Here is a 268,115-nt window from a genome sequence, read left to right as displayed (position 1 = left end):
TTCATCTATGTAATTCACTTGTATTGTATTTAATCTTAATACATTGAATAAACTCCGTTGGTGTACCTAAATGGTGCATGTGACCTGCATTATGCCACCTTGAGTAAACTAAGTCGATGCTTCAGTATGGTTCCTATCGCATGCATTATATTGAATCTTAAAATTTTAAAATACTACGTCGACGTTTTTATATGGTGTATATCACCAATAATGTAATAAATCTTATTACATTATTGACGTGGAAGTGTCCATATAGTGTATATCATCTGTATTATATTTAAATCTTAATACCTTGAGAAAACTGCGTCTGCGTTCCAATGTTTAACTGTTTGCTTTGTACCACGTGATTCTTACTGGTAGTTAACAAGCGAGATTGATAATATTCTAAACATTAATAATTTTTGCCTAAACCATGAAGAAAAAAAAGCCTTTTCGAAAAACATTATAGAGAGGACAGTATTATTAATTTGTTTACTATTATTATTTTCTGAAAAAATGTTTTCTCAAATTTGTTTTCTGCTTATGTTTTTATTGTTTGGACAACTTATTTTCCTTACTATATTTAAATTCTTATTTCTAAATAAAATAATTATTAGAGAATAATATATTTTCTTTCAAATGTCGGCTTATTTATTTACATTTCGTCATATTAAAGTAGTGGATGCATGTATATTTTCAAAAATATTTAATCAGAATCTCAAGCGTGAAAAAATAGAAGAGGTTATTATTACATAGTAAAATAATAATAAGAGGAAGAAAAAAAAATGGGAAAAACGCGTTTAGTACGAAATTGCAGGCGTAAAAATATATACTGAAAAGTTTACACTTGAATAAAGAAATACACTTGAATAAAATAAGCACATTTATAATGATTAAAAAACGAAACAAACTTTTAAATGTGGATTGAGTGAATCTAGTCAATGTTTAACATTCATAATCAGAAATATTTGAGATATTCGGAGTCGAGCAACACTCAGTTTTTGCACAATCTAATTCTGAAGGAACAGAACATAGTAAGTTAAATGAAATACTATAAGGAACAAAACAAAGTAAGTTAATTAAATACTATAAGGAACAACAAACAGTCTTTTATAAAATACAATAATAGGCGACTTTGAGCTCTACTTGCTGAAAACGGAATGTAATACGAGTTTTATCTTTTGGGAAATTAAAGACACAAAAACATTAAAATTTGATAACTCTGAAACTGTCTCAAAATTATTTAAACATTAATTTTAAATTCGATTTTAATTAAAAAAAAATTCAACATTCATAAGAAATTTTAAAATTTAATAACTCTAAAACTATCTCAAAATTTTTTAAACAACTTTTTATTTTCATTTTCTGTTAGTACATGGCTGCAAAAAATTAGTTTTTTGATTAGTTTTTTTTCTTCTTTGTAATGGAAAATTTTAAAAACCGTCAACGCAAATTATTACTCAAAACGTACTTTGAAATTTTAACTAAGTAAAACGCTCATTTTCAAACCTAGAGTACAAAACGGCTAAAAAAAAATATGTGATTCAATTGTTATTATTATGATAATTAACTGCTGAAAATTACGTGGCCCAATAATGAAAATCCTTAAAAAACTACTTAAGTATTTCTTTTCACAAAAGAGAGAGAGAGATACTAAATTGTCACTTAAAATTTTTACACACGTAATAGTTCTAAAGTAGACAAATCTTATAACAAATGTTTATTAATAGTTTCCATTACAAAATCTTTAAAAAAAATAGCAAAACTGTTTTGCTCGCATTTTTGAACCCTAATATTCACAAGTGAATATTTTAAATAATTAAGAAAAGGTATCTTCTTGTCCTTCTTATTTTCTTTTTTTTTTAGATATTTAAATTTATGAATTTGACATAACAATGGTTCAAAGTATCAAGCATTAAAATAATCCTCTAAATCAAAATATATATCAAGCGTTAAAATAATAAAAATGGAAAAAACTACAGCTTCATGGTAATAATTGGGGGATTTTTTATTACATTATGACTTCATATTCTACAATTTATTATATCAACAAAAAGCTAAATTTCAAACCAGTAATTCTTAAATAATAGATTTTATAATTTTTCAATAATCACTGCCATTAACTTCAAGTGCCTTGTTTAAAGTTAAACAGAGCAACCCATGCAACTAAGCTTTGAAAGTAAGTCTTAGTCATATAATCTCAGTCATAAATCTTAGTCAAATCTTTGAATCATCTGTACATTGTAGAAATTAAAATTTTAATTATTGTTAAAGCACATCCATAAACAATTTTTTCTCTCTCAAAGTTGTGAATACACTGTTTTTTTTTTAAAATATGTAATCCAATTGAAAGGCTGACATTGAGAGAATTGTATTTTTATATCTGTCACAAATGTATATTTATATTTTCAATATCATGTTAATCAGAATATTTTTAAATAAAATAGCGAAATGTAAATGTGTATGGTTCGTATCTTATTCATTGAAATAGATCAAACCAAATTTTTGAATGATTTCATAAAAATATTGCTTTAGATATCTTTTTAAAAAATTTAATTATTGAACAACAAATTAATATACTAATTAATATTTAAATAACTACTTGAATAATAAATTTTAGCAGGATAATTTAAAAATTGAACAATTCATAATGATACAAAAATAATAATAACAATAAAATAACTAAAAATAAAATAATTAATAATAAAATAATTAATTAAAGTTGAACAATTTAATAATTAAAAACTTAATCATAAATTAAACTCTAAATTATATTTTTTCAATTAATAATTTAATTTAATAACACAAAAATAAATAAAATTATTATTAAAAAATTATTTTAATTTATTATTTTAATATAATTTACAATTCAGTAATTCATATTTTAATAATAAATACTGTAATAATAATTATTTTTTGATAATTGATTTCTTTAAAACTCACAATTTTTTTAAATTATAAATTATTTCAATAATTAATAAAATTATATTTAAAAACTTGAAATGTAATAATTCATTAATTATCAATTTAATATAGTTTACAATTTGGTAATTCATATTTTAATAATTAATACTATAATAATAATTATTTTTTGATAATTGATTTCTTTAAAACTCACGATTTTTTAAATTATAAATTATTTTAATAATTTATTACTTATAAATTTAATATAATTTACAATTTAGTAATTCATACTTTAATAATAATACTATAATAATAATTAATTTTTGATAATTAATTTCTTTTAAATTCATTATTGTATTTCCCCTTTAGAAATAAGTACATGAAAGAAATTACTCTAGATTTTTTTCTCAAAATAGCATTCCTAATAAATCAAGATACAGCCTAAATAATAAATGTAAACATATGCTGTTAATTATGAATTCTTAATCTACTAATTTTGCAAGACAGCAATTTAAAAAACTTTGAAAAATGCCCCTTTTCAAAGTGGGGTTAAACGTTTACACTTAAACTATGTAAACATTAGCAAACACTTCTGTTAAAAAGAAAGAATGTCCACATAATTTTAAATCTATTTTATCAATGTGAAATTATGCAGACATGATTGTAATTATTTTATGCGGAGTGTTGTTTCTTACTTTAGTTTAAAACTTTAAAACATACTCATATTTAATTTTTAAGGAAATAAGCATTGATTGATCGGGAACTTAAAAATTTTTTCCGAAAGGAATTTTTTATTTTGAATCTTAAACTCCCACACAGTATTCATTTTTCATAACCTACTTATATTTTATATTTTATTTCATAACCGTCGTTGAAAAGGTGACCCAATTTTTGATTTTACGACTACTAATGTTCAGCTCTGTAGCCTTGTAATTTTGAACCCAATCCAAAAGACAAGGAAACTCCTTGATCAAGTATTGAGAGAAATTTCCCGTCATCGAGGACTTGATATAACAAACCAGCACTTGCGTTACTTGGAGGGGAAAACCACGAAAACCTCCCATGGTTAACTGGACGGTAAGGGGACTTCTGCCACTGAAGGGGACCATCTGCCACTGAGGATATTTTTACGTCAGTACTGTACGAGCCGGGTTAGGAATTCGTATTGACCAGCTACAGCAGGGAACGATCCCGCGACTCCTCATTGGGAAGCGAGCGCTCTATCCCCTGAGCCACCACGGCACAACCTAATCACGCAAATAAAACACCGTAACGATTAAAATTTCAAGTATTTGTCTGATTTTCAAAATAAACTCTCTGAAAAACATCGCTACGTGATTATCATATCTTATATATTTGTTTAAATTATTTAAAAATAGAAACTGCGCAATTAGAACAAACAGTTATTAAAATAATTGTGCATCAAGTTTTATAAAATCAGAAATAGAGCATCTTACATCATTAAAGATTTAAGAAATAGACCCCGTAAAAACGGTGAAACGGTCAGAAATTATTTTTTTATAGTGGTAGCTAAAATAAGAAAAATCTAGATGTTTTAAATTACTAACAAATGTTTAATTTAAAGGAAATATGTATGGGTGGAAAAATACATCGGAATAACTATGTAATTCTATAATGGTCGTAGGAACGCTGTAGAAGATTGCATGTATGGTATATTATGTGTAATGTATATATTGTATTGCAATCGACAGTAAATTTGTTGTTGAATTCAAATATAGACTCTAAAGTAACTTTTACTCTAAGTTTGATTTGTCAATCTGTTATGATTAATATACTTCTTCGTATTGACTTTTTCGAAAAAAATCTTTTTTTTTTAAAACTTGAATCTGAATTTATGTAAATAATCTTCCTTAAACAGCCGATCCAATTTTTTGGATTTACGACTACTAATGCTCAACTCCGTAGCCTTGTAATTTTGAACCCAGACCAGAAGACTGGGAAACTCCTGGATCAAGCATTGGGAGACATTTGCCTTCGTGGAGGACTTTTTGGAGGAACTAACCCACATTTGCTTTGCATGGAGAGGAAAACCATGAAAACCTCCATGGCAAGGGTACTCCGAACCCACGATCTGTCTACAGATGAGGATATTTTATATCAGCACTGAAATACGTGCGAGCCAGTTGCGGAATTCGATCGTTGAGATTTGAACACGGTTCACCTCATTGAAAGTCGGTCACGGTTCATCTCATATTCCCTGAGCCATCATGGCTATATATATATATTGCCATATAATTTCGTGAGTGATTGCTATATAGTAAACAAAATCCACTGTAGCTTGGCTTAATTTTTTTTTAAGTGTGTTTGTTTTTAGGAACTAACTTTACGCATGGTAATGTAGTTAAGACTTTTTAGTTAAATATTTTAAAAGCATGGCTAAATTTTTAATTTAAAAGTTTATGAAAGAACTTAAAAGTATTTTATCCGATTTCCCATTACATCTCTACCAATCACAGGCCACATAATAAACAACAGTCATTATTATGGTCAATAGGATGACCAATAAGATAACGATTGTTTCAGGTACAGTGAAACGGACATAATCTATTCTCTAATGTATTCTTTCTTGCATGCCGTCATTAAGTCCAAGCTGCCATTGACCATGAGAAACCAAGAAATAAAATCGGGCAAAGTTCCAAAACACCTTCGGAAACAAAAGATTTAGTAACTGAATCTGCAAGATTGGTTGTAATACATGAGTTACCATGGATACCGATACTCAATAGCTCGAAGACAAATGTATCGGTCAAGCCTTCTTCATTTAGCAACACGGTAATAAGTTGACCTTCAATATGCCATGTCGTATTCTTTTTAATGATTTTTTTTTCTGGAAGTTTCTTAGTTTGGCAGAGCACTTAACGCTAATCACTTTAACTTTGCGATGAGCCAAAACTAATTTTTAATGTTTTTCTAACACTAGCGTGGAAAAGTTTTATGGGATGTTTTATTACATTGAGCCAGTAAAAGGTCCAAGAAATGTATTAGTAACTTACATTTGGATTATTGTTTTAATTTTGTTATGGAATTCCGTTTAATTTATAAATGTAAGAATGTAAAATAAAAATGTGTCAGCTAGTTACATGTCAGAAATTAAAATGTTGAGGAAAACGGAATTATTTGAATTTATATTTATGACGAAAACTTGAATGAATAATTCAATTGATATCTATATTTAATATTTGAGCACAAGAGCTAGTCGGAAATCAATCAAAGTTTTAATTAACTATAAATTTTATTATTGGGGGTCAGGAAAATCATGTAGCAAAGTTTTGCAGATTAAAACATGTATTTTCAGGCACGGAGTTTTTTTGTTGTCTGATTTCGTTACTTAACGTCTACACAAATTAGTTAGCATATTTACGATTAGGCCCTTAAATCATTAAGATGGAGAACTAGCACATGATAATCCGATCACTAAAATCAAAAGTTACTCAGGGTGCTCCTTCCTTCTTTTTCCTGCACTGTAGGTTTGAACGTTCATGCTTATGAATGTTCACTCGCTTGATATTTCAATTTCCAATTCTTTGCAACCGATGCAAAGACAAATTCATAGGTTATTTTTTTTTTTAAAAATAGACATACGTCAGGGGTCTGTTTAGAAGAAATTTGGGTCCGTTAACGGACCCTTCACAAAATATCTTTTCTTAAAAACGGACCCTTCACAAAATATTTTAACTTAAAAACGGACCCTTCACAAAATGATTTTTCTTTTAATCGGACCCTTCACAAATTTGTTTATCTTCATTATTATTTTGTTAATCGAATAAACCCTTTCCAGGGCAGACAACAAGAAAGATGGATGTAAACGAATTAAGTTTTGTCTTCGGCAGACGATTCTTCCATTATTCGTCCGAAATGAATATTCTGCGTTCAGCAGTATAGGCTAAATACCAAATATTTGTATGTTGCATCTCTAATTTAGAAGCAGCAATTGCTGTTTATTTTAAAAAAATTTTATTTTTTATTATAATTTTACAGTGCTGAGCATAATCTTGTATGTGTTTACGATTTAAAAACTGCTTGAAAAAGTTTTTTGCAATAACCGGACCCTATTTTCACAAATTCATAAAAGCGGACCCTGGTTGAAAAATTGTGAGTAATTTTTTCACAATTTCACGAAAAACGGACCTTTCACAAAATGTCTAGACAGACCCCTGTACGTATTAGAGTATTATATAACTAGGTAGATAGTTTTTTTTAAAACTTACGATATAGTTATCATAAGAGAATACCCAATTAATTTAAACAATATTAAACAACCATTTTTTTCTTCTTATAGTTATTATTAAGAGATGGGGTTCGATTCTAGTGGTGGCTTGAAGCTCACCCAGCTTTATCTGGGAAGAAAAAGTAGCCTGAACACAATTCTGATCACAATGCTACAATCATGCTGTTGGTGACAAAATTGTGGGGACTTAACCTCCACCATTTTACTTCTAACAAACATTAATACAATATAAAAAATGACGCGTTAATGGGTTAATTAAACTTTGACAAGATATTTATCGAGGTATAATTTAATAAACACATATTGATCCAAATATTTAAAATAAAACATTGCTTGCTTTTAAAATTCAACACTGCTTGTTGCAAAGACTTAAAATTTAACATTGCTTGATGTAAAGATTTAAAATTAAACGTTGCTTGATGCAAATATTTAAAATTAAACATTGCTCGATGCAAAGATTTAAACTTAAACATTGCTTGTTGCAAAGATTTGAAATTAAATGTTGCTTGATGCAAAGATTTAAAATTAAACACTGCAGATAGCTGTTCTACAACGAGTAAAAATAAAATAGATATTGATTAAATGTCAACCGTAATAATTAGATATAGTGCAAAAGATTGGATAAGGGCAATTATTCCTAATATAGAGAATTCATTTATATTTCACCTTTTCACGGTCACGTCGATTTATTTCATTCTTTTCTTATTTGAAAGTATTTTAGGAATGTACGTGCAACCACACTGTCTAGACCAGCGAATTCTTTACACCCCCTTTTTACTGTTCCTTAGAAACTTAACAAACTTTAAAGTTTCATGTGTTTGCGGGATTATTGATTTGAGGGCGCAATTCACGGTCTGGAAATTTTTATGAGTGGTAGCAAAAGTGAGATAAATCTAGGTGTTTTAAGCTACAAAGAAATTTTTAATTTCAAGTAATTATATGGGTATAAAAAATACTTCGGGAATAGCTTTGTAATTCTCAAATGAAAGCTAAAATTAAGCATTTTTCAGAAGTCTTGAGAAATCACAGCTACCATTCCTAATTTTTTCCAGTTCGGGAAATTGCTCTTAATTTTATTTTAGGATGCAAAATTTTACCTTTAAAAAAAAAAAAAAAAAAAAAAGGAAGAATGGACGTGGTACTTGGAAGTACCGCCAGTAGATGTTGTAGGCCATTAAGGCAAGGGGTGCAATTGTTCTTGTTTTCCAGTGGCGCCATCTATGGCCAATAATTCAACTTTGACACGCACTTACGTCACACCCGTTTATAGGGCGGACACATTCATACATTCACACATTGTAATTTTGACCTGAACCAGAAAGACCAATCTCCAATTCAGTACCCCCAGAAGCATGATTTGTTACGGGAACAAGGAGGATTTCATGACCCGGAAGATTTAACGTGCACCAGTCACCATTTACTACTCGGGGAGTCTCCGGCAGGCTGGATTCTAACCGGTCGGCTGGACAGTGCCCTGCCAACCAGGCTATCCCGGTCACCGTCAGTAGATACAGGGTTAAATAGACCACGTGTTTGCTTAAAATGTTATTTCTCAATAATTCAAAATGTTTCAGATTTAGAAAACAATGCATGTATTTGAAAACAGCTTCACTTTAATTCGTAGGAATAATTATTATTCTTTATTTTACTTTTGAATAATATTTTAATTTTGTTTTCATCGTATAAATAATCTAGTTAGTAATCTAGTCTAGTTAAAAGCATATAATAAACTCGGTTTTCTAAAATGTGAAGCCAAGGACTTCACGAATAAACATTGGAAATTATTTAATTTTTATTCGTTTAACCTAAGAAATTGCGTGGTTATTTGTAACCTCTAATATAATAATACTAATATAAGGATACTAATAATACTTTTAAGAAATTTTTTTAATTTACTTGTATTTTTATTATGTTATTTTATTTTGTTTTGTAACCGTCGTTGAACAGCCGATCCAATTTTTTTGGGTTCACGACTACTAATGTTTAACTCCGTAGCCCTGTAATTTTGAACACAATACGGAAGACAAGAGAACAAGTATTGGGAAAAATTTGTCTTCGTGGAGGACTTTCTGATGAAACTAACTCGCATTTGCGTTACATGGAAAGGAAGACCACGAGAACCTCCCACGGTTAGCCTGACATTAAAAAGACTCTAACCCATATCCGTCTACCACTGAGAATAGTTCACGTCAGCACTGTGGTCAGTGCAAGCCGGATGCAAATTTGTATCAAGCAGACATCGCAGGGATTGAACCCGGTTCACCTCATTGAAGGGCGAACGCTCTATCCCCTGAGCCATTGCGGCTCTATTACGTCATTTGGGAAGAAATTACGCTTTATGAATTTTATTTTTTTTTCCTTTTATTTTACCCCACTAAAAATTGATTTTTTTTTTTAACCTTAAGTTTTGTCAATTAATAATGAAATAATTACTTTTTTTTTGTTATTTTTAATTGAATAAACAAATTCTTTAATTAAACAGCTTAAATATTAAAAAAAAGCGATAAGAAAATTAAGATAAAATTCTTCAGCATGATCCTTTTTCTAGACGAATACCCCAATCCACTCCATCCAGCGGAGTTAGTTACGTAATTAAGTTAGAAATTAATTCCGCTAAAAACTAGCGGATTCAACTGTTATTAGAACTAAACCATTTCCTGTTTCGCAAGTGAAAAAAGTAGCTTAAAAACTAAGTCAAGATTGAGCTATGCATGCTTTCAAAGCCCCTAAAATCATTTAGTTAATTGTCCAGTTCTTCCTTTCAACCTGTGACACACCCTGTTTAGAACAATTAAGGGCTTATTCAACAAAATCAATAAACACCGCATAACGAACACCACAACTGACCCAGATCACAGTTGCGGTTTCATTAATTAACGCTTTTATATCTTGAGTAAATTTGTCAAAAAATTCAAAGGAAGAAAAAAAATAACTATGGTGTAAAGTAGTGTTATCTTTCAGAGGTACAACACTTACATTTAGTATTAACTGTTGAAAATGCAATGTAATCGTTTTATGAACGTATTATTTTTGTAACTAATGATGAAGGTCCGGGGTATGATGAATGTTTTGCCTTTTTTAGTGTAATTAGACTATTTTTCTCTTAAAAAAAACCTTTTTTTTTGTAAGCATTATTGCTACATCGTCTTTAATTTTAAGGTATTTATTTTGTCACTAGCAAAAGGTCAATGTAGTAAAAAGTCATTGCGTTCTTTTTTTCATTTGAAGTGCAATTTCTGAAATACTTGAGACCAACAGTGGACTGATCATAAAGACTATATATCATATATCATTATTTATTAGTACAACATAATTGGTAAGTATGTGTGTGCTTGTTGCGTAACTACCACTATAAATATTAAATACCAATATAAGACATGTTAACTCGATTCTATCTTGAGGTAACTTTTGATAGATGAAGGTAGACATAGTCAGTAAAATATATCCCCTCAATGGTATCCTGCGGAAGGGGAGCAATGTGGCGTAACTACCACTATAAATATTAAATACCAATGCATTAGTATATAAACATGTTGACGCGATTCTATCACGAGGTACCTTTTGATAGATGACGGTTGACATAGTCAGTAAAATATATCCCCTCAATGGTATTCTGCGGAAGGGGAGTAATGTGGCGTAACTACCACTATAAATATTAAATACCAATATAAGACATGTTAACTCGATTCTATCTTGAGGTAACTTTTGATAGATGAAGGTTGACATAGTCAATAAAATATATCCCCTCAATGGTATCCTGCGGAAGGGGAGCAATGTGGCGTAACTACCACTATAAATATTAAATACCAATGCATTAGTATATAAACATGTTGACGCGATTCTATCACGAGGTACCTTTTGATAGATGAAGGTTGACATAGTCAGTAAAATATATCCCCTCAATGGTATTCTACGGAAGGGGAGTAATGTGGCGTAACTACCACTATAAATATTAAATACCAATATAAGACATGTTAACTCGATTCTACCTTGAGGTACTTTTTGATAGATGAAGGTTGACATAGTCAGTAAAATATATCCCCTCAATGGTATTCTACGGAAGGGGAGTAATGTGGCGTAACTACCACTATAAATATTAAATACCAATATAAGACATGTTAACTCGATTCTACCTTGAGGTACTTTTTGATAGATGAAGGTTGGCATAGTCTATGAATATATAATGAATATATAAGCCTTAATCATGTAGAACAGTGTTTCCCAAAGTGTGGTACGCTTATCCCCAGGGGTACGGGAACAGTTTAGCAGGGGTACGCATTCTTATGCGAAATATCTAGCAACATTTCAAAAAATTTTATTTGAAAACAAAGCTAGCCATGAAAATTTACGATTATGTATTGGCTATTTTTTTCTCAGTTAACTGTTAATAATTAGTGGTGTCAACAGCCAGTTGTGATTTTGAACTTTTGAGCATTTTTTATAGAAAAATGCATTCATTTTTGTATTAGTGGTACACAGCGTTACGAAAAATTTCGAAAGGGTACACAAAAGTCATAAGTTTGGGAAACACTGAAGTAGAAGGACAGATAGCACAATACAGACACGAAAAGCACAGGTATGCATCCAGGATAAAAGCGGGATTCGAGCCCTCTACTTCCAGGCTACACATAACGTTTGGCTGGAGATGCCACTCGGCCAGGGAGGCCCTTTGATGTCGTTTTTTTTTTTCTTTTCTTACAATGCATACTTTCCAACTTGTCGTGCCCCGCAGTGGACTGATCGTAAAGACACGGTTACCAGTAGAACACCGCAGTCAAGCATCACTGGCTGTGATCAGTAAGCTCGTGGGTCACCACTTTGATCAGCCTGAGTTGTGACCGAGGGTGTACTGTATCGGTCCTCGTGAAACTGTTCTACAGTAAAGTTCTCGACTTCACGTGCAGGTCGTTGGGCTACCAAATCGGGGGAGCCATCCCATCTGCAGACGATCAAAATTGTGATGGCATGTCTTCGGATCATCCTCAGGTTGTTTCCCAGATCGTCGCTAATAGCTCATTGTGCAGCTCTACACTGTAAAAAATCTCGGTTAATGTTTATCCAATACTTGGTGCAAAGTTTGCTAATTGCACCATAAATAGGATAAATCAAAAATTATTTTATCTAGGTTGCACCATAAATTGGAAAATATGATCAAGAAATGCGTTTATGGCGCAATCGATTGCACCAAACTTTCGTACTATGACAGGCACGTGACCGATGACTTATTACGTAGTTGTTGACAAGATGGACGACTTTGTTGTTGAATCTTGATATCATCTCATGCAAGTTGTCTTTGAAATTGTCCATTTCTTTTGAAGGTAAGTAAACTTTTCTTAATTATTTGCATTAATTACAGTTCATTTCTTTAATATCAACTTTAAAAATTTTGCTGTCTGTTCCGAAAGTGTTAGCTTCAAATTTCTTATAGGAAACTGTTTCGTTGTATGAATAATTAAATATTTTAAAATCTATATTAGCTCTTTTTCAGTAAATAAGGAGATATAACGATTTTATGTGCACAGAAAGTGCATTTACAGTTTATTTGGCTAAAGGAGCATAGCTTTCCGCCAAATTCACTGCCGGTGAAAATTTTCTAGGTTCGTGTTTTTATTTCATTCTACCGATCAAAAAAATTCGTATGTGCTTTCTGTTAGGATTAAAACTTTTTATCAATATCTCAGCTTTTGTTTTGATTTTCATGTTCTATTTTGCTCTTTTTCGTTTGTAATGTCACATAATTACACGAATTTTGGTCTATACATTCTAAAGTGCTTCTGTTGTAAAATTTTCAATGCGAATTATTCACCTCAAATTAATACTAACCGTTGTCATGGAAACTAGATTTCTCTTTACGTTCTCTGAGCGCACGAGGTAGGAGAAAAACGTAGTGGGTAATAATGGCGCTAAAGGAAACAAAGCGATATTTTTTTTTAATTCGCCAATAATACCTTACTGAAATTTAGTACAAAACACTGACAAGAATAAGATTTGTTTTAGAACATTTAGAAATTAACTGATTTCTTATTAGAATTTTTTATTAAAATATATTTTATTATTAATATTTTTTAACTAAGAGAAATTTTTTTTCAATGAAGCAAAGTATTGTATTTAAGAAGATAATAAATATATCTTTTTTATTAAATACATATAAAGAAATACTTTGATACTCATAGATACTCTGCTTTAGATACTTATTTTTCGATGTTTTTTTAATTTTTACTTATTTATTTTATTTTTTGTAGCTTTAAATATATTAATTTAGCCCACATTTGTGTTTTGTGGGTGAGGGGACGGATAATATAACCATGAAATTGAACATTTTCATTGATCCTCAAAAATGTCATGCGTATTCTTTATAATATTTACAGTTGTTTTTGTTTTTTTAAATAATTTTTTTTTGAAAAGTTTCATTTTAATTACAAAAGTGAAATTTTTTTATTCTGAATATATGTGCTTCTATGAAACAAAAGACCTTTAGTTAAAAAGGCAACCCTCACAAACAGTATACATGCGGAGTTTTAATACTATCCACATGACTACTGCTTGTGTGTTAATCGTCAGCCAGATTCCACCCTCTTAGACTCAACACGAACTCTTTTGTCTATACAAGTGATGATCAATTTGTTCATTTATTATTTTAACTGTTTACAGTTCCTTCAGTAAATTTTTTACTGTGCCGCTCTGCATAAAATTCAATTCACAATTTCTCAAGTGGAGAAATTCTATTTTGGTGTTTTAGCGCATTTTAACAAAAATAATAATAATAATATTTTAAAATATCAATATCTTTCATTCCTTTCCGGAATCTTTGTGGGTAAAAGGAGGCTTAAGATAAAAATCCCCCCCCCCCTGTATAAATAGTTGGTCTCGAAATTTTTGTTTTTTAAGGTCGTGAAATGTTTTAAAATTTTTTTACACGAGAACTACAATTTCTCAATTTTCTTTATATTGTATTTTAAAAATAGTAATTAAAATATGACTTTCTTTGATTTATCTTTCTATGTTTTAAAAAAGTAAGGATTCAAATTTTGTTTCTTCTGTACATTTTATTAGCATAAATTACATTATTTTTAATCTTCTTTCATTAGCATAAAGATACCAACAACTTCAATGATTTTAATTGAGAAAGAGACACAGGAAAAAATATTGTTATACCCAGTGCCAAACCAATTGATTCTGCCAAAATCACCAGAATTCCAGAAGGTTATAAACAGTTTTTTCACACTTGAAAAGTGCTAGTTTCAAGAACAGCTTACAAACAAGGAATGTGTATAGTTTCAAGTTTTGAGAATGAAGAACCTGTGCTTGGAAAAACAATTATTCTTTTGTAAATAGGCTCCAAAATTTTATTTGTGTGTAATCTTTTTAAAACTTGTTGTGTTTTTTACAATCAACTAAAAAATGTGATACAGTTAAAGTAATAACACCAGAAAATCTATAATCATGAATATGTAATAAAAATATTGTTTTTTCTCAAATACTCACCATCATTTACTAATTTATAAAAAAAAATTACAGTATTTTTTTTCAAACTGTGGGAAATTTTTCTCTATTTATCAAGTAGTAAATTATGCTTGTAAAAAAGTAATTTAGCTATATTGTAGATTTTAATTCAGATGAGGCAGAATATGCCAAGAAATTTAGTATCTTATTAAAATATAGAAAATTATTTTCAGATGATCCCAAATTTCAAAACTCTAAACATTGAGGCATAACATAATTTTTATTTTAAATTACTGTAAATTTAAAATAAGTTTGAATTGAATGCACTCTCTTAGTAACAAAAACATACTATCGATCATATTTCTGAGTGAATATTTTGTATTTTTTTTTAATGATTGCTGTGATATGTATAAAAAGTATAATATATTTAAATTTAAAGATTTTGCTTAAAAATTATTACATTCTGTCTATGTATACAAATATCAAAGTGATTGTAAATGAATAAATTATGTTTAAATATTGATCTGTATATTTTTTGCTAATATTTCCAAGTTATTTCATTATTTTTACATTTCTTAATTTACTTCAAATTTAATATTTCCATACTCCAATGTAATTAATATTGGAATGTTTCCTTAATTAGAGATTGGGGGTTGACCAATACAATATTCGTCTACTTTTTTATATAAATTTTTACTTGTGAAAGTAATATTTTCATTTTTAAATAATAAAATAATTTCAAAATACAAAGTAATAAGAATTTGATTCAGCCTAAAATTAAAATTCTTTTTATTTACATGCGGTATTAACTCTATAGCATCGGTTCGTACTTTAAATGAAATGTAAAAAATGATTAAATTTTACATATATCAATTTGAAGAAAGAAAAAGTTTTCATATGAACGAAAATATTTTTAAAGCGCCAAAAAGCAGATAAAGTTAGCATCATTAATAAATATTTATAAAAAAAAGAGAAGATAATTTAAATCAAATTATAATTTAATTATTTAAATATATAAAAATTCAAGAAGCTATTTTTATTTTAGATGTATTATTTAATATATATATATATATATATATATATATATATATATATATATATATATATATATATATATTACATAACACATCTAAAATAAAAATAGTTTTATTAATTTTTATAGATTTAAATAATTTAATTATAATTTAATTTAAATTATATCCTCTTTTTTCAATAAATATTTATTAATGATGCTAACTTTATCTGCTTTTCGCCGCTTTAAAAATATTTAATAATGGTGCAACCTTTCTCGCTTTTTAGTTCCCTTCAAAACACTTATTTTTGGTGCAACCTTTCGCCGCTTTTAGGCTCTTTCAAAATTCCGATTTTTGGTGCAACCTTCTCTCGTTGTTTGGAACTAGTGAAAGCACCAATATATAGTAAAACTGAGCACGACTTTATGTAGCCAGCAAATGAATACCAATATTTGGTGCCGCATAGCTCGAAATTTTTTACAGTGTAGTGCGACGTAAATGAACTACAACAACAAACTTCCAGAAATGTAAAACTGCTTACTATTACATGTTTAGCAACCACTATTCTATAAACAACAAAGATCTAAAGACCTAGTATATATCTAAAGATAAAGACTTAGGGCTCGGGTTCGAATCCCGCCGTAACTCTGGATGTATTCTTTGTGATGTTTCCCACAACCAATAGCCCATTGTGTAGCTCTAGAGCTACGTAAATGAAGTACCTACCTACCTGAAATACCTGAAGAATTTGTAATAACAGTTTTTATGTCATGGAAAAAGTGACAGTTAAGCTTCAATGTAAAGAACAATTTGGGATACATCGTTCAGCTTTGAAAATTTAACAGTAAGTTGAACATGGCAGATCAAAATGTTCATTTCCTAATAATTTGCTATTTTACTTCGATAAAGGGGAAAATGAGCGAGCGTCAAGCTTGTGAAAAATTCCGTAAAGTTTGCGGTGACGACGTTCTACAAGAACGTCAATGTCAAAACTGTCGACTTGCGACAAAGTCTTCATAAATGACTGTTAGAGTAAAAATAACTCGTTCATATAAATTAAATCTCGTTTGTTTACGTAAACATGCAGAGACAAAATAACCTTGCTTTCTCAAAATACATTGTTACAAATACGCATTATGTGATACTTTACGCTTTAATCAAATTAAAATTGGCATTGAATTAATAGATTTTAAAGCCATCAATTAATAATGCTAAAATAAAGTAATCTCACTTCCCCATAATACATTGTAACCAATGCTCATTATCTTTCATTATAATCAGCGGTCGGAAGTAGCGACACTACCATAGTTGTTACTCTTTTTCGTAGTTTGTAGTGTAATGCGCTACTTCTTAAAAGAAGTAGTGTAACGTGTAGTGCAATACAAAAAAAATAAATAATAAATCAGTTTGTAGCGATATCTGGCAACTACTTTTAAAGTTAAGAAACAAAGTTCAAACGCTAACATTTTTTCGTCTGATGCTCAAGATTTTTTTTTTTTCATTTTGGTTGGCAGCAGTTATTTCTTTCATGTTCCTAAGTTATTTCGTTCATTATCATTGGAAATCTTGTAAACAAAGGAATCATTTGAAATCGAACCAGTAAGATTGAGTCCAAGAACGTAAAGATACGATCACTAAATACAAAGTTATTCAGGGTATTCAATTTTTTTTTAAATTTTATTTTATGGATAAAAAATCAGATCATACAAGGGAAACTAGGGAAGTGTGACTCGCCAATTTTGAAATAAACTAGTGGGATGTATGCCTTATGAGGAATAATTTTAGGAGGCAACATTCGTTTCGGCCCATAGAAGGTCCTATGAGAGATAAAAAATAATTCAATGTATAGAAAAATCGGTATTTTATTACTTGTTGTTGTTGTAGCTCATTTACGTCGCACTATAGCTGCACAATGGGCTATTGGCGACGTCTGGGAAACATCCCTGAGGATGATCCGAAGACATGCCGTCACAATTTTGATGCTCTGCAGAGGGGATGGCACCCCCGTTTCGGTAGCCCTACGACCAGCACGCGAAGTCGAGCATTTTATTACTTCAATGCAGACTATTAGTTATTGTAACTGTCTCATACTCCAATTAATTTGTAACTAATTGGTTAATGAATAAATTTTCTAATTAATAAATTAATTGGCAAATCTATAAATTAATTATTAATAATTAATTAATAATTAATTAATAATTAATTAATAATTAATTAATAATTAATTAATAATTAATTAATAATTAATTAATTTATTTATTTATTTGCAATTACATACTCCAATTAATTTAGAAATTTTTTTTTTTTTTAAATTTTAAAAAGCTTGATGTCAATTTTTTTTTTAAATTAACCTAACAGGTTTTTCTGAAAAAACTACAGATATATAAAATTTTCGAAATCAGTTTTGACAATAAATATGCATTATATAGTACGTGAAAGTACCACAAAATTAATTGGAGTATGAGATAATTACAATGACTAATAGTCTGCATTGAAGTAATAAAATACCGATTTTTCTATATATTGAATTATTTTTTATCTCTCACAGGACCTTCTATGGGCCGAAACGAATGTTGCCCCCTAAAATTATTCCTCATAAGGCATACATCCCACTAGTTTATTTCAAAATTGGCGAGTCACACTTCCTTAGTTTCCCTTGTTAGATATTACAGTGTATCCAAATAATTAATATCTACGCATCGCTAAATATAAAAACTTGTATGAAATTATTTGTTGTCAGAATAAAAACTTATGGTTGATATTACAATGTATCCAAATATTTAATAAATGCTCTTCGCTATTCGCATCCAAATTGTTATTCACGTTCGAATAATAAAAAAAGTAATTTAATTACTTATTAGAGGATAAAAAATCATTAATCACTTGAAATCCCAAATATTGATAATTTCTTAAAGTAAATATGCACTGTTACGAAGAGAATAGAGTTCGAAGCTTAAAAGAACAAATTCGTAAGAATAACAAACTATTTCATATAAAAGTGAATTAACATTTCTTAATAACTTCTCATGCTTAACTAAGCAATTTTTTTAATTCTTAACCATTTTGAACATTGGTGTAAATTATGCTCTCCAGTAGTAAAGTATGTATGTCTTCCAAAAGTAGTGAAGTAGTAACTATATTTCGAAAGTAGTTCGTAGTCGCTACATTTTAAAAAAAAGTAGTTGCAGTCAACTACAATTGCAATAAAGTAGTGGCAGTTAACTACAAAGAAAATGTAGTTAATAATACACCGATTACAATTCAAAAAGTTTTAAATTTTCATTTAATTAATGTTTTTATTCCCAATAAGAAAGACAAAAAGCACACAGACGTATGTTAACCGCTTCTCTGATTATTCCGAGTTAACTCGGGTTTGTATATATTGCCAATAAGCATCATCCCGAGTTAACTCGGGTATGTATAGATTGCCAATATGTATCATCCCGAGTTAACTCGGGTATGTATATATTGCCAATATGTATCATCCCGAGAAAACTCGGGCTTAGCAGAATTTGTCTGTACATTTTGTTCTATCACGTTTCTACTCGGTTGGAGCAAAAACCGTCATCTGCTGTAATTGGAAGTTTGCTAAGTTTTATTTGGGAGTTTTGGAGTTAGATTATGGGACTGCGCACGTGTCTTGTGCGATTGTGTATACGATGGTTGCTGAATTTACATAGATAAAAGAGTTAAAAAAATGGCTTATCGCTACACTGACATTTGAAAAGCATCACTTTGTGTTGTTTCTTGTTTTAAAAACTATCACACAAAGACTAATATTTAACTCTTTTCATTTGCTCGAAATAACTTGCAGGGGGCTGTCCAGACATTTTGTGAAAGGTCCGTTTTTGTAAAATTGTGAAAAAAATGACTCGTAATTTGTGAATATAAAATAAACGTTTAGTCACATTCTTTCAACCAGGGTCCGCTTTTGTGAATTTGTGCAAATAGGGTCCGTTATTGCTAAAAAAAACCTTTTTCAAGGAGTTTTTAAATTGTAAAGACATACAAGATTATGCTCAACACTGTAAAATTATAATTAAAAAAAAATTCAATTTTAAAAAATAAACAGCAATTGCTGCTGCTAAATTAGAGATGCAACATACAAATATTTGGTATTTAGCCTATACTGCTGAACGCAGAATATTTATTTCGGGGGAATAAAGAAAGAAGCGTCTGCCGAAGATAAAATTTAGTTCGTTTACATCTGTCTTTCTCCCCCCCCCCTTCCTTGTGAAGGGTTCATTCGAGTAACAAAACAATAATGAAGATAAACAAATTTGTGAAGTTTCCGATTAATAGATAAATTATTTTGTGCAGGGTCCGTTTTTATGAAAAGATATTTTGTGAAGTGTCCGTTAACGGACCCAAATTTCTTCTAAACAGACCCCTGACTTGGGATAGTAAAGTGATGGTAAATTAAATGTTTCTTACACAAATAAAAAACTAAAATTTGAACTTAAAACGTGTGTATTATGTTTTGTTTTAGTTCCTTGTATGTATTAATGAAATAAAATAAAAATATGTAGATTTTTTTGCATTTTTTTCCCGAAATAATTGGTAAGGAAAGTAGTTAATGATAATATTTCATCGATTAGTGTTGTTTTTTTTTTTAATTTTTTTTATACAGATCGAAACTGTATTGGTAGAAAATAATGCACTTTTCCCATAAAGCCTTTTAACGCAGAATATTTCCCATACTCCGAAAGTCAAAACAGAAAGAAAAAAATGGCCAACTTCGTTTATCCATTGTTTATAATTCCAGGTAAATCCTTTACTTTAGTCACGCATGGGTTTATCGCTTTTTTTCCAGGAAAAAAAATAATCGATGTCCAGTAAGCATTACGTCAACACTGGCGATGGAACAGAATGAGCCAATGACCACAGAGAACATTTGGCTAAATTATGACAGCTCCTAACGATGTCTGAATAAACAATGAGTATCGATAAGCCTAATGACTAAAATTGATTAGCCAACTTCTCAAACTATTTATAAATTCACCACCTGTAGTTAGTAACTTAGAAAAAAAATATAATTTTCTGCGAGACAAGTTCACCAACCTGGTCGTTTTTATTCAAGGATTTTTAATCCCTATCACGCGATGAGGAAATTGCAACTTGTTCGAAGATGATACGGAAGTTATGTCATTTTTTTCCCACTTTAACTATACCTATAAGAAGACAATAAGAGATTTATTATGGTAAAACAAAAATTTAAGACGGTAGTACTGATTGTATTTCTTGGTTTTGAAAATAAGTTTATATGATGAGAATTTTTTTTGAATGTCCTTTGAAGTTGAATGTCCTCAAATAATCATCGATGAAAAACTTAAAAACAAATGCAATCAAACCTCGTTTAAGACGATGTCGAGAATGAGACAGCAAAAAAAATGGATAAATGAGAGTGAACAGCTGCGATGAAAGAGCAAAAAAACATTTTAGGATGATTTTTAAATGTCGAAAAAAATACTAGAAAGCATTCCATATTTTGTTTCAATTGCTGACTTTTTTAAAAATCTTATCAGTAACATCTCATACAATATTCTTATTCTTCTTTCTTAGATATCTTTCTTAATACGTTGAATGGCATGGGGGTCACCGGTAACCGGCACTGAGTTTGTTCATGGCGCCACGGGAGTCACCGGTGACCGGCGAAGCCAAGATTATTAGAAATACATAATACGAGTAAAATTTTAATTTCATTATCGTTACTAATATGGTTTTAAGTCCTCCATGTTCCCATAACAAATCAATACCTCTAAGGGTACTGATCCAGGAGTTTCCTTGTCTTCTGGATTGGTTCAAAATTATAAGGCTACGGCGTTGAACATTAGTAGTCGTAAACCCAAAAATAAAAAAATTAAATAAAAAAAATATGGTTTTAAGAAATTAATGCATTATAGAACACACAAAAATAGTATTATTTATATAGTACACAGAGATGCGAACTTGCTCCGGACAGCAAATAAATATGTTCAAGTGGTAGTTTATTAATTGTGATTCTTGGTTTAATAAATTCAATTTAGTAGATTTTTATCCACCACTATTTCAAAACAATTTGTAGGCTTATATAATTCACCACTTTATTCAGATATGTGTCATATACACCTTTTAAAAAAACAAGCAAAATCTGTCTAATATTTGCAAATTTAGTTTGTAGTTATTTACCGTTTGGTCAGACGGGTAAACCATGTAAAATTAGCGTGACATTCAAAGTGTTAACTAATGATGACCCTTACTATGTCTTAATAATTTAAATTTAAATAAATACATTAAGTCTTCCGCACCTTGTGATAGATTCAAACAAAGTGCTGAAAACTCGATGAATGTCCATTGCCGAAATTTGTCCATTGCCGATTGGAAAGGCCGAGGGCCGCAGCATGTTAATGATAGGCCGGGGCGGTTGCAACCATACCACTGATAGGATGGAGTACAGCGCCACACTGGAAGCAAACGAGTTTTATTTTGGCATCATCTTATAACATTTTTGATTTTAAAAGTATTGATGTAACTAGCAGTTCAATTTTAGAGCTTTTTTGAAAAACTGGCTGTTAAGAGTCATTATCGTTACTGACAGTGCCTTATTTTTAAAAGTCAATGTGCTTTTCATTGTTTTTTATGAAACAGGGAACTCATCTCATTTTTCTGAATGTCGTGTTTTGAAACATGTTAAACTTCTTAGTTTGGGCATTATTAATATTGCACCAGGTTGAAGATGCATGTGTTATGATGATTTTAACGAACGCAATGTAAATATAACGCTTACTTTTGAGAGACATTTTGGAATACTGACCTAGTATGCATTTTAGTTGGTTAGAGATTCCAGAGACTTTTGCAATTTTTTACTGTGGTCATTCCTATTTAAATTTTTATTATCCTTCCACACTGACTGACTGATACAATATTTACGGACGGCCTAACCTCTGGCATTACACCCTCCTTCATCGGAATGAAGACCATTGGGGGCGGGGTAGGAAAAAAAGAGGGCAATTAATGAGAACTAGCATCTAAGTGAAAATGATCTCTGTGAGATCGTTAGCAGGAAAATATTCAATAAGGTGAACAGTACCAAAAAAGAAAAGAAAAGAAATAAAATATTCACAAGCATTTCCAATAATTTACATTTAAAAAAGAAGTCTCCCTACATACTCCCTAGCCTCCCCCCGACAAGTCGGGTTTTGCAGGTGCGAAGTATGCAGCTTGTCTGAATTTTGATCCAAATTCAAAAAGCTCACAGTCACTAAGGAAGAAGGCGGTGGCAGGATTGAATTATATTGACTGAATTATATTATGCAAGACTGGTCTAAGTATTCTTCCACACCAATGTTGGAGTCAGGATTATAAGTACTATATCAAAGAGAAAAAAAATCAATTCATTTATAGTGGATTTTAGGAAAAGTAAAATCAGGGGTCTGTCCAGACAATTTGTGAAAGGTCCTGTTTCTGTAAAATTGTGAAAAAAATTATTCACATTTTTTCAACCAGGTTTTCATTTTATGAATTTGTGCAAATAGGGTCCGGTTGTTGCAAAAACCTTTTTCAAGGAGTTTTTAAGTTGTAAATAGATACACGATTATGCTCAGCATTGTGAAATTGTAATTTAAAAAAATTAAATTTTTAAAAATAAACAGCAATTGCTGATTACAAATTAGAGATGCAACATACAAATATTTCGTATTTAGCCTATACTGCTGAACGCAGAATATTCATTTCGGACGAATAATGGAAGAATCGTCTGCCGAAGACAAAACTTGATTCGTTTACATCCATTTTTCTTTGTTTTCTGACCTGGGAAGGGTTTATTCAATTAACAAAACAATAATGAAGACAAACGAATATGTGAAGGGTCCGATTAAAAGAAAAATCATTTTGTGAAGGGTCCGTTCTTAAGTTAAAATATTTTGTAAAGGGTCCGTTTTAATGAAAAGATATTTTGTGAAGGGTTCGCTAACGGACCCAAATTTTTTCTAAACAAACCCCTGATAAGTGAACTATTACTATTCATAATTATAAACTATCCCCCACTTTTTACTTCACACCCGAAACTATCCTTAATATTTGCTAACACCGTTCAAAAATTTTTGTAGTCAAGGGCCTGAAAGCAAGCTAGAATGAAATTATTCCCTTACCAGTTTAACTTTTAATCCTAGTTGGAGTAAAATCATTTTTTTTTTCTTCAAGTAAGCATTTTTTTTTCAACCGCTGAACATTTTATTTCAACATCTAAATAACTTAATAGCAGTTTTTTGTATTTTTTTCCATTTTAATATCTTATTTTTTCAGTCTAATGGATTTTGTTACTAACTGTGGAAAAATACACTATAAAAATATACAAATAATGTTAAAAATAAAATTTATCATTTTATGTGTAATAATTAAAAATAACTAAAAAAAATATATAAACTACGTTTAGTTGATGATTTTTTTTAAAAATATTTTATCGAATTTATGATTTTACTTTCTTTTTAGCTAAAATTTTTCAAAAACTTTAAAAAAATACATAATAAGGAAAACTTTCTTCTAATTAAAGATTAAAGTATTCTTAGACTGCCTCATGCATTTATTTTGCGTCAGTAAATATGGCGTCTGAAGACAGTATACTGTTTATCATTCAAATACTAAAATAAAGATTTCCGATATTCAGCCTATTTATGTCCATTTTCCTTTCAGAAACTTGGCAAGACTTGTCCCTTTTCATTTTCATCGCCAAAAAGAACATACATAAATTCGGAAAAGCAAATACAGTTCTTCGAGAACGATGTCCTATTTAGACTTTTTTTTTTATTATTGAGTTATTTTGTTCGGCACGTGCGAATATGAATAGATGTACAAAATGTAGTCTCACACTATCGACAAATCGATTGACTAAATCGATTCTCGGAATTAATCGTGTGACACAATAGCGCTCTTTGATAACTGCGCTTCTGACCTTCAAATTTTTATTTTATTCCCTTTTCAAGCCCTCTTCCCGATACCCTACTGACCATTGCTGACATTTTTGTACTTGCGTCATGAGCGCTATTTTTTTTCTTTTTTTTTGTTTTGTATTGCGCAGACGTCAAACTTTTTTAAAGCTGCTTTTATATATTGGTCTGATGACTGCGTTCGTCTATTTATAACATTAGGAAATTACTTTATAAATTTAGTGTTGCTATAATAAATCGTTTTTAAAGGTAAAAGGTTTCACGCTTGAAAGACATGTTGAAGTAGAGAATTAAAATTCTTCACTTAACTATCAAATGCAAATGTTAATGAGAGAAAATTATGAAAAAGTAGAAATTTCAATTCTGATGAAAATATAATTATGATAAAGGGCTTAGGCTTGAAAGACGTGCTGAAGTAGAGAATTAAAATTCTTCACTTAACTATCAAATACAAATATTAATGAGAGAAAATTATGAAAAAGTAGAAATTTTAGTATTTATATAGTGACGTAATCAAAGAATCAAATAAAAATTAATCATTGAAAGAGTAAAATAACTTTTCTTTAAATTATCATTGAATATTATTTTAAATCATTGAAAGAGTCTTGATGATATTGGATTATCCATTATCCGTGTAATAAGAAACTTTAAAAATGGTAGTCAAATGCCGGAAAAGATTCATTATAAATTTCCAATTCCGCAGCACTTAAACACTCAAGACTCTTTCTACAAAAGAACGTTACCACTAACAGACAAAATCAACTGTTTGCATAATTACAACTTAACGCCTGGAGACAATTAAATAGTCCTAGTCCTAGTGTTTTAATTTTACTGGGCACCTGGGTCGCGAGGCGATCCCTATCCCATTCATCTAGAATTTTTACGCTGTTTTGGTTGAGCATTGAGGTAAGCAGGCATTGGAGTTGCTTTTATGAATGTTTCAAGCACTTTGCTTGAATAACTAAAAAGGAATCAAAAAATAAAATGAGCAGCTTGCTCTATAGTTGTGTTTGTTTGATTTTGGAGTTGTTCAGAATTGTATCATCAGCATAAGGAAACGTTATTTTCAGAAAGGTTGATGAAATTATTTGTTTTGATAATTATGATATGAGGCGTCAAAGGTGAAATGTGCAGCTATTGGTCTGTAGTTTTTATCTTTGATATAATTTTCAAATTTAAAGATTTCATTAAAATTCGCTGTTTTACATTCTTTGGCCTTATAGAAAAAATCCGCGTTTAGCTTGTATATATGCTGTGATAGAGTTGGTATTTTGAGGTCTGTATGTATAATGGTATTCCGGATGAAACATCAGAAACATCTAAAAAGAAGAAGATTTTTCATTTTTTCTTTAGTTTGATAGTAAAACTGCAGAAACAATGCCCAAGCACAAATAAAAAATTCAACAGTAAGAAAAGTTTTTTGATAATGTGAGCATCTAGAGTGTCAAGACACTGAAGACTTTTAAAACAATTTGCTTCGTATTTTTGCAGTGGTGATGGAATTAGCTCATAGTACTCAATTGTTCGTCTCTCCAACTTCTTTATTTGAACACATAATGTTATTTTATTTTAACAAACAGTTGGAATTAATTTATAAAATTCGAACAGTAGATGAATATGTTATGTTGAATAATGTTATATAAAAACATATTGTCCCATCTGAGAAAAGCACTTAAATGTTAAAAAGTTTGTTAAATATTGTTAAATGTATGCATAGAGATTTCAATCGACTCCTGATTAATCATCATTCATCATCAATAACAGGGTGCTTAGCCAAATTATTCAACAAAAAATAAGCACCTTTTAAGCACTTTTCAAGCACTCAAATAATATTTTTAAACACTTAAAAAAATATCATAACTAAGCAGGGTTGGAAAGTTTTTGACAATTGACGTTTTATCCTGTTTTAACCGACATGTCATCAAAAAAAAACTTTTGCATTGTTTTTGACAATTGTCAAAAATCATGAAATTTTGAATCACGTAAAATTAATGGTGTTTTCATACGCTATGGACTGACAATACGCCGAAATAAATTGAGGTTGAATTAATTGTGAAAACGTTGAATAGAACAATGTGAACTGCCTCTCTTTGCATAATTCGAAGGGAAAATTTAAAAAAATTAAAGGAAAAATCTCATTTTGAAAAAGGGTAAATTAAGCACTTTTTAAGAACACCCAATGAAAAAAGAATCCTTTAAGGGCTTTTTAAAAACGCTAATCACCCTGAGTACTGTATTGATAGTACTGATTGCATGCTTGATTGTATTGATAGAATGCTTTTTTTTTAATTATAGTGGTATTGAAAAAGAAAAAAGAAAGCTTTTAACTTCTTATGCTCATTTCGGTCGCTGTAAAAGTTGTATAGTTGGAAGGAAAAAAAGAACACCATTTCTAAAAGCTACAAATATGATCTTTTAAACTACGGCAATATTTTTGCCATGTAAAATCTTCCAAAACATTTGCTGCGGTAAGAGTTGGTACAGAAGTGTTTCCATAATTTTGTCCACTCCATGTATGTATTTTATAATCTGCCAGAACTTTTATACTTACCAACACATACCTGCCAACTTCTTCCACATTTCCGGAAGATTTTAATTTCATGTTTAATGTGGTGGCAAAATTAATGTAATAACTTTTTATTCTAGATTAAATAAATGCTATATATAGAGTTCTCCTTAGTAATTTAAAAGGGTAGGGCGCTTCCTCTCTGAGTAGGTCACTCACTTAACACCGTAAAAATCAAAATGTGCAATATTATGTAATAACTAAATTTTATCCTCAACAATTTATAAATTACCCTCTTATACTATTTTATGCGTATATCTCAAAAAGTAATTCTCTCGCATAATCAGAATAAGAGGAAAATTTGTTGTTTATAAAAATAAAGGCATGCTAAAAAGCAATCTCGGTGCATATTTTTTTTTCCAAAAGGAGAAAAGTAAACTATTAAAAAATGATTAATTGATAAACACCTTGAAAGTTTTTTTATAATTTAAAACTGAAAATAAAGAGAAAATAAACTTTTAAAGGTGCATTTTTTTTAAGAAAAAAAAGATATTTATTTAAAAAGTAGTTTTAAAATTTAAAATAATAAAAAAAATTTATTAATATCTCCTCCGAAAAAAAATACTTATAAAAATTTAAACAGTTGAGAATAATCCTAATAAAGTAAGTACTTGAAATAGTATTTAGATAATTTAAACAGTGTGTAATTATTAGGCAGAATTAGTTAATGAACAACTTACTTGAACTCTTGAACAACTTACAACACACAAAATTATTTATTTTACAGTTCTATTTACAAAAATATTAAACACTAGCTTCATCAATAAAACTCGAAACACTCAAAAATATAAATATAATTAATGCTGAAAATAAATAAATATAAACTCAGAGCCATTTTGTTTCTTCTCCATAAAAAAAAGAAAAAAAAAAAAACATTACCATAGCAACTTATTTTTATGAACTAGATCAAAGATTTATGAACTAGACGATAATTCTCAACATTGTGTTTTAAACTGAAGTGCGACGAGTTTCACAAATTTTAAAATATGGCGAGGAAATATTTTAACAATTTATCAACAATTGTTTTTTAAAAGAAAATATGCAAGTGTGGAAACCATGAGGTGCCTGATCTGTAAATGTTAAAGCGGTGTTCTTAAAACAAGAAAGTATTAACAGATTTATTTTATTTACTTATTAATACACATACACATGTGCGTGTACATTTCTAAGTATGGCTGAAGTATTAACGTAAATTTACCTCCCCTAATATAAATTTGTAAGACTTGTGGAAACCATGGTAGGCAGGTTTTATAAGTAACAAATTCTGAGAGTTACGAGACTGATTTTACCGTTGATTTCTGAGCCGCAGCGATGGAAAAAGTTTGGGAACATCTGTCCCCTTTTTTTCAACTATGTGCCAAAAGTAGTAATATTCCAAATGAAAGTTTGTTTTTCAATCACAATCCGTTTTACCTAAAACCTCCCCAGAAAGCATTTAACCTTACGATAACCTTGAATCAAAATTTTCTTTTTACTGTCACGAAAATGTTCGTGCTAAAAACCTTTCATCAATAAAGCAAAAACATTGCAGTTTTAAACCTTTCATCCTAAAAGGATTAAAAATTACTATTTAAAGCTGTTTTAAAAAGTATTGTCACTCATGTCAGATCGTTATTTGATCCAGGTCAAAAATTACGATCTGTGGATGAATAAATGACGCCCGGCGGATGAGTGGTAGAGCGCGTGCCGCAGGTCCTGGGTTCGATCCTTGGGCCGAGCAAGGTTGACTCAGCTTTTCATCCCTTCAGTGGGTCGATAAATGAGTACCAGGCATGCTTGGGAACTAAACACTGGGGGTTCCGCGTTCGGCTGACCACCTGACCGGAACATCTGCTCCTGCACCCCAGAGCCCAAGGTCAAGAAAACTGAGATGGGCACAGTAGGCCTTGGCCCTCTATGAGCTGTTACGCCACTGAGTTTAGTTTAGTAGGATGGATGAATGGATGTATGAATGGGTCCGCCTAAGGCTCCTATACTATCAAAGCTGACCTATCAAGCAATATTGGAGCAAAAAAGTTCACAAGTTAACGTTATGTTAGTATTGTGCTTATGTTAGCTCTTTGGAGCAAAAATAGAGGATGAGTCGGCCTGTCTAATTCAGGGGCTCTAGGTCCGCCCTGTTAACGGGTGTGACGTGTGTACAGCTGAAGACGAATTCTTGGCCGTAGATGGCGCCACTGAAAAACAAGAAACGCACCCTCTGCCTTAAATTTGCTCGTTTGCACCAAGCAGGCTTGCTAGTGAGGCACGTGGCATTAGAAGGAACAATAACAACATATAGAAGGTTGTTTTCAAAGGTTTTGGATGAGGGTAATGTGCGTAGAATAGAGCAGAGTGTCACAGATCTCGTTTTGAGGTTAGAAGGTTTACACGTAAACCGTATTACAAACCTTTTTCATGTTTGCATTAAGAGATTTTTGTTGAGTGAAAATAAACCTTATTTTGCTATCTGAGGTCTTAACTTTCGATAAGTAAAAAGAAATAAATTCAAGTTTAATTTCTGCCGATCGGCCTGTGTAGGGGGCAGGGAACTGTCCTTGCATCAGAAAGGTGCTGGGTTCGAATCCCGAGCAAGGCATGGATGTTTCTCTCTCTATCTGTGTTCTATGTCTTTTCTCCTTTGTGTATGAATGTGTAAATGTGACCCACCGTATAAACGGGTTATGGTATTGTGACGTGGGCGACGCTGCTCCACCGCCGTGGCCTCGCCACAGGTGCCCACTGGGTAATGAAAAGAGAGTTAGCAGTTCTGGCACTTTCTGTGGCCAATGGCCGATAGTTCCAAGTGTCCGCCATTAAAAAAAATTATTTTCTTAATAAACTTGACTATTAAATACATATTACCCATTTAATTGTTTATAAGAAGTTAAAAAAAAAGAAAAAAGAAAAGTTCTCTATTTCCCAAATTAGTCAAACAATTATACACCATTTTAGTCAAATGTTAAATGAAGTATGATAAATGTATGCAAGCCATTTTATTATAGTAAAATATTTGCATCAATTTATTTTCGATATGAAATATCATGCAACGCTCCACTGACCAAATTTAATGTCAAAATATCTCATCTGAAACCGATCATTCAAAAGTGGCGGTAGTGTGGGGAGAGGGGTTCATGAAGAAATCGAGCTGGTTGCCAGGGTAACCCTTGGGGTAACATGACGGCCGGTGGTTGACCGAATGGGAAGAAAAAAAATGCAAAGTAGAAACAAGGATACGGTGACATACCAAACAACGGCAGTCGATATTGGGTGGGAAAAAGAGCTCTATATTACGACCTTCACCCTGTTCTTTTTTTTCCTTTTTGATGAAAATTCGAATGTTTGTGCGTGTTTTTATTAGGAAATGCTGATTAATAATACCATTAAATCACGCCGAATGTTTGTAATGTTATCTCGATGTACCAGTTTTTATTGAGAGTCAGTACTAAACTCACGAACTTCTTTTGCTTAACATATATAATGAAATTTAAAATTTCATACTGAAAGCACAATCGATTATCTAATCTATTATAGTGAGAATAATAAAAAGAAAATAGTAGAACAAAATCAAAATATTAAAAACTACAATTTTCAAGTCCATCAAAAATGAGCCGTGATGGCTCAGGGGATAGAGCGTGCGTCTTCCAATGTGGTGAACCGGGTTCGAATCCCGGCGATGGCTGGTCAATACGAATTCCGCATCCAGCTTTGCACCGACCACAGTGCTGACGTGAAATATCCTCAGTGGTAGACGGATCATGGGTTAGAGTCCCCCTGCCGTCAGGCTAACCATGGGAGGTTTTCGTGGTGTTTCCTCTCCATGTAACGCAAATGAGTGTTGTTCTATCAAAAAAAACTTCCACGAAGGCAAAATTTCACCCAATACTTCATGCGGAAGTTCCCTTGACTTCTGGATTGGGTTCAAAATTATAAGGCTACTGAGTTGAAATTTAGTCGTCGTAAACCCAAAAATTGCCAATGAGAAGAAGAAGAAACCCAAAAATTGGGTCGACTGTTCAACGACGGTTATAAAATAAAAAAGTCGATCAAAGAGGAGAAAATAATTTTATTTTGCTAGACATAACATAAACGTGTTTTGATCTAAAAAAAAACGTGGAGTGAGTCACTTCCTAAATGCGAGGGGGATTATCTGTGGTGATACACCCAAGTTTTCTTGTAGGTCTGACAAAAATTAAGTCTATTCTCTAATTTTCATTTTATTTGAAAAACACAAGATTTTTAAAATTATTTTTTACTAATTTCATTTAAGGTCTTTGTATTTTATTTCAATTTTTTTTACTATAAACGATGGAAGATACAGAAACGGCGATAAAAAAAATGGCGATAAATTTTGCTTGTTTTAAAAAGAATTGTAATTTGGGTTGGCCAAAAACGCAGAGCTGTAGTTGATATTAGAGCTCTCTAGTTCATATTAAATCGCTGTAGTAATTCAGAAACTGGTTGAAATTTCAATATTGCCGATAAATTCTATTTGCGGCTGTTAAGGAGAGATTGAAATTTGTGCTGTCATGCTTCACTTCAAATCTAAGCATTTTCGCTGTTCATGTGTCGATTAGTTAGAGTGCTTAAATCTTTACTGGAACTCTGTGTTTGATGACTTAACGAGTTTTATCGCAACCTGACCTTTATAAGCAGAATCCATTTTTATGTCATTGCCAAAGGTTGTTTTACTCCTATCAAATTTCAGTCAATCTCAAACTAGCTGGAAGAACTTGAATTTCAAGTAGAACTCTGTGTCTGATCACAATACGAGTTTCGATTGTTTTCTGACCACTATATGCAAATTTTACTTGCAAACAGAATTAATTTATCGTCAGTCAAAATTTCAACTACTTTTCTACTAGCTAGATTGCAATTGGAGCTTTGTGCTTGAAGACAATGCAAGTTAGAAATCTTTTCCAAATATTCCAAGTCCCGTAGTGGACTGGTCGTAAAGACACGGTTTCTAGTGGAAAACAGAAGTCAAGCATCACTGGCTGCTGTCAGTAAACGGGTGGGTGACCACTTTGATCAGCCTGTGTAGGGACCGAGGGTGTGAGGTATAGGTCTTCGTTTAACTGTTCTACCTTAAAGTGCTAGACTTCCCGCGCAGGTCGTCGGGCTACCAAAGCAGCGGAGCCACCCCCTCTGCAGAGGATCAAAATTGCGATGGCATGTCTTCGGATCATTCTCAGGGATGTTTTCCAGACCGTCGCCAATAGCCCATTGTGCAGTTCTAGTGCGACGTAAATAAAATACCTACCTACCTAAATATTTCAAATAAAATTTTCAACACTGCGTACTTTTTCGCAATCACATCCCAACACAAATAAATTAACTAAAACAAGTTTGAAAAAAAATAATAAATAACTGTAAATGTTTTTTTTTTTAAAAAAAACTACATATTTAAATAAACTAAAATGGATTAAATGGGTACTCAAATTAAATGAGATTGTTAAAATGGATGGTTTTATGATTTCAATTTCGACACATCCTCAGCAAAACAGTACAGCTACATTCAAAATTGCCCGAATTTCTCCACCAATTAATTTCTATTGCCAAAGAAAATCTCGTAAGTAGGTAGGTACTTTATTTACGTCGCACTAGAGCTGCGCAATGTGCTATTTTCGACGGTTCCTGACGATAATCGGAAGACATGCCATCAAAATTTTGATCCTCTGCAAAGGGGATGGCTCCCCTGCTTTGGCAGCCCGACAACCTGCTCGCGAAGAAGGAGCACTTTAGGATAGAACAGTTTAACGAGGACCGATACCACTCTGCCTCGGTCCCTACGCAGACTGATCAAAGTGGTCACCCACCCGCTTATTGACCGCCGCCAGTGATGCTTCGGTGTTCTACTGGGAACCGCGTCTTCACGATCAGTTCACTGCGGGACAAGAAAATCTCGTATGCATCTTTCAAAAGTTGTGCGACCTCCGTTTTTCGTTTTAAGTCTGACTAAAATTGAATTGTTTTCTACATTTTGGTTCATTTTAAGTTCGTTTTATTGACGTTATACTTCTTATGCGACTTCCAACAAGGTTGCGTTAAACGTTTAACGCTACATTTTTATTGGCCGGGAAATCACGTGGTAGGATCCAGTTTTCCCTCATTCATTTCCATATTGTTTTGGTTCTCACTAGCATAAAAGTATTGTTTTTCTATACATATTTTTTTAGTTTGATTTGATACACATATAATTTAATAGGGTAGTATTTTTTATTTTCAAATTTAGTGGATAACAATTGTAAAAAATGAGTGAAAACAATCCCACGGACAATGCGACTGATTTAAGGTTATGTCAAGGTACGTCTTGTGTGAATATCAATTGATTGTTAGGTTTTCTCTTCGGAAATTACTTTATTCACATACATTATTAATACAAATAAATTTTCCAAGGCGAGACGATGAGGCAACCACAAGCCTTTCCACTGGTTCAAGAGGTCGACGAGGGAAAAATGCACAATATTACCGTGATTACAGAGCACGGAAGCGAGCGGAGCAGGAAAAAGAGTCGTTGAATAGAACTAGTGATCCTTCTATGACTGCTGATTCTTCTAAAATTGGGTATAATATGAAAAAAACACAACTACTTCGATTTAGTAGGAACAACATATGACGCAATGCTAAACGAATGGAATTTAGTTGTTGTTTATTTAGTTATTGTTATTAGTAGTTGTTGTTATTTGTTTTAGTTGTTGTTGTTTATTTAGTTGTATTTAGTTTCAATAACTTTTCTTTATAATGCAATAAAATCTGGCGAGCAGCTATTTAAACGATCGAACACTTCGTTTATTTATTTGTGGCTTGAAGTTAGGCTCGCAGAAAATGCCGTTCATGGGTTAAATTTAGTAGGAACAACACAACCTGTGACGTAGGCTATATTATACCCAATTAACGTCGCAGGTTGCGAAGTTTAACTTCTTCCGCGCGGAGGGACTCCACGCACTATTTTTTTAATATTATTTTCTATCAAAATGTCATCCAAAAAGGTCAACGGCAAAAAATTTTGACTGAAATGTCAACATAAGAAAATCTAAATTTTTATTCACTTTAATAATATTTTCTGCTTGGATCCATCATATCGGTAGAATAATTATGTAAACAAGATGGCAACGGTAAAAAATTATCTGCTGCTAGCACGCACTAATACACTTCATTTTAGTTTTTGTTAGAAAGCATGATCTGTTTTCTGTTTTTCGTTTTTTTAAAAAAAAACAACAAGACATTGTCACGAAATCAACAACTGCCTCATTTATGAATCGATAATCATCCATGTGTATGCGTTTTCTGAATATTTTTTATTACAAAAAAATAAAACATTTACCGTTTTGAAAAGTACTTTACTTTTCTCGGGAACTCTCTTTCGTTGTTTGAATTTGGGGAAAAAGAATTATGTATTTGGGATAAATACTAAATTGTGCGTGAGAATTGTTTTCCTCGCTAAGCATTTCCGTTGTTAAGAAGCATTGAATGAATAATCTGTTAAAAGCTTTTACGATTTTCTTTACACTGCGAGTGCTTATAATATTGCTTATGATTTATAGAACAAGGGGAAAAAATATCGGAAGTAACGTTCCAAATGTAAATTTCACATTTATTTCCAACTTTCAGTTCCATTTTTTTTCTTTTATTTAAAAAAAAAGAAAGAAAAAAAAAAAGAAAATTTACCCAGAAAAAAACTGTAAAATACCTTTATTTAAGTAAATGGGTCCCGCAGTGGACTAATCGTTAAGACACGGTTCCCAGCAGATCACCGAAGTCAAGCATCACTGGCTGCGGTCAGTGTGCGGGTGGGTGACCACTTGGATCAGTCCACGTAGGGACCGAGGTTGTGCGGTATTGGTCCTCGTTAAACTGTGCTACCGTAAAGTGCTCGACTTCGCGTGCAGGTCGTTGGGCTACCGAAGCAGGGGTGCCATCCCATCTGCAGAGGATCAAAATTGTGATGGCATGTCTTCGGATCATCCGCGGGGATGTTTCCCAGACCGTCGCCAATAGCCCATTGTGCAGCTCTAGTGCGACGTAAATGAACTACAACAACTAAGTAAATGGTAAAAAGTTGCATGATTTTGCAAGTCGGTTTTTAGCGCGAGGAGGGTAGCTCAGTACCTATAAGGAACGTCATGAGTGGGAATCCAATCTCATTGGCTAAAAGATCGCCTACTTGACATTTTCGCTTCAAAACGATTGGGTACATGCAAGCGACATCACGCTTGCGTGTCGAACCTGATTGACTCAGGGCGGCCCTGATTGACTGCTGAATTGTGTCATTTGGTTATGTTAGCAAAGGGTTAGAGTACTGTTCAATAAAGTGTGGGGTTTCTAAAAACTGATCAAATGATAGTGGGTTCAAGTACTGATTAAAAAATAGTGGTTTCGAGTGCCGATAAACAGAAAGCGGATTCAAGAACAGGTCTAAATAATAGTGGGATCGAGTATCTATAAAACATTATGGGTAAGAGTACTGTTAAATAAAGTGTGTAGTTTCTGAATACTGGACAAATGATAGTGAATTGAATAACTGATTAAAAAATAGTAAGTTCGAGCACCAAAAAAAAGCGGATTCGAGAACTGTCCAGTACCCATAAGAAATTGTGGGTTAGAGTACTCTTTAATAAAGTTTGTGGTTTTTAAAAACTTATTTATAAACAGATTCAAACAAACAAGTTAACTTTTCCAACGTTCTATAGATAAGTCACGTTGTCCCTTAAAAACGATCCCCCATAGATAAAGATAAAGCATGGGTTATTTGAAGCTGTGAACATTTCCCAATCGTAAAGAGGAATCGGCTAACTTTTATTAGCAAATAAACGACAGGGTATAAGATACATGGGTATCGTTCAGAATATTGCTTCCTTGTGAGGGAAGAACAAATATTTAGCATTTTTTAACAAGGAAGAGCCTCATATCGATGTCGTAAAATGATTTTTTAAGTTTTGATTTTAAATTAATCAAAGAAACAAAAAAAATTTAAAACTATTAAAAAAATTAATAGTTTGAGAAAATATTGCCTCACACAGTGTTTGAATCCCCTTAACCCCTACCTTACGTATGTCCCTGTAGATAAGAATACTGTTAAATAAAGTGCGTGGTTTCTAAAAACTGATCAAATGATAGTAGGTTCAAATACAAAATAGTGGGTTCGAGTACCATAAAAAAGAAAGCTGATTCAAGAACTGTCCAAATAATAGTGGGATCAAGTATCCATAAAACATCGTGGGTAAGAATACTGTTAAATAAAATGAGTAGTTTCTAAAAACTGATCAAATGATAGTTGGTTCAAGTACTTATTAAAAAATAATAGGTTCGAGTACCATTAAAAAGGAAACAGATTCGAGAATTGTCCAAATTCCAAATAATAGTGGGATCAAGTATCCATAAAACATCGTGGGTAAGAATACTGTTAAATAAAATGAGTAGTTTCTAAAAACTGATCAAATGATAGTGGGTTCAAGTACTTATTTAAAAAATAATAGGTTCGAGTACCATTAAAAAAGGAAACAGATTCGAGAATTGTCTAAATTCCAAATAATAGTGGGATCAAGTATCCATAAAACATCGTGGGTAAGAATACTGTTAAATAAAATGAGTAGTTTCTAAAAACTGATCAAATGATAGTGGGTTCAAGTACTTATTTAAAAAATAATAGGTTCGAGTACCATTAAAAAGGAAACAGATTCGAGAATTGTCCAAATTCCAAATAATAGTGGGATCAAGTACCTATAAAACATTGCGGGTAAGAGCACTGTTCAATAAAAGTTCATTTTGAAAATTCAGTAATGATATTGCTAAAAATTTAATTATTTACAATAATATTAAATAAATAATTGTGCATAGCGAGAATGGGATGTGCAAGTGGCGTAGTGTGGGTATCTTGAGCCTGATTAGTTGTTAAAACGTGGCATTTGTTTACATTAGCAACTGTTCTTTCCATTCTATTTCGAGTTAACTTACCCCATCAAGTATCAATTCTCTTATGTAATACATTCTATAATCCTTTACAAAGATTCTTTCGCAATAATTTCAACTCTTTAACCATATATTTCTTACTTAACACAAAGATCGGCACGAAGCCATGTAGAACATAAACAAACTAACTATGCATCGAAGTTGCCAGGTGCACAAAACAGAAATATATAATATTTTACAATAAAATACATAATCAAATAATAAATCTAAGAAAGAATTATATTTAACAAATTCAATATGTGATACGACGCCGCATTTAATTAATTTCACGTTAATTAACATTATGTGGAAAAACTTAACTCAACTTGGTCACGCCATTTTGTTTATTGACGATCAGCTGGAGCTGACGTCATAAGTCACATGTATGGGTATGTTTTACCTTCTACTTTTAGTGCAAGTACCCAGGGAGGTAGGTATTTTATTTAAGCAGCACTGGAGCTGCAAAATGGGCTGTTGGCGACGGTTTAGGAAACATTCTTAAGGATGATCCGAAGACATGCCATCGCAATTTTGATCCATGGGGGGGTGGCTCCCCTGCTTTGGTAGCCGGACGACCTGAGCGCGAAGTCGAGCACTTTACGGTAGAACAGTTTAAGGACTAATACCGCGCACCCTCGATTCCCACGCAGGCTGATCAAAGTGGTCACCCACCTGCTTACTGGCAACGACCAGTGATGCTTGACTGCGGTGTTCTACTGGGAACCGTATCTTTAGGATCAGTCCACTGCGGGACCAGCAAGTACACAGTTGAACAGTAAACCATTAAAATAATTTTGGAAGGACCCAGTATATATTTGCTATTAAAAAATCAATATTTTGAATTAAAATAAAACTTAAAACATTTTAATTTCGAAACTGTGTTCGAAAATGGCGACCGTCTAGGAAACATCCCTGAGGATGATCCGAAGACATGCCATCACAATTCTGATCCTCTGCAGAGGGGATAGCACCCCCGCTTCGGTAGCCCGACGACCTGCACGCGAAGTCGAGCACTTTACGGTAGAACAGTTTAACGAGGACCAATACCGCACACCCTCGGTCCCTACGCAGACTGATCCAAGTGGTCACCCACCCGCACACTGACCGCAGCCAGTGATGCTTGACTTCGGTGATCTGCTGGGAACCGTGTCTTAACGATCAGTCCACTGCGGGACCACCTTGAATTAGCAATCGAAAATAAACACCTAATTAGTATTTGAAAACGAAAGAACTTTTAAACAAAGAAATTAAACACATTTAAAAATCGAAAGTGAAATCAAAACATATCAATTTTCTTCAATCATCACTCTTAAAACACCAACTTATTCTAATTTCGTCTTTAATCACAAATACTACTTTTTTTCTCTAATATAAGAGCTTATATGGAAGAAAAAAAATAAGTAGAACTCACTACATTCCTATGATTTTTCACTTTTTGTAGAATCGTCGAACAAAATGGAACTTAACGAAGCTGAGAAATCACTTTCTGCTTTTGAAATGGCCATTTTCAAGGCTCAAAACTTTTTTAAAGTCACAGACTTGGAATGCATAATACTTTTCGAAAGAAAAAAAAACGACATGGCTGTTAACCAAATCTTTAAAGAATCAAAACTCCTTCGAGCAAAAACTACAACATTCATGAAAAGTGATCAGTGTTTTGAAATATTCAAATTTTGGTAACATCTTAGTTGCTACAATTATCATATGCGTTCTTCGTTATGTGTTCAAACGAACAATGTCAAAAAGGGCTGTTGTGGCATACCGCTATATTGTATATCCAATCCATATCCATTATCACTAAATAACACATAACAACTAGTAACTATGAACATCATCAATAAACAGCAGCAAACAAAACATTGAATGAAAGTAGAGCAAAGCTTTTATAAAGCAAAAGCATGCATAATAATTTTTTAAAGGATTCAACACAAATCAATGAATTTTAATCTTGTAACATATCTTTTACAGAAGACTATAGGTTCTATTTTAAGTGATAGCATCAAAGCATCGACTTTCCGAATTCGAACAACTCCTTGGAGAAAAAAAATTTGCTAACGTTTAAAAAATGGCAGCAGTTGTGGTTCGCGTCTGATTTAAAATCGTTTGCTTTTTGCTGACAAATATCAATTAGACTTTTACTCTTTTGAATGATTTAGGTTCTATTTGAATGATTTATGATGATATAGGCTCTTTTTTAAGTGATAGCATCAAAGCATCGACTTTCTTAATTCGAACCACTCCTTGGGAAAAAAATGTGCTAACATTTAAAAAATGGCGGCGGCTGTGGTTCGCGTCTGATTTAAAAATCGTTTGCTTTTTGCCAACAAATATCAATTAGATATTTATTCTTTTGGGTGATTTTTTCTTTTGCATTTGTATAAGTTGTAAAATTAAATTAAAAAATTTTTTCTCCCAAATTAGTATTTGCATCTTAAACTACGGAATATTTAAAAAGCCTAAAAGTGTCTGAGCACAATATAAATTTCTATGCTAAGTTTTCATCGTTCATTAATTCTATTGAGAACTACATTTCTACTGTCTACGTTTCTATCTGAAAATAAACTTTGTAGCTCAAACATGATCAATATTAGCTCAAATATGCGCAAAATAGATTAAAGAGTAAAAGGTAACAAAAATGCTTAGTTTATGGGACTGTTCACTCAAAAACTTTATTTTTCTACATCGTCAACAATATATTTTAATAAAATAAATTTTATCAAGACGGTGTGTAACAGTTGCGTAAAATTTAAAATTTTTAACATGAATCGTAAAGGAAATGGAAATGTATGCATCTATTTTTAAAAAGAAGGAAAAGACAACCAAATTCTTTCTTTAAAAGGATAATTACAGTTAAACCCCGATATAGTGAACCCTCAAGAGACCGAAATTTCGGTTCGGTATGACCTAGGACTTCAGTATATCCGTTCCGCAAACAATTTTAACTAATTGTTTCAAACTCCCTCTTTTTATTACATAATATTTAAATAAATGACCAATAAAATGAAATGCAAAAATGATTGAAAAATAATACGTAGCAACAAAAATGTGTTAACTTTTATTTTTTATTACTCTTCGTCTTGAGAACAAAAAAAAAATTCATAATCTTTAGCTTATGAACAATCCTCCACATCATATCTACATTTCCCGACTCTCTGATAGTTTTTAATGAATTTATATTATTCCGCTTTTTAAACCTGTGAACCCAGGCATTCGAACGCATCATAAAAGTAGTTTCACCAAATGGCTTATCTAATTCATCTGCCTTGACTTGAAGCATTTGTCCAGATACTGGAAGATTGCGGCTTTTTTGAATGCTGAACCAATTCAATAACGCTATTCAAAAATGAAGCAAACAAGAAAAAATGATTATTGATATATTCCATGCTATAAGATGGTTTTAAAAATCGGTATATGTATTTATTTTGAAGTAGAAATTTCAAAATTATTACTTAAAAAATGAAGAAAATAAATTGAAATAAATTGCTCCTTTTTATTACACGTTATTTAAATAAATGACCAATAAAAAAATACAAAATGGTTAAAAAAAAAACAATATGTAGTAACAAAAAATGCGTTAACTTTTATTGCTCTTTTTTTATTACTCCTCGTCTTGCGTACAAGACATTTAGGGAATGCCTTTATTTAGGGATAAGAAACTGAGATAGAAGAAGCAAACAAGAAAAAATGCTTGGCTCAATAGATGGTTTTAAAAATAGGTATATGCATTTTGTGTAGAAATTTCAAGATTACCAAAAGATGAAGAAAAAAATGTCAGTCGAAGACAGAAAAAAGTTCATAATATCCAACTTCCTCTCTTTTTTTTGTTGACTATATCTTCAAAAAATAGCACTATACATGTGCAGCAAGGCACGGGAGCGAGCATTTCATTCACTATATCCGGAAGTTCACTATAAACCGTGTTCACTATAGCAGAGTTTGACTGTATTAAAATAGATTTACTTAAATATTGTTCGGTAATTTGGACAAGGTATATATTTACATTTAAAATCTTTTTTCTCTAACTCTAACAGCGTTAGAAAATAGAGCAATATTCTACGGAAACAATTTTTTTAACAAACACGTTTACGAAATTTTTTTTTCTCAAAATCATATTGTGAGGTCTTTGGAGTTATATAAGAAAGATCACACGTGAACGTAATTGCCGTGAGCATTCGTGACTCCATTGTGATTCACATATTTAATTTTAAGAGATCGTTAAAAACTGCTTCGTACAAGACTTTCAAGTGACTGGTCTGATTTTAGTTGAGAGAAGTTTCAAAAAATACTCCTACAACTTCAGAAAGACACATCATGAAATGATTCTCATTCGACTTTTAAGGAATCAAAGATACAACTGAGTAGTAACAAAGATTCTCCGTGACTTTAGTCCCAGTAAAGTATAGGTGTGACTACCAACTGACATAAGTCACTATAGTCAACGAAACTTTTATGTGATATCACAAAATGAAGTAACATCAAAGTCACATTTATGACCTGATTGGGACAATTTAAAACGGTCCCACCTATGACTGTGACTGAGGTGATCATTTTTAACTTTTTTATGACGTCACTGTGACACTGTGCTATCCGGGCAGTTCAGTTGACTTATAATCTTCGATTCTGTTGACGCATATACTCTCGTTCAATGGGATACCTGCAAGTGACGTAGTGTGGGTTGATTGGTTGTTGAAACGTGGCATTTGTTTACATTAGCAACCGTTCTTTTTATTCTATTTTGAGTAAGCCAAGCCCGTCAAGTATCAACTCTCTCAAGTGACAGATGACAGATTCTATATTCTTTCGCACTGATTCTTTCTTAAATTTCAAGATTCAACTATGCGAAATTTTCTAAAGATTTTGAAACGCTTAGTAATTTTTTTTTGCCGCGAAGTTAGAACAAAATTATTAATTTTGATTATTTCATTTACTTATTTATGCTGTATTAACTGTTTAATCATTGGTTTTCTCTATCTAAGATATCACAACACATTAAGAACAATATTTAAAAACTGAAGAGTTTACAGTGTGCAAAAAAGAAGTAAATTCATAAATTATAATTTTTTTTTAAATTCAAAGAACTATTAATATACACATTGGGATCTTTCAAAATTATATAAAAAAAACTGTTTACAATAAAAACTATAAGTGTTTGACTTACAAAATTGCTCCATTTCTAAAAGTAATAACACATACGGTGTCTATTTTAAACTAAAAATAACAAAAAATTTATTTTAAATCACATTTTATAGAATTCAAAAATTGTTAATATATCGACCCACCTCAATAAAGATATCTACGTAAGCCATGGAATTCAATCGAAAAAAAAATCGATATAAATCATCTCTCAAACGAGCCCTTATTTATTTCCCCGATTTTTTCCAACGAAAATTACTATTTCTTAAAATATATATATATATATATATATATATATATATATATATATATATATATATATATATATATATATATATATATATATATATATATATATATATATATATATATATATATATATATATATATATATATATATATATGGGCAGATCTCCAAACCCTTTAACTTTTGATAATAAAAAATACTAGGCACACTATTTTTACACCTCCAGAATTGTTTGAAAATGTATAAAATATCAGGAAATAATCGTGAACATCGAAAATTTTGATGCCCTTACAAGTATAAGGAAAAAATTAAACTTTTTGAACTAATTTTTCTAGGTTTATATACATTTCATTAAAAATCATAAAAACGACAAAAGTATCATTTATTTAATAAACATATGAACTTATTGAACCTATTTTTCTTTTACTGAGCAATTTTTTCTTTTTAATAATTCCATCCAAATTTACCCTTTATTTTTCATCAAAAATGATTAATATCATAAATGAATTGAAAAATTTTAATATTAAGTTAAATTGTTATAAAATGTATCAAAAGGCTTACTTTAATTATTTTCAGTCAAAAAATATCTTCAATTAGTAAAACATAGGGCAAAAACTAAGTTCTGATATGTTAAATTCAATTAATTAATCCTGAGGTTACGATTTGACAGGGTTACGGTCTGGACAACCTAGAGCAGTGGTCGGCAAACTTATTAGCCAAAGAGCCAAATATGAACATTACAACAATTTTTAAAAAAAATTGGGAGCCAAATCTGCTTGTTTAGTAAACTTTTATTACACTAAATAAGTAGTACACTAAAGCTAAATTTCATACTTAATAAATATTTATTAATGTGAACAATGTGCTTGCATCTAATTAGAAAGTTTGAGTAAGTCAGGTTTGTATGTTGTTGTTTTTAATTTTAGGTATGATTTCAAGTTCTTATCAATAAGACGACTTCTCAGTTTACTCTTGATAATGTTCATGCTTGAAAAAGATTGTTCGCATATATATGTAGAACCGAAAAGGGAAAGAAGAGCAAACGCGAGCTTTTTCAGCTGATAGTAAGAGTCAGGAATACTATTCCAAGCGTTGAAAATGATCATGTCTTCCTTCTCCTGGTCATTCAAAGCAGACCACTTGTGTTGGGAACTAAGATCAGATTTTTTCTTCTCCAATATTTCCAATTCAACACAAAGACGTTCGAATTTAGAGCGCCGTATCTCCTTGCTTTTTAAATCCGGAACAATATCAGACATGCGAACAATTTCAGCCGGTAGCTTGTACATGGTTTGTGTTTACGTTTACAAAAACTCGATGTTCGTTACGCATTTTTACAACAATATAAAATTTTAATTACCTATCTATCCTTTAACTTAAACAAAAAAATTACACTAGTTCTCGATTTATGGAAGAATTTTAATTTATCAAAATAAGATGTAATTTTTTTCTTACCCAGTTTTTTTTTAAATGAAAATATTATTGCGCCTTCCGTGGATATTTGTGCCAGAGCAGCACTTAAGGAGCCAAAGAGCCACATGCGGCTATGGAGCCGTACTTTGCCGACCACTGACCTAGAGAACAGATCGAAAACTTTACTCAGATGCAACGCAATGCGATGCACACAACACAGAAAATAAATTAGGCAATGACAAACGTGTGATCAAAATTTTGATTGATTTTAACATTTACTTTTTAGATCTGCGTCTGATTACGGTCTTGACATCGTAACTGTAACCTCACCGAATGACAGTTTGTGATTATAAACCTAGAAAGATTAGTTCAAAAATTTTAATTTTTTGTTTATACTTATAAGGGCATCAAAATTTTCGATGTTCACGATTATTTTCTGATATTTAATACATTTTCAAACAATTCTGGAGGTGTAAAAATAGTGTGCCGATTATTTATTATTATTTTTTTTTTTTATTATCAAAAGTTAAAGGTTTTAGAGATCTGCCCATATATATGGATTCCGAACACGCTCTGGAACTCATGCGGCAACCGTATGCTAAAAATAAATTTAAAAACTCTTAAATATTGTGTTGTAACCCTCTGAACGTTAATCCCGGCTTTTTCCGAATTTTAGCTGCAAATTTTCTTGCATCAAAGACTCGTATTCAATTCAAAGTTACCCTAAGGCTCAACGCTTGGAGGGTTTAAAACTAATGAATTAAAATCGGAAGAAAAAAAAAACATAAATGTGCTTTAAAATTATCATTTATTATTTTCCTCCGTTCTTTTTAAAGTAGTAATAATTAGGAATGTAACGAATTCGGTATTATTCGGTAACTATTCGGTATTCGGCATATTCGGCCCTTCTGCCGAATATTCGGTTCGCCGAATGTTTGGCCAAATATTTGGAAAGTATTTTTTGAAAATGTATTTTGCGACAATTTTTCTTTCTTTTAAGAATTAGAGTAGATTTAGAGAAGAGGAATCTAAAATCGTATTTTTTTACTATTCATTTTTAAAAATAGTTTTTACTCATATTTAAGCTCTCAAACTTGCTATTTTTTGTTCTGAAAGACAAATGGAAAAGTGCAATTTGAAAAATCGAAACTAAATTACTTTATGCTGAACCATAAGCTTTGTACGGCGGATTTATAATTATTATTATTATTACATTTAGGCAAGCCAATTTCGTCGTTTTTTCAACACTTTTTGTTTTAAGAATTTTTTTGTCATGAACTTTTTTGTTATTTTTTGCTTCGTTTTTGCTGTCTCTGTTTTTATTATATCACAGCAATTTAACGGAGCGTTTCTAATGAGCTTTATTCATTTTTCTTAACTTTTTCTTGAAAATAAATGTGAATGGAAAACTGACACTTAGCTTTAAATTTTTCTTTAAAAAATTAGGATCGTTTTTTATTTTTTTTTTATTTTACTTTTCTATGTATCGTTTTTTGTAGACATTTTCATAATAGTGCGGCATTTTTAAAAGTCTTTCTGATAAACTATATCTCTTTAAACGTTTTATGGATACTTCTTTTTTCCAGAAAATATTATTTTTTGCATTAAAATATTGTTTTAAGAATTAAAAGGATATTTTTTTCTAATTCTCTTTTTTTCCAGCTTAACTATGTTTTTTTTTTCAGTAACTGCTAGTCATTTTTTTTATTTATCTCAAATATTTCTTAATATTTAATTATCTTTATTGTCTTAATATTTCTATTATAGTTTTTTCTCTGTATCCCATTCCAACAATATGGCTAAGATTTGATTGTTTTTTAATAATGACTAAACTTATTTATACATAAAACTTAATATTTATTGATGATTTAAAAAAATGTTGTTGTTTGTCTATCCAATATTTGGTATTCTTTTTTTTCTCTGTTAACATTTGGTATTTAGCTATTCGGCTAAATCACTGTTCGTTACATCCCTCTTAATAATGTAATATTATATGTAAAATATAATTATAATTTTTTTTAAGAATATAAACTTGAAGCATACTTGTATACAAGCTTAGGAATATAAATGAGGAGCATACTTGTATACAAACTTAACAATACAAACTAGAATCAATCTAAACATACCTTAGAAAATGAAAGACAACCGTATAGTAAAAAAAAGAAAGTAATAATAAAAATTACTACTAGTTTTTTAAAAAAAAGTATTAATATTGAAAATATATATCTATATAAATCCGCTCTCAAAATTTCATTTATTCTCCCCCCCCCCCCCCCTTTTTTTTATCAATAATGCACTATGAATTATAAATATAATAACAATATAAAGAAAACAAAAAAAATATTTTTAAACAGAAGAAGAAAAATTATTAATAAATAAAACATCAAAATAATGTCTCTTTATTCTTTTTATTGTGCTTTATATATGTAATGAATAAGTGAATATAATCTCCAAATGAATTAAATGGGCCATATAGTGAACTGAAATCTCCAAAATAGTGTATTAAAAAATCAAGAAAAAATCAGATAAATCAATATCAAATTTTTATCTTTCTTTTCTTCTGTTCTTTTTTCAATAATCAAAATTGTTATATAAACATGATAGCCTTTTTTTAATAAAAGAGTAGGAAACATATATTCTAAATACGTCCAAGAAATCAAACGGCAGCCGTGTAATAAATTAAAATCATGATAATAACAACACGATAACGAAACACGAAACAGCCTAAATATTTGCCATTGACACTATAAAGCTATAAAACAAGCCTCATTCTAGGAGCGATCTATTTTCGAGATTAGTAAACTTCCGCTAGAGGGCCAATTTGCTTGACAACAGGATAGTGTACTGTTTTGCTTATGTATCTAACGAAAACCGGCAGTTGTGTTTTTCGTTTTGCAATCGAAAGAATGAAATTTTGTTTCCGATGTGTGACATGCTCTATTTTTATTTAAATTTCTACAAACTTTCACTCCTTATCATAATGCACTGGATTAAAAAATGAGAACCTATTTCGAATAAGTTTTTGGATTAAGCGAAGGAAACTTAATATGATCAAGCTATGGTTTTTTGGAAGGTAAGCATGGCTTAAAATGTATTGTATGTGCTCGTTAAAGTATTTTGTATTTGTTAAAATTATGTTATCTACTTGATGTATTGATTTATTTTTATCTTGTTTAAATTTTGAGTTTTCTGATCGATTTGAAGTACCTGATTTCATATCATTATTTCTTTCTGTATTTTTTTCCCCCAATAAATTTAATACGCTCTTATTTTATAAAACTTTATTCGTATTGTTATATTGATGTCTTATAACTGCTTAAAATCCAAATTTTGACAGTAATTTATAAACATAATTGTCTAAAGAAAAAAAGAATAAGCATTTTTCGTAATTTAACGCTTATACTTACTAAAGTTTTTTTTTTTTAACTTGTCATTTTATTTAAGAGAATAGTGCAATCGAATGATTAAAAATTTTTTCTATTTTTAGGCAGGGCTGCCAACTTTCTACGCTTTCTGTAAAAATGTATTCTAGTGGTAGCTAAGGTTATGCTTTAATGTGTTAATTTTTAGTCATGTAAAATATTTTCCACACCACTACATATACATGATTTAAAAGCGCAACGCCACTTTCTTATATTTCTTTTGTGGTGAGTTTTTTAAAATGTTGACAAAATTACCGAAAATTCAGAAAACTTTGGTTTTTAAACGTCTATCACTCTATAAAATATTTTGAAAAAAAAAGAAAAGTAGTTGGCAGGCCTTCTTGAAAGCAACTTAACAGCACTAAAGCTTCCAATAGATCGTTTGTTAGGAATATTGGTCTATATTTAAAATAGATTTATGTGATTGTTTTTCTGAATGCATTTTATTTTCAACATTTATCAAAAGAAAAAGTATGAGTTGTATGAGAAAAATACCATTTAATATTTATCTTTTAACAGTACTTGAAATTATACTATTTAAGATATGAATAAAAATATTTGTCTATAAGTAAGTACAGTTTTCAAGGTTTTGACAATAATTTGTTTTACTAAGTTAATAAAGTAGATAGATTAAATAAGAAAAATGTATTTTATTAAAATATTTTTCATTTCTCTGTAAATATAATTTTTTTCCCTTCAAATTTTCAGAAATGTTACTGAGCATATTATACTCAGTTTTATTTAGAAATCTTATCCCATGGTTTATTACCCATCACAAGATATACAAGTTTTTGTTTGTACCAGTTTTTGAATGGTTTAACTGTGGTTAAAACCAGGATGGGGATTTTATCCAGGACACAAGGAAAAATCGAAGGAACTGGATGGGGATAAGAAAAATTTTATGTTGATCACTAATATTGTTTACCAACAAATATTATAAAAGAGCTTAAATTTATGTTGATAAAATTAAATTTAAAACAAGAAAGTTAAAGGATTTTTTTACCTATACATTAAAAAAAAAAATTATATTCATATTATCTATTTTAGTATCATGCAGAATTTTAAAATCTATTCTAACACATTGTCATATGCTTGAGTCATATACTTTGAGTATTCATTTTTATCAGTATTTAACTATTAAAAGTTGCATGCTATTTGCAATTGTAGAATTGAGTCATTCGGTTTGTTTCTTTCATTTAATTGTGTTTATAAAAAAATTTTATTATATTTTAACAGTTCTTTCTATAATTATAAAATTGAGTTCTACTATGCTCCTTTAACTAAAACATTGAAGGAAATTTAAGTTTCTAATTTCTTAAAAGAATTTCATTAAATTTTTTTCTCCCAATTGTTGCTTTTCTACTTTGGCTTAGTTAAAGATAATGTATTCTTAACTTGTGAAAACTAATATTATCATAGAAAATATATTGTAATTATACACTCTTTTAAAAACAATTATTTTAACGTTTGGTATTTCTATTTTAAAACAAATTTCTTCAATTTGAGTTTGTAGAAACATATTTTATCTAGGAAAGCTTTTCCCACCTGCTGTACCTGGTTAAAACCACCTCTGTGCCACAGCACTGCTCCTCAAAGTTATCAAATTCCATTTATGTAACTGTTGTAAATATTATTACAGTGCAGAACCCGTTATCCGGAAATCAGAAAACCGGAAAACCAAAAAACCGGAATGAAATTCGATAAATTTTCTCGCCATTTTTAAAAAAAAAATTTTTTTTTCCGCATATGATTTTACGATTTTTCTTTCCTTTTTTAAAGATGTTTACCTTACCATCATTTTGGAAATAATTATTAGTGTATTTCTTCATCGTTTTTTCTTATTTTGAAGATTATATCCAATTTTTTTTTTTGTTGTTGTTGAGTTTATCAATAAAAAAACGGCTTTTTGTAGCGATTCAGAAAACCGGAAAAATCAGTTATCAGCGATGGTCCCGACCCTTCCGGATAATCGGTTCCCTACTGTAATAGTTAATAAAAGCACATTGCATGTATTGTTTAAGGTCAAATATTAAATATTAATTTTTATATTGACATACGTTGAAATAGCTTTTTACTGCTTAAATTCATTTGCTAAAAAAAAGCCTGAAGAAGCCTCCTGGTTATAAAGAAGTATTTCATAGTAATTTAAAAAAATAATTTCACTATGCCATTATCTTTTAAAATAAAAAATAACAAGATTCTTTTTAATGGTAAACAGCTAAAATTTCAGTTTTGATTTTAATTGGTTATGATAAAATTTGTTATAAGAATACTAAATAATTTTTTTTTAATTAGTACTGTTTTCTTAAAATTATAGTATCGAATTATTGAAATTGTGCTATAACGTTAATTTTTATTTTATTACTTTCTTTTTAGAATTGATTGTTGCTTGTACATAATTTGTAAGGAAATTCGGTAGAGAAAATGACCGACTCAGGCTCTTGAATTTTAGACTTAAACATATGTGATGCAGCTTACATGTATATGTGATGCCTATACATATGTGATGCAGCTTATTATTTTTTTTTTTAAATATAAAAGAAGTAATAGATGCTGTGCAGAAAAAAGATGATGGCATAGCTGATCGTTTATATTAATTAGCATTTATTTTAAAATGATAAAATAGACATTACTAGTTTCTGTACTTTGAGTTAGCCATTTCCATATTAATTGGGATTTTCCTATCGATTAATATCGCCAAACACAATATTATTGCCAAAAGGTAGCTTCTGCGCCAATAACCGCAAATTTTATCACGATTTACTGAGTAAATCCTTGGCTACGCGCGTTTGCTTTCGTTAGCGTCTTGAAATATACTGTTTTTTTTTTTTTTTTGAAGTTATACTTCTTATGCGACTTCCAACAAGGAAGCGTTAAACGTTTAACACTACATTTTTATTGGCCGGGAAATCACGTGGTAGGATCCAGTTTTCCCTCATTCATTTTCATATTGTTTTGGTTCTCACTAGCATAAAAATAATAAAAGTCATAAAAATTTTGTCCTTCTACAAATATTTTTTTTAGTTTGTTTTCATACACATATAATTTAATAGGGAGCAGGAAAAAGAGTCGTTGAATAGAACTAGTGATCCTTCTACGACTGCTGATACTTCTACATTTAACGTCGCAGATTGCGAAGTTTAACTTCTTACGCGCGGAGGGCCTCCGCGCACTATTTTTTTTTTTTTTTAAACTTTACTCCACTGCAAATTGATTCGAATTAGGGATTTGCCTAGCACCGAAGAGAGGGCAGTGGCATATTTTCAATTCATTTAGTTCAATGCGTAAATTATCAACAGAAAAAAAGAGAGTTACTTTCAATAAACTTTTTTATTACGTTTTTTTACTCTTAAATATTTTGTTATTATTATTTGATGAATTTTATGTGTTTAGAATGTTTATTTTGGAAATTGCTTTTCATTTTGATGGCGCCAAAGGGTTTGCGCAATTTCGCGAGCGTTGACAGTTCTGACAGTTCCCTAAGTCCCTTGCTATGGACAAATCTTTGATATAGGATCGTAAATTCAATTTGGTAAATTCCAGAGATGAGAACAGACTTTCCGCATGAATCTTAGTAGGAAGAGCTGCTACTGTTAAGGCTACTTCTTTCAACTTTTTTTTAGATAGATTGATTTGTATAAGTTCTAAAGGAGGTGTTATCCAAGCGCGATCATATTTTTCAAATTCTTCTAAGGCTATATAGAAATATTGTTTGTATTTTTTCATTTTTTAAATTCTTAGTTCTTTATTTTCAATCGCTTTGCCTTTAGTCTTTTCAATTTTATACAAATGTTTCCAGGGGTCTGTTTAGAAGAAATTTGGGTCCGTTAACGGAATCTTCACAAAATATCTTTTCATAAAAACGGACCCTTCACAAAATATTTTAACTTAAAAACGGACCCTTCACAAAATGATTTTTCTTTTAATCGGACCCTTCACACATTTGTTTATCTTCATTATTGTTTTGTTAATTGAATAAACCCTTTCCAGGGCAGAAAACAAGAAAGATGGATGTAAACGAATTAAGTTTTGTCTTCGGCAGACGATTCTTCCATTATTCGTCCGAAATTAATATTCTGCGTTCAGCAGTATAGGCTAAATACCAAATATTTGTATGTTGCATCTCTAATTTAGAAACAGCAATTGTTTATTTTTTTAAATTTAATTTTTTTAATTATAATTTTATAGTGTTGAGCATAATCTTGTATGGGGCCGTTCAAAAAGTACGTACACAAAAATGGAGAAATTTTAAACCCCTCCCCCCCTTTCGTACATTACCGTACATAAGGTCTTACTCCCCCCCTTAGAGTACGTACATTTTATTAGTCTACCCCCCTTTTTCATAAAAATTAAAATAATTATGTTTTAAATAAAATTAAATATTTACTTAAGGAGTGTGTAGGATAAAGTCAAATTTAAATTTGGTGTATGTTTATAAAGTACGTACTTTGTATAATACCTCCCCCCTCCCCATCGTACAAAACCGTACATAATAGCAAATCCCCTCCCCCCCTTTCGGGATGTACGTACTTTTTGAACGGCCCCTATGTCTTTATAATTTAAAAACTCCTTAAAAATTTTTTTTTTTTTTTTTTTTTTTTTTTTTTTTTTTTTTTTTGCAATAACGGACCCTATCTGCACAAATTCATAAAAGCAGACCCTAAGAATATGAGTAGTTTTTTCACAATTTCACGAAAAACGGATCTTTCATAAAATGTCTGGACAGACCCCTGGTTTCTGTACCCATCAAATTCAAAAAATTAAATGCGTTAGAACCGTGTTAATTTTCTCAATTAACGTTGAAAGTAGTTCCCAGGAATCGTTTCAAGCTACTGTTTTTTGTATCGTACTACTCACTATACTACAAACTACCAACAACAAAAAAAGCAGCGACTACAGTAGTTTCACTACTGCCGACCAATGAGCCGATTTGTAATTTTTTTTTTCACCATATTCATTTCAATCTATTTGTATAATCTTTCTTTAGTGTATTTCTAAAATCCTTCATTTATTATTCTGGGTGAAGAATTATTGGATTCTTTCTGTCATTTCTGATTATTTAATAATTAAATGTTAAATCAAATTATTTGGTTTCCTTAGTTAAGTTTGAGAGATTCAACAAATATCTTTGTGGAAAGAAGTTTTTTATTAATTAGATTCATAAGATCTGTAGTCTGAATTTTTCAACAATGTATATATATTTTTTTACTTGGTGTTTTGAAAATAAGTTTCTGATTTATATATTTTACTTAAGTTAATCGTATTTTTTCTGTCAAATAATATATAGTAAGTTCAATGTATAGAAACTTACCAAATTTTTGAATATTTTTTGCTATAATGATTGAATGCTATTTAATTAACGTTTTTCCATGTAAAGGAATAACAAATCGAAGTAAAATTATTTTTTGTGACGACATACTCTTATGACTAAAGATTTAAAAATAAATAAAATAAAAATAATTGAAATTAAGAAAATAAATAAAATCCCTTAATGAAAAGGACAAGTTTGAGCACGTGTGTCTTTTATATTTTTAATATTTCTGTACTATTAGAGAGTTTTATTATTTCGGTACTAGTAGAGTCCTGAAATTATGAAAATAGCTGTAAGGGGCAATTTTAGCCCGCCGATCCTTAAAATCGTTAAAAAATTTCAATTTGGTGCTTGCACTTCAAGGGAAGATCATGGATACCCACACATGTGACATATGACGTCAGTGCCAGATAGATCGTTTGTAAGCAAAGTGGCGTGTTAAAGTTGAGCTAAGTATCTCCACATAAGTTAGAATGTTAATTAACGCTATTTTAATGAAACACATCGCCGTATCGCATTTCGAATCTCTTGAAAAATAATTCTTTTTCGTTTGCGCCTTTTACTTAGATCTATTATTTGTTTATGTATTTTATTGTAACCGTGATATATGTTGTTTTGTTTACCTGACAACTTCCATGCATAAATAGTTTATGTTCTACGTGGCTTCATGTGTGTCTTTGTGTTAAGTAAGAAATATATAGTGAAAGTATTGAAATTTTTGTTTAAGAATCTTCATGTAAGAATATAGAATGTGTCGCTTAAGATAATTGATACTTGCTTAATCGAAAGAACAGTTGCTTACGTAAACAAATGCCACGTTTCAACAACCAATCAGGATCGAGATACTCACACTACGTCACTTGCAGGTATCCCATTAACCAGGGATCTGTTTAGAAGAAATTTGAGTCCGTTAACGGACCCTTCACAAAATATCTTTTCATAAAAACGGACCCTTCACAAAATTTTTTAACTTGACAACGGACCCTTCACAAAATAATTTATCTTTTAATCGGACCCTTTACAAATTTGTTTATCTTCATTATTGTTTTGTTAATCGAATAAACCCTTCCCAGAAAGGGGGGGAGGAGAAAGACAGATGTAAATGAACTAAATTTTGTTTTCGGCAGAAGCTTCTTCCTTTATTCGTCCGAAATGAATATTCTGCGTTCAGCAGTATAGGCTAAATACCAAATATTTATATGTTGAATCGCTAATTTAGTAGCTGCAATTGCTGTTTATTTTTTAAAATTTAATTTCTTTAACTATAATTTTACAGAGTTGAGCATAATCTTGTATGTCTTTACAATTTAAAAACTCCTTGAAAAAGTTTTTTTGCAATAACGGACCCTATTTGCCCAAATTCACAAAAGCTGACCCTGGTTGAAAGAATGTGACTAAACGTTTATTTCATATTCGCAAATTACGAGCAATTTTTTCACAATTTTACAAAAACGGACCTTTTACAAAATGTCTGGACATACCCCCCCTGCATTAACCCTATCGAGAGGAGCGTTTTAAAAAATGTATTTTTTCTCATCGGTTTAACATAAGGTGTTTTGATAAATTAAACAGTAGACGAATCTATTTTTTTTAAAAATATTTCAAAGATAACACTAACGAAGATTTTAAATAAAAATTTGAAGGATGATGACCGTGATGTTTGTTAACTTAAAAATTTTTTTTTCACTCTGCTTAAAATTTTTAATTATTTTTTATTCACGAGCCAGGTAAGCTCAAGAATCAACGTGTATAGCACGTGACTGCTGCGTTACCAAATTATTTGCTTAGGTTTTATGAAACCACATGTTTATTTTGTTTATAGTTATGCTTTTGAAAAGCATTCCTATGAAACTAAATTTAAAATCAAAATTGAATTATTAAAAAGGTACTACAAATTAAGATTGATCGGAAAAAGGTAATTATACGTTTCGGAGGCCGTAAAAAAAATCACCGTATAATTATTGATGCCAAAAGAGCTTAATTTTGGTACTTATTTTATATCCGTCTTTGAACAGACGACCCAATTTTTTGGGTTTACCAGTACTAATGTTCCACTCCGTAGTCTCGTAATTTTGAACCCAATTCTGAAGACGAGGGAACTGCTGGATCAAGTATTGAGAGAAATTTTCCTTCGGGGAGGACTTTTTGAGGGATCTAACCCGCAACTGCGTTACGTGGTGAGGAAAACCACGAAAGCTTCAAAACGGTGTTAACCTGACCGCAAGGGGACTCTAACCCATGATTCGTCTACCACTGAAGATATTTTATGTCAGCACTGTGGTTGGCGCAAGCCGGATGCGGAATTCGTATCGACCAGCCGTCGTGGGATTCGAACCCGAATAACCTCATAAGAAGGCGAACGCTCTATCCCCTGAGCCATCACGGCTGTAGGTACTTATTTTATTTTGTAACCGTCGTTGAACAGCTGACCAAATTTTGGATTTACGACTATAAATGTTCAACTCCGTAGCGTTGTAATTTTGAACCAATGCAGAAGACAAGGAAACTCTTGCATCAGTATCCCCGGAAGTATGATTTGTGATTGAAAAATGGAGGACTTTGTGACTCGACAGATTTAACGTCATAAGAAGTCATCAATCACCATTTACTACCGGCCTGTCTTTGGCCGGTGGGAATCGAATCCACGACGTCTTGGAGACGGGCCCAGTGCCCTACCAACCAGGCGCTCCCTGCCCTTCTAGGTACTTAATGGTGGTAAGGGGTGCTGTTTTAATTGTTACTAAATGTAGGTATCAAGATACCCAATATAGGTACTGTGTCAAAAGGATTATATCGCCCCCTCTACAAAAGTACTGGTAAAAATTGTTTGATTGTAGCAATCAGTTGTGTTGTTCTATACCTTTCGGTTTAATACATAATTTCGTAGCTTTGATTAATATCAATTTGTTGATTATTTACTTTTTTTCCCCATGCGAAGAAAGATTATTCAACTTGTATTTTTGCAAACTAATAATAAAGCAAGATTTTTTTTTTACTTCCGCTACTGCGCATTTTCTTCTTTCGCTTTTCAAAATGCAATTTCTTGAAAAATAATAACTTTATTTGAATTTTTATTATCTTTTGGAGTTATAAAATTACAAACAAATCTTTTGTTATTTTGTGTCGAAATGTTTTTCTTTTTAAATATTTATTTGTTTATTTTTACAACGTGTAATAGATATTTTTTTAGCGAAAACTCTTCTCAATAGAATTATGATTTTTGATTCTAAATTTCTTTTTATTTTTGAAGCTAATAAGTTACCTAAACAATTCTTATCAAAACAGTTCTTGACTTCACCTTTAAAAAAGGATGTATACTTTTATGCCATTAATTTTTTATGTTTAAAATAATTTTTTACGCACATTATTTTACAGTAAGAAGATTGATACTTTTTTGGTTATTAAAAAAATAATAATAATAATAAAATAAATAAAAGAGAAGGAAAGAAATTGACACCCTGAGTAACATAAGATCAAATTTTATAACAGACTGCGAATTGTTTCTGCATTTTAAAAAAGTTTTATATTTAAAATTTAATTTCACAAGAACTGTTCCGATTTCGTTTGAATTTCTTATTTTTTCCATGCATTTTTCCCCCTTATTACATGCTTAAAGAAATGTTAAAATTGTTTGCGTTATAAATCAAAATTTTTTCGATTATTATTAAAAAAAATATGAAAAATAATAAATAATTAGTAAAAATGATTTTCTACTTGAAATCATCTTCGGATGGACGAATTCAGTTGCAATTTCCGTCCATAATTTGAAGAAATCATAATCCTTCGAAAAAAAATATGTTTAATGCTCCGAGAAAGAATGTTTTTGTGTTTGATTTCTTAGTACGCGAAAATCCGATCAAAAGTTAACCAGGGTGCTCCTTTTATTTATTTTTTGTGCTCCATGTTTTTCTATCAAAAGATGTTTTTTCCTTAGAAAGAAAAAAAAAATTATTTTTTCTTCTGTTATCTACTTAAATATTTCTAACGCTTATTCATTTCGTTAGAGATTATAACAAGAGACAAACGTTTATTATTACTATTTCTTATTTTTAATGCAGAAACCATTTACCTTTATTATGTTCTTTTTTCATGCATATTTTATTAATTGTTTTTTAGTTTGACTTAGGACGGGTTTAACAGGGTGCGTAGCGTTTTTAAAAAGTGCTTAAAGGTGCTTATTTTCGATTTTTAAAAGCCCTTAAAGGTGCTTTTTTCATTGCGTGTTTTCAAAAAGTGCTCAATTTATCCTTCTTCAAAATGAGATTTTTCCTTTGCTGTGTTGATTTTCCCTTCGAATCATGCAAAAAGACACAATTCACATTGTTCTTTTCAACGTTTTCACAATGAATTCAATCCCCATCTATTTCGGCGTATTGTCAGCCCGTAGCGTATGAAAACGCCATTCGTGTTTTACATGATTCAAAATCTCATGATTTTTGACAATTGTTAAAAACTATGCCAAAAGGTTTTTTTGTTTTTTTTTTGTTGACATGACGGTTAAAACAAGCCAAAACCGTAAATTGTCAAAAACTTTCCAACTCTGCCTAATTATGATATTTTTTAAAGTGCTTAAAAATATTTTTTGAGTGCTTAAAAGGTGCTTAGTTTTTGTTGAATAATTTGGCTACGTACCCTGTTTAAAAAAAAAAAATCAAAACATGTTTTGAAACTAGTGTTCTTTGGAGACCTCCTTAATCACCTTTCAAAATTATCATGTACGACATATAAGCTTTGATGGTAACCAAGCCAAATGCACAGCGCAACTGTAATTAAATATTTTATTTCTTCAACATCTCTTCCAATTCTAAGTACTTAATTTTAATCACTATGTGAACGAAATTTTTTCCCTGTCTAGCTGTTGCCCGCTCGGAAGTACTTTGATTTCGATTTTAACTATTTTCAAGGAATGTCCGCGATTTTGTCTATGTTCTCTATGCATTGAATTTTAGTGATAGCTTAAAATCTGACCGGCCGCCATTAAAGCACGCAAATTACCGCAAATATAAATTCGGGTCATTTCAGCATAGTAGGCGACAAAAGTAATAAAATTATTTCCATTTCTGTCTTGAGATAAAATCGAAAATTCATCCTAATGCTGTACTACTTCCTCACGCACCTCTCGAGCCATAACTTGAGTATTGTATAATATATTTTATTTTATAACCGTCGTCGAGCAGCCGATCCAATTTGTTTGGGTTTACGACTTCTAATGTTCAACTCCGTAGCCTCGTAGTTTTGAACTCAATCCATAAGACGAGGAAACTCATGGATGAAGTATTAGGAGAAATTTACCTTCGTTGAGGACTTTTTGATGGAATTAACCCGCATTTGCGTTATATGAAGAGGAAAGCCACGAAGAACTCCCACGGCATTTGCGTTGCATGGAGAGGAAAGCCACGAAGAACTCCCACGGTTAGCCTGACGGCAAGGGGAGTTCTTACCCATGATCCGTCTGCTACTGAGGATATTTTGCGGCAGTACTGTGGTCGGCAAAAGCCGGTTGCGGAAATCGTGTAGATCAGCCATCTCTGGGATTCGAACCCGGCTTACCTCATTAGGAGGCGAACGCTCTATCCCCTCTGCCATTACGTCTCTGTGGCATATATGACTGCCATTACGTCATATATGCTATTGCTCGAAAGGAACATGCTCCGTTGTGAATAATTGACATGGCAGTATGGCACACCGTTCTCGTTCCAAAATTTCTACCTCCATTTACCGCGGTCTACCGCAATCCTTTCTAGGATCGAAAATAAATATAATTAATTGCTAATTTCGTAACTTTTATCTTTAACTTAATTTCTATAAAAAGAAAAATACAAAATTATTCTTAATAGATACTTAACAAATAACTAAACATTTCAACACTACTTAAATTATTAAAACAAATTAACAAATGAATCAAGCGTATAACTATTATTTTAACACTACCGAAATCATTATTTAAAATAACTTAACAAAATGAATAATAAAGTTTTGGCAGTAGTAGAGAAATACCCGAGTTTAAGGTGTTACATAAGATAAATATGCATATAGATAATGAAAAAAAAAGAGCCTTGAATATTGTGAAAAATTTTGTTGCTTTAGCTACGCTTAAACGAACGTGCATATCTGGTTTTGCTATATACTGTAAGCAAAAAAAGAACTACTTAATTACTTTTACTTTTAAATTACTTTTGTTCCAATTTTCACGAACTAAGTGACAATTTTAAAGGTTTAAAATCTTAACCTGAAATATGCTAATTAATTATTAGTAACTAATTGAATTATGAAGACTGGCAAGAAAACGTACTTCCTCTCTAAAATAAACATTCCTTTTTTTCTCTCGACTGATTGGATTTCTTACCATCAAAATTTAAGAGTCTTTCAATTGTATTTTTTTTTAATTGGTTGAATGGAAAATTTAAACCATAAAATTTTCAATGACAAAATCCAATGTTCGAAGGAAATTGCTGAATTTGGAGAAATAAAAATATAAAAGCGTTTTTTTTTTTTTTTAAAGTCTAAAACTCAATAACTATCCAACCGATGTCGTTCTAATTTTGTATTTTGTTATTGGAAGTTAAATATTTTAAAATAATGTAAAAATTTTTATAGTGTACAATTCGAATTTTGTTGACAGTTGGTGAATATAATATAATTTTAAAATGTATTATTATTTAAATAAAATATTATTTAAATGAAGTTTTAACTCAATAGAATATATACTAAATAAAATATAGATAATAATAATTATTTATGTATTTTTTTACATGGATTTATCTTTAGATAAACAAATTTTATAACTGTGTGCAAAAATTATTTGATTCCATAAAGAAGTTTCCAATGTATGGAGAGTACGCAAAAAGTGAAATTAGCATTTAGAAGTTCAAATATTGGTCCACTTTAATTGTTTCAACTATCGGGCCGAAATAGCCTGACTGGCAGGACGCTGGACTCGCGTTCAACAGAACGAGAGTTCAAATCCAGCTGGCCGAAGACTCTCCGTGTTGTAAATGGTGGCTGGTGCACGTTAAATCTGTCTGGTCACAAAGTCCTTCAAGTCCCTATGACAGATCAATTCCTCTAGGGGTACCAATCTAGGGGATTGATCGTTCTCTGGTTCAGGTCAAAATTACGATCTGTGGATGAATGAATGGATGTATGAATGCAGGGGTTTGTCCATTCATTTTGTGAAAGGTCCGTTTTTCGTGAAATTGTGAAAAAATTACTCACATTCTTTCAACCAGGGTCCGCTTTTATGAATTTGTGCAAATAGGGTCCGTTATTGCAAAAAAAAACTTTTTCAAGGAGTTTTTAAATTGTAAAGACATACAAGATTATGCTCAACACTGTAAAATTATAATTAAAAAAATTACATTTTAAAAAATAAACAACAATTGCTGCTTCTAAATTAGAGATGCAACATACAAATATTTGGTATTTAGCCTATACTGCTGAAAGCAGAATATTAATTTCGGACGAATAATGGAAGAATCGTATGCCGAAGACAAAACTTAAATTCGTTTACATCCATCTTTCTTGTTTTCTGCCCTGGAAAGGGTTTATTCGATTAACAAAATAATAATGAAGATCAACAAATTTGTGAAGGGTCCGATTGAAAGAAAAATCATTTTGTGAAGGGTCCGTTAACGGACCCAAATTTCTTCTAAACAGACCCCTGGAATGGGTTCGCCCAAAACGGATGGGACGTTTGGGTGAGACAGAAATCGAATTCTTGGCCATGGATAGCACCACTGGAAAGCAAGAATAATCACACCACCTTTGCCTTATTGCCGACAACAACAACAGACCATATTTTCTAGAGTGCAACCACTTAAAGTGACGATCAAAAATTTTAATCCGTCGAAAAAAGTCCGCAGAGAAAGAGCAATTTTTGTGTCTGATTTTGAAAAATAATCTGTATATTAGAGGTCAACCCTTTGACCGAATTTTCACAAACTTAATGCCCTTAAGATTGGTATTAAGTTTTGAAAATGCGGTCATTGGAACAAAAGTTGTCCAGAGTGTTTTTTCTTGTCTCGCTTTCCAAATTCGGATGCATGGAAAATTCTTTTCCAGTAGTTAAGCATTAAGTTGTTTACAACTATTTGTTAAAAGGAACCTAGGCCATATTTTAATGGAACCATCAAGATATGTCAATACTTGATTTTTGTCAGAAGACTTGATTTTTGTCGGGAAGGGGATTCTAACCTATGGTTCCACTTGTAAGGATATGTTATACCAGTACTGCAATACGTACAAGCTGGAAGCAGTATGCAATCAGACTATGAATGTTATCTTATTAAGTAGAAATCACTCTATACCCCATAGCATCCTGGCTCAATGTTTGCCTTGTTACATAGCTGCTAACTCTACTGGATTTTCCATTCAGTAGACTACTGGAAGTTGCCAGTTTCTCCTGGTCTACTGGTTTAATAAATATTCTACTGGTTTTTGTACATTTTAGAAAATTCTCTAAAATTGAATTAAGTTTTCTGAAAAAAATCCCTATTGAAATAAAATTTTTGCTCAGATTATATCTTGATTGAATATTTAAATAAGTATTACTAATACATAATAAAGCTAGTCTCATTTACAGATATCAGTTTAAAACTTTTTTCGCTCTAAAATTTTCAGTTTATTTTTATTCAGAATTCCCTTTTTAAATTAATTAAAAAAATCTTTTAACTATATTTGATAAATTAAATGCCAATTACTATTCAAAATTATGAGTAAACATAATGCATAACATTTGAAGTTCATTTTTAATGTTAATCATAACTGTATAATATTGCAATTTTCCTATTTTGATAATTCTAAAAATCCCTATGTGTAAAATATTTTGTACATTATGCGATAATTATCATGAAGTTTATTTTATTTTGTATAATCTACTGGATTTTTTCCTATCCATGTTGGCAGCTATGTTGATAGTTCATATCCTGAAATTAACAATAACAAGTTCCATATAAAGTAATTAGGTAGATTACAACATAGGAGATTCACTGATACAAGCCCATCTCTCTTAGTTGTCGCTCACTTCACTAGGCTGCCTCAATTATCATGTCATTAATATTCAAGACTTAAAGGGTGAAACCCTTCATGGCAAATTATTTTTCTCTTACACAAAGTAATTTAAAGTTTAAAGAAAAGTAAGTTCAGGTAATGATAGAGTAAATCATGAAGTTTCAAATGTTGAAAAATGTTTTCAGAATGTCTAAATGCAAACAAATTATGGCTGAATTACTTAGGATTATGGTGTGGAAAAGCTATTTTGCAATTATTTGTTTGCAGTTTGATATTTAAAAAAAAAAAAAAGAAACTCTCTTTTTTGTCAGCATTTGAAACTCTAGCATTTTATCAACTCAGATTTCTCTTAACTTTCAATTTTAAAATGCATATGAAAATGAAACAGAATTTGGATTTGAAAGGTTTTCTCTCTCGTCCTTTTGATATTTAAGGTTTAATTAAAATTGCTTTTGCAGGTGACTAAAACTTTGAAATTGGATAGATTTGTGTACTTCCATGGCATCAGAAACCGTAAAGGTAATAGTAAGATGTCGACCTATCAATCAGAGGGAAAGAGATTTAGGATGCAAGGTGAGTCATCTTTAATCATGTTTTTTTTTTTCTTCTATAGAAGTAAAGTTATTTTAGTTGAAATGGCATGTAATAATTTTCTTTTATTGTGTTCGTCGTTCCCAAGTAGCACAATTCACAAAAACGATATCGTAAAAACGTAGCTTTGAACATTGTACAATATCGTAGCGAAATATTGTACTATATAAAAATGGACCCCTTTTATGTCGTATATTCAATATTGCAAACCAATATTGTACGGTATTGTAGAAACGTTGGGGAACGTCGATCGACATCTCTCTGCATTTACAAACGTTGTACTATGTCAACCGACATCGTCAACACGATATTCAAAAAACGAATGCTGTGGAATGCAGACAATCGCCAAAATTACGTTATTTGAGAAAATAAAAATTAGTTTTTGAAATATTCATGCCTGTTTGTACCCTGGAAAAACCGAACAAAACCGTTCTAGCTTGTTTAAAATTAAATAATTTGTTATTACCAAAGCTTGTAGAATTTTTTGATTATTAATATTTAATAAGTTTGGGTAGGCAGGTATATTTTACTATTATTCTAGAAAATAAGCTAGAAAGTAAATAGTTTTGTTAAGATATTTCTTCGCTTTTTCAGGGTACAAGCAGCCATTTATATTGTGAAATTATTTTAATATTTTAAGTGATTTGTGCAATAATTTTTAAAGCATCTATATTTTACTATGTAGATTAAAATTACAATATGTTTAATTTAAAACGATTAACTTTTTTGTTGTGACGTTTTAGTATTATATAATCTGTATTTTACTAAAATAGTATCTATGGAAAACAAAACTCCTTATCTTCACAGCATCAGGTTCGATTTTAAAAAAACTGATTAAAAAAAAAAAAAAAAAGCAATATTTACACTGATATTGTCATAATAAAATAACAGGAGTCACTTCCTCAGATTTCTGACTTAAAAAAGGGCAAGCCTGGTACAATAAGCTGCGATCTAATTTACTTATAGCCTTTATCCATTAAAGTGTTGCCAAAATATTTATCAGGGCTTGAACGGTTGTCAAATGTGTAAATGAAATATAATTTTTATTAAACAGTAAAGAATAATATACTAATTTCTATAATTTATTGTATTCTTTAATACAATCAATTGTTTCTAAAACAAAACTGTGGCAGTTGAGGCGCAAACTTAGTCTTCCTGCCTTCCCGGCCATTGGCGGTGGCAAGAACTTCACCAAATTTTTCAGCTTTTTCTAGTCAGCTAGTTCCTTTAAACAGTCTGAAGGTAGCAGCTAGTCTCTTTGAACAGTCTGAAGGTAGCAGCTGAAAAAAAATAAGACATAAACTGTGGTTAATTTTAATACTTTTAAATTAAAAGACAAATAGTTATATTGAAAAATTACATGAACTAAAGTAGACATGAGCACAATGCAAGTACTACTAACAGCCCTAGGTTGACAATTCTTTTGTATAGAATCAGAGCAGTTTTTATGTTTCCAGGAGCACCGGGCCTATTTTTATATGGGGGCCCTTGACGAGTAAGTTAATAACAAATGGAAAATATTATATTTTCATAGCTGCCAACCTCTAGTTATAAAAATGCAGAAGATAGACAAAAAAAAATGCAGAAGAAATGCCTAAAAATGCAGAAGATTCGCAAGCACATACTAATTACCAATAAATTTATAAAAGAAGCGGATTTTAACTATTTTGATTAATTATTTATTTATAAATCCACTTATTATGAGCAAAAAAAAGCAATACTCATCTTTTTTTAAAACAAAAAAGAAAATATTTTTTAAAAAAACTTTCGACCAGCTACTTGATGGTACAATATTCGATTAAAAATGTAGTTACGGCCTTGCCAAACGCTGTTACAAGAGGAACAGCGACGTCTGACTTAAAGAAAATACTAGCTATCAGGCAGATGGGTAAAATGCAGAAGATCTTATCTTCTGCGCATAAAAGAGGAAAAAATAGCTAAAATAAGTAAAAATGCAGAAAGCTTCTGCAAAATGCAGAAGGGTTGGCAGCTATGTATTTTATAATATGATATGATAGATATGATATGATAGCTATGTATTTTATAATATGAAAGTTTTTCCTTGAATAATTTTTAAAAAATATTTGGTCACCTTTCAATGAGGTGATCCGGGTTCCAATCCCAGTATCGGCTGAGATTAGAACCTGGCTAGTCAATACAAATTCCACATCTAACATGAGGTTACCACAGTGCTGATTTAGATATAGTGAAGTATTTTGTAAAGGTACTGCTAAGTGGTAATAAATTTTTAATCTTATATCAAAATAGATAAGCTAAGCTAAAAAAATTTTTTAAAAAATCTATGTACTTATTGGAATTTTTTTTCACAAAATTTCTTTATAGAAAATCTGATTATGTCAAAGATACTATAAACATATTATGAGAAAAAATTACCAGTTAATAACTCTGCTGCTTCAAATAGACTTTGAAAGGGAAGAATGACACTATATCAGGAAAAAAACATCTGAATTCATCAGCCCCCTTTTCTTTCCTTCTATTTTTGACATATTAGGGTAATTTCTTTCTAATATAACCCATCTTTCTACTATAGCTTTAGAAATAAACATTTTCCACTAATAAAATATAATGTAGATTTTAATTCCATGCTTTTTTAATCAAAAGGTAGAATTTTAATTAACATTATTTGCATTTTTTTTGAAAAAATTCATGTTTATTAATTACTCTCTACAGCTATGGAAGTCTATATTAAGACAGCATTAAATGTGTACTTTAATTTGTACATTTAATGCCATCAATCAATCTCAAGAATCAAAAAAAATTTTTAAAAATGCAATTTCAAATGTGTTGGAATTTAACACACACCAAGAAAGAAAGCAATTTGAATAACTAAAATTAATTAATGCAGCAATTTATTTAAAATAAGTTTTAAAACTAGAAAAAAAATAATAAAAGCATCAATAATTTAAAAACACTGTATTTTAACTTTCAAAATCAATGCTTTTTTTCTAAAAAAAAATCATTTGATTTAAATCATGTAATAAATCAAGCTGATCTAAATCAACAAACCCTGATAACTAGAAGAAGATGCCATGGTTGAGAAAAGATGCCATGAAAAACATTACAAAACCTTAAGAGCGGCTAACTTTTGAACTTTGAAACATACAATGCTGTAAATGTATTAGAGTTCAGAATACAAACTAAGCAAAATAAAACAGGAAGGACCAGGGTAGTTAATTTAAGGAATAACTGATCCATTTTAGTGCAAGATAATGACTCACGAAAAAGTAAAGTCTAATTACAAATTTTAAAATTCTAAGTCTATAAAATTACCTAAGATGGCGTTTGTAACAGCTGAGAGGCTTTCAAAACACTGTTTCCTTTTTCATTTTAATTTACAATACATCATCGCCAATTCCAAGATGGTGCTGAAGTAAAAGAACATAAATAGCCTTCTTCACAGATGGTTTCAAAATAACATATCTGAAAGAAAAAAAAGATATATATAAAAATATAATGTTTTAATAACCATTACAAAATGTACCTCATATTTTATCATCAATTAAGACCACACAAGTAAAACGGGCACAGGATTGCTGAAGAAAGGAATTATCTACATTTTTCATTTTTATAATATATTATTTCTTATTTCAGTCACTTTATTCTCAAAGAGTTATTGCATTAGTTCTTTACTTTGTATATGAGAAGCTTCCAAAGCAATGGCCTGTGCATAAATATATTGAACATTGCAATATCAGATTGTATGTTAACGAATCCAATTATCAAGAATTCTATCTATAAATAGTGTGCGGAGAAATACCCATACCATTAAAACACTTATCACAGTCATATTTGACTTAAGAATCACATAAGTTAAAATATGTTGCAAAGTTGGGACATATTCAGCTATGGATTGCTTTTCATTTTGATATGTACATGGTATCTGCGACATTTTAGATTTTAAAACCCTGACTTTCCATCAATAACTCCAAAAAGTTGTCATGAGTTACCGAAGTTACTATTTTATCCGACAAAAACACTACAATAAATTCAAAAAAGCATTATAAAAACATTAATTGAAATGATAGGTATAACCAAAGCTGTTATACTCTGAATCCTTGAAGCAGAACTTTTTCGAGCTATCTGCGGCAAAACTCTCTAGCACTAATATCTTTCTGCAAGATACTTTTCACAATAATAAACAGTTATGTTACTAATTTAAAATAACAAAAGCACTGTGTTTAAAAAAAAAAAAAAAACTATGTATAACTTTTTTTAAATTGAGCGTATAATTTTTATTATAACATTACATGCAACATTTTCGCATTTTGTTGGGAGGCAGGGGGATATAGAAATTATTTCCTTCGCCTTTTGTCATCCCAGTAAAAAAAAATTGCAAATTATTAAATCCGCAGTAGTACTCGGCGAAAAAAAAAAGATTGACAACAAATTCACACGAATTGGTCACCTCAAATGAGTGTTTCGTTTCTTGATTAGGCTGTTGTATAAAAATATCGTATAATAAATATCAGATTTAAAAACTATGGAGAAATCAATAGCAATAACTGATAAAATTCGACAGAATTATTGACCTAAAAAATAAATACCCAAATACAAGATTCGAATTTTTCAGGTTGCTTATCGGGATATTTAAAATCCACTTGAAAATCAACATCAATAACTGACGAAAATACAACAGAAAAAAACCCATCAATTTACGCTACTATTGGCGTATATTGAACACGCCAAAAAGTTATTATTCAAATGCATGATTCAAATATAACTGGTAAATTTCTGTCAAAAAATAAATAAAGGTAATTTTTTTTTTTTTTCTTTTCAAAAGAAAAATCTTTCTGCAAGAACTTTGTAATGTTCAGTGAAAATGTTGCCGTGTCTCTGCAAATCTGCCACGGGGCTCTAAACCTTCTCATTTATTGATATTAAACTTAAAAATTGAGTAAAGAAAGAGTTGAAGCATTTAAATAGCTGAAAAATATACAAAAGTAAATAACTTTTATATAGCTTTTTAAAGCTGCTTTTTTTCTTCTTAAAAGTAAGTGTAACATAAAATGCCTAAACAAGAATTTTAAATTCATTATAATAAAAAAAAAAATTAAACAAATAAAATAATTAATAAGATTCTGAAATCACTGAAGTTTAAAAGATTATTCGCTCTAGAAAGGATGTTCTTTCCTTAATTATTTTAAAGAACACAATTGAAACATTTTATATTTTAATAAAATACGATTAAGATTGGATATTTTGTTACAAATTCAGATATTCAGAACGCTATGAAATTAGGGGGATTCCATTTTTAAAATTAAGATTTTTCAGTTACCTAAATCTGCAATTTTTAAAAAAATAATAGTTAGATCATGACAAATTTTGGTCAATATAGAAATCCATGATATTCTAGGTGTACTGATACCCTATATGTACCCTAATAAATACATATATGTACCCAAAGAATAGTATCAGGAGAGATACCCTATTCTTTGGCAGGAGCATATGGGAGGAAAGTTGAACAAGTTCGTCTTTTTTAGTCCGAGAAAAGCAGATAAATTGTTATAGTGCACAGAACCAATAAAAGTAAACAAGATCTTTGGGAATATCAGAATTGAATAATGTGATATCATTTAATAGTTAACAAACTTCAGTTTATGTAAGTTAAAACCCCTTCTGAAATTATGAATTACTTGATTAATGAGCTACTCGGTTCGGTAAGTAAGATGTAGACATATAAAATTTTCATGATTCAATTCCTTTTTTTTGTAATTTAAACATTATATATTAATTAGACACAGTAAGCATAATATTAAATAATAATTAAACACACACACATATATATATATAAATATATATATACTGCAAACTTGTACGGTTGAGAAAAAAACTTCTTACTAGCAGCAACATTAGATATCTTATTAAATCTTCAGTATACACAGTGTTTTCATCTCAGAAAAAAAATGGGTGAGAATTTCTCACCCTTTCTCAAAAACAGGGTGAGATTTCAAAAAGTTAAGTGAGATTTCAAAAATTAAAAAAAAAAAAAGACACAAAGAGACTTGAAAAATTTTTTTTCTTTAATTATAAAGCATTAACATCTTCTAGTTTTTAAAGCATTGAATATTTTTGCTGCATCATCATATGGAAAATGTTCTACATCTACTTTTTCATCAGCTATTCTCATTAGGTTGCTCAAATGCGTATTTGTTTCGTTTTGATCGTTTCTACCCACATTTGTTTCATTTTCATTTGTCCGTTTCGGAGTAGAAGATATTGGCTTTACAAGGTATTTGTCCATCTTACATTAACGAGCAAAAAATTTGAACGTCTTACATGAAGAAACCTTACCTACGGTAAACACGTGGTTGCAGGGAAATGCGTTCTAAAAGAGGTTCCGTGGTTCGGAAGGATGGTGTTCTGTTGTTGGAAAAGGTTCTGAACAATACTCGTAAATAGGGAAGCTAGATAGTGGGGCAGAAGATGAAAATAATAAAAGATCTAGGAAGAAAAATGAAACGGATTTTATTCTAAATGGCGCAAATGAGAAATTTTTTTCAAAATGCGAGAAATTCGCGAATTTTAAAATTGGTTTATAGAATGCGCGAATTTCTCGCGGTGATCATTTTTTAATGCGAGAATATAAAAAAATATGCGAGATTCTCGCTTTCTCGCGCTGTAGTGAAAACACTGATACATATTAAATCAATCTAGTAGACATACTAAATCTTCAATTTAAAATTTCGAAAAAAAAAAAATATTTCAATCTACCATGACAAATTAATAATTAAAAAATATGCAAATATGATCCATTTGTTAGCTCACTTAGCTCTTAAATTTTTAATTAGTTCAAGTATTAAAAAATATTTTTCATCAAACGTACAATTTGGCAGGTGTGAAAAATATAAACATAAGCATGCCAGAAGGCTTAACATCTCCAAACATACTATAAAATTACGCCACTGTTTGTGAATATGAGAATTGAATAACGTGATATAATTAAATAGTTAAGCAGCCTGGACAAGATAAAGGTGGAAATCAATCTTGCAATATATAATTTAATTATATATATTAAAAACAGCACATACCTGCCAAGATCAGAGAATTCGTTCATTTCAACAAGGTGCATTAATTCCCCTTCATCTTCAGCTGGTTTGAGTTTTCGGGCTCGCTAAATCGGAATAATTTTCATTCCATTTACATTATGAGCTAAGGTATAAATTTTATGAGACGAAATTAGATTTAAATATAAGTAGACAAAAGATAAATAGATCGCAGGTGGTAGCGGTAAATGATAAACAGCATCTTAACGGGTTATGGTTACGGTTCCGAGTGGTATAGATCGTAGATTTCAGTATTTAGAGAAAAAATCGATGTCGTGACAAAAACACGATTGCAATATTGATATCAAATATTGTCCGGGGTTGTTCGGATATCTCTAAATTTATATTTTAAACTTATTTTTTGGAATTATAACAATTTGACGTCTTTTTTTTGTCTTTTAAATGATTAATTTTGATTTAAGGACACAATAAAGTTTTAAATGATAAGTTTTACAAACATATTTTTATAGTGAAATCGACGGGAATCGTACAATATCGTACACACAATTTCGATTTTCGCCAATATTGACAATGTCGGTCGATGTAAACTAAAGCTGTTACAATATCCCTGTGCTACTTGGGTTGTGCTGATATAAAATATTCCGTCTTTATTTGTCCTGATTTTCAGCATTTTGTCATGATATAATTTTGATTTTTTTTTTCTCACACTTATAATCGTTTTTCAGTTATTTGATCATCTTATGAAAAAGAAACTCAGCATTTTTGCAGTCGAAAATTTTTTCTTGTGCCCGATTTCTAATTTGGAAATGATGTTAAAGATAAACTTATTTGACAATTTTAAGTGGTAATTTTTTTCCCTATCAAATCGCGGTGAAAGCATTTTATACATTTCATTTCTAAAATCTATCGAAATTAATTTTAAATGCCCATTTATTTAAAATATGAGTTTAATTTCTTAGTTTATTTATTTTAATAATCTTTGTTTCCAGATTACGTTGCCAATTTTGTTTACATTTATTCTTCTGTATACATTTATTCTTCTGTGTGTAGATTACATACGATTTAGGGATGATATAATTTATTGTTGCATGAAAGTAACTATAATTATAAGTTTTCTTTTACACTTCTTGAAATCTATTTTTATTTTGAGAAATCTGCTTCTCAAATCAAAAAAATTAGGGTTCCGAGGTTTCTCACCATTCGACGCATGCGCGAAATCCTCTTATTAAAATCATTTTCTGATCTTGTTCCTATCTAAATAATTTTTTATTTGAAAATATTAAATGTTTGCCTTCTTTTTAACATTTTATTTTGAATGCAAAATAAAAAAATGCTGCACAAAACGAAATTTTCAAAGCAAATTGGATTTTATTATTTTTTTAGCTCTTTGTTTCCCCTTCTCAAAAACAATCTAACATAGTTAAACATAGTCTATATGCATGGACTGTACCAAAAAAAAAAATCCTGATTTTTTTTTATAAAATATCCTGATTTTTTATTTTGAACCACTACAAAGTGTTATCAAAAGATTTTTTCTGAGATTGATTCTTTGAGATTTTTTTAAAACTTGAATTATTTGCAGTATTAATCAATTATGTTAAATTGCGTTTCTTCAAAGAGCTTTAAACGCTTCTTTAAAGCACTTCAAATTGATTTGTAAATTTTTGTAAGCTTTGTTACAATTTAAAGTAATAAAGGTAAAAATTTCATTAATTTAAGGAAAAAATGTTTCTAGTTTAAAAGCAATTTTTCATTAAATTTAATTAATTTATTTTAAATCTTAGTTCATGATTCGCTTCTAAATTTCATGAAACTAATTGAAAAATATGCTGCAAAAGGAGTTCAATCTTTAAATTTGTTTTTGTTTTAACTATTTTTACTGTTTTTTTTTCACTGCAGAAATTGTGCAATCAATTCATACAACACCAATTCCTTCATTTTATTTTATATTCGTTTTTTTTTTCCTTTCTCTTTTTTTTTTTTTTTTTCCTTTTTTTTTTTTTTTTTTTTTTTTTTTTAAGCAGGAAAATATTAAAAATAGGAAACAATTTCTGATGTAAAAGAAAATTCTTGCAAGTTCTTCAATTCTTATGTTAATATTTTTAATTATTGTTTTAAAATCTTCGAACATTAAATGAATTTTGATTCTTGAAATTAATGTGTATATTTTCTTGAAAATTTATAGGTGATAATCAACATGGACTCTTCGTGTGGTCTGTGCTCTATTGTAAACCCGGCTGATAGCTCAGCCCCACCAAAAAATTTTACCTTTGATGGTGCTTATTTCATAGATTCTACTACAGAACAAATTTATAATGAAATTGTTTACCCAATCGTAGAAGTACGTATCTTTAGAATGGAAGAATTATTTTATTTTATTATTTTTCTTTATTTCACTATACTGTCCTTTTTACAATTTTAATTCTTGTTTTTGCCATATCATCCATATTTATAATATTTCCTGGCTTTCAATACTTATTTAGTAACTTTCTTTCCATGTGACGACAGATTAGAGCAATTGAGTAAGCTTTATCTTAAAATAGTTTGTAACTTTACTGAAGACAATTAAAACCATAACTAAGTTTTTTTAATTTTATTTTTTTGTTGAAATTTATTAAGTAAATCGATGCTGCGCTAAGGGCTAAGAATTGCTTTCTGTTTACATTTAATTTATTCATAAAAAATAATAAATATTAATGAGCATATTTTCTATGCCATTACTATGATTGTAATTCTAGTATTTGAAAAAATTTCACTAACAAATGTTGCTTTGCCTGTTGCAACAGTCAATAATGTGTGTAGTGCTAAATGCACTTAAAAATCAAATGAATTTATTGATGATGAATGATGATTAATCAGTAATCGATTGAAATCTCAAACATTTAACAATAACTTTTTAACATTTAAGTGCTTTTCTCAGATGAGACAATACGTTTTTATGTAACATTATTCAACATAACATATTCATATACTGTTCGAATTTTATAAATAAATACTATGAGCTAATTCCATCATCACTGCAGAAATACAAAACAATTTTTTTTATAGCCTTCTTCAGTGTCTTGACACTGTAGATGCTCACATTATCAAAAAACTTTTTATTTGTGCTTAGGAATTATTTCTACACTATTTTTCTACAATATTAAGGAAAAAATCTTCTTTTTAGATGTTTCTGTTTGTTATTTACAACGAAAAAAAAATTGTTCCTGCTTGAAGACATCTTGTAAATCATTTTTGCTGGATATTATTTTTGGATAAACGTTTCTTATTTAGTATTCTCAACAGTTCATTTTAAAATATATATAGCACAGGCCATTTTTAATAAAAGTGCGATATCGAAATAAGTTTTTCATTTTTATCTGTATTTATCATACTATTGTATTTATTTATTTATTATTCAGAAAGAGTTAGAAATTAATTTATTAAATAGAGTTACTAGAGGCACATCAAATCAAATTTTATCATGTCTTCTAGAATGTATGAATACTGTAACTTAAAATTGCCACTTACAGATAAAAAAAAAAGGCTTTAAATGGTGGAGAATACATTTGCTTCATTTTTATTGAGTCTCATGGTAAATTCGATTTTGCCTCATAAATACCTTTGTAAGATATTGTGTGTTTATCCGTCCCATATTTTTTTTGTAAAATAATTTGCTTATTTTATGTCACTTAGTAGATGGCAACGAGTAGAGTTTTCTGGTTGCCATGGTGATAGCTTTGGAATGTAAATAGTTTTTTGAGTGATTGTGAGATATCTTTTTCTGAGTTAATAAATCTTCCCTTTTTTTAAACGTAATAGTAGAGTTTTCTGAATTATTTTATTCGAAGTCCTTTGAGTTTCATTTAAGGTCAATTTTAATTTTGTATTTTTTTTTAATTTTTTTTATTTTTTTGAAGTTAAAACAGCAAAGTTTTTGTTTTTAAGTCTTACTATACTCTTCTAAATTCTGCAATACTTAGGGGAAAGTCGGGTCGCCCCGCCCACAGTCAATTTCATATGTATAGAATATTTTTTGAAGTCAATGGGCCATCGGACATTAATTATTGTATTAAAAAAAGATTATTTTCAAAGTTTCAAATATTTATGCAGCTGTTAACATGGTAAACAATAGTATTGAAAATTTGTTGAATACAGTAGTCATGAAATTAAGAAAAATTGGTTGAATGTTTCGATTAAACTTCATTTTAATACTAAAAAAATATTTTTTTCTATACATACAGCATTAAAGTATGTAGTCTTAAGTTTAATTTGCATGAAGAAAGATGTTTATATGTGAAAAATTGTTCGAGTAATTACAAATTTACAAAAAAATTGGATTTCGGGTAGCCCCGCTCACATGAATGTCGGATATCACCGCCCAATTTTATTTCGTCGATAAATGTACGATTGCAAAGATTGTTATTTTATTGCTTCAAATTTGAATTTTATATGCATTTTTAACAACAAATATTGTTGTTATTAAATGATTGTTTTAAAATGATAGAATTGACTACAAGTATATAAATATGTAATAAATGAAATAATTTTGTGATAAAATTGATAAATGAGGTTTATCTATTGTCAATCCATTGGTCACTTTCATTTACACCTGAAAAAACAGTAAAAAAACATAATTTTTGTAACTGGGCGGGGATACCCGACACATTTTGAAAAGAGCTGAAAAACATGTTTTTTTAAACTTCTATTTTTTTAAGTTAAATTATTCTTTTTTGGTTTATTCTTTTTGCATTATTTAATTAGATGGTAAAACAATAGAAACATACAAAAATATTGATTATTACTCAATATTATACATAAATATAAGCAATACTCCTTAAGTGGGCGGGGCTACCCGACTCTCCCCTATGTGTGACAAATGTTTTCCCTAATCCTGATGTGTTTTCATACACTTCTATAACATAATGTTTTGCAACGTTATAATTTTTTACAGTTAAATATGTTCTGAATTTGCACTATTTTAATAGCCTTTCAATGTGAATCTTAATTTGAATTTGTTTGTGTTGTTTTTTAGAGTGTGACTGAAGGCTACAATGGTACAGTTTTTGCTTACGGCCAGACTGGTTGCGGGAAATCCTTTACAATGCAAGGCATAACCTATCCAGCCAGCCAAAGAGGAATTATACCACGAGCCTTTGAGCACATTTTTGAGGCTATATCTACCACAGAAAACACTAAATTCTTAGTCCATGCTTCCTACATAGAAATTTACAACGAAGAAATTCGAGATTTACTTGGAAAGGAAGTTAAGAAAAAATTAGAGCTTAAAGAACACCCTGACAAAGGAGTCTATGTGTCAGGTTTATATATATCATCTGTATATACACTATTTTCTGTAATGACTTCTCTTAATATGTGTTTTTTGGATCCTTACCAAAAATTTGTTCAAAAAAATATACATACATTCACAAATTTACAATTAAACAAGAAAATTAAAATTTAAAAAAAAGCAAACTAATAAATCACTATTGAGTAAGAGGGAACAGAAAGTATTAAAATTATATTATTCCCCCAAAAAAAAACAGATTTGAAAAGGGATTAATCAAAGTAATTCCTAATTTTTCTGACAATTGACTGCTTTAATGTTTTTCATTCTACTTTCCTTATGTTTTATTCAAAAGTTTGTGGTACTTTTTTTTACTTTGTTCTTGCTTAAATATTAGTTTCTTTGCAGACTTTTTCAAATTCATTTCTGGCGTAGCTTCTAAAAAATATATATTAAGGGAGGTGATTATGAACAACCTTCATAACATGCTTGATTAATGGATATTATTGTTACAATGATTAATGGGTACATTGTTTTAAACCTTTTTTAAGGCATAGTACTTGGTTGCAAATTGACATGTTTATATTCTAGTTTTAAAACTGTGTAGTGGTCAGGAAGCTGACCTTGTGTTAGGAAGTTCATGGGTTCTAATCCTGGATTAAGCATAGATGTTCTTTCATTCTCTGAACTATCTGTCCTTACTGTAGGAGCAACGTTGGCCCACCTAATATGGTGCCCCTGAAAGAGTGGCCAACAAATCTGCCCTACTAATATTCAAATGATTAGTGTCAATCGGGTGGATATAGAAAAAAAAATTCTAGTTTTAAAAACTGCAATGAATGATTATTAACATTTGTTGTAGCTTTTTCTGATTATTGAAATTCGAGCTTGATTTTTTTGTACAATAACATAACTGAAAATAAACTAAAACCGTAATTTACTTTTTTTCTTATTAATTGTTTAATTTAAATTGACTTCATTAAATTTATTACCAAACGATTCTTTAGCGTTCTATAAAGAATTTTATTTCTGTCAAGAGTTTTTAATCATATTTTTTTGTGATCAAACACATGATAGCCATCAGTAAATGTTTAAGGATTACCCTTGTAACTATTTTTGTCAACTAAATTTTTTGAAATACATTTGACTATCTTTCCTACAAATTTAAATTTTTAGATTTTGTTCTTTTTCTTTTTAAATAACAACTTATGTATAAGTAAAATAATCGAAAGCTATTTATTTTGATTGATTGAATATTTTGTTGAAAATTAATGAAAAAAAACACTCTGAATTTTTTTTAATTATATATATATATATCTTTGACAACGCATGATTTTTACATTTTGTGACATAGATAAATTAACTGTTTGCAGTTTAATTAGTTTGTTATCCACAAAATCTAAATAAACAGATGCATTCCTCACAAGACTTAAACTTTTCCTTTGTTACCAGGAGATTACTGCTTATCAGATTTTAAGATACTATTATTTAGATTGTAATATATCTAGTTAAGATGTCTTGTACATCATGTGTTGTTATTTATTGGTTAAAATTGTTGATCAAAAATAAACAGCATACTATTTTTTGCTGCAACAATTTTAACCAATAAATAACAACACATGGTGGACAGGACATCTTAACAAGATTTATTACAATCTAAGTAACAGTATTTTCAAATTTGATAATCAGAGTTGCTAGCGATCTCCTGTTAACAAAAAATTTTAAGTCTTGTGTGATATTATTAGTTGTGCATAATATTATTTATTGTTGTTGTGACCCCCGGACTGTGAAGGGGTCAGGGAACTGATCTTGCATCAGAAAGGTTCTGGTTTTGAATCCAGTACAAGGCATGGATGTTCTGTGGTGTAACTACCACTATAAATATTGAATAAAATTATATAAGACATGTTAACTCAATTCTATCTGGAGATACCTTTTGATAAATGAAGGTTCACATAGTCAAAGATTAATCCCCTACATTGGTGACCCGGACGTGAAATGAACTTGCTAACATGATGGATGGTCCACAATAAACAGTTGATTTGCTTAATATAAACTGCTCAGAAAAAAAAAATCTGGTGAAGTAAATAAAGTCTTCCGATTAATAAAAACAAATAATTGAGGGGGAAAAATGAGCGAAATGCTATTTTAAAAAAATATGCGTGACATGCTATAAAAAAATGAAGAACAAAAATTTATGAGCAAAAATGCTATAAAAAAATGAAGAAAAAATATATAATGAGCGAAAATGATATAAATAAAACAGCATGAATCCACTAGTGGTATTCGTTCATCAAATTCTATCACAGATAAAATTCTGGAAGGGGAGTAATGTGGTGTAACTACCACTATAAATATTGAATACAATTCACTAGTATATAAGACATGTTAACTCGATTCTATCTGGCGGTACCTTTTGATAGATGAAGGTTGACATGTCTTATATACTAGTGAATTGGTATTCAATATTTATAGTGGTAGTTACACCACATTACTCCCCTTCCAGAATTTTATCTGTGATAGAATTCGATGAAGGGGAGTAATGTGGTGTAACTACCACTATAAATATTGAATACCAATTCACTAGTATATAAGACATGTCAACCTTCATCTATCAAAAGGTACCTCAGTTCTTTCATTCTGTGTACTATCTGTCCTTACTGTGGGAGCAACGTTGGCCCACCTAATATGGTGTTCCTGAAAGAGTGGCCCCAACAAATATGCCCTGTAAATGCTTGAATTGACGAAATGTTAACACAGGTTAGCATTGGAAATAATATATATATTATTTGTTTCAGGTCTTTCTCTCCATCCTGTTCACAATACGAAAGAATGTGAAGGGGTGATGGAAACTGGTTGGAAGAATCGTTCTGTGGGTGCAACTTTAATGAATGCAGATTCATCACGTAGTCATTCCATTTTTACTATTCACCTTGAAATGTTAGAATTAGAAAACTCTGGTGAGCACATCAAGCAAGGAAAGCTCAATTTAGTTGATTTAGCTGGCAGTGAGAGACAGGCAAAAACTGGTGAGACTACCTCTCTTCATTTATGTTTTGTCATTGTCTCACATTTGTTTAATTTAATTGGTTACTTTAACATTTATTTTATTTTCTCTAATTTAATTTTTTTTTTTGAGTGACTGTTAAAAACTGGTGCTTGTGACTTTATATCTTTATTTTTTGTCATTTATTTATTTATATGTTTTTGTTCTTCTTTTTATGTTATTTATATTCACCATTCATTCACTCTTTTACAACAGTGTGTGAAGTTGTGTAAAATGTATTGTTTTAAATTATACTGTTTGATTTACTCGGTAAGAGACAGATGGAAATATGTTAGAATGCTGAAAAGACTAAAATTCTATAGTTTTTTTTTAATTTCGACATTTGCTATCTTTTATATAATTTCATTATAATTTTTTTTCTTCTTTGTAACTGTCAAAAACTGTTATTTTCAACTCAGGAAATTTAAGTCCTTATTTTTGCCATTTATTTATTTATTTTTCTATGTTATTTATGCTTGTTCAATCTTTTAAAAAGGATTAGTGAACAAGTATTACTTAAAAATTATAATCTTTAATTTATTCCGTAGTGAGAGACAGATAGAAATTGGTTAGCTTACAGGTGTAGTTTAGATTAAAATTTTATAATTTCCTCAGATTGAATTTAATTATTGCTCATCCTTATCTCTTATTTACTTTCTTTTTGTGAGTTATTTTCATCTTTATTTTATTTTCTTAAATTTTATTAATGTTATTTTTTATACTGACTAACTGCCTAAAACTATTACTTTAAACTGAGACAAATTGGTTAGATTGCAGAAATGGATTAAAATAAAAATTCTATAATTTCTTTAAATTACACTTCATTTATTGCTTGCCCATTGCTCCATTTATTGTACATTATATTATCCTTATCCCACATTCCTTTATTTTTTTTTGCAAATTTTAAATATTTAGCTATTTTCACAATAACTTTCTTTTTGTTAGTTATTTTAACATTAAGAAAGTTATTATTGGAGAAATTGCTTTGACTGTAGTTTTATAATTTCCTCAATTTCCATCTCATTTATTTCTTTTCATTATATTATTATTCGTTATAATTTTCGCACATACTTCCTCTATTCAAACTTTATATTTGTTTTACACAACTCAAAATTTTTTATTGTTTCTCTATCTATGCTGGCAACACTTGACTTGTCTCTTTTATCTGTTGCTGCTATATGATAATATCTAGATATAACAAATACTTGAAAATATTAAAATTTTATTCGAAATGTAGCATATATTAGGAAAGATAGTTTTTCTCTTTTAATAAAAGACTGATTCAGTTGAGAAAATATGAAAATACATATATTTTAAATATTTTTGTTTCAAAATTGCCTGTGAAAAGGCTGTTGCAGAATTCTGACTTACAGTAAGCCATGACTGCCTGGTGAACAACCTTCACCGAATCGGCATTTTCACGAGTCCTAATTGCCCACTTTGTAATTTTTTTTATAACTGTCGGTGGACAACTGACCCAATTTTTTGGGATTATAACTACTAATGTTCAACTCCATAGCCTTGTAATTTTGAACCCAATCCAGAAGACAAGGGAACTCCTGGATCAAGTATAGGGGGAAATGTGGAGGACTTTTTAATGCATTTGCATGGAGAGGAAGACCACGAGAACCTCCCACGGTTAACCTGATGGCAAGGGGACTCTAACCCATGATACTACTGAGGATATTTCACGTCAGCACTGTGGTTGGTGCAAGCCGGATGTGGAACTCGTATCAAACAGCCATCGCCGGGATCGAACCCGGTTCACCTAAAGTGACAAAATCATGGACAGGAACCATGTGTTTGGATACACGGCTCTGCGTGGGGCTCCGAGGGGAAGCTATACTGGAGCGTTAACTTTTTTCTCTTATTGTGTTCTTTTTTATTCCTGTTCTTTGTTAATCTTATGTAAGTTTGTCATTTTTCTTTGCCACTAGAAATAACAAAAAAATTTTATGTAAGTGGATCCACTTTTGTTTGCAGGTGCAACTGGTGATCGCTTGAAAGAAGCCACAAAAATTAATCTATCCTTATCTGCGCTTGGAAATGTGATCTCAGCCTTAGTTGATGGTAAATCAAAGCATATACCTTACAGAGATTCAAAACTAACCAGACTTCTCCAGGACTCTTTGGGCGGTAACACAAAAACTTTAATGGTCGCGTGCCTTTCCCCAGCGGATAACAACTACGACGAGACGCTAAGTACGTTACGATATGCCAACAGAGCCAAAAATATCCAGAATAAGCCTACCGTTAATGAAGATCCTAAAGATGCTCTACTGAGAGAATACCAAGAAGAGATTAATAGGCTGAAAGATATGCTTAATGGACAGTTAACGTCTGAGGATGACTCTGGTCATTTAAATAATAGTGAGTATTCAGCAATTTGTGGTTTTATGGGATGTTATTTTTGGTATACTTGTTCAGTCATTATTTTTATGTTTTGTACTTTTGTCAAAAATTCTTATTTTTGTTGTATTTATTTGTAGTATTGTTGATTTATTAATTAGAAATGTGAATTAATTACATTTTATAATGTAAAAAGATCTGCAGTGAAATCTGACAAGTTGACAATCTATCTCTATTACAAAGAACTGAATTTATCATATAAGTAAATACTCAAAACAATAGCAACATAACTAGCCACAAATAGAGTGAGATGGAAAGCTATGATAGAAGCCCTAAAATCCAATTTGGAGTGAAGAAGAAAATGTATGCATGTATAATTAAAAAAGGCAAAACCTCTTATGGCTAAATTAAGTTAAATTTGTTTAAGACTCTTTAAGAAATTTTCTCTGCTCGTATGCTATTAGAATTTTACCGAATTGGTAAAATAGTTTTAAAACAGCTAACTTAAACCACTTTTTGAGTAAGTAGATGAAAAATCTAATAAAGACCTTAGTAACAAATAGGTTTGTAACATGCGCTTTAAAAGTTGAAGAGAATATAATGTTAAGTATTTAATTGTATACATGTTCTTCTGTATTGATATTTTAAGAAATAGTTTATTATATACTTGCCACACATGACAAACAAAGTATATATATTTCTTTTTTTAACTAATTAGTTTTATATTAGATTTGTGAAACAAATTGCAAATCAAAATGGTAATTAACCTAATTTCTTTAGCTATCTGGAATATCTAGTAAATTAAATTTTGAAGTTGTGGTTAAAAAGAAATTAAAATTACAGTAATCTTTAATTTGCTTGGTAATACATAAGTATTTAGATAACATCTTAGAAGTAATAACTGTAAAAAAGCAATAACTCAACCCCTACTTAAAGTTGACCATCTGTTTATGTTGACCACTAAAGCAATGTGCAGCGAATGATAAAGTTTGCAAGTTTTAATTTAGTATTTAATTTCATTATTGTTAACATAACAAGCATATTAACATAACATGCATAATTTATCAAAAGCTTTAACGTTTGCACTATTAATTAAATAAATAAGTGAATTTTTATTTCTAAATTTTATGTGGATGATTTTTTGTTTTATAATTGGGTTTTGTTTAATGAAATAGAAAATCTACAATTTTTTTTTGCTGTATATTTTATTTATTAGAAGTAACTGCCTTGATTTATTACTTTGTAGATTCGTATTGAAGATAAATGTGAAGGGATAAAATAATGATTTAAAATAAAACAAAGATAAAATTTTAATAAAATAAGTTTTTTTTTCTGTAATTAAATTTTTTTTTTATTATAAATTACTTTTTTGATTCAAAATAATTTACATGTTTGTTTACAATAATTTTTTTCTAAAACTTATAAGAATTTTGGATTAAATAAAAAATCATAACATAACATAAGTAATAACTTTTTTTTGTTGTCTGTTTTATGTATTGTAAAATTTTTGGTGTGAATAGAATCTCAGAAAATTATGCAGTTCTTAACGTAACTTTTTTTTCTCTTAGACAACATTTACAATGAAGATGATATAACTGTTATGAAAATGCAAAAGGTAAAGTTTTTCTCTCTTTTAAAAAAAGTGAAATTGGTTATTGTAATGATGAGTGTATTTATTTATTTTTCTTTGCACAATAAATTACCAAACAAAAAGAAAAAATAAATGAAAAAATTAAATAAAGATTTGTATTTTTTATTTCTATTTTGATTCTGTTTTATCATATTTTATTTGATTAAAATTTTTCATATATTTTGCTTTTTTTGAAGCTTTACTTTTGTTTCATTTGTGTTTTATGAAAATTATTCTTAAAAACATAATTTTTCATTTATTACATTTTGGCTGTTTATCTAGTATTATTATTATTTTCTAGATTCTTGTTTTCAGGATCAAGGGAAAAATTTTTAATTTTTTTTTCTTCCCATTTGCATTTCTATATAAACTATAATTTATCATTTTAATCAATATTAAGTATTTTTTTATAAGTTTTTTTATATTGTACAAATTTGATATTCTCGGATTTCACACATTTTTTATCATGTTACTAAGTTGAAGGTTTTATTTTCTACTTATACTTTAAATAGTGAGCAAATTTCTTTCTTGTGCAAATTTCAGTTTGTTATAAAAGGAAGTTTTATTTTAACTGATTTTTCATTTATAGTTATATTTAATAGGTTTTCTTTTTTACATAATTCAGGGATGAGATTTTTCCGCTTTTTAGCGGATTTCCGCTTTCTTCACTTTTATCTCTTGAATTTCAGCTTTTTTATCAAAAATTCAGGTTTTTCTAAAAATTTCACTTTTTTTTATAAGTATTCCACTTTTTCAGAAAATTCACCGATTTTCAAAGAGAAACAGAAAATTCAAACTAAAAAGCTACCAATCCTTTCTCATTTCTACTTATTTTAGCTATTTTCTCCCCTTTTACTCACAGCAGATAAGATTTTCCGAATTTTTTACCCACCCTCCAGATAGATCCGATTTTTGTACTTCAATCGACGCTGCTTCTGACAAGCCTTTTAGAGGTCCCAAGCCTGGAATCTGATAATATCTCGTTTTTATTCACACGATTTTAATATGAAACATAGCTTTTCATATTTGCGTGTTGCGATTCTTATTCACGCGATTTTAGTATTGTACGTTGCGATTCTTATTTACGAGATTTAAAAATCCGATATTGTGATTCGTATTTACGCCTTTTTAAAAACCTATGTAGCTATTCGTATTCACGCAAGTTTAAAATTCAATGTCTTGATTTGCTCATGCTGTTTATAATATCAAACATTGATTTTCGTATTTATACGTTATTTTAAAATAAGACATTGGGATTCGCATTCACGCATTCTAAAAATTCATAATTCTTACTTATGCAGTCTAAAAATTATGCATCATGATTCGTATTTACGCGATCTAAAAATTATGAATTGTGATTTGTATTTGCGCGTTTTAAAAATTCTATATCCCAGTTTGTATTTTCTCGTTTTCAAAATCGTATATCTAGTTTCATATTCATGTGATTTGAAAATTCATAATTGTTATTCATATTCACTCAATTTTAAGATCAAGTATCGCGATTCTCGTAAGAAGTAAATTATTTTTTTTTAAATAGTTACTATGAAGGTGACCGTTTTTCTAACGATGATTTTTAGTATATGTAAGTGTTACAACATCAGAGAAACTGGAAGGGAATATATTCAAAACTTACATTCTATGCTTGCAAAGAAGAAAAAATAGGATATGTCACAAGATGTTTGAAGATGGACTAACGACTAAATATAGCAAACATAAAAGATATAGCAAACAAAGGCAATCACTTAAAAAGGGATTTAATTAAATTTTTTTTTTTGGAAAAAGAGTTAATTAGCTCATTATCAAAATTTTATTTATAATTGCTGTTATTTATGCTATAAAATGCAAAATTCTTATCAAATAAAAAACAATTATCTAAACAGTTGCTGATTGTCATGTAATTTTTCAAACTAAAATAGCAATTTTTCTATGCTAAGGAGTTAGTATATATTTCTACTTCACTGTTATTGATATGGTTCAAAGAGTTCTAGTTTGATTAGACTATAATATGAACATAATGATTCGGTCCATTGTTAAAGTTTTTTTTCTCCAATATAATTTAAAAAGTAATATTACTGATATATTTGCTATAAATAACATAACAGTATTTATTAAAAGAAATGAAATATTAATGTATATTCTCAGTAGTTTTAATTTGCTAAACCAGGTAGTTTTTCAAGTAATGATTGTCTCTAATGTGAACTGAGGAAAAATATAATTTCCAGCTTTATTTTTTCAATTGGTAATTTTCATTTTCACTAAATGTTAAGTATCAATGTAATCCTTTATATAATAATAGATTAGTGCACAATTGTATGTCAACACATTATGCTTGTTATGTTAACACATTATTAAACTGTCTGGAATTTTATATTAAAGGGTTGCGCTTGCGTAAAATTTACTATCGTGGAAATTCAGCTATTTTGCCTTTTGGCTAATCTCATCCCTGATAATTGATAATCAAAAATTTTCCCCTACCATTTCACATCATAAATTATTTGCAATTATTTTGTTAATATCAGGGTGCGTAGCGTTTGTAAAAAGTACTTAAAGGTGCTTTTTGGGAGATTTCGTTTTTAAAAGCTTTTAAAGGTGCTTTTTTCATCTGGTGTTTTTTAAAAGTGCTTTTTTTCACGAATAATTTTTTTTCTCCTTCAGTGATATCTGGCGGATCCCCTGCATTTCACGAAAAATGGGGTGTTTGCTATGTAATCATTCACACGGACTTCATGTTGAACCCACGTTATGACTTGCGCATGCGCGCACACTCGAAATTGAAACCCGAGTGCTCCAATTCGGATAGAGTCAGATTCTTATTAAATGTTTTTCTTTTTTATTTATAATTTTATTCTTTTTTATTTTGTTTTGCATCTTACACTTTTTTGATGTAGGGGGTAAGGGTACTTTTGTTCAGAGTCAAGTTGAATTCACTCGGTGATGTGGGAAAGTACTGATTGTTTCGATTTACGTCCGTTTCTTTTTGAGTTTTTTTTTTTAATGCTAAAACTGTTCATAAAAAGTTTTTGTTTTTCAATAATATCATTGATTCAATATGAATTTTTTGAGTTCTTGAAAATTTTTGTAAAGTGCTTGAAAAGTTTTTAAAAAGTGCTTATTTTTGATTCAAAGATTTGGCTACGCACCCTGAATATTGATATATATTTTTATTTTCCAAGATTTTTTTTCTTCTCTCTCTTTCTCTCATTATAGATCTGAATAAATTACAAAAAAAAAAAAAACATTCAGGTTTTATAAGGTTTATTAAACTTTGTTATACTCTTTCACCAAATACTAGAAAAATATAGAGAAAACTTTAAAACTATTTCCATTCAACATCAAAATTTTTTATCAGATTTAAAAATTGTTTTTTAACATTAAAGACATCTAACACATATATTAGTTATACAGTATTAACATTGTACATAATATTGATTATACAAGATTATATAAAATGTTATGAAATGGAGCCATATGAAAATCATAATTTACAAAAGCTACTGAAGTTCAATCTTTTAATAAATTAAATGTTTTTTTTTCTTTTTTTGAAACTCATGCTTGTCTTACCCTATTTTATAATTTTGACAAAGGTAGTCTTTATCTAAGTTTTGTTTCACCAAATACTAGAAAAATATAGAGAAAACTTTAAAACTATTTCCATTCAACATCAACATTTTTTATCAGATTTAAAAATTGTTTTTTAACATTAAAGACATATAACACATATATTAGTTATACAGTATTAACATTGTACATAATATTGATTATACAAGATTATATAAAATGTTATGAAATGGAGCCATATGAAAATCATAATTTACAAAAGCTACTGAAGTTCAATCTTTTAATAAATTAAATGTTTTTTTTTTCTTTTTTTGAAACTCATGCTTGTCTTACCCTATTTTATAATTTTGACAAAGGTAGTCTTTATCTAAGTTTTGTTTCGATTTCAGGAATATGATGAGAAAATGCAAGATCTAATATCAAAGTATCAAAAAGAACAGGAAAATAATGCCAGATTGCAGAGTGATGTCGATCGTTTGAAAGAGTACTATGAGCAAGAACTTGCAAAATTAAACAAACCTAATCATGTGACCCAAGAGGTATTCCTTCCTTGTGTAAATTTCTTGTCAGAAAATTCTCTCTCAGAAATGCATTTGCAAATACATTTCTGAGTGACTTTTAATTAAACAAATGTTTTTAATCACCCAAAAAAAGGTATTTTTAAATAATTTTTGGATTCTTTTTTGAAGCTCTAATAATTTATAACCGTCGTTGAACAGCTGACCCAATATTGGGTTTACAACTACTAATGTTCAATTCCGTAGCCTTGTAACTTTGAACCCGATCCAGAAGACAAGAGAACTTCTAGATCAAGCATTGCCTTCGTGGTGGACTTTTTTGATGAAACTAACCTGCATTTGCGTTACATGGAGAGTAAGGCCTCCCACGGTTTGCCTGACAGCAAGGGAGCTTTAAGCTATGATCAGTCCAGGGTTCAAGCCAAATACAGAATTTATATTGACCAGCCATCGCTAGGATTGGAACCCTGTTCAGCTCATTGGAAAGAAAAAAAGTTTTAAAGCTATTAGAGTGCCACAATTTCTTAAGAAATTTCAGTTCTTACATTATCCGCTAAAAATCATTTGAAGTAATGAACTGTGCAAATATAGATACTCCAAATAGTTTGTTCTTCTAAGTTTAAACATTCTTATTATGTTATAATTTATGATGTCAGTTTAGAAAATAATGCAAGTAAATATCCAAATTACTGTTTGTACTAGTTTATAACCTGTTAGGTGTGGTAAGATTCTGTGGGGAGAGTAGTTACAGACCATGTCAACCGTCATCTATGAAAAGGTGCCCCGACATAGAGTCGAGTTAACATGTCTTATATACTAGTAAATTGTAGTTGTAATTTTGTAGTGGTAGATACACTACAGTACTCCCCCACCAGAATTATAGCTATGATAGAATTCGATGAATGGATGCCACTAGTTGATTCATTGCTATTTTGTGCGAAGCCGGGAGAGCTGTATTAAGATCACCGTATATTTTGAGTGCTGAATGTGAGAGGTGTATTAACTTCACGGTTGTAGTCGCTCCTGTGTTGCCGTTAGCAGTCGAGTGTATGCAAGCCAACGTTGTGTGAGACTGAGTAGCAACAGCGTGAGGAGGTGGATAATGATGCAGTCACAAGTAGCAAGTCAACTGTTCAATGTGGATCATCCAACGAAGTAGGAGTTACTGTCAAGATAGGCGTGTTCATATCGAAGTGGGCGTTACTGCCATGGTAGGCGCGTTCACATCACGTCCGAAGGTCACCAATGTGGGGAGAGTAGTTACAGACCATGTCAACCGTCATCTATGAAAAAGTACCCCGACATAGAGTCGAGTTAACATGTCTTATATACTAGTAAATTGTAGTTGTAATTTTGTAGTGGTAGATACACTACAATTCCAAAGGTTTACATAAATAAATAACATAAATTACATTAATAAATCATATTTAATTTGTAAATTATTAATAGACTTTATAGCTCACATTTCATATAATTTTGTTTTAATAGGATGATGTTGAAACTATTGAAGTCCCAGGTTCTCCTAAAAGCAACGGACATTTATCAGTGCCAAATGGAATTAGCAAAACTCCTATACCTTCTGGGTAAGTCAGAATTTCATATCTCCATTCTATTAGAAATCATTTAAATGGTGTTTTCTAAAATACCAAGTAATTTATTTTTCTAAAATAATTGGAGTGTTTTCTTGACCCTTTTGTGACAGTTCTTTCATTAAAAAAATAAAAAATGATAGTGCAAGTGATCATTATTAAGACTTTTTGTATATAGATAAAATGTAAAGCATAGCACATAGATTAAATAAATACAGTAAAACCTCGCCGGAGCGATCACTCTGCATTCCCCATTAAAATGGAGGTTGGTCATTCGTAGACGTTACCTCAGTTGACTACAAAATTGTTATAAGGTTACTGGAGAACAGTTGATGTTTAAATAAATAGATGGATTATTAAGCATTTAGTGTTATCAATAAATTGGTAAAGTTTGCAAAATTGTCAATGGCAAAAATTTTGAAAATGTATTTTTTGAAATATACCCAGTAACGTATGTATAAATAAAATGCTAACTACATTCAGTTCTCAATACAGTGAAATCTCTCGGAAACGACCACACACTGTTCCTTAGTAAATTTGAATTTTAAATTTTTATGAATTACTTATTTATTTTAAATTGTATGTTTCATTTACATACATTGATAATTAAATTGAAAGCACAAGTAAATGGATTATAAATTATTTTGTTCAGTTCTTGCTCACAAAATAATTAATAGAAATTATATAGGTTTTTTTATTATTATTTTCTTTTTACTCATCATTTTGTTTGAGGAGCTTTTTCCTAAATTGTCTTTTGCAAATTTATTGTTTATTATGTTCAAAATGTCTATTTTAAACGTTTTAATGTGAGGTCATCTGTTGCAAAGAAACTGAAAAAGTCCTAGAGGGGATATGATTGCATTTTATAAATCTTCTATTTTTATGTATACATTAACTCCATAGCTAACATCTAAGTTGAAAAAAATCCTCTCCGTTTATTTTCATTGTGTGGGAACGTGTTTTGTTGTGGAAAATTGTATCTTTGATTTTGTTGTAATACGATTTATTTTTTATGACTTCTACATGTTTCCAGCTTCTACTCTATTTGTACTTGATAAATTTATTTTGACAGCGCTTATATTTTAATTTATATTTTGATAGCATTTATATTTTTTGATAGCATTTATAAGTGTAGTATCTGTGCAACTTATTAAATTTTTATTTTATTTCTTAGATCACCACAAGTGATGGCTCAGCTACAAGCTCAAGCACTAGAAAGGTACTATTTACAACATTATTTTAATATTTCATTTGAATATGTATGTTTTTAGAAATTGTTAAGTCTTGAAAAATCATCAGTATGGATGCACTTTTTTTATTTGTTTATAAACTTATATAGATTTATTCCATTTCGATGGAATTCTTAACATCAATGTAAAAATTGATCTGTTGAAAAAATATTAATCTTTATACTTACTGATCTGTTAAAATAATATTAATCTTTAGCACTTTATAACTAAAACTAAACTCAGCAGTGCGACAGCCCTTGAGGGCCAAGGTCTACTGTGCCCATCTCAGTTTTCTTGACCTTGGGCTCAGGGGTACTGGAGCAGATATTCCGGTCAGGTGGTCAGCCGAACGGGGAACCCCCAGTATTTAGTTCCCAAGCATGCTTGGTACTCATTTATCGACCCACTAAAGGGATGAAAGGCTGAGTCAACCTTGACCGGCTTGAGGATCGAACCAGGGACCTGTGGCACGACAGCGCGAAGTACTACCGCTCAGCCACCGGGCGTCTTAACACTTTATACTTAGAATAAGTACTTTAAAAACTACAGCTTTTGCATGCTTATCAACTTTTTCTAGTTTGTAGTAGCAGAATTTTCACATTTTAGCATTCGTCATATAAAATTAAAGCATCATTGTAAAACTTAAGCCTATTTTAAAAATTTTTATATTTTAATCGCAAAAGAAATCTGCATTAGATCTCTGAAAAATATTGTTTGGATTTTATAATTTAAATCTCATAGCTTTGTATAGCATTTTTAAATCTATATATATTTAAAGTTTTTGCCCCAGCTGTTAATGTTTTTATGAGGTTTCTTTAGAAAATTGTTCTTTTTTTTTACATAGTAAGACAGCCTTTTGAGCTGAGGATTCGAACTGTGAATTATGCGAAGGATTGTGTTCATTATTTCATTTAAATTATGTTAATTTATGCAGATTGCATAAACATTATCCTGAAAGTATTTATTTTTATTGTAAGGTTGCAAGAGCTAGAAGAAAAAATGGTTGGTGGGGAGAAAGCCCATGATCGAGAGCTGAAAGAAAGAAGGGCAAAAAGAAAAAAAGTTGCTGAAAAAAGAACGAAATCTATTGCAGGTGAAATTTTTTTCGTAAAACATCCTTTCTTTTTTATTTGGCTATATACACTCTATAACAAAAAAATCGACGCACCAAGAAGCAATCATCCGATTGCTTTGAAATTTCGTATGCATGAATATTTTGAACAGATATGGCTGGAATGATGCCGACTGTTGACGTATAGTCTTTAGCGACGAATCCCGCTTCCAACTGTGTCCTGACGATCATCGAAGACGTGTTTGGAGACGCACAGGGCAAGGGGGGGATCCTGCCTTCACTATTGCACGCCACACCGGCCCTCAACAAGGCATTGTGGTCTGGAGTGCCATTTCCTTTGACGCCTGGACCCCTTTGGTCGTCATTAGAGGTACACTTACTGCACAGCGGTACATCGACGACATCCTAAGACCTGTTTTGCTACCATTCCTTTTGCAGCTCCCTGGGCTGGTTTTTCAGCAGGACAATGCCAGACCACATACGGCACGTGTTGCTATGAACTGTCTTCAAGCTTGTCAAACTCTTCCTTGGCCTGCCAGATCACCAGATCTCTCTCCCATCGAGCATGTCTGGGATATGATGGGAAGGCGATTGCATCTGGCACGGAATGTTGATGACTTCGTTCGACAATTGGATCGAATTTGGCAGGAAATACCGCAGGAGCCCATCCCGGAGCTTTATTGGTCTATGCCACGCCGTGTGGCAGCTTGTATCCAGGCTAGAGGTGGGTCAACACTTTATTGAACTTGTTACTGTAACTCTGCAGTAAATTATTCAATTGTTCTTAAATTTTAATCATTCACTGTACATTGTCTTCCTATCCACCAATTTTAGTTTCAATCGAACAACTCCTTCATGGTGCGTCGATTTTTTTGTTATGGAGTGTATTTCAGCAATCTCTCTCTCTTATTTAATTTCTTTGAATTTGCAAAATCTTAAACCATGAAATTGAGAGTAAAGGCAATTTATTCTCATTTTAATTCTAAACTTAAGTTGCATATATATGCATAAATTGTTTTAAGTTAAAATAAGAACTGCATCTGTAATTATGCCTTTCTGTTATTCTCTGTATCATTTCACTATTGTGAAATAGACATTTAATCCTACAATTGAATGTTTTAATTCTGCATATTTATCATTTTTAAAATGTTTTTATTTTTGTTATTAAACCAGAAGGAACTGGTGACCATTGTGTAAATATTATTGCACAGGATTTAAAATGATTTTTCAAAAAAATACAACCAACTAATTAAAGATTAGTTTATTTACAAAACAAAAATGCAAGCAATGATTTGGCAAATAATTACAATTTCAATTATATTTTATTATGTTTTTGGCCTAGGTATGATTTTGTTACTTAATTCACTTTAAAATAAATAAAATTCAACTATTATTGTTATTGTAAAAAAAGTTAACAATATAAAAAGAAATATCTTAAAAGTGTTATCATCAACTTTTTTATTTTCAAATATTGAATGACAGCTTTTTGTCGTCCTGACAATGTTTCAAATTTTGTGTCACTTTTTAGTATTGTTCTCTACGGTAATAGTAATTACTTATTGTATAATTAGTTCTAATTTGAAGACTACTATTGAAAATAATTGTGCTAAAATCTATTAAAATTTCCCCCAAAAAATTATGTAATGAAATACAAATAAAATTTGCTATAAAATTAATACTTTAGTTTAAAATTATTAAATAATTTCACTAATTAGCTGCATAGCATTATGTAACAGTATGAACTTTATTTCACCACTTATCGTCATGATTTGCAGTGTGACAACCCGAGGTGGGTCATGGCCTTTTCCAGAACATTTCTTCATTCAGTTGTCTTGGTTTATTTCACTACTTGTAATAATTTAAAAAAAATTGTTTTATTACAAACTTAATTTCCTTGAATAACAATTATTTAATTTATTTTTCTGTCTTTGATCTGTTTTTAAAGTGTGTTAATTATTAAATTTAGAAGCTCTTTCCAAAGTTGATGAAGATGACAGAGCCATGTTAAAAGTGTACGATGACATTCACGAAGAACTAAAAGCAAAAACTCAATTACTTAAAAAGGCCAAAAAGAAGGTATGATTAGTTTTAATGTTTGTATTTTTCATGATATATATGGCTTATTTATGCTTAGATTTTAAAATATAAGTACATTTTCTAGTTTAAAATTTAAGAATATTTAATGAGGGAGGAAAAATCTGACCATTTATTCAGAATGTCTTTTTTTTGCATAAGAAACTAAACTTTTTCTTAATGTAATCTTAGTTTTTTTTATAATTTTAGTTTTTTTTTAAAAATTATATGTCTTATGAAATGCTTTAAAAATGGGTATAAGATGATAAAAATTCCAACTTTAAATGTAATGTTATCATAGTTTCAATTCATATTCAGGTTATCATAGTTTCAATTCATGTTTGAACAAAATCTGTCAAATGGCTCTTGAAAAATTTAAATACTTGACTTTTTTAAAAATTCAGAAACTAATAGATTGAGCTCAAATTTTGTATTAAGATTGAGTCTTGTAAATAAAAGTCCAGCTATTAGATCAAAAATTAGTCAGATCATATGCTATGCCAATGCGTGTTATGGATGGTCGGCCGTATGAAGCGAAGCACAAGTGACGTTAAGGGTTAAAATTTACCATAAGACTTCCAATTGACTTATGTGCATAAGCTTTGAAATGCACGCCATGCAATATTATTGTACTTGTAGTTGTCACGATATTACGTGTTCTTTCAATTCAATTTTCGGTTAAACAAATTACAAATGTAGTATTTGGAATACCTCGCAAGCATGCCATGAGGCAAAAAAAAAAAAAAAAAAAAAAACAACGATATTTAAACAATTTTAGAATTATAGCCAAAGGAATAACACTCAAAACATGGAAAACCTTACACTTTATTAATGTTGTGAAATTAATTTTCTTCATTTGTTTTGGCTCACGATCTTTTAGAATTCATAAATTACTGAAAACTTTCAATAATGGTAAAATTTTGCATAAATTTGATAAAAACCACTGTACTAAAACTTCCTAGAATATCAAGCCTATTCACACATTGCTTTATAAGCATAATGTAGGTGGAAGGATCAGGGTTGGCTTTTTGCCGGCGGAAACTGGTTTTTGCCATGCCAGTGGCAGAATCTGGTTATAACCAGTAAAAACTGGCAGAAACTAAAAAATTTCTATATTAGTTCTAGTAATTGCTTAATGACATTTTGTTTAAGTAAACTGAAAAATGTAACTCCATGTAACTGTAACAAACTCTTTAATTCATTGTTTGCAAATATATATTATTTTGTTTATATTAAATATAAAGAGTGCAGTATATAAAAAATTTATATAAAATAAAGAATAAAGTAATGTAATAATAAATATAAAAACTAGATTTTAGTTTATTATATTAAACTCTGAAATTCAGTAATTATTATCGTTTAAATCTTAACATAACAGAATAGAGCTATTTTCAAATAGTTTTTTTTCTTTTCATGACATAATTTGCATGGCAACAATCCAATTATTATAACAGTGACAGTTTTAATCGTTGCTGTATGTAAGAGGCAATATAATTGGTTAGATTCACTGATTCATAAATGTAAACAGCAATTTCATTAGTTAAAATATTTCTACATCTACAGTGACCATAAATTGTACTTCGTTTAACATTTAATTGTTTTCTCTATGAATTATCCATTGTATGTCAATCTCAGTACTTACTTTTATGCCATTTTCTGAATTCTTGCCAGTTTCTGCCACAAATGCAGGGCTGATTGTGCTCGGGAAAAAATCTGTATTTCTGGAATTCTCGCTAACAGTCAGCCGAAAGTTTCCGGAGATCGAAGGTCCTGGCGTTTCAAAAAAGCATTGATCACAGAAGTTTCCGGAAATCAAATTTTCACGGGTGGAACTTAAAAACACAGTTTATTTTATTTGTTTGTAAGAGAGAGCCAGAGAGATACTTTATAAGCTTATATTCATGATTAATATTCATTTTTAATCAGTAAATAGTTGTTATAATCATAAACTCAAGAAAGAAAGACATATTTGTGAATTTTAATTACTTCTCCAGGTCATCATAGGTATGTGTAAATGGTATAGGTATGTGTAAAATTGTAAATATGTTTAAAGTAAACTAAGAAATATTGAGAAAAAGGAAAAAGACTTGTTTAAATTTTTTTTCAATTTAAACAGTTTTTTTTTTTTTTAACTCAAGAAATTTTCCGGAATTTTGACTTGGGCTCACAATCACCCCTGCAAATGTGGCAGAAAAGGGTTTCTGCCATGCCAGTTTTAACCGGTTTCTACCAGTGGTTTTAACCACCTCTGCAGAACTTTGCACACCTTGGGGAGGATACACCAGAAGTTTTCTAAATTTCGTCCGGTCTTTGGAAGGTAGTTTACATTCAGTCTACCACTCATAACTGTAAAATAATTTTTAGATTGTTTTATATACTATATTAAATGCGATTTTTTGAGTTTTTTCTTATTTGTGCCGCCTTCATGTCCTAAGAATCTTTTTTTGCATTGTAGATTCAGGCTTTGGATCGAGAAGTGAAAGATCTGCAGAGTGAATTTGAAACTGAAAGAACAGATTATCTTGAAACAATTCGTAGGCAAGAACAACAGATAAAAATACTGTCCCAAATTTTAGACAAAATCCAACCATGCATCAGAAGGGATTGTAACTATTCAAATATTGAGAAAGTAAAAAGCGAAAGCCAGTGGGATGAAGATTACCAAAAATGGCGAATTCCAGAGTTAATAGTTCAAAAAACTAAATTACCTACTCCAGGTATATCTCAATTAATGAACAATTTATATATTTTTAGTTATAAAATTCTTTGATCCAAATTATGAATTTGCAACAGTTTTTATGCCACATTTTATTTAATTAAAATTACTAAAATACCAGCGTAAAAGAAAACTAAATGATAATATGTTGAACAAGTCACAAACTATAAATAGAATATTTGATTTTAACCCCTTAACTGTGAAATATATTTTAGAAAAATAGACCGAAAATGGAAAAAAAAATTTTTGACTGTTTTTTTTTGCTCTTTATATTATTATAAAAGTTAGAAAATGTTTTTTTATTACAAAAAGGAAATTTTAAATGCAATAACTACTGTACTTATAATTTTTGCATACACATAAAGTAATGGATTACACACACATCTTATTCAATTAGAGCAAATTAAACAAAATTCTGAAGGTAAATATAATATAACTTTTATAATATAATACGGGGTGTTTATTAAGTCCCGGACCCATTTTGATGTTTAATAACTCATAAAATAATGAAGATAGATTAAAATTAATAACATGAATGTTTAAATAGACTCAAAAAGTTTCATGACCCTTGTCAATAAACTTCCTCGTGTGCCCTCTTCATTGCACGGAAAATATCAAGTCGATAGTCAATTTCGCGCCAGGTAGCGGCAAGCATGTCGGCATCCTCAGAGGCTATTGCGGTTGTAATTCTGACTTTTAGGTCTTCAATGTTCGAAACGATCCTCCTGTAAACATTGCCCTTTATAAATCCCCAAAGAAAAAAGTCCATCGGTGTTATATCAGGTGATCTGGGTGGCCTATCAACTTGATATTCTCCGTGCAACGAGGGGGGCACACAAGGAAGTTCATTGACAAGGGTCATGAAACTTTTTGAGTCTATCTAACCATTTACGTTATTAATTTTAATCTATCTTTATTATTTTATGAGTTATTAAACATCAAAATGGGCCCGGGACTTTATAAACACCCTGTATAAAAACACAACAATATGATATTCAATACATAAATTTTACAAATCTTTTGCAGTATGGTATATCCCAAAACACAGTACTGCATAGAAGCCCATATCACACTCTTTGCTTCACCCACATTTTCTCTCCCTCGACTGAAGTCGTAATTGGTGAAAAACTAGGACCACTAATGCCATCTATTAGGAAAATAGTGAATTAAGTATCCTAAAGTAGAAACGAACTCTGCTCGGGCTTTACAAATACTGCACGTATTAGTTACTCGAACTAGATTCGGGTGAAACTGGCAGTTTTAAAGTTTTCATTTTGTCTGCTTCTGAATTACTCTTTTTTTTATTTTATACAACTGCGCTTCAGGCTAATTGTTTTCTCCCCCACCCCCCATTAAAAGAGAAAACTATGGTATAACATTTTTTTCCCTATTTAATTTTAGATCATTGAGTGTTTCAGTGCTTAAAAAAATCAGAGGCTCTTTAAAGGTAGAAAAAGGAGTGAAGTTTTTTAGGTACATGACATTTGAAAAAAATAAAAGAAATTACTACTTTATACCTGCAGAACTGCCTGTGGGCTAATATGCTTGGAAAAAACTTTATGATTGATGATTTAAATAATGAACAATTTAAAATATTCATTTTTCTATGATATTATCGATACTTAATTTTTGGTTAATTTAAAACTACGAAACATTGTTATTGTGCATTTGAGACTACCTTTATTCTAATTAAATACTATTTTGTTTTTTATTGAGCTACATTTTATTAGAAAATTCCTCAAATGATCTTAATATTTTGGAGAGGAAATGCCTTTAATGTTTTGAACTATAATGCAGTTATTGTTTGAAGTTACAGGTTGAAACATTGATGGTGAAAAAAATCAAGATTAATTGAAAAATCTTATTGTAATTTCAATAATTTTAGATCATTGAGTGTTTCAGTGCTTAAAAAAATCAGAGGCTCTTTAAAGGGAAAGACTGTTTGTAGGTAGAAAATGGAGTGAAGTTTTTTAGGTACATGACATTTGAAAAAAATAAAAGAAATTACTACTTTATGCCTGCAGAACTGCCTGTGGGCTAATATGCTTGGAAAAAACTTTATGATTGATGATTTAAATAATGAACAATTTAAAATATTCATTTTTCTATGATATTATCGATACTTAATTTTTGGTTAATTTAAAACTACGAAACATTGTTATTGTGCATTTGAGACTTCCTTTATTCTAATTAAATACTATTTTGTTTTTTATTGAGCTACATTTTATTAGAAAATTCCTCAAATGATCTTAATATTTTGGAGAGGAAATGCCTTTAATGTTTTGAACTATAATGCAGTTATTGTTTGAAGTTACAGGTTGAAACATTGATGGTGAAAAAAATCAAGATTAATTGAAAAATCTTATTGTAATTTCAATAAAAGTTAATTGTTTCTAATTCAATACTGAAAATATAAGTCTTTAAAATGATGTAATTAATCTTTCATGATAAATTTGATTGTAAATACCATTGAATGTGATCTGCAGTGTCTGTTTGAACTTACCCCAGCTTCAGATCGATGGGTACCAGCTCTTCTGGGAAGTAAGGGCAGCCGGTGCACAATGCTTACCATGTAACCGCTACCATGCCATTGATCACGTGATTGTTGAGTGACCCACTCCGTAACCCCATTGGCCTACAATGGGCTGTTACAAGAGTGCATTACTTCTATCAACATATTATTTTTGAGCTTTATCTTTTTTTCAGTGACAGGGAGCAGGTTAAAGCAAAACCCAAAGACTAAGTTACACACTATCTTTGTTCACTAAAGCAATACCTAAAAACTAATTTACTTACACGAAAAAACTTTTTTGTTTTGTCTTTTTTTAGCAGCAGTGTAAAAAAAAAAACTTTACTCCAGCGAATGATACATTTATCATTCGCTGGAATGTGCAAACACTCCATGCAACAAACTGGGAGAATAAACATTGAACATAAGTTAACATCTAAATAAAACATGTAACATGAGCACATTAAAAGATTATAAACATTAGAGCATTAAAAACATTAGAACATAGAAAAAGTATAAAAAATATTGAAAATAAACGTAACAAAAAAGTTAATAAAAAGTCATTCAGATTGCCGTGCTTGTAATAGTTCATATGACCTCTAGTAACACCAAAAACTTACAATATTTTCATTATTAATTTAGCTACACATCAATTTCAGTGCCAGAATTTTTATTTATTTTCTTTTACTTTCATGTAGGTGTGCAAGTAGGTGGAAGACCGGCCGTATCTCCAGTCCGAAGACTAAAGCACAATCATTCTGCATCAAGCGTCAAAGAATATTTTGAAGAAGATAGTGCTGAAGATAAGTTTTTTAGGGTATGGATTTTTATTCTAAGAAATCTTAGCTACTTACGAAACACTTAACTATTATTGTTCTGTTCTATATTGTTATGTCAATTATTGTTCCATTATTTTGTCAATTATTGTTATGTCTAAGAATATTTTGAAGGAGGATAGTGCTGAAGATAAGTTTTTTAGGGTATGGATTTTTATTCTAAGAAATCTTAGCTACTTATGATACTCTTAATTATTATTGTTCTGTTCTGTATTCTTATGTCAATTATTGTTCCATTATTATGTCAATTATTATTATGTCTAAGAATATTTTAAAGACGATAGTGCTGAAGATAAGTTTTTTAGGGTTGGGATTCTTTTTTCCTAAGAAATCATAGCTATATTTACAAAACACTTAATAATTATTATTATGTTATATATTAAATTTTGCTTGTTCGAAACAATTTTATACTGTGTAAAATTTACAATGTTTGCATTATATATGCATCATATATATCTTGTTTCCTATTTATTATTATTATCTTATCATATATGTGTTATGTATCAAAAATGTCTCAACTAGTTAATCCTTAAACACATTAATGCTCATTAAAATCTTTTATTCAAAAAAAAAATTCTCATTTTATCAGCTGTTGTCTAATTGTGCAAGCTGTTAAAGAAAACAATTAGGATTATACTCATTTATTTTTTACTTTCATTATGAAACTCAAGAACAAAAATGTGACATTAAACAATTTTAAAATAAAAAGAGGAAATAATTCGGAATATTATAGTAATATTTTGCTCCACAAGTGTCGAAACAATGCACTTGCGAAACAATTTTGATTGTTGAATAGTTTTTTAATGAGCTGCTGTTCAATCTTTTTTGGCTTTTCAGCATTTTTTTTTCTTTTCTATTCTCAATTTCTGAGGATTTTGCTGATTGGTCATCCTTACCAATCGTTTTCATTGGTTGCAAATTGATTAGTTTTACCAATATCATTATTACTGAATTGTACCATTTAATATAATTGCAGATTGGAGAATTTTGAATAAAACTAAACATAAAATGCGTATTTAGAATAACTACTTCAAAAGATACTAAAAAATTATCCGCTATATTTTTCATTGACTAATTTATAATTATTCACAGATAATATAAATATTTGTGTTTCTTTTCAAGTTTAAATATAACTTGCTATGAGCTGTCAATTTAATGGCTTGCGACTATCAAGCCTGGTAAAGTTAAAAAATAGTAGTGTAGACATCACTTGCCGTCTGTAAAACTCATTGTGGGAAGTGGGGCTAAGAAAAATGTCTGAAATAAAGTGCTAAAGTAGTCGTCTGTTCATTTTGATTCTTCTTTGTTATGAATTTTCATATTTATGTAGTTTATTAGCAAACTTTGAGTATTTTTACATTCATAATTTGTCTTAAATTGTGTATCTTCAAATGTGTGTTTTAATTATGTGGGTACAGCTGGCCCTGGACCCTCCATGTAGTAAATGGTGTCTGATGCACGTTAAATCTGTCAGGTTGTAAAGTCCTCCACTCTCTTATAACAAATCATGCCTCTGCGGAAACCGTTCTCTGGTTCAGGTCAAAATTATGATCTGGGGATGAATGAATGGATGTATGAATGGGTTCGCCCTAGGTGTGGCAAAAATCGAAGTCTTGGCCATAGATGGCGCCACTGGAAGGCAAGAACAATTTCATCCTACATGGCTAATATAGATTGTATAGTGGGAAGCCTACTGTATTATTTTTCAATTTTATAATGAAATAAGTATTGTTTTCAGTCACGTGCTTCTTAAGTACTTTTTATTTAAATGACATTTTTGCTCAAAAATTGATGAAAAACTAAATATTAACTTTTTATTTCAGAAGTTGGAACGTGGTGAAGAGGAGGACATAGCCGGGAATTATTTCAAACCTAAACGCCAGGAGCAGCTGCTTAGTAAGTTCAAGGAGACTGCACACAGAGTGGGTTGTAAGTCATGTGTTTTAAGGGAAATAAACATGGCTCTTTTGCTCTCTATGTACATCTTTTTTTAATGTAAATATCAGGGAGTGATAATATTCATTAAAAGAATATATTGTCCCCTTCATTAACACAGGAATTGTATTATGTAATGATAGTTTTGAATGGTTTCATTGCAATATTTAAAGGCATATAAAAATTGCTATAACATCAATTAATCTCATAGGTAACATTCATGTATTCTCTGACAATAAAAACTTTTTGTGTTGGCTAATTAAAACATGTATTTAAATCACAAAAGACATATTTTTAACAAAAAATGGCAAACCTTTTTAAACATGTCAAAAGATTTTAATCACAATATGTAATGTTTCCTGGGTAACTGTAAAATTTGTTGCTAACAGGAATATGTCCCGCTGAGGACTGATCGTTAAGACACAATTCCCAGCAGATCACCGAAGTCAAGCATCACTGGCTGCTGTCAGTGTGCGGGTGGGTGATCCACTTGGGTCAGTCTGCGCAGGGACCGAGGGTGTGCGGTATTGGTCCTCGTTAAACTGTGCTACCGTAAAGTGCTCGACTTCGGGTGCAGGTCGTTGGGCTACCGAAGCGGGGGTGCCATCCCCTCCGCAGAGGATCAAAATTGTGATGGCATGTCTTCGGATCATCCTCAGGGATGTTTCCCAGACCGTCGCCAATAGCCCATTGTGCAGCTCTAGTGCGACGTAAATGAACTACAACAACAGCTAACAGGAATATACCTTCTTTTCAGTTTTGCTCTTAATTTCTAAAATGTTTCTATTCTGGTGAAAAATAAAAAATAGAATCAAAATCTTAGCAGAGATAATTTTTTCAATTTATTTTTTGTATAAAATAAAAAAAATACTACGTATAAAATGTCAACACTATATGTTGTCTTAGACCGTAATTATATTAAATAATTTAGGAATAACGTATATTATGCATATTTTTTATTGCAATTAAAAATAAAAATTTTCATTTATTTATAGAATGCATTTTGTACATGTCTGTACTTCTTATGTAAAAAGGGTATTTAAAAAAATTTGAAGCTGATTATAATTTTATGATTTTGTCATTCAGCATTTAAGTCATTCTATTATTTGTTTGCCATCATTAATTTGATTTTTTTTTAAATTAAAAATTTATATATAATAGGTTTTTTAGAGTTCCCTTTTTCTTTTGGATCGGGCTTAAAATTACAAGGCTACGGAATTAAACATTGGTACTCGTAAGCCAGAGATGATTGTGCTCCGGAGAAAATCCAGATTTCCGTATTTTTTGCTGACTGCGATCAGGAAATTTCCGGAAACCCAAGGTCCAGAAGTTTCAAGAAATCATCGATCTCCTTTATGTGCAAAAATTCTTTTATATTTTATTCAAAAATATTAGAACTGGAATTTATATTTGGCATCTCTTTCATTTGTAAATATTTTTTCTCGTAGATTAGAGATTACGTAGATTATTTAAATGTGATTAGAGATAAAAGTCAACTTATACATAATTATTCATTTAAATTATGCTGCATATAATTTATGTAGAATTTCATGTTGTCAATGATTTAAAATTATAAAAACTTTAATTTTTTGAAATGCGCCAGTAATGATTTTACTCAATAAATTTTCAGGATTTTTAAATTAGGCTCACAATCACCCCTGCAGGCTAATTGTGGGTAATTTTCGTGGTTTTCCTTTTCATGTAGCGCCAATGCGGGTTAGTTCCATCAAAAAGTCCTCCACGAAGGCAAATTTCTCCCATTACTTAATCCAGGAGTTCCCATGTCTTCTGGATCAGGTTTAAAATTACAAGGCTACGAAGTTAGACATTGGTAGTCGTACACCCAAACTCAGGTTGGCTGTTTAACGACGATAATGAAATAAAATAAAAGCATATGATTTTTAAACTTTTTTTTTACCTTTTGTTCTAATGTACTTCTCTCTCTCTCTCTTTCAGCCAATAAGGAGACACTTAGTTTATCAAATGGCTCTCTCTCCACTTTTGTTAAAGAAAATAACACCCTAAATTCACTGAACTCTTTTGCACTGAATGGCAGCAATCTGAACAGTTCTCTGAATGGCTCTGCGCCTCTCATCCAACCCTCTAGTCAAGAATCTACCCTTACCTACCGTAAACCCACAAAACTTGAAGCTCTGCCTAATGGCGGGGACTTGTACAAACGGGGTAAACGGAGATTACAAACTAATATAGGGTCCATGGAGTGGCCTATCTGACGTCCTCCGTCCCCCAGTGTGAACTGTGACAGTGAGTATAGGGTGCTACCATCTATTTTACCCCCCATCCGTCCAAAATCTGATGAAGGAAGCGTTGCCCACGAATAATATCAATTATTGCTTCGTATTTAGGGTTGTCACATGGTCTATTTATGCTTTCTATAAAAACATTTATGTTTTACTCAGCAACTGTTGTATAAAAGCAAATACACACTTATATTGATAACTTTATTTTTATGTTAAATTTTTTTACGTATTTCAGATCATATCTTGCAATAATATATATTCAAGTCAAAATACGTTTAGAGAAAATTCTGTGCTTTTTATGGGGATGTGTTTTTTTTTTAATTGGACTAAAATTTAATCTTTTACTAAAATACTTTGACATAGCTACGTATGTTATAATAAATACAGTCAAACCCCTTTATAGTGAACTTCCATATATAGTGAACTAAATGTTTGCTCCCGTGCCTTGCTATACACATATAGTATTATTTTTTGTGGACATAGTGAACCAGAAGAAGAGAGAAAATTGGATATTATGACAGGGTGCGTAGAGTTTTTAAAAAGTGCTTAAATGTGCTTATTTTCGTTTTTTAAAAGCCCTTAAAGGTGCCTTTTTCATTGGGTGCTTTTAAAAAGTGCTTAATTTCCCCTTATTCAAAATGAGATTTTTCGTTTACTGTATTGATTTTTGCTTCGAATTATGCAAAAAGACACAGTTCACATTGTTCTATTCAACGTTTTCATAATTAATTCGACTCCAATCTATTTCGGCTTATAGTCTGTCCGTAGCGTATGAAAACGCCTTTCGTTTTACACGATTCAAAATTTAATGATTTTTGACAATTGTCAAAAACAATGCCAAAAGGTTTATTATTATTTTTATTTTTTTGACATGACGGTTAAAACCGTCGATTGTCAATAACTTTCCAACCCTGCCTAATTACGATATTTTTTAAAGTGCTTAAAAATATTTTTTGAGTGCTTGAAAAGTGCTTAAAAGGTGCTTATTTTTTGTTGAGTAATTTGGCTACGCACCCTGTTATGAACTTTTTTCGATCTTCGACTGATTTTTTTCTTCATTTTTTGCTAATTTTGAAATTTTTACATAAAATATGTATACTGAGTTTTAAAACAATCTATTGAGTGGAATGTAGCCATAAGCATTTTTTTTTTGTTTGTTTGCTTCTTCTATCTCAGTTTCCCATCCCTAAATAAAGGCCACCCCTAAAGTTTTTGTACGCAAAACGAAGAGTAGTAAAAAATAAAAGTTAACACATTTTTTGTTACTACATATTAATTTTTAATTATTTTTATATTTCTTTTTGTGGGTCATGTATTTAAATAATGTGTAATAAAAGGGAGCAGTTCGGAAAAATTGGTTAAAATTGTTAGCAGTTATAGTGAACTCTCGGTTATAGTGAACAGAAATTTTGAACCCTTGAAGGTTCACTATAGCGACCTTGAAGGTTCACTATATAGTGTTTGACTGTATATAGAGATAAAGTTAATGCTAAATTTTTCCTCTGTGATAGTTTGATATTACAAAAGAAAATATCTTACATACTCGTGCAAAAATGACAATTGTTATAATGCAGTGAATTACTGTAGTTCCATAATGATGCGTAACAAACTTAAATTAGATTCTTGCAAATATTTCTGCCTTCTTATTAAAAAATGTCGTGGTTAAGATGCATCAAAGTTGTTTTATAAATACAGTACAGAACCCGTTATCCGGAAAACCAAAAAACCGGAACGAAATTCGGTAAATCTTCCCGCCTTTTTTTAAAAAAAAAATTTTTTTTCCTCGTAAAATTTTAGGATTTTTCTTTTTTGAAAGATGTTTACCTTACCATCATTTTGGAAATAATCATTAGTGTATTACTTCATATTTTTTTCTTCTTTTTAAGATTATATCCAAATATTTTTTTTTTTTTTTAGTTGCTTTCAACAATAAAAAAAAACGGCTTTTTGTAGCGATTCAGAAAACCGGAACAATCAGTTATCCGGAATAGCGATGGTCCCGATCGTTCCGGATAATCGGTTCCCTACTGTATTATTACTAAAAATCTGCTTTTGTTTTATAAGTTTATTTCCGATTCTGTTTGACTACTTATAGGTGATGGATTTTTTTTACCTACTGTTTATAGATTTAAAATATTTATCTAATGCTAAATTAACAAAATCCTATCTTCATATTAATCATGTTATTTAAAAAAGACAGAACTGAAAACTTTTTTATATCTATTAAACCCGATTTTTTTTCTTAACGGAAGCATTCAAATGTAGTTTAACATAAAACCAAACTTTTTCAAGAAAATCTGTAGAATGATTTATTTATTTATTCTTCACTCGATTGTGGCCATATAACACTGAACCACCCATTAGTGTGCATTAGTGGTTGGTAATTTTCTTTACAAAATTTTTTGCTGGTATGTCTTATCACTTACATTATAAATTACACATTATTTTAGAATACAGAACATAAAAGCATTATACAGATAAGATAAATTAATATCAATAGCTAACCCAGGGGTCACAGGATTCTGATAACTGGCGTGTACAGTAATATCATCAGCAACATCCCTGGGTTCGACGTAAATCTGCAAGTGTCCACTCTGGCATTTTGACGTAGTGAGCAAATCCCATGCAATGCAGCCAGGACTGTCTAAATATCACACAGGGTCCCCGGGTACAAAAATGTTTTAGACCCCTGTAACGTGCCATAATGTTTAAAAACAAACTTTAAAAAACAATTCACATGCGTAAAATAAATAATTTTTACGAGATGCAATAATTTTAACAAATTTAAACACATTTTGACTACCGCCCAAAACTTAAAGCATTTTTGAACTACTCATAATTTTAAAAAAATAATAATTGAGATGCTAATCAGTTGTAATCCTCAAATAATAGAATAAATTTCAAAACCAACGAAGTTAATTAAAAATATTAAATAAATGTATAACAATTTAAAAGAAAATTCTAAAGGTATGTCGAACTAAACAGTTAGTAAAACGTCTTTCAATGCTCAAGTATCTAAAAAATTTTATTGGAACGTAAAAAAATAGATTTTGATTGCCTTTTTAAGCTTTCTTGGTGATAAACTATTCAAATTATTGGTATTTGCATGATAATCAATCACAATTTGTCGAAAACAAATCAAAATGCACACATTATAGAATAGAATATATTTATTTAAAAAAATATGTATGCAGGGCTGATTGTGCTCCGGAAAAAATCCGGATTTTTCGCTAACAGTGATCCGGAAGTTTCCGGAGATCAAAGGTCCAAACGTTTCAAAAAATCATTGATCACAGAAGTTTCCGGAGATCAAATTTTCAAAGGTGGAACTTAAAAACACAGTTTATTTTATTTGTTTGGTTTGTAAGGGAGAGACGGAGGGATACTTTATAAGCTTATATCCATGATTAATATTCATTTTTTATCAGTAAATAGCTGTCATAATCATTAACTCAAGAAAGACATATTTGTAAATTTTAATTACTTCTCCAGGTCATCATAGGTATGTGTAAAATTTTAAATATATTTTAAGTAAACTAAGAAATATTGAGAAAAAGGAAAAAAACCTTGTTTAAATTTTTTTCTAATTTTTCAATTCAAACTGGTTTTTTTTTTTTTTTATGTAACTCAAGAAATTTTCTGGAATTTTGACTTGGGCTCACAATCATCCCTGTTAATGGTAATGTTGTTTATTTTTAGCTTTTTTTTTAACACAATTTGTAAAAATTAAGATTCTTAAGGGCCCCCTGAGTGTCTGGGGGCCCCCGGGTGTGCCCATGCTTAAATCCAGTACTGAATGCAACGAAGATCTGCCGAAGACTATCATTTGAAAACTCATAGGCAGTAACTATCATTTTAAAAGAGCACTTTTCTGCAAGAACACAGATCTGCAAGCTTTAGAAGCATTTTTGCTCTGTATATTACAGGCTTCATTTTTAAGACAACCCTATATTTTTGTTTTAATTTAAAGAACTTTCCAGTGGAGCTTAAAAAAAAGCTCTATGAAGCACCTATAGTATTGAATTATAAGACGTGCCAGATTTTATAGCATCCTAACTCCTGTGCTGAGTTACTCTTAAGATGGCGCCTATTCATTCCTGATTAAAACACTTTTCAGTATTTTTACAGTATTTATTGATATATTTTAAAGTATTTATTGAATAATATGTATTTATAATGTTTTTTCAGTATTTATTGATATGTTATGTTTATGTATATTAAGATATTTAAGTAAGTTACTCGAAACAACAATCAGGAATTTAGTATTCCTGATTTAATAACTATGTTTTTATGGTTGATAATTGCATGGCTTAATGTAAAGTTTATGATTATGTGGTTGGATTGAAATTAATAATGAATGATTATTGTTCAAACAGTTAATTCAACTTTAATACCACAAAAAGAGAAATTGAAAGAACATAGAGAATAGTTTTAATTTCATCTATTTACACTTAGCGTTACCTTAGACATTTCAAAATAAAATGTTGAATATGTACAAGGTTATTGCTTTTTATTTCTTGAACAATTTTAAGTTATATCCTATTCTTTGAATTTCATACCTTTTTGTGTTCATTCTTTTCAAATGGGTCAGCAATTGTATTTCCAGGTACTTAGTTTTTTATTTCATTGATTTACCAATTACGTGCAGGACTTAAGATATATGTTATTTTCGAATATCTGATTTGTTAGTTGGGAAGTATACAAAATTTAGCGTGAGCTCAAAAACTTCTTTCAGTGAACAATCCTAAACACAGTCTGGGGTTTAGTCCACTGCATTTTTATGTACATGTTAGTACAACTGTGTAAAATGTAAAGATTTATTATTTTTTTTTTATTTTTTTTTTCTGTTATATTGGACATTTGCACATGATTTCTTAGAAAAGTGGGAATTCCCCTTGTCTTTAGGCTAACTGTGGGAGGGTTTTGTGGTTTTCCTCTCCATGTAACGCAAATGCAGGTTAGTCCCCTCAAAATGTCCTCCATGTAGGCTAATTTCTCCAATCCAGGAGTTCCCTTGTCTTCTGGATTGGGTTTAAAATTACAAGACTACGGAACTGAACATTTGTAGTCGTAAACCCAAAAATTGAGTCTGCTGTTTAACCTCGGTTATAAAATGAAATATTGTTTCTTTAAAAATTACAAAGTCTTGGAAAGAATTCTTTTTTTTTTTTTCATTTATAAGTTTTATGAACTAAATTTGTAAAGTTAAATATTGTTGAAAAAATTCTTTTTTAAGCAAATGGTATTATGCAAAATTTGTTGTTGTTGTTGTTGCTTATCCTCTTCTGGCCTGATGAAGTCAGACCAGATCTATGAACCCATTTACCTGAATGAAATCGAAGACCAAAAGAGGAGTAGAGTAGATGTCTTAGAATTCAAAATTTAATGATTATAATTAAAAAAAATAGTACAACTTTCACAGTTTTTCCTTGATACAAACTTGTATCTTGCTGCGTGGGAAATCAATTGCTGGCCAATTTGTTTCAGAAAATTAAACTTGCTTACCATTACTTTCAAGGAATTTGTGTCTTTCTTAGTTTTGTGATAATTTTACAAAGAAGAAAATATATCATAGTTTAATAGTGTGTTGTGTATTAATAGTGAAATGGGTACCATTTATCTAATTGTAATCAGTCACTGGGGGACGAACTAGTGCCTATTTTTGTAAATAACCTCAATGTGTGGTTTATTCTTGTCAACTAGTGAATTGTCAATTTTTGATTTAAAATTAATATGTGAAGTATTTGTTTTTAATTTTAAATAATGAATCATCGCATATCTAAAATAAGTGTAATGAATTTAAATATTAAATATAAAACATTTAAGTTTAATTAAAATATCTTATATTCTGTACTTATAAAAATATATATTTGAGTACTTATTTTAGTTTTGTGCTTTCATTTCATTTCATCTGAATAGTGCCTCATGTAGCCCTCATTCTGACAAAATTTATTTTTTCTCGTTTCAAAATTCAACAACATTAGAATTGCATTGTAAATTAAATATTTTTTGATATTCCTAAAATTGGAAAATAGCCAGTACCCCAAAGTAAATTTTTTATCTTAAAGTCTGTTCAACATCAACAGTTAGTATTGGAGCCTTTTTAAACAACAAGATTCGATGCAAAATTTACACTAATTTATGAAGAAAAAAATTTTTCACAAGCAATATTGCTCTCGTAATATAAAATATTATTCAAAAATTAATTTAAGAAGAGGTCTGGAAAATGAGCAAAAAACATAAATAATACCCTATAATAGGAAAAAAAAAAGCAAAATAATGCATTACCATGTCTATTTTAGCCACATGCAAAAGCGTGGTTTTCACATTGTTCTATTCAACATTTCCACAATTCATTAAAACCCAATGTATTTCAGTGTACCGTCTGTCCGTTGCGTATGAAAGCGCCAATCGTGTTACATGCTTGATGAAATACTTGTGGGTTCGCATGTGCGTCTACAAAGCTGGATTCGGTGGGATTCTTGCACTCTCGTTTGCAATTCTGCTGCATTTTGCAACTAACTAACTAACTCCTTGGCATTACAGTCCATGTCGGACTATGGTGTCACTAACAATTTTTCTCCAAAGTCTCCTGTCTCTAGCTCTTTTTTTCCAGTTTCGGACTTTTGGAATCTTAAGGTCTTTCTCCACCTCGTCTAACCATCTCTTGGCCAGCCTTCCTCTTTTCTTTTGGCCCTGACACTGCCCCTTGAATATCTTCTTAGTGCCTCTGTTTTCCTGCATTCTCTCAAGGTGTCCTAGCCATTGAATTCTCTTTGCTTTTACATAGTTGATTATATCTTTTTTCTTTAAAAAGTCTTGAAATTTCGAAATTGTATCGCCTTCTCCACAGATCATCCTCTTTGACAGATCCAAAAATAGTTCTAAGAATTTTTCTTTCCCAGGTAATCAGCATTTTTTCTTGTTTCTAGGTTGGAATCCAGTGGCTGGGTGGCGCAGTTGGTTTGTCGTCGACCTTCTGAGCCCAAGTTTGTGGGTTCAATCCCCGGCCCAGACACCAGATTTTCGGGATGTAGAAAATCCTCAGCGGCCATGTCGTATGATTATGCGGCATGTAAAAGATCCCTGGGGTGCCTTATTGGCTCTTGGCATTTCCGGCAAAAATTAAACTCCTAGTGCACTTTAACACCCAAATAGAGTCTCGGTGCTGCCATCTAGTGTGGCAGAAACTAGACGTCCAAATTAACATGACCAACGGTATCTCACCCATTGTGGTGGTCCTGAAAGAGTGGATACCACCTCTGGAGAACACACTAGGTCTGCTTATCGGCAAGACCGATTGTGCAGCTCATTGGAAATAAAAAAAAGGTTGGAATCCATGTCTCTGATCCATAGATAACGGTTGGTCTGATTATAGTTTTATAAATCTGAAGCTTTGTTTATCTCGTTATTACTTTTTATGTTAGCAGTTTTTTAGCACTTAAGAGATTGCTATTTCCAGCATTTAGTCTTTGTTTAATCTCTGGTTTGCTTAATCATTTTGCAAGATATTCTAAATTTCAAGCATCATTTTCCACCCTCTGAAATCAAACCGAAAAAATCTTGATCTTTTTATGGTTTATAATGTAATCAAGAAAAAGATTTGTCTGAAACTAGTTATTTTATCATGATTATGTATAGTCTTAGAAAATTATTTTGCATTTTATTAATGTATATGGGGCTTAAAATATTTTTTGAGCTCTTATAAAGTGCTTATTTTTTGTTGAAAGATTTGGCAACTCACCCTGTTTAATATCGCATAATGCCATACCCTCATATAGTAGGGTCTATAGACACAAAGGTGTAATTACCAATTTGAAATATGGTTGCATTTTTAACAGAGCTAGGATGCAATAATAAGTTTCGATTATTAATGTACAATAAAAGTATGCTAATTTAATGAAGCGAAAATCTAGTCATGTTGTTGTTGCTAATTACCATCTGGTCTGACGGAGTCAGACCAGATCAATAAATCCGTTGACATTTAGGAAGTCCGAAACTAAAAGGGGAGAGGAATGAATGTCGTTCCAGTCCAGCCCTAAACAGTTCAAGATGTGCTCAGGTGATGCCTGGTTTTGTTGGCATTTAGGGCAAAGAGGAAAGGAATAATTGTTACTGTTAGGTCCCAAAAATAATTTATTATATTTTAGATACCATTTTCTGTTACCAGGGTGAAGGCTACAAAGAAGTAACGTATTATTCTGTTATTAGTATGTGAGAGAATATATTCATTTTAAATCTCAGGTATTAAATGTGTGTTTTAATCTAATTTATGTAAATGAGGTTTACTTTGAGTATATCCTGTTACACATAGATCTTTTAAAGCATGTTGGATTGTAGTTTGGCACTTTATGTAGGTATTTTTAAGATTTTCTTACACTAATATATTTTGTGATACTATTATCTCACCTTTTGATTTTAAAGGTTTCATAATCACTGTAACTATACTTTTAAGTTTCAGTGCAATAATATATTGCTACTACTAAGTGTAATAATTTATAAGTGCAATAAAAGATTGCTACTAGTTTTTATATTTAATAAAAAGGTGTACATTGGAGATCGAAATTATGCTCACTTGCTGTGTTTAAACATGTATAGAATGTTTCAATGATTGATAATTTGTTAATGTTCAGAGTGTTTGTGTACATCAAATTGTTTTTTAAAGAGTGTTTATAATGTTATCAAACACAAGGTTTTTGAACCCCTATTTGGAATCCAAAAGCTATTTGGTCTTTAATATCAGCTTTTTTAGAGATTTTTGTTAACTTTGATCATAATTAATAATAATTTTGCGATATAAAACAGTTACATATATAAAGCTACTCATCTTAATTTTTTTTTACCATTGTGACTTTCTTTAATTGAGAAATTACAAAAAAATATGTTATTTGCCCGGTGAAAATGTGTTTTTGTGAAAGTTTTCAAATCATATGTAAAAATAATGAGTTGAATATTTTAAATGTTTAAATTGCTGTTATTTAAAAAAAAGTAATATTTTCTATATCATAATTGTCTAAGTTGCTATTAATTGTTGCAAAAGACTATTTAGTCTATCATTATGCACAACTAAACTTGTGGGTTAAAATTGTGTAGTTGGAATTTATTGTACCTAGAACTGTATAAATAACTGTAAAATAGCTAAGGGTTTTACTCTGAGTGGAAGTTATTGTAAATGTGTATTATATAAAATAAACATATTTTTAGGCTTTATTGTTTTCTAGTATTTGTTGAAGGTAAACTTTAACTGTTGAGCTTTCTCTGATTAATAAAATCTCAAATTATATAACTGATTATGTTATCCACGGTGATTTCGTAACATTTATTTAGAGCTGCAAAACCGGAAATTTTAACTCGCGACTTTATTTAAAGAATTAATTAAATAAGAAAAAGCGGCTAAAAGCATTGAATAAGCTAAAACAATAACAAAAAACACAGATAAACGCATTGGATAAACTAAAACATCAAGAAAATTACGATTAAAAGCTCTAGATGAGATAAAACAGTAACAAAAAAGAAAAAAAAAATATGTAAGTAAGAAATAAGAATCAAAAAAAGGAAAACGTTGATACCCTGTAATGACTATATTCCATACAAATAATCACACCAGATTTTCATAATAATAAACTTAACTTTATTAAAAATTAAAAGAAACTAGTCATTATTTTTATATTCGAGCATCCAGCTCTTAAACAACCAAGGGAGACCCTCTCCCGACCAAGACAAACATACATCTCCCTCGATTCCTAGCATGCCCCCGAAGGGGTGACACAATGCGCCAAGTGCGCCTGAACGATCGCCAAACAGTTGCCAAACATTACACCTTTCCCCCTAAGATAATGATTATATTACAAATAATTAATCGTTAATCTGAAAATTAAAAAAAAACAACTGTTTGCGATCAAAAAAAAATTATAATACAGAATGATACATACGATAAACATGATTATGTAATATTTCCAATGAAAACATAATAGGAATATTAAACACTAATACAGATGAGATATTCAAACTACTCATATATGAACTCAGTTATCATTAATTAGTCAGTTATATCAGAATCAGTTATCATTAATATGACGCCCGGTGGCTGAGCGGTAGCGCTTCGCGCTGTCGTGCCACAGGTCCTTGGTTCGATCCTTGGGCCGGGCAAGGCCGACTCAGCCGTTCATCCCTTCAGTGGGTCGATAAAATGAGTACCAAGCATGCTTGGGAACTAACACTGGGGGTTCCGCGTTCGGCTGACCACCTGACCGGAACATATGCTCCTGCACCCCAGAGCCCAAGGTCAAGAAAACTGAGATGGGCACAGTCGGCCTTGGCCCTCTTAATGGGCTGTCGCGCCACTGAGTTAGTTATCATTAATTATACACTATAACACTAGCAATCAACAATTCAATCCTATATAACCTTTTTTTTTATAGCAAAAATAGTTATAAAATAATATCTAATACAAGAATAATTATCCACCTTAACTATACCCTACTGACACACAGTAATACTAATAATATTTAATACTCACATTATTAATTAAACAATTATTGCTACAAACCAAAATAAAAAATATATTTTTAAACCATAACACCTTAAAGATCATGTATAAACATTACAATTCAATAATTATACTTCCATGGATTTTAATCATATCTTAAAATTATGCATATAAACAATGAAATTTACTATTTTTCAAACACTAAATCATTCATTTTTTTTTGAATTATAAAGATCTTACTTTAAAATATGTTTTCAAATTAATTAAGCACTTACCTCAAATATCTGTTATTTTAAATTTATCCACAAGTAAATATCAATATAAGCATATAAACACTTAGAGTCTCTAATAAAATAATATAAGAGTCATGAAATAACTTTTAACACTAGCTGACCAAGTCTGCATTGACCTCGACAGTTTATTTATTTTTAATCACCTGAGATTGGGAGTCTGGAAAGGGCATCTGCGTTTTTAAGATTTCTTCCCGGACAGTGCTCGATACTTAAATTATATTTTTGTAGGGCAAGCGCCCACCTTTGGAGCTTAGACGATTGGGGAGCATTTTTAACGATGAATGCCAGTGGGTTGTGGTCGGTCACAATTTTGATTGGGGAGCCAAATATCCAAGGCTCGAATTTCTTCAATGCCCATACTATTCCATAGGCCTCTCGCTCAATAGTGGGCCAATTCTGTTGAGATTTAGAAAGCTTTTGGCTGGCATAACACACTGGTACTTCTGAGTCGCCTTTGCGTTGAGACAAGCAGGCACCTACTCCCACCTGTGAAGCATCAAAGTGGATGATGAAATGCTCGTTGGGGGTAGGGGTAATCAATTCCGTTGTTTTCGCCAATTTCTCCTTGAGCCGTTGGAAAGCAGACTCATGTGTTTCTCTCCATTCAAGCATCTCCGGTTGTTTTTTTCTCGTGAGTTCGGTGAGGGGGTATGCGACGTCTGCATAGTTTGGGATGTATTCCCTGTAGTAATTCGTCAGTCCTAGAAGGCTTTTCAGATGAGTTTTCGTCTTTGGTGATTCCAATTTTTGAATGGCTATTATTTTCTCCGGGTCAGGTTGATGTTTCCCCGATCCAATCACGTGTCCTAAATATTTTATTTGAGGTTTCGCAAAAGAACATTTCTTCACGTTGATGGTAAATCCTAATAATTCTAATTTTGTAAAGACTTTTTCTAAATCTTGGAGATGGGTTTCGAAGTCTTTTGAGAAAATAGCAATATCGTCAATATATGATCTTGAAAATTCCTTGAACTCTTTTAGTGACTTGTTCATAACTCGCTGAAAAGTGGCAGCGGCATTTTTTAATCCAAATGGGAGAACTTTAAATTGATACTGCCCACGGTGAGTTTTGAAAGATGTAAATTCTTTGCTTTCTTCCTCCATAGGAACGGCGTAATAACCTTTGAGAAGATCAAGCGTGCTTATTACATTGGCTCTTCCTATATTGTACATTAGATCCACTGCATCTTCCATCGGAAAATCGTCTGCTTTGGTAACCGCATTCAGAGCTCTATAATCAACACAGAGTCTGATGCTTCCATCTTTCTTGTTTACTCAAACTACTGGGTGAGCTATCTCAGCTTCACTCTCCTCTATTAGTCCTGAACTTAACAAATCTTCTATTTCTGCATCAACTCTTGTTTTCAACGCTTCTGGGATCCTATATACATGTGGTTTCTTTCTTTCTACATTGGGAATCAATCTGATCTTGTGGGATTCTACTTTAGCCATTTTTACTTTTCCTGTAAATAATGCTTGATGCTGGTTGATGAGGGTCATTAAACTATTCTTCTGAGTTTTATCCAAATTTTCTAGATCTAAATTTCCTTCAATTTTTAAATACTCCAAAGGGGTAGATAAGTCTTTTCTTGGTAGAGTTATGACTTCTCCAAAATCTTCTTCATTTTCGAATATCACTCCAACGGCGTTGACACGAGCTTGAAATTTTCTTATTTTGTTGGAATGAACATGTTTTATTTTTCCATCTGGTAGTCTTACTTTGTACGAGTGAGGAGGAATAAGACTCACTATTTCACCAGGACCACTCCATCTAGCATAAAGCTTGTTGTTAGAGTCCGGTATAAGTAAATAAACTAGGTCACCATTCTTGAAACTTTTTGGCACGGATCTTCGATTGAAATATTCAGTGTATTTTTGTTGTTTTCCACTTGTGATCAATTCAGCTTGTTCTGCAGCTTGCTCCATTCTTCTTTTCAACTGTTGTAAGTATTCGACAGCTGATTCACTCAAATTTGGAGGAATGGGTATTTCACCAGACCATGATGATTTTAGCACTGCCAAAGGTCCTCTTGGCTGTCTTCCATACATTAATTGAAAAGGTGATATTCCAGTGGTGCAGTTGGGGATTTCCCGATAAGCAAATAACAGGAATGGGATATGCTTATCCCAGTTAGATGGGTCGCTCCTTATCACATGATGTAGCATCTGCTGTAAACTCCTATTCCATCGTTCAACTAGTCCATTGGAAGCACTGTATCCAGGGGTTGAAAATCTAGGATGGGCACCCAATCTTTCTTGAAATTCTTTAGTCAGTCTTGACACGAAATTTGTACCATTATCACTTGCAATAGTATGCGGGATTCCTGTTCGCATGAATATTTCGAGGAGAGCTGTGCAAATAGCTTTTGCACTTAAGCTTTTCAGAGGAATGGCCTCCGGCCATCTTGAGTGTTGATCTATAAGACATAAAATATATTTGTGCTTCCTAGCAGAGGGTGGATCAATGGGCCCAATAATATCGATGTTTACGATTTCGAATGGCAGTCCAGGTCTTGCTACTGGGGTTATTGGAATTTTATCCGACCTTTTCTCAGGGCTTCTTAATTGACATTCGCTGCATGTTTTGCAAAAGTGTTCCACATCTTGAGAAACTCCTGGCCAGTAGAAGGAATACCTAATTCTATCTTTTGTCTTCCGCATGCCCATATGGCATCCAAATACCGAGTTGTGAGCTAGATCAAGTACCTTCTGTCTTCGACTTAATGAGAGAACTAATTGGCGTATTTTCTCTCCAAACAATTTTTCTTCATGATGCAAGAGTCCGTCCATAATAAAATAGTTTCCCTTCTTTTCCTTCGACAACTTCCAAGGCTCGTGTAGAGTCGGGCATGTTTGTTGTTCTATGAACAGCTGTTTGGCTGTCGATACAGTAGACTCGGTGGGATTGGCTGTTGCATTATCCTCTAGCCACTCCCCAAAGCTTGACTGGTTGCCAGGGGCAACTGTTGCAATGCCCTTCTCCCTCTCCTTCACCTCTTCATTTCTCTCTTCTGTCGTATTTTGTTTCTCTTTTTCTGTTTCAGTAAACAAAACGAACATTTTTTCTTCTTTGTTCTGACGCCTTTCTTCTGCGATGTCGGAATCCATGTTCTTTTCTGGGGGGTTGATCAACAGTTCATGTATTTCGGGAGTTAATAAACAAGGCACATTTAATTCATCCGTCACAGCAATAAAGGTATCCACTGAATTAAATAAGTTAGTTCCATCATTTCTTAGATAAATCGGCGTACGGCAAACTTTTGCTTCAATCTGTTGTCCGAATGCAGAAGTTAACAAAATTTTCCCTCCATCTCTCTCCTTTACATCCGGAATGAATGACGAATGTAGAATTGAAATCTGAGTTCCAGAATCGACGATTGCTTCGATTTCTTCGGAGTTGATAAAAATATTAACTTTCTGCAGGGGTTTAATAATGGTTCCTCTGACGTCACTCCGTAGATGAGATGAATCTACTTTCGCTACCACCGCTTCTTCTCGGCTTGATACTTTATTCGAATTTCTTGAAATTTTTGTGTGATCCCTTTCATTTCGCTTTCCCGTCATTTCATTCTTTTTCTTTCTATCGGAACAGTCTCTCGCAATGTGTCGATAGCTCCCACAAATGTAGCATTCTCTTTGCCTGACGAAATTGTTTTCTTGTCTCGGATATTCTTTTCTCAGTTGAGGGGGAACATACTTTTCCGGTGAATATGTTGCGTCTCCAAATCTCGGGCGTTTTCCTTCACTTCGGTATTCATCAAAAGATTTTCTTCGCGCTGAAAAGTAAATATCACATTCTCTAGCTAATTCCTGAGGCTTCAACCATGTATTTCCTTGTCGTATTGTGATATGGGACGCTGTCTCTCCGTCTAAAGTTTGGAATATCTTGTCGGATATAATTAGTTCTTTAAGTGTATCAATATCTTCTGCATTTCTTAATTTACAGTAATAATCCCATGTTGCGGTCATTCGTGAAGCGAACTGGATGTGTGTTTCTCCTGAATATCGTTTTGCTCTTCTGAAATTTTCCAAACAGGTTTGGGGGGTCGGTTCATATTCCTTCAGAATCAGTGTTTTTACTTTTTGATAGTCCTTTAAATCTTCTCCCTTGATATAAACAAGAACATTGGCAGCTTTATCCCCAATTAATTTCAACAATATCTCTGCTTTGAATTCGTCCGGAACATTCTTATGTTTAAATGCTCTTTCGATGGAGTCGAAAAATATATTCCATGCTTCCGCTTTCTTCGGTACTGGAATCGTCAAGGTTTCTACTCCTTTTATCAGTTTCAGGGAAATTTCTCTTTCTCCACGGCTGTGTTGAGCGTCTGGGGTAGGGCTTCTGCTTTCGATACTTCGTGTCGTTCGGATCTTCGCCAGCTGAATTTCGTGTTCCCGTTCTAATCGTACTTTTTCTTCTTCTAATTTCGCTTTTTCTGTCTCTTCAGCTCTCTTCCTGTTTTCTACTGTAGTAGTATTTAGTATTTCTTTAACAAAGTCCGGATCGTCTAAGTATTCCTTGCTATTTTGCAACATATGTTTCAGCTCCGTTAATTTCAGTTCCAAACTGGCTTCTTCACCTATCTCTGACAAAACTGTCACCAAATCTTCTTTTCGTACGTTTTTGAACATTTTTCACTCTGATCAGAATTCTCCAACTAACTTCTGATTCTACTTCCGAAATTGCTTTTCTATCGGTGCAAAGCTCTGGTTCTCGAAAGAGAGCGTGTTGTAATGACTATATTCCATACAAATAATCACACCAGATTTTCATAATAATAAACTTAACTTTATTAAAAATTAAAAGAAACTAGTCATTATTTTTATATTCGAGCATCCAGCTCTTAAACAACCAAGGGAGACCCTCTCCCGACCAAGACAAACATACATCTCCCTCGATTCCTAGCATGCCCCCGAAGGGGTGACACAATGCGCCAAGTGCGCCTGAACGATCGCCAAACAGTTGCCAAACATTACATACCCATTGGTCAAATGCTTTTTCTTTCTGGTTTGACTCCGATAAACGCCACAACATTTCAAATCATGGGTTGCAAAAACTGTCTCAATTGATGTCTGTCATCGGATTGGTTTTCATATCCTGGCTATGTACGCGTTTCAAGACGTCACAAAATACTTTTCCTTCTTCACCATTCATATTTATATTAAAATCACCGTCAGGCCAGTAATTTTAAGTTAATAATAAAAAGAATATAAAAATACTTTAAAATTATTATTATGTAAATACATTAAAATGCCTGCTAGTGAAAATAAAAAGAAAAACAGCAGCGGTCGCCATAGTAACGCATGCGCACTGTTTACTATTACTCATGAATACAGTTGAAAAGTGTGGTGACGTCTAAATAAGGTGCACACGCTATCAAACCCAAAACAAGACCCATTTTGCGAATGGGTAATAATGTTTAAGATGACAAAGGGTTTTAAAATTTTGCCATCACCTCAAGATAATACTGCGTGCATTTCCGACATTTTATGTGCATTTTTTAAGTTTATATTGTGGTGCCCAAAATCGTTTTTAATCAAATGATAAAACAAAAAATTTTCTACCATTTTAAATATTTGGGAAAAATTCAGGGCTGCCAACTACTAGACTTTTTGCAAACTATTTTGTAGAGTGGTAGTCAATTAAAAATTAAAGCTTTCAGAATTTTTGGTAATTTTGGCAGCATTTTTAAAACCTCACCACCCGAGAGCTAAAGCAAAGTGGTGTTTCATTTGAACTTTTGAATCATTTTTATGTGGTGCAGTGGAAAATCATATTTATAAAACAAAGAATCGTGCATTAAGACGAAATCTTAGCAACCACTAGAAGAAATTTTCCCAAAAAGCATAGAAAGTTTCTTGTCATGAAAACCTTCGGCGGAGAAGTTGGCGGATCCCACACCTTGATGTTTTAATTTGCTGCAAAAAGAGAGGTTTTCTGAAATCTTTTAGCTTTATGACTAAATATGTTCAACTCCGTAACCTTGTGATTTTGAAACCAGAAGAAAAGGGAACTCCAGGATTAAGAAGTGGAAGAAAGTTTCCTTCGTGATGAACTTTTTAATGGGACTGACCCGCATTTGCGTTACATGGTGAGGAAAACTACGAAAACCTCCGTCGGTTAGCCTGACGACAAGGAAGGGGACTCTAACCCATGATCCGTCTACCAAAAGATATTTCATATCAGCACTGTGGTCGGTGCAAGCTGGATGCGGAATTCTTGAAATTCGACAAAAAAAATTATAATAAATAAAAGCGAAATTTATACGCACGCATACTCTATACCGCGCAAGAATTTTTCCAACCAAATTCTGCCCCTCCTCCATTATTATTTTGAAATTTAACGTCAAGAGAAAAGAAAGATAGATTTAACTATAAAGTTTCAGATACTGAAAAATTGTTTCTAAAATATAGGAGCTTCCTAGTAATAGAAAAAAAAACATTAAAATGGAAATTATGTAATTTTGTTGCTATCAAAATACATTTATGCTATTTAGAGTGAGAAGTGATAAAGCTGATGAATAAATTTTTGTTACATTTCTGCAAATACTTGATCATGCCTAAGTCGGGTGTGGGGATTTTAAATCTGAAATTAATTTTGCTCTTAAAGCTGTAGATTTTGATCTGTTCATAAGCACGCGAAGAAATAGTTCAAAATAGGTAAGCGTCTCTAGCGGCGCATGACGACATTTCCGGGCATGGGGTTCTATTCAATTTTAATCCTGATAATGCGCCTTAAATCCCTAAGTCGAAATATTCATGCGACTCATTCTGTATATAACATTTTTAGACTTGTACATTAAATAAAAAAACTTAAAATCTAGTTTATTTTAAAACGAAATAGCTTGGAAAAAAAGCCCATTGCAGATTTGAAATCAGTGATAAGAAAGTATTCGAATTCTGTTGTCATGAAAAAAAAAAGGGAAATGTGTTTCCCAGTGTCAGTCATACAGTTATAACCAGTCATCATGCAGTTAATCATGGTAAACAATTATAAACATTTTATTACTTAAATATAGCATATTTTCTTTCATGGCCAAAAGGAGAAGAAATACAACAGAATTGTAAAGAAATTCGGAAAATTTATAATTTTTGCGTAATAATTAAAATAACTACAAAAGTTAATTATGTTTAATTGATTTAATTTCTTTAAAATATTTTATCACTTTTATGAACTTACTTTCTTCTGAACTACATTTTCTAAATAAAAATCGCAATTTCTGCCATTGTTTGTTGAAACTCGTGTCTCAGAATTTGTATAAGAAAGTCTAATGTTTTGGGGTGTATTTAGGTACCAAATAAAAAAAAAACTTTTTTTCTCATTTATGTTTAAAGGTATCCTATGATATTCAAAATAATTTCCACTCAATGCATTTTAATTATGAAAACCAATAAAATTTTCTAAATGCATATTGAATTGGGAAAAAAATAGAATTGGAAAATTCATATATAGTTTATTTTAATTTCATACAGTTTTTATCGTTATCAAAGAAAAATTACAGCTTATCAAGTAACAGGAAATCACGTAGAAAAAAAAAGAGTTTATGTTTTTGTGCAAAAACAGTCATAGGATGTGAGCTTTTCTTTCTTTGTTCCGCTTTCTATTTTACACCTGCCCTCATTTACAAACATTTTACTTTTTTTAAAAATAAAAAAAAACTTTCTTTGAGTGAATAATTTCAGAAAAAAATGTCTCTTTTTAGACAATTCTCGCAAGAGAATAAACGGCACTCTGCTAAATTGAGTGATGCATCGTGGGTATACATGGTAAGTAAAAAAGAAAACTAAATTTATATTCCATTCAATTGTCGACTGCGAGATAGAAAATAATATTTACATTTATTAAATTCTTGTTGATATTCGTTGCGTAATTATTGAGCATTTTATACTCTATGTAAGGTTAGTTTTTTATTAAGCTGAAATGCGTGTTTAATGGGACACCGGTATCCCTTTTATATCTATGTTTTTCTGACCCTCTAATTACAAGCAAAAATATATTTTGATATTTTTTTATCATTAAATACAGTCTTATAGTTAACTTAAAAAATTTGTCAGATTAACAGAATTATCTTTGTATTAAAATATAAATTCCAAAAAAAGTAGTTTGAAAAAAAAAATTCTTTCATAATTATCAGAAATTGATTTATCAATAATTATTAATTAATTTAATTTATCAATAATTGATTTCGTAAATTAAACAAATTTTACTGGTGAGTAACTGTTTCGCTTAGAACTACAAATTTCAAAAATTATTGTTTGGAATAACTGTTTCGCTTAGAGCTACAAATTTCAAAAATTATTGTTTGGAATAACTGTTTCGCTTAGAACTGCAAATTTCAAAAATTATTGTTTGGAATAACTGTTTCGCTTAGAACATCAAATTTCAAAAATTATTGTTTGGAATAACTGTTTCGCATAGAACTGCAAATTTCAAAAATTATTGTGTGGAATAACTATTTCGCTTAGAACATCAAATTTCAAAAATTATTGTTTGGAATAACTGTTTCGCTTAGAACATCAAATTTCAGAAATTATTGTTTGGAATGACTGTTTCGCTTAGAACTACAAATTTCAAAAATTATTGTTTGGAATAACTGTTTCGCTTAGAACTGCAAATTTCAAAAATTATTGTGTGGAATAACTATTTCGCTTAGAACTGCAAATTTCAAAAATTATTGTGTGGAATAACTGTTTCGCTTAGAACATCAAATTTCAAAAATTGTCGTTTGGAAGAGAGACTTGTCTGGAAGATTTTACCTTTATTGCACAAAAAGACACTTGTGTTTCGTGCTGTATTTCATAACTATAAATTATAAAAATGCTAAATATGATATAATATTTTCCATCTATTTTTGACTTAAATTAATACAAAATATAATGAAAAAATTAAAAATTATGTTTAATAAAAATTCTGACTCAAAGGGTCAATAAAATGGTCACAGCATTAAAATAATGTCAGCACTTTACAAAGAGCCTGATTTTCCAATAAGCCTACAAATTGAAACATGGCTAATATTTGAATTAGTCCTCGAATTATACAGGACTGTTTCTTGTCCGGTATGGTAATATTTTAAACCCGTAAAAAAGTTAAAAATGAAATGTTTAAACTACCAATTTTTTCTACTGTTTGATCCCGTAAATGATTATATGGTTATATTTATTTCTTAGCATTTACCATTGTAAAGCAGAGTGGCCACAATCTGGAAAAAATTCATAAGTGGTGACAATTGTTTTATAAGATTTGTGGACTTTAATTTCACGTCAATTTTAGGAATTCAGTTGTTAACATGGAATATTTAATTTACATATACAACTTAAAACATCTTGTTTCCGCGATCTTTTTCTTCTAGTTCTTAATTTTTTTTTGCAAAGTGGCCTCCTATTATGCCTTTTTGAAGGACAGTTCCCAAGGAAGAAAAAAGTGGTAGCACAAGAACGTCCTTTTTTAGATTTATTTTGCAGAAACAAGTGGGTCTTAAATCAACGGGCTGATGGACCTCCCTGGCCGATCGGTGTCACCCTCCAAACCCTGTGCAAAGCATGGAAGTAGCAGGTTCGAAACCCACTGTTACCCTGAATGTACCTTGTGTCATCTGTCCTTCGATTTCGCGAAGGTTTATAAGCTTAAATTGAGCACACAAACCTGCAAATGTATGTAAATCCAATTAACTCGATGCACTATTTTAAAAGCTAAAGTGGGAGGTAACAAAATGAAATATCCACTCGACATAAGCAATTTTGTACTACAACTTTTTTCCTGTAGGTGTTTTTCATATATATACACAATCATAACTTGATATACACTTTTTGTGTCTGGGCATTAATTTCCATAAATATTGCAAACACAAATGCATTTGAAATTGATCAAAGTTATATTTTAATTTTTTAAGTGGTGGTTCATAATAATTTCATTCAGTATTTTGCAATTCTATACACTTTTTCACGTGTAACAATTCCTATAAATGTTTGCTGATTCATTGACGAATTGTGTATAAAATTAACTTTCTGCAAGTTTCAATCTTTAATGTTGTACCACTTTTGCAGAACATGTTAGTGATGCGGTCGTTAGTTTTTGAATAATTGAAGCTGTCAATGTTAACCCAAGTTAAAATTCTTGATGGTCCCATGAAGACATTTGATGGTTTAAATGGGTTTCAGTACGATTCATGATGGTCCACCATCATCCAACATTTTCCATTATGCTCTCATAGTTCTTGATATGTCAATAAACTTCCACCATTCCATGATGGAAAATGCTACTTTAATACTATGATGGTGACTTATTTTTCTGCTCCTTTGTGATGCAGTGAGCTGTCAAATTTTCTGGATTGAAGTCCTAATAAAGCCATATGAGACACTATGATGGTTAATCATCAAGAGAAGTTTGATTCTCATGGACCAACAATCCATGATGATCCGTGATGGTCCTTGATAGTTCCAAGAATACATTTCCGTAATAGTTTAACGGGAATTATTCTTGCTTCAGCAAGAATATACAATCAAAACAATTTTTTTTTGTTGGTCCATCAAAAATCAGTCCGAATTCATACATAGGGGTGATGGTGGTTCGTGATCGTTCTAACATTTGATTTCTAATAAACTATGATGGAAATTTCCGATAGTTCAACAGGAACAATCAATCCATCAAAACAATTTGCTATTATTACGTCGGATCATCATAAATCAGTCCGAATTCCTACATTGGGATGATATTTTGGTTACCATACCAAAAATATAATGGTTCATGATGGAATTATTGATGGTTATCATCAAGATTATGTTGGTCCATCAATGCAACACCATCAAAAATTTTGACTGGGAGTATGTTACAAATCTGCACTTTCAAGGAAAAAAACCACACAAAAAACTGTATCACTTGAGAAAATATTGTTTTAATTGCTTCCAAATTGCTGGATTCTTTTCTTTGGTCAGTCTAGAACAGCGGTTACCAACCGGCAGCCCTCGGGTGGCATCTGGCCCGCTAAGCCTTTTTTGTGACCCACAAACTAAAATATATCAGTTGTCATTTTTTGCGGACAATTTTCGCAAAAAATCTATATGAGTTTTAAATAATTTTATGTTTTATATCTTGACAATTTGATGTCTGTTGCACATTAATTGCTTAAAATACAAACATAGGTGCACATTAAACTTATTGTAGCCAGAATTTTTTAATATGCAATTAAATATTTTTAAAAATCTACTTCTTATTTTAATTCGCAATTCAATACTTTTGTTTTGTACAACTTGATAAAAATCTGACAGTAATATTTAACGTTCCTTCAAACATAAAAGAGTCCTATATAAAATTTTGATAACATTGCGGCCCGCCATTTGACTGTTGCTTTTAATTGCGGCCCCCGGCCTCATGTAATTTGGAAACCCCTGGTCTAGAAAATTATTCGGTATTTGATAATCGGTGATTGATATTCCAAAAACCAAGAAAAAAAACTTGTTTTCGTAAAAATGTTACATACCTCCTTTTAACATTGATCGCTTCAATTTTATGTCAAGGTTTTCTTCCCCCCCCCCTTTCCGCCGCGGAATGGTGTCGTTTTTACTCATGCAAAATTCAGATCGATCAGAATGACAGAGAAAAAGGAATTTAAATTTTTTTCAGCTTTTATACCAGCAGTTTGGAAATTCATTCTACGGAATTGGAATATTTACATAAAAATGCTTGTTTTAATGCTTGTTAATTTTTTGAAAACGATTATCTTTCAACTGACTGCAAACGCTTTTGCCATGAAAAATATTCCAAAACATTTGCTGCTGAAAGCGAGGTCGTCTTGGTGGAATGCAAGGCCTCGGGCCACAGAAATGTCTTGGGCCCCCAATATAACATGTCATACTGTTTAAAATTGAGCTACAAATAATTCATATTCATTAAATTAATCACTTATATGATCCGTAAAATTTTAAAAAAAAATTCGTGATGATAATCATCGTCTTTTTAGCATTGGTGAAGCTTTTGTTAGAGACATGAGCTAACTGAAAACTTTTTAACATTAATTTATTCTACAGAGATATTTTTCAGCGATGCAAACATTTAAAACTGACCTATTTAAAATACAGTCCTTTTCCAAACTATTAGACCCACTATAAGATTTTATGTAAAATCTTAATTATCAGGTGATACTATACAGCTTTATTGTTTTTATGTGCCTGAAACCGGTTTGTACTTGTTTACGTTCGTGTATCAATTGGTTAAATTAGACGATATATAATATAAATTTGACGATAGGATAAATTAGACGATATATTATATAAATATAGAATATTTATTATATCAGGTATTATATTATAATAATTAGACCAAATTATTAGACGTCCTGTAGTGTTTTAATAATGGCATGTTTTGTACGAATTTGTATGCAATACTTTTATATTTAAACATACATGTAAAGTGTTTTTATTCAGGAGATTTTTTTTATACTTCCTATTTGTATTTATTTTTAACCCATTGCATTACAATGTTAACTAATTGATACACGAACATAAACAAATGTAAACCGCTTTCATCCGAGAAAAAACAATACAGCTGAATAAGTATCACGTGACAATTATAATTTTACATAGAATCTTATAGTGAGTCTAATAATATAGCTAGTGACTGTATATTTAAAGTAAGGCAGATTTACCTTAGCAATTAAACTTAAAAGTAAAAAAAAAAATATATAAATACAAAAATATTATTTTGTCAAATTAAAAGTATTTATACGAAAAAAATGTTATTAAATAAAAGATTTAAATAGAAAAAAAACGTTTGGTTTATATAAACTGTTTAAACCACATTGGTTTAAATCATCCAACTCTGCATTAAACAAATGTAGTTAAAATCAAGTGCTGGACTCACGTTTGCGAAAGCGGGAGTTCGAATCCAGCAGGCTGAAGACTCCCCGTGTGGTAAATGGTGACTGGTGCACGGTAAACCTGTCGGGTCACAAAATCCTTTATATTTCCATGACAAATCAGTACCTCTGGTGGTACATAATTGGAGATTGGTCGTTCTCCGGTTCATGTCAAAATTACGATCTGTGGATGAATGAATGGAAGCCTGAATGGATCTGTCTTAAAAACGGGTGTGACGTATGGGTGTGGCAAAAGTCGAATTCTAGGCTATAGATGGCGCCACTTTAGAACAAGAACAATCGTTCCCGCTCTACCTACAACAACAACTAAATATCATGAGACATGAAATAATTTTCTTTCGCTTCAATGCTTACGTAATTTAATGGCGCTTTACTTATAAAATATAATTAATATATTATAAAATGATTACACTTTCATTAGAATATATTTATCCAGTCGAATATATTTCATTCATTAAATTTATTCCATAGAATATTTTTTCAATACTAAAATCTAATCATAGAAAAAATTTTATTATTTGCAACGGTGAACAGAATGATACAAAAATATGATATAACTAAAAATTTTAAGTAAATTTTTTAAAATGTTGGTGATTTTACATAATCCGTAGAGGTTAGTAAAAAAAGTACGTATTTTCTTATACATTTGGATAGAACTAGAGCTATTCCTACCTCATAAAAAAGTGTATTATTTTAACAAGAGATATCGATATTAATTTTTATGTAATCTAACATCCGCAGTTATTAGATACAGATGTTATTCAAAATTCATTTTCAAGTTGATTTTTTTACAACTTAAACAATTTAATACCAGATAAAAAATTAAAACAATAATTTTAACTTTCAAAACTGTTGGATTAGAATTTCGATCACAGTGCTGATGTAAAATATACTCAGAGGTAGATGGATCATGGATTAATTAGCTTTACTTTTTTTTCTCTTAATTGCTTGAATATTGTAAAACAAACGCGACAAAGAGAATCACCAACTTTTACTAGAGTCTCCTTATCGTCAGGTTAACAGTGGGAGATTTTCGTGGTTTTCCGTTCCCTGTAACATAAATGTGGATTAGTTCCATCAAAAAGTCCTCCACGAAGGCAAATTTCTCCTAATACTTAATCCAGGAGTTGCCTTGTTTCCTGGATTAGGTTCAAAATTACAACGATACGGAGTTGAATATTAGTAGACGCAAACCCAAAAAATTGGCTCGGTTGTTCAACGAGGGTTATAAAATTGCAATGAATATTTTTTTTTGTGTGAGATTATCTGCTGCATCTCATAATGTAGGTAGGTAGGTACATTTATTTACGATGTACTAGACATACACAAAGGGCTATTGGCGCTGGTCTGGGAAACACTCCTGAAGAAAATCCGGAGACAATGTGCACACGTCACACACCATTTTACCGGGAAGACACATTCACACACCATCCATCCATCCGCACCTGATCTACAGCACGATCAATCTCCGATCTAATACTCTCTGAGGTAGGGGAGAGTGGGGTCAATTGTAACATTTTTTACTTAACTATTTTTAACTAACAAAAAATCCAATATATTATCAGTATTAATTGACAGACGAGTAAAGTAGACTATCCTCTACTAGAAAAAAAATAAATACCTGATTTTAAATATTATTATATTAGTTATTAACAATTTTTGACAGTCGTGCAGTTGTTACAATTGTCCCCACTTACGGGGTCAATTGTAACAGTTCATGAATTCAACTAAAACATAGTTAATTATACATATTATCATAGTTGCGATATATTTTTTTATTGATCAAAATAGTAGTGATATTTTAGGAGTAAAAATAATAATGAGCAGAAACCTAAAGGGTTAAACTTTTAACTTTAAGGGGTTAAAAATTTTAATTTATGCTGTGAAAGGTGACAAATAAAATAATGCACATGCAACATAATATAAATGATATAGGAAACTATTCGTGGTTCTTAAAGAGTTAAGTAATGGTTTGTAAACATAAGATTATTTATTTTCAGCTGTTACAATCGTCCCTTTACTTATTGTTACAATTGTCCCCAAGACGCCATTTCAGCTTCATTTGTTAAAAACAATGCTAGTTAATTAGCAAACCTAATCTTCTTTTTTATTGAAATGTTAATTAAAGTGTCCACTTACATATTCGGTTACTAATTTTTATTTGTTTAAACAAAATTACTTTGTTACAATATAACATTCTAATACCAAAAAAAGTCCTTGCGTGGCGTGAAAATATCTTTTGTGATGTAACTCTTTCAAAAGTACATAAAAGTGGTTGCCATCAGGGGTGTACATGTAGATTTATTAAATACACCTTGTGCGCCACCTAGGAACCAAATCTAGAACCCGACACTCGAAATTTTTGCTCTGTTACAATCGTACCCTGTTACAATTGACCCCACTCTCCCCTACTGATTTATTATGAAGTCTGTGAGGACTTCGTGACCCCGCAGATTTAGCTTGCACCCTCCAGCATTTTGTACTGTGGAAGCCTTCGGCCGGAGGGGTGCAAACTCACCTATAGGACATGGCCGCACAATTTAGTTTAACGAAAATGATTAGCAGTTGTAGAATTATGAACTTTTGTAGCTGCGCATTCGAAAGTCTGACATTAAACAATATGTATTACTTGTTGTCTAAATTTCTAATTTAGTTTGGGATTAGTTAAATTGTAAAGTTTCTTTTTTAAAAGACGAATATCAATCCGAATTCCAATTATCGAAAAAGTCTACATAGAAGGGAAATAAAGCAGCATTGATATAAAAATCCAATTTTCATATTACGGCGCTTAGCTGTTGGACAATATTCCTTGAGATGCATCCCTGGTTGAGAGGTCTTGCCGCTCCAAAGAACGCTCTGTAGCACGAAGGCAGCAGGTTCGAATCCCACCTTAACCCTGGATGTCCTTCTCTCACTTCTGCTATCTGTTCTTCTGCTATATAAGGGCTTATTAGCTGTACTTTGCAATGAGTGCATAATCCTGCAAAAGTATGCTGTTGTTGTTGTTGTTGTTTATTTACGTCGCACTGGAGCTGCACAATGGGCTTTTGGCGACGGTGTGGGAAGCATCTCGGAGGATGATCCGAAGACATTCCATCACAATTTTGATCCTCTGCGGAGGGGATGGCACCCCCGCTTCGGTAGCCCGATGACCTGCGCGCGAAGTCGAGCACTTTACGGTAGCACAGTTTAACGAGGACCAATACCGCACAACCTCGGTCCCTACGCAGACTGATCCAAGTGGTCACCCACCAGCACACTGACTGCAGCCAGTGATGCTTGACTTCGGTGATCTGCTGGGAACCGTGCCTTAACGATCAGTCCACTGCGGGACTCAAAAGTATGCGTAACAAGAAATAAAAAAAAATTAATATTCCTTCATTATGTCTTTCATAATTGTTCTATTTCAATGTATGCTACTCTCATGTAATTGTTGTTCACCTATGTAGCGCGAACCGGAGACCACCTCTTTCTCACTTTGTGACCTTTGTTTATCATCAAACCCAGCCCTGTTATTTGTTCTTATTTATTTGTTTTCGCACGCACGCACGCACACACACACACACACACACACACACACACATATATATATATATATATATATATATATATATATATATATATATATATATATATATATATATATATATATATATATATATATATATATATATATATATATATATATATATATATATATGTATATATATATTGTTGTTGTTAATTTATGTCGCACTAGAGCTGCACAATAGGCTATTGGCGACGGTCTGGGAAACATCCCGGAGGATGATCCGAAGACATGCCATCACAATTTTGATCCTCTGCAGAGGGGATAGTTTCTCTGCTTCGGTAGTCCGACGACTTGCACGCTAAGTCAGGAACTTTACTGCAGAACAGTTTAACGAAGACCAATACCGCACACCCTCGGTCCCTTTTTAGGCTGATCACAGTGATCACCCACCCACACACTGACCGCAGCCAGTGATGCTTGAATTCGGTGATCTGCTGGGAACCGTGCCTTAACGATCAGTCCACTGCGGGACACTGCTCGGCTAGAGAAGCCTTGTTATGATTGTGTTTCTTGAGCGCTAAGCCGTGCTGAAATTTGTCTGACGAAGTTCAACAAATAAAAATCAATGTACATACATAACAATCTTACGTTCACCAGTAAATAATTTCACTATTTAATGGGTGTAAATAATCTCCTTCCAAGCTATAAAAGTTGGGTACGTATTTTTTTTTTTTTTCATTGTTGAGATTGTGTCTGAATAGAAGATTTTTGAATATTTCATAATAGAATATAATACTAAAAGGTCGTATAACCCAGTTGTAGGCAAGTAAACTAACATCTGACGTTTGCCTAATGTGTTTGTAAACTTATTTGAAAGCAAAATATACTTTAAATGTGAATTAATGTAACAAATTTAGAATATTTCTTACCTTTTGTTAAACTGCACTTAATGTGCTTCGGCCTTTTTTTTTATTTTTAAAGTGGCATTTTTGCATCAAACTGATCTTAAACATTGTTTCTAGAGAAGTACATCAAGAGTGAACAATATTTCTTGCAGATAAGAAAGTACGCAAAAATATATTATTACGTATACATGAAAATCGTAATATTTCTCACCATAAAAACGCTTTTATGGTCACTATAAAATGTGGCTTATCATTATATTGCCCTAAACCCTTTATTTTTAATTTCGCATCGATTCACTTTGAAGCAAAAGAATGTTTGCAAATTTAAAATTTTTGCAGTCATTTTCGATAATGTTGTATATTCTAAAAGGTTAACAATTTCTCCAGCATTATTTAAAATTTAAAGCTGGTGATATGCTATGAAATAAATATTTTGATGGGACATAATTAAAACTTTCAGAGAATTGTACTAATTGAGACGATGTAAAATTGGCGTATCTCAACTTTTATTTGAATCCAGATTAACTGCAATCGCCTATAAATGCGTATACACGGATGAACAAACATTCAGAATAGGCAAATTTTGAAAGAAAAAAAATTATAGAAAAAGTATTATGCAATAATGTTATCAATGCTAATAATTTGATTGGCACAAAAGAAAAATAGAACGAACAAATATTTTAATATTTTATTCAGATTTAAAATTATTCTTTCCGTAGTATAATACAATAAAAAAAAATTCTCCTGTTTTGTGACAAATCATAAAAAAAACTTGGTTTTATTTTTGATTTACTTTCGATGAATTTTTTTTGTACCTCTTGTACAATTTTTACTCTGTTTCATTTTAAATCCAGAGCTTGAGTTTTTGTTTGGGGGAGGGGAGGGGGGCACAATCAAATCCCAGTTAGGTTGAATTATAAAAGTGGATAAGTTTCCTCTATTGAAAATCTAGTTCATTGTATATTTGTAGCAAAAATTTGGGGAAAGTTAGATTTTGTTAAAAAGAACTATAAAAAAAATTGGAACGGTTGGAAACTTCGAGACTCATTTAGATTGAAAGTTAGTCAATTCTTGCAACAATCGAACAATTTTGCATTCGTTGAGACTCTTAAAAAAGTACTCCTCTCTTACTTTCGTTTTGCACTACAAGCTCTTTCCTCCAATAAAGATATCGTGGTTTTCCTCTCCATGTAACGCAAATGAGGATTAGTTCCTTCAAAAAGTCCCCCCCCCCCGAAGGCAAATTTCCTCCAATACTTGATCCAGGAGTTCCCTTGTCTTCTGAATTGGGTTCCAAATTACAAGGCTACAGATTTGAACATCGAAAAATGCAAGACTTTGCTCGAGAATAAAGTGCCCTCCCCCATTGTGGTATTGGGGGGAATGAGACGGCTGAGAACCTTGACAATAAGGGACTTTTGGCTCCCCTTATACCTTCTGGGATTCCATTCACATAAATTTGAAATTGCTGTTATTTCAAAGTATGTGAAGCGACGTTACATCTTTCAAAAGGAAGATCATGGAATGTATAGTTTGTCTATAGAAATAACTCCCCACGTCACAAAATGTAAGGCCCTCAGTTGCTATGGAAACACGAAACTGCTAATTTTAAAGAAGGGGCCTCTCTCTCCCTTGATTCCTTTTTTCTCGCTGACCGGAGCCAAAAATTGTTAAATATTGATACACTTGAAATAGTTATGCTATTGTAAATAACTGAAATTGATGGTTTTTGTCTTCCACCAGTGAATGTTGACAAGTCGCTTTGGTAAATGTCCGAAATATTAGGGGGACCGGAAAGCAATGCAGTTTCTGTGCATTTGATATTTTTTATCGAGATTTTACTTTTACTCAATAATGTATTCACCCTAGATAGCAACAACCTTTCAATGCCGGATCGAAAATGAATCGAAAAAAATGAATTAGTTTTTAAGACTGACGAATATTTAATGCGACGAAACTACATTACTTTCCGGTTCTCCAAATATATACTAGTTCTAGTTAAGTGTAATTGCCAGATATACATTTGCCCGGTATGCCCTACATCTTGTTTTAAGGTTCATTGCCACTGCCCAGTCTGCATTTTAACCTGCATTTCTGTTCGATGCACTGATGTTTCATCGAATCTATTTTCAGCAGATATTAGAATATCGAATAAATATAATAATATCGACGAATAAATTAATATCAAATAGTATATAACAAATATTTCGGATATTCACCAAAGCGACTATGTGATTGTTGACATTCACCGGTGAAAGTCGACATTCTCTTGATTTCGGTCATTCAAGGTAACAGTTAAGCCTCATAACCATAGTTAAGGTCACTGCTCAAGTAGAACAGCAAGGGGAGTTCATTTCATAGACAGACTATACTCTTCTTTAAACATGAGCTTATCCCTGACTCCTCTTGCGCTGCAGCAATTGCAACTTTTAGATTCCTGGCAGGACATGATTGTCTTTGTCATTAAACATTGTTGGCTCTTATATATGTTTTCTTTGCATGTTTGGTCAGGATAAGACTGCTTTGCGTTTGGGCGAGTGTCCTGTACTATCTCCATTCTCTAGTCATATGGAGAAGTATTGGAGAGCTCGTAGTCTAATGGCCTAGAGGCGAAACGACTGCCATTAGATAATAATGTATACAAAGCGTTTTTTTTTTCTTCTATCAAATTTAATATAAGTAGCAACTTTTTGCTAGATTAACGTTTTTTTAATGTTTAATAATTTTTTAAAATATGTACAGCCCCTGGCGAAATTATTAGCCGCACTATAAGATTCTATGTAAAATCTTAATTATCAGGTGATACTATACAGCTTTACTGTTTTTATGTGCCTGAAACCGGTTTGTACTTGTTTACGTTCGTGTATCAATAGGTTAAATTAGACAATATATAATATAAATTTGACGATAGGATAAATTAGACGATATATTATATAAATATAGAATATTTATTATATCAGGTATTATATTAGTATATTATAATAATTAGACCAAATTATTAGACGTCCTGTAGTGTTTTAATAATGACATGTTTTGTACGAATTTGTATGCAATACTTTTATATTTAAATGTATATGCAATGGGTTTTTATTCAGGATATTTTTTTTATACTTCCTATTTGTATTTATTTTTAACGCATTGCATTACAATGTTAACTAATTGATACACGAACCTAAACAAATGTAAACCGCTTTCATCCGAGAAAAAACAATACAGCTGAATAAGTATCACGTGACAATTATAATCTTACATAGAATCTTATAGTGAGTCTAATAATATAGCTAGTGACTGTATATTTAAAGTAAGGCTTACTTTAGCAATAAAACTTAAAAGTAAAAAAAAATATATAAATACAAAAATATTATTTTGTCAAATTAAAAGTATTTATACGAAAAAAATGTTATTAAATAAAATATTTAAATAGAAAAAAACGTTTGGTTTATATAAACTGTTTAAACCACATTGGTTTAAATCATCCAACTCTGCATTAAACAAATGTACTTAAAATCAAGTGCTGGACTCACGTTTGCGAAAGCGGGAGTTCGAATCCAGCAGGCTGAAGACTCCCCGTGTGGTAAATGGTGACTGGTGCACGTTACATCAGTCGGGTCACAAAGTCCTCCACAGTCCCATAATAAATCAATACCTCTGGGGGTACTGCATTGGAGATTGATAGTTCTCCGGTTCATGTCAAAATTACGATCTGTGGATGAATGAATGGAAGAATGAATGGATCTGCCTTAAAAACGGGTGTGACGTATGGGTGTGGCAAAAGTCGAATTCTAGGCTATAGATGGCGCCACTTTAGAACAAGAACAATCGTTCCCGCTCTACCTACAACAACAACTAAATATCATGAGACATGAAATAATTTTCTTTCGCTTCAATGCTTACGTAATTTAATGGCGCTTTACTTATAAAATATAATTAATATATTATAAAATGATTACACTTTCATTAGAATATATTTATCCAGTCGAATATATTTCATTCATTAAATTTATTCCATAGAATATTTTTTCATAGAAAAAATTTTATTATTTGCAACGGTGAACAGAATGATAAAAAAATATGATATAACCAAAAATGTTAATTAAATTTTTTAAAATGTTGGTGATTTTACATAATCCGTAGAGGTTAGTAAAAAAAGTACGTATTTTCTTATACATTTCGATAGAACTAGAGCTATTCCTTCCTCATAAAAAAGTGTATTATTTTAACAAGAGATATCGATATTAATTTTTATGTAATCTAATATCCGCAGTTATTAGATACAGATTGTTGAGAATACCTCGATCCCCCCCTAGCGGACAATAACAGAAACATTCAATTACGAACTTTTTCTCCACGAGCGTGGTATAGCTTAGAATTTGTCATGCAACGTACTACTCTTTTCATCTGTATATAGCTTTCCCTTTTTTTATCATCCTTAACTATTAAATTTAATTCTTAAACGTTTTGTGCGAAGTATTTTTCAGCCTAAGTGTAATTAGTTATCTACAGCCCAAGACCTTTGGAAGAGAATACTAGGTGAAGGAAGAACAAGAAGCCGAAACAAGGTAAGATTCCTTGTTGATATATATTGAATCATTAGAAGTCTTTGTTTAGTATTCGTTATATGGCATCCCCTGCTGGGACGTAGTTAACTTTTTTAATTTGAACACTTATTCAATTGAACTGAAAAATATAAATTAGCACTAAATTGGAAAAATAAACAATGGAGGAACGGGTAACAATTTTAAAGAAAAAAAGAGGTTTGCTTAGATCGTCTGTTACTAAAGCACTGAATGTATTAGAAAATGAACTTAAAACAGAAGTGTCAGATATCAGTGTTTTAGAAGAGTGTTTGCATTTTCTTCTAAACAAAAATGAATCACTTGAATCGATTAACAAAGAATTAGAAGTTTTGTTTACACCAGATGAGTTTGAAGACGAATTTTCGAAATCAGAAGAGTACAGTGAAAAAGTTGTTCGTTGTAAATTCCGCGCTACCAAGAAAATTCAGGAATTAAACGAAAACATATCGATTGAAAAATCTAAAAATAAGGAATCCTTAGGACTTGATGTGTCTACAAATTATAAAAGTGAACAAAAAGAAAGTATTCGAATTAAACTCCCCAAATTAAGCATTCCCAAATTTTACGGCGAGTTTAAACAATGGCTGACATTTTGGAACAGTTTTGAGTCGGCCATTCATAACAATGACACTCTCGATAAAATTGATAAGTTTAATTACTTAAAAGCTCATTTGGGTGGAACTGCCCTGAATACAATAGAAGGTTTTTCTATTTCTGAAGAAACATATGACACGGCAGTCAAATTATTAAAAGAAAGATTTGCCCGAACAGATATTCTTATTAACGCCCACATGAATAATATCATAAATATGCAACCATTAAAGAACTCACGAGATGTAATTTCTTTCCGAAAATTTTATGATAACATAAATACACAAATAAGAAGTTTAGAATCTTTAGGATTAGTCTGTAAAAATTACGGAAATGTTTTATGCCCCATTCTCATTAAAATTTTACCGCCTGATTTAGTCTTAGAATATAACAGACGTGAAAGTGAAACTGAATCAGATATAAAAGAACTTTTGAGCTTTCTCTCCAAAGAGTTAAATTCTAGAGAACGATCTGCAATAATGAATCACGCGGATGACCTTCGACCCCGCCACTTCTCTGAATCATTTTCTACCAGCCGTAAGCAAAATATTCCCGATACTCGATTAAAATATAATAAATCAGAAAATAAAAATAAATTCATTTCCGCTTCAGAATTAATCTCTTCTGAAATAAATGAAAACATGAATAAAAAATTATGCGGTTTTTGCGACTCCTCAAAACATGAGAGTTCCGTATGTGAATATGCTAATGATTTATCCGTTGAAGAGAAAAAAGATATTTTGTTAAAGAAGGGGATTTGTTTTAAATGTTTAGAAAATAAAGGCCATATTGCACGCTTTTGCCGTTTTAAGGTTGTGTGCAGTAGATGCCAAGGTAAACATCAAACTGTCTTGTGCTTTTCTAAGTTTGACCATGATATTAAAGGTAAAAATAGTCCTAATTCTGAAGATAATGTACTAACGAATCAAACATCATCTGAAACTGTATATTTGCAAACATTGATTGTTCGTATTCACAATAAAGGTAAAGAACACTTTATCCGGGGAATTTATGATTCAGGCAGTCAAAAAAGTTACATTAGTAAATTTGTAGCTGAAAGAATGGGATTAGAAAAATTGGGTGAAGAAGAAATTACTCATGGACTTTTTGGAGGATCTCAATCAACAGAATTGCATAATCGATTCGCTTTGCAGTTAAGTAGTATCGATAGAAAATATAGTTGTGAGTTAGTTGCTATGGATCAAAAGAAAATCTGTACGAATATTCCCAGGGCTAATAATTTTGAGTTGCTAAAAGATCTAGAGTCAAAGGGTATATTTTTGAGTGATATTTCCCCAAAAAGTAAGGAATGTTTACATGAAAGGAATTTGAACGAAATACATTTACTATTGGGGGCTGACGTTGCAAGAAAGCTTATAACAGATCGTATAGAACATCTCTCTTGTGGATTAGTGGCAGTAAAGACCAATCTAGGGTGGACTGTAATGGGAAAGTCAACCAATCATGATAAATTTGATAGTTCGCTTTTGGTTCTATCCCTTCATGTTAATGACGCAAAAATCACAGATTTATGGGATTTAGATACATTGGGAATTGTTGATCCTTGTGAAAAACGATCTAGAGAAGAATTACAGGATCTTGCCCTAAAACACTTTAAAGAAACTGTAACGATGGATCATGACGGGAGGTATAAAGTTTGCCTTCCGTGGTTAGATGGACACATACCTCTTGCCGATAATAAATCCTTGACAGAAAAAAGATTAAAGAACACGATAAGATCTTTAAAATCAATTGACAAACTTAAAGATTATGAAAGGGTTTTTGATGAATGGGAATCTGAAGGGATTATTGAGAGAGTCGGCGAACCTGAAGCCTCTTCAACATCGAATGTTAGTTATTTACCACATAGGGCTGTATTTAAAGAACAATCTACTACGAAATGTAGACCCGTTTTTGACGGCTCTGCTCACACTCGAAACTCTGTTTCCATTAATGACTGTATTGAAAAAGGCCCTAATTTAATTGAATTAATTCCCTCAGTTTTGAATCGCTTTAGGGTTGGAAAAATAGGAGTCATCGCTGATATTCGGAAAGCATTTTTGCAAATATCATTAGATGAGCGGGACAGAGACTATTTGCGTTTCATATGGTGGAAAGAAGGAGATCATAGAAAAGAGATCATTTATCGTCATTGCAGGGTTGTTTTTGGGATAAACTGTAGCCCGTTTCTTTTAGCTGCAACTCTAGACCATCACTTAGAACAAGCCCCTGCGCATCTTAAAGATCTAGCCACTAAACTTAAGAACTCGATGTATGTGGACAACTGCGTCACCAGTGTCGATTCTCCTCAAGAACTGGACTATTTTCGAAATGAATCTTGTAAACTACTCGCATCAGCCAAATTTGATCTTAGAGGATGGTGCAACAACAGCTATTCCACTAGCATTGCAGAAAAAGACGAATTTCCGTTTGAAACTTTGAATATAAAAGAAGTACCTGTGCTAGGATTGCTATGGAATACAGAAGAAGATACTTTAACTTGTGATTTAAGAAAATTGGAATTTAAGGATGAACCTGTAACGAAAAGAAGTATTCTCTCATTAGCTCACAAGCTTTTTGATCCAATTGGATTTACTGCACCATTAACCTTGATTCCGAAGATAATTTTACAAGAATGCTGGAAAATCAGAGTTTCATGGGACTGTAAGTTGCCTGATAATATTGTTAAAGAGTTTCATAAGTGGAAAAATCAACTTTTTGAACTGCAAAACGTGAAAATACCCCGAAGATTGAGTGAGTTCACACTCCATTCAGGAAGTTTATCTTTGCATGTTTTCTGCGATGCTTGCAAAAAATCCTATGCCACCTGTGTTTTCCTTAGAGTTAAAGTTGAGAGCGATGTAACCTGCCAGTTAGTCCAGGCTCGATCCCGAGTAGCTCCGTTAAAGAACATAACTATCCCTCGTCTAGAGCTTTTGGCATGTTGCATTGGAGCAAGGTTAGCAGAATCCGTCAAAAAAGATCTGAAACTCGAAGATGTGGAAACTCACTACTGGACCGACTCCATGGATACCTTATATTGGATTAGAACTGACGTACCATGGGGTACATATGTGGAAAATAGAGTCAGAGAAATCCGAAGATTATCTTGCCCGAATTCATGGAAATTTGTTCCTGGAAATAAAAACATCGCTGACTTACCATCACGTGGTTGCTCAGCAAAAACTCTTCTGCAGTCTGAATGGTGGAATGGTCCTGATTTTCTAAAAGAACCTGAAGAAAAGTGGCCGAAGAGTGAAATATTTCCAAATATCGATACAATCCATGCAGAAAAAAGAAAGACTATAGTTACTGCTACTAACGTAAAGGAGAGTGAAAAATTTTACAACAAGTACTCATCTTATTTGAAATTGTTAAGAATAACCGGATGGATTTTTCGATTCGCTGAAAATTCAAAGAAAAGAGAAAATGACAGAACCATTGGAGAACTCAACAATAAAGAATTGAAAAATGCTGAGAAAATAATTCTGAAATGTGTCCAAAAGGATGCTTTTGCCAACGATGGAAATAAGAGACTGAATTCTTTGAAAACTATTATTGATGATGAAGGTCTGATCAGAATTAAAACTAAGGTATTTATGAGACAAGATGATTTTAATTTCCGTCTTCCAATAGTTCTTCCCTCAGATTATACTGTGGTTAAAAACCTGATTTATTGGAAACATAAGCAATTAGGACATTGTGGAATTCAATTACTGATGTCTACATTACGTGAAGAATTTTGGATCTTGAAAAGTCGAAAAACTATTAGAAATGCCATAAAATCTTGTGTCATCTGCAAACGTTTTCATTCTAAACCTCCCAATGTACCAGATGGTCTTTTGCCAGCAGATAGAGTGAAGGATGCAGCAATCTTTGAAATTGTAGGTGCTGACCTGGCTGATCCCCTCATTCTGAAAGATGGTCAAAAAACTTGGATCTTGATGGTGACTTGTGCTATATTTCGGGCTGTTCACTTAGAACTCTTATCATCCCTCTCTACTGAAAACTTAATTTTGGGACTTAGAAGATTTATCTCACGAAGGGGAAGACCGTCAGTTGTCTACACAGATAATGGAACTAATTTCGTTGGAACACAGAACCTTCTAAGAAGCATTGATTGGGAAAAGCTTAAGACTGAATCCAACCTGTCATCAATTACCTGGAATTTCATTCCCCCGTCTGCCCCTTGGTATGGGGGATTTTGGGAACGTTTAATTGGCATGATGAAGAGAATCCTAAGAAAGGTTCTGGGTAGAACATCGTTGAATTACGAGGAAATGGTAACAGTTCTCTGTGACTGTGAGAGTGTAATGAATTCACGCCCCCTGACTTATGTGTCCGATGATGCAGAGGAGCTATCACCGATAACACCTATGATGTTCCTACAAGAAATAAGACAAGTGGGTGTTGCAGATTTCGATATTTTAGATCAAGAAAAATTTAAAAAACGACTTGCATACAGAAATGAAATCTGTCAAAATCTTCGAAAGAGATTCAGAACGGAATATCATGTGGATTAGTTCCATCAAAAAGTCCTCCACGAAGGCAAATTTCTCCTAATACTTAATCCAGGAGTTGCCTTGTTTCCTGGATTAGGTTCAAAATTACAACGATACGGAGTTGAATATTAGTAGACGCAAACCCAAAAAATTGGCTCGGTTGTTCAACGAGGGTTATAAAATTGCAATGAATATTTTTTTTTGTGTGAGATTATCTGCTGCATCTCATAATGTAGGTAGGTAGGTACATTTATTTACGATGTACTAGACCTAAACAAAGGGCTATTGGCGCTGGTCTGGGAAACACTCCTGAAGAAAATCCGGAGACAATGTGCACACGTCACACACCATTTTACCGGGAAGACACATTCACACACCATCCATCCATCCGCACCTGAACTACAGCACGATCAATCTCCGATCTAATACTCTCTGAGGTAGGGGAGAGTGGGGTCAATTGTAACATTTTTTACTTAACTATTTTTAACTAACAAAAAATCCAATATATTAGTAGTATTAATTGACAGACGAGTAAAGTAGACTATCCTCTACTAGAAAGAAAAAAAAGTACCTGATTTTAAATATTATTATATTAGTTATTAACAATTTCTGACAGTCGTGCAGTTGTTACAATTGTCCTCGCTTACGGGGTCAATTGTAACAGTTCATGAATTCAACTAAAACATAGTTAATTATACATATTATCATAGTTGCGATATATTTTTTTATTGATCAAAATAGTAGTGATATTTAAGGAGTAAAAATAATAATGAGCAGAAACCTAAAGGGCTAAACTTTTAACTTTAAGGGGTTAAAAATTTTAATTTATGCTGTGAAAGGTGACAAATAAAATAATGCACATGCAACATAATATAAATCATATAGGAAACTATTGGTGGTTCTTAAAGACTTAAGTAATGGTTTGTAAACATAAGATTATTTATTTTCAGCTGTTACAATCGTCCCTTTACTTATTGTTACAATTGTCCCCAAGAGGCCATTTCAGCTTCATTTGTTAAAAACAATTCTAGTTAATTAGCAAAACTAATCTTTTTTTTTATTGAAATGTTAATTAAAGTGTCCACTTACATATTCGGTTACTAATTTTTATTTGTTTAAACAAAATTACTTTGTTACAATATAATATTCTAATACCAAAAAAAGTACTTGCGTGGCGTGAAAATATCTTTTGTGATGTAACTCTTTCAAAAGTACATAAAAGTGGTTGCCATCAGGGGTGTACATGTAGATTTATTAAATACACCTTGTGCGCCACCTAGAAACCAACTCTAGAACTCGACGCTCGAAATTTTTGCTCTGTTACAATCGTACCCTGTTACAATTGACCCCACTCTCCCCTACTGATTTATTATGAAATCTGTGAGGACTTCGTGACCCCGCAGATTTAGCTTGCACCCTCCAGCATTTTATACAATGGAAGCCTTCGGCCGGTGGGGTTCAAACTCACCTATAGGACATGGCCGCACAATTTAGTTTAACGAAAACGATTAGCAGTTGTAGAATTATGAACTTTTGCAGCTACGCATTCGAAAGTCTGACATTAAACAATATGTATTTCTTATTGTCTAAATTTCTAATTTAGTTTGGGATTAGTTAAATTGTAAAGTTTCTTTTTCTAAAAGACGAATATCAAACCGAATTCCAATTATCGAAAAAGTCTACATAGAAGGGAAATAAAACAACATTGATATAAAAATCCAATCTTCATATTACGGCGCTTAGCTGTTGGACAATATTCCTTGAGATGCATCCCTGGTCGAGAGGTCTTGCCGCTCCAAAGAACGCTCTGTAGCACGAAGGCAGCAGGTTCGAATCCCACCTTAACCCTGCATGTCCTTCTCTCACTTGTGCTATCTGATCTTCAGCTATATAAGGGCTTATTAGCTGTACTTTGCAATGAGTGCATAATCCTGCAAAAGTATGCTGTTGTTGTTGTTGTTTATTTACGTCGCACTGGAGCTGCACAATGGGCTATTGGCGACGGTGTGGGAAGCATCTCGGAGGATGATCCGAAGACATTCCATCACAATTTTGATCCTCTGCGGAGGGGATGGCACCCCCGCTTCGGTAGCCCGACGACCTGTGCGCGAAGTCGAGCACTTTACGGTAGCACAGTTTAACGAGGACCAATACCGCACACCCTCGGTCCCTACGCAGACTGATCCAAGTGGTCACCCACCCGCACACTGACCGCAGCCAGTGATGCTTGACTTCGGTGATCTGCTGGGAACCTTGCCTTAACGATCAGTCCACTGCGGGACTCAAAAGTATGCGTAACAAGAAATAAAAAAAATTAATATTCCTTCATTATGTCTTTCATAATTGTTCTATTTCAATGTATGCTACTCTCATGTAATTGTTGTTCACCTATGTAGCGCGAACCGGAGACCACCTCTTTCTCACTTTGTGACCTTTGTTTATCATCAAACCCAGCCCTGTTATTTGTTCTTATTTATTTGTTTTCGCACATATATATATATATATATATATATATATATATATATATATATATATATATATATATATATATATATATATATATATATATGCAGACTTATATGCTTCTAACATCGGTTTATAAGCACTCTAAGGCTTATAAGCCCAGGTCGAGTCCTTGTTGATGGTTTGCGTCGCACTAAAGCTGCTCAGTGGACTATCGGAGACGGTTTGGGAAACATCCCTGAAGATGAACCGAAGACATGCCATCACAATTTTGATCCTCTGCAGAGGGGATAGTTTCTCTGCTTCGGTAGTCCGACGACTTGCACGCTAAGTCAGGAACTTTACGATAGAACAGTTTAACGAGGACCAATACCGCACACCCTCGGTCCCTACGCAGACTGATCCAAGTGGTCACCCACCCACACACTGACCGCAGCCAGTGATGCTTGAATTCGGTGATCTGCTGGGAACCGTGTCTTAACGATCAGTCCACTGCGGGACACCGCTCGGCTAGAGAAGCCTTGTATTGATTGCGTTTCCTGAGCGCTAAACCGTGCTGAAATTTGTCTGACGAAGTTCAACAAATAAAAATCAATGTACATACATAACAATCTTATGTTCATCAGTAAATAATTTCACTATTTAATGGGTGTAAATAATCTCCTTCCGAGCTATAAAAGTTGGGTACGTATTTTTTTTTCATTGTTGAGATTGTGTCTGAATAGAAGATTTATGAATATTTCATAATAGAATATAATACTAAAAGGTCGTATAACCCAGTTGTAGGTAAATAAACTAACATCTGACGTTTGCCTAATGTGTTCGTAAACTTATTTGAAAGCAACATATATTTTAAATGTGATTTAATGTAACAAATTTAGAATATTTCTTACCTTTTGTTAAACTTCACTTAAAGCTTTTTTTTCAAAGTGACATTTTAACATCAAATTGATCTTAAACATAGCTTCTAGAGAAGTACATCAAGAGTAAACAATATTTCTTGCAGATAAGAAAGTACGCAAAAATATATTATTACGTACATGAAAATCGTGATATTTCCCACCATTAAAACGCTTTTATAGTCACTATAAAATGTGGCTTATCATTAAATTGCCCTAAACCCTTTATTTTTAATTTAGTATTTCGTATCGATTCACTTTGAAGCAAAAGAATGTTTGCAAATTTAAAATTTTTGCAGTCATTTTCGATAACGTTGTATATTCTAAAAGGTCAACAATTTCTCCAGCATTATTTAAAATTTAAAGCTGGTGATATGCTATGAAATAAATATTTTGATGGGACACAATTAAAACTTTCAGAGAATTGTACTAATTGAGACGATGTAAAATTGGCGTATCTCAACTTTTATTTGAATCCAGATTAACTGCAATCGCCTATAAATGCCTATTCACTGATGAACAAATATTCAGAATAGGCAAATTTTGAAGAAAAAAAATTATAGAAAAAGTATTATGCAATAATGTTATAAATGCTAATAATTTGATTGGCACAAAAGAAAAATAGAACGAACTAATATTTTAATATTTTATTCAGATTTAAAATGATTCTTTTTGTAGTATAATACAATAAAAAAAAATTCTCCTGTTTTGTGACAAATCATAAAAAAAACTTGATTTTATTTTTGATTTACTTTCGATGAATTTTTTTTTGTACCTCTTGAACATTTTTTACTCTGTTTCATTTTAAATCCAGAACTTGAGTTTTTGTTTGGGGGAGGGGGGGGGCACAATCAAATCCCAGTTAGGTTGAATTATAAAAGTGGATAAGTTTCCTCTACTGAAAATCTAGTTCATTGTATATTTGTAGCAAAAAGTTGGGGAAAGTTAGATTTTGTTAAAAAGAACTAAAAAAAAAACAAATTGGAACGGTTGGAAACTTCGAGACTCATTTAGATGGAAAGTTAGTCAATTCTTGCAACAATCGAACAATTTTGCATTCGTTGAGACTCTTAAAAAAGTACTCCTCTCTTACTTTCGTTTTGCACTACAAGCTCTTTCCTCCAATAAAGATATCGTGGTTTTCCTCTCCATGTAACGCAAATGAGGATTAGTTCCTTCAAAAAGTCCCCCCCCCCGAAGGCAAATTTCTTCCAATACTTGATCCAGGAGTTCCCTTGTCTTCTGAATTGGGTTCCAAATTACAAGGCTACAGATTTGAACTTCGAAAAATGCAAGACTTTGCTCGAGAATAAAGTGCCCTCCCCCATTTTGGTATTGGGGGGAATGAGACGGCTGAGAACCTTGACAATAAGGGACTTTTGGCTCCCCTTATACCTTCTGGGATTCCATTCACATAAATTTGAAATTGCTGTTATTTCAAAGTATGTGAAGCGACGTTACATCTTTCAAAAGGAAGATCATGGAATGTATAGTTTGTCTATAGAAATATCTCCCCACGTCACAAATTGTAAGGCCCTCAGTTGCTATGGAAACACGAAACTGCTAATTTTAAAGAAGGGGGCCTCTCTCTCTCCCTTGATTCCTTTTTTCTCGCTGACCGGAGCCAAAAATTGCTAAATATTGATACACTTGAAATAGTTATGCTACTGTAAATAACTGAAATTGATGGTTTTTGTCTTCCACCAGTGAATGTTGACAGTCACATAGTCGCTTTGGTAAATGTCCGAAATATTAGGGGGACCGGAAAGCAATGCAGTTTCTGTGCATTTGATATTTTTTATCGAGATTTTACTTTTACTCAATAATGTATTCACCCTAGATAGCAACAACCTTTCAATGCCGGATCGAAAATGAATCGAAAAAAATGAATTAGTTTTTAAGACTGACGAATATTTAATGCGGCGAAACTACATTACTTTCCGGTCCTCCAAATATATACTAGTTCTAGTTAAGTGTAATTGCCAGGTATACATTTGCCCGGTATGCCCTACATCTTGTTTTAAGGTTCAGTGCCACTGCCCAGTCTGCATTTTAACCTGTATTTCTGTTCGATGCACTGATGTTTCATCTAATCTATTTTCAGCAGATATTAGAATATCGAATAAATATAATAATATCGACGAATAAATTAATATCAAATCGAATATAACAAATATTTCGGACATTCACCAAAGCGACTACGTGATTGTTGACATTCACCGGTGAAAGTCAACATTCTCTTGATTTCGGTCATTCAAGGTAACAGTTAAGCCTCATAATCATAGTTAAGGTCACTGCTCAAGTAGAACAGCAAGGGGGAGTTCATTTCATAGACAGACTATACTCCTCTTTAAACATCAGCTTATCCCTGACTCCTCTTGTGCTGCAGCAGTTGCAACTTTTAGATTCCTGGCAGGACATGATTGTCTTTGTCATTAAACATTGTTGGGTCTTTTATATGTTTTCTTTGCATGTTTGGTCAGGATAAGACTGCTTTGCGTTTGGGCGAGTGTCCTGTACTATCTCCATTCTCTAGTCATATGGAGAATTATTGGAGAGCTCGTAGTCTAATGGCCTAGAGGCGAAACGACTGCCATTAGATAATAATGCATACAAAGCGTTTTTTTTCTTCCATCAAATTTAATATAAGTAGGAAATTTTTGCTAGATTAACGTTTTTTTAATGTTTAATAATTTTTTAAAATATGTACAGCCCCTGGCGAAATTATTAGCCGCACTATAAGATTCTATGTAAAATCTTAATTATCAGGTGATACTATACAGCTTTACTGTTTTTATGTGCCTGAAACCGGTTTGTACTTGTTTACGTTCGTGTATCAATAGGTTAAATTAGACAATATATAATATAAATTTGACGATAGGATAAATTAGACGATATATTATATAAATATAGAATATTTATTATATCAGGTATTATATTAGTATATTATAATAATTAGACCAAATTATTAGACGTCCTGTAGTGTTTTAATAATGACATGTTTTGTACGAATTTGTATGCAATACTTTTATATTTAAACACACATGTAATGTGTTTTTATTCAGGAGATTTTTTATATACTTCCTATTTGTATTTATTTTTAACGCATTGCATTACAATGTTAACCAATTGATACACGGATGTAAGCAAGTGCAAACCGGTTTCAGATGCGTAAAAACAATAAAGCTGTATAGTATCACCTGATAGTTAAGATTTTTCATGGAATCTTATAGTGCGTCTAATAATTTGGCCATAGACTGTTTACCACTTGTCTGCCTTAAAATTGAAATTTTTTTCCGTAAGAAAAGTGAAAGTAGTTCAAAATCAAAGTGTTTTTAGTTTAAAGTCACTTGAATTTTGGATATTTTGTTTTCCTCTTGAGGAAAATTGAAAATACTTCAAAGAACATACTTAAAATACTTTAAAACCTCAAAAATTTTGTGTCATTGTTTTACTCTCCCACGCTTTAGCAAGTAATTTCGAAAAACTGATTCATCACGCCTTCGAAAACGGACTTAATCAGTAAGGCTGAAGACATGACGAGGCTTTTTATGCGACTCCAATTTTTCATTTCTGACAGCTTACTAGAGCCAGTTTTATTGTTTTATGACAATCATTACGTAAAGACGGAGTATTTTTAAATACTGTCTGTGTGACATGACGTTCGTTGTCACTTGGTTAAAAACAAAGGGACAAAAGAAGCTACTACCGGTTACGCGCAATAGGATTTTCCTTTTCGAGATCTTTGTAATGATGATGAATTGATATTCTGTCTTGCTTAAATAATATCTGTGAAAAATTAGTGATAAAAAAAGTGCTAATGATTGATTGATTTCTTTTTAATTGCCATCTCAGTGAAGATTGCCAGCTAGAAATGAAATTTCGCAGTAGTCTTTCACTGCTGTGTAAATTTTGTTAATAAGCTAAATATTTCTATCTAATTAAATTGTTGGGAACAAAAATATATTGTTTTATTACACTACTAGCCGCCTAAGGCGGCCAGCTGTCCACCACGCTAAAGGTTTTCACAAATAAAGTTTTTTAAAACATAGCAGGAAATCTGAAGATTAGTGGACAATTTAAGTGTTCCTGTCCTGCAATTCCTGTCTTAAATTCCTATTTTATATATTATATAGCTACAACGCTTAAGAAAAAAAAACTAAAATGCTAAATACATGAAAAGAACACGAAATCGAATTAATTTTTTACGGTATCAATTTCTATTTCTGTATAATTTTTTATGGTATCAATTTCTATTTCTATATCGCTACAAAAATTATCGTCTTCACTTAAGAAAAAAAAATAGAGCGTGGAAAGAAGAAGAAAAACTTATTAGAACAATTATGAACAGCGACAAATATATCAAAGCGAAGCGTTCTATTTACGTATCGATTATGTTGCCACATTTTTAATACAAAAGTTAAACTTTTCTCCACTTTGTTAAATGTAAACTACTGCGAACCTTACAATTAAATTATTAATTCCTTCGTATATTATTGGTTTAAGTTGTCGAAAATTAATATTTCAATTATAAGGTTCGCATTAGCATACATTTATAAGAGTGGAGAAAAGTATATGCATTTTTTAATAGTTTTTTGAATATGGCTCTTTGAAGACGAAAAAGCATAGATTTTCTTACGAAATGACTGATAACTAAAAAACTTATCCAAATTTTTGAAAGAGAAAAAAAATACTTCCTCATTATGTCAAAACACAATTATGTGTCGAGTTTCGTGCCTGGGCGAGGCTTCTGGGGCGATATATTGTGATTACAGACAGATAGACAAACAGACACACACACAGCCGCGTTTATTATTATGTATAGATTATAGATCAATATGTTGGTAATGCTAATAAAAATTATAAAGTTTGCTTTTATAAGCAAGACAACAAAGAGTGTATCATATCAACTGTGCAATTATAATAATTACGATTAAAAATTACTCTATCAAGAATGATAGCTGGAGGCGCCAATGTGGCAACAACACGCCAGTATGACAGCTCCATCTTCTTTTGAAGTGGTATGCAATTCGGAGTCTGACGATTAGAAGAACAATATATGTATTAAAAAGTTAGAATTAAAAATATAGAGAAAACATGGAAAGTCAAAAAGATTATTGAAGAGTGAAGGAAAAAATTATATTTAAAAAAAATATTTTTATAAAAATTAAAATATATATATATTAAAAAGCCATTATATATATAAACCTAAGAGCCATTACATTATGACCACCCAGCTAATAACATGTAGGACCACCTTTAGCCCTCAAAACTGCTAGCACCCGCCGTGGCATTGATTCCACAAGGTGCTGATAGGTAGTCTGAGGTATCTGGTACCCAGCGCTCACCAACTGGTCCTGTAATTCCCTCACATTGCGAGGGGGTAGCGTGGCAGCACGAATTTGGTTTTCCAAGTAGGACCACAAATGCTCTATTGGATTAAGGTCAAGTGAATTTGGGGGACATGACTTGAAAGTCACTGGAATGTTCCTCGACGATTCGACCCTTATGACATGGTGCATTATCCTATTGGTAAACACCATTCCCCGCAGGAAAAACTGTTGCCATGAATGGGTGAACCTGGTCTGCAACTATGTTCAAGTAGCTTACAGACGTCAGCGATTGTTCTATGAGGAATATGGGTCCTAATGTGCCCCATGAAAATATTGTTCCTGGGCGAGAAACCATGAAGACCTGGGCGAGCCCATTGTTATGGATGGAGGGTGGTCATAATGTAATGGCTCTTCGGTATATATATATATATATATATATATATATATATATATATATATATATATATATATATATATATATATATATATATATATATATATATATATATATATATATATATATATATATATATATATTAAAAAGCCATATATTAAAGAGCCATAAAACAAAAAAAATTGACAGATATAATATCTACATCAGCTCACACGATTATAACCGCAAAAAGAGGTGATTCATCATATTGTATCAATATAGCCAAAGCAAAATATATCAATATACAATAGTGTGAGGAGCACTAAAAAAACTAAACAAAATAGAAGACATCAAGTAAAAAATATTTTACGAAAATAAATGCCATATTATTTATAATGATATAAATATTTATATTTAAATCTTACCTTATTTTGTTTTAACAAATTTGTGCTATTATTTTTTTCACGAAGGTGTTATGGAATAATAATAAGCCTATCGAATACTAAACTAACGAAATCTAAACAGGTTTCTCTTCTGAAGTTTCAACCTAACATATATTTCCCTATATCATATATGTCATCTTACCTATTAAAAGTGGTTATGATTTAAGCAGCTTGTTTTAATTACTTTACTTGAAAACAATTGCCGATTGACAACTAAGCTTGTTATTCAAACCATAACCCGTCATGCTTGATTGAAAAATCAGCAGAAATAAGTGAAATTAAGGAAAGTAGTTGGTTTGTTTCAAATCAGTTCACGCTGAGCTTATACATTTGCAAAGTGCGATATTTACAAATACATCGTCAGAAAAAAATATTCAAAAATCAATAAGTTAATAAGTAAAAATATTCCAAAAAATGATTCATGTAAATTCTATTCTTATAATTAAATGTTATCTACTAAATAAACAATGCAATAATAAATTTCAATAATACATCGTCAGAAAAAAATATTCGAAAATCAATAAGTTAATAAGTAAAAATATTCCAAAAAATGATTAATGTAAATTCTATTCTTATAATTAAATGTTATCTACTAAATAAACAATGCAAATAATAAATTTCAATATTTCATGGTCTCATATTAACTGCATGTTGTATGCTTTTTGTGATTCTCTGTTGCAAAATAACCTAAATACAGTTACTTTATTTATTTATTTAATTTCTAAATAATTTAAAGCCTCTCAAAACTAAAATTTACGATAAGCTGACCTAATTCTTTAGAAATTTTCACAAAGTATTTTATAATTCGCATTAAGTACTTAGGGACTATGTATTGGTGACTATTTTTCCGCCTTGTCGCCGACACGAAAATAGATCCCGATAATTTGATAGGTACCGAATTTTAACATCTTGATACATAGTCTTAAAATATCGATATTTAACATTATATTTATATATTTTTCCATTTAAATCATTTATGCAATTTTTAGGTTACTCCATATTTTAGTTACATAATACAGTGAAACCTCCAGGAAGGACCACCTCTATTTACGACCAATTCTGGTAAGCAGGGAATTCTTTCCATAGACTTTCTGTTGAGGAAAACCTTTAGAGGACACCATTAAAACCTTACCCAGACACATATATGGCAACGTTACTTTTAAAAAGTAACGAGTAAAAGTACAAGTATTTTTATAAAAAGTAACGAGTAAAAAGTAAAAAGTTCTTATTTTAAAAAGTAACGAGTAAAAAGTACAAGTAAAAGTACAAGTACTAAACAAAAAAAGTAACGATTTAGAAGTACATTTTTAGAAAATCGAAAATTCAAAGTAACCTAAAATTTTATTGAATAATATTCTTATGTCCTTTAATGTTTTTGCAAAATTGCTGTTATTTATTTAATTATTTTTAATTTTGAAAGTTATGGATATTAATTTATTTTTAAATTCGGAAGAATATTATAATATAATTTTATAATATAATTGTATAATATAATTTTAAAATCAAATATAATTTCAATATCAAAATTTTTATGGATTTGCACGAAAAAGAAATTTTATCTATTGACTTTAATTTTTAGTTCATTATTTTTATTTAATTAAATTACCATTGATTTAAAATTGTTTTACTCTTTAGAAACGCGTTTTAAAAACACAAACATAAACAAAGCAAACACGGGTTTTCAGATAGCTTTGTGATCTTTGAGCTAGTAAAAAATAATTGAATGTGTAGTATAAGTTGAAACAGAAGGTATTTAAACACGAAGTTAGCTGTGAATGCATATATATTGCATTCAAAGTTTTTTTTTTTTTTAAATTTTATTTAAATTTTTTTTTTTTTTAAGAAAGCTTACCGAGTTTTAAAAAAAAGTAACGATTTCATTCGATATTTCCGTTACAAATACTTTTACTTTTTCCCTAAAAAAGTAACGAAAGTACAAGTAAAAGTACTAATTTAAAAAAGTAACGAAGTACAAGTAAAAGTACGTACTTTTTACTTGTACCGGCGGTACAAGTAACGAAAGTAAAAGTACTGCCATGTATGCCCAGACATCAGGAAAACATCCGCACTAAATGCGGAAAAGGTCAAATAAGGAAACACGAAAAAATATAAAAACAAAAAATTTAACAAAACAAATAAGTAGATTAAAATCTATTCCAAAATATTCGTGTGAAGCTCTTATTTAGAAAGCTCTTTTTGACGACACAACCTCATGTTGCAAGTCAGAGTAAACTAAAGACGATGCTTTCCATGATTTACTTTTAGAGTTGAAAATTAAATTAGCAAAAAAAGTTATTTTAGAACTAACAATAATCTCAAATAAACAAACCTCTTCTCCCCTTTTAAAGCTAACTAATTCTTATGCTATACAATTGAATGCGAACTTAAACAAGAAACATAATTGTTTATTTATTTAAAATAGTTTTATCATTCTTAATTGGTAAATTTGTTTTCATGCTTAATTATATCAGTTGAGATCATTTTTATCGATGCAAAATTTATCCGTCTCTTCATGACGCCAACAGAAGTGGCATTTCTGCATCAAGAAAACGACACTGACTAAAATTAAAATCGTTCGCGGGAAGTCATGTACCTTCAATAACAATTTAGAAGTCAATGGAGGTAAGCTCTAACAACGACCAACCTCCATCAACCAACGGCCATTTTATTGCGGAGGGGAGAGTGGTTGGTCTCGAGAGGTTTCACTGTATATGAAATTCATTAACACAATATTAAAAATATACTCACTATATATTAGAGATATTATTTTCGTATTCTATAATTATAGTTATTAATAATGATGGCAATATTTTCGCATTCAATGTTTCGTATTAATGATCGCTTTATTCCGTATATCTACGTGTACTATTGGCAACAGATATATTACTGTATACCTATGTGTATTATTAGCAGCTGATATATTACCGTATACCTATGTGTATTATTAGCAGCTGATTTATTGCCGTATATCTATGTGTATTATTGGAAGCTGATATATTGCAGTATAGCTACGTGTACTATTGGCAACCGATATATTACCGTATACCTATGTGTATTATTAGCAGCTGATATATTACCGTATACCTATGTGTATTATTAGCAGCTGATATATTGCCGTATATCTATGTGTATTATTAGCAGCTGATATATTGCAGTATATCTATAAGTATTATTGGCAGCTGATATATTGCCGTATAGCTATGTGTACTATTGGCAACCGATGTATTACCGTATGCCTATGTGTATTATTAGCAGCTGATATATTGCAGTATATCTATGTGTATTATTGGCAGCTGATATATTGCCGTATAGCTATGTGTGTACTATTGGCAACCGATATATTACCGTATAACTATGTGTATTATTAGCAGATGATATATTGCAGTATATCTATGTGTATTATTAGCAGATGATATATTGCAGTATATCTATGTGTATTATTAGTAGCTGATATATTGCCGTATATCTATGTGCATTATTGGCCGCTGATATATTGCCGTATATCTATGTGTATTACTGGCAGCCGATATATTGCAGTATATCTATGTTTATTATCGGCAGCCCATGACTTGTTTAAACCAGCATCTGGTATTGTTCCTGAGCGTTGGCAAACTTGGCTTCATGGTCTTCATAACTGATATTATTTTTTAACTTCAGTATTTATGTACAAACAAAATAAATCGCTCAACTTGGTTATTTTTCCTAACTGTGTAATAAAATCCTTGTAAAAAGGTTTTCATGAAAAAAGAAGAAAAACTTATTAACTGTGGCTCGGACAGACCACAGTGCTGACGCAAAACATCCTCAGTGGTAGACGGATCATGGGTCAGAGTCCCCTTGCCATCAGGCTAGCCGTGGAAGGTTTCCGTGGTTTTCTTCTCCATGCAACGCAAATGCGGGTTAGTTCCATAAAAAGGCCCCCAAGAAGACAAATTTCTCATAAAACTTGATCTAGGAGATCCCTTGTCTTCTGGATTGGGTTCAAAATTACAAGGCTGCGAAGTTGAACATTAGTAGTCGTAAGCGAAAACTGGGTCGACCGTTCAACAACGGTTACAAGGAGAAAAAAACAACGCTGGTAGAGCCGTGGCTCAGAGATAGAACATTCACCTTCCAATCAGGTGAATCTGGTTCGAATCCCAACCATGGCTGGTTGATAAGAATTCCGCACCAGGCTCAGGTAAAATATCCTCACTGGTAGACGGATAATGGGTTAGAGTCCCCTTGATGTCAGGCTGACAGTGATAGGTTTTCGTGGTTTTCATCTCCATGTTACGCAAATGCGGATTAGTTCAAAAAGTCAGAAGTGCTACAATGATTAAAAAATATTAACTGACTTTTATTTGTTATGTTGCGCTTTTGACTAATTAAATTTTTTTTAAAAATTAGAATCGATCGATTATCGAATACATATCTATTTGTAAACACTTATCGATTTCTCGATTGTAAACACATATCGATAGAATAGATATCGATTTGTAAACACATTTCGATAATTTTTCATCCTTCTATTTTTTTTTTCTTTTACGATTTAAATTGAAGTTAAAGGGAGAAAAGAGAAGACTGGAGAAAAGTTTTTATTTTCTCAGTTATATTTTTCCTTTCAGTTTTTCTAAGTTTTATTACGGTTAATTTAAATAAGAGTCAATAACTTATATTACCCCAAGTATTTACTTTACGAATCATTACGCATATCTAATGGGAACAATAACAATTATATTAATCTTTTTAACGAATTTTTTCGACAGATATGGTAAATAATCTCTTTTTACCGGCCAGGTATGCTCTTCATTTCCTTGACATTGACCTGCTAAGTAGAGAAACGTCTGCCCCCACATTTGTTCTACATCTGTTCTCTTTTTTTTTTAAATAAAAAATAAAAAAATAATTAAATAGCACAATTTCGTTTTTAAGCGGAAACCTTTACATCTATTTGCGTGTCACGATGTTACTACGATATCGCAGTTCGCTAAATTAATAAAAAACAAAACAAAAACCATAGAGACGTGGTTTTTATTATTATTATTTACTCAAATATTAGAAAAAAACTGGTCCATTTTTGCGACGCCATTTTTGTCTACATTGCGACGACAAAGAACAAAGCATGCAAAATATTTGCGCAAAGTAATAGTAATAACAGGGAGAATAGGTGTTAAGAATTATCGTCAATATATGGCATCAGAAAGAGTTCTATTATTTATTATTATTAAGAGGGGTATTATTATTTACTAAAATGTTTAAAAAAAATGGTTCATTTTTGCGACGCCATTTTTGTCTACATTGTGACGAAAAAGAACAAAGCATGTAAAATATTTGCGCAAAGTAATGGTAATAACAGGGAGAATAGGTGTTAAGAATTATCGTCAATATATGGCATCAGAAAGAGGTCTATTATTTATTATTATTAAGAAAGGTATTATTATTTACTAAAATGTTTAAAAAATGGTTCATTTTTGCGACTCCATTTTTGTGTGCATTGTGACAAAAAAGAACATTGCATGCAAAATATTCGCATGAAGTAATAATAATAACAGGAATAATAGGTGAAAAGAATTATCAGAAAGAATTCTAAACTCAACATTGGTCAAGAATTTTAAGTGTTTCTTCATTGTTCTTGACCCTACCTGAAAGATCACTGAAATTTCTTAACGTCTGGTCAAAATTATGACCCATAGATCTAGAGCAAACACACTTTAAACTAGAAATATAGTCTACAAAGTAAAGCATTCACGCAACAGCTCATGCAGTCGTTGAAGTTACTGTACTACAATACAGCTATGTGGTTAACATTGCGCACAGGCCACTTTTACTTCCCAGAGAAGCAAGAACCCATTAATCTGTAGCAAGATGGGCTTGAAGCCGAAATTGGGAGTAATATAAAGTCTATTCATAGTTTTAGATTTTAGAAGTGAAAACGAAAATAATTCAACCAAAATATTTTTTCTAAAATGCAATTTAACACAGAGTTATTTTATTTAATAACAGCCGACCCAATCTTTGGGTTTATGACTACTAATGTTCAACTCCGTAGTCTTGTAATTTTGAACCCAATCCAGAAGACAAAGGAACTCCTGGATCAAGTATTGGGAGAAATTTTGTCTTCTAGGAGATATTTTTGATGGAACTAACCCGCATTTGCGTTACATGGAGCGGAAGACCACGATAGCCATCCACGGTTAGCCTGACGGCAAAGGGACTCTAACCCATGATCCGTCTACCACTGATGATATTTCACGTCAGCACTGTGGTCGGTGCAAACCGGATTCGTATCGTCCAGCCATCGCGGCTCTAAGCAGAACTGACGCATGCGCATTTCACAAGAACTGACGCATGCGCGCTAGAAGTGCGCCTGCGCAATTACTTAAAGCTCTGAGAATGCCAGTCCAGTTTTTGAAGACCTATTTTGTCAAATCACGTCTGTGCAAGTCTCGATGTTTATGGAGCAGTTATCCTGTTTATGTTTCCAACCACAGGAAGTAACGGACCTAGGCCAAACCACGGGAAACGCCACCATAACAATCTGGTGTCCAGATACTTTTGGCCAAGTAGTGTATGCATTTCAGAATATATAATTTTTCAATGTTTCTGATTTGAGCCACGATGGCTCAGGGGATAGAGCATTCTCTTTCCAGTGAGGTGAACCGTGTTCGATTCCAGCGATGGCTGGTTGATAAGAATTCCGCACCCGGCTTGCACCCGGCATTTTCTCTTAATAAACACACATTATTTTTGGTGAATTCAAAACCTTGACCTTCTTGAAATGCGGAGGTGGAAAAATATTATCCCAATAGCTTATGTAAGAGAGAGGTCGATAGTTCGGGTCACTTGATGAAAATTTCACTTTTTACCTGTTTTGCCATTGTTAAGAATCACACTTTTGTAGTCGCATTTTTCTCAAAACAAATTCCCTTCAAATTTTTAGGTTCTATCTCTTAAAATTGCATAGATTAAATTTGTGTAAAAATTTGTTTACCTTATAATTGTAAGATTTTTTTCCGACCATTAATAAATAAGAAAAAGCAAGATATATTTTTCGACTGTTCCCTTGCCTAAACCATTGAATCCAAATTTCCAGAATGCCATTACTCTGCCCCCCCCCCCCTATTTTGAGGGTCAAGAATCCGAATACATAAAAAGGCTATGTTTATTCAAACAAAATACACTCTAATGTCTGATTTCGTAACTTAAAATATCAAAGTTACCGATCTTAGATTTTAGACGATCATTAGATCAAAAGTTATCCTTTGTGTTTGCCTTATTTTGCGCTTTGTGTGTTAAAAATTCCAGGTTGCTCTTCCAAGTTATCCCAAAGATAACTCTTGAAATTCAGTTTGTGATACAGAAGACAATATTTGGAACATAAAAGATATTTTTTGATTTTTCTTTCTTCCTATTTGCATGCTTTAATTAAGCAATTGCTTAGAAAGAAATGTAATTAGATTTACCCTAATTTGGCGGAATCTTTTTATTTCAATGAAAAAAATATAGGAAAGGTAAGATATGCGATTTGAGTAACCTTTAGGGTAGTTTTAAAGCATTTAAAAATATTATTTGAGAGTAAATGATTTTATTTCAGGACCTAAATTTGATGAAATACGCAACAATAATATCCTACATTATGTAAAAGATATTAAAAATTAAAAAATTTCATTTTTGTATGTAATAATTAGGAATACGCAAAATAAAGCCTTACAGTTTTGCTCATAATAGTTTTGTAATTTCGAACCCAACCGAGAAGACGAGGGAACTCCTGGATTAAGAATTAAGAGAAACTATCCTTCGTGGAGGACTTTTTTGATAAAGTTAAATAACTGATAAAAAATAACTCTCACGGTTAGCCCGATGGCAAGGGGATTCTAACTCTTGATCCATCTACCATTGAGAATATTTTACGTCAGTACTGTGGTCGGTGCGGAATTCGTAACATTCATTCTGGGAGCAGAATTGGTAACAATCAGACACAGCTGGGATTTGAACCTGAATCACCTCACTTAGTACACAAATTTTATGTACGCAATTAGGTATATAAAACTGCCTTTAATAGGAAATAAATACAATATATGTGTATCCTATTAGATAAAGTATAAATCAAATTAATATTTGATCTATACATATATTTTAATTTACAGCGGAAGCAAATAGTTCACACTAAACTTTTAAGCAAGAAATCCAGACGAAGCTTTAATTAAATTGCTGTAAGGTTAATTTTTTTTAACTAAACGACGACTAATCGATTAATTAAACGGTGAGTCGAACCAAACATGGAGAAACGCGAGCGATTTGATTGCATTCAACTTGCTGTTGCTAGACTCCGCCTACATGAGTCACATGATCAAGTGACGTCATTTTTGAGTTCGAGTGAATCTCCATATCGAAGTGATGTGCGTTTAAAAAAAGTTAAAGACGCGCGGCCTTCCTCACCTGTTGGAATGATCCTTCCATTCTGGTTTATCATCAATCTTGTTCTAAAAGCGGATAAATAGATACACTGGTCGTAGGAAAAGAAAAGTTATCTAAATAAAATCGTTTTCACTCTTCGTAGTTTATTCTGTAAGGAACTTTTTAACCATACTTTGGAATATGACGGTAAGTTTTTTGAAGTTTGTTTTAATTGCTGGATTCGTTAGTTACAGTATTATTTCGAAGATTATTAAAAATGTTCATGTTTTCCTAACTTGTTTTTGTTTCTGAATTTAGCTACAGTAAAGTTGCAGCAAACGATAAATACAAATTTTACACATGTTCAAATGCGTAAAATTTATATTTATCGTTTGCTTTTTTTATTATTCATTAGTATTCTTTCCGAGGTTATTTTATTAACAGCGATTAAAAATGTGCATATTTGTTTAACATTTATTTTCTCTTTTTGCTTTATTAATTCTATAGTTACCGTATTGTTTTTAAGGTTTCTTTTCGCACTGATGTATATTTCTATATTTTATTTTATTTCCATCTTTTTTGAGTCAGTTAGTAACCGTATTGTAGGGTTACTTTGTGCAGTGGTCAAAATTGTGCATTCGTCAAAAATAAAAGTATTTTTTTTGGAAAAATAATGAAATACTGCCGTTAAGAAACTTTTATTTAAAATATTTTAAAAACAAATTAAAGATGTACAATATAGATTATATTTTGCCGGTTTATCATTTGACACATTGTATATGATGTCGATGTATAAAGTGTTTAAGCATTTTATATGCATTTCATTCGATTCTTTTTATATTTGTTAATTTTAGCTATATGTAATAATATTTTCAGTTAATATAAATATTACTGTGTATGACCGAAATTAGTGGTTGCTAACTTCCACCGGTGAATGTTGATTATCACATAGTCGCTTTGGTAAATGTCCGAAATATATATCTAGTTAAGTGCCACTGCCCGGTATACCTTATTCTGATGTTTTTTTAAAGTTAAGTGCCACTATCCGGAACACATTTGTCCGGTACTCCGAACACTGATGTTTCTTCTAATCTATCCTCAGATATTAAAATATAGAATAAATATAATAATATCAACGAATAAATTAATTTCAAATCGGATATAACAAATATTTCGGACATTCACTAAAGCGACTATGTGATTGTTGACATTCATCGGAGAAAGTCGACATTCTCTTGATTTCGCTCATGTAACATAAACATTATTTGATATTTATTTAATTTTAAAGGAAGTTTAATAAATTTTTATGGATTATGAATATTTTATTTAAAAAGCAAATTTAAATTTTCCAAGTGAATTTCTTTTACTGACAATATAAAAGTTATTTATTATTTTTCATAGTTTGCTCTAACGTTCTCAATTAATTGTGTTTTCTTCTCGCGTCATAGTTTATCAGTATTTGGTCAATAAAGAGAGCACTTAATAAGAATTCAGCGCCTCCGTTTCTAAAAATAGCTCTTTAATCAGTTCTCTGATCGATACGAAAACTTTGAAGAGCTATTTTCATCTCATCTTCAATTCTGTGGAATGTGGGAAGAGAGTAATGATTTTTGGAGTTTCACCTTTCATTTTATCGCATATATATGCATGTGTGTATAAGCGACATATATATATATATATATATATATATATATATATATATATATATATATATATATATATATATATATATATATATATATATATATATATATATATATATATATATATATATATATATATATATATATATATATATTAATTTACATACATGATTAAATATGAATAGTTTATGAAAAAATATGAAAGTTCAAAAATATGGGCCCTCTGCCCTGTTATCATAAACATCAGCCCCGTCTGGGCTATGTAGTTAGTTCGTCCAGCAACAAACGAGGACTGTGTCTCTCGGTTGAAAAAAAAGGAATGATGGTGGAGTGGGGAAGTTGTGGAGCTGGAAGGGATGAGAGGCAGTTCTTTTCCTCATCCTGCTCATATATGTACTATATCACTTATATATATACTGCATGTATACAGGCGTCTGTCCAGACATTTTCTGAAAGGTCCGATTTTTGTGAAATTGTGAAAAAATTACTCACATACTTTCAACCAGGGTCCTGCTTTTATGAATGTGTGCAAATTTAAATGTGTGCAGTTAATTATTAATTCGCGAGTCGCATATCGTTTCAATTTTGAAAGTTCAAACTTATAGAATAACTTCTTTATTCGGAGAGCTTATCATTGAAATTTTGGGAGTTTAAACTTTCAGAACTGTTTCTTCATTTGCGAGGCATATCATATGAAGTTTGAGAGAGTTAAAACTTAAAGAATTACTTCTTCATTCTTATGTTTTTTATTTATGATTAACACTCGAGGAAAGCTGCACATGTAAGTTTTGTTAAATGAGTTCTAGCTCTCATGGTTTTCAATTCCTCTCATAACGCTATTAATTTAATCGTCGCGTTTAGTATGCGAGACATGATCGCATGTATTACCTTGATATTAATTATATTCAAAATAAATTCAGCGTTTTAGTGAATTGACTTACATTTGCCTTAAATGTTTCTTATTCGTTGTAAATATTTTTTATTAATGTATTTTCATCACAACTTTTTGAAAAATTGCTTTAATTCATAACTGACTACTTTAATTGAATTGCCATTAACTTACAAAGTTTGAACTTTAAACTGATTACTTTAACTAAATTAAAGCTCTTAAAAATAATTATTAAACTTTTCAGATTTTATTATTTTAATTATTAGGATAATTACTTTAATTATAATTAAAGGAGCTATATATTTTTTTTATTTTTGCTTTAAATAAACTTATGAAATGCATCTTACTAAAATTATGCCAGTTACAAAAAGCATTAATCGCCATTGTTTGAAATAATAATTTTTATCATTAATTTATCTCCGTGTCACAAAATTAAAATAATATTATTGCTCTTACGCATCGCGATACTCTAATTAGAAATTAGAGGTATACTCTTGAAATAAAGAATTACAAATGCAATTTTATACTTTTATCGCATGAAGAAATATTTTAGGTTCATTTTTTTTTCTGAATTGAGTAATGATTTTACTAACTTTATTCATATAATTATATAATATAATTAACATTATATAATATAATTAATTAATTAATATAATTACTTAATTAATATAATTAATAATTAATTAATATAATGAATTAATTATATTATAATATAATATAATATAATTAACGGTATTCATAGCTCTTACAAGACCTGTACTAACATAACTGACGTGGACATTAACTTCACTCCAAGAAAATGCCGTTAGAGTTTTTTGAAAGAAAAATCTTCCTAAGTATTCTTGGTTTGATTCAAGTGATTAGATCTCAGTGGAGGACAAACTCGAAACTGTAAAAAATAAATAAATAAATAAACCAAACGAATAAATAAACCAAATAAATAAATAGAACAAATAAATAAAGAAAACAAATAAGCAACACAAATAAATAAATAAATGAAACAAATAAACCCAATAAATAAAGGAAATAAGTAAATAAATAAGATAAAGTGAAACGGATGCATGAGGTAAGTGGACGTAAAAGTTTTTTTTTTTTGTTTTTCTTTTGAGGGGGGGTGGCATTGTGATAGGGGAAAAGCATAGGGAAAGATTCCGACAAAGGTGGATGGATTGAGTCGAAAAAAATCTTGACACCTAGAAAATAATAAAATATGGAAATAAAATAAATAAATAGAAAACGATTATCAAGTATAGGAATGTTTGGAGAAAACTACTGGAGAATGCCAGGGCCCACCCCAGACTGTCGAGCCAAAGGAAAAATGTAACGATACGTTTCGCTCTACATCTCCCCGTACCGTTTCTAAATACCTCCAGTTTAATCTGCAGACGTTTGCAGGTTCTAATCTGAAAAAGAAAAAATTCAAAATCGAAAGCAGACTAAGAAAAAAATTAATACAGTCTGACTTCTATTTAACGAACTTCCATTTTGCGAATTTCTCTATTTCGTGATTTTTTTTCGAGGAACCTAGAACATTTTGGAAAACACATCATTGTAAAATAACTTCCAAATAATGAAGTGATTTTTTGATTTAACGAATGTTTCTTTGAAATCCACTTTCCCTATTTCCCAAAATATTTCAGAACATTTCAAACTTTGTTAATGCATTTTATGGGGGTAAATGACCTTGAATTGTTTTCCGTGATCACTTTTAGAGAAAGCAATAAAATCCCTTTTTGTTTGCATTTCAAACGAAAAACTCAAACAAAATTAACAAATTTTTTCAGTTGCAATTAAACTAATAAGAACGCATGTCATGATGTAATGTTTAAAATTAGTTTTATAATAAATGTAGCCATAATTTAAGACATAAATTTAGCTGTTTTTAGTTGAAAATGTATGCAGCATGATAGTGTAACACTGGATAATGTTTTAATCTATTCTTGCTTTCCATGCAGATTTCTTTTATGGTTAAGATTTATAAAATAAATAGTAGGTTCTAGTTTACAAGATATAGGTGTATAAATTGCTATTTAATAATGTCCAGTGTTTAAGAATTTAAGACCTGTTTTGTGTTGTCAAAGTATTTCAAAACATGATTTTCCTATTTAGCGAATTTTTCATATAACGAACTTATTATCGGGATTTAGCGGCTTCGTTAAATAGAGGTCCGAGTGTAGTTTATCTTTTGGTAGGCAGCAGCGTATAGGCTACAACTTGCTAAAATAAACAAATAGTTTAGTAGGCTACTAGTTCGAGAGGGGGGAGGGCTTCTCCTTTTAAGGCTGTAACTTACCCAGAAAAAGAAGAAAAAAAAACGATTCTTGAACTAATTTCATTTCTAAAAAAAAGCAAGAAAACAACTAACACATACACGAGTTCTCATTGTTCAATAAAAAGTAAATAGTCGTGAACAGCTATGGTTTAACACGTTGAATGCCAGGGGGTGACCGGTGACCCGCACTGAGTTTGTTCGCAGCTCCCACCGGTGACCGACGAAGCCAAGATTATTAGAAACACATAATTCGAGTAAATTTTGAATTTTTTTATATTATTATTGTCATTAAAATGGTTTGAAGAAATGAATGCAATATAGAACACACAAAAATAGTTTTATTTTTATACAAAGACATGCCAATTTGCCAACAGCGAATAAATATTTTTAAGTGGTAGTTTATTAAATACGATTCTTGGTTTAATAAATTCAATTTAGTATATTTTTATCCACCATTATTTCTAAACAATTCGTAGGCTTATATAATTCACCACTTTTTTTAGAAATGTCACGCTAAACTTTTTTAAAAAACTAATAAAATCTGTCTAATGTTTGCAAATTTAGTTTGTAGTTATTTACCGTTGTGGTCAGACGGGCAAGCCATGTAAAATTAGCGTGGCATTCAACGTGTTAAAATCCTGCCTAGTGTTAAATCAGAAACAATATAGAAACCTCAAATGTGCTGGTGGCAGCACTCAAAAATTGATATCGCATTGCTAAACCGAATCTTTTGCTCCAACCGCTCTTTTGATAGCCACCTGCTCTATTGTCTCCTGATTTTGAGCTCGCCACACTCGACTTCCTTTCACCTGCTACGTTATAACATTAACTTACTGAGCCATGTTTACACTTTAACTCTATGCAATACAATTTTAATAATGCAAATGTGCGTTGTCTGAAAAAAATTACCCAATTCGAAAGTTTGTACTTTTTTTTATTTATAATAAAACTTAATTAAAGTTTAAATTATAAAAGATTATTAGGGTTAAAAGATTGTTCTCCTGATTCCTGATATATTTTGATTAAAGTTTAAAGAAAACGATTATATAAGTTAAAAGATTGTTCTCTTGATTCCTGATATATTTTGATTAAAGTTTAAAGAAAACGATTATATATAAGTTAAAAGATTGTTCTCTTGATTCCTGATATATTTTGATTAAAGTTTAAAGAAAACGATTATATAAGTTAAAAGATTGTTCTCTTGATTCCTGATATATTTTGATTAAAGTTTAAAGAAAACGATTATATAAGTTAAAATATAGTTCTCTTGAGGCCTGATATATTTTGATTAAAGTTTAAAGAAAACGATTATATAAGTTGAAAGATTGTTCGCTTGAGGCCTGATATATTTTGATTAAAGTTTAATGAAAACGATTATATAAGTTGAAAGATAGTTCTCTTGAGGCCTGATATATTTTGATTAAAGTTTAAAGAAAAAGATTATGTAGGTTAAAAGATTGTTCTCTTTTGAGGCCTGATATATTTTTAGTAAGCCTGGAAATTATTTTAATGTGGTAGAAAAATTTTGAAAAATATACATGTATTGAAGTGTTCATTCATATCCGTAAAAAATAAATAAATAGATCATATAATTTATATCAGTGTGAAAACTTCAAAATTAATTTTATAAAACTAAAGTAGAAATTATGAAATTTTCAGCAGCCTCAAGAAAAGTCACCACCCTCTAATTTTTCAAGGTTGAGTATACCCTGTATTTAGTGGGGTGCACAAATGTGTACCTCGGGTCAAAGATACTAATCAGACCAAATTGCTGATTAATAGCTGTTAGTTAATTATTAAAAATATATTAAAAATGTATTAAAATGACATTAAAACAAATTAAAACTATTCAAAACATAATCAACACTGTCTCCCTCCCCGACTGTAAAAAGAGACTTTAACTTGAATTTTTTAGATTAACCCTAACAATAACTACTAAGGTTATGTGCTTTCGAAGAAACTACCAATTGAAGAAGATAGAAAAAAAAAAAAAAACAACCTCTGGAAAGTTGTTTTGTCTAAAAGAGAAAGAATAATTTCTTTCAGAGCGGTCATTATTTTCGTCCACAATCTGCGATTTGACCACGCCTACGTTTTAAAGATTTCCTTACCGGGCAAAAGATTCACAAAACTGAACCAGGGAAATGAATAAGATCTTTTTTTGTCGGACTTCCTTTTGAAATAAAAGCGGCAAAATGGCTGAATGGAGTGGTTGGAACAATGACCAAATAAAAGCTCTTTTACCTGAGGCCAGAGGGGCAGGTGCTTTAAATAGAAGTTCAGAGGTTGATGGGTGAAATTGTATTCCTCCCCCCCCCCCTCTTAAGATTTTGCCCTTGGCCTTAATAGGAGGGAGTTTAATAGGATTCTTGACGCATCGATTGTTTCGAAATTCGGCATCATCCATTTGCGAGAATGTATAAAGAAGAGAGTGTTTAGAAATGAATTTAGCCATAAAAGGGTTTATAATTTATTTTGGAAACTACAGTCTCTGGTCAAATTATTAGACGCACTGTAAGATTCTATGTAAAATCTAAATTATCAGGTGATTCTATACAGCTTTGTTGTTTTTACGCGACTAAACCGGCTTGCACTTTGTTAACTTTAGTGTACCAATTGGTTGAATTAGGCGATAGATAATATAAATTCAACGTTTGGATAAATTAGACGATGCGTTATATAAACATAGAATATTTATTACATCAGGTATTATATTATTATATTGTAATAATTAAATCAAATTATTAGACGCACTGTAGTTTTTTAATAATTACATGCTTTGCTCGAGTTTATGTGCAATACTTTTATATTAAAACATGTAATGGGTTTTTATTTAGGAGATTTTTTATATACTTCCTATTAGTATTTATTTTTAACGTATTGCATTCCAATGTTAACCAATTGTCAATTGGTTAACATTGCACTTTCTTACTTTCGTGTATCAATTTGATACACGAAAGTAAGAAAGTGCAAACCTGTTTCAGTCACCTATAAGCAATAAAGCTGTATAGTATCACCTGATACTTAATATTTTACATAGAATCTTATGGTATGTCTAATAATTTGGACAGGGACTGTAGGTTTTGTCTTTAAATTACACTGATTTGTTGCATAGTTAGCGACATCTTTCAAGAAATTTCCTTCCGAATAAATATTTGGTTTTTTTCACAACACTTTCATCTTCTTATAATCTTAATTTTCATTACCAAACAATTCATTAGAATAAAAAATAAACTGAAATATTTTCTTCCTGCCGTTGCAAATTGAAGCAGAATTTTTAATCACAATGTATGTATGAACCTAATTTACAATACATTTTTTTTTACATTATTCACTTGTTGTGGTGAACAAAATCTAATTATCTTTTTACCGGCTAGGTATTTCTATATCGTCTGCCATTAAATCTAACTTGCTAAAGCATTTTTACATAGCCTTTCCTACCATTTGGAAAATTCCGTAAGAATTGAAGATTTAATTATTGCAAATTAGTTCTTTTTAAAAGAAATACCATCTGTTATTTTATTTAAAAATGGTATTTAATTTTTGTATTGGTAAGGTTTTTAATTGATAATTTTTGTTTAAAAAATTGCAGACGATGATATATTAGTAAAATTACGATACAAAATTAATGGTATTCCGCAAATCATCAATGTTTCATGAAAAAATAAATAAAAGCAAGTTATTATTTTTTTTAAATAAATATTTCAATGGTGGTTATTCTGTTTAAGATATACTTCCATTTTGAATCTGTACAAAATAAAAATTTAAATAATATTTTCATAAAAATGTTATTTAATTTTCGTATTGATAGGTTTCTGATTGATATTTTTAATTTTAAAGAATTGCAAGCGAGGAAATGTTAGTAAAATTGATAATAATCGTAAACCCGAAAAAGTTGGTTGGCTGTTCAACGACGATTGTAAAATAAAATAATAAAAAAATGATTTTGATTGCAAAAGATTTTTTTGCTTACGTTCACGTTGGGTACGCAAAGTTTCCAACGTGAACAAACCCATTTGCAAAACATTGCACACAAAGTTTTACAGATATTCAAAATGTTTTTCCCTCTCAAAAAATCACTGATTTTTCTCTGTATTTTTCCTTTATTCCTTGACAAATCCTGCACACGAAAAAAATAATTATTTTTCATTTCTAACATGTCTAGAGTGAATGGTTAACATTAGACCATAGCTGTTAAGATGAAAATTCATATGTTATCGTTTTCAGTTGTTTCAATACTATTATACAATAGGATATGGGTCGTTTATGTTTGTCGATTTATGAATATGTATACACATGTCATTAAACTTGAAATAAAGGAAATCAATAAAGTACTCAGTAAGAATTTATCATAAAATTATATAAAAGTGTAGTCAATTCATCAGATGCACACATGAAGATAAAATTATTGTTTTCGATCCTGATATAAGAGAACACATTTCATTCTGTTGAACTGAATGGAAGAAATTGAATGTGTTCAACATATGGTTCGCTGTAAAGATGTTATGACACATGCCATCTGTTAATTGAGGTAAATGGTTGCAGAGATCTATATCAATTGCGGTTTTCTTCTTTTAATTATAGTATTTTGATAGTTTCTTTTAAACAACACTTAGTCATTTAATGCTGAGGTTGTTTTGTTACAAATCCTATTTAGAGCCATGGTAGCTCACGGGATAGAGCGTTCGCCTTCCAATGAGGTGAACTGGGTTCGTAAAATTTCTAAGGCACTGAGTACTAGCATGTATTGGTTGAAGTGAAAAACTGGGGTTTTATTATCAGCGTATTGAAGCCCTTCCAGCTTCCTCAGGGGATAGAGCGTTCGCCTTCCAATGAAGGTGAACCAGGTTCGAATCCCAGCGAAGGCTTGTCGATACGAACTCAGCATCCGGCTCGCAACAACCACAGTGCTGACGTAAAATATCCTCAGTGATAGAAGGATTATGGGTTAGAGTCCCTTTGCCATCAGGCTAACCGTGGGAAGCTCTTGTGGTCTTCCTCTCCATGTAACGCAAATGCTGGTTAGTTCCATCAAAAAGTCCTCCACGAAGGCGAAATTTCTCCCCAATGCTTGATTCAGGAGTTCCCTAGTCTTCTGAATTGGGTTCAAAATTACAAGTCTACGGAGTTGAACATTAGTAGCCGTAAACACAAAAAACAGGATCGGTTTATCAACGGCGGTTATAAAATAAAAAGTACCAGGTTGTTTGGAAGTAAAGGCGGTTGTTGCGCAGCGCCGGCCAGATTGCCACCACCAGGTCGTTTGTCACAAAATTAGAGCCTCTTATCTCTGACACTAAACGTGGAATTGTGGGAATAATTTTCTTCCATTTTCCTTCCTTAGTTACTGAGACTTGCTTTATTTATCACGCATTTGGTAAACATTTCGTCTTTTTTTCTTCTAAATTATATTGAAATTTATAATCTTTTCGAACCATTACTAAATAACTTTTACTTATATTGAACATGGAAGATATTATGCTGACAATTTCATTAAATTTAGCTGATGTGTTTTAACTATTTTATTTTTTGTTACAATATCGCTCTTATTAACTCACTCTGTTACCTTTTTTTATTATACCATTCGAATACAATGTTGAACATGCAGATTTGAAAGACGGGAAATGTATTCTAATTCACTTAGTAAAATTTTAAAAAAACATTTAGCTGAGATAGGCTGGTGTCCAGTGGCTACTATTATTTGTTGGCAATTACGTCACTGTTTCCAGTCGGTGATACCTAAGCTCTTTAAACCGATTCAATGCCCGTTTCAACGGTATTTCAGTAATTGGAACTTTATAAAATGAAATGTTATAGTTTGCGCTAGACACAAGAAAATCCAAACTATTTAACTTAAAAGTAATTAAAAAGATAATAGAAATTAAATTTAGATAGTTTTTTCAGCGTTTGATAAAATCGATTAGGAAACCAAGTTTGATTGATAAATTATTAATAAATTATCTTTTGAAACTTCCAAAAATCGAAAAAGTATTTAAAAAGATAATGGAAATGAATTTAGAAACGTTTTTTAAGCGTTTGATTAAATCGATTAGAAAACCAATTTAAATTAATAAACTATCTTTTGAAACTTTCAAAACGAAATTCGGCTGAATCGAAAAGTAATTAAAAAGATAATAGAAATGAATTTAGAAAAGTTTTTGAAGCGTTTGATTAAATCGATTAGAAAACCAATTTTAATTGATAAATTATCGTTTGAAACTTCCAAAACAAAATTTGGCTGAATCGAAAAGTAATTAAAAAGATAATAGAAATGAATTTAGGAAAGTTTTTTAAGCGTTTGATTAAATCGATTAGAAAACCAATTTTAATTGATAAATTATCTTTTGAAACTTCCAAAACAAAATTTGGCTGAATCGCAAAAATATTTAAAAAGATAATGGAAATGAATTTAGAAAAGTTTTTTAAGCGTTGGATTAAATCGATTAGAAAACCAATTTTAATTGATAAATTATCTTTTGAAACTTCCAAAACGAAATTTGGCTGAATCGGAAAAGTTATTAAAACGATAATAGAAATGAATTTAAGAAAGTTTACTAGCCTATAAATATTCACCAAAGAATTTTATTGTCACTTGTGTTTAGAGACAGTGATTGGACAAAATTGTGATAACATTTCTGAGCTAACTCGATGTAAACAATCGTTCTTATAGAAGCAAATGTTTTGTAAGATTTCGTATGATAAGACTATTGGAACAACTGGAAAGATCATGCTTGAAGCTTATAGAAATGCCATTTTTACCCACGCAAAATTCGGATCGACTATAACGAGGCGAGGAAGTTAATGACTTCTTATTACCTTTAATAACAGCAATTTTGAAAACATTCTATGGTATGAAATATTTATATTAGAATGCTTTTTCTAATTATAAAAAAGCTTCCTACGCTCATTTTGGTCCATTCGAACTTCGCATGGATAACAATGACATTTCTAAAAGTTTAAGCATGATCTTACAAATAGATCCAACAGTTTTGCCATGTAAAACCTTCAAAAACATTTGGTGCTAAAAGAAAAAAAATTGTTTACATGGAGTTAGTAAAGGAGAGTTTCCATAATTTTGTTTAACTCGCGTATATGTCGACTGTTACAAGTGAAAAATTGATCTCCAACAATGGTTGGTTATTCGATTCTTATGATGCTGTACATGAGTTGATATAAAATTCTTATTCTTAGAATGTTTTACATGGGTTGCAAGACAAATCTTTTCCATGTGTGATGCTATTCATGGGTTACTATATAATTTTTATATTTATTAATACGATTCTTATAATGTACGTTTCCTCCAATCCGAGTTTGTAATCATTGTACCCTGTATGTGTTCTTTTACAATTTGAATAATTTTTGAAGTGAAACTGCTAATGCGACTTCCAACAAGGTTGCGTTAAACGTTTAACGCTACCGTTGTCATGGAAACTAGATTTCTCTTTACGTTCGTTGAGCGCACGAGGTAAGAGAAAAACATAGTAGGTAATATTGGCGTTAAAGAAAACAAAGCGATATTTTTTTTAAATTCGCCAAGAATACCTTACTGTAATTTAGAACATTTAGAAATAAGCTGATTTCTTATTATAATTTTTTTTAAAAATATATTTTATTTTTAATATTTTTTAACTAAGCGAAATTTTTTTTAAATGAAACAAAGTATTGTATTTAAAAAGTTAATAAGTATATTTTTTTTATTAAATACAATTAAAAAAATACTTTGATGCACATGGATACTCTGCTTTAGATACTTAATTTTCTATGTTTTTCTTATTTTTGCCGATTTTTATTTTATAAGTGAAACTTCTAATGCGACTTCCAAGAAGGTTGCGTTAAACGTTTAACGCTACCAGGGGTATGAAAGCACTGTTGCGTTAAACGTTCAACGCTCCTGGGGAGGGGGAATAGAAAGAGACAGAGCGAGAGTGAATGCGTGGCACTCGAACGCATGCGCGTAGAAAATGATAATTATAAGATGCGATCAATTGTGAATTGTAAGCAATGTTAATAAAGTTTGTCTTAAAGAAACAATATGATTTCACTAAAAATCTATTTCTACCCCTTCTTATTTTCATTTCCACATTACGAAGTTTCACTTCTTCCGCGTGGAGGGACTCCACGCACTGATTTTATTTTTATTTTTTTTTATTTATTTACATGCCACTATATCTAAGATCACAGATTTTACTTGCCACTTAAAATAAAAGATGAAAGGGATATTGAAGAGAATCCAAATTCTTAAAAACAAGTCTACCGCTTTTGACTTTTTAAGAATTCTGATTCTCTTCGAGATCCCTTTGATCTTTTATTTTAAGCTGGACACTTGGACTGGTTGCTGTTCCCGGCCTTCCCCTTCCATAGAGAACTTTTGGTCATTGGTGACCTTTTTTGTGATAGTCATACACTTTGATGTCCGAAATTTTCTATTGGTTTTAACTATATATCCTTTTTAGAATTATTATGATTGATTTTAAATTTTATAAATCTCATGCTGAACTATCTGTTCTTGCAAGGACACATTTTGTGTCCATTTATCCACTTTGTATTTTCAGGGGTCTGTCCAGACATACTGTGAAAGGTCCTGTTTTTGTAAAATTGTGAAAAAATTACTCAATATAAAATAAACGTTAAGTTACATTCTTTCAACCAGGGTCCTGCTTTTATGAATTTGTGCAAATAGTGTCCGGCTATTGCAGAAAACTTTTTCAAGGAGTTTTTAAATTATAAATAGATAACAAGATTATGCTCAGCACTGTATAATTAATAATAAAAAATTAAAATTTCAAAAATAAACAACAATTGCTCCTTCTAAATTAGAGATGCAACATACAAATATTTGGTATTTAGCCTATACTGCTGAACGCAGAATATTCTTTTCGGACGAATAATGTCTAAGAAGCGTCTGTGGAAGATAAAACTTAATTCGTTTACATCCATCTTTCTTGTCTTCCCCACTGGGAAGGGTTTATTCGATTAACAAAACAATAATGAAAATAAACAAATTTGTGCAGGTCCGATTAAAAGAGAAATCATTTTGTGAAGGGTCCGTTTTTAAGTTAAGATATTTTGTGAAGGGTCCGTTTTTATGAAAAGATATTTTGTGATGAGTCCGTTAACGGACCCAAATTTCTTCTAAACAGATCCCTGATTTTTTTACTTTTCTTCATGGTTTACAATTAGGGCCGGATTAACCTATAGGCACACTAGGCACGTGCCTAGAGACTACGAAATTCAGGGGCCTACGAAACACTTGGGAGAAAAAAATTTCTTGACAAAAATAATTTAGCTTTAAAAACAATAAGTGTATTTTGCACAAAATTATGAAGATACAAATAAAAATATAATATTTTTCGGTAATAAATTATTTTGCAGAATCTTATGATCTAATATATTACTTTTTTGCGATTTTTGGATTCAACGAAATCTTGTATTATGCTGTCGAATTCCAAACTACGCAAAATGTCGTATTCAATAGACTTAAGTGCGAGCGATGCCAAACGATCTTGATTCATTGTTGAACGCAAAAACATTGGTCAATTGCTAAAATGACTCATTTGAAAAAACGTGACTAACATTTTATTAAAATAGTATTAAATCATTTTTTTTCTATTAGTAAACATTTAACCTACCTTGCAAATTTATTTATAAATAATTTCAAAAGATTTACTTTTGACAATGTTAATTTCCTTCACTTAGTTATCATAGTAGTATCATGAAAACTATGAAGCTATTTGTAGTATAAATATTTCTTGTAATTAATCTCACTATCAATTTCACTGTTTTCTCTGCTGGTTTGTTGTTGTATTGTTGACGTGAAGTGTTTACATAGTTATCGATCGAACTAATCATAATGGTATTATCGATATCAACTGCAATATCGGAAGTATGTCGGTATTGCAGGTAAAGTTCGATGTAAATTAAACAAATTTGACAATTAAACAAATTTGTAAATTAAAATCCATATTAATAAAAATGTTTAAAAAAATATGCAAGAAAATTTTAGCATATATTTTGAAAAGAGGGAAGGAGGGGAGGGCCCAAAAATGGCTAGGGCCTACGAAAGGTATAATCCGGTTCTGTTTACAATTCTTGATTTATTGTTTTAAATTTACTAGTCATTGATATTTTCTAATGTGTTTCAATCTTTATTAGCTTTAATTTTACTTTACTGTAACTTTGTAGTGTTTCGTTCTCACGTGGCGGCGGGTCGATCCCTTATCGAAAAGCTCCTCCGGGGGATGGTCGGTTACTATTAATCTTACATGCCGCTTAAAATTCGTAACTTAAATTCGATGATACAGTTTCTGGTTTTTTTAAATTTTATTATTATTCTTTCTTAGACGTAAGATAAAAGACGCTAATAGAATGCAAACCTTATTCCAAAAAACTCCATACCAAACGCACATTTTGTTCCATTTCCATGTAAAGTTTTCTTTTTAGAATACTGTATTTCCAAGAAAGTTGAAAAAGAGCCGAATGAAGGAGGTTATTTGTCTGACCCGTTTTATGATGTCATGGAACATTTTTATTCCTTTTGTTCGCAGAAAATACGTGAGAGGGAATATTTGAAATGATAGGTTTTGGGAACATGGGCCTGTGAATGATGGGATGTAAATTTTTCAGGATGTCTTTGAGAACACGAAATTAAATATTCGGTGTTTTAGTAATTTCACATAATTTTGTTTTTGATATCCTTAAAAAAATAGAAGAACATCGAGCGGATGCATTTTATTTATTTACTTTAAAATAAAATAAAAATTTTTTTAATTAAATTTCCTTAACTGTGTCCGATATGTCTCTTTAGTTATGAATATTAAAGTATCCTAGTGTTAATTTATTATATTTGCCTATTAGAATCATCATGTTAATTTGTATTATTACGAATTTCGTGTAATATTAACACTAGATTGCCTAAGGAAGTAATTTTGACTGCTTTTAATTTTAATTAGAAAAACAATGATGTATATAATGACGCAATTTCTTAGAATTTTGTACAACATATAATTTTCTTAGTATTAATATTTACTAAAAACTTGTTATATAACTGTAAGCAATATAAAAATATTAAAAATTAATTTTAAGCAAATTTCTTTACACATTAGTTATTCTTTCACAATCTGGTCATTTTGACTGCTTTTGGGCAATATAGGTATATACTAAGTTTCAGTCTTTCTAGTGTTAAGAATTATTAATGTAATTGCGAACTATTTATGAACAATTATTAATAAAATAATTATTATAAATTATTTATAAATAATTGATAATTAATTGTAATGTAATACAACACGTTGATATAACATTGTGTATTTGTAATATTTACGTTAACGTGCGTTATAAATATCGCAAACTTATGTCAGTTATCAATACTATACAAATTAACGTGAGTCAAATATTACCAATTAACGTGCGTAATGAATGCTACAAATTGAAAGTTACATTTTTCTTAAAAATCATTGTGAGTTATGGATATTACATATTAAGGAGAGTTGTGAATAGTACTAATTAACATGAGTTACTTTTACAAATTAACATGTGTTACGAACATTGCAAATTTACGCAAGCTACAAATATTTAAAATCAACGTGATTTACGAATATTAGAAATTGAATGCTATATGAATATTACAAACTGCCAAGAGTTTGGAATATTACTAATTAACCTCAGTTAATTATAAAATTAAATAACGTGAGTTATATTACAAATGAACGTAAACTATAAATATTACAAATTTATAACACTTATCAATACTATACAAATAACGTGAGTTAAATATCATAAATTATTGCGAATCTTAAATCTAACATTAACGTGAGTTATGACTGTCGCAAATTAACTTCAGTTACGAATATTATTTAAAGAAAATTATTAATTTCGCGGATTAATGTGATTTATATATATTACTAATTCATTAACATTAATTACTTTATTAGTTTTATCTTATTTTATAGTGATAAATAAAAAGTTTTTGAAAGAGATGCTGATTTTGCTAATTAATTACCTAAACACTATTCCAAAGAAAAGGAACTAGTGAACACTGAATATCATGCCTGCAAACCTTTTTTAAGCATTTTATTACATTTGATCCCAAAATATAGGCCAAGTCAGGGGCACTTACCTTTTCATATTTTACTAGAAACGATTTCCATTAGTTATAAAAACTAGATCCAATTTACTTTTTTTTTTTTTTTTTTTTTTTTGTGACCATAAATTCTCGCCAACAGGTCGCGAACTCTGAAATTACGTGCCTTACGTAGAAAGCGAAGTCAAGTTTCGGTTTTTACGACTAGAATATAATTCAGACCATTGTTTTGTGTCAAACGAAACGACCGTCTCACGTAATATCTCTTTAATAAGGACTCTTTTTCGTGTTTGAACTGGACGTAAACAAATATATTTTAGGGACAAAGCTTATTAAGTTTAGGCTATTGCTAAGGGCTTAAAAACATCAACCTGAATTGCTAACCTTGGTAGTGACATTTAAAGAGGGGTTTATTAATGGCATTTAAATGTTTAGAAGATTTTTTTGTATCTGTGGCATGTTTTAGTGGATTAAACTGATCTGAAATGAGTGACTGTTTATGTCATAAAACACAATTGAAATTAGGGCCTTTGTTTCTAGGACGTATAGCCTCGTTTTAGCGCATTGCCTAATTTTAAATATTTTATGTTTTTTGGGGGCAACTGAAAATTATTTTTTCATTTATTTCATTTTCAAAATCAGCTCAATGCCTTTATAAGCGAAGGACAAAGAATATCTAATGTATTTATATTTAAGAATTTAAATTACATATTAAAATATCTCATATATTTATATTAAAGAATTTATATTATATATTAAAGAATTTATACTATATATATTAAAGAAAATTATATATTAAATTAAAGAATATTATATATTAAATTAAAGAATTTATATTATATATTAAAATATCTCATATATTTATATTAAAGAATTTATATTATATATTAAAGAAAATTATACATTAAATTAAAGAATATTATATATTAAATTAAAGAATTCCTATATATTAAAGAATCTCATGTATTTATATTAAAGAATTTTTATTATATATTAAGGAATATATCATATAATATCTCTAATTCAAATATTCAAACCTCGAATAAATTATCTGGATATTTTTTTTAATTATTGAATTTTTTTCGTTTTAGAAACAGTATTAGCCCTTTACTTACAGTGTACTACATATTAAAGATTATCTAATATATTTTATCTAATACATTAATATTACATATTAAAGAATATCTAATATATTTATATTAAAGAATTTACATTATATATTAAAGAATATCTGATATAATAGCTCTTATTCAAATATTCAAATCTCGAATAATTTTAATTGTTGAATTTTTGTCGCTTTAGAAACAGTATTAACCCTTTGCTTACGGTGTTACTATGTTGTACCATCACACGTGGTCCGCATGTTAATAGACAAAAACAGTTTAATTTCTATCTAAATTAGAAGTATTTCTTCTGAGCTGGATTTGATGTACAGGTTTTGGTTTTTGTTTAATTTCATAGAAAAAGTTTATAATGTTCACTGCATTTTACTGATTCTTAATATAACACTGAATTCATAATTGTAAATACTATGACATTGATGAAAAAAATTTAATTATAAATGTTAGTTCTCTATTTATAGGTAATATTATAAAAATTAAAGCTTTATTTTTATAAGTACTATTATAAATATTAAATTTCTAATTATAAATTCTATCATAATTATCGAAACAATGCTTACTGAACTTCGGACTTTTCACATTCTTAAAACTGGAACTAATAATTAAATTCTAAAGACAAACACTAAATTTCTAATTTTAAATATTATTAAATTTGTTAAAATAATTTGCTTATTTTATTTTTAAATACTGTTATTAAAAATATCCAAATTGAAAAACAATAAATCTCCAATTAAAAGGATTATTTTAAATGTTAAACTTCTTATTATCAAGATTACATAACATCTAATTTTAAATACTATTATGAATATTAAACAAAGCTTACTGTATTTTGTAGTTTTCTAATTCAAAATATTATTATTAAAATAAAATCTCTAATTCTTAGCATTATTATGCGTAGTAAATATCTAATTAAAGTTGTAAGTATGAACATTAAGCAGCGGAATTACATCTATAAATATTACAACTTTAATTGGGCTGCTTAGACCTGGTAAATATTAACAGGTGTTTTTAAGTGTTCCCCACACTATTGTATTGATATATTTCGTTTAGACTATATTGATACAATATTAGAAAGCACTTATTATTGCGGATATAATCGTGTGAGTTGATGAAGAGATAACATACCAGCCAACTTTTAATTCCTTCGAGGATGATTTTCCCCAGTGGCAGTACAATGGAATTTAAATTACAATTTTAGGCAGAAACATACGCTGTATTTTGGAAGTGCTCATGCGGAATACAATTACCGTATTATACATTAATAAATATGCTTAATTTTTTTTAAAAATAGTGGTGGTCAAAAAGACTACAAATTAGGTTTATAAATGCGAGGAATATATAGAAAGCATACATTTCACTACCACTTTAATTATAGAAATGAAATTTTACTCCAAATGCGTAAAAGTTGGCAGGCGGGAGATTATACTTTTTCATTTTTTTTTGTTTTCCGGCTTTTTAATATACATTTTTTAAAATTTTTTTATAGATATTTTATAAAAATATTTTATTTTAATAATTTTTCCTCTATTTTTTATTGCTTTCCATATTTTCTCTCAGTGTGTGTGTGTGTGTATATATATATATATATATATATATATATATCAGGGGTCTGTCCAGACATTTTGTGAAAGGTCCGTTTTTGTAAAATTGTGAAAAAATTACTCTCAATTTGTGAATATAAAATAAACGTTAAGTCACATTCTTTCAACCAGGGTCCTGCTTTTATGAATTTGTGCAAATAGGGTCCGGTTATTGCAAAAATATTTTTCAAGGAGTTTTTAAATTGCAGATAGATACAAGATTATGCTCAACACTGTAAAATTATAATTAAGGAAATTAATTTCCAAAAATAAACAGCAATTGTTCCAAAAATAAACCAAATTCCAAAAATAAACAGCACAGCTAAATTAGAGATGCAACATACAAATATTTGGTATTTAACCTATACTGCTGAACGTAGAATATTCATTTCGGACGAATAATGGAAGAAGAGTCTGCCGAAGACAAAACTTAATTTGTTTACATCCATTTTTATTTTTTTTCCCTTGGGATTATTCGATTAACAAAACAGTAATGAAGATAAACAAATTTGAGGAGGGTCCGATTAAAAGAAAAATCATTTTGTGAAGGGTCCGTTTTTAAGTTAAAATATTTTGTGAAGGGTCCGTTTTTAAGTTAAAATATTTTGTGAAGGGTCCGTTTTTAAGTTAAAATATTTTGTGAAAGGTCCATTAACGGACCCAAATTTCTTCTAAACAGACCACTGAATATATATATATATATATATATATATATAATCAGAATCATCTAACGTAATGAGCATAAAATATTTTTTTTAGATTGTTAATTGTTGTTAACTTAAAAAAAATAATAAATAAAAAAAAAGTTTTTAAACAAACGGAATAATAATAGTCTGCAGCAACAGCTCACTTTAACCATAACAGTTGCGGCGAAAACAGTTTGTAGGCGGGAATAATTCTTATGAAGCCTTACAATCAACTATCATTTCCTCAAATCTGTTGCTTGTTTTTAGAAAATGAACCGAAAGTATTTTTTTTACTCTTTTAAAAACATTCCGTCATCGATGCTTTACTTTTATTCAAGAAAACCGATATATTTCATCATATTCGAAAAAAGAATTTTTTAGATGATAAGCCTTTAAACTATTTTTTGAAAGATATATGCATAATTTAAAACGTATTTTTTTATTATCGTTTTAAGTTGGGCTGCTTTAAGAATTCTTATTGAAATATTACTTAATAATTAAGGGTAGAATTTTGAATTTTTTAACATCTTTGATTTTCGATTTGGTTTATAAATGCGTTGGTAATTTGTTTTCTCCAAAAAGCTCTTCACTCATTTTACATATTTGCCTTGTACAAAATAGAATTTACAATTTTTGTTATTCTAAACTAAGCAAATAATGCACACGTAATGCTTTAAAATAATTTTTCCTTTATTTCCTTCAATGTATTATCATTAGTTGTATGCACATTAAATTCAGTGACGGTAACTATTTAAAATAATGAATGAATAAATGATTGCAAATTGAAAGAATTGATAAAACCGATATTATTGTTTTATTAGTTGAAAATGATTTAATCAAAATTGTTTTCCTTTTATAATGTTCTATCAATTAAATAAATTCCAAATAACGAAGTGATATAAAGCTAATGAATATTCCAGCATATAATATACAGTGAACATGAACCATATATGATATATGCAATATATACTAAATACCAATCTACCAATATAAACGAAATACAAATCATAAGCATTTCCGGAATTAATAAAATAATGTTTTCAAGTATTTATAAATTTAAAACGGAAACTTCCTAAACTTTGAATTTACTTTTCGATGAGACTAAGTTTTTTCTCCACGAGTTTCATGAATATTTACATACTTTAATTCAAAAATTATACTATTTATATCTTATGTTCTATTTAAATAATTCCTTTTTACAAAATTTCTTTTACTAATAATTACACAAATTACTAATTTTGTATTTTAAACATTAAACAATTTACTAATCTTCTATCTGCTAGTTTTCGTCTACTAATCATTACAGATATTTACTTATTCCAATTCCAATACTTATTCTGTTACTTTTGTATATGAATAGAAGTTTACGAATTCAAAGTTTTGTATACTCATTTTTCATAATGTTCTTTGATAGATGGACTAAAATATTTTACTACTAAAAAATTAGCTACTAATTTTTCAGCATATCTTTCGAAATATTAATGCAATGCTAATAAATATTCCATTACTTATTTTATTTTATAATCGTCGTTGAACACCCGACCTAATTTTGAGGTTACGATTGCCGATGTTCAACTCCGTAGCCTTGTAAATTTGAACCAGATCCAGAAGACAAGGGAACTTCTGAATTAAGTATTAGGAGAAACTTGCCTTCGTGGAGGACCTTGGTGGAACTGGCCGGCAATTGCGTTACATTGTGGGAAAAACCACGAAAGCTTCCCACTGTTAACCTGACTGCAAGAGCACTCTAATCCACATGATCCGTGTACCGCTGTTGATATTTTACGTCAGCACTGTGGTCCATACGAGCTGGGTGCGAAATTCGTATCGACTAGCCATCACTGGGATTCAAACCCGGGTCACCTCATTGGGAGGCGAGCTCTCTATCCTCTGAGTCCTCTCGACAAATTTTTGTTTATTTCAAGATTTGCTTTTCGTCCATTTTTAAGATACAGTAACTACTCTTTAATCGAAGTCCAAAATTCAAGACCAAAATCCAAGTCCTTCACTATTTAATATTAGGGATATGGAAGGGATAATCTCACAAGTAATCCCTATAGCGTGTCTTACTAGGGATAATTCAACAATTATGATTGGCTAAAATACTTAAATTCCTCGCGGGATTTCACATTTCTTTGAGGGTAAATTGTTCCAATGGAATTTATAGTTCCAAAAATAGTAGAAATGGAATTACGACTTGTCATTGCTTCAACATGAGGACTGCATTCATTAGTTGTTGACTATTGTCTCAAGAAAAACCCTTGTAATAAGCCCAAAACGAGTATAAGGAATAACAAAAAAACTAGACTAAAAAAATATTTCTTTTGTAGCTAGGATCTGCGACCTCAACTGTAATGTGTCATGATAGTCACGAATTTCTTCCCCCCCCCCACCCCCGAAAACATACTAGAAATGAAATGATTTTCTAACTAATTATTTTTTCTCCATTTCTCAGTGGCTCCCTGCTGTAGTTAATCTTGTGATGGCCAGACAATACTTGTTTTAGAAAATGATGATTGAATCAGAAAAAAAATGGGTTTAAATTTATTTCTTAGGCTTCAACTTTTTATTGTATTTTAAAAAAAAATGTTTTTTCGAAACACTAATCAAAATTTCTTATGACATTGTTTTTATTTTTTATTTTCTTTTATTCATTTATTTATTTATTAATTATTATTATTTATTTATTTTGTACAAGTTGTGAAAACGTGTAAACAGTTACAACAGGAAAAGCTAAAACCGTAAAACTCTTCTCTCATTATTTGCTTGAAATACTCTTCATCTTAACTCATTGTAAATGTGGATGAATTCAGTTGCAAGAGCTTGTGGTAACCTTTAGTCACGGTTAAAGCTGGAGGATTTAAGAATGGGTTGTAAATGTTTAAACAAAAAGGTAGGCGGTGGATGGGTGTCTCTCAAATTGAGTAATCATTATTTTTAGAAGGGTAATCAAATCTTACTGTCATTCATTTGAATCTATTATATACAACAAAGCAAAAGGAAGAAAAAAACGAATAAGTTAACGAAGATTGTGAATAAATGAAAATGGAGAATTTATATTCGATAGTTTTGGTGATATGTGATTATACGCTTTTAGCCATTTGTAGTTGGAGAGCTTATTGTGAAAAAGCGACAAGACTCAAATGTTTTATTTAGATTTAAAATTTTGTTTCACAAAAAGTTGCCTATCTTGATAAAGCATTGAAGACGTTTTAGTGCCTAAAAGTTCATTTATTATGTTTGTGTTGTCCCTGTTTCCAAAACTTAATTTTTTTTACATATCCTCTAACATTTGAGATCTGCGCGAAATATTTTTTTTTCAGTGGTAGAGAATTATATCAAAAATTCTTAAAACAAATTGCATTTTTATAAACCATGCATCAAAGCTTAAGAGAATGATCACTAGTGTAACTGACGCTTTGTATGTCTGTTTTAATCTTTCATATAGATTGGTGAAAAATCTACATTTAATTCTAATTTATCAAAGTTTTATGCATTACCTTTGCTATTACTAGGAATAATTTTTTTGTTGTTGTTTAAACTACGGAAGTTCCGTATTTGTTGGAAATATGCTTTTTGTTTTCTCCCACCCCCCACTTGGAAAAAGAAAAAGAAAACAGATATAAAAAATTAATATTTGGAATTCAAAATTTAAAAAGAAAATGAATAAATACGATAAAATTACCTGTATTCTATAAGATGATCCTACTAAAACTTTTGGCCAATAAGTTTTCGCAATCAAAAATATCTATACATCCCTTTAATTTTGAACGAATTAGTTTGAAACATGGTTAAAGAAATGTTTCTTAAATTTCTGAAAAGGATAGGGTATACTTTTTTGTTATGTAGACTTGTAAAAGAAAACAAAAAGCGCGAATAAAGCACGTACAGAATTTCTATTCTCTAATTAAGAACCTGTCAAAATGCCATATATTAGTAGTGAAATAAAGAGACAAACACATGAAAATCAGGGTTGGGTTTTTGACGTCAAAAAGTGGTTTTTGACATGACAAGGGTATAATACTGGTTTAAACCGTCAAAAACCAGTCAAAAATGTCAAAAACTAAAATTTGCCGAAAAAATATATAAACTTCAAAACTACCAACAGTTGCCATGCATTATATTGAAATTTAATTATACTATAGGTAATCAGCAGGTTTTAAAATATTTTTTAATTAAAATTAAGGTAAAATAACAGATTTAAAATCTCAGAAATTTATATTCAAATGCATGTGCAGAAAAATTTTGCACAAAATTTTTTTAAATATTTATATTTTGAAAAAAAAAATTTTTTTTTTTGATACTTAAGAAAATTAAAAGTTTATTACTATGCATTTTTGACATATAAGGAACATATAACTAATATTTATAAGGAACTTACAAGTTATGTTGTATAAATACAAACTTGATACAAGTGTATGAAAATTTTTTTTAATGTTATACCGAATATCTTTATTATCCAGTATGTTAATTTGAATTTAAAAGTAGTTATATTTGTGAATAATGATAAATATAATTCATATTGTTTATTATATTTTATTTATAATTATTACACTTATCATTTTAAAACAATTTTTACCTCTTAATTTTTTTCCCCCACTTGTATTAAGAATACAAATAATGCATATCTTGAAAGCAAGAAGTAATTATTCAACAGCTGAATATTTAGATATTCAACAAAACTATGTATATAGTATTCAGCAAAATGAAATTCACAAGTATTTGGATAAACTAAATTTTCAGCATAGTAAATGAATAGGCTGAATATACTGTAAATCGACACTAACTACTCTGTGTATTTAACAGAAAGCACTTAAATTTGTATTGTCTTATGTTAAAAAGATTATTAAGAAGATTTAAAAGAATATTAAAAAGATTTTTCTTTAAAAGATGTCTAATGTGCAAAAATGCTAATGTTTATCTTTAAAAATGTCTAATTTTTAGTATAATCTATACTATACACTAAATTTGGTTATAAATAAATTTCTTAATAATATCACTGCAGATTTTCTATAACACATGAAAATGAATACATAATATTACAAAAGATGTGAGCTTTCAAAAGTACAAGATTTTGGTTACTATTCAAAATATAAGCGTTTCTTCAAAATTTTAAATTTATTTTTTCTAGAACATATTTAGAAACACTATCCTTTATAAAAAATATATAAATTTTATGTATTAATTAAATTTCACATATGAATATAGGTTTTTGACATTTTCGACATTTTTGACAGTGAGGTTTTTGACGTGACGGTTTAAACCATGGTTTAAACTGTCAAAAACTGTCACATGTCAAAAACCTGCCAACCCTGATGAAAATCAATAAGGTCAGAGGAACAAGATAATACAAACATGTTTCTAGCTGTAAGCAAGAAGGCAAAATTTTATATAGTTACTGGGTTAATGTAATATGTGCACGAAATTCGGCTTATGGCCAAATATTTTGAGGGACCTGAATCCAAATTTGTACCTAATCATTCTTAATGTAATATATTTTGTGTCTAATATCATGGGTCTGTCCAGATATTTTGTGAAAGATCCCGTTTTTGTAAAATTGTGAAAAAACTACTCACAATTTGTGAATATAAAATAAGCGTTAAATCACATTCTTTCAGCCAGGGTCCTGCTTTTGTGAATTTGTGCAAATAGGATCCTGATATTGCAAAAATTGCTAAAAACCTTTTCAAGAAGTTTTTAAATTGTAAATAGATAAAAGATTCTGCTCAACAATTGTTGCTACTAAATTAGAGATGCAACATACAAATATTTGGTATTTAGCCTATACTGCTCAACACAGAATATTCATTTCGGATTAATAATGGAAGCAAATCACTCACATTTTTAATAATTTCAATTGACATATTTTAAATAACACAGCTTAGTAATGCATCACTTTTAATGCGTTACGCATGAGGTAAACTTAAACAATTCTTAAATTTAGAATATTTTATTTAAAAAATTGCCAGAAATTAATTTTTATTTACATAATATTCTATTAATTAATTTTATGAATAAATATAAATTGCTCAATTAATTATTTACAAAAAAAATATGATTTAAGATTTTTAAGACTGCCCACACGATGTTCGTAAAAGCAGAAATATTTTGTCAGAATACTATATTTAAAATTTAAACTTAGGGAAACTTAGTTTGTCTCGAACCGTCTTTCCTTCCCACCCTCAGGACGGGTTTATTCGATTAACAAAACAATAAAGAAGATAAACAAATTTGTGACGGGTCCGACTAAAAGATAAATTATTTTGTGAAGGGTCTCTTTTTAAGTTAAAATATTTTGTGAAGGGTCTGTTTCTATGAAAAGATATTTTGTGAAGGGTCCGTTAACGGACCCAAATTTCCTCTAAACAGACCCCTGAGTATCGCATAATAAATAAGCATTAAATAAATAATGTATCGCATAAATAATGTAACGCTTAGAAAGAAAATAAATCGTAATTAGGTAAAAATTACGGTCATTGGAGCAATCATGAGAAACTTTTGCAAACTCACATCAATTATGAAAATTGTACATTATTTGCACAAAAAAACGCATTTCATCCGACTACAAAAAATTCGAGAAACAGCCCTAAAGAAGAGTTTAGAATTTACCTTACCTTCTACAAAAATATCTGTCATTCGAAGTTATGTGATATTCTTCAATTGGGATATTTCTCAAAATCTTGAAAAAAAGGGGACATTTCAAAAATCACCATTTTGGCAAATGTCCACTTTGAGGAAAATTATCACACTTATTGCTTTACTTCTATTTTTTTGCAAACTAATACCCCATATCGAATTTTCGCGACATTTTTAGAATAAACACAGAGGGCGCTGTGGCTAAAAATATGAAAGAACGTTGCCAATATGCTTTTGCATATGTTACCAAAAAACAAGGCAAACTTGAAACCCTTTTAATTTTAAAACCTGTTTACCACCAGTGTTACATTATAATTAACAAATCTTACTAATATTAGCACATCTTAGTTACGTTACATAAAATATCATACAGTAAAAATTATTATTTAATTTTATGCATTGAATTGAAAGTTAAACCCTTGAAAAATGAGATTTAAGAAACAATGTCCGCCCATAACGTTGATCTAATTTCAATGCAAAAACTTTAATGTGAGATATAATCAGTGTTCCGCCTTAATTTGAATCGTATTTTCATCCTATTCTCCAAAACATGTTTTTTATTTTATTTTTGTCATCTAAGTAAATCTCGTCAGAGATAAGGAATGTTCTACGAGGTGAAGGTTGTCCTCGAAGGTGAGAAAATTAAAGACACGATTCTCATGTCCAAATTATTACATGCTGGGATATGCATTCACGTTTTGCAAATGCGTGATGTCAGAAACAAATTGCACTGAATATTTTATTTTGTGTTAAGTACTTCCGCAGGTAAATACTATGCATGTTTTTTTTTAAATTAGGAAGAAACTTCCTAAATTGCGTGACACAGACATCCTTATCTACGAAAGTGTGATGTCAGGGTTGAATTATCTTTATAACAAACACATTCTCCACAATTATGGAAATAAGATAATTTTATCTAAATTTGAATATCATGGAAGTTGCCTTGTAAAAGCTATGTGTTTGTTCAAGAAATTTTTGTATTTGTTTTCTCAAAATCAGGGCCGGATTTACGTATAAGCTAAATAAGCTGTAGCTTGGGGCCCCGAGATGGCAAGGGCCCCCAGATCCAACTTTTTCCTTCTTTTTTTAAAGTTTTATTCGGATTGGAGCCCTCTGAAGCCTAAAATACATTTTTTTTCTTTTTTGCATGGGCGAACGCTTTTCAAAATCTAATATAAGTGTTTACAAGTATAAAATAAATGTTACTTTTTTAACCAAAAGAGCAATAAAAAGGCCTTTTGACTGATGAAAATATCCTGTAGCTTTCGGACGGGAGTAGTCCATGGATCCTAAAAAGCGGTACTCCATGGAGTAGTCAAATAGCCGCCTCAATTTACACTGTGGGAAATGTTTTCAGCTTCTTTAAATTGCTGTGGGCTCTTTTGTCCACAGAAACACCCTTTTGTCTGATTTCTGGGCAAAAAATTTCTACGGCTGTGGGGGGTCACTCTGTTTCGATATTTCCGTTGTGTCTCATTGTCCTTAAAGAGCTTCTCGTTTAATTTTAACTTTTCTTTTTTGCAAAATATATATTTTCCAATTTATTACAAAAGCTTTTTTTTCCTTTTAATTATCCTAAATGTTTTAACTAGCTTAATTGTTTAATTTACTTAATTATTGTAATTGATTTTAATTTGTTATTTTCCAAATTAATCGTACATGAATCCGTGAACTCCTTTCTTTATTTATTTAAATGGTGGGCCACCATTCACTTCCCTCTTTGACAGGCCCATCTGCCAAAATTCTTGATTTGGTTTATTTTGGATGAAATTGAGATAACAGATGTGATTTTACTTTAATTTTACTTACTGCTAATAGACATAAGCAACATGTGATATTGCTTGATAGAGCATTGAAATCAAGTGATCATCAGCTAAACAAATGCTTTAATATATATGTAAAAAATATTGTTCAAACCTCCTGTCTGACCAAATTTTCCATGTATCCCCGAAATATGAATTATGTTTAATTTGTAAAATATGATATTTCGTACACAAAATTCATTTATTTAGTTAGCTTATGCTTTTATTGTTTATTGATCATACTTGTTTCTATTTTTAACTCCCTGATTTTTGTTGTTATTATGTGTTTACAGTTAATAAGGCATCTAAATTTTTTAATTTATAAGGATTTCAAATTTTTAAAGCAAAGTTGAAATAACTTCTTAAAATTGCAAATTGAAACTATTTATAAAATTTTGGCAGATTTGTTTTTATTTTAAATCTGTGCATTTAATTTAATAAAATAAAAACAAATAAAAAATAAGTTTAAAAAATATAAATAAATGGCTATATTAAATATAAAACTGTGTTGTCAATGAAAAGGAACATATCTTTTAAACAATTTGAGTATTAATAAATTATTTAAAAATAAACAATTTTAAAATGTAGAAAAGTTTTTTGATTTGCTTAAAAAGCAAATTTTGTCCCATCATTTGATCAAGAGACTATTTAATATCTGTTTCTAAGAAGCAGTCGGTCGCGTGTGGGTGTGTGGATGATGTAAGTAAAAGAGGCATACAAAAAAGCCAATTTAACTTCAGTTAATGCCCTAGATATTATATTTTTAAACTCCTCGCAAAAATGTAGTAAAAAAGTTATACAAATTAATTGTCGCAAACAAATTAATAAGTAAGAACGAATCAAAAATGATATCGAAATATGCTGAATCACTAATGAGACAGGCGGGATGAAAGACATCGAAACTAATTTGATTAAATAGTAAAACTAGAAAGTGTTTCAAAAATCTGGACATGTATCAGGCTTCAATATTTTTCTTACTGCCACAAAATTTATCAGGGACAATTCGTTAGATTTCAATACGGGTTTTTCTTTAATTAAATACCCATAAATAAAAATACCATGAAGAATACCCATGTATAAAATGGTGACTGGTGCATGTTAAATCTGCCGTAGTCACAAAGTCCTCTAAGTTCTCACAACAAATCAATACCTCTGGGTACTGATCCAATTCTCTTGTCTTCTGGATTGAGTTCAAAATTATAAGGTGATTATTCAATATTATACGGAGTTAAAAATTTGTAGTCGTAAACTCAAATTAAGTCGGTTGTTCAACGGCGGTTATTAAAAAAAACTAAAACTAATAATCAAATTGTATTTTCTTATGCTCTTTCTAACTCCTTGCTTATTTTTGACACACCTTCATAATTTCATGTTTCTAAGTCATAGAGCAGCAAAGCGAAATGTAACGTTTAAAAAAGAAACAATTGAGAAAAAAAAATTCGCAAAAAAAAAAGAAAAAAAACATTTAAAATTCCAAATAAATAGATTCAGAATTTCAAGAAGAAAAAAACCTCTGTTAAACATATAATGGTTCTTCTAACATACCAAATCTTTACTCTGCGCTTATGATGTTCTTAAAATGAGTTTCTGTTTTTTTCCTCGTTCAAAAAATATGTGTAATAATAGAAAGGCTCTACATTATAGTCCCATCACAATAAATATATTTAACAATCAAGCAATATTATCAAATTTTTAATAATATAATGTTAATATTCAGCAATAAAAAATACGACAGTTTACTTTAGGTGTATAGAAATAGAAATGAACTTAAAAAGGCCCCCATCATTTTCAGTAGCTTAGGGCCCCGCTAAGCTTAAATCCGGCCCTGCTCAAAATAGCTAATACTAGTTGCTAGTTATTTTGATAAATAGTAACTAACTTTGATAAGCAGATCATTTAAGGCGACGGAACCCTTATACTAATTATTATAAAAACATGCCCTTTTTTAGAAGTTTGAAATCATACAAGCATTAAAAAAAAAATTTTGGATACATACTACCGTTTTGAAAATGCGTGATTTTAATCATAAAATGCATTGATTATATTATTTAATATTAAGCACTTTTTCTATTAAATCGTGTGTATTTTTATATTAGGAAGAAGCTTAGAAAAATATTATAAAATCAGAATATTATAGAATAAAAAATAAAATTTACATATTGCATTATTGTAAACTTTAGAACTGGCTACTGACAAACTAATGAACATTTGAAGAAAAAAAAGGTATGATTTATTAGGATTAGGTATCAACTCAAAAACAAACAATTAAAAGGAGGTTATTGCTAATTAGTTTTTAAAACTGTGATTTTTTAAGTGAATCGCGTTGAATGTGGTAAACTCGAGGTAATAGTTTATTGACTATTATGCTTAATTGAATAGTGAAGCTGTGAAGGCCGCTGCTGAGATTTGCTGATTCAGTGGAATCTGATTTTCTTACAAGTAATTTTATGTTACATTATTTTATAACTGCCGGTGAACAGCTGACCTAGTTTTTTGGGTTTACGACTACTAATGTTCAACTCCGTAGCCTTGTAATTTTGAACCTAATCCAAAAGACAAGGGAGCTCCTGGATCAAGTATTAAGAGAAATTTGTCTTCATGGAGAACTTTTTGATGGAACTGACTCGAATTTGCATTACATGGAGGGGAAATCCACGAAAACCTCCAACGATTAGCCTGATGGTAAAAGGACTCTAACCCATGGTCCGTCTACCACAAAAGATATTTTACGTCAGCATTGTGGTCGGTGCAAGCTGGATGCGGAATTCGTATCGACCAGCCATTCGTGGGATTCGAACCCGGTTGCAATTAATGAAAAGAGCTGGAGATCAAAGATGAATCGAAAGTCGGTTATGGAAAGCTTCAGAGGAAGGCATTGGCCCACATTGGGCTGTCTGGTTAACTATGATGATGATGAGTGAATAATTTTAATCTTGTAATAGTTTCACAATAAATTTTATTTTTATTTGCTTAAAAAATCTCTGAAAACATTCACAAACCTTAATCACAACCACAACCTGAAAAAAAAATTTCACAGCCGTAATGTTAACCTCATATTTAAATTAATAAACTATGTATAAGATGAAAATAAAATCCTTTTCTGAAAATAATTTCCTGTTTTTACTTTAGATTTAAATTAGATATACTCGGTACAAATATTTATTTCAAGAAAGTTAAGTAGAGAAAAAGTCAATTGAGATTTACAATCAACTTTTTACATTTTTAACCGAATTTGATAATTCGAAAATATGTATCTGTAATCCTTAATGTATTTTCTCTGTATTAAAATAAACATATCTAATGCAATTTGAGGTTGCATTAGTATTTATTTTAAAATATCTTTTCTTTAAATATCTTTAGGAATACTTTTTAGAAATTAGTAAACATTAAAGTTTATATTTATATAAAGTTGGCGTTTTTAACAGAATTTGTTTTTGTAATCTCACTAATTCGAAAACATGTATCTGTATTCATTAATGAGTTTTTCTGTATTAAAGCAAGCATAATGCAATTTGAGGTAAATGTATCTATTTTTCAACATGTTTTATAAATAAGTATTAGAAATTAGCAATATTAAAGTTTATATTTACATAAAGTTTACATTTTTAACAGAATTTGTTTTTGTAATATCACTAATTCGAAAATATGTATCTGTAATCATTAATGTGTTTTTTTCGTGTTAAAATAAAATGCAATTTGATGTAAATGTGTCTTTTTAAAAAAATTTTTAGAAATACTTTTTAGAAATTAATTACATTAAAGCTTATATTTACAAAATACACCAGTTATTACAAATGAGAAATAAAAAATAAAAAAAACTTTTCTGTCGAAATTTCTGCTAAAGAAGAATTTCTACTGCATTTTCTTTTTTCAATTCCCACTAAAAAAGATGTTCATATTGTTTTTGTAAACAATGCTGGAATTCCAGAAAAAGCTAAAATGCATGGTCGCTCTTTTTTTTCTTCCTAGAACTACGTTAAAAAACAATCAACATTTTAACATCAATTGCAAGTCTCCATTGCAAGGCTATATCTTTCAATTGTATCTAATTTTTAATTAATTTCTTTCAATAGGATGAAAATGGCATGCTTGCAATTCATTAAACCATTGTCCATTAAAAGAATAGTCTTTTGTGTGTGTTCTGTAGATCAGAATGTTTTATACGCGTTATGCGTTTAACAAATACTTTCAGTTTCTGAAAAACTATTTGATCATTATATTTTATTAATGCGGCAGTAAATATAATTGGATAAACGTCTACAAGAAAATTCGAAACAACAATAATTCCCAAATGTCAAATCCGATTCCCTTTTTGGCGATCGAAATGGTCTAGAGGAGGCGTTGAGCAGAACTCTACCTATGTCAACAGTTCGCATCAGTGTTTGCCAGATTGGGCTACTTTTAAAAATCCTGGCTACTGAAAATCGAATTTGTGCAACCCGCTACTTTATGGGTTATTCATCATTTTTCGAACGCTACGAATCTTTGAAATTTACCGGCGAATAAAGTCCGGCGAAATTAAAATTTACCGCCGGACGTCTACAAGTTCCCGTTCATGAGAACGGGAGTTCGAATCCGGCGGGCGAAAGAGTCCCCTAAGTCGTGACTTGTGCACGTTAAATCTGTTGGGTCACAAAGTCCTCCATGTTCCTATAACAAATTTTTCTCTTTTTCTGGTTGAAAGTACGATCTGTGGATGGATGAATGAATGAATGAGTGTATGAATCGGACCGCTCTATAAATGGGTGTGAAGTATGGGTGTGGTGGAAGTCAAATTCTTGGCCATAGATGGTGCCACTGGAAAATAAGAGCAATCGCTTCCCTTGCCTTAATGGCCTACGACGACAACAACAACAACAGAAATTAACTTTCACTTAATTAAAACTTTAAAAAAAAACATTTGTTAGTGACATGTTAACTGACTAGTTAATGTGTGTCGGTACCAACATTACAGTTTTTGGTTAATAAGTGCTTTAGATCACTTACTGAATTTTCTTAATTTCTACCCCTGCTTACGAGTTTATAACAGATTTACTTAATATGAATCTTAGATTAAGTTTAGTATAAGCTATTAGAAATCCCGTTAGTTTATAACAGATTAAATATAACATGACTGTTAGATTAAGGTTAGTATTACTAAGCTATTATTAGAAATCACGTGAGTTAAATACAGATTAAATATAACATGACTGTTAGATTAAGGTTAGTATTACTAAGCTATTATTAGAAATCCCGTTAGTTTATAACAGATTAAATATAACATGACTGTTAGATTGAGGTTAGTATTACTAAGCTATTATTAGAAATACCATGAGTTTATAACAGATTAAATCTAACATGACTGTTAGATTAAGTTTTATTACATATTACAAAAATAGGGCAAAATAGAAAATATTGATGAAAACCATACTTTTGTGAAAAGCGTTTGTAATATGCTCTTTTTTTCCCTTTTCTTTTTTCAATACTTGTTGAAAATTTGCTATAACGCCGCTTTGTTAGATTTCATGATATTTTTCCTTTAAGCATTTTTTAGATGAATGCGCAGAAACTACGAATTAATTAGTTTGAGTACAATAGAGAGATTTTGCAAAGCGTTACTATATTCCTCACTCTAACAATATCATTGGTTAAGCTTCACAGCGCATGCGCAAAAACTCTCCTACAAATCACAATGTTGCTAAGGGTTAGAAAATGTTCGCGTTATGATTAACAACATAACTTAAGACATACTTTATACAAAATATCGCTTATTATCCAGGATGTATTTCCAGTATTAATTTATGCGTGTATTATTTTCAAAAGTTTTTAACATTTTAATAGTATAAGACTCTTGTTGTGCATTAAATATCACATATATACAAGAACGTGCAATACTGTGTGTTAATTAAATGCAATACCATGCCAAATCGTATGTTGCCGCCCGAAATTTGATCTTAGGTTATTTAGTTTTATGTTTTACAATCTTTTTTATTTTCTTTTTTTGATAAAAGAACTAAACCTGCAAATAAAATTGTTTTGATACATCAATTTTCTTCCATTTGAGGAATTTGCTTATCCATAGAGTTTACCTAGCGACGCAAATTTCCAGATAACTGTTACTACACAAAAAGATACACACTTTTATTTTCCGTTTCAAAATATCCCCCGCAAAGAAATAAAAAATCAAGTGCTTAACTATTATATTCCAGAAACTAAAATAAATAAATAAAAACAAATTTGTAGTAGAGATAATGCGAAAGTATTTTATCTCAAATTGTCTCTACCCTCTCAATTTCTTTTTTAATTTCGAATAGTATCGAAAGAAAGATAATATTGAAAATATCTTTTTTTTCTTCTTTTGCTATATTTTATCAATGAAAGTGATAACCATTGATAATAGCAGAGGAATTTACGATTTAAAATTTTTACGTCGCATTGTTACCGGCATTGCGCCATACTTTGCATGTAATATCCCGTTTATTTGCATATTTGTTGGTGCGGAAATATAAAAAGGAAGAAAAAAATTAAGTAATAATGCTCTGTTATCATCGATAAACAATTCAAGGAACAATAACTTTGTAGTTTAGGCTTTTGATGTCATCGTTTCTGTTGTTATTTCCTTCTTAGAAAAAGTTAAAATGTTTTTGATCAATTTCAGGAAATTGAATGTACAGATGCACTGTACACAATTTCGTCTTTTTAAATTATATTTTCAAGGGCTCCGGGGGAAAAAATTAATTTTTAATAAATCTTAGTAGAGTAATTGAACGCTTAAATTTGAAACTTTAAAACAAAATTATGTTTAGTTAACTGAACTTGAAGTACTTCAAGGTATAATGAAAAAAATGCGATTCGATTAACACTAGAAAGACTGAAACTTAGTATAATACCTATATTGCCCAAAAGCAGTCAAAATGACCAGATTGTGAAAAAATAATTAATGTGTAAAGAAATTTGTATAAAATTAATTTTTAATATTTCTTATATTATTTACAGTTATATAAAAAGTTATTAGTAAATATGAACAATGAAAAAATTATGTGTTGTACAAAATGTCAAAAAGTTCTAAGAAATTGTGTCATTATTATACATCATTGTTTTTCTAATTGAAATTAAAAAGCAGTCCAAATTACTTCCTTGGGCAATCTAGTGTTAAAAAGCGATTATTACAACGGGCAATGGCCTTCATTGATTCTAAAAAGTTTCAAATCACTCCAGCAACATTTAATTGTCGGTCAAAGGGTCATGGAGGGGTCAGCACAATTTCGAGACCACAACATGCGACAATGTGGTCAGCATTGCAACTCTGAAGCTAAATGAACTTCCAGAACTGTGGTCATTGAAAATGACAGAGCAGTACCCAGTGCCTGATTTATCATAAGGCTTGAGAGGCCCAGGCCTAGGGCCCCCACATTTCAGGGGGGGCCCTAAATAATACAAATGCTTTCTTTTTATGCTTTTCCTTAAGAATTATCTATTAAAGTTATGAGTAAACAAAAATTTAAATAAATATAAGCTCAAAGTTACTAATTTATTGTAATTTGCTTATGTTATAAATAATTTAACAACATTTCGTAACTTAACAACTTTTAAATTTTGTTTAAAGTAACAACCAGGGGGTCCCTGACAGTTCTGTGTCTAGGGCCCCTTCATTTCTAGATCAGGCCCTGGCAGTACCTTAAGTGATCAAAGTGCAAATAGTGCACAGAAAAAACTTGTTACTAGATTAGGTTTGAAATGACAAAAGTTGGCAACCGAGTATTTAATTGACTCAAAATCATGCATCCGATTATTATAAAAATTATACTGTAAATTATCATCTAATTAAAAACGTTCATTTTATTAATATAGGTTGAACACTAAGTGGATCAGATCATCAAATTGTTTTCCCACAAATGCTCAACTTACGCAAGTCTCACTTTGTTTGAGATATTTTTTTTTTTTTTGCATCACTTGAATCCAATCTTTTATTTCCCCCATTAATTACACGCTATGAAATATGTTAATGATAGAACAAAATTGAACCCAATTTGGTCTCTTTACCCGACGATACGACATTTAAGATAAGAGATCTAAGGTGTCCATATATTATGAACTTTTTAAGGACCCTTTTGCAAAGAGTTGAAGCCGCTTTTGACAAATCACGTTAATTGCTCTAATCAAGGACAGGATTTATACACAACTTTTAATCATTCTCTTTCAGAATGGCTGAAAAGTCTTCCTGCTAATTCACCTGACTGTATAAAATATGTTCGTTATTTGACAAGTGAGAATGTTTTTTTGGTATAAAGCTGGAAGGCTTTTTTTGGCGACCAGGATGGATTACGGTTACGATTAAAAGCTTCGTGAAACGTGATTGAAATTTATATTTCATGCTAACAGCTGTGCAGCGTGGTGCTTAAACTAAAGCTGTTGAAGGTTGCGTCCTCACGTTCGATTTGAAACGGATAGGGTTGAGTTAGTAAATATTCTACTGGGCGAATTTTCCGAGAAATGGTATCTGTTCATATTCACTAATAGGCCTGTAGTTGGGGTTTTCGATTTGAAAAAATTGACGGCAAAAGTTTTTCTGCTTTGGTAACGTCTCGATAGAGTATAAGTGCAAAAAAGTGCCAGTGCAAAGTTGTAGATTCATATATTTCGCGTAAAATGCGCACCAATATGATAGATATTGCTTAAAAATGCTTAATTGATCTTTTGTCAAAGTTGACCTAAAATGTCGACTTTTTAAACAAATTTCATTTTTTTTTTGTTGCCGGAATTATTGCTGAAACGAAGTAAAAACATTTCCGGAACACTATTTTTGAATAAAGAAAGAATAATAGAACGTAAACAAGTGCAAACCGTTTTCAGTCTCGTAAAAATATTAAAGTTCACGTCAGCACTTGTAGTCGGTGCAAGCCGACCGTATTTCGTATCGACCAGCCATCGCTGAGATTCGAACCCGGCACATCTTATTAGACGGCGAACGCCCAATCTCCTAAGCCATTGCGGCTCATGTCGTCTAATTCAGGGATAGGCAAACTACGGCCCGCGGGCCAATTGTGCCCCTCCAAAAGGTTTTATCCGGCCCTCGGATAGAATTTTAACTAGCCGATCCGTGACGAATAAGAAAAAGCTTACTGGTGAAGAAATTGATTATTGTGAGTGGCCTGTGATCCTTGCAGGAGATTTTAATGTGTATTTCTCGTTACCTGAAGCTGAAACATTAATAACCTTCCTTAAAGACAAATTTGGATTAGAAATGATAAATGGTAGGAATGATCCAACAATCAAAGGGGTAACTACCATTGATGCAGTTTTTGCAAGAAATATTGAAAAAATAGAACTCAAACATTTCGCATCTTACTTTAGTTATCATAATCCCATTGTAAATGTTATAGATTTGGATATTTCTCCACTCGAAAATGATAATTAAAAGATGCGATCAATTGTGAATTGTAAGCGATGTTAATAAAGTTTGTCTTAAAGAAACAATATGATTTCACTAAAAATCAATTTCTACCCCTTCCTATTTTCATTTCCACATTACGAAGTTTCACTTCTTCCGCGCGGAGGGACTCCACGCACTATTTTTATTATTTTTTTTTTAAGTTTTTACTGCCACCCACCAAATTTTTTTTTTTTTTTTTGGACTTTTTGCCCTGGACCAAAAAAGTTTGCCCTTATATTAGCATATTATAATAATTACACCAAATTATTAGACGCATTGTAGAGTTTTAATAATGACATGTTTTGCACGAGTTTATATGCGATACTTTTATATTTAAACATACATCTAATGGGTTGTTATTGAGGAGATTTTTATATACTTCCTATTTGTATTTATTTTTAACGTATTGCATTGCAATGTTAACCAATTGATACACGAACGTAAACAAGTGCAAACCGGTTTCAGTCACTTAAAAACAATAAAGTTGTATAGTATCACCCGATAGTTAAGACTTTATATCGAATATTATAGTGCGTCTAATAATTTGGCCATGGACTGTAATATTTATGTGGCTAATTATGTCAATTAATTGTCGATTTATTCTTTTTAGGAATCTCCAGATTCTCCTGCCGCAGACAACTTGAAATCAAATGGCTCAGCCACGACGACGGTTCAAATACCGGTGAATGGCCAACAAAAGTCAACAACAGAAGAACCTTCTGACAAAAGCTTCAGCAATGTTTTCGATAAATCATCGTCTGAGAAAAAACCCAAGAAGAATGCGATCCTTCGAATATTTGGTGAAAATCTTATTACGGTGGCCACACTGCTGGGTGTGGTGGCCGGTATTGCCCTTGGATTCGGGTTGAAAAAAGTAAAAACATGGACGGAACGGGAAGTGATGTATGTAAACTTCCCTGGAGAACTCTTTTTAAATATGTTGAAGTGCCTGATACTTCCTCTTATCACGTCAAGTTTAATATCTGCAATTGGAAATTTAGACACCAGGTTGACAGGTATGTTCTTTAAACGGGGAGATTTTCGTATCGTGATCTGTGGCAGAATAATCGCCATGTCTTGGCAACTTCCGGGCAGCGGTCTACGGGAAACTGAAAGGAAAAAAATAACAGAAAGGGACATGTTCGAAAGGCATATCTCGTAGCCACCAAACATCTACAGGTTTTTTTTTTAGAACAATTTGCAAATTTAAAATCTATGTGCAACCTTGGCGATTGTAGTTGGCGCGACAGATCACGATACGGAATCATCCCTTTCTAAACAAACTATATAAAATAAATACCTTTTCAATAGCTTGAAACTAGTTGTTAAAATTTCGAATAAAAATTATTTTCTTCATTGGGATTCCATTAAAATTAATCCATTAACGAGTATCTTTGTACTTATCTTTGTTTGTTTCTACTTTATACTGGCAGGGGTCTGTCCAGACATTTTGCGAAAGATCCGTTTTTTGTAAAAGTGGTAAAAAATTACTCGTAATTTGTGAATATATTAAGTCACATTCTTTCAACCAGGGTCCTGCTTTTGTGAATTTGTGCAAAAAGGGTGCTGTTATTGCAAAAAACTTTTTCAAGGAGTTTTCAAATTGTAAAGAGATACAAGATTATTCTCAACACTGTAAAATTATAATTTGAAAGAAATTAAATTTTCAAAAATAAACAGCAATTGCTGCTGCTAAATTAGAGATGCAACATACAAATATTTGGTATTTAGCCTATACGGCTGAATGCTGAATATTCGTTTCCGACGAATAAAGGAAGAAGCGTCTGTCGAAGACAAAACTTAGTTCGTTTACATCTTTCTTTCCACCACCACCCCTTACTGGGAAGAGTTTATTCGATTAACAAAACAATAATGAAGATAAACAAATTTGTGAAGGGTCTGATTAAATGATAAATTATTTTGTGAAGGGTCCCTTAACGGACCCAAATTTCTTCTAAACAGACCCCTGACTGGTTTGGCGATCAGGTTGTCAAGTACACAAATCTCGTCACCGAATCATTAAATTACTATGCAATTAATAGCTATGAACGACCTCCAGTATAAAACGATATTGGAGGCGCTGAGTTCGAACCGAGCAGTCAAGTATATATCTGCAAGAAGCATGTAAAAGTCCGTCATGGTTGAAATTCATTGGCGTGGAAGTTAGGAAAGAGGTGCACCAGCTCAGGTCTTGTACACGTTATCTGACAGGAGTCAAAATTAGACGACCATAGATTTTAAGAGAGAGAGACCTCTAAAACGAGGCAATGTGTGGTGATGTGTGATCAAATGCTACTAGTTGCAATAATAACAAATAGGGTCATAGTAACTCAGGAGTTAAGACGCTCGCCACCCAATGAAGTGGCCTGGGTTCGAATCTCAGCAATGGCTGATCGACACAAATTACGCCCCGAACAATGACCACTATGCTGACGTAAAATATCCTCATTGGTAGACAGATCGTTGGTCATTAAAGTCCTTTTGCCATCAGGCTAACCATGGGAGGTTTTTGAGGTTGCCCTCTCCGTGTAACGCAAATACTTATTAGTTCCCACAAAAAGGTTGACCTCCTCGAAGACAATTTTAACCCAATGCTTGATCCAGGAGTTCCCTTGTCTTCTGGAACGGGTTCAAAATTGCAAGGAGTTGAACATTGGTAGCCGTAAACTTGGGTCGACTCTACAACGACGGGGATGAAATATTTTTAATATTATATTTTTATTATAAAATTATTAATAAAAATTATTGAAAAATATTTATTAATAAAATTATTTTTTTGATTGGGGTATTTATTCTTTTGATAAAATTAAAATGATATTATTTTTATTTAAGGAAAAATTGGATTTAGAGCAGTAGCCTATTACATAGCAACCACCATTATGGCCATAATTTTGGGCATCATTCTAGTCGTTACTATTCGGCCTGGTGTTGGTGGTATTGGAGCTGACACCGGTGAGAAGAAAAACACTAAACCTCAGTTAACAGAAGACACGCTAATGGACCTTATCAGGTAACTGTACCAGAGTTTTTGTGACTCATCCTCCTGGTGTAGGAAAACCTACACCAGGTCCAAAAGACCCCGTCGCCTGAGAACTACGACAATTTCCTCTGACTCAACCAGCAATACATAAAAAAAATATTGTTTGGTAAAAAAATAATTTTTAAAAAGGTAAAAACTTTTTATAAAAATATTTAAAATCACTAAAAAAAATTTTAATGCACTGGGAAAAGAAAAATTTATAAAAATTTAACCAGGTGAGAAAAATCGAAACAAAGTAAATATTTGTAATAGTGATTAGAATTAAACCTATATACACAGATTATTTTACCAGCGTTTAATTATTACGTGAACAGTTAATTCATTTTTCTTTAAAATGGAATCTGAATAAATAGACACTGTTTTTAAGGGACGACGGCTTATATTTACAAAAGGACAACGAGGGCGCAGTTATAGGCATCAAAAGACAAGCAGGGTGGGCCGCCTATCTAAAGCCGCTTAGGTAGAACACTGACTGTACTATTTGTACCATTGAGTTGATTGGATAAATCTGGTGAATAATTTCACATCGATACATCGCCAAGGCACAAAATGTAATTTCATGGTTGTTAAATTTTTTCAAATATATCCTACCTTAGCAATACCTCATAGGAAAGAGAAGGTCTCAGCACGAGTTACCATAAGCAAGAAATTTGATCCCTTTGTAGTCCAAACATAATGACATCTTTCGTATTTTTCACCCACTGCGCAGTTTATGTTCGTTACGTCGTACTACTAAATTGATCCACGCTGAGGCCTTCTCTCTTCTAGGAGGTGTTGGCCTTACTCGAAAATGGATGTGAACTTCTACCCTTCAAGTTTACCCCATTTACTGATTAATATTATTTAGTTTCTTGCGTACACCCAACACAATGAATAATACATGAAATAAAAACGCGACTAACTTTTTAAAATTTTTAAATAAGTTAATTAAAAGGAATTTCCTAAGCAGAAATGGAATGTATATTGCATATAATAGTAATTCTGTTAAAAAGAAAAAACAGAAAGTATCCCCTTCCTTCTCATTCCCGTGATATTGACGGGCTGGAGTGTTCAGTAGTAACGCGCCAATAAGAATAAAACTAATTCATTTCTTTTGCCCGTAAAACATTTTATTTCTCATTTTACACACCTGGTGGCAGTACCAGGATATTTTTAAGGTAATTGTAGATAGTTAGTTTATTTTAAACTAGATGTCAGCACTAATCAAATACGTGTATTTGGCAAAATAGTCACTTTTATGACCGGTTTCTTGAAAATCAACCGATCGTTAAGGGAGTATAGATAATCATGCTAGGTAATATTGTAAATTAAATGAGGATAATAATTTTTGTTTTTAACTCCCCTCAAAAAGATATCCAGTTTTATGAAAATTAATTCTCAGATAGTTATGCTGGATATTATTATAATATCTTTTAAATGAGGGTGTACATTTTATTTTATAATCCTCTAGCAAGAAATTTTGCAGTTTTATAAAAGATACAGAGTAAATAATTCTGCGAAATATTATTAAATATCTGTTTTTTTTAATGAAAATATCATTTTATATCCCACCTCGTAAATAAGACCTAAACTAATGGCAGTTTAAACTGATTTCTCTCCTTATAGTCTAGGAACGAAAAAAAAAATACGTAGTTTATCACATAATAGAAATTAAAATTTTGAAACTATGCTGAAAATTAAAAAAAATATTTTTCCATGTGGCTTTATAAAATTTATCTCTAAGAAACTTAAGTTCTTTGTTCAACACATTTTGTTAGATTTTCAATCAATACGTATTTTTCAAGTGCTTTAATTTTTTAACGATGAAAACATATTTATAAATAAACGAAGTGAAAGAGCATAGCCCAAAGCAGTTTTATGCTTTGTGATGAGCGTTTTTCACACAAAATAAAAAGAGAGTTACAGAAAAGTGGTAGAGTGCTACAAACAAATTGCAACAACGAAAAAGGGGTTTGACCAATAGGGTTACGAAAACGACTAATACGAGACATGGTGAAAAAAGAATATAAAAATATGAAATTTACCGAAAGTGGTGATTTTCACAAAAATATTTAAGAACAAAGTACTTTTTTATTTCTAAAAAAAAAAAAGTGGGGATTCAAAATCATACATAGGAAGAAAAAACCAGTTCCGATTGAAACATTGGATTTAACTCCAATTCATTGCAATAAGATGATAATAATTATTATATTTATTGTTTAACAGAGCTGCATTTTTTATCACACTCTTAACTGTAACTCTTTCAATCACTTTAAAAAGGATTACACGCGTGAATTAGTAATTTTTTATTTCTTACAAATAAAATAATAAATTTCGTATTACAATAATAATCTTTTATACTTTTTTTTCAGGTTTGGTAGATGTGTAATTTTTTCAATTCATAAAACTTATTTTTATTTAGGGAGTTTCGATTAAATATAATTTAGTGGTATTTAAATTTATTTTTTAGGAACATGTTTCCACCAAACATTATGGAGGCTTGCTTTGATCAGGTAATATTACGTATATCATTATATATGTATAATTTATTATATATTGTATAATATGTATAATTTATCTATAATTTATTATGTATATGTATAATTTATTATAAAACAATTAATACTTTTTACTTACTTTTATTTTCAGTTCATTTTTTAAGTGCTTTTCACTCTATTGTATTGATATATTTTGCTTTGGCTATATTAATACAATATTAGAAAGCACTCTATTTGCAGATATAATCGTGTGAGCTGAAGAAAACATTATGTCTTTTCATTATTCTGCTTTCTGGCTTTTTAATTTATATAATTTATTTTCTTAAATATTTTTTTACTATTTCTTAAAGATATTTTATTTTAAGAATTTTTCTTCACTTTTCACCAATCTTTATTATTTTTCATGCTTTGCTTTCTCGATATTTTTAACTTTATATATATATATATATATATATATATAATTTTGTTTTTTCAAAGAGCAAAAATGAAGCATTCCTTTGTTTTCATCTTTAGGATCTATTTGTTTTTTATTTTTTTGTTCCTTTTTGTAAATATGTTAATAAGTTTTAGTTGTAATACAACAGACATTAAATTTGTTTTTAATTTTTTCCGCACAAGTTATCTAATGTTTATTTTCAATTGCAGTTTTCTACTGTGCTGAAAACGCCGGAAGGATTTAATCAAACTGGCAACGAAACATCAGATACAGGTACTTTAATTTCATTATAAAGTTTCAGATTGATTATATTCAAAATTGATCATATGTAATGTTATCAAAAATGAAATCTTTTTAAAGAATATTTCACGATTTTATCTTAATTATGTTCATCATTTGTATCCAAAAAGTTTTTATAAGAATTATTTTGCAATCACAATTGGAAAATATTATGTATTTTAATTTTTTTTAAATAAAAAATCTATCGGTATTTAAATAATGGTTATTAATAATTGTTACTCAAATTTGTTTTTATTTTCAAAATTAATAGCTATCATGGAAGTAAAATTAGTTTGAACCCCAAAAACACAAGAGCAAAATTATGTCTTGAGTTCTGGATTATGAATGTTCTAGGATCATCGTCAAAAATTAAACAACGCTCACAATTTAAATTATTGGACTGACTAGAAAATAATTTCAATTTTTTAATGTGGAATAAAACTCAATTTTTTCTACGAAAAAAAAACTAAAAATATAAAAAACGAATTTTTATCTGTCAAATATCTTCCATTGGGGAGGGATAGTCTGCTTGGAAGTTTGCTGCACTCACGTTCGCGAAAATGAGAGCATGAATCCAGCCAACCAAAGACTCCTTGTGTAGTAAATGGTGAGTGGTGCACGTTAAATTTGTCGGGGCACAAAATCCTCCATGTTCCCATATCAACTTATACCTCTGCGAGTACGGAATTGGAGATTGATCGTTCTCCGGTTGAGGTCAAAATTAGAATCTGTGGATGAATGAATGGGCCTGACCAATAAAACGGGTGTGACGTATGGAAGTGGCAGAAGTCGAATTCTTGGCTATAGATGGCGCCACTGAAAAACAAGAACAATCGCGCTTCCACTGCCTTAATGGCCGACGACAACAAGGACAAATATCTTCCGTTCTGTTCGATGATCTTTTGTTTTCCTTCTGGTTACTTCAAGATTCCACGCTGGTAAAACTTCTGGTCCCTAGCAGCAACACTCTCAACCAACGGCTATTTTAAGGTCATTGTTATTAATGAAATTTCCAACATTTAACAAGCTTTGTGAACATCGAAATAAGCGATAATTTGATGGTGCAAGGTGGCGACTGTATGAGAAATGTGTCATTACTTCCCAACAAGGCTTCAATAATTTTGTACTTGCTGAAGATGTGTGAGGCCTCGCACTGACGTGGCGGAACACGATTCACTTGCGAGATTACTTTAGTTCCAAACCTTGTACTATAAAATCAATATTTATTTAATTAATATTTATTTTTTTATTTTTAAATGGTAAAAATTTTAGTAATAATGATGACATTAAAAACACGATAGGTTGAGCTTTTTGCCAATAAGGACACGAATTTCTAGGAGCTCGGAATCATGAACTTACCAAAAGGTGGCAAAAGTTCAAAACTGATTAAAATGTTGTTTTTTTTTGTATAGAAAATAAATTGAGTTTCACTTCTGCTAATTACTTTCTTGCTAACCCAATGTTACTATTCTTTTTAGTGATGGATAATTTTATTTATTTAAACTTATAGAACCCTAATTAGTTTATATCAAATAATGTATGAAGGCCAACATAATGAAATCTCAAGGTCACCACACTCTCCAAATTTTTACTCTCCGTTACCATGGTTACGGTAAAACTTGCTTTTTTTTTCAAATTTAAATCCTTGAGCCGTGATGGCTCAGGGATAGAGCATTTGCCTTCCAATGAGGTGAACCGCGTTTGAATCCGAGTCATGGCTGGTCAATACGAATTCCGTATCCGGCTTGCACCGACCACAGTGCTGACGTAAAAGATCCTTAGTGGTAGGCGGATCCTGGGTTCGAGTCCCCTCGCCATCAGGCCAACCGTGAGAAGTCCTCGTAGTCTTCCTCTCCATGTAACGCAAATGCGGGTTAGTTCCACCAAAAGTTCTCCACGAAGGTAAATTTCTCCTAACACTTGATCCAGGAGTTCCTTTGTCTTCTGGATTGGGTTCAAAATTACAAGGCTACAGAGTTGAACATTAGTAGTCGTAAACCCAAAAATTGGGTTGGCTGTTCAACAACGGTTATGAAATAAAAAATTCTTTTTGGATATAGAATTTGGCCTCTCAAGGTTACGCAATTACCCCACTCTCCACACTTTTACCCTCTCCGTTACCATAGTTACTGCAAATCTTGTTTTTTTTTCAAATTGAAATCTTTATTATATACTTATTTTACTTTGTAGTGGATTATAGAACTTGGAAATGGCAAGGAAAAATGGGAGGAGGAACCAACATTCTTGGCCTGGTTGTATTTTCTGTTGTTCTCGGTATAACACTGGGTGACATGAAGCAAAAAGGAAAACCACTTTTGAACGTCTTCACCTGTTTGAGTGATGCAATTATGAAAATAACTCGAATAGTTATTTGGTAAGTTTTCAATTTCATTCCTTAAATAAAAGCTTTAAAAGGAAAGGTAAATGGATAACCTCTCAGTGAAACCTCTCAGGAGCGACCACTCTCTGCTCCACATTAAAATGGTCATTAATGGAGGTTGGTCGTTCTTAGGGGTTACCTCCATTGACTTCAAAATTGTTATCGAAGATGCATGATTTTTCGCAAGCTGTTTTAATTTTAGTCAGTGTCATTTTCTTGGTGCAGAAATGCCACTTGTGTGGCGTCATGAAAACCTGATCGATGAATAAACTTTAGGGTCTATAAAAATTATCCCTAGGGGAGAGTGGGGTCAATTGTAACAGGATATGATTGTAACAGAGCAAAAATTTCGAGTATCGGGCTCTAGATTTGGTTCCTAGGTGGCGCATAAGGAGCATTTAATAAATCTACATGTACACCCCTGCTGGCAACCATTTTTATGTACTTTTGAAAGAGTTACATCACAAAAGATATTTTCACGCTACGTAAGTACTTTTTTTGATATTAGAATATTATATTGTAACAAAGTAATTTTGTTTAAACAAATAAAAATTATTAACCGAATATGTAAGTGGACACCTTAATTAACATTTCAACAAAAAAAAAGATTAGTTTTGTTAATTAACTAGCATTGTTTTTAACAAATGAAGCTGAAATGGCGTCTTGGGAACGATTGTAACAATAAGTAAAGGGACGATTGTAACATCTGAAAATGAATAATCTTATGTTTACAAATCATTACTTAACTCCATAAGAACCACCAACAGTTTCCTATATCACCTTTCCAGTCACCTTTCACAGCATAAATTAAAATTTTTAACCCCTTAAAGTTAAAAGCTTAACCCTTTAGGTCTCTGCTCATTATTATTTTTACTCCTAAAATATCACTACTATTTTGATCAATAAAAAAGTATATCACAACTATGATAATATGTATAATTAACTATGTTTTAGTTGAATTTATGAACTGTTACAATTGACCCCGAAAGTGGGGACAATTGTAACAAGTGTACGACTGTCAAAAATTGTTAATAACTAATATAATAACATTTAAAATAAGGTATTTATTTTTTTTTTCTAGTAGAGGATAGTCTACTTTACTCGTCTGTCAATTAATACTAATAATATATCGGATTTTTTGTTAGTTAAAAATAGTTAAGTAAAAAATGTTACAATTGACCCCACTCTCCCCTACTTATATAATAATGTGTAAAAACAAAATTACGTTACAAATTTAAACAAATTAAATTACTCTGGGGATAGAACTTTCGCCATCTAAAGAGGTGACCCGGGTTCGAATCCCAGCGATGACTGGTCGAAACGAATTCCGCATCCGGCTTGCACCGACCACAGTGCTGACGTGAAATATCCTCAATAGTAGACGGATCATGGGTTAGTCCTTTTGCCATCAAGCTAACGGTAGGAGGTTCTCGCGGTTTTCCTCTCCATGTAACGCAAATGCGAGTAAGTTCCATCAAAAAAATCCTCCACTGAGGCCCATTTTTACAAAAACTTGATCCAGGAGTACCTTTTTTTCTAACTTAACTTTCGACTCTAAAAATAAGAGATGGATAGCAGCATGACGCCCGGTGGCTGAGCGGTAGCGTTTCGCGCTGTCGTACCATATGTCCCTGGTTCGATCCTCGGGCCGGGCAAGGTTGATTCAGCCTTTTATCCCTTCAGTGGGTCGATAATTGAGTACCAAGCATGCTTGGGAACTAAACACTGGGGGTTCCGCGTTCGGCTGACCACCTGACCGGAACATCTGCTCCTGCACCCCAGAGCCCAAGGTCAAGAAAACTGAGATGGGCACTGTAGGCCTTGGCCCACTATGGGCTGTCGCGCCGCTAAGTTTTTAGTTTAGTTTTAGCATGGATAGCATCGTATTTAGTTTACTCTGACTGCAACATGAGGCTGCATCGTGAAAAAGAGCTTTCTAAACAAGAGCCTCACACAAATAATTAATATTAAACAAATTTTAATCCACTGATTTGTTTTGTTAATATTTTTTGTTTTTGTATTTTTTCGTGTTTCCTTATTTGACCTTTTCCGCTTTTGGTGCAGATGTTTGCCCGGTTTGGGAGAGGTTTTAATGGTCTTTTCTAAAGGTTTTCCGCAACGCGAAGTCTATGGAAAAAAATCCATGCCTCCTAAAAAATAGTCGTTACATAGAGGTGGTCTTTACTGCAGGTTTCACTGTATGTGTTTTTGTTCATTGCCAGCAATAACAAACAAAAAAAAAAACACTTACACACAACAGGCATTCTTAATCTTATGCAACTTTCACACAATACCCCTTAAGTCGAAGTCTTAGTTGCCCTGATAAAATTTAGTCTTTATTTGTATTCATTTTTAAGTGCATGAATCATTTCATTAATTATAGCGAATAAAGGGTTTTTCGGAAAACTTTATAACTATTAAATATTTTTTGACAAAAAGTTTTGTTACGCTAATACACTCTATAACAAAAAAATCGACGCGCCAAGAAGGAGTCGTCCGATTGAAACGAAAATTGGTGGATAGGAAGACAATGTACAGAATAGTAAATGATTAAAATTTCGGAACAATTGAATTATTTATTGCAGAGTTACAGTAACAAGTTCAATAAGGTGTTGACCCGCCTCTAGCCTGGATACAAGCTGCCACACGGCGTGGCATAGACCGATAAAGCTCCCGGATGGTCTCTTGCGGTACTTCCTGCCAAATTCGATCCAATTGTCGAACGAGGTCATCAACATTCCGTACCAGATGCAATCGCCTTCCCATCATATCCCAGACATGCTCGATGGGTGAGATATCTGGTGATCTGGCAGGCCAAGGAAGAGTTTGACAAGTTTGCAAACAGTTCATAGCAACACGTGCCGTATGTGGTCTGGCATTGTCCTGCTGAAAAACCAGCCCAGGGAGCTGCAAAAGGAACGGTAGCAAAACAGGTCTTAGGTTGTCGTCGACGTACCGCTCTGCAGTAAGTGTACCTCTAATGACGACCAAAGGGGTCCGGCTGTCAAAGGAAATGGCACCCCAGACCATAATGCCTTGTTGAGGGCCGGTGTGGCGTGCAATAGTGAAGGCAGGATCCCCCCTCTGCCCTGTGCGTCTCCAAACCCGTCTTCGATGATCGTCAGGACACAGTTGGAAGCGGGATTCGTCGCTAAAGACTATACGTCCCCAGTCGGCATCATTCCAGCCTGATCTGTTCAAAACATTCATGCATACGAAATTTCAAAGCAATCGGATGATTGCTTCTTGGTGCGTCGAATTTTTTGTTATAGAGTGTATTACCTGAACTCTCCTGTGTAAAGTGTCCCCTTTTTATTAAGGGTGATTAGGGGGCAACTGAGTTTCGTCTAGACAGGCATTTATTTCCGATGCATTTTTTTCACGCTGAATTGACTAAGACCAACCACGACGTGATCGAACTAATAGTTTATGAGTAATCAAGGCTTTATATACAAAGTATAAATTTTTACTTGTACCTTTTTAAGCATCTGATATTGCAAGCATTTTTATGTATAAAAAGTACTAGATTTGACTCTATTCGCCATTAACTTTTTGCTTTGCTATCTTTGGCAACATGCAAGATACATTTTCCGATTAAATTTTTTATGCTGAATTGAGTGGGATAAAATTAGAGCTGATGGGATTAATAGTTTTTAAGCTATAAGGGTTTTCTTTATCATAAACCCAATTCAGATGTAGTACTTTTTAAATAAAAAAAGTCATTTAAACTTTCAAAATATTCGCTTTTCTTTTTTATTCGTGTTGGATCTCATTCGATTAATCGAGAAAAAGTACGTAGGAAATAATGTCTCACTTAACTGTTTAGCTGTGTAAGATGCGTAAGCAAGTGCAGATAAAAGTTTGTATTTTTTAAAAACTTTTCTTAAATATTGATTATTGTTTTCTGTTTTATAGCATTCGATTCAGCAAAAAAAAAAAAATGGCATCGAAGAAATTACCTAACATGTTCAGATAGTCTCAGGATTACAATATGTATACATGCGTACAGTGCGCAAAAAACAGACCACCCTGAATAACTTTTGATCTAATTGTTAGATCTTCATGTTCCAGGACTCAATCATAACAGCTCTAGGGGTGATCTCAAACATACTAATTAATTAATGCAAACGATATTTTAAGTTACGACATCGGACACAAAAGATCTTTTTTTTCCTGAACAAACCTACTTTTTCTTTCATGGATTCGGATTTATGCCCCCCAAAATATATAAGGTAGCCACAATCTGGGAATCATAGTTTTGTCAAGAGAGCGGCCCAACGTTTGGACCCCTTATTAATACTGTTTGCTTACTTCACCCACGTCAACTATAATATTCGTTTGTCCAAAGATATGTCCATGCAAAAAACAAGTTTTAATGAGTATTTTTTTTATTTTTATTTTATAATGGTCGAAAATATTTTAATTTATAAGGTATACAGTTTTTTAAATCATTTTAAAGTATGTAATGTTATATGGCAAAATACAAAATTTGAACGAAGTTGGTCGAATAGTTCCTGAGAAAAAGGATTTTAAAAGATTTGATTTCCCAGGTCTAAACGTTAGATCGCTCTCTTGATCAAACTATGGGGACCATATTTCCCAGATTGCGGCTACCCTCTACATTTTGGGGGTCAGAAATTCGTTGAAAAAACGGTATGCTTATTCAGAAGAAGTACGTTTTCGTGTTTGATTTCGTAACTTAAAATATCGCCTGCATTAATTAATTAGACCGTTTTAGATCTTCCCTTCAAATCCTTAAGATTAAGTCCTAGAACTTGCAGATCCGATCATTAGATCAAAAGTTATTCAGTGTGGTCAGTTTATTTATTTGCGCACTGTACATTCCACCAGGTTTAACTTTCATCTAAGAGGAATATCACCTCTCTTTTTTTTTTTTAATCCATTTATTTTGAACAAATATAATCTTGATTATGCAAATTTCTAATTGGCACACTAGAGTCGCATTAAAAGCTAGTTTTTAAGCACATGTAAATCAATTTTATCTGTTATAGGCTATCCCCTGTTGGTGTTCTATTCCTAGTGGCCAGCAAGATTTTAGAAATGGACGATATCGGAGTGATTGCTGGACGTGTGGGTCTTTACACAGCGACAGTATTGGCGGGAATTTTTATACATGGATTCATTGTACTTCCATTACTTTATTTTGTATTCGTCAGAAAAAATCCCTACTCCTTTTTGGTCAGAATGAGCCAAGCAATGGCGACAGCATTTGGAACAGCATCCAGGTAAATCTTTTGACTCTAAGAATTTGTTTTATTCGTATCGCTTGCGGCTTGAAAATAACAGTGAAATGACGATAATATTTGGAACAGCATCCAGGTAATTTTTTTAACACAAAGGATTTGTTTTGAAAAACGATTCGTATTACTATGCGGCTTGAAAAAAAATAGTGAAATGACGATAATATTTGGAACAGCATCCAAGTAAATTTTTTTAAACTAAGGATTTGTTTTGAAAAATGATTCATAATTGCTGGATTCGTATCGCTACGGCTTGAAAAGTATAGTGAACTTTAAGAAATGGTGATAATATTTGGAACAGCATCCAAGTAAATTTTTTTAAACTAAGGATTTGTTTTGAAAAATGATTCATAATTGCTGGATTCGTATCGCTACGGCTTGAAAAGTATCGTGAACTTTAAGAAATGGTGATAATATTTGGAACATCATTCAAGTAAATTTTTTAAGACGAGATTTATTTTGAAAAACGATTCGTATTAGCTGGATTCGTATCGCTTTGCGGTTTGAAAAAAATAGTGAACTTTAAGAAATGGCGATAATATTTGGAACAGCTTACAGGTAAATTTTTCTAAACTAAGGATTTGTTTTGAAAAATGATTCATAATTGCTGGATTCGTATCGCTACGGCTTGAAAAGTATCGTGAACTTTAAGAAATGGTGATAATATTTGGAACATCATTCAAGTAAATTTTTTAAGACGAGATTTATTTTGAAAAACGATTCGTATTAGCTGGATTCGTATCGCCTTGCGGTTTGAAAGAAATAGTGAACTTTAAGAAATGGCGATAATATTTGGAACAGCATCCAAGTAAATTTTTTAAAACAGATCATTTGTTAAAAAAGAAAAATGATTAGTACTGAGGGATTCGTACCGCTAAAGCGTGGAATAATAGAAAAAAAAATTGAAAAGCAGTGGAATAAGGATTTTGATGTGTTTATAATTGAAGATACCTTTTTAGTAACACAACAAATTTAATAATACAAAAATAAATACGTAAGTACAAAAGTAAACATCACGAATGCGACATTTACATGCGAGTGCAACCAAGGCAGTCCTCTACCAAGCTGGAACTAATAAAAAACTGTTCTTGTTCGTTTTTTCCTTTCTATGGGGAAAAATCTAATCGTTTTCCCTGCCGCAAGTTTTGTTTTTCCCTTTTTATAGCTCCGAATCTCAGAATAGCTATAGTATTTTTAACAGATTCCAGGTAAACTTAACCAATAGCTAAAAATAAACAATCTAAATTACTCTTCAAAGTTTTTACGCAAACGTAACGTTTTTTTCCACTCTGCAAATAAATTTGCGATTTAAAATGTAATTTTTTTGAACTCAGAATAATTTCTTTTTCAGTTCTGCTACATTACCAATTACAATTCAGTGCTTGGAAGAAAAAAACAATATTGACCAGCGGGTATCCAGATTTTGCCTGCCAATTGGAGCCACGATTAACATGGATGGCACAGCTCTATACGAAGCCGTGGCCGCTATATTTATAGCTCAAATTAGAGGAGTTACTCTTAGCGCAGGCAATATCATTGCAATTAGGTAAAGATAATACCATTTGTCTATTTATTGCTAATCACTGACTTGGGTAACAGTAAAAGTGACTGTCATTAGACTATTTAAGGTTAATTAAGAGGTGATCCAGAGATTAAAAAGTAATATCCTAACTCTTGTCAATCTTTTCAATATTTTTTAAAAAAAATTAAATTAATAAAGATTTCTATGGTTTTTCTTAAGAAGAAGAGGGCGAGATCATTGGATGGTAGGAAAGGCCTCAGGTTCGAGTCTGGTGACTGTCCTGACATTTAAAATAATACATTGACTTATAATTAAATTTATACTACGTAGTGATAATAATTTTAACACTAGAAAAGACTGAAACTTAGTATGTACCTATATTGCCCAAAAGCAGTCAAAATGGCTGGATTGTGAAAGAATAACTAATGTGTAAAGAAATTTGTTTAAAATTAATTTTTAATATTTTTTATATTATTTACAGTTATATAACAAGTTATTAGTAAATATTAACAATAAAAAAAATTGTATCTTGAACAAAAAGTCACAAAATTCTAAGAAATTGCGTCATTATATACATCATTGTTTTTCTAATTGGAATTAAAAAGCACTCAAAATTACTTCATTGGGCAATTTGGTGTTAAGAAGATAAGTTTACAGATACTTTTTATGTTTGCTTACGACGTTATTATTTTATACTCGTAATTCATTTAAATAAAAAAAAAATTACAAAATTTTTTTTAAAAAAATTAAAAAAACATGTCAAGGAGTCTAGTGGTCCATTAAATTTATGATAATGGCATCCAAATTTTTATTATAAATTTATATATTTCATGTTATAAAAAAATTACACGAAGCATTCCGGACGGAAAATTTATAGCAGTTAAGCGGTTGCTGTAACAGGTGAATTTTCGCTGCTTTGATAAGTTAACTACTATACAAACTTTGAGAGACCACTAGTCGCAATGTTATGTTGATTATTCAAACAGGTTAATCAAACGTCTTCTGGTAATTACAATTAATCATTTTAGTAAAGGTAGCAAAAAGAAAGGAACTACTGTTCAACTGCCAACTTTCTACGTTTTTTGTTAAAATTTATTCTAGTGGTACCTATGCTTATGCTTTATTTAACGTATTATTTTTTGTTCGTTTGAACTTATTTTCCACACCACTACATATAAATGATTTAAAAGTTCGTATGCAACGCCACTTTGTTCTAGCTATATCGTGCTGAGGCTTTTAAAATGTTGGCAAAATTATCAAAACTTCTGAAAGTTTTAGTTTTTAAATGTCTACCACTGTATAAAATATTTTGCAAAAAGCGTAGCTGTTGACAGGCTTGTGTTTACATGCGCCGAAAAGCTGGGTAAAAGGTGGTATTTTCCGTCTTTTTTTTTTTTTTTTTTTTTTTTTGACTTACTTCCCCTACGCAAGGAGAAAAAAAAGCACGGCTAGAAAGTTTCTTGTCTAAAGAAGGGTTAATTCCGGTATAAAAATTTATCTCGCTTCCCATGATGCGCTGCGCATACCACAATTCTTCGCCATCTGATTCTTTCACTTTTATTTTTATTCACTAGATGTCGCCACAATTAAAAAATATTAATAATACAAAATATTCATAATGAAAATTATATATATTTTTTATTATAAAATTATGAAATGTAAAAAAAAAAATCTTTCAAAAACGGAAGAAAGAAATTCGTTTTATGGGGAAAATCAAAAGTGAAGAAAATAATTTTTTTTGTTGAGAATATTAGAAGTTTATAAATGCGAATCAAGAAATGAATAAATTTCAAGGCTATGTAAAAATAAGATTAAAGAATAATAATGTTGTTTAAATAAACAGACTAAATGATGCGCAATTCACCTTATTTCTGATGGAGGTTCTCTCTGTTATCGACAGGTGGCAGTACAATAAGAGGCGGTTATAACTTCCTTTTTGGTGATGCGAATGCATTGATTTACACTAGAGCCCCTAATTTACACTAATCTGAGCTGCAATGACGTCATAAAAGAATTGCAAACTTCCAGTTTGATTTTTTTTTTAAAGGATACTGGATGAATAATTTGAACAATAGACTTTAAAAGAATCATTTATAATTTTTTTTTAAATGTTGCCGTATTAATTTGATTAATGACGTCGTATTAATATTAATTTTCAAAATTTACACGAAATTAATACCTTTTAAATTATTCAGAAATGAGTATATCATTGATATTTATTTCTCATTAATGTTAAATATAATGCTTTTATGCATCTTAAGCATTATCAACTTTTTATTTAGGAACATTCCAATGTTTTTAACATTCCAATGGAGCAAATTTGGAAAATTTGCTCCAATTTTAGAATTGTTAAAAATTGCAGTTATAAAATTTAGGAAAGTAAAGGTTTCTAAAAGAGATTTAGTAGATCATTTACCTTTTCTCTGAGTTGATTTAACGGTTAACTATTTTTATAGTGTGCTCTTAAATATAATTTTTTAACATTAAAAAAAATATCGTTATTTTTTTCTTTTTTAACCCAATTGGCAAAATGGGTGCTGTTTTAGGTTCGATGGCGGGCTCACCTTATTTGGATGTCATCACACTTTTCAACTGTGTACAAGAGTAATAGTAAACAGTGCGCATGCGTTGTCATTTTATGTGTTGCTAAGACGACAGTTTCTGTTCGATAATTTTTTTACAATTCTTTTTTTCACTTTTAATTTTGTTATGCATTAAATTGGTGTGTTTATTTTTGAGATATGGGACCATAGAGATCCCATAAATACTTCTTGAGTTGTGAATAAAAGAAAATTTCATCATTTGAACGATATTTTTGTTTTTATTGCTTTAATTAAAAATCAAAACTTCTAACCTACAGTTCAAACTGGAAAGAAGAAAAAAAATTAGACAACAATTATTTTGCCAATGGGTAACCAGCATATATGGCAGTACTTTTACTTTCGTTACTTGTACCGCCGGTACAAGTAAAAAGTACGTACTTTTACTTGTACTTCGTTACTTTTTAAATTTAGTACTTTTACTTGTACTTTCGTTACTTTTTTAGGGAAAAAATTAAAAGTATTTGTAACGGAAATATCGAATGAAATCGTTACTTTTTTCTTTTTTCTAAAACTCGGTAAAACTCGGTCTCTAAAACTCGGCTTTCTTAAAAGAAAAAAAAAAGAAAAAAGCTGTGAATAAATACCTTCTGTTTCAACTTATACTGCACATTCAATTATTTTTTACTAGCTCAAAGATCACAAAGCTATCTAAAACCCTGTGTTTGCTTTATGTTTTTAAAACGCGTTTCTAAAGAGTAAAAAAATTTTAAATCAATGGTAATTTAAATAAATAAAAATAATAAACTAAAAATTAAAATCAATAGATAAAATTTCTTTTTCGTGCAAATCCATAAAAAGTTTGATATTAAAATTATATTTGATTTTAAAATTATATTATACGATTATATTATAAAATTATATTATAATATTCTTCCGAATTTAAAAATAAATTAATATCCATAACTTTCAAAATTAAAAATAATTAAATAAATAACAACAATTTTGCAAAAACATTAAAGAACATAAGAATATTATTCAATAAAAATTTTAGGTTACTTTGAATTTTCGATTTCCTAGAAATGTACTTTTAAATCGTTACTTTTTTTGTTTAGTATTTGTACTTTTATTTGTACTTTTTACTCGTTACTTTTTAAAATAAGAACTTTTTACTTTTTACTCGTTACTTTTTTTAAAAATACTTGTACTTTTACTCGTTACTTTTTAAAAGTAACGTTGCCATATATGGTAACCAGTGATCGCCTTTCGATGTTCACAATATTTTTTATTTTTTTACTTCTTTTAATTATTATAACAATTTTAAAAAGCAAGCAAATGATATTAAATTAGTAATATATTAGATTTAAAACAAATTTTTCTTTAATATTGAATATCCAACGCTCCGTCTACCCAAATATGAATCTTTCATGTTAGTAAAATTCAATAAATTGATCATATTTATTAGGGAAAATTATTATCAAAATATTTTTGAAAATGAATTATGAAAATAAGTATTAAAAAATATTTGCTAAGCAAATTTTTTTTAATTTTATGTTCTTTTTTGTCTTTCTCATTTTTTCCAACAAAACAATAAAATCAACAGTCCTGCAGAATGAATGCAGACGACGCCGAGACTTGTCTGGAATATAAAATTGTTCCGTAAATTAAATTCTTCTCTTGGTTTAATTAAACATGTTTCTTGAAGCATTGTGCAGATTTTTTTTTATACATTTTGGCATTTTTCCTCTTATATATTATTTCTATTACTTCTTTTCCTCTTATATATTATTTACTTATTTGCTAATGCGTAAAATGAAATTGAATGAGCTTATGATAACGTAGACTAAAAAGGTAAATTTGGAAAATTTGAATTCTACGATTATAATGAAGGCCCATTCCATTATATTTCCTTTAAACCGGTTCCTTTACTTTTCTAAATTTCAGTTGTTTGTTACAGAAAAATGCATCCAAAGAAATAGCAGAATAATTAGTCACCATGAAAATATTGCTTATTGACTATTTGAAAATTCCTCTAAACTTGTATTTTTTGATGAAGTAAAAAAATATGTTTTTTAGACAAAATCTATTTTATTCATCAATTATTATTTCAGCTATTAAAATCAATTCTTCTCAAGATTAAAACTCACGGCAATTTTAATATAGTTTTTTATTCGTTTCTCGCATGCAAAACATTTTGAGGAAATACATATATTTATACAGTTGTGCTATTAATGACATAAAAAGTTGAACTTCTGTTATCAATTAGCAGGTTTTATTGAAACAGCGGTAAATAAAATGGAGTGGATTAGACAAGCACTAATCTGAAATGTGAAGGTCGCATTACGAAATAATTCTAACGTCATGTCACTTGTCACTTTGATTTACCTGTCTCTGCTTTGTCTACGGATTAATTTTACTGGAACGCGTAACAGTACTTTTTTTGTTTTGTTATTATTTTTATGTTTAAGGCTTAATTGATTTTTCTATTTTATTACCGAATGGTAAGTAATTATCATCTGGTGAAAATTGTTAATTCCGGTTTAACTGGGCCACCTGTCGAGTAACTTGTATGTGCGAGATTTTATCTTAATTCTAGAGCCTAAAATGGTCATTAACATTAATGTAAACGAAATTTGTTTCTAAGGTCAATGGCTACGGTCACTTGTTTATAGAGAATATTCAAGTAGTGTCTTTTTTTTTTTTAAAAAATAATTCTCGAAAAATAGTTTTCTTTTAAAATAAATTTTTATTGATTTTTAGATGTTTTTAATGAGTTTTCTAATTTGTTTTAAATTAGTTTCTTCGGTTATTTTTATAGATTTTTAAGAGTTTATTTTATTAAGATCTTTTAAAATAGCTTTTTTTTAAATTAAAGTCTAACGACTAGCTCGACGAGAACATAAAAATTTTAATATTATAACAAACACACTACTCGTACTTTCCAACATTTGAGGTTTGAACGAAATCTGTTTTTCAGTGGTAGTGAAAATTACAAACATTTTGAAAATTAATTGATTGATCAACATGAATATTTAAAATCTGACATTCTATATATCAGTTTAAATAATTTATATGTTCTGGTAACCAAAGTGTTTATTTTTATTTAAGCATTAATAGAATGCATCAGTTATCATTAGAAAGCATGTTTTCTGAATTTACGAAAGTTCCGTAGTTTTTTTGAGGGTATGCCTACACGCAAGCCCGTAGCCAGGGGGGGACTGTCGGGACAAATTTTAACTTCATTAATTCAAACTTTTTAGTCTTTCTTGGAGCCTCTCAGTAAAAAGAAAAACAAAAACTGTCGAATCAAATCTTTTCCCAGTACACCACCTTCGCTAGTGCATCATCTTCACTTGACCTTGTGACTCATCTTTCCTTCGGTTAGACTACTCCCCCGAAATCAATTGTTTTTCAGCATATTAATTTATGCAATTTCCGAATCTACGCAGATTTCATTGACATAGAAAACCTCATGGAAGAAATGGAAGTATGGGCATCAAAGTGGAACCTGCTTGAACCCCTTAGTAGACCAGATACGGCACTTTCAGCCATGGAAGAATGTGACAGTATCTTTTTCCCAAACATTTATTGCTTGTTATCAATATTGGCTACGTTGCCAATCACCACAGCAATTGCAGAAAGAACTTTTTCTACTCTTAAACGCGTAAAAACAGCAACAAGAGATGCTACTAAAGAAGAAAGGCTAACAGGGCCAACTTTATTAAGCATATTTCGGGATATTCCGGTTTGTCCTAAAAAGTAATCGAAAATTTTTTTTCAAATCCTCGTAGCATGTCTTTGTAAACTTCGTTTCAAATTGATTAAAATTATTATGTAATATTAATTGAAAAATAATTATTATGTAATACTTTTTAATTACTAGTTTAACTTTTGCAAACAGAATAAACAATATTTGTTACAATGTTTTCCCCCTACTTTGCATGTCTATAACTGTCCTTGCTTCTTACCATATCCCCCCTCGAAAAAATATCCTGGCTACGGCCTTGCCTACACGGTAGACATACCGTGTTTTATATATGTTTTTTTTATATATAAACAAATAATTAAGTTTTATATAGAAACAATTTCATTCACAAATGAAAATGTTTATAACTAGTTTAATTCTTATAATATTTTATGTTTAACGATATTCACAATAATTCTTCTCAGGAAAAAAGAAGCTGGTGGATCCAGCCATTTTTAAGATAATTAATTGACGATGCATTATAAACTAAAAATTGCCAGTTTCTGAACTATAAAATAGGAAAAATATTGGGGGGGGGGGGTGATATAGACCTTTCTTTCCTTCCAACAATTCTTCCTTTTATCAATTCTAGCCAACAATTCTTCCTTTTATCTAATTCCAATTAATTTTTTTCGTTTTATCAATTCCAGTATTACTGCAACAGCGGCAAGTATAGGTGCTGCCGGCATCCCTCAAGCAGGACTGGTTACCATGGTTATGGTACTTAATGTAGTTGGATTACCCGCTGAAGATGTCACTTTGATTCTAGTCGTAGATTGGATTTTGTAAGTATAAATGTGTATTTATGAGTACCTGTCAAAATTGACCAACCTTGTTGTATGCTGACCATCTGTTCACAAGTAGATCTTTTTTTTATCCAGAAACAAATTTATTTTAATTAATGAGAGGGATGAAAACCTTGAACTTGAAAATTTTTCTAGTTCACATGTTGACCACTTAAATAAATTAAATTTGTGTAGTTGTCTTATTGAATCCTATTCTGATCTTTTCATAAGTTCTATTTTTATTTTACAACCATCGTTGAACAGCAGAGCCAATTTTCGGTTTATGACTACTATAGTTTAACTCCGTAGCTTTGTACTTCTGAACCCAATCCAAAAGACAATGGAACTCCAGAATCAAGTATTGGGAGAAATTTTGCCTTCGTGGAGGACTTTTTGATGGAACCAACCCGCATTTGCGTTACATGGAGAGAAAAAACCACGAAACCTCTCACGGTTAGCCTGACGGCAAGGGGATTCTAACCCATGATCCGTCTACGATTGATGACATTTTACGTCAGCACTGTGGTCGGTGCGAGCCGAGTGCGGAATTCGTATCAACCAGTCATCATTGGGATTTAAACCCGATTCACCTCATTGTAAGGCGAACTCTCGAAAAAGAATTAACAATAATAATTTATTCTGAAAATTTCAATGTTTTATAATTCCATGGTAGTTGGTGGAATAGTAGGCTCGACGCAGTATGAGAATTAAAAAATGAGGTAGCCAATTTACTTTTAAGTTTAAATGTAATTAAAAGCTAATAGAGCTTTAAATTTTTAAACTTCACTTCATTTTAGAAATTATAACACTCGCAATTGTGTAACTAACTATTATTAATTAAGTTGTTGAAATGCCGAGTTGTTAAATCCCATTAAAAAAAAAAAGCGAAACCACCACTATTTTATTTCTAATAGGACATGGTAAGTACTGCTCTAAAACCAAAACGAGAAACATTTGTGAATTTACCATATTGCGGAAATTATTAAGCTGTTATTGCCAAGCGCTGCATTTATGGGCGTGTTTCTTTTGTTAATTACATATATTATGTTAAGACAATTGTTTTGGTATTATGATTTTATTCGGTACGGAAAATCCAAAAATTATCAAACACCATAATTAGATCAATATCTAGAACCATGACTTTTCGAATGGCTAATGGTAAAAAATAGCTACTTGTTTAATATTATATATTATATAATTTTTTTCAAGGCCGCTTTTCGTAACAATTTAATGCAAAAAGCTAGAATAAGACGGGTAAGATCTTACCTTTAAAGTCCTATTCATTTTTATCTTCTTGTTGTGCAAAACAGCGATAACAAATGCAAAAGTTTAACAAAAAAAATTTCGCTATGATTTCTAATTGCATATGTTCTTATGTTCTTCTGTACTGATGTTTTTTTATTGATATTTTATGAAAAATATATGTTATACATACCTGGCATACATAACTTATAAAATAGGTATATTTGTTTGTTTTTTTAATTAATCAGTTTAATAAAATTAAATCTTTGTAACAATAAATAATTCTCTCAATATCATTTCATTGATCATTGTAATTCAGGGGCTAGAGCGTTCACCTTCCGACTCGAATTCCACACCCGGCTTGAACTGACCACAGTGCTGGCGTAAAATACCCTCAGTGGTAGATGGATCATGGATTAAAGTCCCCTTGCCGTCAAACTAACCGTGGTTTTCCCCTCCATGTAACGCAAATGGGGGTTAGTTTCATCAAAAAATCCTCCACGAAGGCTAAATTTCTCCCAATACGTGGTCCAGAAGTTCCCTTGTCTTCTGGATTGGTGTAAAAATTACGAGGCTAAGGAGATAAACATTAATCGTCATAAACCCAAAAAATTGGGTCGGCTGATCAAAGACTGTTATTTACCTCTTCCACAATTATTATTGTGTCAAACTTTATTGTAGAATTCACTTTTTAGTTGATATCGAGTAACAATTTACTATATTTTAAAATAAAAACCACGAAAACCTCCCACGGTTAGCCTGACGGCAAAGGGACTCTAACCTATGATCCGTCTGCCACTGAAGAAATTTTGATGAATGACCACCGATGGACCAGTTTTCGTTGCCTCCGTCAATAATTAGATAAGATGTTAAAAGAACGTCTGAAAGACTGTGTTCCGGGGTACACTAATGTCTTGCTACATCAAAAATAATTCATTCAAAGGATGAAACAAACACAAAACTGAGAGATTTTTAAAATCATTTTTATTGGATGATAAATTATTATGAAATATTAATGTTACGTCCTTTACTTTTCAGGGATAGATTTCGTACCACAATCAACGTTCTTGGTGATGCCTATGGAGCTGGCATCGTGGCTCACCATAGCAAAGATGATTTGAATGAACTGTCTAACATGGATGAACAAAGTGTAGAAATGACCACTCTTTGAGTATGAAAGCAAACCATGAACATGTAATTCCTGAGGAAGATGAAAACACGTCGCATTTCATGCACAATAAAAGGAAAACACGTTTAATGTTTTGTAAATTGTATACAGTGCATAAAGTATTAAGTTAGTTTATGAACGTTAAGTTGAGGTGAAGGTGAAAAAAGGAACTGTTGGTGCTAAAGAAGTTTCGTAAATATTGCTTCTGTGTCTCTTACAGCAATTTTACAAAAATTACCATTTTTCAGTAGCAGTTTTCCAAAAACTTCTGTGTTTAGTAGCAGTTTTCCAACTTCTGTGTTTAGTAGTAGTTTTCCAAAAACTACCATGTTTCAGAGGCAGTTTTCCTAAAACTACTTCCGTCTTTCAGAAGCAGTTTTCCTGAAACTACTTCCATGCTTCAGAAGCAGTTTTTCTAAAACTACTTCCATGTTTCAGAAGCAGTTTTTCTAAAACTACTTCCATGTTTCAGAAGCAGTTTTATTAAAATTACTTCTATGTTTCAGAAGCAGTTTTCTTAAATCTACTTCCTTGTTTCAGAAGCAGTTCTTCTAAAACTACTTCCTTGTTTCAGAAGCAGTTTTTCTAAAACTACTTCCTTGTTTCAGTAGCAGTTTTTCCTAAACTACCATGTTTCAGAAGCAGTTTCCCAAAAACTACTTCGATGTTTCAGAAGCAATTTTATAAAAAAAAAAACTGTGTCCCAGAAGCAGTTTTTCATAGACTACTTCAAACTTATAACTCCAAAAACTACATCTGTGTTTCAGTAGCAGTTTTCCATAAAGTACTTCTGTTATTTATAAACAATTTTTCCACTACTACATCTGTGTTTCAGCAGGGGTTTTCTCTAACTTACTGCTGTGTTACAGCAGCAGCTTTCAAAAAATTATCTGCTGCTGCGTTTTTTAATTAATTATTTATTGGAACTTCTGATTTTGTTCCTAAACTAAATCAATTTCAGGGATGCCAGATGCAACAGATAAGCAAAAGAAAAGCCTAAAATTATTTTTTATTTATTCTGGAAACAAAGAGTTACCATGCATCGGCGCCCCAGATCTTCACTTAGAGCTGTGTTAGTTGGAGTTCGGTGAACACTCATTTAACAATTTTGTTCTGTTTTAACTATGTAAATAATTATTTTGCACCCATTTGTATTTGTTTATATAAAAAAAATAAAATTGTATATTTCACATCTTTTTATTCCTCATTACTTGAATTTAATCACGATTCTTATTTACTTTTCAATTCCTCATAGGATGGAGTTGTTGGGGGTATTCAATTGAAGCGTATTCATTAATTGATTTTGTTTTACGTGTGCTGACTAAAATGTTTAGCCGTACAATTTGGCAAGCTTTAATATATGGGTTAATCCTTATTAGCCCTACAGGAAACTTGTTTCATGAAAGCGTTCGTGTAAAATCAGTATTAGGGTAATAAAAAAAAGCGGCCGTTTAAAGAATGTGGGCGTGGCTAATTTGCCAAACTTATTTTACCTTTAATCAATCACAAATTCAATTAATTATTTTATAACAGTTGTTGAACAGACGACCTAATTTTTGGGGTTTACGACTATTAATGTTCAACTTCGCAGCCTTGTAATTTTGAACCCAATACAGAAAATAAGCGAACTCCTGGATCAAGTATTGAGAGAAATTTGCCTTCGTGGAGGATTTTTTGATGGAACTAACCCCGCATTTACGTTACATGGAGAGGAAAACAAAGAAAACCTCCCACGGTTAGGGGACTCTAACCCATAATCTGTCTACCACTGAGAATATTTTACGTTAGCACTGTAGTCGGTGCGAGCCGGGTGCGGAATTCATATTGACCAGCCATCGCTGGGATTCGAACCCGGTTCTCAGTGGAAGGCGAAAGCTCTAAAAAAATTAGAAAAATCTTCTTAAAGTTTTAATGTTCTAGAATTTCATAAAAATTCGTGAGCTGGGACGGAGGCCACGACGCCCTATAAAAAATGAGGCGGAACAGCTGGATCAAGTATTGAAAAAATTTGCCTTCGTGGAGGACTTTTTGATGGAAATTTTCTGCTGTTAAATCACGAAACCCTCCCACGGTTAGTTTGACGGCAAGGGGACTCTATCCCATGATCCGTCTACCACTGATGATATTTTACATCAGTACTGAAACCCAGTATTTATGAATTATAAGTAAATATTTACACTAATTTCATGTTGTCACGACCTCACGTTATAATGTCCGTAAGCAGGGGTCGTAGATTCTCCTGTATATTTTACGATATCTTTCTCACTACGGAAATTAGAAACACTTCTGCTACTGAAATGTCCGGAACTCATACTTATCGTGGTTATTGATATTTTAAGAAAAATATATGTTATAAATACCTGGCATACATAACTAATAAAATAGGTATATTTGTTTATTTAATTCATCAGTTCAATAGAATTATATTTGTGTAACGATAAATAATTCTATCAGAGCCGCGATGGCTCAGATGATGGAGCGTTCGCCTTCCAATGAGGCGAACCGGGTTCGAATCACAGTCGATACGAATTCCGCATCCGGCTTGCACCGATCTCAGTGCTGACGCGAAATACCCTCAGTGGTAGGCATGGGTTAAAGTCCCCTTGCCGTCAGGCTAACCGTGGGTGGTTCTCGTGGTCTTCCTCTCCATATAACGCAAATGTGGGGTAGCTCCATCAAAAAGTCCTCCACGAATGCAAATTTTTCCCAATACTCGATCCAGGAGTTCCCTTGTCTTCCGGATTGGGTTAAAAATTACATTCTACGGAGTTGAACATTAGTAGTCGTAAACCCATAAAATTGGGTCGGTTGCTCAACGACGGTTATAAAATAATGGCTTACAATAGAACGTTCGCCTTCCCACTCGAATTCATCACCGACTTGCATAGACCAAAGTGCTGATGTAAAATATCCTTAGTGGTAAAGGATCATGGGTTATAGTTATAAAATTTTATGGATTATAGTCACAGTTATAAAATTCGCGTTTTTTTTTCAAAGATAATTTTATGCAAAAAAAAAGTATTTCGAGTAATTATTTATTATTATTTTTTATTAATGGTCGAAAAAATTTTGAATTGTAAAGTATGAAATTTTTTAAATCATTACATAGAATTTAATATCACATTGCAAAATATAAAACTTGAACTTAATTTGGTTCCTCCTGAGAAATCGAATTTAATTTTTGAATATAATTATGCAATTATTATGCATTTTAATTTATGAATATCATTAAATAATTATTATGAATTTTAATTTATGAATATCATTATATAATTATTATTAATTTTAATTTATGAACATGAATCGAATTTTAATTATTGATATGACATTTTTTTTTAAAATTAATTTTCTCAGAAACTATTCGACCGATTTTGTGGAAATTCGGCATTTTTCGGTATCAAATTACATTTTTTAAAATAATGTAAAAATTTGTATGCCTTACAATTTAATAAATTTTCTACTATTATTAAATTAAATTATAAAAAGTAATGAATAATTATTTAATAATATTTTTTGCATGGAATAATTATCTTTAACAACAGTTTTCAAATGATTTACTACAAATTTTGACAATAGATATAGTTTTCGTTGCACTTAGAGTTTTTTTAATTAAGCTGGTGGCGTAACTACCACTAAGTTTATTAAATACCGATTTTACTAGTATAAAAAACATATTAACTTAAATATATCTAGAGGTAACTTTGATGGAAGAATGTTGACATTGTCGAAAGCATATTATTCCCACATTGGTGACACCCGGACGTTGATATGAACTCGTTAACATCGATGAATGAGAACTACACTGATCGATTGATTTACTCACAAAATAGCTCTCAAAAACCCGATGAAATAAATACAATTCTCCCGGCCAATTAAAGAAAAATAATAATAAGCGAAAATAATAAATAAATTAACAGCAATAAACAACTAGTGGTATGTAGTCGTTCATCGAATTCTGTCACAAATAAAATTCTGATGCGAAGTAATGTGGTTTAACTGCCTCTAAGATAATTAAGTACTAACTATCTAGTATATATAACATGCTAACTTGTTTTAACATAAAATATTAAGGAAAATAACAGACGCCCCCTGGTATATCAACATGAAAGATTTATTGAAGTGATTGAAGACAGTACAAAATACAGCTCGATGACTGCGTTTTTCTTGTCGGACGGGGTATTTTCTAAAACAATTTATGTAAATAATTTATGTAAATAATGTATATATATTTTATTTTTTCTCTTATCATTATTAACTATTATCCTTGGATATTTTTTTTTCTTCTCATCGTTTATTTAATTCTATTTAGTCAGGACTAGGACTGGGCTATAATATATCGATTTAACGCCTGTATCGGCAGGCCGATACAGCGACTTTCGTTCCAGGCGATGCATCAGAAATCTGATTTAAGCCGTCGAATAAAGAAGACGAACGATATAGCGATACAAGACACGCAAGGATCTCTTACGTTCCGATGCCAACTCGCGCTGGGGAAGACGATGTACGTATCGTTATATTGAAACGGCCTTGATTGATGAGAGGTAGAATCAGAATCAGTTTTGAGAACATATATCGTGATCTCACATGTTCGTTTCCGCGCCTCTTAGTTTTCTTTGTTGCGACTTGATATCGTTTCTTGTAGATTATTTTCAGTGGGACAGACTTCGTGATCGCCGTCGTTACCTTGTTCTGAACGTAATCTATTATTGAAAATAATATATAAAGAAGTGTTTCTTAATTAATTAGGTAATTTTTTTTTGAAACAAAACTTTATTTTTTATTTTTAAATGTGAAAATTAATTTTGATATTATATGCTTAATTATTATTTTACCTTATTGAATTTATTACAAACGGAAATTTAATTTAAGGTGCCCATAAAGAATTAAATTAAAAAGTAATTAAATTTGTTAGGCTATTTTTTACTTCATTTGAATTTATTAAAAACTTTTTGGATAAAATAATAATTTTATAGGTTTTTATTACTGATTTTAAACTTATTAATCATTTTTATAAATAAAATTATAACAAAACTTATTTTTCCTCTTTTGGATTTGGACGTAAGTCAATAAACTTTGTTTATTCAAAAAAATTAGTAACGTTTGCGATTGCGATTTCTTTTTTTAAAATCATTTAGCACTTCGTTTTATTAAAGAGTGTAATCGTGTTTTTTAGTTTTCTTTCAATATTGTCAGTTGAATATATTATCGAAAATCATAATTCTTTTGTTTTTATTTTTAAGAAATTAAACCTTACTTTGTTTTTTCGTTCAGAATTCGGTAATTATTCAATTTAACTTTATTATTTATGTGAAATAATAATGATAAAGAATAGTGTTGTTTTAAAAGTGTTTTTTTTTTTTTTTTGTTTGTTTAATTTATTTAGCACTTTGTTTTAAGCATACAAATAATTTTTAACGAACTTATTTTTTAAATTTTCTTTCTATATTGTTAGGTAAATATATTGATAAATTTCAATTTTATTTATTTTTTTATTATTTATTTTTAAACTAAGAAATCTTTCGTTATTTCGGCGATCGTTTTTAGAAAATATAACATTAATATCTTTCTTAAGCAAAACATATACACATCAAATTCATAAATTGATTTAAATCAATCTGAGTATGTAGTTTTGATAGAAATCCGACTTTCTGCGCCTTACAAGTAAATGAATTTCAAAAATACTATATCGCGATGCAAAAATGACGATGCATCACGATATAAAATTTCTTATATCGCCCAGTCCTAGTCAGGACAGTTATTGGGGAGCAACCCGTGAAAGCCACGTGGGAAGCAGGTCCCCAGGACATAGGGATCCCAAACTCCTCAATTTCAATTTTGCTTTGGCAATTATTAATCACACCTGTCACTCAAATGAATGTGTAAAAGCCCGTATTAGGACTGAGATACAGATATTGATTTTAAATACGAATTGTAATTCAATCGTGAGATGAAGATCTCACGATTGAATAGATGAAGGTTGATAGATGAAGGTTGACATTGTCGATATATTCGCTAGATGAGTGAGTAATCCACGAAAATTTGACTTATTCAGTGTCATTTTTTGAATTTTTTTCCCCGAAACAATGTTTTTCTTCAGAAAAAAAAATCCTCCGCTTTCAGGGAAAACTATATTCAAATAGCTTAAAAGAAATCAAAACGGAATAAAATATGAATGATTATTTTTTTCATCTTTGAAGTACAACAAATTATGGAAAATTTAAAAAATAAGTTGCAATATAAAACATTTTAATGTATAAACGTTAATTTTGTATAAATTTTTCTATTCGTGGCATGATAAAATAAAAATGTGTACAATAAGAAAAACAATGCATTAAATTTGTTACAATCATGACATGAAGTATCTAGTAGTGCTTTATGTTTAAAACTTATATTTACTTCTTTAGCCCGTTAGCGCCGCTGGTGTAGTGGTATCATGCAAGATTCCCATTCTTGCGACTCGGGTTCGATTCCCGGGCGGCGCATAGTTGCAACTAAATTAATTTTACTTTCTGATAATTAATTTTTATTTAGAATGCAGAGTTCTACTTCCTGTTGTGATAAATTTGACCTTGATTGAATCGAAAGATGATAAATTTGATTGACACGAAAATTGCATACTAATCAAGAAATTTGTTTCGGAGTGCATGCATTCTTAAATTAAATAGATTTGAACGAAAAATAGTAAATTATTAGTGAAATTTATCCAGAACTTTAAATTACCATAGCAGTAATTTTTATCATTATAATTTTTATAACATAATTTTCATACATGAAATGAAGATAAAAATTATAAGGTTCAATTTTAATTTTATAAAAATTCTAAATTATTTCAATTGCAGAATGAAAATAAAAATTTTTTGTTCCAATATATAGGCACACTAATATAAAAATAAAACAAAAATAAATTGAAATAAAACAAAATAAATTTATGCAAGTATAATCAACAGTAATATTAATTCGAAAAAGGAAATAACTTGTATTTTGCTAATATCATATATCACAAAACGTATCACCTTTATGAGAGTTGATATTTCGGAAAGTACTATCCGTATATGTAATTTGTTTCGTAATTACTACAAATTATGATAAATTGAAACAAAATTTTGAAAAAGAAAAACAAAATGAAAGTTAGAAAACTTTATTTTATAGCTGACAGATGTCAGCACTAATCGAGAAAAAATAAGAAACTTATGTTCAACTCTGTGGTTCAAGTTATGAAGCAATATTTACTTCTAGTGATATAGTGCCATCTAGCGATAATAATAGGAAACAATAATGATCTAGGACTGAGATTTGAGATATTCACAATCCTTCTACAAATTGGTTTTATAAATTGGTGAAGATTAAACTTGTTTATTGAATTACAATTAATAATATATTAAAAAGTGAATACTCTAAATATCTTCAGTTTTCCTACAGCTTTTTTATTTTAAAAATAAACATTAATCTATTTATATTATTTCCTTTGTCCTATCCAATTATTTATATTGTAAAATATAAGAAAAATATGTATAACAATGTAGGCTTATTAAAAACATAAATTATTTTAATTGCTAAACTTTATTTATTTATATTTTTTTTTGAAAATTACGCACATTTGCAATCCGTTTTCCGACTTATTACATATGATGGCATTTATGTCAATTCTCTACGATTTAATTATAATATTTCAATTAACAAAATATTTTTAAAAAAAATAGCAATAAAGTTTAAGTAATAATGTATTCTTGCTTAATCGTAAAATTATTAAAAGTGAATAAAATTAAGAGAAAGCGAAACAAAAGAAATAAAATTAAAAACAAAGTTTGTATTACGGATTTGAAAGAAAATATATTATTCACTTTTAAAAGTCACGAGGGGAGAGTTTCGACGGTGATCGCAGTTAAGTAAGTAATAAGTTGTTTTTTTTTCGCTTGACAAGAAGAATAAATTTCCCTTTTTAGTTCTCATAATAATTTATACAATTTTATTTGACATTTTTTTTTAATTTTCTTTTTATTCGCTACAGACAATTGTCTGTTTTTGGTAGTCGAAAGAATGGCGTTGGTTAAACGCATGCATGGCGCATTTTAACTAGCACAAATTAGAATTCATTATTCACAAGAATTTTTCCTTTTTACTCCTTAATTTTGCACTAATTACTTACTGTTCTTTTACTCGTTATAGATTAAAAGTTATGTCTCCACATAAGAATATAAAAGTTAACTACTAGGGAACACTTTCCTATTAGCTAACAAATTAGAGTAAGAAAGAAAAAAGTGGTACCAGAGGTATGTTATTTAATAGATTCATAAAAATGCAATAATTCTTATCCATATCCACTACCTAATTTCAAAGAAAAATCGTGCAAGCATGCTAAAACCTAATGTGGATATTAGTTATGTTAAAATTAAAGTCAAAACAAAAACAATTATGTTTCATTAAGCATACCCATATTGATGTGACCATTTTCTCAGATTAATAAATGCCCTTAAAAATGTCGGCTTACCAGCTTCTTCCACTACTAGGCTCCTCATTTAAGACTTTTCTGGGATATTGATTTTGTTAGCCAAGATTCTTTGATGTTCGTGGTACCGTTTTGGAGAAGCAAGGAATCCCAGATTCCTGGGTAAATCTTGGAAAGTCAATTAAGATTCCTCGAAGTTTGTGCCCAGATAGTCATAGTAACGTTATTGTCGAAAATGGTTCACAGTCACAGGTGTGACCGCTTTAAACTGTCCCAATGATGTCATAATGTTCCTTTGATGCTACTTTATTTTGGGATATCGCATAAAAGCTTCTCAGCCTGTTGTCGATTGTGACTTTTTTTGTGGTCACAACCACACACAACTATACTTTACTGACCTACTTAGTCATCTGAGAATTGTTGCTACTAAGTTGGGTCTTTGATCCCTTGAAAGTCCCACGAGAACCATTTTATGACTTGTCTTTCTAAATTTGCAGTATTTTTTGCTACTTGTCTCACTAAAGTTAGATCAGTCACTTGAAAGTAAGAAGTCGTTGTAAAATTAAATAAGTGATGCACAATGGAGTCCCGATAGCTCACAGAAATTACGTTCACGTGTGATCTTTTTAATATGGCTTCAAAGACCTCTCAAGATGATTTTGAATATAGTATATATATTTCCGTAAACGTGTTTGTAAAAAAAGAAATTGCTTCCGTACTATATTGCTCTAACGCCCACAGTGTCTGAGAAATGTTTATAATTCTAAATATTTAAATAAATCTATTTTAGTATTATCCTTTTAAAGAAAGAATTATGATGTCTTTTCTCTCTGTTTTTAAAACAAAAATATACCCTTACAGTCCCCTTATGATTCATGTTAAAAATTTCAAACTTTACACAACTGTTATAGCCAGAAACCGTCTCGGTAAAATTTATTTTATTCGAAAATATTATTGAAAATGCAGAAAAATAAAGTTTTTGAGCTTTGTTGGAAAAATTATCGAAAATTCTGAAAGCTTTAGTTTTTAATTGTCTATTACTCTATATTGCCGATCGAAATGGGCTACAGGTGGTGCAGAGCGTAACTCTCTACCATTGACAACACTTCGCATGCTTTCACCATTAGCGTGTGGAGAGTCACAGGAGAAGGAAGTACGCTAGTTTCGATCTTGATTTTCAAATAGATTAAAAAAAATAGTGCGTGGAGTCCCTCCCCTCGGGAAGAAGTTAAACTTCGCAACCTGCGACGTTAATTGTAGAAGAATCAGCAGTCGTAGAAGGATCACTAGTTCTATTCAACGACTCTTTTTCCTGCTCCGCTCGCCTCCGTGCTCTGTAATCACGGTAATATTCTGCAGTTTTCTCTCTTGAACCAGTGGAAGTACTTGTGGTTGCCTCATCGTCTCGCCATGGAAAATGTATTTGTATTAATGAGAATGCGTCATAATGTAATTTCAAAAGAGAAAACCTAACAATCAATTGATATTCACAAGAGACGTACCTTGACATAACCTTAAATCCGTCGCATTGTTTTCACTCATTTTTTACAATTGTTATCCACTAAATTTGAAAATAAAAAATACTACCTTATTAAATTATATGTGTAAAACAAACTAAAAAAATATTTATAGAAAAACAATACTTTCATGACTTTTATTATTTTTATGCTAGTGAGAACCAAAACAATATGGAAATGAATGAGGGAAAACTGGATCCTACCACGTGATTTCCCGACCAATAAAAATGTAGCGTTAAACGTTTAACGCAACCTTGTTGGAAGTCGCATAAGAAGTATAACTTCAAAAACTTTTAAGTTAGGAAACTACATGGAACTGAAAACTACATTGAGCATAGTTCAGAATGAAAGCGTCATGAAAATTTTAAAATATATTTAAGACAATTAAACATGAAAAATATTTATTAAGGGTTTAGCCAAAGCATGATTTTTGTTATCTAGATATCAGTGTATGAAAATTTTACAATCTCAAATTTTAATTTGAGATTGAATCCATCTCTAAAACATAATTTTCAGAAAGAGTTATACTGATGAATAATTGTTTTGAAATTTAAAAAATTGGATTTTTCAAAAAAAAAAAAAAAACTTTTTCAGTTATAAGCCTTTAATAGAAATTAAAAATAGATGTTTTATAAAGATTTTATTTTGAACACTGTTTTTTAATATTTTTTATCTGTTTTTTTTTCTTCTTCTCTCTATTTTTCTTCATTATTTTTTTCTTCATCTATTTTCTATCTTACTAGAAGTAATAATAATCAATTGCGACTAATTAAATATTTTCTAACAATCAATATTCAAATCAAAATCTGACATTCAAGTTCAAAAAGCTTAAATTGTATGATTGCGTTTATATAAGAAAAAACACTTCACTTTTTGAACTTTATCCTAATGTTAAAAATTTCATTGCAACTTGATTCCTATGACCATAGCACTGACTTTAAAATAACCTTTTTCATTCTATTTATTAACTTCATTTTTACTTTTTTAAATAACTGAAATGCATAATTTCATGTATATATTATGTAAAAATATTTAAATCGAAGCAGATTTTCAGCTGTCTACCCGCAAACTTTGTTTAGTTGTTGTATATTTATTACTTTGCTGTTAGAAAAAAAAATGCATTTAATTTTCATAATTAAATTTTTTTTTTTTAAAAAATTATTAATTTGAGAAAATATCAAAAATTGTATACGCAATAGGAGCAAAATTTTTCTAATTTCTAGTGCTTTTAATTGATACACATTTGAAAAGAATAAATAAAATATATTTTATTAACATTACCATATTGTAAACTAAAAATTTTGCTGTTGTTTATAATCGAAATTATAAAAATCTATTGCACCGTAAATCAAACCATGCACCTTGGTACTAGCAAATTAGAGCTTTTTGAGCCACACTCCTAGTCTACCTGGCCTGGAATGGTAGCATATATAATTAGTATATAATATCTGACTAAGTTTCAAAATTATAGGGTATTGTTAAGGTGAGATATGGGGTATTATTTATGGATACATAAGAAAAAAATTTTCCCAATTTCTAATGCTGCTATTTTCAAAATAAATAAATAAAATTAGGGAATATTTATTTACATCACACCATATTGTAAGAAAATTTTTTAAAAAAATATTATGTAATCGAATTTATAAAAATGGACAGTGACGGGGATAATTGGAGATCGAAATGAGCGACAGGTGACATAGAGCTGAATTCTCTACCTATGGCAACACTTCGCATGCTTTCACCATTAGAGTGTGGATAGTCATAGGAGAGGGAAGTACATTAGTTTCTGTCTTGATTTTCAAATAGATTAAAAGCTTTTAAGTTAGGAAATTATATGGAACCGAAAACTACATTGAACATATTAAAAGAAAGCGTCGTGGAAATTTTGAAAAATATTTATGAAAATGTAATACAAAAAATATTAAGAAAAAGGAAAATATCGTAGTGCATTCCTATACAACTGAAAAGAGTGTCAAGACATGTAATCGGTCTTCTCTCCAGATGGCGCATTCAAGCGCTACAATCTTTTATACCTTCTTAGGTCATCAAACCACACATCTTCGGGTGCTTCCAACCGCAAATAATAAATGTGCAAATTTGTTTTGAATCCTAATTTTTTTTTTTTATTTATATAAATTCAGATTATAATAATACACATTCTAAAACTAATTTAAGTTCAAAAATATAAATAATGCCATGGTTTATTTGTATTTTTTTCCAGTTTTCATAGAGATCAGTTAACAAAAATAGTCCTGAATATTTTCTTTTCTTCTGACAATTAATGCGTTTTTTCATTTAGTGCATTATCGTCAGTTCCATTATAAACAGTGTGTCGTAAATACATAGTGTGTCAAGAAAAAGGTACAACGCTTGACGGAGATCTCCCACATTTTCATCATCTGATTTTGTCAGATCTAGTAATTTATTCGTGCCCATAAGAAGCTTCTTGATGCAATTGATTTACCAAAGAGTTTGTGTGACTCAGGAGACAATTTTTAGTGCGAAGTACAATAAAACTAAACTCCTGTTTGTGAAAACTGCAACACCATGAAGGAATCGTCATAATTGAATGAAATTTACTACACGGTTGAGTGGTAGTGGTACAAATAAATGAGTAAACTTTCAAAGCAAACAATAATAACAAGAGATCGAAATCAGTATTTTGTGTAGCCACCACGCACCGCAATAAGTGCTGCTACACGACGTGGTATGGAGTCAAGTAAATTTTGAATGTCTGTCTGAGGAAGAACATTCCATATAGTTTGTATGCGTACCCAAAGTTCGTCTGTAGAAGCAACAGGACGAGGATCCGACCAACGAAATTACACACATGTTAAATCGATGACGTATCTGGGTAATACGCAGGCCAAGGAAGAAGCTGTACCTGCCGCAATGCAAGGAAGGATTAAACAGTCCTAGCAATATGAGGGTGGGCATTGTCCTGTTGAAATACAGTGCCTGGCAAGGCTTGAAGGAAGCGAACAGCTTGGGGCTGTAAAACTTCACTGATGTACCGGTTGTTGTTCAGATTACCCACAATTCGTAGCAATTGAGATCGTCCATGATATGCTATGGCACCCCAGACCATAACTCCGGGTGTTTGTCCACTGTGGCGTTCGATAATGCATCCCAAGGAAGGTGGCGTTCACAGGCATAGCGTCTGACACGAATGCAGCCATTATGGTACCACAAATTAAAGCGGGATTCGTCAGAAAACACTCTATGCTGCCAATCAGCACGTCAGTCCTTATGCTGATTGGCCCGTTGTAGCTGCAGGCGGGTATGGTTTAGCGTGAGGGTGATCCTGTATAAAGGAGTCCTTGCGTGCAGTCCACGCTGCAGTTGACGTCTACAAATTGATGAAGCACACAATGAAACACCTGTAGCTATGAACCACTGTGCTGCCAGTTGTCTAGAGGGAGCCGTACGGTGCGTCAGCGCCATATGGACCAAGTGTCTATCATCGCGAGCTGACGTGACATTTCGGGGTCCACTCCCGGATTTCCGAGTTGTCTGACACTCGTCCGTTCACTGCTTCCAAACACGCATCACTGTGCTGCTGTTACACTGCACACGAGCAGCTACTGCACGATGAGACAATCCAGCTTCACAAAGGCGATTGATTCTCCCCCTTTCAAACTCTGTAAGTTGTTGAAATCTCGCTCTCTTTCGTCGAAGAGGCATAAGTAACGCCTAAGTAAACGTTTACCACTAGCAGATAACCACCGATAACCATACACACCTAGCTACAGCCGTCTATTTATTCGGTTCCATCCGCCGTTCAGAGGGCGCTGCTCAGCATACGCATGCGCTACGGGTCTGAAATTCTAATCATTTACATATTATGCTCTACTTTGCATTTCCTGAAAATTTCAGCTCACTCGCATAAGTCCTTCATGGTGATGCAATTTTCACAAACATGAGTTTACAAATAAATACTTTGTAACATAAATAGTCTGTTAATAATGTAACATAGTCTGTAAAAATAAATAAAATTGATAAATGACAATATAATGATTTCTCTTCCTATTTCACACTTGCATTCATTTATATCCAGCAGCTTTGTTTCCCAATTGTTATGTGGATATTTTTGAATCACAATGTTCTTTATATTCTAAAAAAGAAAGAACTATCATTTCACTCAAACATATTAACCAAAAAATAGTGCGTGTATATATATATATATATATACGTATATATATGCTTAGCTGTAAACATAGATAGGAAAAAAATCCAGTAGATTTTACAAAATAATATAAATTTCATGATAATTGTTGCATAATGTACTAAAAATTTCACACATAAGGACGTGGGTCTTTTTGGCAACGAACGTGCTGATCAGTTGGCAAAAGAAGGTACTTCCCTCCCAGTCTCTCCAAACACAGCACTCACTTACTCTGAATTATTTTCTATCCGCAAATCTAAAGTTAATAAAGCTTGGCTTGTTCCACCGGATCACAATTGGTATTCCCGCAAGCGTTCTGGAGGAGCTCTTGACCTTCAGGGTACACGTGCCGACCAAACCGCTACCTGTAGATTTGACAGTGGGCATACTAAGAGCCTCACTTTCAGTGGACAAATTAAACTTTTTCCAACTTGTAAAAAGTGCAACTCCAGCGAGGCTAGTCCTCGCCATCTACTTGATTGCCTGGATTACACCATGGAAGAGGTTCTAGAGAGACCTCTCCTTTTCCTCGATTTTTTGAAGATTCACAGCCTCGTGGGTCTGGTATAGCTCCGCTATCCCAGCTGGGATTGGAAACAACAACACATAGGGAATTTTATAGTCATTAAAAAAAAAAACTTCAGTGTTTTCCAATTAGGGTTGACATAAAATATACTTGAAATGTTATGTACTATTATGTTTACTCATAATTTTGAATAATGATAGACATTTAATTCCTCAAAGATAGTTTGAAGATTTTTTACTTTATTTAAAAAGGGAGTTCAATATAATGAACATTTTAGAAGAAAAAAAAGTTTTCAACTGATTTCTATAAATGAGATTTAAATATTCAAATAAGTAATAATTTGTACAAAAATTCTATTTCAATATGGATTTTTTTAGGAAACTTACAAAATTTTAGGGAATTTTCTAAAATGCACAAAAACCGGCTTTTTAATATATTTTTTCAAATTTTTTTCAGAATAGTAAATGATATAGTAGTTTTTAAATTTCTGAATTCGTACAATGTAAAGTTAATACCAATATTATAAATTTGTTGACTATTATAGTTTTCTTAAAAAAGAGCAATTTAAAAAAAAAACTAGCAATTTAAAAAAAGTGGTTTAGGAAATGGACGCATGAACATCATATTGTGAATTTATTTGAATCCATTAGTTTATTATTTTACAAAAGAACATTTTTCATACAGAGAAGTATGAAGATCGGAACCAAATGCTATTGCCTCGTTTCTTAAACATGCATTTTCTTAAAAATAATATTCTACTAAATACAGTGAATTCGCGATAACTCGAATCTGATAGGACTGATGAAAAACTTCGACATATCGTAAGTTCGACCTACCGTTAGTTTCGGTTCTGGACTTTCAATATATTGTCGGATTATTTAACTAATGCTTATAATGTAATTACAAATCTTCTAAATGCTTACAATATTTAAGATCATTTTTCTGACAAGCCATTTACGATAAGATTGTTTGAAGCACTTTATGATACCCTGGTCCATCGGCTGCAACTTTGCTGTTGTCTTTGGCGGGAGAAACTGCAAGTTTACTGCTTTTAAATTAGGTAGATCACTATGCGCTGTGCATTTATCCATAAAGAGTATCACTTTTCTTTCTTTAGCGAAGAATTTCCGATCCAATTTTTTTTACATAGTCTTCAAATAAGACTGATGTGATCCAAAACTTTTTGTTAGACTTGTAATCCAAAGGATACGTTTTTACATTCTTGAAACATCGGGGATTTCGGTATTTTCCGATAACAAGTAAAGGCAATTTCTCTGTCCCAGACACATTTCTTCCAACTAGGACAGTCAAACGTTCCTTGCTCATTTTACCCCCTGAGCAGTTTTCATCCTTAAACATCATAGTCTTATTTGGAAGACATTTAAAAAATAAACCCATTTCATCAGTATTGAAAACATCATTTTAACTGTATCCTTGAAGTAAATTTGGCAAAGTTTCATTTAACCACTGTTCACATACTTCAAGAGGGACAGCTTTACCTTCTCCATTAAGAGTGCGAAAGACATTGTGTGTGTGTTGCAAAGGAAGGGGCAAGATATCAGCTCCTAGGTTTTTTTTCTTGCTTTAAAAGATCCAAAAAAAAAATCGAGTTAAAGGTAGTAAAATTCGAGTAATCAAGAATAATTAATATGAAATTGAAGATAAAAGGGTCGGGACCTCATAAAAAAATCGAGTTATCGCAATATTCGAGTTATCGTACTTCGAGTTATAGCGAATTTACTATATATCCTTTATTTTTTAACTAATATTATACTCAAACTCTTATAAAAGGAATTAAATATAAATTCTCTTTTTAAAGTAAACACACACTTTTAATTGAATTTAATCCTGAAATTAGCTTTCGATTAGCAGGGGTGATTGTAAGCCCAAGTCAAAATTCTGGAGAAAAAAAAGTTTAAATTGAAAAAAATTTACACAAGTTTTTTTTTTCCAATATTTCTTAGTTTACTTAAAATATATTTAAAATTTTACACATACCTATACCATTTACACATACCTATGATGACTTGGAGAAGTAATTAAAATTTACAAATATGTCTTTCTTTCTTGAGTTTATGATTATAACAACTATTTACTGATAAAAAATGAATATTAATCATGATTATAAGCTTATAAAATATCTCTCTGGCTCTCCCTTACAAACGAATAAAATAAACTGTAATTTTAAGTTCCATCTTTCAGGGGAGATTGTGAGCCCAAGTCAAAATTCCGGAAAATTTCATGAGTTAAAATGAAAAGGAAAAAAGAAAAGGAAAAAAAAAAAAAACAGTTTAAATTGAAGAATTAGAAAAAAATTTAAGCAAGTTTTTTTTCCCTTTTTCTCAATATTTCCTGGTTTACTTTAAAATTTTACACATACCTATACCATTTACATATACCTATGATGACCTGGAGAAGTAATTAAAATTTACAAATATGTCTTTCTTTTTCTTAAGTTAATGATTATAACAACTATTTACTGATAAAAAATGAATATTAATCATGAATATAAGCTTATAAAGTATCTGGCTCTCCCTTACAAACAAATAACTTGTGTTTTTAAGTTCCACCTTTGAAAATTAGATTTTCGGAAACTTCTGCGATCAATGATTTTTTTAAACGTCTGGACCTTCGATCTCCGGAAACTTGCGTATCACTGCTAGCGAAAAATCCGGAATTTTTCCGGAGCACAATCAGCCCTGTATCAGCCATTACAAATCAAAACACAAAACAAAAAAGGCAAAAGAGCTCTTTTCTTTTGTTAAGCCTAGGCTAGGAGTCTCGATCTTTGCTTATATTTGGTGACAAAAGGGTAGGGGATATACAAATGAGCCAAAAATATGCTAACATAATATTTGACCAAATAATTAAAAAACAAAGTTCAAAGGAATGTTTTGGACAAACATCATTTCATTTTTAATAATTGCTGTGATATGGATATAAGGTAGCTTAGTTAAGAAAGTGATAATTGAAATATTGTAAAGCAGATACAAGAAAAAAATTATAGAACAAGAAAAAAATTAAAAATGTATATTTTTTACAAGTTTGAATATTTTTTTTCAGTTCTAGATTATTTGCAACATGTCCAAATAATTAAAAAAATATTTCTACATAATTTATAAGGCCCTCAAATGTAATGTAATATCTTTAATTGAACTGCTATTTTTGAAAGTACATAAATCAATTTAGAACTAAAAAGTTTTTCCTTCCTTTTTTGCGATTTTAATAATCAATTGTTGGCTTTTGATGTTTCATCAAATTATAACGTTAAAAATATTACCCCAATTGATTAACTTTTGGCAAGCAATATTTTAAAATTCATTCAAACATCAACCCTTAAAAGCCTCGGAACAATACCACTTTCCATATGAACTCAATTCAGTTTCAAAAATAACAGCTCAATTATCAAAATGAAATTTAAACTAAGCATACCACAGTTGCATTCTCCTTCTCTTGTGAGCCTGAAAGTTAGAGAAGTCCGCAGAGACCGAGCTAGGAGGGTCAGATGTCCAGACGATTCAGAACGAATGATGTCCTGCTTTCTAGGAGTGATGCTGCAAAAATACACAAAATTGTAATTTGAATAATAAAAAGGAGCCCTCATTTAAAGATGGGCAAAGGTGTTATCTTATATTCTGGAAAAGAAAAAAAAACTAAGGAGTCAATAAAATGAAAGAGATTATGCAACACAGACAAAGAATTACATTTCTTCAAATAAATTAAATGTTTAACCAAATCAATTACTAAAGAATGAATTTATAGTTATTATTGTAATAGACATATTGGGCTAAAATCACTTCTTTAAAAACATTTTAAGTCCTCAATAAATTTGAGTATATAATAAATGCTAAGTACAGTTGATGATCTATGAAATGCACAATTTTTTACAGCTTCACCAAAAACTTCACCCCTTCGTAGCCTTTTATTTAGTGTGTTTCAAAATGTCCCAAAGGTCCCTGGTTGAATGTAAGAAACCCAAAGGTCCCCTGGTTAAATGTGTAGAACCCAAAGGTCTGCGGCTGAATATGTGTAACCCAAAAGTCCTCAGTAAAATGGCTGGAGTCTTCAGATTTATTTGATTAAATACAAGAATAACTTTTACACAGGGGGGAGGTAAGCAATGTTTGTTAAATTCTGTTTTGTTCAATTACAAAAAATTACTTCATTAAAATTAGTCCTTAGTTACCTTGCAAAAATACATATTTTAAAATTATTTAATTTTTTAATAAAAATCTAACCTACAATATATATAGTCTACGTATGTAAATTTTTGAGCAATTCCTTTATATCTTCAGCGAGTTCTCATTTGTCAGTTTCTAGGCCCTGTCCTCATTTTCCACCATTGGTACACTTGAATGTGTGTGCATGCACTAGGTGCTTTTCTGTCCTTTGTAATCTTTCTTCCCATAACATTGGGTGCCTAGGCATATGGGTATTTCTAGAAATGAGCTGGCTGATGAATTAGGAAAGGCAGACTCTGTGATTTTCTGTGGCCCCGAACCAGCTTTGGGAATCTCTTCCACATTCTTCAGGAGCTCTATGGCAAAATTGCTTATGAGCAGTGGCGCAAATCGGACGGTCAGAGACAAGCTAAGGAGTTAAATCGTGACTGCCTGGTGTGTCAAAATGAGCTTCTCAAGCTTCGCAGGAATGGCTTGAGGAAGATTATTGGTCTTCTTACTATACCCTCAGGAGACATTATGGGTATTGTATCCAATTTTCTTTGTTATCATTTTGATATATTCTTTATGAGTCTTTTCTGCACAAAAATTTGAGCATCTGGGGCAAATTTGCCCTAAAGTCTAAGAACTACAAGACATTGCTGTTAGGTGTTTGCTGAACTTTGATTCAGCTACAAAGCTTTTCTGGTAGTCATAATTTAGGGTTTGGGTTCAATGGGTTGATAGTCAATAGGTTGGGTTCAAGAGGTCACCCCTGATCAAACTGCCTTGCTCTTCCGAGCTGCCCAACCTATAAGTCTAATGCATAAATGAAAGAATGGCATATTGAAGGCAAAATCCCTAGCTATGCCAAGAGATAGAAATCAAAATATTATCAAAAACATAGGGTTGAAGAGTAAAATAAATAATACACTAGAGTTGTAGGGAAAAAAAATGCTTGCCCGTGTTTCCAAAGGTAACGGCTTTCTCCTAGCATAACCAAGGCACTTCTTCTAGGAAGAGAAACGGAAACAATTTCACCGTGAGGAGAGTAAAAATTCATGACAACCTTAAAGAGAAAATAATTCATGAATAGAATCCTTTGAAGATTGTATTTTAGCAGATGAAAATCTGAGATCGAAAGTTGTATGAGATGCGAACCCTACCTGAGAAGATAAACTGAGAGATACTATGCCATCTTCAAATGGAGAATGAGTATCAACATGAGGTGGAATGCCTAAAGCATAGCAATTAAACAGATTAGATTAATACTGAACTCAGCTGGATAAAAGTAAACAAACATTATTATCATCAAAATAAGTTTAACCTATGGCAAACTAAGTACAATAATAAATTACGAAAGAAATTTAAAATTATATTGCTATAAAGATATAAATTATGTGCCTACATCTCAGTTATTTATTTTTTTTTTTTAAATATTCTAACAAATTTTGTTAAAATTAGCTCTTAATGTGATTTATACTTTTTCGAATCTTTAATTCTAACATTTTTTTTTCCATTTTAAAATAGCTCTTACAGATGCAGCATTTTGTGTTATGCTCATAAAAGCCCAGTCTTTCAGTTTCAAATTTTTTTTTTAAACTCGTGAAAGGTTCTAGCATTTGAATAACTGTAAATGACATCAAGAGTTATTTTAACAAAAATTATTACACTCGTTTGATTTTTTTTTAATCTTTAAAACTGAATTATGTGCTTTTAAAGTCTGCAAATATGATTACATTAATTCATAATAAAATATTTACCTTGTCCTGGTTGGTAATGATTTACAGTTAACTGATCTGGTATTCTGGGTAGAAGTTGTAAAGAAACCAATTTTTTAAGGTGAGGGATGCATACATCCGGGATTTTCATTTCTAAAGGTTGATTCTTATTGATGTTATTGGAACCATAAATAAATTTGTACCCATAATGTTTGACTTTCCTATGTTTTAATGAAGATTCATCTAAAAAAAAATTACGACGGTTAAGAAATACATAAATGTAATCTTACTGTTTACATCAAATAATGTCTGTTTTGCCTTGGATTTTAATGTATATATTGTGTGCATATTATCTACCTACCTATATAGCAATGCATATTTTTTTATTTTTTTAAAAATTCATAAAAAAAAAATCCAGAATTTTTCAGCTTTTAAAATTTTACTTATTTAAAATTAATATATTAAATAGCTCAAAAAATAATATGATTGTTCAAACTAGCTTGCAATGATAAACAATGAAAAAAAAAGTCTATTTCTTCTGAGACAATTTTTTTCAACAGTTTTTTCCACTGTGAATGAAACTTGACATCCCTGATTGTAAAATAATGTGAGCCAATTTAAAATTAAGTTCTAATATCTCTCAAAAAAACTTAAAATAAAGTAAATGACCCAGGTTCTGTAGTTTTGAAAATAAGATAATGCAATTATTGGAAGAGTTCAAGGTTCTCAAAGGTTATTTTTATCTGCTTGTTAAATGCATTATGTTCGCTACATTCAAAAGCATAAATGAGAATGAGGTGCTTTTCAAAATTTAAAGTTTTCAATTCAATTTTAGAATTATTTTCTGTCACCAGATTAAATAAATCTATGTCCTACATCTGTAGTAAATTATATTCATTATAGTAATTTTCAAATTTAATTTTTCAAATTATATTTAAAAAAATTCCATTAAAGGAAAATATTAAACTCATTTACAGTATTTTTTTTGATCTTATTTATTTAATGCTGCAATACGTCAATTTGAATATTGTTACATTTAGAGCTCCTGTTAAAATAAATGACAAAAAAAGTAATTTATTCCTTATTTTCCAAACCGTTAGTACTAAATCATATTTTTATAATTTTATCAGTTTGTATTTATGCAGTTCATTTGCCTTTTTAATTTCCTTCCTTTTCTTCATTCTATGAATTTTAATTATTTTTTAATTGAAAAATATTTTGATTTGAATACCTCACTCTCATTTAAACTAAAATTTGTATTGATACAATAAATGGAAAACAAGAAATGATTATTTTAGAAGAGTTAATTGATATTACTGCTACAAAGTGTATGCTGCTGAAAAATTTTAAATTATAGTAACAATAAAACAGTTTAAACCAAAAAACTTATTTTAACATGCAAAAATAATTATCAACAACTATTTTTTTATTTAATAGAAAATTAAATATTTTGAATAACAAGTTAACAAATTTTTTATGCAAAAGAATGTAAATTTTAAAAGACAAAATACAGAATTTGAATGAAAACTGACAAATAGTTCAAGAGAAATCGAATTTTAAATATGCGACTTTTTTTGACATAAAAAAATCTCATGAAATACTCAGTGATTCGAATTATTTAGGTTTGAATTTAAAAAAATTACTTTGCTACCATAAAAATAAAACTACTCATAGCAAATTTAAGAGATTAAGATAACAAAAATTAAATAGTAAATAATCCCTTAATCAGAATTTTCAATAAAATTTCTACTCGCTAAAATATAATTTTTTTAAAAAAAAAAGAGAGAGAGAAAAGAAAAAACATTATTTTTAACAAACACTCTTTTAAATGTTTGCCATTTCGGAATTACTTTTTAAATTATCAAAATGATTAAAACAAAGTGAAAAATATCATGCCTATTGATACTTAAATCAATCTTAAAAAATATACTTGTGCAGATAATATGATGCTCATTACAGACCATTGAAGTCGTCTTCTTTGTTTATCACAGCCAATAATTCCTTTTCTTCCTCCTCGGTAATAAACTCCTCCAGAAGCACCAATCCTTTAGGCCAATCATTTTTCAAAGACACCTCTTCTGGAACATCTTCATCTAAACATCACAAGACAATCAATTATCTTACGAACTTTAAAATATAAAGTATCCTGATTACAAAATCAAACAGCTTGCAATAAAAGAGCATACAGTTTTTCCACTTTAGAGTTAAAGCGCATCAAACAGGGGCAATTGTGACAAAACCTGAAAATTTTATGAGCAAAAACTCAATAACAAGGTACAAATTTTTATACATCTCACATTCAATATTATTTTCTGAACTAAGTTCATAATTCATAGAATTCATAATTAAATTACCTACCGATAAAGAATATCACACTTGTATTGTAATTAATTTAGGAAAAAAAACTAACAAAGAAAAAGTATCTTGTTGTAGTTCATTTACGTCGCACTAGAGCTGCACAATGGGCTATTGGCAATGGTCTGGGAAACATCCCTGAAGATGATCCGAAGACATGACGCCACAATTTTCGGTAGCCCGACCACCTGCACGAGAAGTCAAGCACTTTACGGTAGAACAGATTAACGAGGACTAATACTGCGCACCCTCTGTTCCTATGCAGACTGATCCAAGTGGTCACCCACCCACACACTGACCGGAGCCAGTGATGCTTGACTTCGGTGATCTGCTGGGAACAGTGTCTTAATGATCAGTTCACTGCGGGACAAAGAAAAAGTATAAAAAATATCAAAAACATAAACAAAAAGTGAATAGTAAGTTTGCAGGTCTTGTAATAGTTCATGAGCCCTGTCGTAGATGCTTCCTACAACTGCTCTGTAAATCTTCGGGTGAACATTAAGAAGGATAAAGAAACTGTGAATTTATCTTTTAAACAGGGATCCACTTTTAATAAAAGAGAATCCAGAAATATGGAAGTCCCGGGTTCTTAAGACCTATAAGCTCCAAAGTCTAAAGCACTGGTTTGCTATAAGCTAAGTAGCAGAAATTCGTAGCATGGATGCTGCAGATAAATTTCCATTGAAGTTCCCTTTTTATTGTTTAAAAAGCAAGTAAACAAATGGTGTGAAATCTTGATGCTCCTTTTCAAAACATCTCTAAACTTTTTTTTCTAATGAAAATTAAAAAGAATTGAGAGAACACCAGGGGAAAAAAAAGTCTTTTATCTGTTACTACTTGATTACAGGTTTTGCTATATAGGAATTTATTCCACTGTTTTTGACCACTGCTTAAAATTCGACTTAATTTTAAACAACATAAAGTTACGCATAATTTTTAAAGGCCTTATATTTTCAAATTATACTTTACATACGCTAGATTAAGCTGAATCTTTACAAAATAAATCCAGGATGCGTAGCCAAATTATTCGACAAAAAATAAGCACCTGTTAAGCACTTTTCAAATACTCAAAAAATATTTTTAAGCACTTTAAAAAAATATCATAATTTGGCAGGGTTGGAAAGTTTTTGATAATTGACGGTTTTATTTTCTTTTAACCGTCACATCAAAAAAAAAAATAATAACTTTTGGCATTGTTTTGAATCACGTAAAACGAATGGTATTTTCATACGCTGACAAATACACTGAAATAGATTGGGGTTGAATTAATTGCGAAAATGTTGAATAGAACAATGTGGATTGCGTCTTTTTGCATAATTCGAAGTGAAAATCAAGACGGTAAAGGGAAAATTAAGCACTTTTTAAAAACACCCAATGAAAAAAGCACCTTTAAGGGCTTTAAAAAAACGAAAATCAAAAATAAGCATCTTTAAGTACTTTTTAAAAACGCTACGCATCCTGTAAATCTCTGTTGAGGTCAGACATAAATTCTGCTATCAGGGATATAAATGCTTCTTCTTCTCATTGGCACGACAGCCCAGGATGGGCCTTGGCCTTCTCAACAAGTCTATGCCAAGACATTCTTCTCTTAGCCAAGGTTCTTCAGTTTATTATCTTTAAAACTTGTAGGTCCTTAGGGATATAAATAACAAGATCAAATGAATAAATATTTCACCTTTCACAAATGCTAGGTAAAAAGTAGAGTTGGATGGCAATTTCAATCCATTAAGAAGGGAGATTGCAGTTGAAGCTTGATGAATGGTGTTGAACACAACAAACGAATAGGATTTTCTTGGAAGCATTACTATCCTTTTAATCTCTCCATGGGCACCAAATACTTCCACCAGATATTCCCGTGTCACGCTGCACTCCAATCCGCCATTTCCAACAAATAAACTCTAAATAAATAACATTTCAAGGATAATATTAGTAATATCAAGTATTTTATAATTTTGAGTAAAGTTTATTGCACAAGATAAACACAATTGATGACCGAATTTTAAATATTAAAATAATTTAAACAGAACCCAGAACACACACGCTGTGTTTTTTCTGGAGCTGAAGTTGGAGCTCGAAACTTTCTCATGCTCCAGCGATTTCATTGTATCTTACAGACACACAAGAGGCCTCTCCAGGTCCTGACTGGCTTCTTACTCTGATACTGAACCCTTACTCTGATACTGAAAAGGGACCCGCAATCGCTAAAGGTCTGGTGTATAGAGGTTTTCCCAAGAATGTTCTGTGCCCAAAATTTTTGAATAAGTTATAAAGTAGTTAAACATATATATATATATATATATATATTGTGGGGACGGCATGAGTGGACGTCTTAAATAAAAGACACGTTCTTAAACAAAAACATATATATTGAAGATTAAATTTACACAAGGAAGGACGATTAACAATTAACGATTAAATAACAAAAAAATAATAAATGAGAGTTCGTCTAAAAGTTTTGTATAACTCCTCTTTGGAGTGCGTATCATCACGTCTTTTCCGGTCCGTTGTCCATCCCGCTCTCTCTCTGGGAAATCCCCACTGCTTCCTCGTCGTGCACAGGGATGAGCTTTCAGCTTGCATTGACTGGCGGGACTTCTAGCTTACGGATCTGAGAACTGATATCGGGTTACAGCACAGGAACTGGCACCACAGATAGGAACTGGCACCACAGAGAACTGAGATCGGCTTTGTGTACAGGAGCTGGCACCACACACACATATATATATATATATATATATATATATATATATATATATATATATATATGTACACAACATTTATAGAGACAATTTTTTATGAATATTATTAATTTATGGCAACTTTTTCCTACAAAAAAATGCAATGTGAAAAAGTTAGAAGATTCTTAGTGTTTCATTTTTCGTTTAAAAAAATAAGACCGATTTTGTTTTGGTTCCTATCATCTAGCTTTCTCTTTTCCTAAAAAAAAAAAAAAACATTTGTTTTTATAAATGTTTATTTCATTATGCAGCGACAATTAAGAGGGAAGAAGGTTTCTTATCAGGCTCTTTTCTTCACTTTTTCTTGAAAATACGACAGTTGGAAAACTGAGAATAGATGTTAAGCTTTAAAAAAAATTTCCAAAATTTAAGATAATTTTTTTCTTGTTTTGCTTTTTGTTTATAATCTTTATCGTTTATGGGCATTATTTTGAGAGCACAATTTTTAAAAGCATTTCGAGTAGATTATATCTATTTTTATGTTTTATGGATACTTTTATTCTGAGAAATAATTGTTTTTATCATTATAGTTCCATTTCAATAAAAAAAAATTTCCCTATTTCTCTCTTTAACAACTTTGCAACTTTTTAATAGCTGTTAGTGTCAGTTTTTTATTTATCTTAAATATCTCTAATTACTTCAATTTCTAATTATCTTAAATACTTCGGTTACAGTTTGTTCTCCTTTACCCCATACTGATAATATAGCTAAGTTTTGATTATGTTTCAATAATAACTAGCTTATTTATGTATAAATATATATATGTATTTTAATGTTGCTGTTTGGTCATTTAATAGCCAATGGAATTTTTTGGCCAACTATTCAGTATTCCGCCAAATCGCTATTTATTATATCCCGCATCTGAAACTTAAAATTATGCATAAATATATAGTGAAATAGATAGAGCATCCAAATTTCTTCTGCTCCAAGTAACTAGTTAAAACTATTAGATTTAAAGCAACAAGGGGGATATTTTTATATCAGTAATGTTTGTACCAACTACAATCACCAAGGCCTCAAAAGGCTTTAAAACTTTCAAAAATTAAAATATATACATATAGTAATAAGTATTACATAATAATAACATATACATAATACATAAGTTGTTGTTGATAGTGCAATAAGTTCATTTTGAGATAGAAAGTAGGTTTTTTTTGCGATTTTAATTGAATTTTGATGTTTCATCAAATTAGAATGTTAAAAATATAACCTATATTAATAAACCCTGTGGCAATATTTCAAAATTCATGGACACTATTCCTTAAAAGTCTTGAAAATGAAAAAAATAGATAAATAATAAACTTAATTCAGTTTCAAAAATAACAGCATATATTTAAAGGTTTGTCTAGAAGTGTCTACATGTTATCCTTTAAAATGGTCTCGTTTTCAAATTTTTTATTTTTTCACGGGCTATTGCTAGGAAGTCACTGAAATTTGGAGATTATTTTGCCGCAGATACCAATACAGAAATCTTCCGGCAACAAATGTTACACAAAATTGAAGAAAAAATTTTTGGTTTTCTTTTTTTCATTTACAAATACTCAATGTGCATCCCTTTTGTTACACAACAAACTGTAATTAAGAATCACTAATTCACTAATTCTAAATCATCACTAATTTTTTTAAAAAGTGTTTTAATTTTTATAAAACTTTATATTAATTAAGATGATATATATACCAGCATTTATTACTTTAAAATAAAAAGTTTTTTTGAATATATTAAACTAATTATTGACTTACCTTGTCTTACCTTATGCTTGGCTTTCTTTTTTACATATTTGGTGAAGACTATTGACTATGGGATAGAAAAGAGGAAGTTTGATTTAAAATATATATATATAATGAATACTATAAAATTTTCCAAGATTGTAATAAATTTTTCGGGAACTATGGTTCCGTGATCATGCATATTATGCATACCTGCAAATCTGTTCCACAAATTTTGTAGTTTCATACTGTTAATAGTTCCTAATACTGCCCAGATGCATTCTTTAAATTCATACATAAATTTTTTTAAAAAAATTATAAATAATGTCTTTAAAGTGACCCCATTAAAAGATTAAGGTCTATGGATCTTGGAGGCAATTTAATGGTTAATCATTTTTTGAACTGTGTGCCTTTAAAACTGTCTATGTATATCATAAATGCAAAATATATCGCAAAAACATAAAGAACAAGTTTGCACAACATTAGGAACCACTGACTAAGTGAAAAGAAACTTGATTACAGATTAAATGTTTATCATGTAACAAAAGGGTCTTATATCAAAAATTTGTAGCATGAAGAAGAAAAAAATTTAATTTTTCTTCAATTTTGTGTAAAATGCATCACATTGAGCTATGAAATCAGACTCAAAACCATATTTTATGATTTAAAATATTTTTATGAAATGAATCTTAAATTTATAAAATTACTTGAATTTTCTTTTACAAATTAAAGGAAATTGTATAAGTTAATCGAAAAAATTATAAATTGATAAGCATTTTAAAAGCTTTCCTTTTTTGATATTCTAAACTGACTATAATGACAACAACAAAAAAAAAAAAAAAAAGGAAACTCAAATGCATTTTTAAATATAGGGTATAATTTCAAACCCCTTAAGTAAAATCTTAAAGTTACATTTATGTTAAAATGCGGAATATTTATAATTGGTTAAATATTTGTGATATAAAAATTAAATTGTGAACAAAAATAATTTTATTGCTGAGTACTATTAATCCACAATAGTCTGGAAGTATTTTAAGTTTAATTTATGCCTGGACAAATTATATAATAATTATAACATCAATCATATTTATAAATTTAATTATGATTAAATAAATTGCAAATTTGACAACAATAAGAGCAAAAAAACACTAAATGATTTTTGCTTTCATATTACCTTAAATTGGACACATTAAATGAAATTGCCATGCTAATATGATTCAAGGCTGTACTCAAGGAAGAAAAACAGGGACAATCTTGAGATGCTGAATCAAAACTGCTGAACTAGATTTTTAAAAGAAAAATGATAAAAGTCCTTCATATCTAGATTAAAAAAAACTACTATTTTGAAAGATGGGTTCCAAATAATCTAGAAATCATGAATTTGTGTGCTTTGAGGAAGGGGCTCACAATAAATTTTAACATAGGACCCGTAAAACTTTTGTCCAGCCTTGACTCTGTTAAGAATACTTTCTTTAATTAAGGAGCACCTACTTTCTTAAACATTGAGTATACATTTGAGTTATTTATTTACAAATCATTCATTGAAAGTTTTTTATTGTTATTTATAAGTTAAAAAAAACCTTTGACGCCTTGGTGAAGGTAGTAGAAGCAAACAGATACCAATTCGGAAATATCCCAATTAACATGTTTCATACTATTGTAGTACTGATATGTGTAAGATACCTAAAAGAACATTTGGAACTTATATTGATTAATAAAATGTATCGGAGAATGTTTTTTATAATTTATTATGAACTAGGCAAAGAATGTTAAATTCTAATTACAATAATCATATAAAATTCTTACAGATGTGGGGTGATGTGAAAAAGTTATATTTTCATTCTTCATTAAAAGACCTTCACAATGTTTTAATTTACGTGATATTTTCTTTAACATTTTGCTGTTTGAGTCAATATGGAAAACTAATGATAATCCTATATCTATAAGGCTAATCCTTTGGAATCATATAAAACACTTCTCTAGCAACGTTTGAAAAGGGTAAACATTAAACAACAACATTGGATACGTCAAAGAACCACGTTGATTTACAGGGCCACTCACACTGTATAAAAAAAAAACCGCGTATGTGAATTTGTGGAGATGCGAGAGGTAACCTGATTGGCGTGTTCTTATTCGCAGTTCCGAATTTGCGTATGCGATCGCAGAAGCAGTGTGAATAGTCCTGTAACTCATCAAGATTGGCCCGTTAGTGATTAAAGCCAGACGCAAAGGATTTTAAGAACGATCTGAAGTGATTTTTAAATGTGATTATTTCCAAACAGTATCGAAATTTTTATCATGATACAATCGTGATTTGCAATTTGAAGGAAAATTAAGCTAAATGGATTTTAAAAAAAAGCAAAACTGCTGCCTCACATCTTTCATTCGTAGTTCAAAATATCACATTTTTTAACATTGAAGCATTTTTAACATCAAAAATAATGTTATTAAAATAGTTGTTTGCTACTCCGAAAACAACCATAAATTAAAGAGTAGAGATTTTACTGGCATTACCATTTTCTTTTTGTTTCTTTTCAAGTGTAATGAAGTAAAAAGTTTTTAAATCCTATCGTGTTAGTTTCTACTAATATTAATGTTCTCTAATCCAATTAGGTGGCCAAACTTGAAACTGTAACAATTCAAGTTGCCTTTATTTCATTGTTAGTTTAGTTTGATCATCTTAAATGTATTTTATTCTTGCAATCTCTTAATCCTAATCTCGTTTTCTCTTTTATCAAAAATTACCTAGTGTATATAACTGATTTAAAAAAAACTAGAGAAATGATCCCCAAGTCATGCCAATTTCTTGGCAGTGGCCCGCTAGAAACTAAAAAAAAAAAGATAATAATAACAAATGGAGACCAACTGAAAGAGTATAACTCGCAACCTCTACATATTTATTTTTAAGGAAAAAAAAATTCTGGTTCAAAATTCCTTCAACAGTTGTTGGCATGAACAAGTACTGATATGAAAACGTTTCCATCTAAGAGCTCTGTTTAAGTTTTATCATAATGATTTTATAAAAGATTACTAAAACCATTTGCTATTTCTCACAGTTGTAGTTTTTAAATTGCTAAGTTCATTGTTGTCGTGATGCAAAATCTTTTGTCCTGTTTTTTAGCTTTTTGCCCCGATATTCCATTTTTTTTGTATTTGGTCAGTACCTCCCATTTCGAATACAAATAGGGATTTGTAAGTGATCAAGGTTATGAACCAAAGGATTTGGTTTTTTGATCTGTAATTTTTGAATTTTAAAAAATTTTGCTAGATAAAATTTCTTTGTTTAAACTTGTTATGTGATCAGGGGTCTGTTTAGAAGAAATTTGGGTTCATTAGCGGACCCTTCGCAAAATATCTTTTCATAAAAATGGGCGCTTCACAAAATAATTTATCCTTTAATCGGACCCTTCACAAATTTGTTTATCTTCCTTATTGTTTTGTTAATCGAATAAACACTTCCCAGGGGGGGGGGAGAAAGACAGTTGTAAACGAACTAAGTTTTGTCTTCGGCAGACGCTTCTTCCTTTATTCGTATTCTGCGTTCAGCAGTATAGGCTAAATACCAAATATTTGTGTGTTGCATCTCTAATTTAGTAGCAGCAGTGGCTGTTAATTTTTGAATTTAATTTTTTTAAATTATAGTTTTACAGTGTTGAACATAATTTTGTATCTATTTACAAATTAAAAACTCCTTGAAAAAGTTTTTTGCAATAACAGGACCCTATTGCACAAATTCACAAAAACAGGACCCTGGTTGAAAGAATGTAACTTAACGTTTATTTTATATTCACAAATTATGAGTAATTTTTTCACAATTTTACAAAAACTGGACCTTTCACAAAATGCTTGGACTGACCCCTGGTGATTAAGTTTTATATGGAGTTTGAAATTAGGGTAGCTCAGGGTTAGAGACTACTGAAATTTGACTCAGACTATCATAAAATAATTATCAGTGGTTTCCTTAATCAATATAATTGAACTGAAGGGATGATATGCTGTTTTGAATTTTGGTCTGTGTTTTTGCTCAAAAGTATATTTTATCAGAAATGTGAACATTACTCATTCTCTGTGTCATAATTTTAATTTAACTTCACTTTGTGCATTATTCAAAAATAGGTCTAATAGTGAACGTAAAGGGATCAGTGAAAATTTAGATGAATTGATATTATCTCTCTGTTATTGGTCAATTACACTGAGTAACTTAATTTCTACAATGTGGTTTAGGCATATAGCCTTGTAGATTTCATTGTTTTAATTACTTTCAGAATTTAGTCATTTTATGAGTAAGGAACTCAATAATCAATTTTGCACTATCAAATTCTTATGGTTATGTATTCGAAAGTTATACACTTATTTATTGTTTGCAGTAAATGTGGTACCAAATCTTGATGTGTGAGGTTTTGTAGTTTCACAATCATTCGTTAGTTTGTCTTTTTCATTTAAAAGAGGTACATCTTTTTCATTTAATAGGGTATATGCGCACCTGGAAGGTCATGGAAAGTCCTGAATTTTGGTATTGAACAAAATTTGTCATGATTTTAACTATTTTTTTAAAAAAATCATGGATTTAGGTTGCCGAAAAATCTATCCCAATTTCATAGTGTTCCGAATATCTGAATTTGTAACAAAATCTCCACTCACAGTCATATTTGATTAAAATATAAAATGTTTTTATCGTGTTCTTTAATAATTATGGTGTTCTTTCAAAAAATGAACGAAAAAGCATCATTTCTAGAGCGAATTATCTTTTAAACTTCTGTGATTTCAGAATTTTTGTTATTGTTTTTTTTTTATCAATTTAAAATTTTAGCTGAAGGCAAGCCAGTCATTGGCGGATTTTTTTATTCCGAAATGAGAACAGAAGAATCAGGAGTATTTTTTTCCTTTATGATGAACAAGAAAAGTATCCTTAGAATGTAATTCTGCAGGAAAAAGAAATTATTCGCTTTTGTGTTTTTTTCAGCTATTTTATTGCTTCAACTCTTTCTTTGCTCTGTTTTTTAAATTTAAAATCTATAAATATGAAGATGCAGAGTATAACAGTTTTGGTTATACCTATCATTTCAATTAATGTTTTTATAATGCTTTTTTAAATTTATTGTTATGTTTTTGTCGGAGAAAATACTAACTTCGTTAAGTCATGAAAAATTCGTGGAAAGTCATGGATTTGAAAATCTAAATTTTAGCAGATACCCTGTAGATTTCAATTAAAATATATGGTTATGCAAAAATATTATGGTGATATAAAATGTGATTGTAGAAAAATATGGTAAATATAGTGGCATATTTACCATATGTTTTTGTTTCAAAACTATTAGAATCTTTCTTTAAAATTATGTGATAAAGGAAACTTTGAACTCTTTTATGAATTTTAATTAAATATTGATGTGTGAGAATATCAACTCATTATGCTGGTACTAAAAAATTTTCTATACATTCATCTTAAACTGTTATGAGTTTTTCAGTGCTCTGTCAATAAAATCATAATAGGACATTTTAAATCTTTCTGATCTGATATATATACATAAAGATATTCTGAAATTAAAAGTAATCTATTCATTATTCTTTGGCTTTAAATTTACCCTTGTTATGCTTTAGCACAGTTAACTATAATTTTTTGTTTGTTATTTTCTCTTTTTATTAACAGTCTTGAGTTCTGCATATGTATAGAGTTTCAAAAAAATTATACCTGATTTTTTCATTGGCCTACTACGAAATGATAGTAGAAGATTTTGCTGAATCGAATTTTGGAGTTGTATAAGTGTTTTGCTTTTTATTTATTTATTTATTTAGCTGCAGATGCAGTTTTTTACAGTTAGTCATTTTTAATAACTTAGCACAAGTTTATTGTGTTTAAATTCTGTTTTGTATTTAATTAAATTATTAATATTTACAGGTACATAATAAAGAAGAAAAACATCCTTCAATTTTTGAAATTGAGATAATGTGAAATCTGAATTTGTCAAAATGAGAATAAAACTGACTCCAATTCATGTGGCTTTCTTAGTTTTTGGTGCACTTATACTTTGGTTTATTATGCAAATGGGTAAGCATTGCAGTTTAATTCCCTTTTAAAAGTTATGTGCCCCAGAGAAAATTTGACGTAACATTAATAAGTGCTGGAAGAAAGTGCTCATTTTTTAATTTCATTTTTTAAAAATTAATTTATTTATTGGTGTTATTTTTTACTGTGTGTTTATAAAATATGCTTAATTTTTACTTTTTCAGAATTAGATTTTTCTTTGTCGTATCATTTTATGCATAAATTGTGTAAAAAGCAGAATTTTCATAATGTTCCATCTAGTGTTTTCTAGTTTTCATAAATTCTTTCTACAACTTTTCATTTTGCCATACCACCATCTATAGTTTATAAAAGTGTCAATCATTTTACATGTTAGATAGTCATGTGCAGGTTCGGGTAGACTATACTTGAGGGTGCCCCCGCCAAGTTGTGATCGCGATTGATCGCCAAGCTGGGCGTTGTTGAAAGCCAATCGTGATTCTGATTGGTTTAGATTTTAATCGTGATTCTGATTAGTTTAGAATTTAGCGTTGTTTTTAAATGTAATTTCAGAGATTCGTTAGTTCTACTTTGGATACCGGCTGGTAAGGTTATTTTTGCTTCTGGTACTAAAAATGAATACTGTCAATAAGATAAATCTTAACAATGAAAAAAAAAACAGTGATTGACTGGTGTATGAATGAAGGTTTAATTAGTAATAGATATAAATGTCCTGTTTGTGGGTTACCACGGCGTTCCGGGCAAACAAGTATGGCGCCAAACATAAGTTGCCAGGGGGCACCCTCAAGTATATTTTTCCCGCAGGTTCACATGCGCATTCACTAGCAAGGGACTCTCTTAAATTTCTATTAAGATAAAGCCCTTAAATTAAGGAGCACATTTGAAAATCTTGGATCAATACAAATTAACCATCTAATCTGCCCTTGGGTAAACTTTGCTCCATTAAAGTTTCAGTTCATTTTCTTTTAAATTAACTTGAACTCAAAAGCTGATGTGTACTTATAGTGTAATGGTTAGGCTGTCTGCTTACTACCAGAGAGATTCTTTGTTCAAATCTCAGCTGGTATGCTTGTATTTTATCTCTAATATTCTTTTCTAAATAGTTTGATAACTATTTAATATTATTGTTTTTAAATTAAAATTTTTTTTCAACTTAAATTTACTGAAGCAGAAAAAAAGTATTACAGTAGAGCGCCAATTATCCGAACCCTTATTATCCGAACTATGTCCGAATTCGCTTTTTTTCCTCTTCTCTTTTTTAAGTTTAGAATTTTTTTTTACTTATCGACAATTTTTCTAAATTTAGAGGAATAGATAATATCCACTACATCTGAAGACCATATTTAATTTACAACCTTTTTCAGCAGTTCTTATTGTAGCCATACATACATGTATTGTTATACAGTTAAACCTACATACCCCTTTAGCCCTCTTCAACTGAAAATTATCATCAAAGAATGCGAGCTTCATTTTGACAATCTACAATTGTTGGAAAGCGGAATGTGTTTATGAATAGATAAGTGCCAAAATTCTACAATTGGGGGATGGGTAGTTGTCACTCATGGTTAATGCAGGGATGAGATTCTTCCGCGGATTCGCGGATTTCCGCTTTTTTTCAGATTTTTCCAGTTTTCCCCCTAATTTCCGCTGAAATTTTTTTTTGCACAAGTTAAAATATTTTATGAGGAATTTAATTTTCCGCGGAGGGAAATTATTGAAGTCCCTTTTCCTCCCTCTGAAGTTTCTCTAAAAATCATTTCCTTGGGATAAAACTGGTTGACCTTTATACAGAAATGAGATTTTTTTTGTCTCTCGAATTTCAGCCTTTTTATCAAAAACTCCGATTCTCTAAAAGTTTCGTTTTTTTTAATAAATATCCCGTTTTTTTTTTAAGTTCAGTCATTGAAGCAAAATAATTATATTTATTTACGATTTTCAAAGATAAGCAGAAAATTCAATCTACGCCTTAGCTGCTAACCCTTCCGCATTTTTACTTATTTTAGCTATTGTCTCCGATTTCACGCACAGAAAATAAGATTTTCCGTATTTTTTATCCGTCGGCTGGGTAGCTCGTATTTTCGTAATTCAGACGTCGCTGCTTCTTGTATTCTGGCGTGAAAACAAACAAAAAGAGAGGAAAAAAGTAAAGGTGGATTTGCGGTGAAAATATTTATTTGCTCATTCAATTAATCTTGTAAATTTTAATTTATTATGTCTAAACAAAAACAATACAAACGAGCCTTTTAGAAATCACAAGTCCAGACTATGCAAATATCTCGATTTTTATTCACGTGGTTTTAATATCAATCATCGATTTTCGTATTTACCTGATTTAAAAGTTGCACATTGAGATTCTTATTCAAGCGATTTAAATATTGTACATTACGATTCTTACTTACGAGATTTAAAAAATCAATAGCGCGATTTGTATTTACGAGCTTTTAAAGCCCTATGTAGCAATTCGTATTCACGCGAGCTTAAAATCCAATATTGTGATTCGTTTTTGTGGTTACAATATCGCGCGATTTAAAAATTATTCATCGTGATCAAAAAATTAAAAAATCATGATTTGTATTTCGCATTTTTTAAATTCGATGTAGAGTTTCATATTTATGTGATTTAAAAGTCTCATATCGGGATTTATATTCACATGGTTTACAAGTTTAAAAATCGCACTTTTTTTGTCACATTTTTGTTTATATATACAGTACAGAACCCGTTATCCGGAAATCAGAAAACCGGAACGAAATTCAATAAATTTTCCCGCCATTTAAAAAAAAAAAAAAATTTCTCCTCTTAAGATTTTTGGATTTTTCGTTCTTTTTTGAAGGATGTTTACCTTACCTTCATTTTGGAAGTAATCATTAGTGTATTACTTCGTCGTTTTTTCTTCTTTTTAAGATTTCCGAATATTTTTTATTTTTAGTTGGGTTTAACAATAAAAAAAACGGCTTTTTGTAGCGATTCAGAAAACCGCAAAAATCAGTTATCCGGAATATCGATGGTCCCGATCGTTCCGGATAATCGGTTCCCTACTGTATATATATATATATATATATATATTTTTTTTTTTTTTTTTTGATTTCCTCTTTTTTACTTTCTGACTACTCTCATCCCTGTTAATGATTAGTGATTACAGTGCTTGGAATCTTAAATCTTGGAATAAAATTCTTATCAGAAAAACAAACGAAACTGCGGTTTGTGAATCGGTAGATCTTTCGGGTGAAAATATGCCATGTTATACAGAAGAAATAGAGGAAATAGAAGACTGGTGTCGGGACACTGAAAACGACTCAGGATTTCAAATTTTAAATGATCATGAAATTGTTTCTGAAATTTTGAATGAAAATCTGAACTCCTCAAATTAACAGGAAGAAGTACGTGATCAAGTTCAAGATCGTGGAACTTTTCATAAGAAGCATGCAATTCATTAGATATTGCAATGAATTGCCTAGAACGTCAAAATGATGTTGATCCAATTGAGTTGTTTTATTTAAAAAGAATAAGGGATATGGCAGCACAAAAAAGAGCATGTCCTTTGAAACAAAAGTCTTTGCTGGATATCTTTTGCAATGGAAAATAAAGAAAAATGTGGTAAAATCAGTAATTGAAGAAAAAAATTATAAAAAAGCCGAGATATGATAAAAAAAGATTCAAATTGAAAAAAAATATATTTAAAAAATGAAAGAAAAAAAAGTCAAACTCGCCAGGGCTATTTTAGATAGCACTGCCAGTCCTAAGCCTAGAAAAAGTGTGAAGGGAAGTTGGTGCATAAATAATAATATTAACTAGGTTTTAAACAACTTTCCAATTATCCGAACCATGTTCGGTCCCGAGCAATTCGGATAATCGGCGCTCTACTGTATTTCTTTATTTTTTTATTAAAATATATAGATTATTTTTTTAGAAAAAATTTATTTATTTTTATTTTGCAATAAATAATTTAAGCTTTTTATTAATTTAATTATAAAAATGTAAATAAAACTATATTCTTATACTTGTTAAAAGAAAGAGATGAAAGAAGGGATATATTCGAAAGAAATATTTATTACTTAACTAGGAAATCATCTAATTGAAAATACAAATTGGTTTGTGTTGTCAAGTTGGTAATACATTGTGATTATAGTTACATGTAAAAAATGTTGTGTGTAGTTATATGTAAAAAAAAAAGAGACCACCCTGAATAACTTTTGATCTAATGATCGGATGTTCATGTCTTAGGACTCAATCTTTGGTTTGAGGGGATGACCTCAAATACCTATGCTAATAAACGTACCTTTTTTCCAATGGATTAGGATTTCTGCCCCCATAATATGGTGGGTAGCTGCAATCTGAAAAATGTGGTCCCTATAGTTTGGTCAGGAGAGAAATACAAAGTTTGAACCCCTTAGTGTTAATTTTACTTTTTGTGTATTACACCCTATCTTGTGAACTTTTTAAGCTAATTGAAAAAAATTTTAACACAATTTTAAAATCAGTTTATCCAAAGATTATTTCATCCGAAAGACACATTTTAATAAATATTTATATCAGTTAAGGAGCATTAAAAATTCTCCATGAATGCTAAGTATAAAAGTCATTTTAGATCAATTTTTTATTGAAGAGCTAGATCAAAATTGATATAGCCCAAAGCATTCTGTATTATGCGCAAATATACTAAAAATAAAGAGATAAAGAAAGACAGTGAGATAACGAAAACTGGGCGAAAATAAATTGTTACAAAAAAAAAAGTTTGCACATCAAAAATATTAAAAAGCTTTCATTAAGAAAAAATTTAGTTTTGCAAATTTGGCATCAATTGGGAACCTAATATGTAGACAGAGAGAAAAAGCGTTAAAAAGTATTGCCACAACAGCCAGTTGTTGGCTAGATGGTTGTCATGGAGGCTTTACAATAAGGGTGGCAATGGAATCATAATTGTGCGACAGCCACCTAACTTGCTACACCAACCTAACCTCAAACTGACATCCTTTAGTCTGAAACTGGCTGGAAATTAAGGTGCCACAGACAGATCTATGATTCTTTGGAATGATAGCTCAATACCTTATTTAAACACTGTGTCCTCAGGTCTCACTGAAAAAGAAAAATAAACCCAAATGTTCTGAGAATTAAAGATTTCGTTCATTGTTGGATAATCTTAATGAACTTTTCAGTTTATATATCTCAAATATGTTTGTTAAAATCTTTATTTTTGCAATGAATTCTTCAATAGTCAAATTTAAATTAATAATTTTCTTGGTAACTTTTTTTTTTCCCTCTGTTAGTAGCAGTCAGTTAAAATTTTCTTCTTATTTTTCAGCTGTTTTCAACTCTTGTTTGGATACAAACCCTACACGTTCAACTAGTATTTGCCCATTAGACCAGGTGAATTGATTTACTCTTTCTTGTTGAATCTGAGAGGTTTTAATTAACCCGTTTTGATAAAATATTACGCTACATTGTATTTTGTGCACTATGTTTTTGACACCCTATTACGTTCCAGTTTAGTCCTACCTCTTGTCCTAAGTGTTTGTAATTAATCATTTATAATCTGCATGATCATGTCATAATCATTCATCACACGATAATGATGAGTAGAGTATCATAATCATTCATCATAATCATCAGAGTATCAGTATCATAATCATCAGAGTATCAGTATCATACTCATTTAAAGTAGAGCATTTTTTTTTGTTTAAATTTGTCAATTATTTTTTTATTAGAGATTTGATATTTAAGGTATTTGTTTGCCTCACATTATAAAGATCACATTATAACACCAGTTTTTGCTTGCGTGAATAGGGTCTTTATATCGCGTAATACAGTAGTATGTGTGTTAACAAGTGTAGAGCATGTGACTAAATGTGCCACTTTGTTTTAAAATCTAAATAAGTAAGTCAAAAATTATTAAAAACGATTGATATTATTAAGTTGTCCAAAAATAATTTACTTTAATTTTTTTTTTCCTTTAGGATTCTCTTTTCCCACGTGCACTTCATCAAATAAAAGGAAAACCTGAATGTGTTGAGATGTTGAGAGAACTTCAGAAGTCTTTACAAACTAAAAAACCAACTATTTATATTGTTACACCTACTTATGCCAGGCCTGTACAAAAAGCAGAACTAACCAGAATGTCTCATACATTGTTGTTAGTAAGTTACTTATTGTCATAAATTTAATTGATCAAACATTTTAATAAGTTATTTGAGAAATTTCTCGCATGTAAACAGAGTGATTCTGCTTATGGTGCTACGGCACATCATATACTGTCGAACCTCGATAACGCAAAATCGGCCGACTATCATAATCATTTCATGTTAGCCGAATTTTGTTTCATCCGATACATCATGAAAACAATTTATTACGTATTATAAATATATGTTATGTACTACATTAATGTATGCAGACAATACTATTATAAACCAAACAAATTAAAATTAGCTTGAAAGTTTTAACTACTTTATTTAACTATTTTATTTGTTTGCCCATCTGCTACTTCTAACAAGGGAAGAAAATAGAAATAGCATTTCTCAAAATGAATGATTGGGATTTTATTCACATGCTTATTATCTGTGCTGTATCCAGTTTCCTTTCAAGTTAAGCGATAATCAGCTTGAAAGTTTCATGTTAAACATGTAAAATACATCAATAATTGTTTTATCTTAAGCTTTATTTTATGTTAAGCGATTTCATGTTAGTGAGGTTCGACAATCATAGATGGGAAGCAAAAAAAGTTATGACGCGTTCTCTGGGAGGCCTAATTTTCATTTAAAATCGCACACTATATTTAATAGTAGTACTTTTCAACAGAACTAAAAATAATATAGTATTAAATTAAATTTCTTTATGGGAACAACATCATTTTATATTATTTGTTATTATTCTAAAATTATGCTAAATCTGATGTTTCATAACATATGAGTAACATACGTTTAGCAATTTTAAATCATCTAATCAGCGTAATGAATTAGTTCATATTAAAACGAATTAAAATAAAGTGTGTCTTGTTATCTTTTAAAAAGATCAATTTATTTTGATCTACTAAGGAAAATTGATGGACAATTTCATTTTTAATTCTCTTTTGAATAATTGCACATGTTTCTTAATCGTAAAATATTTGATTTTTATGCATACATTTTTGAATGGGAGATTTATGTTATTTTAAGTAGGGACCGACTTTTGGTAAAAATAGACCCAAACAGTTTCCTACTGATTTGTAATTTCCAAAGTCTAACAGAATCACTGAAACAAGTTTCTCATTGAATCCCATGAGGAGAAAAAATCTTCTTTTTTTTTTTTAGGTAAAAGAATAAGTGAAAAAATGTCTTAAAGACGCATTGACCTTCAGACGACCTTCATTGACCAATCATAAAAAAAATTGTGGCAAACTTTGTGATACGTTTTTTCAAGTTTGATAAAACTCGAGATATTTTTTAAGAAAATTTATTAACTCGAAATAAATTTTTATAATTTCCTAAGGAATACTATTATTTTGATTTTAAAAAAGAATCAAAATAATAGAATTTTTTGTTTAAATCAGAATTTTTTTTATTTAAATCAGAATATTTTAAAAATAAATTATGACAATGTGCATTTGAAACTACAATACTACACAAAGAAAAACTTTTTATCGATAACGTAAGATATTTATGAAAATGGAATTGAGAATTAAAATACAATAGAAGATCTTAAAGATCACGAACTTCAAAATCTGAGGATTTGCGTTTTGTGGAATTTTGTGTTGTATATTACACTTATCTTTAAACTACTAAAGATGTAATTAGTGTGTCCAGCAATGGGGATAATAGCGGAATCCTGCAATTATCAGGAACTTTATTGATTCTGAAAATATCAGGGAATTTCTAAAAGTTTTTAGTAAAACAAGGAAAATTTTTAAAACAACAGGGAAAATTTTTAAAACAACAAGCAGTTAAAAATCAACAGCATTTTAAAAATCAAGCAATCAATGCTTCTGTGAGCAGCGCTTCACTAAGAATGACCCAACCAAGTTTTTTCCATATTTGTTGTTTTTTCAGCAGAAATTCATCATTTTTCCTGTCGTTTCCCTGTGAGTTTCCGTGATAATCTGTTTATAAAACAAGTTTTTTACGCCCTTAAAAATCATAACTTATGAAATGTTGTTATTTGTAACTAGTCTATGGTATTTTTCCCCCACTCTTTAAACAATCGTAAAGACAATAAATTGAAAACAAAAATGATTTAATGGAAACAAGAAATAAGACAAGCAAAAGACCTCTTATTTCTCCAACTAGCTATTCTGAAACTTTGGCTTCCTCAAAAAGGCATAAAGTCAAATCAGAATTGCTCTGAGCAAAAATTTTTAGTATCTTAAGTGTAGGATGATAAAAATGCAATAAGAGCTGCTCTAATATAATTAAAAAGTGTTACTTTTTTATTTAATTGTAAATTTATTTTGTATTATGTACCTATGCAGTAAAATTTCGCTAATTTAAATTTTGTAAATGCTAAGTGTATATATTTCTGTATCATTGCACTTCTGATTATGCACAGCAAAAAAAAGTGGGAACTTCATTATTGTGTTAACATTTTATTTTTTAATATATTCCTGCTAAGAAAAATTAAATTTATTTTGAATCAATGTATCAGTTCATTCTCATGTTTTATTATTGCCTCAGTTTGAATTTTATTTTGCTCTTTATTTAAGGTGCCCAATATTCATTGGATAGTTGTGGAAGATTCTGAAAATAAAACTATTCTCGTGAAAAACTTTTTGACGAAATCAAAGGTGTATTATACTCACCTCAATATACCAACACCACTTCCCGTAAAGATGAAAAAAGAAGACCCCAGCTGGTTGAAGCCTAAAGGCGTCTTACAGCGCAATTTGGCTCTTAACTACTTGAGAAGACACACCAGTATTGAAGAGCCCGGTGTTGTCTACTTTGCTGATGATGATAATACGTATGATCTTGAACTCTTTGAAGAGGTATTTACACCCTTGTCATTAAATGTTAAATAAGCAGACTTTTTTCTATTCAATTTTTATGTATATGTTTAAAAATTGAATAAATTACTATTAATAATTATAAAGTTTTTAAGAAAAATTTCCAATTTTCTTAAAAACTTTATGACTAAATGAAGGTTAATATAATGAAGAAAAAAACATTGATACATTTTTACAATACAACATCGCAATTCATGTTCACGCGATTCTTAAAATCCAATATTACTATTCATATTAATTCATTTAATTATTATTCCCTAAGACAAAACATATGACTGATTTATTTAGCAAGATTTTCTCTAATTTTTTATAAGAGAGCACTTCGATTTGTGTGTCACTTGGATAACCATTCTCTGATAATGATGATAAAATAAAATTAATTTGATCTTTTTAAATGCCTGTACCTGTTTGTTTTGCTCGTATGATTGCCATCCTTTGAAGCCGTCAGGAAAGTAATACCCTAAGAAAGTTGTCGCAGGATTAATGAGATGTAAGCTTTTTAAAACAAATGTGTAAATAAAAGAAATGTAACCAAAGAGCCCCAACACTTTGCTGATGATAGGAGTTGCGGAAAGAAAATGCCAAAGAAAAAAAAAGAGCTTTATTTCTCTGCTACTGAAAGATGACCACCAAATGATTTTGTTTTTGATTTCTGGTTTTCAATGAGACAGTGTTCTGCCACTGATTGTTTCTGCATTTTCAAATATAAAAAATAACAATAATTCATATTTTTTATAAAGTGATTCTTCTACAAAATTGTGGTACAGCAATAATTTTAAAACTTATTAGAATCAGTGCTTTTCAAAGTCAATGAATCAATGAATGTGGTGAAAAAATATGATTGTTGGCAAAGGAAGTGTTTGTTGAATTTAATTTGCATATAATTTAGCAAATGGAAATTCTATTCGATATTAATATCATAATTATGGAGGATTACTTTGGGAAAAAAAGTATCATTAAATCTGATTTCCTATTTTAAATATCTTAAATAAAATTTTAATAAGAAATAAATATTACCAGTGTTAATATTTATTTTACAAATTGCATTGATTTTTTTTAATCGTATCTTTTATTGATTTTATTTATTGTACTTTTGTTCTAACAATAATTTTCGAAATATTTCACGATTATAAAAGTGATTAGTGTTTAAATAATAATTTATGATTTAGATTATTTTTTTTATTTTTTTTTCTCATTGTTGATGTTTTTGATTCAATAAAATCATTATTATAATAAGTATAAAAATCATTTAAAGGAATTATTATCTGTTTTTTGTATTGTATATTACATTATATATAATTTATTGATTGTATGAGTAAAATTAAAAATTTTGTTTTAAAAATTGTGTCTAGGGTTAAGATAAATAAGCAATTAAAATATTTGATTTCTTTTCTAAATGTAATATTTAATTATTAAAATTTATTTTTAATATTTAAATGCCCGTACAGTCTCCCAAAAATCATAAATTAACTATGGAAGTATCAGAAAATGTTAAAACTAATACATACTAGTTACAATGTTAAAACTAATACATACTAATAAAACTTGAAAAATGAATTAAATACTAGTTTTCAAAATTTTAATCAAGAAAAACCCGACATGTTAATGTTTGAGCCTGACATTAGTGCTCAGTTCACAGCCTGGCTCAGGCATTTCCATAAACAAACCAAGTTTCTTATTGCTGAGAATCAGTCCCAGTATTAGGGTAAAAAAATTACCAAACACACATTGACAAGTAATAGTATCCGAATGTACTCCAAATACGTCCAAATGAAATTATTATAATTGCCTCATACCAGATTGTGGCTAGTAAAACTTCCAATTAAAATGTGACACAAAAAATACTTAAAAAAATGTCCAAACTCATTTTATTGTGGAATTAATTATCTGTAATATATCATGTGTGCTTTTAATTCTGTTAGATGCGATACACCAAAACTGTGTCAGTATGGCCTGTTGGACTTGTAGGTGGACTCATGGTAGAAAAGCCCCTTGTCAGAAATGGCAAAGTGCATGGTTGGAACACAGTGTGGAAAGCGAATCGCCCCTTCCCCATCGATATGGCTGGATTTGCTGTGAATCTCACTCTTTTGCTGGAGCATCCTGAAGCCGGTTTCAGTTTATCCATCCCACGAGGTTACCAAGAAAGCAATCTGTTAAAGAGTTTGGTACGAATAGATCAATTGGAGCCCAAAGCAGACAATTGTACAAAGGTAATTCTTTAACTTTATGCAACCCTTTTTGCTTTCAGTTTGATAACTGTTACCTCTTTAGATTAATCAACTTTCTGAGTACTCAGTTTAACAATATTTTTAAAGTAATATTGCAATTTAACTTTCCTTTTTAAATTTTTACAACAGTAATTATATAATCTAAATGAGAATTTATAATATTTCTTTTCTTTTTTTTTATTTCTTGGAAAATCCTTTGAGAAAGTATAAGGGGAAATGATCAGTCAGAGTAATGTGATATGTTTTATTATATGTTACATCAACGCAATGGAAATTTTTTTTACAAATGATCGTAAAGTGGCACATGCGAAAATAGCATAGGGGAAATGGTATAGAGTGGAAATTTAAGATGACATGCTTTTAAAACTGTGCATATTTTACAAAATATAAAAGTGAATACTCTAAACAACTTTATATATTGTGATTGGATTTTCATGTATTATAACTCAATCTTACTGATTCGAATGTCCAAACTTAATTAGTGCAGAGGATTTTAAGTTACAAAATCAGGTGCTAAAACGTACATTCTCTGATTATACATACCTTTCTATTCTGGCGGATTTTGATTCTTGACCCCTTATTTCGGATTTTTTTTTCCGCTCTATCTTAACTCTTTAAGGAAATCAAATATTTATACACAATCATAGAATTCCTTTAGCCGAACCTAATTCAGTTTAAAAAATACTTTTTAATATTTGTTTATTATTTTGTTTAATAATATTCAAGAAAATTTTAAATTTAAAAAATACAAATTTTGGCATCATTTTGAAGATTGTAATTGTAAGTACAAATAACAAAACCAAATCTGTTGAATAGTTCCTAAAAAATTAAATTTTTTAAATTTATGAGCTTTTTAAAATTTTATTGAGAAACTATTTAATAAATTTTGTTTTTTGAAATTACTTACTAATATTGTTACATAATTCATCAATTACATAATAATGCCAAAATTTTTATACCATCAAATTCAAAAATTTTTGACATTAGTTGAATAAAACAATAAATAATTATTGAAAACTATTTTTTACATAAAATTATTTTTGAATAAACAAATTTTATATTCATCATGCTAATATTTTTCAATTTGCTTAAAATTTTGAGATATATCAAAGTATTTACAAAATAAAATTAACATTAAGGAGTCCAAACTTTTGATCGCTTTCCTGCCTAAGCTATATTTCAGGTTATAACTACCCCCATATTTAGGAGATCAAAAGTCCAAATCAGTTGGGGTAAAAAGAGTTCATCTTAGAATAGCACACTAACAAATGTCAGACCCTCGGACCTTTAAATTTGAACCCTAGTACTTGAAAATCTGAATCTATATTAAAAGTTATTCTTAGTGTCCATTTTTTTAATTTTATTTACTGTTTCAAAACATTGACTAATTTTTATTTATTTATTTTTATGAAAACAAATCATCTTAGTGCTTTGAAAGTATAATTAATAGAATATAAATTAGCTTTTAAATTTTCTTGTTTAGTTTTTCTTGGTAAAAAAAAAAAATTATTAATTTGTACGGGTGTGCACCCTTTGTTCTTCAGGAGCTTTTATGGAGCTGCTCTGTGCTTTCTTTTTTAAACTGTTCTCTTGACAACTTTCATAATAAGACCAATTTTTACTGGACTGTCATAGTTGATATTGCCTCTGTCTCAATCAAGGGTTTTTATGGATAATATTTTTTTTAAACTTAACAGATGTAGGCAAGGTTAAAAAATTAAAAGAATCTTTTGTGATTGTATATTTAATTTTTATTTTTCTCAGGTTCTGGTGTGGCACACACGGACTGAATATCCAAAATTAAAACAGGAGCTGAAACTGTCAAAGCCATCTAATCTTAACATTGAAGTCTAAACAAACTTTTAATACCAAAGGGTTAATGTTATCTGTGATAATTGTAAATATGTGTACAATTTTACTGTGCCATTTGTAAATAATAACTGAATTGAAACATTGTATGTAGTTTTTAATAAATATGTGTTACTTATTACCAACTTCCATTCAGCCTTAAATTATTTATGTTGGGCCGGGAGAGCCTAGTTGGTAGGATACTGGGCCCATGTACAAATGGTCGTGGGTTTGATCCCTACTAACTTGTGATATTTGATTTTATAATTTCATAACTGTCGTTGAACAGACGACCCAATAGTTTTTGGGCTTATGACTACTGTTGTACAATTCCGTAGCCTTGTAATTTTGAACCCAGTTCAGAAGACAAGGGAACTCCTGGATCAAGTAATGGGGGAAATTTGCCTTTTTTATGAAGAGGAAAACCTCCCATGGTTAGCCTGACGGTAAAGGGACTCTAACCCATCATCCGTCTACCCCATGAAGATATTTTATATCAATCTTCTGGTCGGCAAATGCCGGATGCGAAGTTGGTATCGACCAGCCATTGCTGGAATTCAAACCCGGTTAACGTCATTGGAAGGCGAGCACTCTATCTGCTGAGCCACCACGGCTCTATTTGATTTATAAGGCTTTAAATCATAAAGTGAACCAGGATAGTGTGGTTAGTAGGGCGTTAGACCCATGTTCAAGAGTTTGTGAGTTCTAACCCCGCCGACTGACAACTAGTAAATGGTGACTGATGCACGTCAAATCTGACGAGTCACAAAGTTCTCCATAACAAATCCAAACTCTGGGGGTATTGATCCAGAAGTGTCCTTGTCTTCTGAATTGGTTCAAAATTACAAAGCTACAGAGTTGAACATTAGTAGTCGTAAACCTAAAAATTGGGTCATCTGTTCAACGATGGTTATAAAAAAAATTGATTTATGTTACCAATAGACAACTAGTCAGCTTTTCATTATGTTACATAACGAAATTAACCGTTACCCAAGCCTGCAACCAAAACGTAAATATTTTTCTCAATTTTAGGACTTTCTTTCCTTCCAGACGTGGATACGTACCTAGGTTAGTAAACCGTTACCCGTATGATCCGCGTCTGACCACTATACCAGCCAACCTCAACTCCGAGAATGTGCTTGATCAGTGGCAATTATTTAAAATTTCAAAGGAAAGGAGGTTACAATTATGTTTACAAATATACAGAAATATTCATTTGAATATAGTTTAAACAAGAATTTTTTTTTAATGGCAGGCACTTGGAGGTTGTCCCATTGGCCTCAGGAATGCCAGAACTGCTACTCTCTTCTCTTTACCCAGTGGGCACCTGTGGCGAAGCCACG

General features: G+C 30.8%; 5 protein-coding genes, 1 long non-coding RNA gene and 1 other non-coding gene across 26 annotated transcripts; 4 read left to right on the top strand and 3 right to left on the bottom strand.

Annotated features, from left to right (window-relative positions):
- Window positions 1-46,611: 46,611 nt before the first annotated feature.
- On the top strand, window positions 46,612-102,992 carry Kif3C (Kinesin family member 3C). 4 transcript variants are annotated; one of them, XR_015433808.1, is made up of 16 exons: window positions 46,612-46,874; window positions 62,002-62,116; window positions 71,345-71,500; window positions 74,174-74,459; window positions 77,224-77,454; window positions 79,455-79,841; window positions 81,389-81,435; window positions 85,398-85,547; window positions 87,015-87,109; window positions 88,290-88,334; window positions 89,322-89,437; window positions 91,383-91,492; window positions 93,945-94,206; window positions 97,413-97,531; window positions 99,374-99,863; window positions 100,217-100,620. XR_015433808.1 is itself a non-coding variant. In XM_087164417.1 (16 exons), exons 2-16 carry the CDS (start codon window positions 62,042-62,044, stop codon window positions 101,717-101,719), a joined length of 2,430 nt encoding a protein of 809 aa, XP_087020543.1. In that variant the 5' UTR covers window positions 46,615-46,874; window positions 62,002-62,041; the 3' UTR covers window positions 101,720-102,992. The 4 variants fall into 4 exon arrangements, 3 of the variants coding, with proteins under 3 accessions (XP_087020543.1, XP_087020545.1, XP_087020542.1); XM_087164417.1 differs by lacking the exon at window positions 100,217-100,620 and adding an exon at window positions 101,442-102,992 and having other exon boundaries at window positions 46,615-46,874; window positions 99,374-99,446; XM_087164419.1 differs by lacking the exon at window positions 100,217-100,620 and adding an exon at window positions 101,442-102,992 and having other exon boundaries at window positions 46,615-46,874; window positions 99,374-99,472.
- Window positions 63,201-69,780, bottom strand: LOC147809610 (uncharacterized). Its single transcript, XR_015433805.1, has 3 exons — window positions 69,184-69,780; window positions 65,426-65,575; window positions 63,201-63,414 (listed from the first exon to the last, which is right to left on the bottom strand). It is a non-coding gene; the product is annotated as an uncharacterized LOC147809610 (long non-coding RNA).
- Window positions 102,993-113,803: 10,811 nt separating the features above from the next.
- Window positions 113,804-117,160, bottom strand: LOC147809609 (uncharacterized). Its single transcript, XM_087162882.1, has 2 exons — window positions 114,255-117,160; window positions 113,804-114,197 (listed from the first exon to the last, which is right to left on the bottom strand). Exons 1-2 carry the CDS (start codon window positions 117,158-117,160, stop codon window positions 113,804-113,806), a joined length of 3,300 nt encoding a protein of 1,099 aa, XP_087019008.1.
- Window positions 117,161-120,153: 2,993 nt separating this feature from the next.
- Eaat1 (Excitatory amino acid transporter 1) lies at window positions 120,154-221,563 on the top strand. 6 transcript variants are annotated; one of them, XR_015433806.1, is made up of 11 exons: window positions 142,436-142,633; window positions 196,107-196,512; window positions 198,329-198,506; window positions 200,986-201,028; window positions 201,659-201,722; window positions 203,919-204,102; window positions 209,121-209,354; window positions 210,721-210,915; window positions 217,827-217,961; window positions 220,242-220,882; window positions 221,017-221,563. XR_015433806.1 is itself a non-coding variant. In XM_087164412.1 (10 exons), exons 1-10 carry the CDS (start codon window positions 120,218-120,220, stop codon window positions 220,372-220,374), a joined length of 1,650 nt encoding a protein of 549 aa, XP_087020538.1. In that variant the 5' UTR covers window positions 120,154-120,217; the 3' UTR covers window positions 220,375-221,563. The 6 variants fall into 6 exon arrangements, 4 of the variants coding, with proteins under 4 accessions (XP_087020538.1, XP_087020540.1, XP_087020539.1 ...); XR_015433807.1 differs by lacking the exon at window positions 142,436-142,633 and adding an exon at window positions 157,381-157,583; XM_087164412.1 differs by lacking the exon at window positions 142,436-142,633 and adding an exon at window positions 120,154-120,295 and having other exon boundaries at window positions 220,242-221,563.
- A 5,219-nt stretch (window positions 221,564-226,782) lies between these two features.
- Window positions 226,783-226,853, top strand: TRNAG-CCC (transfer RNA glycine (anticodon CCC)). The gene has a single exon. It is a non-coding gene; the product is annotated as a tRNA-Gly (tRNA).
- A 4,729-nt stretch (window positions 226,854-231,582) lies between these two features.
- LOC107447699 (tRNA (carboxymethyluridine(34)-5-O)-methyltransferase alkbh8) lies at window positions 231,583-249,762 on the bottom strand. 4 transcript variants are annotated; one of them, XM_016062685.4, is made up of 9 exons: window positions 249,513-249,762; window positions 247,740-247,794; window positions 244,937-245,159; window positions 242,868-242,999; window positions 240,949-241,149; window positions 240,352-240,422; window positions 240,148-240,254; window positions 238,458-238,579; window positions 231,583-234,448 (listed from the first exon to the last, which is right to left on the bottom strand). In XM_016062685.4, the coding sequence occupies exons 3-9, from the start codon at window positions 245,061-245,063 to the stop codon at window positions 234,411-234,413; spliced, it is 798 nt and encodes a 265-aa protein (XP_015918171.1). In that variant the 5' UTR covers window positions 245,064-245,159; window positions 247,740-247,794; window positions 249,513-249,762; the 3' UTR covers window positions 231,583-234,410. The 4 variants fall into 4 exon arrangements, with proteins under 4 accessions (XP_015918171.1, XP_015918172.1, XP_015918170.1 ...); XM_016062686.4 differs by lacking the exon at window positions 249,513-249,762 and adding an exon at window positions 248,881-249,433; XM_016062684.4 differs by lacking the exon at window positions 247,740-247,794 and having other exon boundaries at window positions 249,513-249,753.
- Window positions 249,763-249,931: 169 nt separating this feature from the next.
- Window positions 249,932-266,922, top strand: LOC107447707 (galactosylgalactosylxylosylprotein 3-beta-glucuronosyltransferase I). 9 transcript variants are annotated; one of them, XM_016062696.5, is made up of 7 exons: window positions 249,932-250,279; window positions 253,603-253,752; window positions 259,028-259,092; window positions 259,680-259,859; window positions 262,394-262,675; window positions 264,616-264,906; window positions 266,689-266,922. In XM_016062696.5, the coding sequence occupies exons 2-7, from the start codon at window positions 253,674-253,676 to the stop codon at window positions 266,776-266,778; spliced, it is 987 nt and encodes a 328-aa protein (XP_015918182.3). In that variant the 5' UTR covers window positions 249,932-250,279; window positions 253,603-253,673; the 3' UTR covers window positions 266,779-266,922. The 9 variants fall into 9 exon arrangements, with proteins under 9 accessions (XP_015918182.3, XP_015918184.3, XP_015918186.3 ...); XM_016062698.4 differs by having other exon boundaries at window positions 249,944-250,246; XM_016062700.4 differs by having other exon boundaries at window positions 249,947-249,970.
- The last annotated feature ends 1,193 nt before the right edge of the window (window positions 266,923-268,115 follow it).

The sequence above is a fragment of the Parasteatoda tepidariorum genome, chromosome 5 (assembly GCF_982258835.1).
Source record: "Parasteatoda tepidariorum strain Cologne lab strain chromosome 5, Ptep-v5.0, whole genome shotgun sequence".
NCBI classification, from domain to species: domain Eukaryota; kingdom Metazoa; phylum Arthropoda; class Arachnida; order Araneae; family Theridiidae; genus Parasteatoda; species Parasteatoda tepidariorum.
Note: the sequence above shows the minus strand (reverse complement) of the source record. Positions and strands in the feature narration are given on the sequence as shown.

What these genes read in the sequence shown, in the direction of transcription:
- Kif3C (XM_087164416.1), top strand. Translation starts at nt 62,042, where the DNA reads ATGGCATCAGAAACCGTAAAGGTAATAGTAAGATGTCGACCTATCAAT. An exon ending in AAAGAGATTTAGGATGCAAG is followed by an intron (nt 62,117 to 71,344) that starts GTGAGTCATCTT and finishes GAAAATTTATAG; the next exon opens with GTGATAATCAACATGGACTC. An exon ending in CAAGCTCAAGCACTAGAAAG is followed by an intron (nt 88,335 to 89,321) that starts GTACTATTTACA and finishes TTTTATTGTAAG; the next exon opens with GTTGCAAGAGCTAGAAGAAA.
- LOC147809609 (XM_087162882.1), bottom strand. Translation starts at nt 117,160, where the DNA reads ATGTTCAAAAACGTACGAAAAGAAGATTTGGTGACAGTTTTGTCAGAG. An exon ending in AGTCTTATTCCTCCTCACTC is followed by an intron (nt 114,198 to 114,254) that starts GTACAAAGTAAG and finishes CAACAAAATAAG; the next exon opens with AAAATTTCAAGCTCGTGTCA.
- Eaat1 (XM_087164412.1), top strand. Translation starts at nt 120,218, where the DNA reads ATGTCTCTTTTTAGACAATTCTCGCAAGAGAATAAACGGCACTCTGCT. An exon ending in ACGCTAATGGACCTTATCAG is followed by an intron (nt 198,507 to 200,985) that starts GTAACTGTACCA and finishes TTTATTTTTTAG; the next exon opens with GAACATGTTTCCACCAAACA. An exon ending in CAACGAAACATCAGATACAG is followed by an intron (nt 201,723 to 203,918) that starts GTACTTTAATTT and finishes TTTACTTTGTAG; the next exon opens with TGGATTATAGAACTTGGAAA.
- LOC107447699 (XM_016062684.4), bottom strand. Translation starts at nt 249,602, where the DNA reads ATGTTAAAGAAAATATCACGTAAATTAAAACATTGTGAAGGTCTTTTA. An exon ending in CAAAGAAGACGACTTCAATG is followed by an intron (nt 241,150 to 242,867) that starts GTCTGTAATGAG and finishes ATTTTTTTTTAG; the next exon opens with ATGAATCTTCATTAAAACAT. An exon ending in TCATTACCAACCAGGACAAG is followed by an intron (nt 240,423 to 240,948) that starts GTAAATATTTTA and finishes GCTATGCTTTAG; the next exon opens with GCATTCCACCTCATGTTGAT.
- LOC107447707 (XM_016062696.5), top strand. Translation starts at nt 253,674, where the DNA reads ATGAGAATAAAACTGACTCCAATTCATGTGGCTTTCTTAGTTTTTGGT. An exon ending in TTGGTTTATTATGCAAATGG is followed by an intron (nt 253,753 to 259,027) that starts GTAAGCATTGCA and finishes CTTATTTTTCAG; the next exon opens with CTGTTTTCAACTCTTGTTTG. An exon ending in GTATTTGCCCATTAGACCAG is followed by an intron (nt 259,093 to 259,679) that starts GTGAATTGATTT and finishes TTTTTCCTTTAG; the next exon opens with GATTCTCTTTTCCCACGTGC.